General features: G+C 46.4%; 2 protein-coding genes across 7 annotated transcripts; both read right to left on the bottom strand.

Moving 5' to 3' along the window:
• Positions 1-105,847: 105,847 nt before the first annotated feature.
• Positions 105,848-128,331, bottom strand: DIRAS3 (DIRAS family GTPase 3). Of its 5 annotated transcripts, none has more exons than XR_005661071.1 (5): positions 128,239-128,261; positions 125,711-125,766; positions 108,381-108,450; positions 107,792-107,816; positions 107,294-107,347 (listed from the first exon to the last, which is right to left on the bottom strand). XR_005661071.1 is itself a non-coding variant. In XM_016228618.3 (4 exons), exons 2-4 carry the CDS (start codon positions 125,750-125,752, stop codon positions 106,655-106,657), a joined length of 804 nt encoding a protein of 267 aa, XP_016084104.1. In that variant the 5' UTR covers positions 125,753-125,766; positions 128,239-128,331; the 3' UTR covers positions 105,848-106,654. The 5 variants fall into 5 exon arrangements, 2 of the variants coding, with proteins under 2 accessions (XP_016084104.1, XP_007671408.1); XR_005661069.1 differs by lacking the exon at positions 128,239-128,261 and adding an exon at positions 127,934-128,016; XM_016228618.3 differs by lacking the exon at positions 107,792-107,816 and having other exon boundaries at positions 105,848-107,347; positions 108,381-108,452; positions 125,714-125,766; positions 128,239-128,331.
• Positions 128,332-133,505: 5,174 nt separating this feature from the next.
• WLS (Wnt ligand secretion mediator) lies at positions 133,506-225,383 on the bottom strand. Of its 2 annotated transcripts, none has more exons than XM_001513659.3 (12): positions 224,966-225,383; positions 183,891-184,163; positions 158,674-158,798; positions 154,321-154,482; positions 151,119-151,255; positions 149,639-149,807; positions 148,083-148,180; positions 147,363-147,426; positions 143,870-144,013; positions 142,620-142,703; positions 138,775-138,928; positions 133,506-134,426 (listed from the first exon to the last, which is right to left on the bottom strand). In XM_001513659.3, the coding sequence occupies exons 1-12, from the start codon at positions 225,069-225,071 to the stop codon at positions 134,317-134,319; spliced, it is 1,626 nt and encodes a 541-aa protein (XP_001513709.1). In that variant the 5' UTR covers positions 225,072-225,383; the 3' UTR covers positions 133,506-134,316. The 2 variants fall into 2 exon arrangements, with proteins under 2 accessions (XP_001513709.1, XP_028902562.1); XM_029046729.1 differs by lacking the exon at positions 224,966-225,383 and adding an exon at positions 199,460-199,577.
• Positions 225,384-282,303: the final 56,920 nt, after the last annotated feature.

Raw genomic sequence — 282,303 nt, 5'->3', positions numbered from 1 at the left:
AAGCGCTGGGGTAGACACAGGGGAATCAGGTTGTCCCACGTGGGGCTCACAGTCTTAATCCCCATTTTACAGATGAGGGAACTGAGGCCCAGAGAAGTTAAGTGACTTGCCCACAGTCACACAGCCGACAAGTGGCAGAGCTGGGATTCGAACTCAGGAGCCCTGACTCCAAAGCCCATGCTCTTTCCACTGAGCCACGCTGCTTCTCTAATTGCATTCAGTAAATGCAATTGAATGAATGAATTCCTTTACTCATATGCCTAGCACATTTGAAGTCTTGTGCCTGCTTGCCTTTCCCATTGCACTCGAAGCTCCTTGAGGGCAGGAGCACATTTGACATCTTCTGTATATTCTCAAACACCTACTACAGTGTCCTATGGGCAATTGCTCAATGAACACATTCAATTATGATGATTTATACAGGATGGAAGTCTGAGGCAGGTACTCTGATCTGTACAAAGATGACCATGTGTCATTTTCCCCTCTAGACTGTTAAGGTCGTTGTGGGCAGGAAATGTGTCTGTTACACTGTTATATCGTAGTCTCCCAAGCTTAGTACAGTGCTCTGCACATAGTAAGCGCTCAATAAGACGACTGACAGACTGATATTTTCGGCAGAGAAACTGTCTACCCATTCTGTTGTCATGTATTCTGTCAAGCACTTACTAAGTGCTCTGCACACCGTAATTGCTCAAATACCACTGATGATTGATTAATGAGCAGGAGCAGCGTGAGAAGTAATATGACCTAGTGGAAAGAGCACAGGCTGGGAGTCAGAGGACTTGGGTTCTAATCCCATTTCGGCCATTTGCCTGTTGTGTGGCCTTGGGCAAATCACTACTCTTCTCTGTGACTCAGTTACCTCCTCTGTAAAATGGGGATTAGGACTGTGAGTCCCATGTGGGACAGGAACTGTGTCCAACTCAATTTGCTTGTATCCACCCCAGAGCTTAGTACAACGCAGGCACACAGCGAGCGCTTAACGAATACCAGAATTATTATTATCGTTATTATTAGGCCACACGGCTTCCCTTCTCAGGGTGTCGGAACTGGAGGGGATGCCATGACACTCTGGGTCGTCGGTGTCTCCGGCTGCCTTTGAGAACGCTAAGGACGACAGGGAAGGCGGGTCCGGGAAAGGTTGGGGCTGCAGGACAGGGTCTCTCTTCATCGCTCCTTTCATTCCCGTCAGGGAGAAGCACAGGAAGCTCCTCTGAGGAGGCCGGACAGAGCTTCTCGCCTGGAGCTCGCCCAACAAAGGCAGCTTGTTCATCATCTGCCCCCGTCTCTATGGCCACTCTGTACCGCGGGACAGAGAGATCTCACAGAGCTCGCCTGTCCCGCGGCCGAATCCAACGGTTCGGTCAAGCTCGATTTGAATCCGCGCTCGGCTCTGGGCGATAATATGCTTATTGTGCCCCGCTGAGCGGTCCCGACGAGCCGATTTCGACGATGCCACAGAAAGGACCGCCGGTGGGTCTCAAAAGTAAATGAGTAAGCGTGAAGGAGAAAATAAACACCACCCTGTTTCTCGTGCTCCTTCTCCTCGTCTCACCAAGCACAAGTGACTCTCTGGGGACCAACTACCTTCAGCGCTTCTATTTTCCTCCTCCAGTCTGCAACTCCCTGCTCCTTTCATTCCTTCTGGTGCCACGTAACCTCTCCTAAGTGCTTAATACAGTGCTCTGCACACAGTAAGTGCTCAATAAATACAACTGACTGAGGCAGCTCACCTCACCTGGCACCGTGCTCCAAATGACATCAAGAGAGATGTCAACGCCTGTATTTAGGGCTTGATTGGGGGGCGGGGGGCTTCTCGAGGGAAAACGACAGGGAAATGTCCACGAGGGGATGCCACAGGCTGGACAGGAGAGCCCATCAAGGCCCAACCACCCCCCAATGCTCTTCCAGCACACACAGCGTGCAAAAACAAACTGTCCTCATCAGAGGTCTAAAATGAGGCTGGAACCAGCTTCCTAATGCCCAACTGCATTATGTACTCGGGGCGTTGGATCCGCTTGCGTCTCCCTCTTCTGGGGACTGGGTAAGGCCTGAAATTAGCTGGCGGGAGGGAGACCGGAGAGAAGGCTTACAAGGCAGGAGATGAGCCAATTTTCCTCCCGCTCTCTCCAAGCTCACAGAGGTTGGCTCCTATTTTTATTCACAAGATCTCTCTCTCTCTGTCTCTCGCTTTCTCTCTCTCTCTCTCAAGGTCTCTCCCGGCTGTCTGGGCGCTCTGATTGGCTCCGGGGCGAGTCTGAGCCAGCCTGCCGGAACCTCATTCCCCAGGAGAGAGGGGTGAAATGGTCATCGTTCAAGGGTGGGGGTACAGTTCCCCTCCCCCAGATGACAACTCCCCTGATTTCCCTGCCTCAGATAATCGTATTCATAGAGCACTTACTGTGTGCAGAGCACTGTACTAAGGGAGAGTACAATAGAACAGACACATTCCCTCCCGGCAACGTGCTTATAACAACAGTTAATAACTGGTATTTGTTAGGCTTTTACTATGTGCCAGTAACTGTACAAAGTGCTGGAGCAGATACAAGCAAATCGGGTTGGGCACAGTGTCTGTCCTGTGTGGGGCTCACAGTCTTAATCCCCTTTTTACAGATGAGGTAACTGAGGCACAATCAGTCAGTCAGTCATATTTAGAGCGCGCTTAGTGTGTGCAGAGCTCTGTACTCGGCGCTTTGGAGAGTACAATATAATTCGGCACATTCCCTGCCCACAACGAGCTTACAGTCTAGAGTGGAGAAGAGGCAGAGCCGGCATTAGACCCAGGTCCTTCTGACTTCCAGGCCTGGGATCTATCCACTAGGCCATGCTGCTTCTCACTTCCGTTCATTTATTAGGCTCTTCATCTGAGCTAAATCGGGGACAAAGTTGTCGGGGGTAGATAAAGGGTAATCAGATCAGACAGTACCTGTCCCACACTCTAAGAGGTACGAAGAGCGGATGTCCTCACCCATTTTACAGATGAGGAAACCAAAGCACAGACAGGTTAAGTGCCTTGCCTGAGGTCACACAGCAGGCCAGGGGCAGAGCTGGGATTAGCATCCAGGATTTATGTTTCCCGCTCCCCACGCTTCTTTGTAGAGAAAAGCTGCCCCCAGTCTGGCTGCCTCTGACAATTAACAAGTCTCAGGGCGGACGCTTGCCGCGTTCAAAATATAAACGAATCGGTATGGTTTATTTTCTTTACTCAATGGACTTATATATCTCTATCATTTTAGCACACAAGTGCATAAAATATTCTGTTACCCCGACAGAATCCTCTTTCCCCATGAGAGGCAAACTATGTAATTAGTGAAGGGGGGAAAGAAATAATCGCTAAATATGAATTCTTCCGTCTCAAAAGCTCGAGACTGCCTGGAATCTTTGCAGCCATGAGGGAACACATTGTTTCTTAAAAAAAATGCTTATCTCTTCAGGTAACCAATCATGCTATTTTCTCGGATGAAAGCACAGACCAGAGGGACATTCCCCGTTTCAAAGATCTCTCTACGGGTCTGGTCTTTAGCATATCAGCCAGCTATCGAGGACGAGAAGAACCTCATGGAAACAGGACGCCGTGTATGTTCTCACTGAACCACATCGATTCTGTTTCACGTAATGGTCTGTTTCGTTTCTGCATTCATTCAGGCAGTTAGTCTCTTTCTACAGGAAAGTCTTGCCGTTGCGCCCGCGGAACGAGCCTGACTCCGGGAAAGAGCACGGGCCTAGGAGTCAGAGGACCTGGGTTCTAATCCCGGCTCTGCCACGCTCCTGTTGTGTGACCTTGGGCAAGTAATAATAATAATAATAATTATGGTACTTGTTAAGTGCTTACTATGCGACAAGCTCTGTTCTAAGCGTTGGGATAGATACAAGTTAATCAGGTTGGTCACAGTCCCTGCCCCACATGGGGCTCAGTCTCAATCCCTATTTTAGAGGTGAGGTAACTAAGGCCCAGAGAAGTGAAGTGACTTGTCTAAGGTCGCACAGCAGAGACGCATGGTGGAGGGGGGATTAGAACCCAAGTTCTTCTGACTCCCAGGCCCATGCTCGACCCATTAAGCCACACTGCTTCTCTTTGGCTTCACTTCTCTGTGCCTCAGTTCCCGCAACCATAAAATTGGAGATGCAATACTGGTTCTCCCTCCTACTTAAGACCTTTGAGCCCCATGTGGGACAAGGAGTTTGTTTGAGCTGATTAACTGGTATCTACCCCAGGGCTTAGAAGTGCTTGACACATAGTGAGTGCTTAACAAGTACCACAGCATTACTACTACTACTCAATTACTGTTGTTGCCTGGGCTAAATCCTTTCAAAGAACTGCCTCTACCCTACCCCCTCATCCCCACTTCCACATACATCAGCACACAGACACACCCGAACAAGTCCTGTATAACTCTTCGATTACAAAATAAAAGTGAGGAACATCTTTTTTTCATTATTATTATGGTATTTGTTAAGTGCTTACTATGTGCCAAGCCCTGTTGTAAGCACTGGGGTAGGTACAGGATAATCAGGTTGACCCATGCGGTGTTCACATTTTCAATCCCCATTTTACAGAAGAGGTAACTGAGGCACAGAGAAGTGAAGTGACTTGCCCAGGGTCACACAGCAGACAAGTGGCGGAGCGGTAGCAGAACCCACGTCCTCTGGTTCCTAACATCATGCAAAGTCACAGGAAGCCATTAAATATAACTTGTAAAGAGAAGGAACGATGGAGACAAAGTTATGAAAATGGAATCTCCCCAGTCCAAGAGGCTCAGAAAAGACAACACCGCTGAACTGGACAGCTTCCAAAACTTGATAAAAATCCGCCATATTGGAGATTAAGCCCATTCCAGGAATACCGGGACAAAATGATCTAATCGTCTGCTCTCACCCCCCAGCTAATCCCGTCAACTCCTCCCAGTCCCCACGGATCTGTTCTTTGAAAACGTTCTGACGGAGTCTACATGATGCATGCTTCTCTGAGCTCCGCTCCTGGCTTTTGTAAGAAACTCTCTCCCAGACCCGGAGCTCTGAGGAGTGACTCTGAAAACCCCGAGGTGTGTCTGTGAAGAATCACGACTCATGATTAAGGGAAGAGGACAGGAAGCAACAGAGCCCGGTCATGTGCACAGGCCAGGAACCAAGAACTTAAAAAAGGATTTTACTGCTGCCTCTGCCGGATCTCTGGTGTGGGAGTTTGGGTGGACACATTTTTGGGGGGCAAACAAAACAAAACCAAAATACAGAAACTCTTCCCCTCACAGCCCAAGAATCTTCAATACTACGCGGCATTTGCGGGGCTCAGTGAATCGAGAGAGATAGAGACAGAGATCAAGAAGAAACCAAGGTTGAAAATCTGGATGGGGAGGAGGAGAGTGGACACCAAATGGAAACGAACACACAAACAGATAGGGTAGAGAGTGGGACACCAAACTAGAACAAATAAAGAGATAAGGTAGAGAGTGGAGAACAAACTAGACCAAACAAAGAAATAAGGTAGAGAGTGGACACCAAACCAGAGAACGAACAAACAAACAAACAAACAGATAAGGCAGAGAGTGGAAGCCAACTACAGCAAAGATATACGGTAGAGCTTGGGGCCACTCATCTGAGACAAGCAAGCCAACAGATAAGTTTGAGAGTGGCCACCCAAATAGAACAATCAGACAGATAATGTAGAGAGTGGCCACCCAACTAGAACCAACAAACAGATGAGGTAGAGAGTGGACACCAAACTAGAATAAACAAGTAGCAGAGAGCCCTTGATCAGGAGCAACTGTGCTTGGTGAACTAAACGCACACCTTTGGAAAGGAAGATCTGCTGAGCAAGTGGCGATTCCAAGATTGAAGGGGATCTCCATTCTAGGAGGGAGATGACGCTCCCACATTTCCTACACACAAAATAAGGAGAATACGCTGCCTCTTACTCTGATCTCTTGGCAATTCTCCGGACACCGGGCTGAATAAGTTCATCCTCCCACCAGCCCCCTCGGCACACTGACAGAACAGGCACAATGCAACAATAGGAATAAGGCAGACAGCCTAGAAAACCGGCTTGTCAAGCACATCCTCTCTGTTCCCTTCTGCCTTCCACTCCCCTCCCAAGAAAAGCCTCCTCCCTCCATTATTACTAGGATTAAGTTTTGCAGGTCCACGGCTTCTTTCCATTTTTCATCGTCACAGAGCTTAAGAAGATCTGACACCCCTGAGAAGGGGCAAAATATTCACCACAGAAATAGGGTGTGGAGGGGCTAAAGCCAGAGGAACCAATCTTCTGAGTGTCCTACTACGCACACTGTGCAGAGTATATTAAGATACACTCTCATCGGCACTCTGACACTACGCACGCGCTTGCATACACTTTACTGACTCAGGCACACGCAATCTCCCTCTGGATATTTTCTAGCCTGCCTGCCCTACATCACCTCGAAAAATATGTTTTTTAACAATAAAATGATGGTAAGTCTGCTAAGAGAGTGATTGGACTTTTCATTCTCCCCGCAGAGAGATGCGAGGGCCCGAGAGAGACAGTGTGGCCTGGTGGAAAGAGCACAGGTCTGACTGGGAGTCGGGAGACCCGGGTTCTTGTCCCAGCTGGGGCATCGGCCTGCTGTATGACCTTGGACAAGTCACATGACCTCTCTCTCTCTGCCTCAGTTTCCTCCTCTATAAAAACAATCGCTCAGTGGAATGAATTGAGTGTTTACTGTGTGCAGAGCACCGAACTGATTCCTCGGGAGAGTACGATACAACAGAATTAAGCGGACACGTTCCCTCTCCATAATGAGTTGAAAATGGGTCTCAATCTCGGGACCCCTCTTGAGTAGGACTTTTGGTCCCCATGATTTGTGATCCCAGTAAAGGCCGAGACAAGCAAGGAAGCTAGTGAGGGTAGGGGTGGCCGAAGCTGTCCAGGCAGATGCTGAAGCCCCGGGGGCCGTGGCTCAGGGTCAACATCGGCTCGCTGTCTTTGCTGTAGTGTGGGTCAGGGGTCACCGATGACGCTCCCCAAGGCTGCGCTGTCCGGCGGTCCGTCCGGAGCCCCCAGGCTGCAGCCGTGGGGGAGGTGGCTAGGGTGGGTAGGGTGGAGGGGCTCAGAGGAGTCAGGGCCGCCCCTCATCGCTTGTCCTTTGCCCTGCGGGCTGTCCCGGGGCCGTCTCTCTCCTCACTTGCTGTTGGCCTCTGCCTGCTTCTTGCTGGGTTCTGCAGGGGGTGTGTGTCCCTGTACAGACTGATCTGAGTGAGAGAGAGAGTGTGTGTGTGTGTGTATTGATGGTATTGATGCCTGTCTATTTGTTTTGCTGTCTGCCTTCTCCTTTTAGACTGTGAGTCCATTGTTGGGCAGGGATTGTCTCTATCTTTTGCCGAACTGTACATTCCAAGCACTTAGTACAGTGCTCTGCGCATAGTAAGCAATCAATAAATACAACAACGAATGAATGAAGTGTGTGCGCAGGCATGCGCAGAGTGCCTGACCCGCTCAGGGTTGTGCATGCGTGTGTGTGTGTGTGCTGACTGCCCTGCTCTGGAGTGTGTGTGTGTCTCTGTGTGTGTACGCGCTAGCTGACTGACCTGCTGAGGAGGGTGTGTCTGCTGGGCGTGCATAATAATTATATTTAAGCTGTTCTAAGCAGTAGGGAAGATACAGGAAAAACAGATTGAGACACTGTCTCCATCCCACACGAGACACCCAGACTAAGAAGTAGGGAGAGCAGGTATCTTATCCCCATTTTACAGACAGGAAAACTAAGGTCCACAGAGGTTAACCGACATGCCCAGGTTTACACAGCAGGCTAGTGGCAGAGCCGGGATTAGAATCTGGGTCTGACTCCCACAGTGTCAATCCCCACTGTACAGATGAGGTGATTGAGGCCCAGAGGAGTGAAGTGACTTGCTCAAGGACATAGCAGACAAGAGGCAGAGCTGGGATAAAACCCAGGTTGTTACAACTTCCAGGCCTGTGCTTTATCTGCTAGGCCGTGTTGCTTCACTGTGGACCGAAGAGGGGCAACAGAACTCCCGGTTGGGGACCGATCTTGGCCGGGAGCCACTGACTTCAGTTTCGGGACCCCTCCCATACTGAGGGGTAGCAGAAAGAGTGAAACCCAGAACCCGCATCCCTCTCCACTCCCTCACCGATAGCACTGCGATAAACAGGCCCCATTCATGAGGAAAGACACTGGCCTCTTGTGCAATCCTCCGACTGGTGCAGCACGATGGAAAAGCAAATCCCACAGAAGTGCCCAGAATGAGCATCAGCCCGCTTTCGCCTCCCCGCCCGCGGCAAATTCCCAGCACTTTTCCGCACTTCCTATGGCAACTCGGTTCCGGCTGACTGGGAACTCCGTGAGAAAGATCAGGAGCGGCCTTGCTCGGTGCTGGAGAAAGAGATAGCCATACACAGGGCAGGTTTAAATGGATACCACCGCCATGAAAATGATCTCCAACTATCTCTAAAATTAGGGGCTGAGGGAAAAGAAACAGAGAGAATGTTTGAAAAGTTGGAACTGTTAGCTATTTTCTTACACAAAGATGAAGGTGACTATTGACCTCCAACTCTTTTCTATTCCAAATCGTCATCATCACATTACCTAAATTATGGATAGGGTCAGAGCCAAAGAGAACACGTCATTTTTCAAGGTTGCTTGGAAACAGAGGACTAAATCCCTACCTCAGAGACAGTAAACTATTCCTGTCTTTTCCCAATATGTTGCTTGTTCAGATCATCTCGGCAATAGCAAAAGTCTTTCCCAGGGGTTTAAATTTGGACAGGTGAAGAAGACTGTCCACTTTAGAAAAACAAAGATCTAAACCTACAGAAATCAAGTTTAAAAGTTCAGGGAAATCTAAATATGTTCTAAATTAAAAATGAAATAGATTGTGGTTTTTGTTAAGTGCTGGCTCTGTATCAGGCACTGTACTAAGCGCTGGGGTGGAATCGAGCAAATTGGGATGGACAAGATCCCTCTCCCACAAATGGGGCTCACTTCTTAATCCACTAGGGATAGTCTGTTGAGAGGGAGTGCCTCTGGAAGTTTTAATGAAAACCAACATGCATGCTGTGTAAAATGATTGCATTTTTAACCAACTGTCTCTGACGAGAGCGAGGACCACATCCGATGGGTTTTGAGCAACTTGTAGCTCGATTCGGCCTCTCAAATCCGTGGATGTCAGAATGCAGGAGAAGGCTGGCATGGAGAGTCACGCATCCATCCGCCCCGGTGACCCCATGCCCCCAAATCGCGGCCCACCGGCCGCTCCCTCTAGCCCCCTTTAAACTTTCCCACACTTCTCCCCTTGAGGTTTTAAAAATCATTCCCTGTTCCATACACCCGCGCCTGTCCCCACCACACAGCCGGCGCCCCGAAGCTAGCGCCATAAAGAGACTAAGAGGGGTAAGGTCCAAACCCGGGTGTTGTAAAGCTCAGATAGGTGTGAATTTAGAAACGCTGTGCCAGTCGCTCACCGCGACTCAAAATGCTGTAAGCCGAGGACTTCCTGTGCCAGTGAGTCACCTTTCCCAATGGGGCAGGAAGGGGGAAGGGGAGTGAGAGTGGAAACTGCAAAAGGAAGAGAGAGAAAAGGAGCTGGACAGGAAGAGAGGAGACAGGGTGGGGAGGAGGACGGGCAGAGCCGGAGTCCTGACAGTGGGGGGAGAGGTTGGAGTCCACTGAGAGAAACTCAGAAAGGAGAGCAAAGGATCACGGGGCCAGAGGGCAATAGAGAGAGGAGGACATGGACTAGGAAACTAGGAAAGGGATAGTAAAATGAAATGGAGATAGAAGGCCCAGATTAGAGAGGGTGATAAATTCATTGTTTCCATTTACCACATCCTTACGAAAGGCAGAGACACACACGTCGACAGACGTGTTCATGGGAGAGAAGAAGAGGGGCAGAGAAGAGGAAAGGGAAATGGAGGAGAGAATTAAATGAAGATGAAGTGATCTGGGTGGGGGAGGGAGAAAGAGAGAGAGCAGGGAACAGTACTGTTTCTCTCCTCAGAAGAAGGTTTACTGCTTGTGTTCATTAAAGTGAAAAAATAATCACCAGCCTGAGCCTTTGTGGAAACACTCTCCTTGACTCGCAAGAGTGACCTAGAGAATAGAACACAGTCCTGGGAGGCAGACGGACCTGGGTTCTAATTCAGCCACCTGTCTGCCATATCACCTTAGGCAAGTCACTTCTCTGTGCCTCAGTTACCTCATCTGTAAAATGGAGATTGATTGTAAACCCCACGTGGGACATGGATCAGGCTCAGCTGGTTAATCTGTATCTATTCCATAGCTTAGTTCAGTGCCTGACACATAGTAAGCACTTAACAAATACCATAAAAAAAGAGGCAACCCCTCGGGATTTAAAATAAATATCTCTTCATAGCAGGGAAGCTGGGCAGACAGGTGGCTGACTGAGAAACACTTAATCAGTATTTATCGATTTACTGGGGCCTTTTCTGAATCAGGCAGTCTTAAGAAGCAACGTGGTTCAGTGGAAAGAGCACGGGCTCGGGAGTCAGAGGTCATGGGTTTTAATCTCGGCTCCGCCACTTGTCAGCTGGGTGACTTTGGGCAAGTCACTTAACTTCTCTGGGCCTCAGTTATCTCATCTGTAACAACTGGGATGAAGACTGTGAGCCCCTTGAGGGAAAACCTGATCACCTTGTATCCCCCCAGCACTTAGAACAGTGCTTTGCATATAGTAAGTGCTTAACAAATACCACCACCACCACCACCAACAAAAATCAAAAATAGTACTGAGTGAACCTCTACTGTGCACCAAGTTCTGTGCTTAGTCCTTGAATGGAGCTGGGAAACACAATCCCTGCCCTTAAGGAGCTCAAAATCTGGGGCAGGGAGGGGAAGACAGACACAGACCATTTGCAGGTAGAAGAGAAAGGACAAATAGATGTGTAGTTGAGTAAAGACACGCAGTCAATACCTACAGAAGAGATACGGGTGAGAAGGATTTCATTCATTCATTCAGTGTATTTATTAAGTTCTTACTGTGTGCAGAGCACTGTACTCAGCGCTTGGGAAAGAACACTACAACAATAAACAGTGACACTCTCTGTCCACAACAAGCTCACAGTCTCGCGGCCTAGTGGATAGAGCCTGGACCTGGGAGTCAGAAGGACCTGGGTTCTAATTCCACCTCTGCCACTTGTCTGTTGGGTGATCTTGGGCAAGTCACTTCACTTCTCTGGGTCTCATTTACCTCATCTGTAAAATGGGGATTAAGAATGTGATTCCCCAAGCAGTACAGGGACCGTGTCCAACCTGATTTGCTTGCATTCATTCCTGCGCTAAGTACAGCGCCTTAACTTAGGAAGCGCTTAACAAATATCATAATAATTATTATTATAAATACCACTGATTGACTTAGCTGCTGAGACAAAGAAACCTGAAGAGTTAAAAGGAAAGGCACACCACATGAGCATCCAACTCAGGGTATTTAAAACTAAACCTTCATAGGTTAGCAGGAACAAAAAGTTATTTATAGCGAGAGATGAATTTGGGGCCCCTCTGTCCCCTTAGGGACAATCTAAGCTTTCTGAGGAGTTGGTAGAGGTCACTGGAGGTAAAACACCACCGTCAGCATCCCAGAGTCACATCGGGGTCATCCTTTATCAGCCACAGAAATATGATCTACCCACAGGATGAAAACTTGTAAGTTGCATTTAATTACGTTCTACCCTACAAAGAGATCAGGCTCCAGGAAGCAGTGAATCTTAATAGAACCTCTTCCTCAAACAGAAGAATTCCATAACCCATCAATGTTATAACATTATTGTTCTATTGTACTCTCCCAAGCGCTTAGTACAGTGCTTCGTACACAGTAAGTGCTCAAGAAACATGATTAAATGAATGAATCGATCAACGGGGCAAATCTTTCAAGCTTAAAGTCCTAGAATCAAGCGAGAGTGTTATTCATTGCCTGCCCTGCATAGAGCACTGTACTGAACACTTGGGAAAGTCTGAGAGAGGGAAAAATGACCCCGTCCTCAAGGAGCTTACACCCTATCAGGATAAACAACAGTCAGGAGTTTATAGATAGGAGGAAGAACGGTTCAAACAACAGAGCATGGAAATCGATACACCACAGTGTTGTGTGATGAGAGGTTGTGCGTGGAAAAATGCCACAAAAGTATGGCGATCATAAAAGGGAGGATTGACGGAGAGAAGAAAAGTTACTCGAGAAATTGTTTCCTGGAAAAGGTGGGCTTTCAGAAGGGGTTTGAAGATGGGGAGAGATGAAGTCTGCTGTATTTGGAGGGGGAAGAAAAATATGAAATCTTAATTCAAAAATGAAAAAATGAATGATGGTACTGATGAAACTCTCACCATGTATGAAGCACTTGGTTAAGCACCAGAGTTGATACAAGATCAGTCAGTTAGTCAATCTTATGTATTGAGTGCTTACTGTGTGCAGAGACTGTACTTTGCACCTGGGAGAGTACAATATAACGAGATAAAATCAGAACATCAGATCACGCACCATGTAGGGCTCAGAGTCAAAGAGGAAGGGAAAGCAGGTATTTTACTCCCATTTTACATATAAGGAAACCGAGTCCCGGAGACACTGAGTGGCTTGTCCATGGACATGAAGCAGCATGACCTAGTGGATAGAGCAGGGGTCTGGCAGTGAGAAGGACCTGGGTTCTAATCCCAGCTCCGCCGCTTGTCTGCCCTGTGACCTTGGGCAAGTCACTTCACTGCTCCGGGACTCAGTTACCTCACCTAACAACTGGAATTAAAACTGTGAGCCCCATGTGGGACAGGGACTGTGTCCAACCTGATTAGCATGTATCCACCCCAGAGCTTAGTACAGTGCCTGGCAAGTAGTAAGCGCTTAACAAACACCACGTAGCACGCCAGTGGCAGAGCTGGGATGAGAACCCAGGTCTCCTGACATCCAGCCACAGGCTCTTCCCCCTCAGCCTCACCCGCTTTCCTAATTTACCAAGAATTGCCCACGGGGCCAAGAATCCGTGATCACGACTGACTCTCCGCTGACGGCTCAAGATGGCAGAGCCGAGCGGCCCTTACGTGTCGCAATCCCACGCTGAAGGAGGACGAACTTCCAATCATAAAAACCAAGTCAGCGGGGAATTGATCATTTCAGTCCCTGCAGCTGAATGTGTCAAAGTTGAAAAACCTCCCTGTCTCTAAGGAGTGACTGGCTTGCATAAGCCCCTCAGTGATCTCTGCCTTTCAGACTGCTGACAGTGCCTGCTGGAGCAACCATAGGGGTACACAGAGAAACGGTCCAGAGCCGAGCGAGAGAGGAAAAAAAATGAACCCCCTTGGTCCTTAACAAATATTTAAGCAGTGGAAAGATTGTATTTTTTGCGTAAAATATACCAGCAGCACAACGTATTTTGTCTCTGTGGGAGGAGGCTTGGATTAAGCCGTCACATCTCACCCACAACCAATCCATCAATCGCATTTATTGAGTGTGAACTGTGTGCACAGCACTGTTCTGAACGCTTGGGAGACTGCAGTACAAAAGAGATGGTAAACACGTCCCCTGCCCACAAGGAGCTTACAGTCTAGAGGAAGACAGACATTAATAGCAATAGATGTTATGGATATGTACATAAGTGCCATGGGGCTGAAGAGGAGGGTGACTGAAGATTGCAAGTCCACCAACAAGGCGTCTTTTCCCCATAATCCTCCTGGGGAGTCACCAATCTGCCCCAGCCCCCGAGAAGCAGCATGGCCCAGTGGATAGAGCACCGGCCCGGGATTCTAATCCCGATCTGCCACTTGTCTGCCGTGTGATCTTGGGCCTTGTGCCTCAGTTTCCTCATCTGCCAAATGGGGATTAAGACTATGAGCCATGTGGGACAGGGACTGTGTCGCACCCTATTTGTTTGTATCCAACCCAGTGCTTAGTACAATTATGATAGAAGGACTCTGCCTTACTGGCCTAAAATATGCCGCTCCAAGTTGAACCGATGAAGCTTGGATATTTAAGACCCATCAAGCCTGACTGGAACCTTTCAAAGACAAGAGACTCCGGGCTCCGGTGTATCTACCTGTCGCCCTCTCTCCCCAGGCCACTCGACACTTGCTCACGTGCCCCCGTACAGCGTGACCCCAAACGCTACCGAAGTTCTTTAGTCACAGATCATTTTCCCACAGTCGGATTTTCTGGAAGTTGCAGGATCACGTGATATTGCGATAAGGCGGGAGCCACCTGGTCAGGTGTTCATGAGTCCAGTAAACTTTGCTGCTGCCAGGCAGATGTCTGACAAACAGGGTTCTCACAGTCTCTATAACTCAAAAGGAAAGAGAAAGATCTGGAGCTCAGAGTAGGATATACTATAACGATAATAATAATAATAATATTTGCTAAGCGCTTACTATGTACATGTCAGGACAGTAACGAGCGCTGGGGTAAATACAAGTTGATCAGGTCCCACATGCGGCTCACAGTCTAAGTAGGAGAAAACACAGGTATTGAATCTCCATTTTTCAGATGAGGAAATTGAGGCATTGGGAAGTGATTTTCCCAAGGCCACAGGTATGTGGAGAAGCCAGGATTAGAACCAAAATCCTCTGACTTCCAGGTCCATGCTCTTTCCACTAGGCCATGCTGTTTCTCTAATCATAATCATAATCATAATAGTCATAACATTTATAATAGCACAATCATAATAATTACATAACCCTGAATTTCTATAGCACGTTAATTTTTCCGAAGCATATTTTACTAACATCCCATTTTGTCCTTGCAATGTCGCTGTGAAGTAGAGGAAGGCAGGTCAATTTTATGTACGGCTACTCTTCGTGGGCAGGAAATGTAGGCCCTCTTGGCATCGTACTTTCCAAGGGTTTGGTTCAATGCATTATATTCATTCATTCATTCATTCAATAGTATTTATTGAGCGCTTACTATGTGCAGAGCACTGTACTAAGCGCTTGGGATGAACAAGTCGGCAACAGATAGAGACAGTCCCTGCCGTTTGACGGGCTTACAGTCTAATCGGGGGAGGGCACTTAATCCAATGGGCACTATATCCAATGGGCACTTAATAATAACAACAATAATAATAATAATTGTGTTATTTGTTAAGCGCTACGTGCCAGGCACTGTTCTAAGCACTGGGGTAGATAGAAGATAATCAGGTTGGACATACTCCCTGTCCCACATGAGGCTCACAGTCTCAATCCTCATTATACAGATGAGGTGACTGAGGCACGGAGAAGCTAAGCGACTTGCCCAAGGTTACACAGCAGACAAGTGGCGGAGCCAGGATCAGAACCTTGGTCCTTCTGACTCCCAGGCTCAGGCTCTAGCCATTTAGCACACTGCTTCTCAATGGTACTATTATTGTTTAAAGGTTGCTGACCCACCATAAATTCATGGATAGTCTGTGCAAACGAGATCAGATCAGTTATGCCCCAAAAGCCCGGAAGAGTATTTCAATACCTGGGCTTCAGCGTGGCCCCATTCCAGCCCTTTGGGCAGCATCTTCAGCGGGCAGTGGGTCATGAAAGTGTGGACGCTTGCTCGGTCATTTAATCCCGTTCCACAGATAGAATATGTGCCTTGCCCAAGTGACTTGCCTTAGGTCAACCAGAGGGCTTAGTGCCAGAGTCAAAATTAGAAGCCAGGTTTCCCGAATCCCAGGCCCATGCTCTCTCCATTTGGCCACACTGCCTCTGGGTAGAATAATGATGACATTTATTAAGCACTTACTTGGTGCCAAACACTGCTCTGAAAGTCTGGGTAGCTACAGAAGCAGTGTGGCTTAGTGGAAAGGGCACGGGCTTGGGAGTCAGAGGCCGTGGGTTCTAATCCCTGCTCCGCCACTTGTCAGCTCTGTGACTCTGGGCAAGTCACTTAGGGTCTCTTTGTCTCAGTTACCTCATCTGTAAAAGGGGGATGAAGACTGTGAGCCCCTCGTGGGACAACCTGATTACCTTGTATCTACCCCAGCGCTTAGAACAGTGCTTGGCATATAGTAAGCGCTTAACAAATACCATTATTATCATTATTATTATTATTACCAATTAACCAGGTTGGACACAGTCCCTGTCTGACATGGAACTCACACTCTAAACGGGAAGAAGGACAAATATTTAATCCCCATTTTACAGATGAGGGAGCTGAGGCACGGAGAAGTTAAGTGACTTGTCCAAGGTCACACAGTCAACGAGTGTGAGAAGCAGTGTGAGCTACTGGACCGAGGGCGGGACTGGTTCTAATGCCGGCTCTGACAGTTGCTTGCTGTGTGACCTTGGGCAAGTCAATTTCTTTGACCCTCATTTTCCTCAACTGTAAAATGTGAATTTTATGGGGACCGTGTCCAACCTGATAAATTTGAATCTACTCTGGCACTTAGAACAGTGCATGACACAGAGTAAGTGTTGAACAAATACTATTAAGAAAAAAGGGGTGAAGCCAGAATTCGAGCCCAAGTCCTCCAACTTCCAGGCCCTTGTTCTTTCACCTAGGCCATGCTGCTTCTGTAAGCACTGGCCAAGCAACTTGGGGGTAGCGAGTCCTACTAGACTTCCTGGGGGCACCTAGGGGTATCTTCTAGACTGTGAGCCCATTGTTGGGTAGGGATTGTCTCTGTCTGTTGCCGAATTGTACTATCTGAGCGCTTAGTACAGTGCTCTGCACACAGCAAGTGCTCAATAAATACGATTGAATGAATGAATGAATACTAGACCCTTCAGAATTTATTATCCCAGTGGTGACAAATAACTGATTGTTCATGGGTTGCTGAAGAACACAATCTCCTTGAGGAGAGGACTGACTTTCACACATTCTGGGCCAATTTCCATCACCCCCATGGAGTTGGCCCCCAAGCCTTCCCCCGTCCACCTAGAAATAGAACTTGTACATTCCAAACTCTTAGTACAGGGCTCTGCACATAGTAAGCGCTCAATAAATACTATTGAATGAATGAAATAGAAGCTTCCATTTTCTTTTTCACCAAACAAGTAACAGGGGCCTGGTTAGGGGTTTTTTATGGTATTTGTTAAGTGCTTATTATTCACTCATTCAGTCGTACATATTGAGCTCTTACTGTGTGTAGAGCACTGTAAATAAGAAATAATAATAATTATGGTATTTGTTAGGCACTTACTATGTGCCAAGCGCTGTTAGAAGCACCGGGCAGATACAAGGCTATTAGGTTGTCCCATGTGGGGCTCACAGTCTTAATCCCCATTTTACAGATGAGGTAACTGAGGCCCAGAGAAGTTAAGTGGCTTGCCCAAAGTCACACAGCTGATAAGTGGCAGAGATGGGATTAGAACCCAAGACCTCTGACTGCCAAACCCGTGTTCTTTCCACTAAGCCATGCTGCTTCTCTATAAACTGTACTAAGCACTTGGGAGAGTACAATATCACAATAAACAGGCGCATTCCCTGCTCACAACGAGCTTGCAGTCTAGGGGTTGGGAGACAGACATTATTAAAAAATAAATACATGACAGATATGTTCATAATTTCTGTGGGCTGGGAGAGGGGAAGAACAGAGGGAGCAAGTCAGAGTCAGGCACTGTACTAAGCGCTGAGATACAAGCTAATCAGGTTGGACATGGGAAGCAGCGTGGCTCAGTGGAAAGAGCCTGGGCGTCGGAATCAGAGGTCATGGGTTCGACTCCCGGCTCTGCCGCTTGCCAGCTGTGTGACTGTGGGCGAGTCACCTCACTTCTCTGTGCCTCAGTTCCCTCATCTGAAAAATGGGGATTAACTGTGAGCCTCACGTGGGACAACCTGATGACCCTGTATCTCCCCCAGAGCTTAGAACAGTGCTCTGCACATAGTAAGCGCTTAACAAACACCAACATTATTATATGGAGCTCACAGCATTAATCCCCATTTTACAGATGAGCTAACTGAGGCACAGAGAAGTGAAGTGATTTGCCCAAGGTCACACAACAGACATTTGACAGAGCTGGGATTAGAACCCAGGTCCTTCTGACTCTCAGGCCTGGTTCTATCCACTAGACTATCCTGCTTCTCAACTGTTCAGTCCCCAGTCATCTGGGGCCTTTTTAGTCCCTCATTTTAAAAGTCCTGCCAAGTCAAGTCAAATCATAGGCAAATGTTGGAACCACCCAGGAGAGCGGTTAGCCAAATCACATTTTTCTGTGTGGGTGTTTTCTTTTTTTCATTCCTCTGCAGAGGGCTCCTAATGGAGCTGGGTGTGGGTGACAGGAATGGTGTATAAGAATCACCTGAGCCGACGAGACTCTCTCCGATGCCAAGCAGGAGACTGCAGGATGTGGACAGACATTACATATGAAGCAGCGTGGCTCAGTGGAAAGAGCCTGGGCTTCGGAGTCAGAGGTCGTGGGTTCGACTCCCGGCTCTGCCACTTGTCAGCTGGGTGACTGTGGGCGAGTCACTTCACTTCTCTGTGCCTCAGTTACCTCATCTGTAAAATGGGGATTAACCGTGAGCCTCACGTGGGACGACCTGATGACCCTGTATCTACCCCAGAGCTTAGAACAGTGCTCTGCACATAGTAAGCGCTTAACAAATACCAACATTATTATTAACCTGACTGTCCTTTCATTCAATCGTATTTATTGAGCACTTACAGTGTGCAGAGCACTGTACTAAGCATTTGGTAGAGTACAATATAACAATAACCAGGCACATTCCCCACCCATAACACTCAACAACGATGCTATACACGATGTTTCTATGGGTACGCTACTTTAGCTTTTACAACATGTCCACTTCAGGTTTAAGACATGGCTTCCTTTGAGGCACTTGTTCCAATGACAGCAGAACGCTCAGCCGGGGGTTAGAGTGTGTCCCTTCTCCCTCTTGAAATTGCCCTCCACTCTTCCCGCAAAATTCTTTCCTCAGCTTCCCACCGATCCCCGGCATCTCTTCTCCAAGAATGCACTTGGATCTGTGACCTTTGGACATTTGATATTTACCCCACCCTAATCCCACAGTGCTTAAGTACATATCTTTAAGTTATGTATTATAAATTACTTATTCATTCATATTAATGCCCGTCTCCCCCTCTAGACCGTAAGCTCGTTTTGGGCGGGGAACGTGTCTGCTAATTCTGGGGTCCTGTGCTCTCCCGAGTGTTTAGGACAGTACTCTGCACATAGTAAGTGCTCAATAAATAATAATGATCGAATGACTGGCTCTCACTTGCCCAAATCCATGCCTCTCCCACTCCCACCCAGACCGAGGTGACCCTCTCTTCTCCCACCTGACAAAGGTGGTCCTAGGGAGACAGGAGAGGGAAGAGAGGTCGGAAATAGGGAGGCGGGGGGTATGTGCGACTGATCACTAAGGGGTCATCGATACCTGGTCCCCCTCCTACAAAGACCGTGAACCCCAAGTGGGTCAGGGACTGTGCCCGTCCTGATTATCCTGTATCTACTGAGCCCTTAGTGCTGAAAACATAGTAAATGCTTAAAAAATACCACAAATACAGTAATTGCGGTATCCATTAAGTGCTTACTACGTACCAAGCACTGTTCTAAATGCTGGGGTAGATACGATGTAATCAGGTTGGACATAGTCTCTGTCCCACATGAGGCTCACAGTCTTGATCCCCATTTTGCAGAAGGGGAGAGAAATTAAGTGACTTGCCCAAGGTCACACAGCAGATAAGTGGAGGAGGTGGCACTCTTCTAGTTCCCCTCCCTCACTCAGAAAAATGAATATCAGTCCCATTGCAGATTCCAGTGTCTGACCAGAAAAAAGCAGGACCTAGGCTTCTGAAATAGGAGAGATTTTACATTGGGCTAAGCCTACTGTGTTGGAAAAAAAACAGGCTTTTCTTTGCCTCAGTTACCTCATCTGTAAAATGGAGATTAATACTGTGAGTTCCAGGAGAGACAGTGTCCAACTTGATTAACTTGTATCTACTTCAACGCTTAGAAAAGTGCTTGTCACATGGCAAGCACTTGACAAGTACCATAATAATAATATCAGTAAAATACTCTTCCTTTGCTATATTATAGATCTATAGTTGATTGAGTACACAATTTGGGGTAATTTGAGTCAAAAAATGAGGTGTGGTTAGTTCTGGAAACAATCTGCCAATTATAACACCGCTCCGATGAGAAAAGTGGTCTGATTGATAATGTTTCAACTTTGGACGCAGTTCTCAGGAACCTATTTTGCCTACACACCTAGCACTCCTCTAGACTGTAAGCTCCTTGTGGGCAGGGAATGTGTCTAGCTACTCTGTTATAGCGTGCTCTCCCAAATGCTTAGAATAGTGATTTCCACACAGTAAGCAGACTGTGAGCTCTTTGTGGGCAGAGAATGTGTTTGTTTGTTGTCGTATTGTACTCTCCCAAGTGTTTAGTAAAGTGCTTTGCACACAGTAAAAGTTCATTCATTCATTCATTCAATAGTTTTTATTGAGCGCTTACAATGTGCAGAGCACTGTACTAAGCGCTTGGAATGGACAAATCGGCAACAGATAGAGACAGTCCCTGCCCTGTGATGGGCTTACAGTCTAATCGGGGGAGACGGGCAGACAAGAACGATGGCAATAAATAGAGTCAAGGGGAAATACGACTTAATGAATGAATGAAGTAAGCGTTCAGTACATCCAACTGATTGATTCCAGAAGCTGGATCTCACACCCTAAATAACCCAATGAAAAGTTGAGTCTTAAAACTCTTCCAGGGAGAATACTCACAGCCTCCTTTTTACTGCATTTTGCTGCAAGATTCAAAGAACGACATAAAATTCAGACTTGTTTAATTAAAACAAGCCCTTTCAAAGAAAATATGAGAAAGGAATGAAAGGCAGCCCTAAGCAGGATTGTTCTGCAATATTCTTATGTCCAGAAGGGGTGACTTTTACGGTCTATTAACATTAGTAAAGAACTAAGAACCAAAGAACTAAAAATGTTAGTAAAGAACTAAGAACCAAAGTGTATATGTTACACAACACAAATTCTGTACAGATTGTCCCTGCCACGTGTAATCACGTAAGTGAACAAGCCAACAGTGTATCTATTTCCCTTCCACTCCAAAATGCTCAAACTACACTCTAGATTGTGAGCTTCTTGTGGGCAGGGAACTTGTCTACCAACTCTGTTATACTGTACTCTCTCAAGCATTCGGTACGGTGCTCTGCACCCAGAATGCGTTCAATAAATATCATTGATTGATTAATGCTCTTTACAGACATAGCTGAGTTTCTCCCAAGTCCCTAAAGAGGCAAAAAAAATTTTCACTGTTTTTCCACCTATCAACTCCTCTTGTTTGGCCCATTTCATTAGGGAAGCAGCATGGTGTAGTGGCTAGAGTATGGGCCTGGGAGTCAGAAAGTTGTGGGTTCTCATCCCAGCTCTGCCACTTGTCTGCCGGGTGACCTGTGCCTCAGTTACCTCATCTGTAAAATGGAGATTGAGACTGGGAACCCCACGTGGGACAGGGACTGTGTCCAACCCAATTTACTTTTATCCACTCCAGTGCTTAGTACAGTGCCCGGCACAAAATAAGCACTTAACAAATACCATAATTATTATTATCATCAACATTATTATTATTACACTAGCTGTCTGGGTCAGGAAAGATGTTACCTGTTCCTTCCAGAGCTCTGCTCCATATAGGAATGTCTCTACAAAAAAAGTCAGCTTCTAGGAAACCAGGAATCCAGTGCCAACTACTCCATTGACAGCCGCCTCTATTTTAGTACGTCACAAAAATTTCAGAGCAAACATCGATGAAAAAAAAAGAATGCCCGAAAAGTTCCAGGACATTTCTACGATAACACGAGGCGAGTTGAAATTCTGAACACCCCAAAATAGTCTGGCATCCCACGAATTAAAAAGGAGATGGAATTATTTGCACATATATCACTCATGTCAGAGAAGCCCTGCTCCTAGGCCTCACTTATTGTCCATACAAGTAGGGTAATTCCTTGGTATTTGGGGGGGATTGGTAGAGAAACGCCGTGACTAAGGCAAAAATCAAGAATGCCTCAAGGGAGACCACTGTCCCAGCACCCGATGGCAGTCAGATGCACTTAAGCCACCAGAAAGCTTATCCACAAACTCATGAGAAGCACCGCAGCCTAGTGGATAGAGCATGGGCCTGGGAGTCAGAGAAACTGGGTTCTAATCCCGGCTCCATCCCTTGTCTGCTCTATAACCTTGGGCAAGTCGCTTCACTTCTCTGGGCTTCAGTTACCTCATCTGTAAAATTGGGATTGTGGCTGGGAGCCCCATGTGGGACAGGGACTGTGTCGAACTCGATTCGCTGGCATCCACCCCAGCGCTTAATATACAGTGCCTGGTACACAGTAAGCGCTTAGTAAGATACCACAGCTATTATTCATTCATTCAATCATATTTATTGAGCACTTACTGTGTGCAGAGCACTGTACTAAGCACTTGGAAACTGGGCAATAAATAGAGACAATCCCTACCCAACAACGGGCTCACAGTCTGGGAGCCGGTCCAGAGCTCAGGGCTGGAGGGTCAGCGAAGAAGTGTCGAAGGAAGCCCACTTTGGCAGGCCTCTCCTTAGACCACCTCCCCCAGGCTGGGTCTCTGTTCAGCCCCTCCTCTGAGTGTCACGGGAGCCCTTCCTGACCCTGGGGGTGGACAGATGCTGACTGGTCAGGAACCTCTACTCATCAACTAAACAGACACTCCCGTTGCAATGAGTGTCTGTATAATGAGAGCGAGGCAAAGATCTGATTCAAACAACATTCTCTTCTGGGCAACCACAACCGAAAAATCTCTAAAATCAGAACTTCCTGAACTCTCAATTTTGCTTTCGTTTTCTCCATCATTAGCCCCCGGGGAAAGAAACTGGGGCTTTGACTTTGGACCCCCTCACTCATTCTTCTAGACTGTCAGCTCGCTGTGGGCAGGGAACGTGTCTACCAACTCAGTTGTACTGTACTCACCCAAGCGCTTTTAGTATAGTACTCTGTACGTAGTAAGTGCTCAATATATACAAGTGATTGATACCTCGGACTGGGAGGGGGACGGCTTGGAATATGGAAATCTGAGGAGGTGTTTCCTACCTCCTCCCCTGCGCCCACCCAAGAATACCAGACGGTGTGAGAGAGTACGGTCGGCTCGGAAGCGATCCCTTTAGGAATTTCCCCAAAAATACCCTTGGAGTTGATTCACAAGCTTGTCTGGCCTTCTGGAAGAAAAATTCCAGACTAGAAACGATCCCTCTCGTGGCTTATAGAGTTACTCGGTTTAAGTAAGTGCACTATAAAAGGCCCTACTCTTTTATGAACCGACTCCCCGGGTGTTTAACGCTGTTTGGCCTTTTCTCCGAGTTTTTTTTTTTTAATCAATGTTTATCAAAGTTTCTATTCGGCAGATTCCTGTGAAGTCACACAGATAGGCCGAAAAGGACTTGGTCAAGAAGGCAAGCCTGATATTTCAACCCAGCAACTTGGATTTCGGCCACATGCCGTGAACGTTTATTTATTTTCTGGGTTTGGATTGTTCCTTTCCTCCAAGGAGGAAGAGTCTGACCGGGCTAAGCCAGGCTGGAGGTGGTTTATGTGCTCTGTGATCCTGGGATTTCTGCAGGCTGCAATAACCCAGGAGCACTGAAGGCACTGAGCCCAAGAATGCCTCCGGTCAAATATTTGCTCGCCCAGCAAGACAAAGCACACCCCACACATCGCTTCCTCTCCCCTCTGTCACTTTTCCATCCGGAAGACTGGACTTTGGAAGGTGTGGCTGGGTTCATCCTGCAGGGAAGCAGTTCAGAGTCCTTTTTATGGTATTTGTTTAGCACTTACTATATGTCTGGCGCTATACTAAGCACTGGGGGGTAGATAGATATAAACGGATCAGGTTGGACGGGGTCCCTGTTCCACATGGGGATCATAGTCTTAATCCCCAATTTACAGGGGAGGGAACCGAGACGTGGAGAAGCGAAGTGACTTGCCCAAGGACACACAGGAGACAAGCCCGGGATTAGAACCCAGGTCCTTTTTGTTTTATTTTTATGGTATTTGTTAAGCGCTGTGTGTCCAACACCGTTCTAAGCACTGGGAGTAGATCCAAGTCAATCAGGTTGGACACAGTACCTGTCCCGCATGGGGCTCACAGTCTAAGTAGGAGGGAGAACAGGAGAACCGAGGCACAGAGAAGTGAAGTGACTTGCCCAAGGTCACACAGCAAGCCATTGGCGGAGCTGAGATTAGACTCTAGGCTGTAAACTTGCCTCTAGACTGTAAGCTCCTTGCGGGCAGGGGAATGTGTCTATTTATTGTTCTACTGTCCTCTCCCAAGCTCTTAGTTCAGTGTTCCACACACAGTAAGCGCTCAATAAATATGATTGAATGAATGAACCCCGGCCCTCTGACTCCCAGGCCCACGCTCTTTCCACTGGGCCCCGTCCTGTGCCATTTTCACCTTTCCACCCTCCCTGGAGATCTGGGCTGAATTCCCAGAGCCCTCTGGGCCTCCCACTGAAATGCGCTGGCGGCTTTCTCTCTGCCGCTTCCTTCCCCTGGGGCCTGGCTGGGAGCCGAGGCTCGAGGGGGCTGGGGGAGGAGAGAAGCGGGGCCTGTGGAGGTTCTAAAAGAAGGAAAGCACGAGGTGGGGGCCGGTGGGGGTCTCGGGGTCGGTTTGTCGCATCGCACGTTTCGCCACCCCTGCCGCCTCAGCTTCCGGCCCCCCACCTCTCTACCCCTGAGGATCTGGTCCTGGTCCAGGGAAAGAGTGATTGTTTGGCCCACAGTGAAAGCCTCTCCCGAATTCAGGGCACTTCCCGGGGCCACTTTCTGCCTTGCCAGGATCATATCCCTGAATGAAATGCACTTTGCAAATCAATAAATGATAATGGCTTTTGCCCACCACCTCCTCCTGGAGCCAGAAGCACTTTATCTGTTTGCCCTGACTGTGAACCCTGGGAGATGAGGGGGGGCTGTTGGGAGAAGAAACAGCCCCTCCCCTTGCACTGCACGATGCCAAGCACAATATCAATGCTCCACAAATAACAAACAAGGGACACAAAAAACCAAGAAAGGCTTTTTCCTCAGCGCCGCTTCTGACTTGAGTCTGAGAAAGCCATCGGGGAGAATAAGACCCCGCTCAACCACCCGTCCCTGGAGGATTTATTTCTACTCATGTCTGTCTCGCCCTCTAGATCGTAAGCTCACTGTGGGCAGGGAATGTGTCTACTTATTGTTCTACTGTACTCTCCCGAGCGCTTAGTACACCGCTTTGCACACAGTAAGCACTCGATAAGGACGAATGAATGAACGGATGAAGGTGATTTTCAGCATTTTTCTCCAGCATTCCCCAGAGCAGCCCAACCACCCATGACAGGCAGCGACACCCAGACCGCGCTCTTCCCACAGTCCTCTGGGGAGCACCGGCAGTATCCCCCTTCCATCAATCGACGGGGAAGCGGCGTGGCCTTGTGAAAAGAGCACATGGGCCTAGAAGCCAGAACACCTGGGTTCTAATCTTGCTCGCTGTGTGGCCTTGGCTGAGTCATTTCACTTCTCTTGGCCTCATTTCCCTCAACTGTAAAATGGGATTAAGTACCTGTTCTCCCTCCTACTTAAACTGTGAGCCCCATGTGGGACAGCGACTGTGTCCGACCTAATTGACTTGCACCTACCCCGGCATGTACAACAGTGCTTGACACACAGTAAGCGCTTAACAATTGCCAGAAAAAACAAGTCATTCAGTGATATTTAATTATTCCCTGAGCACTGTACTACGCTCTTGGAAGAGCACGCTACGACAGAATTAGCCGACACGTTCCCTGCTTGTAACCTACTAATAGTAATAAAATTGTAGTATTTGTTACGTGCTTACTGTGTGTCAGGCACCGTACTAAACACTGGGGTGGATAAACGCCAATCAGGTTGGACACATCCCTGTCCCCCGTGGAGCTCACGGTCTCAATGCCCACTTTACAGATGAAGTAACTGAGGCCCAGAGAAGTGAAGTGACTTGCCCAAGGTTACACAGCAGACAAGTGGCAGAGCCAGAATTAGATTGCATGATCTTCTGACTACCAGGCCCATGCCCCCTCCACAAGTCCCAGTAGCACGCACTGCAAGACAACTGGTATCAATCAATCCTCTTGACTGAGCGCTTACTGTGTGCAGAGTACTGTACTAAGCACTTGGAAGAGTACACTAGAGCAGAGCTGGTAAATGTGTTCCTTGACCGCAGTGAGGTGGGGAGGGAAGGTGTAGCTGTTGGTCCGAGAACGGACCATCTCTGAGATATGGGCCACAGCGGAGATGACTCTGTTCTCTCCCGGCTCGTAAGCCATCTTTGAGTTTGGTTGGCAGAGGTCTATTAAAGGTTTGGGGACTCTTTTCCCCTTTCTAGCAAAAACAAGACATGGAAAACCAAACAAAGTGCAGCAACAGAGAAGCATCGTGGCCTAGTGGAAAGATCACAAGCCTGGAAATCAGAAAGACCAGGGTTCTAAACTCGGCTCTGCCCCTTGTCTGCTACGTGACCTTGGGCAAATCATTTCATTTTGGGGGGACTCGGTTTCCTCATCTGAAAAATGGGGAGTAAGACTGTGAGCCCCATGGCTCACTTGGCTGTGTCCAACCTGATTACCGTGCATCTTCCCCAGTGCTTATTACAGTGTCTGGCACAATCAAATACCATTAAAGCAACTAACTCCCCAAAAAACAGCAGCAAAAGAGTATACATACACACCTCATCGTGCGGTCTACTCCCAGACACGTAAATATGTGTCTACCCTTCTCAAGGACCCCAGGAAAGAGCTACACTACTTTTTTCAGCCTCCTTCAGAATTCAGTCAATCATATTTATTGAGCGCTTACTGTGTGCAGAGCACTGTACTATGTACTTGAAAGAGTATAATACAATAATAGACACATTCCCTGCCGATAAATCAGGCTTCAGGTCAATTCTTTTGATCTCTCTACCTGGCCATTACCTCTTGTTCTGTAGGAAGTAATATGGAGATGACTTGTAATCAGGCAGCAGCGTGAGAAGCAGCGTGAGAAGCAGCGTGAGCAGCGTGAGAAGCAGCGTGGCTCAGCGGAAAGAGCACGGGCTTTGGAGTCAGGGCTCATGAGTTCGAATCCCAGCTCTGCCACTTGTCGGCTGTGTGACTGTGGGCAAGTCACTTAACTTCTCTGTGCCTCAGTTCCCTCATCTGTAAAATGGGGATTAAAACTGTGAGCCCCACGAGGGACAACCTGATTCCCCTATGTCTACCCCGGCGCTTAGAACAGTGCTCGGCACATAGTAAGCGCTTAACAAATACCAACATTATTATTATTATTATTCAGGCCCGGATAGGCAGCTGGTGGCGGTAATGATATTTATGCATTTTACTAAGCATCTTGGAAAGTATCCCGGAAGCACAAGAAGTATCCCGTTCCCTGCCCATAAGGAGCTTATCCTCATAGAGAATCCAACAGACAAACCGCAGGGAAGGCAGAGCTTGGCTGGTATTGACCTTAAGGATCCTGGTTTTAATTTGCTCCCTGATTTCCTTCTGCATCTTCACCTCAAAACATACTGAGCACTTACTACAAACACTAAATAATGGTATTAAAGCTGTGTTTTTTTTTGAACATCCATGTGCCGTACTAAACTCTTGGGGAAGTCCAACCGTCTGACGGATTTCCTGCTCTCAAGAGCTTATGCAGGCCCTGGGGGAGATATGGGTGATGGATCGGAGATGGTCCCTACCCTCGGAAGTGCTTACGATCTAATGACCCAAGTGGGTTTCGACACATTATAAATCATAAAGGAGTGAAGAACTTTATGAGTCACGTCCGTGGGGAACAAGGAGATGCAGTAGCAGTGCCCGCTTCACAGGGGTGATAATCCCCCCTCAATAATTGCTTGGACCCAGGCTCCCAGACTTGTTCAATCCCATGGTTCTGACAAGACTGGAGAATTTCCCCAAAGACCCAAGGCTCTCTGGCCTCTGAGCACCTTGAAACCTGTCTCCACCCGCAGTTCATTCCCCACTAAAATCCCACCCTCCTTCTGACTCTGCACTCAAAATGAGAAGTGGACACCTCTTCTCACAATTTGGAAGCTTTTAAAACATCCGAGCCCCTAAAGGAGTCAGAGGCGCAACCCCAGTAAGTAGATCTGCATCATCACGGGACAGGAGTCGGAAGGAACCTCGCTAGGTGACTCGTGGGTGCGACTAACTCCCAACCTCCTCCCAAGGGTCTTTGGTCTTTACCTGATCCCCACACTCACTCTAAGCCCAGGGGGAGGAGTGAGGGGGGTCCGGACCAGACAGGCCCCCAGCTGAGACATCGGGTTCCGTGAGGGCCGGCGATTCCCTGGTCCTGGGCAACCTAAAGCCTTGCTCCTCCCAATGCCTTGCCTAGTGGCTAGAATCCGGGCCTGGGATTCGGAAGGACCTGGGTTCTAAACCCAGCTCTGCCACTTGCCTGCTGTGTGATCTTGGGCAACTCACTTCACTGTGCCTCAGTCCCTCATCTGTAAAATGGGGATTGAGACAGTGGTCCCCATGTGGGAAAGGGACTGCATCCAACCTGATTACCTTGTATCTATCCCAGACCTTACTTAGTATAGTGCCTGGAACATGAGTGCTTAACAAATACTGTAGTTATTATTATTACTTGTCTGCTGGGTGACCTTGGACAAGTGACTTCACTGGGCCTCAGTTCCCTCATCTGTAAAACAGGGATGAAGACTGTGAGCCCCATGTGGAACAGGGAGGGTGGCCAATCTGATTAGCTCGTATCCACCCTAAAGCTTAGAACAGTGCCTGAAACATAGTAAGAGCTTAACAGATGCCACAATTATCATTATCAATGTTTTTATTAACGCCCCGTTCCAGGGAGAAGGAGGCCCAGCACGGCAGCTGGGGATTCTCTTCACAAAAAACAACCCAGCTGGGTCGTCTCAGTGGAACTTTGAGTACCGTTGCGGGGAGAGGCCGGCCAGTCCCCGCGCTCCGGCCTCCCAGGCCTCGGAAGGACCATCCTCGGAAGGAACTCTCGGGGCCTGGAGAGTAGCTCCAGAAACCCAGAAGGAAGGCCGAGACCCTACCTCACCACCGTCATCCCCGCTGGGGATCCAGCTGGGGACAGGTGGGGGGACAACAGGCAGGGCTCTGACGGCTGCAGGAAGGAATCGTTCATCCTTTTGATCTTAGCACAGGGCCCCCAAAGCCACCAGCTTAACGGGAGGTGCCGGGCGGGGGTGGGGCTTACCAGGGGTGACCCAGAGCTGGAAGGAGGACCCCTCACTTCCCGCCCCATCCCCGCGTTCTCACAGGAATCAAATCCTTGGAGAGGGCACTCTTAGAGAAGGAGGGCAGAAGCCCCAAGCTCCCACCCCTCCATTCCCACCTTTTCTTCCTCTATCCCAGATCTCTCCCTTTTTTATGGTATTAGTTAAGTGCTTCCTCTGTGCCAGGCACTGTATTAAGTACTGGGGTAGACTCAAGCTAATCGGGTTGAACACAGTCCCTGTCCACATGGGGCTCACTGTCTTAACCCCCATTTTACAGAAGAGGGAACTGAGGTACAGCACAGAGAACCGATTCGACCTAGGTCGCCCGGGTCCTCCTGATTCCCAGGCCCGGGCTCTATCCACGAGGTTACACTGCATTCCGGTTCTCCAAAAGCAGCGTTTGACAGGAGTAGCCAATAATTCAAGCCAGCTACCCTGACAATTCTACCCCAAGGAGCTGAAGAGAGCGGATGGTTTCCATTCTTTTTAAACATCCCCAGCTCAACTTCTAGGCACCCCAAACAGATCCCTTTGAGGAACTAGAAAAGTTCATAGTCTAGTGGAAAGAGGCCGGGACTGAGAGTCAGGAGACCCGAGTTCTAATCCCACCTCTGCCGCTGGCTTGAGGGTGATTTCAGACAAGTCACTCAACCTTGCTGGGCCTCGGTTTCCTCGACTGCAAAATGGGGCATCACCATCTCTTTCTTAGGTTCATTCATTCATTTTCACTCAGTTGTATTTATTGAGTGCTGAATGTGTGCAGAGCACTGTAGTAAGCGCTTGGGAGAGTACAATAGAACAATAAACAGACACATTCCCCTGATCACAATGAGCTTAGTTTATACCGTGAGCTCCATGCGGGTCAGGGACAGTCAGTGGGTTATAATTGTATCTAGCTTGATTTGTGCAGGGAATGTGCCTACAACTCTGTTGTCTTGTACTGTCCCAAGAGTTTAGTACAGTGTACCGCAACACATAGCCCTGGGGTTTAACCCATAGTAAACCCCTAATAAATGGCACTGTTATCATAATTGTTTTTATTTTAAACCCAGAGAGAGAAGCAGGGGCCAGGCTGGTTCAGAGCAGGAAGCTGTGTTTGAGAACTCAGAGGAAAAAACAACTGTCAATCACCCATCTGGATAAGGAGGTGGAAACTCTCTCTACTATCCACAACTAGCCCCTCTCCGTGCTCTGTCCTGTGACAGCGGGAGAGTAAAAAAAGCAGCTCACTGCCTTCCCCTGCATCAGATCAATTTACAGGAAAACAAAGAACTTTCTCAAAACATTTGCTAGGACTGCTTAAAGGGGAGGTTGTTTCGGGTTTTTTTTTGGCTTCCATGCGACGCGAATGACCTGATGTGATTTTTCTGACCACTCCCCCCACAACTTTCTCCCAACTCTGCCAGACCAGATGGGATTTCTGAATTTATTAATGGGTTCAGGACATTTTCCCCAACCTCTTTCCCTATCACGGTGAACATCAGTAGGCAGAGCTTATAAAAAATACAGTGCAGTACTGGGGCTGTAGCTTTAGACATCTACTTTTTAAGACAGTTCTCTCTCCTCCTCGGTCTGACTTCTTTTGGCCCTACCTCAAAGTCTTCCAGGTTCTGGTCTTGTGCTAACTTGCATGGGTGCTAGAGTTCAATTAAAGGAAAATGTCTCACGAAAGGGGTTGGGGCAGCATGGACGTTAGCAACAGGATCCCAATATTGTTTTGGAAAGAAGATGCCAGAATTTGAAGCATATTAATTGCTAATCCTTTCATTTCATTTATTTGGAATTAAACTGATCTAGATTATTACTATGGTACCCACCACCTGCTCTTGAAATGTGAAGCCACTAAGCAATTCCCATAAATGCAAAAAGTATCTTGTAAATTGCAGTACGAGAGCGTCCAAGGGAACGGGAGGAGGAGCCAAATTTACTCAGAGAACCGTGATTTTCCAAGTTCGGGCCTGGCAGTGGAGTACCATAGAACTCTCACAAGAAAATGAGCATTTCAGCACTTACTGAAATCCCATTATGTGCAGAGAGAGCTTTACTAGTCACTGGGAAGGGTACGACAAAAACCTAGAGACCAGATCTCGGCCTTCAAGGAGCTTACACACTTAAGAGGAGACTACAGCCTCAGTATTTTATCCCTTCTGGCTTAATCGTAACAGATTAAGTTGTGGCGTAAAGCAGAAGACCGACGTGGTTTGTTATTTCGTACACATCTTCGCTTATGTGCCTATCTTTAAATTATCTATTATAAAGTATTTATTTATTCATATTAAAGTCCATCTCCCCCTCCAGACTGAAAGTTTGTTACGGGCAGGGAACAAAGCCTGCTAATCGTGTTGCATCGTACTATCCCAAGACTCAGTACAGTGCTCTGCACATAGTAAGCGCTCATTAAAAACCATTTATTGATGGATTGATTTATAGAGGAGGATGGAATACTGCTAGTAGTTGGCTCTCGAGTCCTATTTCCCTCAATAGCTTGCTGCTTCTCGCCTTCCTGCCTGAAAATCCCTCCCCGTTTATATCTGACACACCACCACTCACCCCATCTTCAAAGCCCTACTAAGATCACATCTCCTCCAGGAAGCCTTCCCTAACTTCCCAACCCTTTTCTCCTTCCTTTCTGGGTCACCTGCGCACTCCAATTCGTAACCCCAATCGCTTTGATATTCACCTCACCCCCACAAGTACGTACGTACGTGTCTTTATGTTCTTGCTTCTCCCAGCTATAATTTATTTTAAGGTCCGCCTCCCCGGCTAGACTGCCATCTCCTTGAGGGCAGGGATCGCGTCTACCAAGACTACTGTACCACCTCAAGCGCTCAGTAGACTGTTCTGCACAAAGTAATCATTCAATAAATACGACTGATGGGTTGATTAAAATTTTTACCTCGGAACAAACACAAACATGAGCTCAGAGCGGTCAATTGGGTGTTTTTCTAGTCCAATAGCCTAGAAGACATTCGAATACTGGATTTGGGGAACTGGAAGCACGCTCGCTGTGGGTAGGGAACATGTCTACCACTACCGTTGCTTTGTACTCTCCCAAAGCATTTATTACAGTGCTCTGCACCCAGTAAGCGCTCAATACATACCACTGACGACGACGGTACAGACAGTAAAAATGCGCTTCTAGAATTGGGGCTAAAATTAAAGGAAAATCAAATGATCTGACTCTCCGCCAATTTTTTTTTGCCTTGAAACACATCCCAGGGGAAGCCAACGACAGAGTGGAAAGCGATGCAGGGTCAGATGTTCTGCTGAAGAATCTATAGAAAAGATTGGGCTGGTTTTATGGCATCTTTTCTGAGATGCAGCTAAATCAAATCCAGCGTAGAACCCGGTCCCCGCTTCGATTGTTCTCACCTAACGGGCTGGGGTTTCTCCTTTCCTTTTCATTTGAGTTTCCAAGTAAAAGTCCAATCCGAGGATCCTTCCGCAAACACAAAGAACCAACTGCTCTGCCCTCTGCCAAGACCCTTCCATGGCACCCGAGAACCTTCGCATCCAGTGGGCCCAGAAAGTGCCAGACAAGCAATAGGTGTAATTCTCAAATAATAGACTTGAAGAAAACCTGAGGGCCATACGCTCGCTTATGAAACGGATGAGAAAAGAGAGCCAGAGACCCCTACTGTGATTCAGTCTCCTGACAACACCCAAAAGCTTCATTAGGGATGATATATTCATCCGCTCTGGAGGCTACAGCTGAGCAAGGAAAATGTAAACACTGTGTCCCCAAGAGACGAAACGATGGAAGGGACGCTAATCAAACAGAGCTCAGATTGGACATCACGGGTTCGTCTCCCAACAAATTCCACATTTCTTTCCCAGAGTCAGGGAGGCCAGGAGACAGGACATGGGAAAGAAGTAATGGTGATGCTAGCACTATTATTACGAGAGTGATGATAGAGAAAAATAAATCGAGGTCTTTATTAAGCGTTCACTATATGCCAGGCACTGAGCGCTGGGGAGACACAGGATAATCAGGTCACACATGGATAAGTTGGAGGGAACACAGGTATTGGATCCCCATTTTGCAGATGAGGTATCCGAGGCCCAGAGAATAATAATAATAATAACAATAATCATGAGAAGCAACGTGGCTTAGCGGGAGGAGCCCGGGCTTGGGAGTCAGAGGTCGTGGGTTCTAATCCCGGCCCTGCCACTTGTCAGCTCTGTGACTTTGGGCAAGTCACTTCACTTCTCTGTGCCTCAGTTACCTCATCTGTAAAATGGGGATGAAGACCGTGAGCCCTATGTGGGACAACCTAATTACCTTGACTCTACCTCGGTGCTTAGAACAGCGCTTGGCACACAGTCAGCGCTTAACAAATACGAGCGTTGCTATCATAATAATAATAATTGCGGTATTCGTTAAGCGCTTACCGTGTGCCAAGGCACTGCATGAAGCGCTGGGGTGGATACAAGCAATTCAGGTTGGACACAATCCCCGTCCCACATGGGGTTCCCAGACTCGATCCCCACTTTCCAACCGAGGTCACCGAGGAGAGAAGTGAAGTGACTCGTCCAAGGTCACAGAGCAGACAAATGGCAGAGATGGAATCAGAACCCAGGTCCTCGGATTCCTTTCCACCGGGCCTCCCTGCTTCCCAATAACAAAGTGAAGGAAGAAAAGTAAGAATAATCCGACAATTATGGATAACTCCTCGTAAAGTGGGACAGAAACTGGTCTCTCCGGGGTGGACGGCATCAATTGGGAGGGGTCCCTGGAGTGAGCAGGGGGTGCCAGGCCTAAATCTTGTCTTGGTCTGATCCAGCCGGGTCCGATCTGCTTGGGTCAGACACTCCCTGGTGGCTTCACCCCTGTCGACCGGGAGACCGGACCCAAGTTGATGGGGCAGAAGAGGCTGCGGGACCGGACCGGGCCGGGCCGGGCCGGGCCAGGGAGAGGAGGAGGAGGAGAAGCAGCGTGGCTCAGTGGAAATGATGTTGGTATTTATTAAGCGCTTACTACGTGCAGAGCACCGTTCTAAACGCTGGAAGAGCCCGGGCTTGGGAGTCAGAGGTCATGGGTTCTAAACCCGCCTCCTCCACTCGTCAGCTGTGCGACTTCGGGCAAGTCGCTTCACTTCTCTGTGCCTCTGTTCCCTCATCTGTCAAATGGGAATTAAGACCGGGAGCCCCATGGGGGACGACCTCATTACCTTGTACTCCCCCCCGCAGTGCTTGGCTCGGAGTAAGCGCTTAACAAATGCCGTTATAATTAATATTATTATCCAGGAGGGAGGAAGGAGCCGCGAGAGGGGGGATCGAGAGAAGGAGGAGGAGAGAAAGGAGGAGGAAGTGGGGGCCAAGGAGGGAGGAAGGGAAGAAGGAGAAACGTGGGGAGCGAGCGGGGGCCGCCTCCCGGGAAGAGGGAGAGATCGGAAAAGTGGCTAGTCCCGGTTTGGGGACCCCCCGGCCCCCCAGTTCCCCCAGTCCTGGGCACCGGGCGTGTTTCTTGGTGGTGTCCCCGCCGGGCCCTGGGCAGTGGGATGGGGGGAGGGGGGGAGAGGAAGGGGTGGGGGAGGTGACCGCCCTGGGGGTCCGGCCTCCCCCGGGCCCCGACCCCCGCTCCCTCCCTTCCGAACTGGGGGGGGTCCCCGGCCCCCCGCCCCCTCCGGCCCCTCCGGCCCGTCCACTCGCCTGTGTGTCCCTCCGGGGCTCGCCTGTGTGTCCGCCGCCCGGCCCCCGCTCCGGCCCCCCTCCCTGGCCCTGGCTCTCTGGCTCTCTGGCTCTGTCCCCCCGTCTCTGGGTCTCTTCCTCCTCCCCCTCCTCGTCGTCGTCGTCGTCGTCGTCCTCCTCCCTCCCCCGGGGAGGCGGGCCGGGCGGACGGGCCGGGGGCGGGGCCCGGCCCCACGGACCCACCGATGGACGGGACGGGACCGGACGGACGGACGGACGGGGGGTGGGCTCCGGGCGGATGGACAGGATAGGACAGACGGGGGTGGGGCCCGGACGGACAGACGGATGGACAGGACAAGGCAGGACAAGGCAGATGGCGGTGGGGCCTGGCCGGACAGACGGATGGGCAGGACAGGACAGACCGGAGGTGGGGCCCGGAAGGACAGACGGATGGACAGGGCAGGGCAGGACAGGCGGGGGTGGGGCCCGGACGGACAGACGGTTGGACGGGACGAGGCAGAACAAGACAGATAGGTGGTGGGAGCCCGGACGGACAGACGGATGGACGGGACAAGGCAGGACGAGGCAGATGGGGGTGGGGCCCGGACGGACAGACGGATGGACAGGGCAAGACAAGGCAGACGGGGGTGGGGCCCGGACGGACAGACGGATGGACAGGGCAGGACAGGACAAGAGAGACAGGTGGTGGGGCCCGGACAGGCAGGCAGGGGGGTGGGACCCGAACGGACAGACGGATGGACGGGGCAGGACAAGACAGACAGGTGGCGGGGGCCCGAACGGAGAGACGGATGGACGGGACAGGGCAGGACAAGGCAGACGGGGGTGGGACCCGGCCGGAGAGACAGGGTGGTGGGGGCCCGGACGGACACATGAGAGGTGGAGCCCGGACAGACGGGACAAGACAGGACGGGAGGCGAGGGCCCGGATGGATGGATGGATGGATGGATGGATGGATGGACGGACAGGCGGTGGGGTCCAGTCCAGCCAATCTAAGCCCCGCCTGCGGACCCTGAGGTCACACTGACCACCCCCGGGGTCACTCGGCCGGAGGGGGTTCAGAGGGCACGGGGAGCCAGCCGCCGCCATGGGCAAACCAGGCCCAGGACACAGACAGACGGACGGACAGAGACTGACCTGGGGGAACAGGCCAGGGGAGCTGATTTGCTCAGAAAGAGAGAGGGGCAGGTCAGCGGCGGTGAGGGGGTGGGCTTCCAGGGTGCAGGGCCAGCTGGGCCGGCCGAGATCAGGGCTTCAGGGACGCGTGGGGGGTGACGGACGGACAGGCGGTATTAATAATAAACTAATAGATTGTGGTGTTCGGTAAGCACTTACCACGTGCCAGGCACTGTATGAAGCGCTGGGGTGGATACGAGCAAACCGGGATAGACACAGTCCCCTGTCCCACGTGGGGCTCACGGTCTCGTTCCCCATTCTGCAGATGAGGGAAATGAGGCCCAGAGCAGTGAAGTGACTCGCCCAAGGTCATACAGCAGACAAGTGGCAGTGTGGAAATAAGAACCCACGACCTTCTGACTCCCAGGCCTGTTCTCTATCCACTAGGCCATGCTGCTTCTCTACCACATACTAATACTACGTGGTCCCTTGGACTTTCTCTGGGTGCCCTCTCTCTTGGCATTTCTTCCCCTCGTGTCTACTCCCCTCCTCCAGATGGCCCTCCCATAACGGCAATAATAATAGCGCTTACTATGTGCCAAGGACTGTTCTAAGCACTGGAGTGGATACAAGGTAATCCGGTTGCCCCACGTGGGGCTCGCAGACTTAATCCCCATTTGACAAGTGAGGTAACTGAGACACAGAGAAGTAGAGTGACTTGCCCGAGGTCACACAGCAGACAAGTGGTGGGGCCGGGATTAGATCCCACGTCCTCTGGCTCCCAAGCCTGTGCTCTATCCACTAGGACACACTGCTCCCATCTGCTGCTCCTCCTGACCCGGGGCTGTGGCCTATGACAGACGAGAATAAAAGGTGGGAGGGGAACTCTGAGCTCATTGTGGGCAGGAAATATATCTGTTTATTGTTGTATTATTCTCTCCCGAGGGCTTAGTCCAGTGCTCTGCACGCAGTTAAGTGCTCAATAAATATGATCGAATGAATGAAGAAGACATCCATAATGGCCACCATTTTGAGTTCACTGAAAGCAAAAGAGCTGCAGTGGGTGAGGGAGTGTGCCCTTTCACCCCCAGCTCCTCATCGGAGTCTGACACAGCTTCTGAGTTTTCTCTTTGCCCCATCCCAGATTCATTATAGCCCTCTTCTAACTTGGGAGCCCCAGTTTAAAACACAGTAAGGGGAAGTTTGGGTCCCATTTAAACCCTGGAAGGTGTCCCCAGATCGTCCTACGTAAAATCAGATTTCAAGAAATCCCCATGGAACTCTGGGGCCCCAATCTTGGAAAAAAGCATGTTTTAAGAAATAATTTTTTTTTTCTGAATTATTCCACCAATGGGAAATGGTGGGGTTAAACCCCAGAGGTCTCAGATTTTTCATAAGTTTAAAATAGAATTTTGACAAGTATTTCAATACCGTGCTTAAAATATCTCTCTCGGTCTCTGCCTTCCACTCCTGTTTCCCTTACCCCCCCACCCCCCTTCAGTCTTCTGAGACAGGTCCCAGATGGCTCTGCACATTTCCTTTGTTTACCTCCCTTGGCTCCATTCCTGCCCCCTGATTGAATCCCCGGGGGATTCAGGGATAGTCTACCCTCTGAGTTTATTGGGAAACATCCAAGCCCCATCTCCCATGGGACTCCCAACCTTCACCCCCCAGCTTCCTAGAGCTCCAAGAATTGACTGGAAGACAGAGGCCCATGGATCCAGCCCAGTTCCCGTGGTCAAGGCCAATAACTGGGCAACTAACTTTCAGAGGTTCCCAAGATTTACCCTTTCCTCTTAAATGTGGATGATTTTCCTCCCCGTCTTCCAGAATTTTTTTTGTTCTCATCCCTGAAATCAGAGCCCATTTAGCCATTGCAGGAGCCCTAATAATAACTGTGGAATTTGTTAAGTGTTTAGTTATAATAATGATGGTATTTATTAAGCGCTTACTATGTACCAAGCACAGTTCTAAGCACTGGGGTAGATACAAGGTAATCAGGTTGTCCCATGGGAGCCTCATTTTACAGATGAGGTAACTGAGGCACAGAGAAGTGAAGTGACTTGCCCAAAGTCACACAGCTGACAAGGGGCTGAGATGGGATTAGAACCCACGACTTCTGAGTCCCAAGCCAGTGCTCTTTCCACTGAGCCACTCTGCTGCTCATGTGCTATGAGCTATTTACTATGTGTCGAACACCGTATTAAGTGCTGGGGGTAGATACAATCACATCAGATCAACCACGGCCCCCGACTCACATGTGGTTTTTGGTCTAAGGGAGAGGGCGAAGAGGTATCTTATCCCCATTTTACCGATGAGGAAACTTAGGCCCAGAGAAGTTAAGTGACTTGCCCAAAGTCACACTGCAGGCAAGTGGCAAAGCTGGGGTTGGAACCCAGGTCTTCTGATTCCTGGTTTTGAGCTCTTTCTAGTTCTAATAGAGGGTCAAAGAACGATATCCCTGTCCAGGAGAAGCTTACAGTCTAAATGGTTGAAATCCAATAAATGCAGACACAAGAAAAGACATCTCCCATGCCAGGTCATAGAGATGCGCAGGTACAGTTGTTCGGGAACATGATTATGGAATTTATTAAGGATTTATTCTGGCCAACCACTAGAAAAAATACAGGTCAATCACAATGGACATAGTCCCTGACCCAAGCACGACTCACAGTCAAAGAGACAGAGAGGGCAGGTGTCTTCTTCCTAAATTAAAGAAGCCTAAACAAAAGTCAAACCGCAGGCCGATGGTAGAGTTGGGGTTAGAACTCAGGTCTCCTGGCTCCCAGCCCCATGGCCTAGTCCGCTAGACCTTCTTTCCATAAACTATCCATAAGATTCCCAGCCCAAACTGTAGAAGCTCAACCACACCTATGAATTTTAAGTATGTAGAAATGTCAAGGGTTGCTCATCCAGTTAGATCAGGTGAGAACACCCAGTAAGCAGGATGATCTAGTGGAAAGAGCAACAGGCCTGAGAGTCGGAAGACAAGGGTTCTAATCCCAGCTCTTCGGGTGAATCGCTTAACTTCTCCGGGCCTCGGTCGCCTCCTCTGTAAAAATAGGCCTTAAATACTCATTCTCCCTCCATCTTCAACTGTGAGCTCCTTGCAGAACAGGGACTGTGTCCGATCTGCTTATATTTGATTAACCCCAGCACTCAGTACAGTGTTTGGCCCATAAGAAGCGCTCGGCGAATGCCACTTGAGCTGAGGAGGCAATCGAGTTGTTCCTGGGGACAAGTGCCTGTGTCATCTCATCCCTGGAATCTCCAGCATCGGAACTCAGTGGCAGATGGGATAGAGATAAGGTCGGACCGTGGAAAGACGAAGGAAAGACCTGTTTAGTGTCAGAGCAGAACACCTTCAATTTCCTCTACTTGTAAACTGCTGGGGAGATCTCTAATTTACATCACTGCTCCTGTCCACTTTGACAAGTGTTTGAGCAAAGCAGGGTGTTTATTCAAGGAGACGCACAGGACAGAAGCCATCTTCCCCTCAAATCATCGGCAATATAGTTTCCTGAACTGAATATTTGTTTGAACATTCAATTTTATCTGGTCTGATTCCACCTGTTCTGAATATTTCTGTGCTGTTTTTTCCCATTAGAGTGCAAGCTCCTTGTGGGCAGGGATCGAATCTCGTGCTTCTTTTGTGCTTAGTACAGAGTAGTGCACTGAGTAGATGATCACTAAATATCACCATTAGCGCAGTCCACCAATATAGAGCACTGTGTTGGCAGAGTATAAAAATAAAGCAAATAGACGCAGTACTTGGCCCCAAAGAGTCCATATAAAAATGTAAAACCAAATGAAATGTCACTATTGGATCAAATCATTGGCCCATCCAACCAGGTATTTACTATTGTTATGATGATGTTTATTATTAATAACAATAGTCATCATCACTGTGGTATTGGTTAAGCATTTTGTGCCAAGCACTGTACTAAGCACTGGAGAAGATACAAAATAATCAGCTCCCATATGGGACACACAGTCTAAACAAGAGGGGGACAGCAAGCGCTCAATAAATACCATCGATCGAATTCCCATTTTATGGAGGAGGGGACCGAGGCACAGAGAAGTTGTGAGTTGCCCAAGTTCACACTGCAGGTAAGGGGCAGAGCTGGGATTAGAACCCAGGTCTTCTGGCTCCCAGGCTCTTGGTCTTTCTATTAGGCCACACTACTGATCTCCACATATGGTCTCTGACGGTGGCAACAGGATGCTTGGAGGACCAGTGTGAGGTGTTTTATGTTTTTGTTGTTTTTAGTGGGATTTTTTAAGCATTTACTATGTGCCAGGCACTGGGCTAAGTGCTGGGGCAGATACAAAGTAATCAGGTTGCATACCGTCCCTGTCCCACATAGGGGTCACAGTCTTAATCTCCATTTTACAGATGAAATAAGGAGGCACAGAGAAATTAAGTGAATTGCCCAAGATCCTACAGCAGACAAGTGGAGGAGCTGGGATTAGAACTCAGGTCCTCTGACCCCCAGGCCCAAGCTCTTTCCTCCAGTCCTTGCTCTTTCTCTGCTTTACGGTTGCCTTCTCTGCCATCTTTCCTACCTTTCCCTCTCTCCACCTTCTAGCCCCCTCCTATGTTGCTGAGGGGTTTGGTATACACCAAGTGGACCTCCCTGCCCCTTCCGTCATTTGGAAAGGGTTTTTTTTCTTTAATGGACTTCGTTAAGTGTTAACTATGCACCACGCACTGTACTAAGGACTGGGCTAGATCCAAGATCTTCAGGTCAGACACAATCCATGTCCCCCGTGGAGCTCACAGTCTTAATCCCCATTTTAGAGATGAGGTAACTGAGGCACAGAGTAGTTAAAAGATTTGCCCAAGGTCCCCTGACTCCAGTCCACACTTCCATCTGCTGCCCAGATCGTTTTTCTATAAAAACGTTCAGGGCACATCACCCCACTCCTCAAAAAACTCTAGTGGTTGCCCATCCACCTCCGCATCAAACAAAAAAGCCCTCACAGTCGGCTTTAAAGGAGTCCATCGCCTTGCCCCCTCCTCCCTCACCCAGCTACTATCCTACTACAACCCAGCCCACACACTTCGCTCCTCTAATGTTAACCTTCTCACTGTGCCTCCATCTCGTTTATCTAGCCCCCGACCCCTCGCCCATGTCCTACCTCTGGCCTGGAACGCCCTCCCTCCTCAAATCCGCCAGACAATCACTGTCCTTCCTTTCAAAGCCTTATTGAAGGCACATCTCCTCCAAGAGGCCTTCCCTGACTAAGCCCCCCCCATTCCTTTTCTCCCACTCCCTCTGCGTTGCCATGACTTGCTCCCTCCGTTCTTTCCCCTTCCCAGCCCCGCAGCACTTATGTATATATCTGTCATTTATTGTTTTATATTAATGCCCGTCTTCCCCACCTCTAGACTGTAAGCTCATTGTGCGTAGGGAATGTGTCTGTTTATTGTTGTATTGTACTCTCCCAAGCTCTTAGTACAGTGCTCTGCACATAATAAGTGCTCAATAAATACGACCGAACGACTGAATGGCAGAGTCGAGATGAGGATTCTGGATTCTCCTGAGCTCCCGTTTCTAGAGGATCGGCCGCCCCATTTAGGATTTGCAGCAGGAACCAAGGACGTGGGCCATCAATCAGCCTGACAGATGTGTTCCTCCCTGCCCCCCTGAGATAACCTAAGTAAGTAGTTTCTGGGCCGAGATGGGAAAAACAGACAGTCAACTAGGCCCAGATGTCAGCAAGTGTCCCCAGACGCCGATTTTCGAGTAAGGATGCCGCACTGGCTGAGTCAGGGTTATTATCTGCCGATTTTGCCCTTTCCAACCGTGGGCTCTGTCTGAACCTGTCCCGGGAAGAGGACGGAGCCCCGTCGGAGGAACTCTGTTGCCCAGACAGGAGGAGAGCGCGTCAGAAACTGGTTTCGCAGCTCCGGAAGATCCAGCCCTGCTCCCGCAGTGAAGAAACCTGTGGCATATTGGAAATCCCCTATTCGCCCACTACAGCCCGGGGCTGGGGGCGGGAGAGGAGGGCAGACACAAGCACCTCAACAATGATAATGTTTTGTCTGATACGGGATTTGTATAAACTGAGGTCTGGGGGAGCATGAGGGGAGGGCCCAAGGATGATTGTAGAAAACATGTCTGCTCTGAGCCTCACTTTATAGGCAGATGGGCCAAACCTTTCTGAAATCACATATCCACACCACCTCCTATCCCCTACTACCTCTCCAGCACTTTCCTGTCACCTACGCCTTTATATACTCACCACTTCCATAGCACTTTTGCACACCCCTCTCTCACCCTTTTACTGAAGCACTAACTCGTTTCTCCCTTTCCTTCTCCCTCAATTTTTTTTACTGTCTTCCTCTCTAGATTATAAACACCTCGAGGACCTGGATCATATTCACTAATTCTGCTGGGTCCTCCCAAGCATTTAGTACAGTATCCCGACCCAGTAGGTGCTCAATAAATACTGTCACATGCTTACTTGATTAAGTTTCAGCTACATTGAGAATCACAGAGCTTGTCTGCCACTAGGAGAGTCTTTCGATCCAGGTGGGTTGGGCTGTGGGGAGAGGACGCTGTCTACACAAGAGGCACTCAGTAAATACTATCGTTCGATTGATTTATAGCCACCCTCCCAAAATGGAACATAGGAAAATCTCCAGAGATCCAGAGTAATCCCATTCTCACCATTTCTTAAATCTCAAGCCACAGGCACTTAGCGGATGCTTAACATACACCGCAAGTAGTAAGTAGGTCTGCAAAAATGACAAAGTCTGAGACAAGTTGTGAGGAGGCAGGTCAGAGGTAGTGACAGAAGATAACCTGGGTTCTAATCCCGGCTCCACCTCTGCTGTGTGACCTTGGGCATGTCACTTCACTTCTTTGGGTCTCAGTTCCCTCATCTGTAAAATGGAGATTGAGACTGTGAGCCCGTGGGATAGGGATTGGGTCCAATCTGATTAGCTTGCATCTACCCCAGCGCTCAGTAGAGGTGCCTGGAACAGAGTAGTCACTTAACAACTAACATAAAAAATACAAAAAAAAATTAGGCGATCTGTCTACCCGTAAGGTCCTTCCAGTCGCTGTGAAAATGAAAGTTTTCTCTAGGGTGGAGCAGTATATGAGCACCCCAGTCATGACTGTCAGCTACATCCTTGCCAACTGTGTGCTCGGCAGGTGTGCAGAGACTTGTCCTCGGTGCAGGCTGGTGAGACTTGTGAACCACTGCTTTGAAGGTGAGAGCCATGAGCAAACCCCAAGACAGCACATTCGTTCTTCGAGGGGAGGATGGGGGTCAGAATCCAAAACCTTCCAAGGAAAATCAGGAGGTTGTTTTTAGCTTTATATATATATATATATATATATATAATTTGTTTAGTGTTTTTTATGTGCTAAGCACCGTATTAAGCACTGGCTTAGATACAAGCTAATCAGGTTGGGCACAGTTCATGTCCCCCTTGGGGCTCCCAGGCTTAATCCCCATTTTACAGATGAGGAAACTGAGGCACAGAGAAGTGAGGTGACTTGATTCTATTTATTGCTATTGTTCTTGTCTGTCTGTCTCCCCCGTTTAGACTGTGAACCCATTGATGGGCAGGGATTGTCTCTATCTGTTACCGATTTGTACATTCCAAGCGCTTAGTACAGCGCTCTGCACATAGTAAGTGCTCACTAAATACTATTGAATGAATGAAGGTCACACAGCAGACAAGTGGTGGAGCCGAAATTAGAACCCAGGCCCTCTGACTCCCATGGGTTTATTACCTGTGTCTATTCACTCACTCTTAGCTACTGAGGATATGTTTGTGCTCGTATCTGTAGTTTATTCATTTATGTTAATGTCTGTCTCCCTGACTAGATTAATCTCATCGTGGGCAGAGATTGAGTCTGTTTACTGTTACATTGCACTCTCCCAAGCACCTAGTACAGTGCTCTGCACACAGTAAGTGCTCAGTAAATACGAATGAATGAATGAATGAATGAATGAATGAATGAATGAATGAATCTGTCAACTCTGCAGGCAGGAGTCACACTCTTTTATTAAACAATACTAATCGTATTATTCGTTAAGCACTTATTATGTGCCAGGCACTGAACTAAGCACTGGGGTGGATACAAGCAAATCTGGTGAGACACAGTCCCCGTCCCAGGTGGGGCTCACACTCTCAGTCCCCATCAGTCTCAATCCCCATTTTACAGATGAGGTAACTGAGGCCCAGAGAAATGAAGTGACTTACCCAAGATCCCACAGCAGACGAGTGGTGGAGCCGGGATTAGAACCCATGACCTTCTGACTCCCAAGCTCATATTCTAGCCACAGCGCTACGCTGCTTCTCTGCATGCCTCTCCAGAGCCAAGGATTGCCTTCTGCAACACAGGAGGCCTAAAGACTGCGACACTCCCTCACACTGTTTCTTCCTGAAGTACGTTGCGCCTTCCCACAGTGAGGAACACCCACTGGACTAGAAGATTTGAAAGGAAGGAGCCATCCTGAAAAAGAAAATATTCCGGAGCGGTTGACGTGATGGATTTTTCTGATGAATGTTATCCTACGAGAATGAAGGAGCACCGATTAATAAGCTCTAATGGACCAGTTCTGATTACTCAGCACCTGCCATTTCAGGGTCACTAGTCATTTTTCAAACCCTCATGGCCAGTTCTTCCTGGGAAGGGCATCTTTGCGAAACATATTTTTTTTTTACTGGAAAGTTTAACTAGTGAGCTGAATCAGCACAGGGTAGATGGAATCCTCAGGGTCGACCCAGCATATTATTCTAAATCTTTTTCTTCCTCTTGTGGAATTTATCAAGTACCTACTAAGGAGAATCAGCATGGCGTGGTGGATAGGGCATGGGCCTGGGAGTCAGAAGGTCGTGAGTTTTAATCCCTGATCTGCCACTTGTCTGCTTCACTTCTCACTGACCTCATCTGTAAAATGGGGATTGAGACTGTAAAACCCACGTGGGACTGGGACTGGGTCCAGCCCGATTTACTTGTATCTGCCCCAGTGCTTAGTAATAGTAATAATAAATAATAGTCATGATGACATTTGTTAAATACTTACTATGTGCCAAGCACTGGTCTAAGTGCTGGGGTAGATACAAGGTAATCAGGTTGTCCCACGTGGGATTCGCAGTCTTAATCCCCATTTTACAGCTGAGGTAACTGAGGCAGAGAGAAGTTAAGTGACTTGCCCAAGGTCACACAGCAGACAAATGGCAGAGCTGGGATTAGAACCCACGACCTCTGACTCCCAAGCCCGTGTTCTTTCCACTAAACCATGTTGCTTCTACAGTACAGTGCGTGGCATATAGTATGTGCTTAACAAATACCGTTATTATTATTATTGTTATTACGTGTCAAGAACTGTAGCACAGTTCTACCACGGTAGACGCGAGAGAATTAGATCTGTCCTACCATCTTTCACAACCAAAGAGGGTGGAAGAGAAGGTACCACCATCATCGTCTTCCTCATTTATCAGATGAGGGAACTGAGGCCCAGAGAGGTAAAGTGACTCGTCCAAGGTCACGGGGCCGGGCGATGACAGAACCTGGGTCTCCCAACTCTCTCCCCAAGGCCACTCTGCCTTCGCATTTGGCCAGTTCTGTCCTGACAACCCTAGACTGGTTCTCCGGTCTTTCCTCTCCTCCGGCTCCTTCCCTTCCAATCCCCCCTCGGATCCAAGACTGCGGGCGGCCTGTGACTAAGCTTCTGCTTGGCATATCCCCCTGGGCCGTGGACGGAGCCAGGCTGCAGTCCTCTGGAGGACGAGCCGGCCAAGGGGGAAGTGATGATCTTATAGAAATGACGAAAATGAAAAATCCCGCAATGGGTTTGCTCCGGTCCAAGATCACAGGAGAGGTTTGAGGGGGGCGCGCGCAGAACCATCCTCGTGAGCCTCACCCAACCAGCGACCAGAACCCCAGCGGGGGGATCGGGATGCCGGAGTCCGCCGTGGAGAGCCACGGGCCCAGCCTCCGTCCGGTCACAAAGGCTTGAGAATCGAGAGCCGGCACAACGGCATGGATTCTAGTGGATTCGAGGGCAGCTTGGCCTAGTGGAAAGACCTGACTTCTAATCCTGGCAATGCCACCTGCCTGTTGTGTGACCTTGGGCAAGTCACTTAACTTCTCAGTGCCTCATTTTCCTCATCTGTAAAATGGAGAGTCAGTAGCCGTTCCCCCTGCTACTACTGTGACTCCTATGTGGGACAGGGACTGTGTCCAAACTTATTAACTCGTATCTACCCCAGGGTTAAAACAATGCCAGACACATTAAAACATACTATCCTAATACTTAATACATACATACTTAATACTTAATACATACTACCATTACTATTATTATTGTGTTATTAGTGGTGGCAATATATGCAGTACCGCTCACACTTTCTCATCCCTGCCAGTTGTGTTCCTGCTGGGACCATGGGCTGGGAGTTTGGAGACTTGAGTTCTAATCCCACATCCTCCCCTTGCCTGCTGTGTGAATCTAGGCAAGTCACTTGATTTTTCTGGGCTTGTTTCCTCATCTGCAAATGGGGATTCGATACCTCTTTTCCCTCCTACTTAGATTGTGAATTCCATTGGGACACTGGACATGCGTCCAACCTAATTATCGTATTTCTATCCTAATGGTTAGCACAGTGCTTGGCACATAGTGAAACTTAACAAATACCACAATTATTATTAATATTATTATTGTTGTTGAGTAATTAGGCAGGCAGGGTCACTGAGAAACATTCACCATGTTCTGACGTGAACAGAACAGCATCGATGCTAGGCCGTAGCGTCTTGATCCTGCAGGCGGGGGCCTCGGAAGCTCCCGGAGTCCTTTTTTGGCCACATCAGCCAGCTACTTACAGGATTCCCGCTGCGCCCAATCAGTGGTACTTACTGAGCGCTTACTGTGTGCGGAGCACAGTACTAAATGCTGGGAGAGGGCAATATTACAGAGTTGGAAGACACATTCCCTGCCGCATGGCTTAGTGGATAGAGCATGGCCTGGAATAATAATAATAGTAATAGTATTTGTTAAGTGCTTACTATGTGCAAAACACTGTTCTAAGCGCTGGGGGGGATACAAAGTGATCAGGTTGTCCCAATGGGGCTCACAGTCTTGGTCCCCATTTTACAGACAAGGTAATTGAGGCACTGAGAATAATAATGATAATAATAATAATGTTGGTATTTGTTAAGCGCTTACTATGTGCAGAGCACTGTTCTAAGCGCTGGGGTAGACACAGGGTAATCAGGTTGTCCCACGTGAGGCTCACAGTCTTAATCCCCATTTTACAGATGAGGTAACTGAGGCACAGAGAAGTAAAGTCCAAAGTCACACAGCTGACAAGTGGCGGAGCCGGGATTAGAACCCGTGACCTCTGACTCCCAAGCCGGGCTCTTTCCACTGAGCCACGCTGAAGTCAGAAGGGCATGGGTTCTAATCCTGACTTGGCCACTTGTGTGCTCTGTGACCTGGGGCAAGTCACTTCACTTCTCTGTGCCACAGTTCCCTCATCTATACATTGAGGATTGAGACTGTGAGCTCCACATGGGACAGGGACTGTGTCTGACCCGATATACTTGTATCCACGGCCACATAGTTAGCGCTTAACGGTACCATTCTATCGTTATTATTATTCAGTCATAAACCCGTTGTGGGCAGGAATGTTTCTGCTGTTATATTGTACTCTCCCAAGCGCTCAGTAATAATAATAATAATGTTGGTATCTGTTAAGCGCTTACTAGGTGCCGAGCACTGTTCTAAGCGCTGGGGGAGATCCAGGGTCATCAGGTTGTCCCACGTGGGGCTCACACACTTTTAATCCCCATTTTACAGATGAGGGAACTGAGGCACAGAGAAGTTAAGTGACTCGCCCACAGTCACACAGTCACACAGCTGACAAGCGGCCAGAGCCGGAAGTCGAACCACCCACCCCGCACGCTCCGCTCCTCCGCCGCCCACCTCCTCACCGTCCCTCGGTCTCGCCCGTCCCGCCGTCGACCCCCGGGCCACGTCCTCCCGCGGTCCCGGAACGCCCTCCCTCCTCGCCTCCGCCAAACTGATTCTCTTCCCCTCTTCAAAACCCTACTTAAAACTCACCTCCTCCGAGAGGCCTTCCCAGACTGAGCTCCTCTTCTCCCTCTACTCCCTCTGCCACCCCCCCTTTACCTCTCCGCAGCTAAACCCCCTTTTTCCCCTTTTCCCTCTGCTCCTCCACCTCTCCCTTCCCATCCCCACAGCGCCGTACTCGCCCGCTCAACTGTACATATTTTCGTCACCCTATTTATTTTGTTAATGAATCGTACATCGCCTCGATTCTATTTAGTTGCCATCGGTTTTTACGAGATGTTCTTCCCCTCGACTCTGTTTATCGCCATCGTTCTCGTCTGTCCGTCTCTCCCGATTAGACCGTGAGCCCGTCAAAGGGCAGGGACTGTCTCTGTTGCCGACTTGTTCATCCCAAGCGCTTAGTACAGTGCTCTGCACATAGTAAGCGCTCAATAAATACTATTGAATGAATGAATGAATGAACTCGTGACCTCTGACTCGGAAGCCCAGGCTCTTTCCACTGAGCCACGCTGCTTCTGTGCTTTGCTCACAGTAAGCGCACAATGAATACAATTGAATGAATACTCGAATGAAAGAATGAAAGAAACCTTCCCTTCCGGCGGGGATTGAAACGTGTGGCCCAGCAGATGGCAATGTTCCTTTATGAAATCCCGGTACGAAATTCCGGCTCTTCCGTAGCTTGGAAACGGGAGAAGTCGGCAGGGCAGGGCCCAGGCCAGGCCTCTGGAGGGAGGGAAATTCCTGGAGCTGGAGGCCTGGTCTGCCCGGCCTTGATCCCACTGAAGGTGGGACCTTCCTCCTGGGCTGCCCTCCACAAAGCCCCCCCGCTTGCAGGCCCCTCCTCGCCCCCGGCTAGCCTTAGGTTCCCTCCGTTTCCCGTCTGCGTGCGCCAAGTGGGCAAGTCAAGCCGGAGACCTGTGAGAGGGCAGGTGGGCTACTAAAGTTGGTCCCTGGGTTCCCAGCGGGCATTTCCCAAACTGGGCGGACCCTCCCTGGATGCACAGCGGATCGAGCTCGGGTCTGGGCGGCAGCAGTCGTGGGTTCTAATCCCAGCTCCGTTACTTGTCTGCTGTGTGGCTTTGGGCAAGTCACTTCACTTCTCTGGGCCTCGCTTCCCTCAAATGTCAAATGGCGATCGAGACCGCGAGCCCCACATGGGACAGGGACTGTGTCCGACCCTATTTGCTTGTATCCGTCCCGGCGCTTATCACAGTGCCTAGCACACAGTAAGTTTTTAACAAATATCACAGTTATTATTATTATCAGAACGGAACCCTCCAGAAGGTGGATAGAGTGTCGGTGGATTGGGGAGCGGGACCCTTACTCGAAATAGGACAGGCACTTGGGTGCTCTCCTTCTGTTTCCGTTCTCTCTGAGGGTTTGGTCAAATCGGTCTCCTTACCCCAGTTTTTCCCCTTTCTCTTCCCGTGTACTGGGCAGCCCCGAAAAAGCTATGATAATGTGAAATTTGGGTGCATTTTTCATTCTTTTTTCCTGCTCCCTTTAAAGTAATGAAAAAGATCAATTGTCTGGCGTACATCTGGACCGAGGAGCCGGTTAATCCCGTTCTTATTTTAGCTTCGCGATACGCCCGATCCGTCCGAGCCTGGGATGGTCAGAAAAGCTGAAGGCCTCACCTTTCTAGAAAATGGAGTGCTCCGCAGACCTTTTCTGATTAAAATTGAGCAACGCAATTGAAATGGTAACAACTGCTTGATTATTCTGAGATCAACACAGCACAGCATCCTCTAGAGCGCGTCAGGGAACAAATCAGCTGGGTTCACGTTTCCACTCGATGATGGCCTTTTTCTTGCTAAATGGATCTAGTTTTGGTAACAGGAATCTCCGGAGAAGATTTCTCCATTCGCTGAGTCACATCTCTTTGCCGAACAGGCGTCATCCCAATCGGTACGGCTCGGTCGGCCGGGCCGTGGGACGGAATTTCATTCGTTCGATCGTATTTATTGAGCGCATACTGTGTGCAGAGCGCTGTACTAAGTGCTTGGGAGAGTCCAATAGAACAACAAACAGCCCAGTATAACAATAAACAACAGACTTCTAAAAGTGAGGCTAGGGATAAACATTAGACCGAGGAGGCCCCAGATAAAGAAATCTACCATGAGCCATCATACGCGGGGAAGAGTCTCTTTATCCCAGCCTATTTCCAGATGATGAAGCCAATTCGTTGAGTGGTCTTTATTGAGCGCTTACTGGGTGTGAAGCACTGTACTAAGCACCTGGGAGAGTGCTATACAACAATAAATAGAGACATTACCTGCCAATCCATAGGACAATCTATTTTTGTCCTATGGATCCCTGATTTCCACTGTTCTGGCCCAACCTGCTCGAACACCCGCGTGCTGTCTTAAAGTCCCGATCCGATCAGACTCTTAACCACGCGAGCCATCTGCCCCTGGCCGGATCAAACCCGACTGAGGAAATGGGGAATTGTTTTTCCTCTCAAGTGGGGCCGTGGGGTTTTCAGTTTTGAAGTTTGTAAAGCTTACAGAATGCAGGAGAAATAATTGCCTCGTTTCCAGCCTCAAAATAGATCGAAAAGCTTTTTGGAACGCAAGCCAGCTATTTTATAATTTCAAGAAACCTTTTTGAAGAAATTTTTGCTTCGTTTTTCTTTCTGTAAAAAGAAAATGCAAACAACTAGCTGAGCAGAAGCAGGGGAGAGCTCGTTATGGGCAGGGGATGTGTCCGTTTGGTGCTCTATTGTACTCTCCCAAGCGCTTAGTTCAGTGCTCTGCCCATAGAAAACGCTCAATAAATATGATTAAATTGAATGAATGACTGAATGAGAGCTGGGTGAGGGCCTCTTCCTGTCACACTATACCCTCTTTGGTTCATTTACATTCATTCAATCTATTTATTGAGCGCTTACTGTGTGCTGAACACCGTACTAAACACTTGGGAAAGTACAGAGTAACAATAAGCAGACACATTCCCTACCCAGAAAGGTCCTCTCCCACATGCTTAGCACAGTGCTTTACACTCTGTAGGCATAGACTGATGGACTAGATCTTCTACCTCTATTGTACACTGTCTCAAGTGCTTAGTACAGGAAGTAAATAATAAATGAGAATAAATAATAAATTAATACCCTTGTTCTTCCTCCTGCTCCCACCATTCGTTTCAGCCTCTCCCATTAGATTGGAAGCTTTTTGAAGACAGGAAATGTGCATTCCTGCTGTTGTCATCTCCCAAGCCTTTAGATCAGGGATTGTTGGTTCTGGGCAGGGAAGGTGTCTGTTTATCGTTCTTTTGTCACTCATTCATGCATTCATTCATTCAACTGTATTTATTGAGCGCTTACTATGTGCAGAGCACTGTCTAAGCTCTTGGAATGTACAATTCGGCAACAGATAGAGACAGTCCCTGTCCATCAGTGGGCTCACGGTCTAAACGGGGGAGACAGACAACAAAACAAGTAGAGAAGCAGCGTGGCTCAGTGGAAAGAGCCTGGGCTTCCGAGTCAGAGGTCATGGGTTCGACTCCCAGCTCTGCCACTTGTCAGCTGTGTGACTGTGGGCGAGTCACTTAACTTCTCTGGGCCTCAGTTACCTCATCTGTAAAATGGGGATTAACCGTGAGCCTCACGTGGGATGACCTAATTACCCTGTATCTCCCCCAGCGTTTAGAACAGTGCTCCGCACATAGTAAGCGCTTAACAAATACCAACATTATTAGTCAGCGTCAATACCATGAAGATAAATAGAATCATAGACATATACACATCATTAATCAAATAGATAGAGTAATAAATAATACCCTCTCCCAATCTCTTAGTGCAGTGCTCTGCACACAATAAGTGCTCAATAAATACTCTTGATTGATTGACGGGTTACAGTATTCAGCACACAGTAAGAGTTTAATAAATACTACTGACTGATTGATTGACTGATCGAGGGATTAGAGATTTGGAATGGAGAAGAACCTACTGCAGCAGCCTCCCCTCATAAAGCAGCAGCCAAGGAGGAGTCTGGGGGAAAGCCTGCTGTCAAGTCTCCAGAGAGGTACCAGACATTAAATTAGAGCCAGACGTCTGACCAAGATAAGCAAAATGGCAACAAGAAGTAACATTAGGATTAGTTAGCCAGGAAGGAAGGGCCCAGTCCCTCCTTACCACCCTCTTCCATCAGGGAGGTGATGGGAAAGTGGGAGTGATATTCTTGGAGATACGCATTATGTCCCCTCTCAGGATCACACCTAGAGAGTTTCCAGTACTCTACCAGTCTCGGTTACAGGAGGGAGAGTCAAGCATGAGAAGCAGCGTGGCTCAGCGGAAAGAGCCCGGGCTTGGGAGTCAGAGTTCATGGGTTTGAATCCCGGCTCTGCCACTTGTCAGCTGCGTGACTGTGGGCGAGTCACTTCACTTCTCTGGGCCTCAGTTCCCTCATCCCTTAAAATGGGGATCAACTGTGAGTCTCACGTGGGACAATCTGATTACCCTGTATCTACCCCAGCGCTTAGAACAGTGCTCTGCTCATAGTAAGCCCTTAACAAATACCAACATTATTATTATTATTATACCCATTCCATTCCTAGCTTGGGCAGTGGCTAGACAATGGAAGGCAATCTGCTACAAGTCAAAACTCACCTGTACTGGGCAGCAGTGGCATGGAGAGAGTCGAGGGCGGAGATTCAGGTTCACTGCATGGAAGAAGGCAATGGTAAACCGCTACTGTATTTTTACCAAGAAAATCTATGGCTACACTACCAGAACGATGGCAGATGGGGAGCTGGGTGTTCTGGGAGAGATGTACATTAGTGCTTTGGGGATGGCGGTGCGGGAGTGGTGAATAAATAGAGCAAATCAGGGTGACGCAGAAAGAATTGGGAAAAGAAGAAATGAGAGCTTAATCAGGAAAGGCCTTTGGAGGAGATATGACTTCAATAAAAGACTTTGAAGGTGGAGGAGCCGGGGCTAGAAACCAGGTCCTTTTGACTCCCAGGCCCGTGCTCGATCCACTAGGCCACAGTGCTCCTCAAAAACCCTCACCTTTTCCACTCATCCCATTCAGTCGTATGCCTGGCGTAGTGGATAGAGCACGGACTGGGAATCAGAAGGTCGTGGGTTCTAATTCCATCTTCACCGCTCGTCTGCTGTGTGACTTTGGACAAGTCTATTCATTTCTCTGTGTTTCAGTTACCTCATCTGTAAAATGGGCATTGAGACTGTGAACCCCATATGGGACAGGGACTGGGCTCAACCCAGTCGGCTTGTTGTGAGCAGGGGATGTTTCTGTTTATTGTTGTACTGTACTCTCCCAAGCACTTAGTACAGTGCTCTGCACACAGTAAGCACTCAATAAATATGATTGAAATACAAAAGACCTCTGGTAGGCAAAGCCCCAGCAGGCAGAGTGGGGGGCAGGGATTGGTCCTACTGATTCTATTGTGCTCTTTGGGGTGCTTAATAGAGCGTCCTGCAGAGCTCAACACTTAGTACAGTGCCTTGCACGGAGTAAGCCATTAACAAATACCATTAGTATTATTATTATTAGCAGGTTCCCAATGAGAAGCAGCATGGTACAGTGGATAGAGCATGGGCCTGGGATTCAGAAGGTCATGGACTTTAATCCCGGCTCTGCCGCTTGTCTGCTGGGTGACCTTGGGCAAGTCATTTCACTTGTTGGGGACTCAGATATCTCAACTGTAAAATGGAGATTGAGACTGTGAGCCCCATGAGGGACAGGAACTGTGTCCAACCCGATTTACTTGTATCCGCCCTGGTGCTTAGTCCAGTGCCTCACACATAATAAGTGCTTAACAAATACCATAATTATTAAATTCATTCATTCATTCATTCAATAGTATTTATTGAGTGCTTACTATGTGCAGAGCACTGTACTAAGCACTTGGAATGTACAAATCGGTAACAGATAGGCAGTCCCTGCCCTTTGACGGGTTTACAGATTAATAGGGGGAGACGGACAGACAAGAACAATAGCAATAAATAGAATCTAGATAGCAATAAATAGAATCTAGATACTCCTGATGGATTTTTTAGAATCGACCCATCCTGGCTTCCAGCTCCAGGTACTTTCCTCTGGACCAAAGCTTCGGCGGAGTGGTTGTCACCAAGTCAAAAAGACAAAACCTGCCGATGGATGCAGATGCATCTCAGCCACGTGGGAATGCGCAACTCCCTCCTTGTGGGGATGTGGGAGATAGAAGGATGGAGGAAGGATTCTCTAGGCACTTGGAGTCTGGACTCTAGCAGGCCCCCTCAAGGGAGACCACTTTCTCAGGATCATACAGGGCAGGTTCGGCTAGCCAGACTGGGACTTTCCTATGCATTCAAAACTGATGAGGTAACTGAAGCTCAGAGGGGTTTAGTGACTCGCCCAGAGTCCCCCAGCAGGCTAGGGGCAGCTTAATCAATCAATCAATCAATCAATCAATCCGTCAGCGGCATAAAGGGAACACATACTGTGTGCAGAGCACTGTACTAAGTGCTTGAGAGCGTAGAATATCGGAAGCCAGGGTCCTCACTCCCAACCCTGGGCTTTTACCATTAGACCACACTGCCGCTCGAGGAGGGGCCTCAGTGGAGGCCGTTCCCTTGAGAAGCAGCGTGGCCTAGCGGATAGAGCATTGGTCTGGGTGGAAGAGGACCTGGGTTCTAATCCTGGCTGTTCTACGTGTCTGCTGTGTGATCTTGGGCAAGTCACTTTATTTCTCTGGGCCTCAGTTCCCACATCTGTAAAACTGGGAATCAAGACTGTGAGCCCCATGTGGGACTGTGTCCAACCCGATCAGCTTGCATCCACCCTAGCGCTTCGGACTGTGCCTGGCATATCGTAAATGCTTAACAAATGCAATAAAAATACAGGGGGGCTGGTGACCCCACGGGGCCGTGGGGAGGCTAGCGCGTGTTCGTTCTGCCCAGGGGAAGCCGGGGTTCCTTGGGGACCTGTGGAGTGGGCCATTTCCTGCAGGAGCTTCTGAAACATTTAACAGTCTGTGTGAGTCACGAAACAGTCGAACCCGATGGAGGGGGAGGATTGGGGGAGGAGGAGGAGGAGAAGGAGATGGAACGTCTGGGGAAATGAACACATTTCTCAGGCACGCAAAGAACTCCGTTGATTCTGAGGGAAGAATGAAGCACTGGGAAGTTTAAAGATTTCTGTGGGAAATCACCAGCAAACCAGAGATGGCTTCCCTTTTTTCCTCTATCCCTCTCTGTTTCCCTTCCTCTTTCCCTCACTCCCTCTCTTCCACTCTCCCTTGTGCTTTTCTTCTTCTCTCCCTCTCCCCTTCTCTCACTCCATCTCTCCTCTCTTCTCCCTCTCTCCCCTCTGCCTCCAGCCTAAATGAAAAGATAAAAACATTTGGTGCTTTATTTATTTAAGGATTTGTTGCTAAGAAATTGAGCATCTGGAGCTGGCCTCTCTGACAATTCAGACCTGCAGCCACCGCTTTGCTGCCTGTGTCTCTAGTTAACAAACATTTACCCTGAACTCTCTCTCGGCTTCTCTTAGCCTTTAAGGAGGGTGAATTGTGAAACAAAGAGCTCAAGGCCCGCTTACACATATTTCCGTCTCCCTTTTGCCCTTGGGCTTGGTCAGGCAGCCCCGTGGGAATGCTGGACAGATACCCGTCCCTCGGGAAAGCTTCAGGCAATCAGTCATCAAATGCTACCCCTCTCTCGCACCCCCCAGCCCTCTGGGCAATGGCCAGTTCTGGGTTAGGAGCCAGGTGGGCAACAAAGACCAAGAACTGGCAACGGAAATTGGATCAATCAACCCATAGGTGCTACTTATCATCTGCAATCTTCAATCATATTTACTGAGCACATACTGAGTGCAGAGCACTGTACTAAGCGATTGAGAGAGGACAAAAGAACAATAAACAGACACATTCGCTGCCCAGAACGATCAAGCTCTGGACTAAAAGCTTGGGAGATGACAACAGCACGAAGACACATTTCCTGTCTTCAGAACGCTTACAATCTAAAGGGAGAGACTGACATGATTAGTGGGAGCAGGAGGAAGAACAAGGGTATTTATTTATTATTTATTTTAGTGTATCTGTTAAAGCATTTACTACAATTCAGGTACTACACTAAGGGTTGGGGTAGATATAAGCTAATCAGGTTGAGCACAATCCCTGTCTCCCATAGGGCTCACAGTCTTGATCCCCATTTTACTAATAAGGGAACTGAGGCCCAGAGAAGTTGAGTGACTTGCTCACGATCACACAGCAGACCAGTCTCAGCAGACCCAGGTCCTTCTGACTCCGCGACCCGTGCTCTATCCACTAGGCCCTGTATTACAGGTAATTGTAGAAAGGCGTCAGGGTGAAATAGCTGATGGTTGAGGAGCCATATAAATGCATAAGGGCTAAGTGGAGCGGTTCCGGTCAATCAATCAATTCATCGTATCTCTTCAACCACTTACTGTGTGCAGAGCACTGTACTAAGCGCTTGGGAGAATACACTATAACAGAGTTGGTAGACACATTCCCTTGCCCATGACGACTTACAGTCCAGAGAGGGAGACAGACATAAATGGGTGTCGGGAATTAATCAGTGAAATCTTCCGGAAGAAAGAGGACTTTGTAAGCTCAGAATCCCGGTGTGGAATGGCCACTGAGTTAAGTAGGGCACGTAAGTCTCCACTTCCCAACCGCTCCAGGAATGCCTTGCTCCACCCACACAAACTCCCAAGGCTGAGCTCAGTGCCCAATACCGAGCTATAGCAGATATCTGCCTTGCTCCAGATTGGATGGAGGGGATGAGTCCTGACAGAATCTCTCTGACTTTAGAAGAACCAAAGCAGTGTCGTTAGTGGGTCAGACCACTGGTTCACCCAACCCAGGATTCCGACTCCAACAGTGGCATTGGAACACTTGCAGGAACCAAGGACATTCATGATTAGGAATGACCCATCTCCTATCCCTATTTTTTTTTCCCATTTCCATCCCTTATTTCTATGAAAATTTGCAAAATAGCTCTTTTACATATTTAAATCCTACTCTGGCACACCAGCAGGTACGCGTAAGGAAAGGCACAGGTGCAGCAGATGGGGAGGAAGCGGGAGATTTGCTCGGGAGATTCGCTCCCTTTATTCATCTCCCCTCCCTCAGCCCCATATCATTTATATCCATATCGGCCATTTATTTATTTCTATTATTGTCCATCTCGCCCTCTAGACTGTAAGCTAGTGTGGGCAGGGAATGTGTCTACCAATTCTGTTATATTGTTATATTGTATTCTGCCAAACACTTAATACAGTGCTCTGCATACAGTAAGTGCTCAACCAGTATGATTGATTGATTGATTGAAGTCAAGGATGGGCCCGGATTAGGGGAGTCGGTGAGTGAGGAAAATCAGTGAGTGAGGAAAATGCCTCAGTGAACATCACAAGGGGTGGTCCAAAATTGAAAACAGCTGCCAGGGTCCTGAGGAAGGAGATGGAAATAGCTCTGGGGCAGGTCAGAGGACATCCCTGAAAACTCACTCTAGGCCCAAGGGTATGAACAGTCTTCCCAGCGATGGCACTCCCTCACGTTACCTACACCCTCATCCTATCGTCCGGTCGTTGTAGAGAATTCTATGTTCACACGTAGGGTGATGTCAAGGTGCCACACAGACACCATCTGCACACACAGCACTCGTAAGAAGGCCAAAGGGAAGATTACTTGCCCACGCAGCTTGTGCCATAAAGGTTGCTATGCGGGCACACAGGATGATGAAGTAACTACATGGCACGGAACCAGAAGTGGCAGCGAATCCTTCCCTGCCAAACAACTGAAGCCAGTCCCGGGCTTGGGGGCAGTCGGTGATGGAGGCAGGACAAGAACTTCTCTTCCCGGATGGCACCGTTTCCCCATTTTGAAGTTGATTTCCAAACTCTCAAGTGGGCAAAAGTGCCCCTAAGTGCTGTCCTCCAGCCTGACCCAAAGCCAAGAGGGCCTCAAACGTTAGGAGTGAGTGCATCCATTGCATGCCCTCTGGGTTCAGTGCCCTCTACTGCACTTGGAAAAGTACAAGAGCAAAGGAGAGACCATTCCCTGACCACAAGGAGTTTACTTTCTAATGGGGACAGCCCACGCATTTAATAATAATAATAATAACAATAATGATGATGATCATATTTGTTAAGCGCTTACTATGTGTCAAGCACTGTTCTAAGCCCTGGAGTCTGGCCAACTCCTGAGACTTTGCCAGAGGCCTTACTGTCCTGGTTTATCAGATGGGGAAACAGGATGGCCGATGACTCGATTCCTCGTTGCCAGCAAAGTGTTGGCAGATCTTGTAGTAGAACCCAGAAGTCCTGATCCCCAGGTCTGAGTGCTAATTACCGGAAGAGAGAGGAGGACAAGTCCAGAAGAGGCCAATGGGAATTTGTAATAACAGACGCCTGTTGGCAAATCCAGGCACGCCTCCATTTTCAACCTCCCACTCGGGCTCCTCTTTTGGCCGTTGACATTTCCCTAATGATCCAACCGGGCCAGGAAGGAGAGGTGAGCTCTGTTTCCTATTCCTCAGCCTTGGCTAGCGCGGACCCACACTCCTCGTGCACTGGGAGACGGCACTGAATGGTCTTCCCTGGGACGCTGAGCAGCTCTGGTCTCCCTGATCCCATATTTTCAATCAATCAATCAATCAATGGTATTTACTGAGCACCGTGTGCAGAGCATGGTACTGAGTATTTGCAAAAGTACAACACAGCAGAGTTGGTGGAATTTATTGTCTGTAGGGGATAGACATGTTAGAATAGGGATGGGAGGTAGTATGGTAGAAGAAGATTTAGATAAGTGTTCTGGGCCTGGGCTGAATATTTTCCCTTCCTCACCCTACTCTCGGGCAGCCCAGATCTCTGAGCGGGGTTTTGGATCTGTTTCGTTTCTACATGGACAACAAATTCTCCAGTGGAAGAGGCGGAGGGGATTGGAGGAGCAGAGTTGCAATGACTCAGATTGGCTCTCAAGATGCTAGACACACCTGATAGTAGGGAACATGTAACCCAAATCGGTTATATTGTACTCTCCCAAGTGCTTAGTACAGTGCTTTGCACACAGTAAGCACTCAATAAATATGATTGTTTGACTGAAGGAGACTCCGCGTCTAAGCCCTCATTTCCTATTCTCCCACTTCCTTCTACATCACCCTGATTTACTCCCTTTTTTCACTACCGTTCCCCTCAGCCCCACAGCACTTATGTATGTATTTGTAATTTATATTGTCTGGCTCTCTCTAGACTGTAAGGTCTCTGTGGGCAGGGATTGTGTCTGTTATATTGTTATATTGTACTCTCCCAAGTGCTCTGTGCACAGTAAACGCTCAATAAACACAATTGATTGATGATTGTTTGGCTTCACTGCCTCAGGGTTAATCTGCACAAGGAAGGCAAACTTTTTTTTTCCTCTCTCTCTCTCTCTCACCCACACACACCCACACAGGGAGATGCACCGCGATTATATGCCTCAGAGAGTCCATTTTGCTCCTCAAATATATTTGAACCAATCTGATGAAAATACAGCAGGTGATACTGTTGAACTATAGCATTGCCCTAGTAATGAGATTTAAAGGAACTCAAAGAAAGGAATGGAAAGTGGAGGCTTCACTTGATTTCTTGGGGCAAATGGCAAGTGAACCCACCTCGTGGACCAGCTTGTTCCCTCAGTGGCCTTGCGTGACCAAGGATTTGTGCTTTTCATGAAAGAGAGGTAGCCGCTGGTGAACTCTGGGAAAAAGCATCTCCAATAGAGAAGCAGCGTGGCCTAATGGACAGAGCATGGGTCTCGGAGTCAGAAGGACCTGGGTTCTAATCCCTGCTCTGCAACTTTTCTGCTATGTGACCTTGGGCAAATCACTTGACTTCTCTGTGTCTCCGTTACCTCATCTGTAAAATGGGGACTTGGCTCCATGTGGGTCACGGCCTGTACTTAACCTGATTAACTTATATCTACCCCAGGACTTAGTACAGTGCCTGGCACGTAGTAAACACTTACAAATACCGTTTTTAAAAAAGGAAGAGTGGAGTCAGGGTGGTTTGTGCCATTATTAGGCATTTTGGAGGCTGTTCTATGAGCAGGATGTTCTCCCATAATTCACTGGATGATCCTCCCCGCCTCACTGGGTAGGTGCCACAGCAAGTGTTAGGAACATTCCCCAGCTTCGTTCTGGGGCGGGGGAGGGGTGTTGTTTTGATTTTTTACACTCCGCCTGCCTCCTGCCCCCAGCCACTGAAAGAAATTGCAATTGCAAATCCAATTAGGAAATCCACCGGCAGGTGCCAGGATGAATTCCCTTCCCAGAAATGCACGCGGAAGAAGAGCGGTGAGAACGATGAGGAAGATGGAACGAAGTTCCAAGGGGAGAAGGTTAAGGGAATTGGAATTGTTTTAGTCGGAGACGAGGCTACAAGGAATTTATCAATCTTCAGGCATACCGGTCAATCAATTAATAGATGAAGAGGATTTACTGTATGCCTACTGTGTGCAGAGCACTCTTAGTGCGCTCTGTACAATAGTGATAGAAAACATTATCCCTGTCTTGAGGGAGTTTGCCGTCTAAAGGCGAGACAATCACAAATAGGAGGAAGAAGAGAATGGAAAGAAGGATATGCGGAAAATCCAGGGCTTAAATGAAGGAATGTGAAAGTTAATATATAGTGTGGCATATAAGAGGTGAGCGTGAGGAGAATAATGACCAGTTCACTGATCTCCATTTCAGGAAGAATTGAGAATAAGTAGGATGAAGTGCTGGGCCCAATTTTTTTTTTAATGGTATTTGCTAGTCACTCTGTGCCAGGCTCTGTACTAAGTGCTGGGGTAGATACAAGACAGGTTGGACACAGTCCATGTCCCTTGTGGGACTCAGAGTCTTAATTCCCATTTTACAGATGAGGTATCTGAGGCACAGAGAAGTGAAATAATTTGCCCGAGGTCACAGAGCAGGGCATGTGGCAGAGCCAGGTTTAGAACTCAAGTCCTCTGACTCCCAGGCACACGTCCTTTCCACTAGGCTATGCTGCTTCTTCCAAGGAAAGTTGGAGAATTTCCATCCTGAACAAATTTAAAATTTGGAGTGTCATCTAGAATGGTTTGGGGGCTAACCTGCCAGGGGGACTGGACTAGACAACCACTGAAGGTCTGTTTCCTCCCATAATTCTCCTGAGAAATGGGACCTACACATAACCAAAAATATTTTACTCTAAGGACAGTATTGAGTTGTGAGGAGCACCTCTTTTCTGGTGGAAACTTCAAAAGGATTGTGCGTTGAGGAGGCCAAAACAAAAGGAGCTTTAGGTGCCTCAAATGACATGCATGACAGCATGAAAAGAGCCAGTCTTTGTACGTGACAGGGCAGTCATGAGTCTGGTTCCACAATGGCCTTTACACACACCTCTACCTATAAATGAATTTCACTATAAGTATCTCGTATTTTTTCCAGTTGACCTCTCCCTCTGGAAGAGTTGTTTAATATTTATTGGGATAAGCAATATGGATATTTGGAGGTAGTGATTCAAGACCAGCCAAAAAATAAAAGACCCATGACCTTGACTGTGAATGACTCTATAATATCTAGCTAGACTTTGTCCAAGTACATGTGTGAACATATATGTGGTTTTAGGCAGCCAACGTCAGAGCATCATTCTAAAAATTCAAATACAATCAGTTTTGTCATAGCACTTGTTTTCGTTACATGACCTGAGATGTAACACAATGAAGAACTACTGTGTTCTCCTACAATAGACTTGTTCTGGCATAGCACATTCCACTTATAGGGCCAAAGAAAGCGGTATGGCCTAATGGATAAAGCATGGGTCTGGGAGCCAGAGGATATGGGTTCTAATCCTGTCTTCACCACTTGCTGACTGTGTGGCCCTGGGCAAGTCACTTAACTTTTCTATGCATCAGTTCCTCAGTTGCAAAATGGGGAATCGACAGTTGTTCTCCCTCCTATTTAGACTGTGAGCTGTACTTGGGACGGGGACTGACTGTATCTGATCTGATTAGCTTGAATCTACTCCAGTGCTTAGAACAGTGCTTGACACACAGGATAAGCATTTAACAAATACGATAAAAAAAATGGTGATTCAGTATAGGAAGGAATGGCCGTTTGCACATAAGGCCAAGTTATGTGACCTTAAGCTATGGCTCATTTGCTTCAACTACAAAATGGGGAATCAATACCTCTTCTCCCTCCTACTTAGTAAATTCTATGTGGAGCAGAAACTGTATCCAGCCTGATTAACTTGTATCTACTCCAGCACATAGAACAGTACTTGTCACGTAATAAGCATTTAACTAATACCGTAAGAAAAAATTGATTCAGTGTATGAAGGAACGGCTGTTTGCATGCTCATAGTGTTGGACAAGGCCATGCTGTGTGATCTTGAGCAAGTCATTTTACTTTTCTATGCCTCAGTTACCTCATCTGTGAAATGAGGATTTGAGAGCTGCTATCCCTCCTTCTTAAACTGTAAGCCCTTGTGGGATAAGGCCTGCGTCCAACCTGATTTGTATTGCATTTACCCCAAGGCTTAGTTCATTGTTTAAGCAATTAATAAACATCATTTTTTTAAAGAAGCACATGCTGCTAGGCTTCTCAGTCTCTGCCTTTGTGCTTTTGCAACTTTATAATATTTAATTCAGTAAAATAGCAATGATGTAAAGTCAAAGGTGTAAAACATTCTGCTGGTGATGGACATGGCAATTACAGGGGAATCTCTATCAAAGCCTGTTAGTCAGGGTGATATATTCCAACCTTTTCCTCCTTGAATCACTAATTCCCCACTGAATGGATCATTACTATAATACTGTTTTCCATAACATGAGGTTCTTTGAGACTGTACCCCCCTGGTTTTAGAAGAACTGAGTGAACACCGCTCTTCTTCGGTGTCTAAAGCAAGAGAGAAATGCCAATATTCAACTGACACAGACCTTAAATTGGAGAAGGAAGGGTGGGAGCTACCCCTGGTTCTCTTATAGTGTAACAGTGGCATTCTTGCAAAATCCCACATTCTTGCAAAATCCACCCTTTCATGCCATGAGGATATGCCCACAAGCCTGTTTTCTGACAACATGATGTCCTGCACCTAAATCTTAGAGAAGCAGTGTGACCTTGAGCAAGTCACTTCATTTTTGGTGGACTCAGTTACCTTGTCTGAAAATGGGGATTTAAGACTGTGAGCCCCATATGGGACAGGGACTGGGCCCAACCTGATTTGCTTATATTCATTATCCACGCGAGTGCTTAGTACAGTATCTGGCATGTAGTAAGACTACTGTGTCAGCCTTCTCTCTGACCTCCCTTCCTCCTCTCTCGCCCCGCTCCAGTCTATTCTTCACTCCGCTGCCCGGCTCATCTTCCCGCAGAAACGATCTGGGCATGTCACTCCCCTTCTTAAACAACTCCAGTGGTTGCCTATCGACCTCCGCTCCAAACAAAAACTCCTCACTCTAGGCTTCGAGGCTCTCCATCACCTTGCCCCTTCCTACCTCTCCTCCCTTCTCTCTTTCTACCGCCCACCCCGCACGCTCCGCTCCTCCGCCGCCCACCTCCTCACCGTCCCTCGGTCTCGCCCATCCCGCCGTCGACCCCCGGGTCACGTCCTCCCGCGGTCCCGGAACGCCCTCCCTCCTCACCTCCGCCAAACAGATTCTCTTTCCCTCTTCAAAACCCTACTTAAAACTCACCTCCTCCAAGAGGCGTTCCCAGACTGAGCTCCTCTTCTCCCTCTACTCCCTCTGCCATCCCCCCTTTACCTCTCCGCAGCTAAACCCTCATTTTCCCCTTTTGCCTCTGCTCCTCCACCTCTCCCTTCCCATCCCCACAGCACCGTACTCGTCCGCTCAACTGTATATATTTTCGTTACCCTATTTATTTTGTTAATGAATTGTACATCGCCTCGATTCTATTTAGTCGCCATCGGTTTTTACGAGATGTTCTTCCCCTCGACTCTGTTTATTGCCATTGTTCTCGTCTGTCCGTCTCCCCCGATTAGACCGTAAGCCCGTCAAACGGCAGGGACTGTCTCTATCTGTTGCCGACTTGTTCATCCCAAGCGCTTAGTACAGTGCTCTGCACATAGTAAGCGCTCAATAAATACTATTGAATGAATAAGCTCTTAACAAATGTCATTATAAGTAATAATAATAATAGTAACAGTTACCAGATACACATTCCCTCATCTTCTAACTGGTATCTAGCTAAAACAAAAAGTGAAACTAAGCCTTCTGGAAGTGCTGGGTGTACTTGGAGTTCTTGCCTTCCTTCTTGTCCATTCTCTTCTCCCACTACACCCAGCTTGAACTCTTATTCCCCTCAGAATCACCTACTCCCAATGCCTCTTCTCATCTCTCCCACCCGCTTTCCTATAACTCCCTCCCCCTTCACATCCAGCAGCCAACTACTGACCCCATCCTTAAAGCCCTCCTGAAATCCCACTCCTTCAGAAGGTCTTCTCCAATTAATCTCTCATCTTGCCACACTGTTTCCCAGTTCCCGCCACCCCAGACCTTCTGTGTCCCCTAAGCTCTTGAGTATTCAACACAGAACCAACCGGGTCATAGCCCTAAAGGTACACAGCTTTAAAACCTGTTGCTTCCCTCCCCATGATTTATTCTGGTGTTGGTCCCCTCCACAGGAAGATAAGTTCCCTGAGGGTAAGGAATGGGTCCAATAATAACAACAACTGGGCTATTTGTTTAGCGCTTACCATGTGCCAGGCACTGAACCAAGTGCTGGGGGGGAATACAAGCAAATCGGATTAGACACAGTCCCTGTGACCACTAATGCTACTGCCCAGCTCTCTTCCAAGTCCTTAGTACAGTGCTCTGCTCACAGTCATCAATGCTCAATAAATGACTAGATTGACTAGCAAAACAGACAGTTATGGAAACGTGGGAGCCACCATCTCTGATTTTGGAGGCTCAAAACGGCAAGGTCAAGAGAATAAATGAATTCACACCATCATCGCCTCCATGGTTCTCTCTGGGAGTCAAAAATGCCCATCCGTGCCATCCACGAGAGGCCCCTGTCCCTTGTTCTCCTTAACATAGCAACGCTCCCTTCATGGCACTCTGCCTCAACATTCAAAGTAGTCCGTTTTCCCCAGGGGCTGAGTACAGGCACTTGGGGGCCTTAGGTAGGCAGCGTGGACTAGTGGAAAGAACGTGGGTCTTGGAGTCAGGAGAGCCGGATACTAATCGCAGCTCTGCCACTGGCCTACTTGGGCAAGTCACTCAATCTCTCTGCACCTCAGTTTCCTCACCTGTAAAAAGAGGATAAGATACCTGCTCTCCATAGGTTGGGAGCCGAACATGGGACGGGGACTATGTCCAATCTGATGGTTTGATACCTACCTCAGTTCTTGGCACTTTGTAAGCACTTCATAAATGTAATTATCATTATTTATAATGGTATTTATTAGGTACTTACTATGTGCCAGGCACTGTACTAAGAGCTGGGGTAGATACAAACTAATCAAGTTGGACACAGACCATGTCCCACAGTCTTAATTCCCATTTTACAGATGAGGGAACTGAGTCCCAGAAAAGGTCACAGAGCAAACAGCAGCAGAGTTAGGATTGATACCCAGGTCCTTCTGACTCCCAGGCCCATGCTCTAGCCACTCGACCATGCAGCTTCTCAAGATTATAAGATCTGGAATATTATTACAACAAGCTCTTCTTCTATTTTTCCCAAAATGGGCAGAAAAAAAAAATCTCTCTTTTGGCCTTGAGTTTCAAAATGTAGCTTCTCAAACAGTCAAAGGGCAGCAATTATGCTGGTACCAAGTTATCTGTTTTCCAACAGTGAGTAACATTGCCGGGAAATCGATGCAAGGAGAGTCGAGAGAATAACAATTCAGCCCCTAAAAACAAGCCCTATAAATAGAGCAGCACGGCTAATTTTATCATGATTACAGCGTGCAGTTCTGAGGGGAAAATTAGACTGAGTACTGGAGTCTAATCTCCCGGAAATACCTTTCCCTGTAAAGTCCGGGGAATTTTCCTGGATCAAAGGAGAGCAGGTGTTAGTCAGGTGTGTGTCTGAGTGTTGGTTTTCCTCTTTCAGAGATGGAACTCTGACCACCTCACCTTTCTCTACAAAGGTAGAATCACAGGTGGGCTTGTGTCAGTCTTCCGTCAGAGAGATTTTGTCAAGGATCCCTAAAACCTTGTCATCGGGATATGGTTCTCGACTAACTGGTTCAGATGTAGCTGACGTGACCATTTATCCAGTTTTATACCAGGCTGTCCAGTTTTCATCTTGAACTCATGCAAAACTTCCCTTAATTTCCCCCCGGCTCCTAACTTGTTATTGGTTTCTCCGTCACAGAGTTTTATTATTTTTTCCAATCCTTGGTTTATTATGATGCTATTCATTATGGCTCCCTCCTCCCCAGGGTAGCTTTTATGGGAAGTTTCAAGCACCATGATAATAAAACCTCACTTAGCCCGACTTCAGAAGATGCAGGTTTGCCAAGCCAGTTTAACTTACTTCAACCAAGCCAAGGAGACATGGGGATTTTTTTTTTCCCTAAAGGGTGTGATTTGAGTTTTAAACTAAATTCAATGGGAGAAAGATTTAGGGGACAGGAGCGAGAGAAGGAAATTAAAAAAAACAAGCACAAAACCTACCTTTTTGGGAAGTGATGTAAAGTGTCGATGAGCGTGTTCTGACAATGGTCAGTGGTCAAGTGGGCTCTGAGAGTAAATGCTTCAGGTGGTAAGAGAACAGTGACCCTGAGGAAAAACCGTGGAGCAAAGTCGGTTAAATTTAGGATTAGAGCTAAAGGGCAGCCTGAATGCTAAGTGGTCTTCTGTGTATCTGATTTGGGCAGCTTGGATCCTCAGAATTGGTTTAAGTTCAGTCAATCACTCAGACAATCCATTGCATTTATTGAACTCTTACCCAGCACTTACTATGTATCAGGCACTAGTCTAAGTGCTGGGATAATCAGGTTGGACACAGTCCCTGTCCCATAATAGGGTTCGCAGTCTTAATCTCATTTTACAGATAAGGGAACTGAGGCACAGAGGATATGAAATGACTTGCCCAAGGTCACACAACAGAAACGGGGCAGAAGCAGGATTAGAACTCAGTTCCTTCTGACTCCCAGGCCCATGCTCTATCCACTAGGCCATGCTGTTCACACTGTACTAAGCACTTGAGAAAGTACAATATAGCAGTGTTGGTAGACTGCCCTGATGACTCTGCCCTTAGCTGATCTCTCAAACTCCAGGTTTTTAAAATAACCCTCACTTTCCCTATAACACAAGGGCTACTCCAGATGAACCAGAGAAGCAGCGTGGTGTGGTGGTTAGAGCGCGGGCCTAGGAGTTCTAATACTGGTTCCACCACTTGTCTGCTCTGTGACCTTGGGAAAGTTACTTCACTTCTCTGTGCCTCAGTTACCTCATCTGTAAAATGGGGATTGAGACTGTGAGCCCCATGTGGGACAGGAACTCTGTTCAACCCGATTTGCTTTGTGTCCTCCCAAGAGCTTAATACAGTTCCTGGCACATAGTAAACATTTAACAAATAGCATAATTATTATTATTATTATTAACCCCACATTAAGGAAAACCCCCGCCACAATTCATGAGTCCTAGCCGATGACAGGCCCAACTGTTTCTTCTGAAGTTGCATGGCACTCTGTTTTGTCTTTGTTTTTTGTTGGGAGGTTACTTTTTAAGTGCTTAGTATGGGCCAGGCACTGTACTAAGCACTGGGGTAGATACAAAAGACTCAGTCCCTGACCCACAAGGTGCTTATAGCCTAAGTAGGAGGGACTACAGGTATTGAATCCCCATTTTGCAGATGAGGGAACTGAGGCACAGAGAAGTTAAGTGACTTAGCCATGTTCCTATGACTGTCGTGTGCCTGCTGTGTGCTTACCTTGAGAAGCAGTGTGGCTTAGGGGAAAGAGAATGGGTTTGGGAGTCAGAGGACATGGGCTCTAATCCTGCCTCCCCCACTTGTCTGCTCTGTGACCTTGGGCAAGTCACTTAACTTCTCTGTGCCTCAGTTACCTCATCTGTAAAATGGAGATCAAGACCGCGAGCCCCATGTGGAACAACCTGATTACCTTGTATCTACCTCAGTGCTTAGAACAGTGCTTGGCACATAGTAAGCCCTTAACAAATACCATAATTATTATCATTATTATTATTGGTGCCTCGGTTCCCTTACCTGCAAAATTCAATACCTGTTCCCCCTCCTACTTAGATGGTGAGCTCAGTTAGGGACAGGGGCCCTGTCTGACCTGATTATCTCGTATCAACCCTGGCGCTTCAAACAGTGTTTGGCACATAATAAGCACTTAATGAATACTGCAATTATTTGGCGGGGCTTTGAAGATGGGGAGACTGGAGGTCTGCCGGATGTAAAAGGGGAGGTATTTCCAGGCAGAGGAAGGGAGAGCAAGAGGCTGATGCTGAGACAGACAGGACAGACTCTACTGAGTGCTTACAAAGGGCTTCCACTCTAAAGGGGGAGGCAGACACCTAAATCTATTCTTTTAATGGAATTTACCAGGCGCTTACTATGCGTTAAGCACTGTTCTAAGCACTGGGGTAAATACAAGTTAATCAGGTTGGACACCGTCCCTGTACCACTCGCTGTGGAAAAGGAATGTGTCTGTTATATTGTTGCACTGGACTCTCCTACGTGCATAGGACAGTGCTCTGCACAAAATAAGCACTCAGTATATTCATTCATTCAATAGTATTTATTGAGCGCTTACTATGTGCAGAGCACTGTACTAAGCGCTTGGAATGGACAAATCGGTAACAGATAGAGACAGTCCCTGCCCTTTGTCGGGCTTACGGTCTAATCGGGGGAGACGGACAGACGAGAACAATGGCAATAAATAGAATTGAGGGGAAGAGCATCTCATTAAAACAATAGCAAATAAATAGAATCAGAATAGAATAGAATAGAATAGAATAGGACTCAGTATATACGACTGACTGAGGGACATGGATCCCACAGTCCAAGTAGGAGAGAGAACAGCTATTTAATTTCCTTCTTTGCAGATGAGGGAACTGAGGGACAGAGAAGATAAATGATTTGCCCGAGGTCATGCAGCAGGCGACTGGGGGAGCCGGGATTAGAACCCAGGTCCTCTGGCTCCCAGGCCCAAGCACCACCCTGTAGGCCCCGCTACTTCTGTCTTGACCAACAGTGGAATAGGAGCAAGTAATTGAATGTACAATTAAATATCCATCTCTACACCCCTGCTGAGAATGGGCACAAATAAATAACATAAGTGGTCTCTTGAGGGAGAAATCATTTCGGCCCCCAGCGATGCCAGATCTATTGTTTTTCCGGCTGTCAAGCGAGGGTGGGAGAGAGCGTCGCCGGGGGCCAATGTCTCAGAGCTTCCACCGAGGACAGACACAGCGGAACACGGAGGAACACGGCGTTCCCCGCTGCGCGATGGACCTGGGACGGTCCGAGGCCGCATCCGTGTTGGAGCGGGAGGGCGGTTTGCAAACGTGAATCACGGGGCTATTGTCTCTCCCTCCCTGCGAATTCCCGTGAAATCAGCCTCGTCTCCTCCAGCGTTTCTCTCTCTCCTCCCCGCCTCTGGCTCTCCGGCATCTCTCCTCTTAATCTCATCCAGCCAATCCGCGGAAAGACGCTCCTGTGAAACGGACGACCCCAGGCTCAGGGAGCCTTCGGCCGCGTGATAAACGAGAGCCAGGTTAGCTTCGCCTTGCGTCAGCGATGGCTCTGTAACTAATTAAGAGGTTACCATGTTTACGGAAAGATGGAGGGAGACGGGGAGCCCGGGCTGGGGCTTTAATGCCACCTTTTCAGACAGTCAGAGATGGCTCCAAACACATTATTCCGGGGAGTGGCCACAACCCCAGCAAAGGAAACCGATTCTATCACCCAGGGTCCCAAGGGTCCTCGGAAATGCTGATTTAAAGAGGTATCGTGAGGCCCACCGGCTTCAGAGCTCTTCCATCCGCTCCGCGTCACAGAGAAGAAGGCCCGATTATATCCAAACAACCGAAACTTGTTTAAGACAAGCGGATGTTTCAAATAGATAATCGTGTCTCCCAGGCCCAGTTCAAGCCGCAGGAATCTTCCTGAATGCCAATATACGTTTAGCAACTGACGGCTCCTGCCTTCCGAATAGGTAATCCACGACTGGAAGGTTTGGGGAGACAGATGAGACTGAGTGGCGCATTTGTGTAATAACCGCAGAGTGCCTGGCAGATAGAGCCCAGCACGAGGCGTGCAGTTACTGTGTTATTTGAAAGCAAATGAAGAGTTAGAGCGGGGAGCTCTGGGAGACGGAAAACGATCCAGGTTATCATCTGGGATAACAGGCAGGTGGAAAACAAGAGCAAAGAGCATGGCACACCTCCAACACCTGCTGCAAATCAAAGCCTGTTCCTGGAAGAGAGGGTACAATTTCAATTAGCCTCAAAGCAGCCACCCACCCACATCCTCCGTTTATAGTTTGGAGAGTCGTTAATCGATCCATCATATTTGTTGAGTGCTTACTGTGTGCAGAGCACTGGACTAAGCGCTTGGGAGAGTATGGTATAACAATAGACACATTCCCTGCCCACAACAAGCTTTCAGTCTAGAGGACTGTACTAAGGTCTTGAGACGGTACAAAAGAGAGTTGGTGGACACGTTCCCTGCCCACAACAAGCTTGCAAACTCAGGAAGATTTGGGCAGTGACCAGGATGGTCACCTTGCTGTGAGCCCCAGAGCAAAGTGACCTGGCTAAAGATGCCTTAGTATTTTTATAGCATTTGTTAAGTGTTTACTATATAGCAAACACTGTCCTAAGTGCTGGGGTAGGCACAAGTTAATCAGGACGGACACAGTCCCTGTCTCACGTGGAGCTCACGGTCTAAATAGGAGGAAGAACAGGCATCGAATCCTCATTTTACCGATGAAGAAACTAAGGCACAGAAAAGTTCAGTGACTTGCCCAAGGTCACACACCGGAGCCAGTTTTAGAACCCAAGTCCTTTGAGTGCCAGACCTGTGTTCTTTCTATTAGGACACGCTGCTACTGAACGGAAAAACGAAAGCAATACTGGGGAGACCTGATGGGAGAGGGAGAAGAATTGCAGTAAAGATGTTTTTTTCCACACCTACTGGCTCTGGCGCACTGTGGTAACCCAGAAAGACTGCAGCAGAAAGATGAGACATGTTTCTTGCCCTCAAGGAGTTTATGCTCTATAGGGGGAAAACATAACTGAAATCTACAAATTGAAAGACAGCTCAATGACCACACTTTCGAGACACTAAATCACCCTCCAAGGATGGCAGTGTAGAAGGACGAATGATCACAGAGCACTTTGGAAAATGGAGTTTTCTACATTCCTCCTGGTATCATCAACCTTCAGAACCCCATCAGAAACTGAATCAATCTCCAGGGGCCTCCATAAACCAGAGATGATAGGCTATGGAAAACAATGAACTCCCTTTTTTCCACGTAGAAAGGCAGAACGGTCCCATTATTTTCAGTCATTTGGGGCAAAAATGATGCATGCTTTGCAGATTGGAAACAAGGAACTTGTTGCTTCCACCTCTTTGGGGGAAAAAATAATATAATCCAAAAAAGGAAATCACTGAAATAAAAATGCTTTTGAAAATACAAGGGCTATATAGAAACTCAGGGCACAGTTTAGATGGCTATTACAATTGTGCAGACAATTTGCAGGAAACTCTTATGTCCATCCACTTTCATGGATGCAATATCCATATTTGTGTGTGTGTGTGTGTGTGTGTGTGTGTGTGTGTAACTCTGTGCCATTGTCATTTTGGAAGAAAGGACAACCACGGAACCTGAGGTATCCTCTCGTGGAGCAGTGGATAGAGCACAGGCCTGGAAGTCAGAAGGTCATGGGTTCTAATCCCTATCTGTCACTTGTCCATTGTGTGACCTTGGGCAAGTCACTTCACTTCTCTATGCCTCAATGACCTCATCTGTAAATTGGGGAGACTATGAGCCCCACGTGGGACAGGAACTGTGTCCAATCTAATTTGCTTTTATCCACCTCAGCACTTAACGCTCACCTCCTCCAAGAGGCCTTCCCAGACTGAGCTCCCCTTTCCCCTCTGCTCCCTCTACCCCCCCTTCACCTCTCCGCAGCTAAACCCTCTTCTCCCCCCTTTCCTTCTGCTTCTCTCCCTCTCCCGTCAGCACTGTACTCGCCCGCTCAACGGTATATATCTACATTACCCTATTTATTTTGTTAATGAGATGTACATCACCCTGATTCTATTTATTTGTTATTGTTTTAATGAGATGTTCTTCCCCTCGATTCTATTTATTGCCATTGTTCTCGTCTGTCCGTCTCCCCCAGGTAGACCGTAAGCCCGTCAAAGGGCAGGGACTGTCTCTATCTGTTACCGATTTGTCCATTCCAAGCGCTTAGTACAGCGCTCTGCACATAGTAAGCGCTCAATAAATACTATTGAATGAATGAATGAACTTAGGACAGTGCCGGGCACATAGTCAGTGCTTAGCAAATACCACAATTATTAATTATTATGGACCTCGCTACTGCCAAAGGGGAGGGGAGGAAATGGCTGTCTTATCTTACTGGTTCCCCACTTCCTTCCCGGCAGCCTCACAGAATACACCCCCTCACCCGTGGTCCCACAGACCCTTGGCAGGGATAGGGTCACACCAAGTCATTTCTCTCTGCTACTTTAACTTACTCCTCCTATCTTACCTCCCTGATTTCCGGCTATAACCCGGCCCCCACACTTGGCTCCTCTGGTGCCGATCTGCTCTCTGTACCTCGATCTCGTCTATCTCACAGCCGACCTCTTGCCCACGTTCTGCCTCTGGCCTGGAAAGCTTTCCCTCTTCATATAATAATAACAATAATAATTGTATTTGTTAAGCACTTACTTTGTGCCAAGCACTGTACTACACACTGGGGTAGATACCAGGTAATTGGGTTGGACACAGTCGTGATTTTTTTCATCCAACAGACGATTAGTCTCCCACTTTTTATTGTTATACTGTACTTTCCCAAGCGCTTAGTACAGGGCTTTGCACACATTAAGCGCTTAATAAATAAGATTGAATGAAGGTACAACTCCTCCAAGAGGTCTTCCCTGACTAAGCCTTCATTTCCTCTTCTCCCACTTCCTCTGGGTCACCCTGACTTGCTCCCTTTAATCATCCCCTGTCCCAGCCCCACAGCACTTATGTCCATAACTGTAATTTCATTGATTCATATTAATGTCTGTCGGCCCCTCTAGGCTGTAAGCTCATTGTAGGCAGGGAATATGTCTTTTATATTATTCTATGTACTCTCCCAAGTGCTTAGTTCAGTGCTCTGCACACAGTTAGCATTCAATAAATACGACCGAGTGATTGCTATGACCCAATCAGCTACGGAATTTCATGGAGCTAGGAGGTGGCAGGGTTGTCGGGGATCTGCAAAATGCCTGGCTCCTCTCCCAACCTCCACTGACAAACCCGCTCTCCCTGGGCCCAAAGACTCAAGTAATGGTACGGGATTGAGTGCAGGCGGTCCAGAGAGAAGCATTCAGTCAATCCGTGACGTGTATCTACTGCAGTCCCTTCAGAGCGATCATCAGTAACAAAAGACATATCTTCTGTCCTCAAGGAGCTTCCTATCTTTTGGGGGAGACGGATGGGCAGAAAGCGCATACAAACAGCAACAGAGCAGGAGGGAGGGTAAGGATAGAGCCAGCCGTTGTGCAAATGTCAGGGTGAAATACCTGAAGGGATGAATAAATGTATGTACAAGTGACTATGGACAGGTGTTCATAAATACGGAGGAGGAGCAGAAAATACATAACGGTGGCTGAATTGGGTGTCCTGTCAGGGAGGGCTTCCTGGAGGAGGTGGGCTTTGAAGATGAGGAGAGCTGTGGTGTGGCAGATTTGGGGGAGAGGGTGGGCAAAGAATGCCAGGCCAGAGGAACAACGTGAGCTAGCGGTTGGAGGCAGGAGGTTTGAAAGTGTGGCACAGGCATAGACGTGCAGGGAAGCAAGAAGCGGAGTTGCCTAGTGGATAGACCACGGGATTGGGAGTCAGAAGGATCTGGGTTCTAATCCCAGATCTGCTACTTGTCAGTTGGGCGATCTTGGGCAAGTCACTTCAATTCTCTGCGCCTCAGTTACCTCATCTGTAAAAGGGGGACACGGACTGCGTCCAACCCGATTGGCTTGTTCATATCCCAGCACTTAGAATAGCGCCTGGCACGTAGTAAGCGCTTAACAAATATCATAAAAAGGAAAGAAGCAGCAAGAGCCAGGCATACGAGAACTGTTTCAAGTGATTTGTCAGCAGGCAGCCTGCAGCCTGTGGACCAGGAAGGCCTAGCTGGAATTGGAAGTCTTGGGCCCGCTCCGCCCCAGACCCGATTCCGTGCCCCAACGATAGCGTCCGAGACCCCAGCGAGGCTCAAGGGATTCGGGGCCCGTAAAGGAAAGGCCTGGAAGGAATTCCAACCAAGGGTGTGGCCCTGGAGGGGGTGGTCGCCCCAGGAATTGCTGGGAGTTGCTACTGTTAAATGAGTGGCAGTGAGCCTCCTCCTCCCCTCTCGATCCACTCAGCCCAAAGTAATAACAATAATTGTTGCTATTTGTTAAGTGTCTACCAGATGCCGAGCACTGTACTAAACGCTGGGTTAGATTCAAGATAATCAGGTCCCACACGGGGCTGTCGGCCTAAGTACGGAAGGAGTATTGAATCCTCATTTTAGTCAATCATATTTATGGAGCGTTTTCTGCGCGCGGAGCACGGTGCTGAGCGAGTGACGTTACATGATTATCTACACGTCCACGTCTCGCCAACCGGAGGGCCGACGGGAGAAGGAACCACAGGCACTCCCAAGGGACTGTGGAGTCGGGAATGGCAGAGATCCGAATAGTTGCTTGGGGTGGTACCGGTCAGCCAGTTAGTCAGCCAACCGTATTGATTGAGCACTTCCAGTTTGCAGAGCGTTTGGGGGAGTAAATGGAGCAGGAAGACCCTATCCCTGCCCACGACTTCCACAACTTCCTTCAGCGTGGCTTAGTGGAAAGAGCACGGGCTCTGGAGTCAGAGGTCATGGGTTCGAATCCCGGCTCGGCCACTTGTCAGCTGTGGGACTGTGGGCGAGTCATTTCACTTCTCTGGGCCTCAGTTCCCTCATCTGGAAAATGGGGATGAAGACCGTGAGCCCCACGTGGGACAACCTGATTCCCCCGTGTCTACCCCAGCGCTTAGAACAGTGCTCGGCACATAGTAAGCGCTTAACAAATACCAACATTATTATTAACTTCCTTCCTTGCCCCCACCCATCCCTGCCTCTCGCCTAACCCCTCCTCCCCTGGCTTTCATCTCGCTCTGCACCCGTCTTTCTCTCTTGCTGCCAGATCAAGCACTTAGTACGGTGCTCTGCACCTAGGAAGCGCTCAAAAAATACCACCGAATGAACCAAGAAATCAATGGAAAGGCTGGCCTTGGATATAGGGGATGACGGGACAAGATTTACCAATGTATGTTATATAATAGGTGGCTTCTGAGGGGTTTTTGCTGCCACCTGCTGGTTGCACTAAGTTTTCATCCAATGGCGTGTTTGCCCAGACTTTTGAACACGCCCCTCATTTGCATACATTTGCGTACCATTTATTCGCATAAATAAATAATAATAATAATAATGTTGGTATTTGTTAAGCGCTTACTATGTGCCGAGCACTGTTCTAAGCGCTGGGGTAGACACAGGGGAATCAGGTTGTCCCACGTGGGGCTCACAGTCTTCATCCCCATTTTACAGATGAGGTAACTGAGGCACCGAGAAGTTAAGTGACCTGCCCAAAGTCACACAGCTGACAAGTGGCCGATCCGGGATTCGAACCCATGACCTCTGACTCCAAAGCCCGGGCTCTTTCCACTGAGCCACACTGCTTCTCTACATAATAAATGTTGGTATTTGTTAAGCGCTTACTATGTGCCCAGCACTGTTCTAAGCGCTGGGGTAGACACAGGGGAATCAGGTTGTCCCACTTGGGGCTCACAATCTTCATCCCCATTTTACAGATGAGGTAACTGAGGCACCGAGAAGTTAAGTGACTTGCCCAAATTCACACAGCTGACAAGTGGCCACGCCGGGATTCGAACCCATGACCTCTGTCTCCCAAGCCCGTGCTCTTTCCACTGAGCCACGCTGCTTCTCATTATCTCCTTCATTCCCTCTCTCATTCATTCGTTCGTTCTCTCTCTTTCTCCACCCAGCCCCCCCACTCTCTGGGGAACATCTAGGCCAACAAGAGCACGGGCTTGGGGGTCAGAGGTCATGGGTTCTAATGCCGGCTCCACCCCTTGTCAGCTGCGTCACTTAACTTCTCTGAGCCTCACTTACCTCGTCTGTAAAATGGGGATCAAGAATGCGAGCCCCACGGGGGGGGGGGGGGGGCAAACCTGACCACCTTGTATCCCCCAGCGCTTAGAACGGTGCTTTGCACATAGTAAGTGCTTAACAGATGCCATCATCGTTATTATCATTATTATTTCATTGGAAGTGCTAAGGTGAAATGAACAATTATCCAGAGCTGAGGGACTAGGAAAAGGGAAGTGAAAAGAACTCTCTAGAAGGAGGAAAAGAGAACTATCGCAAACAAATTTGGGTGGACTAGGCGCCCCTAGTACAGTGTTCTGCACCAAATGGACCTCAGTAAATGATACCGATAATAATGATTATGATGGTGTTCGGTAAGCACTCACCATAGGCCAAATACTGTACTAAGCGCCGGGGTGAATACAAGCAAATCGGGTTGGATACGGTCCCCGTCCCAGGCGGGACTCACTGTCTCAATCCCCATTTTACAGATGAGGTAACTGAGGCATAGTAAGTGACTTGCCCATGGTCATACATCAGACATGTGGCAGTGCTGGGATTAAAGCCCATGACCTTCAGACAGCCAGGCCCACGCTCCATCCACTAGGTCATGCTGCTTCCCGTGGAGAAAGGGAATCTGCCAGTAGAATACATTCGTTCAATCATATGTATTGAGCGCTTACCGTGTGCAAAGTACTAAATACTAAGTACTCTCCCTCTATAGTCCTGAGGAATTAGAAATATCTCAGAAAAATGATTTTTGAAATCAGAAGTATTTATTAAGTGCCCGTGTACCCACGACACTGTATTAAGCACTTGGAAGAGTACAATAAAGGTAGAGGTACTTAATATATACCATCGATACTAGGGAGAAGGCATGATCCCTGCCCTCAAGGAGTTTATAACCCGATGAGGTTTCCCCTAGAAACAATACCCATTTGTCAGCTATTTAAAAAAGTAAAAATTCCAGCAAAGGAACAGATTGATTGACTTGGCTGCTGATTTGTAAGTCAGGTCTTCGGTTGAGTCCAAGCCCAGCTCGAGAAAGAACTGAACCGCACCGTTTAGCTCGCTCCCGTCTGCCGGGTGGCAATGTGCCGTAATGAGGTGCCAAGACCGGAAAGCCACAGGATCACGACTCCAAACTTTCTCCTCGCCTACTCCCCACCATTTGACAGGAATACTATTTCAACTCTGTCCTGCTGAAATCCTGAAAATGAAACCCCAACCATTCTGCTTTCGGTCTTCCTTTCCTACCTCCAGGAATGCCACATCTCTGTCACTGGGAAGAAAAATGTCCCATTAGGCCAGAGGAAATTCTCCATCCAGGGACACTGACACTGAATTGGGTAAAATGCTGATGAACAGCCTTTTCCGTCTCAATCAGTCAATCGATCCTTGGCGTTATTGAATACTGCACACATCTCTGTCTTCCTCAAAAACCTTCGAATGTTTACCATTCCTCTCCAATTGATGCTATTTGCTGAGCACCTACAAGCACTGTACTAAGCGCTTGGGGGAGTACAGTAGAGCACGCAGACACAATCTCTGCCCTCAAGGGAAGAGGAGATGGACACAAAAATAAATTAGGGGTAGGGGGAAGTGACAGAGTAAAAAGAAATGCATCTTTCACATCTAGCAGAAACTCCCAGCCACTGGGAGTGGCTCCCAGGCTCCCAGGCAGATCTCTCCTTCCTAACTATTCTATTCTCCCACTACACTCCAGCTCAGGTTCAGTGTGTAGGGATTGGAAGGTGGCCATTGGTAATGGAGAAGAACGGGGTAAGGGAGGAAAGGGTGGCGAGGAAACTGACTTACCTGCTGTGATCGGCTGCCACAGTGGAGTGACATCAAACGGTAAATCAACAAATAAAGCAAGATGAACCCCTAGATTAGTTTGGGGTGTGGATTGTGGGGTACCTCTCATCTAGGCTATACCTATATTCCCCACCCCAGTTACCTGTCCTTCTGTCTCACGTGATCCCCCAAAAAACTCCCCACATTCATCTCTACACATGCAGACATAAATGCCTACTGGAGCTAGACTCATTTTATCCCACCTGGATTACTGCATCAGCCTCCCCGCTGATCTCTTACACTTTGGGGGCCCTCAATTTCCCCATCTGTAAAATGGGGACATGATCTCTGCTCTCCCTACTTCTAGATTGGGAGCCCTGGGTAGGACAGGGACTGTGTTCGATCTCATTGTCTATATTTGCCCAGGCACATAGCACAACACTTTTGGCACATAGAAAGCACTTTTTTTTACAGCATTAGTTAAGTGCTTACTAGGTGCTAGGCACTGTACTAAGTGCTGGGGTAGATACAAGATAATCGGGTGGGACACGGTCCATATCCCACATAATAATAATAATAATGTTGGTATTTGTTAAGCGCTTACTATGTGCAGAGTACTGTTCTAAGCGCTGGGGTAGATATAGAGTCATCAGGTCGTCCCACGTGAGGCTCACAGTTAATGCCCATTTTACAGATGAGGGAACTGAGGCACGGAGAAGTTAAGTGACTTGCCCACAGTCACACAGCTGACAAGTGGCAGAGCCGGGAATCGAACTCATAACCTCTGACTCCGAAGCCCAGGCTCCTTCCACTGAGCCACGCTGCTTACCAAAATAAATGGGGTAATAAATAAGATATAGAAATGAGCACCGAGGGGAGGGGAAGGGGGAAGAGCAGAGGGAAAGGGAGGGCTCAGTCCGGGCAGGCCTCCCGGAGGTGAGCTCTCTTCGTCCGGTCCCGCTTTACTCGTCCATTCTTCATTCATTCGATAGTATTTACTGAGCGCTTACTACGTGCATGGGGATTCACAGTCTTAATCCTTATTTTACAAGTGAGGTAACTGAAGCACAAAGAAGTGAAGTGATTTGCCCAAGGTCACACAGCAGACAAGTGGCAGAGCAGGGATTAGAACCCAGGCTCTTTCCTCTAGACCATGTGTCTACTCCAGAGTTCAGCCCGTAGAAAGTGTTTAGTACAGTGCTTGGCAAATAATAAGCGTTTAACAAATATACCATCATTATTATTAATAATTCTTTCCTTTTAGTATCCTCTTCCCCATAACACAATTGAATTTTAATGCTGGTACTTTTCAAGAAAGCTGTTCCTGACCCCCTAGTCAATCAATCAATCAGTCAAATTTATTGAGTTCTCTCTCTATTCAGAACACTGTACTAAGCGTTTGGGAGAGTACAATATAACAGAGTTGGTAGTCACATTTCCTGCAGCCTGTTTGGACTTATGATTGTTGTTATTACTATTCATATTACTGTATATGAAGCGAGAAGCAGCATGGCCTAGTGGACAGAGCACAGGCCTGGGAGTCGAAAGGATCTGGGTTCTGATCCCCGCTTTGCCACTTGTGTGCTGTGTAACCTTGGGCAAATCACCTCACTTCTTTTTGTTTCAGTTACCTCACCTGTAAAAAAGGGATAAAGGCTGTGAGTTCCCATACGGGACATGGACTGTGTCCCACCCGGTTAGCTTGCATCTACCCAAGCGTTCAATACGGTGTCTAGCACATAGTAAGCGCTTAACAAAATATCATTAAAAAAAGTGCTTCCTATGTGCCTGTGTCGTGCTGTGTGCTGAAGCAGACACAGATAACTAGATTGAATACAGTCCCTGCTCTACACAGGGCTTCGGATCTAGAAGTAGGGACAACAGGGATCTTATCACCATTTTACAGATAAGGAAGTTGAGGACCCCAAAAGGGTAGGAGATTTGCCCAAGGACTCAAGGCAGGTCAATGGTAGAACTGGGTTTAGCACTCTGGTCTCCTGACTCCCAATCCTGTGCTCGGGAACTGTACAGTCTCCTCCCATCATTGCCTCTAGACAAACAGAGATGGAACCACACTCTGCTGCAGACAGCCACAGGAGCGAGAGTAGCCTAATGCAAGGTAATTTCCTTCCGGGTTTGTTTCCAGTTCTCGGCCTCTTTTGCACTTGGGACCTTTGTTGACCAGGGATTGTGTCTGAAACAATACCTTTGTTCCTTTTCTCCACATTTAACACATAGTTTTGTTCAAAGTACTGCCACAATGCAGCCAAAAAAAATCATTAAGAAGTGTTGATTGGCATAGTCAAAATGCCCAGATGAATATTACGAGCAAAATCCAGAACAGAACTGGGGGGAGAGGTGGGGAGTGCCGGGAATTCTCTCCAAAGAGAGGAAATTCTGTGTTACAGTTTAGACTCCCCATTTCCTCTCAGGAAGCCAGATTTCAATGAGAAAAAAGATCTAAAGGGAACTAGAAAAATGCTCCAAATCGAGTGAAATCCCCAATACTTCATCCTAATGGATTTGTTCTACAACCTGCTGTGTCCTTGTTTTTTTCAGCTGCTCCCATTATTTGTAAATAATTTTTGTTTGTCCCCAACCCCCGACTAGATTGCAAGCTCCTTGAGGGAGCAGAACCTGCTTCTTGCATCCTGTTGTTATGTCCCAAACATTCAGATCGGTGCTTTTGCGTTCAGTAAGCATTCAGGAAGTATCTCTAATGAGTTGACTGGGGTGCTTGAGAAGGCATGTCACCTTTTGACCCTATATGATTGACATCTGATTTATGTGCTCACTGGTCAGGAATAGATTTTCTCCAATCCTGTGTGCCCTTACATTATGCCACCTTACCGGTGTCCCAAGCACAGAAAGAATGTTTTTTAGACCAGCTTTGAATCTCTTCTCCCATTTATTTAAATCAACTCTACCATTGGATGAGTGCATCTTTTATTTTCTTTCAGGGACTATCTATAAATCTTGAGAATGAATTTTGCTGCAACAGGTTGAAGTATTTTGGGAGGTCTTATCAAATAGATTGTCTGCAGATTTCGTTATGCTAATGCACACTCAATTCCTAAGTAAAATGTGACTCATCAGGCTTTCAAGTGTTAATTAGTTGGTGCTTAAAAGAACTAGAGAAGCAAAATAAATATATAAACCCAAAGCAGTGGAACCATTAAGTTTTTGGCAATTTGGGACAAACTGAGCACCATGGGAAAAGAGAATCTGCATAAGGAAAGAAAGAAAGCTCTATTCCTACAGGCAGTCATCAATTGGATTTTCTTAGGCTGAAAGTAGGACAAAGGGGGAGGCTTACAGGGGGTGAAGACAAGCATGTGAGGGGGTCGAGCAGAATTAAAAAAGAGAGATAGAAGGGGAGAAAAAAGGAAAGGTAGAGACTGAGAAAGAGAGAGAAAGGAGAGCAGAGAGAGAGAAAAAAGGGAGAGGAGATTAAGGAAGGCAATTTGAATAGGAGGTCAGTGTGTGATTTTTTAAATTTCATAATCTCAGGGCTTCAGAAGGGGTCCTGATGAAACGGATGGGTTTTTCCGACCCATTGTAAACTGGGTGAGGCTGTGAAATATTCCTAAGAACCCCGACATCTTGCTTTCCAAATGATGGTCACACTAGAGTGAAGTTGAGGGGGGGAATAGAGGATCAAAGAAACCCCACAAACCATCAGTACCAGTGAAAAAAAAATAATAAATCTCCAAATCCTCTCAGGAACATCACATCAAAATGCAAACTGCGGGAGAAGAGAAAATGTTTATTTATTCATGATGTGTTTGATCAGTATTAAGGACCGCTAAATGTCAAACCACATTTGTAGCATCCCAGGAGAAAATCCTGAAGGAATGAACAACACTGTAGTTCTACCTGGCCCTCGGATGGTTTAGCTCCCACTGGTTGGGGAAGAGGACTTTACATTTCAAGTGAGCAAGACCCTGAGGAAACAGAGAAAACTGGGCACTTACGTTTGTCTCCCTAAAATGGCCTCTCTGGCCCAGCAATATTTATCAATCAATTGTATTTATTGAGTGCTTACTGTATGTACAGCACCATGATAAGTATTTGGGAGAGTACACTATAACAGAGTTGGTAGACACATTCCCTGCCCACAACGAGCTTACAGTCTGGAGGATTTTTCCAGGAGATTTCCAGAAGCTGCGTGACTCTGAGGATACTGAACATCCTTTTTGGCTTTTCATTCCACCCATCATTCCAGCTCCAGCTCTCTGCTAGAAACTGATAATCTGGGGGCCTCAGAACCCCTCTCTTCACATCCTCTCTTCTTCCCCTGACCACCGCCTCTTGTTCACCAAACACTCTCAGGATCATGGTATCCTAAATGAGGACTCTGGGATTCTTGGTAGCCCACCGCAGGACTCTCAGGACCGTGGTAGGCCACACCGAGACACCCAGGGTCTCGCTTGCCCACATCGGGACTCCGGGTGTCTGGTTAGACCACACTGGCTGCAAATTGCCTTTGCTGGGAGGGTTTCCCCAAGAACTCCCTAACCTGCCCTGGAGGATTTGAAGGAGAGGAACCTAGATTGACAGGGTGTTGAGAAGGGAATCGGTTTGTGAGTGGACAACCAGACTCCCCTAAGCAGTCAGGAGTGTAGGCGCTGGAAGCAGGCTGACGGAGCTGATCAATGTTTGCTTTCCAGCTCCTTCCTTGATGGCCCAGTAACACCTGTTACCAGCAAGACGTAATAATAGCCTCTGGCTTACCTCTATGGTTTTTCCCATTACTATGTTAGTTATTAAGCCTTTACTACATGCTAAGTACCGGAGTAGTCGCCGAAAATCGAAGGGAGCTTCTGCCCCAAGAGCGGCTTGCAATCTAAAATGGAAGGAGAGCCGATGTCTTAGTCCCAATTTAGAGCAGAGCAAATTGGGGCCCCAAGTGGTTAAGTGAGTTCTCCAAGGTTACACAGCAGGATCACCCCATCCTCGAACTGAAAACCAGGATCTGATATGCAGGGGGTAATAGGTGAGGTCTAGTCAGTAGCCCTTTTTATGGTACTTAAGTGCTTACTATGTACCATAAACTGTACTAAGTGCTGAGGGTAGATAAAAGATAATCAGATAGGACACAGTCCCTTTCCCACATGGGGCTCACAGTTTAAGTCAGGGAGAGGAAGATTTAATCCCCATTTTACAGATGAAATGATCGAGGCACAAAGAAGTGAAGTGACTTGCCCCAGGTCACACAGCAGACAAGTGGTGGAGTCAGGATTAGAACCTAGAACCTCTGACTCCCGGGAAGCAGCTTGACCTAGTGGAAAGAGAATGAGCCTGGGAGTCAGACGACTTAGGTTCTAATCCTTGCTCTGCCACCTGTCTGCTGTATGACCTTGGGCAAGTCACTTCATTTCTCTATGCTTCAGTTCCCTCATCTGCAAAATGAGGATTCAATGTCTGTTCTCCCACCCCACTCAGCCCCACGTGGGACCTGAAGATATCGTAACTACCCTAGTCCTTAGTACAGTGTTTGGCCCATATTAAGTGTCTAAATGTCGTAGTTACTTTTAGGCCACTCTGCTTCCCATCTGGAAAAAAGCCTACTATGTAACTTCCAGAAGGATCTAGGACAATTATTAGCTCCAGAAAACATGCTTCCACCAGGAAATGATGGAGGGAGTGGAAAGAAGTGTCAAAGCAAATGAAAATGGCTGGTGAAGGCGATTTAGTTTAGAAGATTGGCATTCATTTACTCATTCATTCAGTGGTATATGAATGATGGCTGCCTACATCTCCCCACTCCTCAATAACCTCCAAGAGCTACCCATTCCTCTCCGCATCGAGCAGAAACTTCTGACAGACATTAATATAAGTAAATTATGGATATGTACATAAATGCTGTGGGGCTGAGGAAGGGGTGAATAAAAGGAGCAGATCCAAGTGCAAGGATGATGCAGAAGGGATAGGGAGAAGAGGAAATGAGGGCTTAGCTGGGGAAGGCCTCTCGGAGAAGATGCGCTTTTGAAGAGTGAAGGTCTCTCAGATAGGAAAAGGGAGGGCATTCCAGGCCAGAGGCAGGATGCGGGTGAAAGGTCAGCAGCGAGATAGAAGTGCTCAATAAATACGATTGAATGAATGAATGAATGAATGAATGAGATGGAGGTACCGTAAGTAAGTTGGCATTAGAGGAGTGAAATATGCAGGATGGATTGTAATAGGAGAGCAGCGAGATGAGGTAGGAGGAGGCAAGGTGATAGAGTGCTTTAAAGCCCATGATAAGCAGTATCTACCTGATGCAGAGATGGATGGGAAACCCCTGGAGGTTCTGGAGGAGTGGGGAAACATAGCCTGAACGTTTCTGTGGAAAAATTATCTGGGCAGCAAACTGGAGTGGGGAGAGACGGGGGCAGGGAGGGCAGCAAGGAGGCTGATACAGTCATCAAAGTGCAATAGGATAAGAGCCTGGATTAACACGGTGACACTTTCAAAGGAGAGGAAAGAGCATATTTTAGCAATGTTGTGATCTTATCAGGGTCCTGAAACAAGATTTCTGGCCTTATAATTAAAGATCACCACTAAAGAATTTGGAGAGAGCACCTTAGTCAACATTCAGAGCCTTAATTGAGGTGAGCAAAGAGAAACACATGAACTCAAAAGTGAGACAGCTAAGGCTTTGGAGCCAATAAAAAAGATTGTTTTGGAAACAATCAAACCCCAGGTTCCAACGGATAGGACTGGTTCCACTGACCTTAAAAAATACACAGAACGATCAGTCATTTAACAAAATTTGAAGCCCTATATGAAGGCCAAGGCAGCTAACAGTAAATAAATGATGGGATTTCAACATGCTGGGTTTCTCCGGGATGAGACCAGGGCGTAAGAAAGCACCTGGTTGTGTACACAGAGTAGAGGAGAGGTGCATGTTGCCTCTGTTTCACAATATAGCCCATGGAAAACAAGCCCTTTCCCATTCCTAGAAAGTCATTTAGTTTTACGCTCAGTTTGCCAGTCCCCTCTCTGCAGTATTAAAGTCAGTAAAGAAAATTGTTTTCATGATCGGATCACTTAGTTGGCTGTTTAGAAAGGCGGTAGGTAGGCGGTCATCGAACTGGAAGCCTCGATAACACAGACTGGACAAAATTCAAGAGGGTAGAGGCAGGAAATGACATCCTTTTATTTCTTCCGTACGTTCCCCATATGCCTGCTACTCTGCTATGCCATGAGAATGCAAACTCTTCTATGTCCCTGACTTCCACTGCACCCAGCCTATTCAATCAACCAACCATCTAATTGCATTTATGCGTGCAGAGCACTGTACTAAGTGCTTGGGAGAGTACATTGTAACAGAGTTGTAGAAATGTTTCCCTCCACACTAAACTTATAGTCTGGAGTGGGAGACAGACATTAATATAAATAAATTATGGCTATGTACAGAAATGCTGTGCGGCTGAAGAAAGGGTGAATAAAGGGAACAAATCCAAATGCAAGGACAACTCAGAAGGGAGTGGGAGAAGAGGAAATGAGGGCTTAGTGCTCCGCACAAAATGGGCCCTGAATTCTGTTATTGCTGTTGATGATGTCAAATAATATTTATTGCTCTATTTCCAAACCTATAATTTATTTATTAAAATGACCGTTTCCCCAGAGACTATAAACTCCTTCAAGGCAGGGATCACATTGACCAACTCTGCTGTACTGTACTCCCCCAAGCACTCAGTACAGTGCTCTGCACATGGTGAGCACTCATTAGATATCACCGATCAATTGATTAAGCTACGCTGGTGCCGTCCTCAAACTGCTTACACTCTAAAAGTCAACACTGTCCCAAAAACTAAGAAAAGCAAGCAGAGCCCAAACCTAGCCTGAGGTAAGGCCTACTTAGACTGAGCTACAACTAGTGTAGAACCCCATAATAATAATTTTAATAGTATTTAAGCACTTACTATGTGCCAGGCACTGTATTAAGCGTTGTGGTGGATACAAGCAAATCAGGTCAGACGCAGTCCTTGTTCCACACAGGGCTCACAGTCTTAATCCCCATTTTGCATGAGGTAACTGAGGCACCGAGAAGTGAAATGACCTGCCCAAGGCCATAGAGCAAAACAATGATGGAACCAGGATTAGAACACCTGACCTTCTGACTCCCAGGCCCATGCGCTATCCACTAGGCCGTGCTGCCGGGCAGGGAGAACCCAGCTATTCTCACAGAGACCGGGGTACGGGGTCGCCATTACCCAGATTGAGAGGCACAAGTCTGGGTTTGTCTCCTCTGAAATGCACCGAGGTCTTAATTTAGCATTATATTTTTGCTTCCAGCCCCAATGGGAGAGAATGTTGGTGATTTAGGTTAATATGGGATCAATCCTTCCACCTCCCTAAGCCGACTGCTGAGATGAAACGGTCCTCTCTGTCAGCCTCGGGAAGGGGAGCCTCACGCTGGTCCTAGAACCAGAAGCCATTTTCAGGGAAGGCGACTGTTAGCCCTGGTTAATTCAGTCGGATTTATACTCTCCCAAGCACTGAGGACAGTGCTCTGCACACAGTAAGCGCTCGATAAATACGATTGACTGACTATAAGCCACACAGCAGATTCAATGATACCACACAAAATGGTCCCACTAGACTATAACCTCCTTCGAAAGTGTAAGCGTCTTCTAGACTTTTAGTTCCTTCTAGCCTGTAAGCTCCCACTAGACTGTAAGCTCGTTATGGTCAGGGAACATGTCCATTAATTCTGTTGTATTATACTCTCCCAAGTGTTTAGCACAGTGCTCTGCCATTAGTAAGCACTCAATACTTACCACTGATTGACTGAAAACACGACAACAGTACTAGTGAAAATAAGAAGGCCGAAAGGTATAGCCACAGGTGTTCGACTTCTCACTTTACGTATGGTCAGGGGGAGGAAAAAAGAAACAAGTGTTTTACCAGGAAAGAAAGAATGTGAAGCAGCATGGCCTAGTAGATAGAGTGCAGGCCTGGGAGTCAGAAGAACCTGAGTTCTAATCCTGACTCTGTTACTTGTCTGCTGTGTGACCTTGGGCAAGTCATTTCACTTCACTGGAGAAGCAGCGTGGCTCAGCGGAAAGGGCCTGGGCTTGAGAGTCAGAGGTCATAGGTTCGAATCCCGGCTCTGCCACTTGTCAGCTGTGTGATTGTGGGCAAGTCATTTCACTTCTCTGTGCCTCAGTTACCTCATCTGTAAAATGGGGATTAACTGTGAACCTCAAGTGGGACAACCTGATTACCCTGTATGTACCCCAGCGCTTAGAACAGTGCTCTGCACATAGTAAGCGCTTAACAAATACCAACATTATTATTCACTGCACCTCAGTTACCTCATCTATAAGATGGGGATTAAGAGTCTGAGCCCTAGGTGGGACATGGACTGTATTCAACCTGATTGGTTTGTATCTACTCCAGTGCTTAGTAGTGTCTGGCTCATAGTATAAGCTTAACAAATACCATTAAAAGAAAATTGGAAAGAGAAGGTTTCAGCAAGTTTACTCTATTTGGGCAGCCCAACCAGAATCTTTTTTGGCTGAATTATCCAGCTGAACTGTCTACACGCTGATTGGATCTTCCACTTGACTTGAGTTACCCAGGCAGAGTCAGCCACCCCAAACTGCCGGAAATTATCAGTTGGGATCAGAAGCCATTAATTGGACCAATGAAGGGCCCGGGAGGTTGAGAAAAGCTGCTTATAATCTTCCCATTTTACAGAAGGGTAGGTTGAGGCACCAAAAAGGTAAAGTGACACACAATTGGCCAAGGGTAGAGGAGGGATTGGAGTCAGGGTCTTTTGGCCCCCCGAACAATCACTAAACTCTAAGCCGCTTAACCACCTTTATTAATGGTATTTATTAAGTACTTACTGTGTGTCAGGCACTATACTAAGCGCTGGGGTGGATACAAGCCAACCAGATTCCTGAAGTTATATTTGGTGATTCTCCTTCAGCGGAACTGCTGCCAGGAAAAGTGAACATGGAGAGAACTCGAGAGGCTAGAAAATCTGAAAGATGAGTCAATCAGCACATTTCTTAATCAAGCTAGTATTACGTAGACAATTGAGGTAGAGTGTCTCCTCTTTTAAGACTGTGGAAGACAGCCGGCTGGAAATAAGATTTATTTTTTTTTTTCACAAGGATTCTTGGCAGCCAATTACCTGATCTTCTCAGCTTAGATGTGGAGAGGAAAATCAGATGTTGAAATTGGGTGGATGAAAAGAAGAGAGGAGAGAAGGTGGGGGGAGCTCGTAGGGTACCATACATAGTGGATCCTGCCAACCTTAATACATGTTTATAGTTAATTCATACTCCCTGCCCAGACGTCTACTAATTAGGAAATTCTATGGACCAAAGGAGTTGTGTTTTCTGTTGACTGAGATCTTTCTCTGAATATTTCTTCCCCAGTGATGCTAATGTTCTTAACCATCCTCCTACAGATGAAGCAGCTGCCTTTGAATCTCTAATGGCTCAGCTTTGTCAAAAAGTTCACTGATTCAAGTTAATATTCTAGCAGGGATCTTTGCCTGAAAATGTACCCACAGAAAGCATTAGTAGGTTCAAGTGGGGGTGGAGCTATTAGTTATATTCCTGGGGCTACCAGAGAGAAATTAGGCTCAGGAAGAGTAGGCACAAAGGGTCTGTCATGGAATATGAAAGGTGAAAATTAGAGATGGCAGGTGGTGATAATGATAGAATTTATTATTCACTTGCTATGTGCCAAGCATTGTTCTAAGCACTGCACTGTACCCAAGATGATAGTATTGGATTTAGTTCCCGGCCTGCCTGGGGTGCTCAGTCTAAAAGGGAGGGACAACAGGTACTTTTCTTTTCACTTCTCAGCTAAAAGGCCGTAGGCCGTTGTAGCTTTATCTGATAAACCCTTCCTTGCGGTTCTGTGAGGAGGCGACCCAGGAAACTCCGTGACATCATTTCCCAACTGCATCCAAAGAAAATTGCTTCCTCTTCTAGGCTGTTAGCTCCTTGTGGGCAGAGATGCCAGTTGTCTGTTGGGTGACCTTGGGCAAATCACTTAACTTGTCTGAGTTTCAGTTCCCTCATCTGTAAAATGGGGATTAAGACTGCAAGCCACATGTAGGACAGGGACTACATCTAACCTTATATCTACCCTAGCGCTTAAAACAGTGCCCGGCATATAGTAAATGCTTAACAAATACCACAGTTATTATTATTACCTACTGTACTGTAGCTAAGAGAAGCAGCATCGAGTAGTGGAGAGAGCCCGGGCCTGGGAGTCAGAAGGTCATGGGTTCTAATCTCAACTCCACTGTTTTCTGTGTGACTTTGGGCAAGTCACCTTCCCTGTGCCTCAGTTACCTCATCTGTAAAATAGGGATTGAGATTGTGTGCCCCACATAGGACAGGGACTGTGTCCAACACGATTTGCTTGTATTCCATTGCTTAATATAGTGCTTGGCATGTAGTAAATGTTTAAATACCACCATTATTATTAGCCCTAGAAACTTAACTAGCTAATTTGGCTACCTCAAAAAGTTACAGGATTTCCACACTCGAGCTCCGCTGATGGCATCAGATTTTTTTTTTTTTTGGTAAGGTCTACAAAAGTGGTTTGGAGGTCTTGATTATGTTCCTTGCACCTTTTCTGGATTTGATATGCTGCTCTGGCCAAGCCTGTGATGCCTTACTGTGATCAAACTACATGGTTGGTTGGGAGAACATAAGTGCGTGGTTAGCATCAAGGGATGGGTGTAGTTGTCGGGGAGGGAGAGGAGGAGGAAAAAACCAAGTAGGAGGATAAATACATTATTGATTTTGTAATGGTATTTAAGCGCTTACTATGTGTCAAGTACTGTTCTAAGCTCTGGAGTAGATGCAAGTCAATCAGACCAGTAACAGTCCCTGTCCCCCTTGGGACTCACAGTCTGACTAGGAGGGACAACAGGCATTGAATTGACAGGAATTGAGGAAACTCAGGCACAGATGAGTAAGTGACCTGCTCAAGGTCACACAGAAGCAGCATGGTGGAGCGGGGATTAGAACCCAGGTCCTCTGGTTCCCAGGTCTGTGATTTATCCACTAGGCCACCCTGCTGATTCAGGAGAGATCTCGTAGAGAATTCAGAAGGGCTTCAAAATTGGTAGACGGGTTGGTCGTTTGCTTTGAGGGGGCTTTTCAAAGAGGTTGATGATTCTAACTCTTGCACTCACCCACGTGCTTAGTATAGTGCACTGCAGTAGGTGCTCAATAAATACTATTTTTAAGGGGGTGAAGAAGACCAAGGCTACCCTCAGGGGGGTAGAGAGAGAAAACTTTGAAAACATTTATTTCAGATGATGGATAGCTATCATATTAGCATTAACTCGGTGCCAAGATATATTTTTCTATGCACTTAGATCTGTATGCCTTTTAATACTTGATATTCACCCCACTCTCATTCTCACAGCACTTATATACATATCTGTATTTATTTATATTAATATCCATCTCCCCCTCTAATGACTACAAGCTTCTGGTGGGCAGGGAACGTGTCTACCAACGCTATTGTGTTGTGCTCTCCCAAGCCCTTATTACAGTGCTCTGCATACAGTGAGCACCCTATCAAGACCTTTGATTGATTTACTCAATCGTCTAATTTTAAGCTTGGGCAATGAGAGGCTGGCGATTTAAAGAGGCTTGAGAAATTCCTCTAACGGTGGAGCTTTGTAAAGAGGTCAAGATGCCTGACGATTCCTTTCCCAGAGAGAGGCAAACTGAATAGAAAAGGAAAGCCACGAAATACGTCATTCTAAGCAATCTACATCCCTGCTTTGGGGGAAGGATAAATCACTTAATTGTAGTGAGGCATATCCTGAACATCTGGAAGCAAGGATATTGGAAACATCAGAGAATTATTATATGCAGGGGAGGGAAGGATGAAAAGCCTCAGAAAAGAAATGAGAAAGATTTTTCATGCCTGCTGTGAAATTGGGCAACACCTTTTTTTTTTAATGGTACTTGTTAAGCACTTAGTTTGTGCCAGGGATTCATTCACTCAGTCGTATTTATTGAGCGCTTACTGTGTGCAGAGCACTGAGATAAGTGCTTGGGAGAGGAAAATATAACAATAGACACATTCTCTGCCCACAACAAGCTTATAGTCTGGAGGGGGAAGTAGACATTAATAGAAATAAATTACAGATATGTCCTTAAGTGCTGTGGGGCTGGGAGGAGGGAGGAATAAAGGGAGCAAGTCAGGGCAATGCAGAAGGGAGTGGGAGAAGAGAAATGGAGGGTTCAGTCAGGGAAGGCCTCTTGGAAGAGATGCACCTTCAAGTCTTTGAAGTGGGGGAGAGTCATTGTCCATCAGATTTGAGGAGGGATGGCGTTTCAGGCCAGAGGGAGGACGTTGACGAGGGATCAGTGGTGAGAGAGATGAGATTGAGGTTCGGGGAGAAGGTCAGCATTAGACGAGCCAAATGTGCGGGCTGGATTGTAGTAGGAGACTAACAAGGTGAGGTAGAAGAGGACACTGTATAAAGTGCTGGGGTAGATACAAGTTAGTCATGTTGGACCCAGTTCTTGTCCCACATGGGGCTTATGGTCAATCCCCATTTTGCAGAGGAGGGAACTGAGGCACAGAGAAGTCTAGTGTCTTGCTCGAAGTCACGCAGCAGACAAGTAGCAAATCCAGAATTAGAACCCAGTAGGTCCTTCTGACTCCCAAGCCAGCAGGGTGTAGTGGATAGAGCACGGGCTTGGGAAGTCAGACAGACTTGGGTTCCAATCCTGACTCCACCACTTGTCTGCTGTTGGACTTGGGGCAACTCACTTCACTTCTCTGCGCCTCAGTTACCTCACCTGTAAAATGGGGATTGAAAGCGTGAGCCCGACATGGGACAGGGACTGTGTCCAACGCGATTTCACCCCAGCACTTAGTACAGTGCCTGGTACGTAGTAAGCACTTAAATACCATCATCATTAGACCACGTTGCTTCCCTAGGCCAAGCTCTGCACACAGTAAGCGCTCAATAAATACCACTGATTGGACACTCAGAAAATACCGCTGGCGATGATGATGATAATCTGCCTCCCGGGAATAATGAGGGAGATAATGAGTCGTCTGCACAAATTCCCCTGCAATCAGCCAACCGATGGAGTTTTATGGAGTTTCTGCTGAGGCCAGGATTCTGTACCATGTGCCTGGGAGAGATCCACCAGAAACAACCCACGCAATCTGGGGGAGAGCCCAGAGACCGACATTCAGAATTACTGACAGGAGGAAGGACAAGGATTACCCAGGGAGGAGAGTAAATAGGCCAGGATGAAATATCAGAATAATCACAATAAATGAATATACCATTGACTATATCTCTTTACCTAGAGGCTGGGGGCAGGATTGCATACAGAAGTGCTAGACTACATCCACAGCTGCAAAAAACGGCAGCCCAAAAAATGACATTTGACATTTGATAAGCACTTACCCCTCACCCACTCTTTCCATCTCTGGGTACCCTGCAACTAGGAGACAGTATACCTGTGCCACTCATAATATCAACTTTAGACGTGATAATTATAATAATTATGGGCGTGCCCTGTTTTGCAAATTGGAAACATGACGACTACCTGTTCTTCAAGCCCAGGGGGCTTGGGAGGCAGGCCACCGCTGGCTTCTCTGCTTACATTTTCTATTATTTTACAGGTTACAGCTTGGCTGCTTTATGATGATTTTCCCCCCCTCTGCCATTCTGCCTGACGAGACACTCGGAGAAAATTGCATTAAGCTAGGATACTTATTGAGCGATAGAGCACAGGCCCGGGAGTCAGAAGGGCCTGGGTTCTAATCCCGACTCTGTCACTTGTCTGCTGGGTGACCTTGGGCAAGTCACTTCACTTTTTTTGTGCCTCAGTTCCCTCATCTGCAAAATGGTGATTAAGACTGTGAGCGCTATGGGGGACAGGGACCGTGTCCAACCCAATTACTTTGTTTCTATTTCAGCACTTAGAACGGTGCCTGGCACATAGTAAGCACTTAAAAACCACCATTATTTTTATTATTGCTGTAGCACATGAAATGAATATTGCTAGCGGGGCAAGGGTGACATGGCTGAATAGGTAGGTGTCTGTCTTAGCTGCGGCCATCCAAACCCAGTTCCTGGAACTAAGGAGTCCCACCTCTGTCTCCATGTCCACACATAGGGCGTAGCCTGTTTCTCCAAAGCTGTGGAGAACAGCCAGCTAGACTGTGAACCCATTGTGGGCAGGGAATGTGTCTGTTATATTGTTATAATATAGCGCTTAGTACAGTGCTCTTCACACAATAAGTACTCAAGAAATACGATTGACTGACATGCGAGGTGAAGGAATGAGAGGGGGATACCCAATAATTACTCTAGGGAGATGTAAAACTGGGAAACTGAAAACAAGGAGGGTGGAGGGAACACTTTAAGGATGGTCAAACGAGGCCTCAGAATGTTGTGTCCCAGCTTTATTATGTTTTTTAAGTTAGCATTTCAGCACTTACTATATGCCAGGCACGGTACTAAGCACTGGGGTAGATATAAGCTAATCAGGTTGGACACAGTTCCTGTCCCACATAGGGCTCACAGTCTTTAATCCCCATTTTACAGATGAGGTAACTGAGGCACAGAGAAGTTAAGTCACTTGCCCAAGGTCACATAGCTGACAAGCGGCAGAGCCGGGATTAGGACCCAGGTCCTCTGACTCCCAGGCCCGAGGGGCTTGCCACTAGGCCATGCTGCTTCTCATCTGAAAACAGAGTCAATTGCCAAGGACAGACCAGCATGGCGTGCTGTTCTGCACATAGTAAGCGCTCAGTAAATACGATTGAATAAATGAAAAGATTGGCTCTTTTGGAGAAAAAGCCTTGTAAGGAATGGGAGACAAACTGGCAAAAGAGAAAAGTGCACCAGGCACTGCTCTTACGAAACATAACACAAGGAAGCAGTGTTCCCTAGTGGGTAGACGGGCTTGGGAGTCAGAAGGACCTAGGTTCTAACCTAAATTCCCTCATCAGTAAAATGGGGATTAAGGCTGTGAACACCATGTGGAATATGGACGGTGTCCAACCCCATTAGTTTGTACTTACCCCAGTGTTCAGTAAAGTGCCCGGAACATAGTACGTGCGTAAATACCATTTTTTTAAAAATGGTGGGTTGGGGGTGTATTTTTGCAGACCATACGGCCCAGACTACAGTTCTCACATTGGCTTTTCTAGTCACAAAGCCTCTCATAGGTTAATTTCACCTTCTGTGATGTCTTCTTCAAGTGTGAAAGACAACGTCGTGTAAGTGCCTAGCTGCTTGTGCCTGCTAACAGCTAGGAGGCAGAACTCTGCCCGCCCCTGCTTGCCTATGGACCGGTTGGTCACAACAGCCAGAGGACCGGTAAATAAATGCCTTCCACGATGGACATCTAAAGCATCCTGTTTTGGTTCCATGTCACTCATGTGGGCTAGCTGCAAGACCTTGGGGTGTGGTTAAATCTGTTCCCATGTGGCAGAGACATTGGAAAGTGTTAACAACAAAAAATTCCTCCAATTAGTATCTTGGGTGTTTAGTGCCTTCAGAGCTAAATGGCACTGCTGTCAGCCTTGCCCCAGATGGCACCACACCTCAAAGCTCCCAGGCCTTTTGTACCACTTGAAAGCCAACTGTTCCGTTGTTACCCCAAGAGAGCGGCAGCAAGCAGGGGACCCAAACGCCTCCACCCCTCATGGAGTCCCAGAATACCTGGAGGCAGAGAGGGTGGGCTGGTGGAAAGAGCAGGGGCCTTGGAGTCAGAAGATCTGGATTGTAATCCTGGCTTTGCCCCTTTGCTGCTGTGTGACCTAGGGCAAGTCATTTAACTTCTCTGTGCCTCCTGTTTCCTCATATGTAAAATGGGGATTCAATATCTGTCCTCTCCATTACTGAGTGTGAGCCCCAGGTGGGGCAGGGATCGGGTCCTCTAGACTGTAGGCTCATTGTGGGCAGGGAATGTGAGTGCTAGTGATGTTATAATGTACCCATTTGTCTGCTGTGTGATCTTGGGCGAGTCATTTTACTTCTCTGTGCCTCAGTTATCTCATCTGTAAAATGGGGATTGAGACTTTGAGCCCCACATGGAACCAACCTGATTTGCTTATATCCACCCAGTGCCTAGTACAGTGCCTGGCACATAGTAAGCACTTAATAAATACCAAAATTACTATTATTACTCTAAGCACTTAGTACATGGTAAGCACTCAATAAATACGATTGACCAACCTGATTATCCTGTTACTATTTCTATGAACTCATATGCCTACCTAGCATCCCTCCTGCTGCACATCAAGCCCATTTCCTCAAAGACTAGCTGGTTGGTACCTCTCGATAAATCTTTTTGGACTGGAAAGCTGTTTAATTACGTCACTTTCTCTATCCCCTTAGAAAAGTCTGGTGAACTCTATTGGAAAGGTTGAAAAAGAATGCATAAATATTCAACTTTCTTCAAAGATGAAATGAAACGTCAAGTAGTGCTTAATTCACACAGAAGCTGAAATACTTTTTTGGCAAGTTCATCCCAGGGTCAGTGGGAAGAGGAAGTTATGAGCGATTGAATGCAGAGTGCCAATATCAGGACCATTTCTAACCAGGTCTCCCGCTTCCTCCTTGACTGAATTAATGAGCCACTTCAGAAGCAGACTGTTTGAGTTTTCAGGCTAACGACGTAAACACATCAATGGGAATGAATATGTGCCTTCGGTTGGGGATATGGGCCAAACCTAGAGAGAAGGGTTTCAGAGCACTTTGGGGGGGGAGGAGAGGAAAGGGAGAAAGGGAAAGAGATGGTGTTTATATGTGTGCACGCGCATAGTGTTGTTTGAACTCAATATATACGCCCAGTTACGTAGGAGGGCATATACATATGTCTCTATCTACAGAGAACATGTCAACAAGTCCATCTGCCGCAGTTGCTAGTGGAACAATATTTGCATAATAAGATACCGAGTGGGTATCTAGGTGCAAACACAAACTTGTGATTCAGGACGTCAGGAAAGGTCACCATGGCCAGGGGTAACAAAATGGCTGGCCGCTACCCTGAACCTGGCAGCTAGCTCTGATGTTTTTGCCTCCGAAACAAATAACAGGAGTGAAACCTGATATTTTCAAAAATCATTCTGAGAGCAAAGGAAATTCTCCATGTTGCCAGGCAGAGAGCCCTCTCCCTCTCCCTCCGTCCTCATGCCAGTGACATCATGGTCCTCCATTACTGGGAAAAGGGGCTATTCCTCCAAGTTCTCCACAGCCCTGCCTCTACTTCCAAAGAGAGAAACGATGGCTTCGAAGAGAGTTTGTGCTGCCCCAAATTGACTAGAATTTCAATCACATTTCCAGCTTTGGTTTAAATCGGTAATTGCCTGCAGCCTGGCTTCTTCTCAGCCGGGGGTTTGAACTAATTTGCCTGACTGGTAATAGAGTACATATTACGCAAATCCTTGGTCTATGCAGGAGCACTCGGTGGAGTTTGAATTCTCATTCTAGGCCTACAAGAAAAACATTGAAATGCATCCTTGTGTTCATTTTGAACTTTATGAAGGTACTTAGTCATCACCACAACAAATGGTGTTATAAGTATAGGCTGTGGCCTTGGAAAACCATTTGACATTTAGTCCTTGGTAATGTGTAATCAAATTCAAATCTGGTCGTTCAAGTCGGCTCTTTATTTAGTAGCTGTAGGTTCCCTCTCCTTATAGCAATATTACTAGCTGCCGCAAAGATTGATTTCCAACTCCTCCATTGCACACGGGCTCGACATACACCCACTCCACCATTAACTAGACTAATACTTCCCCGACTTCAGCTGTGAGACTTTGCAATGGGTCAGAGTTCCTTTTTTCAAATAGGATTTCTATCCAACACCAACTGCCTCGAGGCGACGTGAATCTACGGAGGAAAAACAAATCCGTATTGGGCCCGCTGAGATGCAGCTTGGGTCAAATGTTCAGTTTTGCACATTAACTCTCTGCAACCAAATTTTCATATGAGGCATAAAATTTGGCAGGATAATCAGCTACGGCAGGCCTTCCTCTCTGCTGAAAGTCAGCTTGTAATGGGACCATTAAAATGTAATTGATTTAAGGAGGCAGCGATGGGCTTGAGTGGATCCAGTTCCTTCTCCCCACATGGCAGTTTAGCTGTCCTTTCTTGATCTGAAATTGCCCACTGTTAGCACTTAGGAAAGGATCTGCAACTGCTAATTCTTCACACTTCTCACTCATCTCTGGCCTATATGTCACTTCACACTGCCTAGCTCGGCTGAAGACTGTAAACTCTTGGAGGTCAAGGAATGTCTCCCATGTCCAATTAAGCCCACTTTTCCTCATTTCGCTCTCCCTTCTGCCTCATCTATGCACTTGGGATCTGTGACCTTTGGACATTTGATATTTGCCTCACTCCCAACCTCCACAGTACTTACATACATATAAAGTACTTATTTATTCATATTAACATAGGTCTCCCCCTCTAGACAGTAAGGTGGTTATGAGCAGGGAACGTGTTGGCAAATCTGTTTAGTACAGTGCTCTGCGCATAGTAAGCACTCAATAAATGCCATTGATTGATTCTGCCGTAGTCTCCCAAAAGCTTAGTTCAGTGTATTATACTCGATCGGTGCTCAATACATACCATTAAGAAGAATCAGTTTTGTTTATTGAGTGCTTTCTGTATTCAAGGTACTGTATAGAGTTGGCAGACATGATCCCTGACCTTAAGAAGCTTATGATCTAGTGGAACACCCTGGTTCCTCTCAAGGGCCTCTCCAATCTATCCCAAACACTCAATAGTAATGATTGAGAACCTACTGTGTGCATAACACTGTACTAAGCAGCAGGGATAGTACGTTAGAGTTAGAAGACACAATTTCTGCCCTCATGGTGCTTCCAGAAGATCTCAAGACTCGACTACAGTGCATTGGTATAGAACCCCAAGTCACACACCCAGATTCCACGCTGAGTTAGAAAGTCATTTAGCAGGATTCCACTGCCGGGAAACGAGAACCGGATTGGCACCAGAGCTTAGAACAGTGCTTCAGTGCTTAGAACAGTGCTTGGCACATAGTAAATGCTTAGATATAATTATTATTATTATGTGGGTTGTGTGGCCTAGTGAATAGTCCTGGGAGTCAGAGGACCTAGGGTCTAAGCTCTGACACTTGTCTGCTATGTAACTTTGGGTAAGCCATTTCACTTCCCTGTGCCCCAGTTCCCTCATGTGTAAAATGGGCATTAAGACTGTGAGTCCCTCGTGGGTCAGGAACTGTGTCCAGCTGGACTAGCTTGTATCTACCCTAGCGCTTGGAACAGTGCTTGGCACATAGTAAGTGCTTAACAAATACTATTATCATTATTATTGACTGGAAAAGATGAAAGCTGAGGGACAACGTGATCCAAGTTTATAGAGTCATGAAGAATGTGGGCAGGGAGAATCCTAAACCCCACAATCCTAGGATGAGGGGCAGCCACTGAAACGTGGAAGTCCCACACTTCTTCCCCTAGCAGGTGGTTAGACTCGCATGGGAAATCTGTTCCCATGGGAAGTTGTGCTGGCAGAAAATATCAGTAACTTCAAGAGGGCAAGAGATCCCCAGGGGCTTACTGGAGTGAAAATGATAGGGAAAGTGGGATACGAAGCCCAGTTCCCCCCAGGATCCTGAAACCACTGGCGGAGTCAGAATCCTGGACTATTTTCATTAGTATTGGTTCATATTTATTGAACACTTACTGTGTGCAAAGCACTATACAAAGATCTTGGGAGAATACAATGCAACTATGAATGGACACATTCCCTGCCTACAATTCTCCACTAACCCTGGAAAGCAACCACCCAAGAGATAACACGTTCTAGGTCAAATACCTAAACCGAAAAGTCATAGATCAAGTTCTCTGGGTCACCTCTTTTGAAGGTATGAGAAGGCTATTTTTATTTAAGGAGAATGCAAGAAGCCAGTACCTGTGAAGTGTTTTATCTGCGCTTTCAGAGAACAAGCTGAACTGTAATTGAAATTTAACAGGTTTAGACACCACTGCGCTTGGTACAAAGTTATTATCTAATCCCATCCAAGGAGTTCACAGTTCTGGCCATGTTCCTGCTAAAGTAATTGCATGAATATATTCTGCCTTTGTACTCCGTTACATTGCACTCTCCCAAGTGCTTAGCACAGTGTTCAAGAAATACAGTTGATTGATTACTCTTCCATACCCCAAAGGGGTATCTGGTATCTGTGAGCCCCATCAGGTCCCCCACCCCAATCCCAACTTCCACCACTCACCTTCCTCAACTTCAGTTCTGAGATCTCGCTCGCCCACAGAAACTGATTCTGTGAGATTCAAAACATGAATCGATGCTCCAAGAACAACCATCCTTAAGAGAAAAAATCCCCAGTCAGTCATCATGCCACATTTACCCCCATGTTTGTGAACATCTGGTAGAAATGGGCCAAATGTTTATTTGACAAAAAAAAAAAAATGGAGCCCTCCCACATTCTAAAGCAAGAAGAGTGGCAATATTTTCTTTTGGGAATCAATGGGCAACTTTTGCATTGTTGATTGCTCAATCGTATTTACTGAGCGCTTACTGCACGCAGATCACTGTACTGTGCGCTTGGGAGAGTACAATATGTCAGAGTCGGTAGACATCTTCCCCGTCTATGAGCTTAGAGTCTAAATTGCTGCTCTTTCTTCTTGTACATAAGCTTCTGGAAAACAGGGATTTGGGTTTTTTTGAGCAGCTTTTAGTGCTCACCCATTTTAGGATTAAAAAACTCATTCCCCCTACCCCCTTAGGCTATGAGGATGGGACAGAGACTGCATCTGCACCAATGATCTTCTATCTACCTCAGAGGTTATAGCAAAGTGCTTGACAAAAAAAATTAAATGTCACATTTTTTATTATTATTATGAAAAGGTGCTGGTGGTGATCATAATCGTGATCACTACCAGAAGTTATTGGATAAATATTCTATATTCCTGAGTCTTGTTTCTCCTCCTACTCATAGCCTTCTCCTAATAGTTATAGATTCCAATTTTAAGCATCTAATCGTATATATATATGTATATACACCATTATATCAAATATATATTTGATTCTTCATTCTAATTTTATGTAGCCTAATACATTATTCTGCTTCAATACAGAAAGAGCAATAGGCAGGGCATTTTCTGAATCTAATTCTAACATCACTGCTTCTGGGACAGGAGAGAGAAGCATGCTTGAAAGGTTTTGACCTCTCCCAAGAGGTCAGTGACATTTGGGCCCAAGCTCCCCAAGGAAGACAATCAGCAATCTCCTCCCTCTTTCTGGAGGGCCTAAGCTTCCGTCAAGAGAGCCAGTGCATTACTCGGCTGAGGGAAAGCAAACAGGCAGACGACTCAGTGAGTCCATTACCCGAGTAATGGACACAAACTAATGGAGGGAGGATGGAGATTGAATATTTGGGGGCCGGAGAGGGGGGAGAGACGTAGGCAGGAGAGTTATCAGAAGAATCAGACAACCGCACAGAATCCCAAATTGGAGAGGACAGTCATTAGAGAGGGGGCCGGGCTAGTATCAGGCGAGGAAACCGTAAATGTCACAACCATCTGGATGTGCAGTTGATAAGAAGCAAGGGACAGGGACAGGAGAGTAACTGCAGAATGCTTCAAACAGCAATTCCAGCGTCTCTCAGTCCCAGCCACAGGCACACCTCTACCAGTAACACAACACACATCTGACATTCCCATCTGTGCCAACAGCATGGCTTATTGGAAAAAGCATGGGCCTAGGGGTCAGAAGACATGGGTTCTAACCCTGGCTCTTCCACAGATCTGCTGTGTAACCTTGGACATGTCACTAAACTTCCCTGGGCCTCATTTGCCTAATCTCTAAAATGGGGACAGGAACTGCGTCCAGCCTGATTACCTTCTATCTATCCTAGTGCTTAAAGCAGTGCTTTCGCACATAGAATGTGCTTAAATACCACAATTAATATTATCATTATTAAGTGAATACATACATGATCAGGTGAGCAGATTGGCACATAGTAAATGCTTAACAAATACCACAATCATTATTATTAAGTGAAAAAATATATGATCAGGCAAAGAGATGCTGGGCATTTTCCAATTTGTAGGGTTTTTTCTTTTTTTTAAGGTCAGTTTGCTTTCATCCTCTAATTTATATTCACTTCCAAAACACCCAGCTAAGCAGGGCAGCTTGGATGAGTCTGAACCCACCTCCAAATGGAACGGTTCATATGTGTACCCATTTTGGAACATCTGGTGATGTTTCCCAGGGAATTGAGCACGGTCAATGTGGGAGCCAATGAGGCCTAGTTCAAAGGCACAGAACGGGGAGGCAGGAGATGGATTGATTCGTCGATCCAGATTCCAATCCCAGCTCCACCATTTGCCTGTTATGTCACATTAGGCAAATCACTTCATCTGTCTGTTCCCCATCAGTAAAATGGAGATTTGATTCCTGCTCTCCCTCCATTTTAGACTGTGAGCTCCAGGTATGACAGGGACTGTGCCTGATCTTATTATCTTGCTTCTACCCCAGTTCTTCATACCTACTAGGTGGGCAAAGCAGTACACCTCTAACAGGCTCCTTGGATAGGGTTCATTCATTCATTCGACCGTATTTATTTATGCAACGATGAGGAAGATGTGGAATTGCAGCAAGAAACACCCAGTTCTAGAATGTGGGGATTGGGGTCCTTCAAAACCTCGACCCAGGAAAACTCCCGTCGTAATACTCACCTGTTCTGAAGCCACCCACCCACACGCACATTCCCTCAATCCCCTTCAGCTGGTCCTCTGCTCCTGTGAAGCAGCAGGAGAGGAGCCATCTCCGCTGATAACCAGACTGTGAGCTCCTCAAGGGCAGGAATTGTATCTGCCAAGCAGCAGCAAGGCTTATGGAAAGAGTAGAGGGTTGGGAAGTCAGGCGGACCCGGGTTCCGATCCTGGCTCCGCCACTTGTGTGCTGTGTGACCGGGCAAGCCGCTTAACTTCCCTATACCTCAATTACCTCATCTGTAAAATGGGGATTAACACTGTGAGTCCCTTGTAGAATATGGACTGTGTCCAACCTGTTTATCTCAGATCTATCCCAGCACTTAGTACAATGCCTGGCATATAGTAATTACTTAAACACCATTTAAAAAAAAAAACAGACGAAAACCCAAAACTCTAGTGTACCTTCCCAAGCACTCAGTACCGTGCTCTGCATACAGTTAGTGTTCAGTAAACACCATTGAGTGACTGGTAATCATTGTGGTATTTAAGCGCTTACTATGTGCCAGGCACTGTACTAAGGGGTGGATACAAGCAAATCGAGTTGGACACACTCCCTGTCACAGGCTCAATCCCCATTTTACAGTTAAAGTAGTTGAGGCATAGAGAAGTTAAGTGATTTTCCCAAGGTCACACAGCAGACAAGTGGGGGAACCGGGATCAGAACCCATGACCTTCTGACTCTCAGACCCATGCTCTATCCATTAGGCCATGTTGCTCCTCTAGCACAAGCTATTAGAGAAACAGAATTTCAGCTCGTGACTAGACTGCCACCTCTGTGCTAATAATATATTAATGATACCATTAAAAATAATAATGGTATTAATAATACTAATAGTATTTTACTTCTCCGAGCCAAGCACTGCACTTAGCATTGGAGTAGATAATAATAATGATAATAATGTTGGTATTTGTTAAGTGCTTACTATGTGCCAAGCACTGTTCTAAGCACTGGGGGAGATACAGGGTCATCAGGTTGTCCCACATGGGGCTCACGGTCTCGATCCCCATTTTACAGATGAGGTAACTGAGGCCCAGAGAAGTTAAGTGACTTGCCCACAGTCATATAGCTGACAAGCGGCGGAGCCGGGTTTCGAACCCATGACCGCTGGCTCCCAAGCCCGTGCTCTTTCCACTGAGCCATGCTGCTTCTCATAAAAGATGATGGTCAGATATAGACTGTAAGCTCATTGTGGGCAGCAATCCTATCAACTCTGTTGTACTCTCCCAAGCCACGCAGTAAAGTGCTCAGCACACAGTAAGTGTTCAGTAAATACCACTGAAGATACAGCCCCTGTCCCGCTGGGGTCTTACCGTTTAAGTGGGAGGGAGGGCAGGTATTTAATCCCCATTTTACAGATGAGGAAACTGAGGTACATAGAAGTCACACGGCAGGCCAGTGGCAGAGCCAGAATTAGAATCATGACTCCCAGGCCTACGGTCTTTCCCATAAACCATGAAGCTTCTTTTAAACTCTTAGATTACATTGACTATATTGTTTGTTGCTGAGAACAGCATATAGAGGCACCTTTTTTGGTTTCAAGACTGAGGCGATAAGGTGAGTTGGGGGAGGGGCAGAAGGGTGGGATTAAATTATTCCCTCCCCACACTGGCATGCTGGGACTCCCAAACTACAAATCCCAGCATTCTGTGAGATAATCCTGAGTATGTCCCAGACTAGATGTAGCCAAAGTCCAAGCGTTTAGAATAAACAGGGAGAGCTGGAGATGCACACAAAGTAGACTGGCCAGTTTAGTTGGTTCGTTCCCACCCAAATGTTGGGACTCTCCTGGCTAGACAGGGACATATGGCGAACTTATCTAGGATGGATCGTTAGGCGCCTTTTTGCTAAACTACTTATTTATATTAATGACCGTCTCCCCTTCTAGACCGTGAACTCGCTGTGGGCAGGGAACGTGTCTGCTCTGTCATATTGTATTCTCTCAACTGCTTAGTACAGTGCCCTCCACATGGTGAATGCTCAATAGATACCACTAATGGATTGACCTCAAATCCACACATATGCTTAGGAAGGAAGACCTCTCTCTATTACTCAAGGTACAAACCACCCGTCTGACATTCCAGTTGGGGATGGGGGCGGCATGAACCCGGGCAAGAATCGGACGAACACACACCATGTGGAGTTCTGATGGAATATGTTTCTACCTTGACAACATCTGCAACGATATCATTAATGAGACAGACCTCATCCCAGCTCCGAAACTCGAACTTTAAAAGGTAGTTCTTAGCGGGGAACACTGCAGAATGCAAATCTTGGTATGATTAAGGCTGAAGAGACAGGAGCAAGATGGAGATGAGAGAGATAGTAACTTCCTCTCATTCATTCCTCCCGGAACGGAAAAGAACATGGTGAGAGCCCACAGATTCCGGGACCCAGAAGATCAAGAAGAGTTCCGGTGGTAAGGGCCATTTTTCTCTGGGGTGGAAGACAATCAAGGCTTGACGGAGTAATTCTTTACACAGCCTTTCTTCTGGCATCCCTGGTACTATTTTACAACAGAGATCAGCCTTACCCCTAAGTGGGCCTTGGGAGAAAGATTCCAGAGGAAAAAAATCAGAACTCACTTAGTCCCCTTGGACTGGTCTCTTGCAGATAATTTTTACAATAACCGTGGTAGTCGCTAGGCGATTATGTGCCAAAACATGGTGCTGGGCAATGGGGATAATACAATCAGATGAAATTGGACATAGTCCCTGTCCTACATAGAGTTCACCATCTGTCTCCTGTTTTAAGTTCCTTGAGGTCAGAGAACATTCATCTTGTTACTGTTATACTCTAAATGCTTATCACAGTGTCAAACATACAATAGGCTCTCAAATAACACTGACTGATCATAAAGGTCCAAGAGACACGGGATCTTCACTGTGAAACGTATCCTGCCACTTAAAGTTTCCAGTAGATACTAAGATGTAAGCCTCGAGTGTGGTCTTCACGTTGCCCATCCATTAACCCCAAAGTATCTTGGAATAAATAGACTCTCCCTCAGGAACTGGTGGTCTCTAGGGCTTCACTACCTGCCTATTTTGAAGTTTGGGTACATAAGGCACACATCACACATAAAAGTGACCTTAGGCAAACTCTGCTCCTTTTTTCAGGGAAATAACTGTTGCATTCTGGAGGCCCGCTGATCAGGTTCGATAAAGGATACCAGAAACTCCCTGGAATCTGTCTCTTTCGGTGCTTAGAAGGACCCAACAGACCAAGGTTTATATATCTTCAAAAGGCACCAGCCTGGCCCCGATATGTTCCACTGCCTCACCAAGACTGAATCAGGCCAGAAAAAGCCTCAGTGGCAAGAAGAGCAGGGATGCAGGTGGCTATTTCTTCCTTAAAAAAAAACGGGTTCAAGGAAAGGTTCTGTGCCCAAAGCCAAGTGTCCCTTTCGGGCCTCTAGTTTGGTTCTCCGGCGGAAACACATCGACACAGGAAAGGGCATCGGGGTGGAAGGAACGACATGTGCCCGCAACTCTATCTACTGCACCTACACAAGCCATCCGGACGACGGCCAGCTCTGTGTTAAGGATGCCCACGTGGCCCTCTGCTGAATGCTGGTCCTGCCACATACCTCTCCACAGAACCCTTGCCCATACACACCGTCGATGGAAAAGCCACATTTTTAGAGGTGATATTCGAGCGGTCAACGCACCGTTAACCAGAACCACCCGGAGCGTTAACCACAACTAGGCCTGCTGGTTGTAGGACAAACTCTCCCCTGCTAAACCCTGGTGTCCAAACACTACTCACCCAAATAGTGGTGGGAGGGGGCAAGGGGGAGGGAAAAGAGAGGAAGGGTGTGGTAAAAGTCCATGGCTATTTTCATGGACACAGAGTGCAAGAGATTCTCTCTCAAAACTCCCCCTCATGGATACAGTCTCACCATCGATGGTGGCACGTCTGAGCCGAAGGACAACTCCCGAGTCTATTTCACTGGAAAAGAGCATCTGATTATCAAGAGAAAACAAATATGAACCCATCTCTTACATGCAGGAATAACTTTAATAAGTCACAACTTTAAAATTTCTCAGAAGCTGCGGGATGATACACATGTGAAAAGTTTAAACTTTTATTTCTGAAACGGCTAGCGGGTCTCATCGTCATCCCGGTCCCAGGTCCGCATCGAGTGAAAGGCCGGACTGTTGTCATCCTAACTCACAGGGCCTTTTTCAGAGGTTTGTTCTGAAAACATTTTTCTTAAATAAATATATATATACACACTCTAGGCAAAATATGATTTCTCTAGGCCAACACAAGATGAGAATACTTAAAAACCATATACATTCTTGGGGAGTCCCAGAAACGGCGGTGACATCTTTCGACCAAAACCCCGACGGTTGGATTCTTTTGTAAACGTTTGGTTCAAAAGTTATAATACTTGGACATGGTTAATACTGACCGCTGTGGTTTTTCTAGTGTCCTTTTTTTTTAAACAATAAAAAAAACCCAAAAAAAGAAAAAAAAAAACCCAAAACATGCAACAAACTTTTTTCCTCTTCAAGTAAATATTGAAAGACGTGATCTCATCTTGGTCTCCCTTCCCCCAAAGAGAAGTGATTACCTCGGAGCCTCTGAGGGGCATCTCTCTCCGGTCCGTTTTTCCAGCCAGAGGCCCGAGCCGAGATTTCTCCCCAGGATGAGCCGGGGGAAACTTTCCCACGGGAGAAGTCCAGACTCTCATGTCACCAAGCTGCCGGTCCAGGAGGGGAAAAGTCCCCCACCCCGTCCCCAACCAGCCCCTCTTAGGGTGGATGGGGGGGAGGGGGTGTCGTCGGAGGGCAGGGCACGGATTACATGACCGAGCACTTGCCTTTGAGCTTATCCTTCTTCTTCTGCTGCTTGGCTTTCTTGCCATCGACCTGTAGGCACACGGCCCTCCTCTTCTCCAGGTTCAACAGTTCCTGGAAGAGCTCTTGCACGTTGTAGTTCATCTTGGCCGAGGTCTCCATGAAGGAGCAGTTCCACCGGGCGGCCAAGGCCTCGCCCTCGCCGGCGTCCAGCTCCCTCTGGCTCTCGTCGCTCTTGTTGCCCACCAGCATGATGGGGATCTTGTGCACGTCCCCCTTGATCTGGCAGATCTGCTCGTAGATGGGCTGCAGCTCCTCCAGGGATTGCTTGCTGGTGACCGAGTAGACCAGGATGAAGGCGTGGCCCTTGGAGATGGACAGGCGCTGCATGGCCGGGAACTGGTGGCTGCCGGTGGTGTCGGTGATCTGCAGGGTGCAGATGTTCTTGTCGCAGCTGATGACCTGGCGGTAGGTGTCTTCGATGGTGGGGATGTAGGTCTCCCTGAAAGTGCCCCGCACGAACCGCAGCACCAGCGAGCTCTTGCCCACTCCGGCCGCCCCGAACACCACCACCCGGTAGTCGTTGCTCTGCTCGGGCATCTTGCTGGGATCCGAGTCGGGGGGTGGGTGAGGGGTGGGGGGGGGGTGGGGAGGGAATTCCCAGAAGCCTTCGGACCTCACCTGGCCATGGGGACCCTGGAGAAAGGACCAGACGGGGATGGTCGAGACGGCGACGGGGGCACAGGATTCACGAGCCAACTTGCCAAAGAGGAGGACCGGACCCGGCGGGCCCCCCTCCCCTCATTCATCCATTTATTCGACCGTATTTATGGAACGCTTCCTGCGTGCAGAGCACTGTACTGAGCGCCTGGGTACGTCCCATACGAGAATCATCATCCGCCCACGACCCCAGCTGGGGGATGATGACGGTGATGTGTTCCCCGTCGCCCCCACCCCATCCAGGTCCCCGAGGGGAAAGGGGAAAAGGACAGGGGCTTGGAGGAGGAGAAGAAAGGGCAGGGGTTGCGGGGGAGAGAGAGAGAGAGCCCGGACTGGTACCCAGGCCCGGCCGGCTGCAGCTTCCTAGGGAGGGCCGGGGTCTCCTCCCTCCCTCCCTGGGGTCTCCCCTTTTCCCATCACCTGCTCCGGTCAGCCTCTCCGGCGTCTTCCACCCGCAGCAGCAGCCCGGGAAAAGGGGCGGGGAGAAGGGGAGGATGGAGAGGGGAGGATGGAGGGGGAGGATGGAGAGGGGAGGAAGGAAGAAGGCGGTGGTGAGGGCGGGGGGGGGGGGCGCGGCCACCACGAGCCCCCGACTCTCCTTTTGTTCTAGGCTCCCTCCTCCCCCACTCGAAGCCTTATCTTCCGGCTCTCCTCCCGCAGGGTTTCAGAAGCAACAGGAGGAAAACCCACCCCTCCCCCAGACCAGGCCACATTTCTCCCCCATCCCGATCGCCTGGAAAAGGGATGGGCAGGAGAGGCTGGGAATGCAGGAGGGTCTCCCTGGGCCAGGGGGCCCTTGCCAGGATGTAGGGGGGAAGGGGCTGTGGATTAGGGGGACTCCATCCCTCCCTTCCTCTCCACCCACCCACCCAGGGCGGCTTCCCGGGACCGGCCGCCCCCGGAGCAACGAGCTGCAGAGGCCTCCAGGACCCAGGAGATCCCGTCCCCTCCCTCCATCCCCCAAGCAGGGGAAACCCTGCCACCCACCAAAAAAATAAATGTCGTTTACCCGGTCCGGCCTCCGCAGCCCTCGGGATGCTCTGGGCCCCTGCCCTGCCCGAGGAAAATCCAAATCCCGGCTGGAAGAGAGAGGCTGGGAGTCACCATCCGGCGGGGGGCGGGGGCGGGGGGCGGGCCGGGGGCGGCCACCGGGATGGAGGACCTCCCCTCCCCCCAACCTTCCGCCGACACCCTATTTTTCATTCAAGGTTTTCGCGTAGTGGAGCATCCCATTCATGAGCTAGGACGAGGCAGGGGGGTGAGGGGGAGGAGGGGGAGGAGGAGGGGGATGATGTTAAAGGAGCAGGACTGTGCAGGGGCTGGCTTCTCATTCTCCCCTCCGAGGAAAATTCACACACACAAACACAGGCACAGTGATACCCTCAAATCCACCCTGGGCCTCCACTCCCCCCCCAGGCTCAGTCCAACATGAAATCAGCCCCTCTAAGCACTCGGGAGAGCACAAAACAATCAGGAAAACATCATCCTGCCTTCAGGAGCTTACAGTCCAGCATCAATAAACCACAGAGAGGAGGAAGTAATAAAGCCCATAGGATACTTACATAAGTACTCACAACCCCCTGTAGAGCTTAAGTGCTTAAGTGCTTAGAGAAGCAGCTGAGGGCCTAGGGGGTAGAGCTCAGGTCTGAGAGTCAGAAAGACTTGGGCCCCCCCCCCCCCCCCCCAGCTCCACCACTTATCTGCTGGGTGATCTTGGGTAAGTCACCTAACTTCTCTGTGCCTCAGTTACCACGTATGTAAAATGGGGATTCCAAGACTGCGAACCCTATGTGTACAACCTCACGAAGTTGTATCCACCACAACGCTTAGTACAGTCACTGGTTACATAATGAGCACTTAAATACCATAAAAAGGTGGTACGTAAATGCTGAAGTGGCAGATGGGATAGGAGATGAAAAAAATCAATCGGGGAAGGCCTCTGGGAGGAGGTAGGTGACTTCAAAAAGGCTCTGAAGCTAAGGACTCAAAGTCCTTAGCCGGTAACCTCTAAGGACTTAGATACTTCCCCTAAGCTGGAACACGTGCATAACTATTCATTTACTTTGTTGCTTCCTCTACCAGCACTGCATTTTAAATATCCGTATTCCCCCATTTTGGAAGTGGGGGAAAGCTATTTTAGAAGGCCTAATGACTTACCATGTTTTGAACACATAATCAGGAGGACTAATTCTCTGGAGAAGACACTAATGCTAGGAAAAGTCCAGGGAAAAGGTGGAAGAGGCAGACCAGCAGCTAGATGGATAGAGACCGTAACAACGATAACGGAAGAACCTTTAGAGAGGTGGCGGATTATGGCAGAGGACAGAAGTTTCTGGAGAAAGTATATCCATGGAGTCGCAATGAATCGGAAATGACTCAACTGCTCTTAATAATAATAGTTCCCCCACTAATAATAATAATGGTATTTGTTAAGTGCTATGTTCCAAGCACTGTTCTAAGCACTTGGGTAGATATGAGGTAATCAGGTTGTCCAAGGACTTGCCCAAAGTCACACAGCCGTTAAGTGGCAGAGCAGGGATTAGAATTCATGACCTCTAACTCCCAAGCCCGTGCTCTTTCCACTGAGCTACTCTGCATTGAAAGATCCTTGAGGAGGGATCATGTCTACTTGTACTCTCCCCAGTGCTCACTACAGTGTTCTGCACACAGAAAGGGCTCGATAAATACAATTGATTGAAGGGGAGGGCTTCCATCAGACATGAAGGAACACCATCTTTGCTGCACATCTTTAGAATATGAGCCACATGTGGGACGGGGGCTGTGTCCAACCTGACGAATTTGTATCTACCCCAGTGCTTAGCACAGTACTTGGTACAGTACATTTAACTATCACTGAAATCATCAGATATAGGAAAAATGCAGAGAACCGCACCAAGACGGCCACACAGCTTTCAGCAAGCATTCGATACCATCAGTGGAACCGGCGTCTCTTCATTCAATCATTTATTGAGTGCTTACTGGGTGCAGAGCACTGTACTAAGCACTTGGGAGAGTACACTATAAAAATAAGCAGGACTGAGCAGATTTGGCTGACCTGAAAAAGGCACTAAGGTGCTGAGACTACCTCATGATATCAATGGCTGACTGGATCAGAATGGTGACCTTCCCCACTGCCAGTGAAGTAAAAACGGGGGTATTCTCCGCAACCATGTGACAAGAGACCTGATGAAATTATTCCTGTTTACTTGCTTTGATGTCTGTCTCCCTGCTTCTAGACTGTGATCCCATTGTGGGCAGGGATTGTCTCTCTGTTGCTGAATTGCACTTTCCAAGCACTTAGTACAATGCTCTGCACACAGTAAGTGCTCAATAAATGATTGAATGAATTATATTTCTGCACCTCTGGGAAACTCTTCCAACTCATACCTTAAGCATCGTCATCCAAAGTTCTAGTGGTAGTCACTCATCAACCAGCCTGGCCTAGTGGAAGGAGCAGGGGCCTGAGAGTCAGAGGACCTGGGTTCTAATCCCCCTCTCCAATTGTTTGCTATGTGACCTTGAGCAAGTCAATCTATCCATGGTATTTATGGAGTGCTTACTATGTGCAGAACACTGTATTAAGAGCTTGGGAGAGTATGATGCAACAAAATTAGCAGAAATGTTCCCTGTCCACAATGAGCTTACAGTCTAGAGTCTACAATCACTTAACTTCTCTGTGCCTCAGTTCTCCTGTTCTTCCTCCTATTTAGACTATGAGACTTGTGCAGGACAGGGATTGTGTCCAAACTAATTCACTTGTATCTCCCCTCTCCTTGCCCTCCCCGCCCCCACTCATGCTTAGGACAGGGTTTGACACATAGTAAGTGCTTAAATACCATAGAAAAAAAGAATATTTGTAAAGCAGAGGAATACATACTAGAGGCACCCACATAAGACACGAAAATTATTGTAAATTGATTTCACTAAGCAGCCAGAAGTTACAGGGTGATAGGTCTAAATTAAACTGAGTCATTGTATCAGCTTGCACCAGGGAAACTATACATACAACTATAATTTTATATTGGAAGCCCAGAATTAGGCTATCTAGGCAGCACAATCAATCATATTTATTGAGCACTTACTATGTGTAGAGCACTGTACTAAGCACTTGGGAGAGTACAATATAACAGAGTTGTTAAACACATTTCCTTACAGTCTAGAGAGGGAGACAGACCTTAAAATAAATAACCAATATCTACATAAGTGCTAAGGGTAAGCTAGTAGATAAAGCATGGGCCTGGGAGTCCAAGGACCTGGGTTCTAATCTCAGCCCCACAACTCATCTGCCATGTGACCTTGGGCAAGTCACTTCTCTGTGCCTCAGTTACCTCATCTGCAAAATAGGGATCAAGACTGAGTCCTACACGGGTCGTGGACTGTGTCTAACCTGATTAGCTTCTATCTACCCTAGAGCTTAGCACAGAGCCTAGGGTAAAGTAAGCACTTAAATGCCATAAAAAATAAAAATAAAGGTACGAATCCAGGAGCAAGGGTGTTGCAGAAGGGAGAGGGAGGACAAGTGATGTAGCAATTATTTATCCCTTTTGGCTCGCTGGAGAGACTATTCCAATCCCACAACACTTAAGTACATATCTGTAATTTTATTTACTTGTATTGATGTCTGTCTCCCCCACTCTTGATTGTGAGCTTGTTGTAGGCAGGGAATATCACTGTTTATTGTTTCACTGTACTTTCCCAAGCACTTAGTACAGTTCTTTGCACACAGGAACTGCTCAATAAATTCAAATGAATGAATGACAGATAGTCAAATCAAGATGACAAGCCCATCCCACGGGAGGCTGCCCAACAGAGAATAGCAGCAATGGGGTATCAAGTTCCAGACTGAAGATGTCCAGATTTGTAGCCCTGCCCAACCTACTTATGTCTGGGAGACTTGGATCCCACTTAAGTCCACGTCCAGCTCCTTAAGCAGATCCATCAGAATCATTTAGAGCCTTACTCGATATCCAATAGCCTGATGAGATCACAGTGGAGGATTGGAAAAGCCTCCTTGCATCCAACCCACATCCACCCAGTTTGTCTTCATGGATCACATGAAGAGAATGAATAACAGCATGGCAATATAATACAACAAAAGACAAATTCCTGCCCACACTGATCTTATAGTCTAGAGGGGGAGACGATAATGACAGTATTTATTAAGCACTTACCATGAGCCAAGCACTGTACTATGCGCCGGAGTAGAAAAAAGGTCTTCAGGTCCGACATGGAGCCTACAGTCGAAGTAGCAGGGGGAACAGGTATTGAATCCCCATTTTACAGATGAGGTAACTGAGGCACCGGGAAGTTAAGTGACTTGCCAAAGTTCATGCACCAGGTACGTGGCAGAGCCGGGATTAGGTCCAGGTCTGGGCTCTTTCCACTAGGCCATGCTGCTTCAGTAAGTACTCAATAGAGTTGACTGACAGGATGAAGGAGGTCCCCACAGACTTTGGAACCAAGTGGGTGGTCTAGAGAGCTAAATAAAAGAGGGAAGCGGACTCAGGGCAGAGATGGGGGTCCCAAGAAAAGTCCGTAGAACCAGGACTCTCACAATTTTATCATAACCCTGCCACAGGCATTCACGTAGCTGGCTGACTAATACTATAATTATTATTATTAATTCTCCCTCCCCTCTCTTCCCATCTTGATGGTTTGTTTCTGCCAAAGCGGAGCAACAAGATGCCAATCAATCAATGGTATCTATTGTGCACTTAGGTGCAGAGCACTCTACTAAGTGCTCAGGAGAGTACAATATAGCAGAGAAGGAAGACATGTTCCCTGACCACAAGGAACTTTGTCTCTTCTACAGACAAAACTACTTTTCTCTTAGGCAGCGTAGTTTAGGGGAAAGACTATGGATTTGGGAATCAGGAGACCTGCGATCCAGTTCCTACTCTGCTCCTGTTCTGCTGTTCAGGCAAATCACAGAACTTCTCTGTGCCTCAGCTTCCCCATCTGCAAACTGGAGAAAATTCCTAATCAATCAATTGTACTTTTTTTTTGAGTGCTATATGCAGAGAGCGCTCTATTAAGCACTTGGGAGAGTACAAAAAGAGTTGAAAGGTTCCCTGCCCACACTGAGTTTACAAACTAGAGGGAATTCCTACCTCTCAGGGATATTATGGAGGCAAATAGTTTGGGAAAATAAAGAGCCTATGCCAATTCAAGGTTTGGATGGTAGCAGTGGCGATGGTATTATTTTAAGCATCTTTGTCAAAGCCCCGAATTTAGCTCTGGGGAAAAATATACAAATGACAATTAGAGTATCTGACCACCCCTTCCCCCCCACCGTGGGACCACAAGCTAAAAAACAAAAAAAGCTGAAATAAGAAGTTAAAATCCCTGCATATCATGTACCTACTTGAAGCACACACACACACAAATGTGATGCCAGCTTCCAAGTGTGGGCGACTCTCTATAAAGGAGTAAGAACCTACTGTGCTTCTGGAGGTGTCACGACTAAGTAGCCTGAATTAAAGCTCTACAGCCTTCAATTAATTTGGGAAATCACCTATTGCCTCCTCCTCACAGCTAATAAGAAGAAAATGGTAGTTAAATCTTTTGTAAGGCAGGCTAGCACCCAGGCTGCCTACGGCTCGAGGACAAGATAGTTGGTGTTCACGACTTCAATCCAAACCAGAAAAACGACTGCATCTCCCTGGATCCTGGGTCTCTCCACTCTCGGTGTGTAAAGATAGGTAGGCCACAGAAGAAAAGCCAAAAAATTCCATCTGAGGAAACCTTGGTGAGTGACTCTTTCCTCCCACCGAGAATAGAAGCAACATAGTCTAGTGGAAAAGGAGCAGGCCTGGAAATCAGGGGACCTGCTCTACCATTTGTCTGCTGGGTGACCTTAGACAAGTCACTTCACTGGGCCTCAGTTTCCTCATCTGTAAAATGGGGACAAAATATTCTCTCCCCTCCCCCACAGACTGAGCGCCACATGAGGAACAGGGGCTGTGTTTGGACTGATTATCTTGTACCTGTACTGGGTACATAGTAAGCACTTAAATGTCACAACTACATTTTTATCATTATTACCATTAAGATAGACATTTCTCACCCCTTAAAGTTGAGTCTGCCAACAGGAGAGAAGAGAGAGAGGGAAAGGGAAGGAGAAATAATAATAGAGGGACTTAATTGTATCAATTAAGACTTTTGATAGTACAAAAATAAGTGACCATGTGTATGAAACCTATTAATTGGAAAAAAGACTTTCTAAAATTCCCTGGATGTCTATGTATGGCCAGTTCTCAGTGACCCACACAAGTGGAGGGAGAAGTGGGGTGGATATCCACAACCACAGGTGTGAAGGACCTAAAAGAATCCTCCAGGAGGCCTTTCCAGACTAAGCACTCCCCTTTCCTCAGCTCCCCCTCCCTCATCACCCTGACTCACTCCCTTTGTTCTACCCCCCTCCCCATCCCACAGCATTTGTGTATGTGTACATTTTTATAATCCTATTTATATTAATGCCTGTTTGTTTGTTTGATGTCTGTCTCCCCACTTCTAGACTATGAGCCCTTTGTGGGCAGGGATTGTCTCTCTTTGATGCTGAATGGTACTTTCCAAGTGCTCAGTACACTGCTTTGCACACAGTGAGCACTCAGTAAATACAACTGAATGAATGAAAAGTATGTGAAGTTTGGGCACCTTCACCCAAAGAGGAAGATGGGGGTCTCAGAAGTTGTCCGAGTAAACCACATGCCAGTGTTCTTGGCTGACAGGATGGAAAGAGGCCGGGAATCAGTCTGTTATATGGTGTATTGCACTCTCCCGAGGGCTTAGTACAGTGCTCTGCACACAGTAAGGACTCAAATACAATTAATTGACCCGGAATCAGGAGACCTAAATTCTCATCCCAATTCTGCCACTTGCCCCCTTTGAGACCTTGGGCCGGACACTTAATTTTTCAGTACTCCAGTTTCCTCATCTGCAAAATGGGAATTTGCTAGAACTGTAAGCCCTATGTGGGGCGGGGAGTATGTCCAAACTGATTAGCCTGGATCAATCCCAATACTTAGTACATAGTAAGCCTTTAATGCCACAATTATTATGATTATGAGGTTTGTGGGGAATCACCTGGAAAACCAACAAGAGGAAAAGCCATTTTTAATTCCCACCTGTGTCTTCCCTCCCAAGGCTTTACTACAGGGCTCTGCACATGGTAAACACTCAGTAAATATAATTGAATGAATAAATACTATTATTACTATAAGAAACGTCCCTGGGAGAAGGCCCAGATGGGAAAGCAAATCATCCCTGTTTTCTGTCTCCAACTCACATAACTCAGTGGGAGTTGCTCTGCCTCAGCCTCCCGGCCTCCCTGCCTCTCCATCATCCCATACTCCCATGCTGTTGCACAGATGCCCTTCCTACAGAGGATTTTTTTTTTAATGGTATCTAAGTGCTTACTATTTGCCAACACCCTAAGCACTGGGGTAGATACAAGTGAATTACGTTGGGGACAGTCCCTGTCCCACTTGGTGCTCACAGTCTAAATAGGAGGAAGAACAGAACTGAACCTCAGAGAAGTTTAAGTGACTTGCCCAAGGTCACAGAGAAAATAGGCAACAGAACCGGGATTAGAACCCAGGTCCTTTGACTCCCAGACCTGTGCCCTTTCCACTAGGCTTGGCACCCATCTTTCTGCTCCCCCAAATCTCCAACTGTTAAATGTCTCCTCTCTCAAGCAGCAGCTTCTCACTGTCCCCCCGCCACCCACCCCCTCACCCACCCATACAAGACCCAGGCAAGGGACACTAGACTGAAAACTCATTGTGGGCAGGGTCTGTGTCTGTTGTATTATTATATTGTACTCTCCCAAGTGCTTAGTACGGTGCTCTGCACACAGTAAGCACTCGATAAATACGATTGACTGACAGACCAGCTGGAGCCAGACATCCCTCTGACAGCTGCTCCCCTTTCCCAATTTGGGCCACAGCAAGGGAGCTTTTGGGAATGCGCAGCGGGGCCTATACAAATACAGATTTTAAAAATCAATTTGCATTCTCATAAATCACCCAGGGATGAGATTGTTCAGTGCTGGGCTTCGTGGCCAGATATTGAACCGTTTTCCCCACCCGTCCCTCCCCTCCTATAAGCTATTTATTAGGACTCCAGAAAGACAAATTAACTGCACGTCAGCTTCCCGGCTTCCCGGTATACCGAAAGGGCCTTGAGAATCACAGGTGTGTGGTGGTTTGAGTTCAAAAATAGGATTCTTATTTTAGAGCCTATTATTGAAATTAACACCCTGACTGAGGCAGGATGTTTTCTCTCCAGTGAGCCAACGGGATTTTAATTAGAGAACTCAATTGAGGCCTACATTTTCCTTCGGCTAATTCCCAGTCTCATTCTCGATTAGACTTTCTCTTGGAGTCTTGGAAATGCCAGAAAGACGAAAAAATTCGGAAAGCTGTTCTCCCGATGCCCCGGGGCTGAGGCTGGCTGATGGGTTGGTGTGTCTAATCTCCCGCGCAATCTGCCTGACAGTATGCAGATGGCACATGCCACCTTCATGCTGATTAGATGGGCTAAAGAGTTTCCTAAGAAACATTCTGACTCCTTGAATCAAAAAGATTCTCATTAGAAGAGTATTAAAAACCACCAGGGGTTATTCCAATCTGATCTCTAATGCCCGCTGAGAATTCTCTAGTTCCTTTGATAGCCTTATCAAAGAAAGAGAAGCAATGTCCCTCAGTGGAAAGGGCATGGGCTTGGGAGTCAGAGGTAGTGGGTTCTAATTCCAGCTCTGTCACTTGTTAGCTGTGTGACCTTGGGTAAGACACTTAACTTCTCTGTGCCTCAGTTACCTCAGCTGTAAAATGGGGATTGACAGGCACCCACGCGGGACAACTTGATTACCTTGTATCTCCCCCAGCACTTAGAAGAGTGCTTGGCACCTAGTAAGTGCTTAACAAATACCATCTTAATTATTAGGATTATTATCACAGTGAACAATGTCCGTCTCCTCGCGATCTCTGACTGCCATTAGGGGGCAAGCTGGCATATTCAAAGCAGGGCTCAGTAATAATAGTATTTATTAAGTACTTACTGTGTTCAGAACACTGTAGTAAGTGCTGGAGGTTGGAATGATAGTTTAGGAGTGCTTACTTGTTCTTCCATTGAGGATCTTTACAAAAGTTTTTCTTTGGAAGTGCCATGTTCAGGAGGTGGACTGAAGAGAGGATATAAGGAAGTACTCTAGATCGTAAGAACTGTGGATCAGTAATATATCTACTCACTCTGTTATACTGTATTCTCCCAAATCCTTGGTATAGAGCTCTGCACGCAGTAAGTACTCAATAGAGAAGCAGCATGGCCTAGTGGATAGAGCACAGGCTTGGAGACAGAAAGATGTTATTTATTTATTTATATTAATGTCTGTCTCCCCCTCTAGACTAAGCTCACTGTGGGCAGGAAACGTGTCTGCTATATTGTACTATCCTGAGCGCTTAGTACAGTGCTTTGCACACAGTGAGTGCTCAATAAATTTGATTGAATGAATAATCCTGGCTCTTGTATGCTGTGACACCTTGGGCAAGTCACTTCAATTCTCTATGCCTCAGTTACCTCACCTGTAATTGGGAACTAATACTGAGCCTGGTGTGGGACAGAGACTGTGCCCAACCCAAATTGCTTGTATCCACTGCAGTGCTTAGTACAGTGGCTGGCACATTGTAAGTTTTTAATACCACAATTAATATTATTTTTAATAAATACTATTGACTGATTGATAGTTGATAGATGATTGATAGAGAAGCAGCGTGGCTTAATGGAAAGAGCCCGGGCTTGGGAGTCGGAGGTCATGGGTTCTAATCCCAGCTCTGCCATTTGTCAGCTGTGTGACTGTGGGCAAGTCACTTAACTTCTCTGTGCCTCAGTTACCTCATCTGTAAAATGGGGATGAAGACTGTGAGCCTCACTTGGGACAACCTGATTACCCTTTTATCTACCCCAGCGCTTAGAACAGTGCTCTGCACATTGTAAGCGCTTAACAAATACCAACATTATTATTATTATTATTAGTTCTCCAGAGCAATCTAAAGATCACCGAGGGCTGACCCAGGAGGTCTGTGGGGGAGGCAGTGGCTCTTTCTAATTTTCACTGTACGATTTTGAAGGCTCAATTCGGTGAGCCTCCGGAGCCGGATTTAGCCCAAGTGGACTCAAACCAGACCAACTAGAGATGGAGAGAGCGAGCGAGAGAACACAAGAGAGAAAGAAAACAAGAACAAGAAGTTCCTGGATTATCTCTGAGCAGATTTTACTTCTCCCTGAAGCTGGCACACCGGTGGTCCAGTGACTCAGAGCTGGAACGGGTAACAGGCAGAGGCTCCGCCTTGCATTTTCCGATTTGGAGGAAAAGGTCATCAGCTACAGGCCAGACCTATGAAGGTCAGTGTTCGCAACTGGGATTGTGACGTGTGCCAGTCACAGGGAGACACACCACACCCACACACACGGATCGCAAGATTCGCCGCCAGCATGGACAGATTCGCCGCCAGCATGGACATCGAACAATGAGGACGGCGTCTCGTTTGGCTACATTACGAAAATGCCCTGACAGGTTAATTCGGTGGAGACGGTACAGATGGTGGCACAACAGGAAGTGGGATTTTTTTTTCCCTATTTTTATCACCAAGAGGAGAGGATTATTCTCCAAAACTCACGGATAGTTGGGCTGTTTTTTTCTGGTCAGTTCCTCAAACCCAGGCCAACGGGCCAGAACTCTCCCTCTGGTCTACGAGTCACCTCAGCTGTAAAACGACGGGTCGAAACTGGTAGGCCTCATTCACGTTCAGATCATGGAAAGGGAAGCAGTGTGGCCCAGTGGGGAGACCAAGGGTCTGGACCTCAGTTTCCTCATTATTTCTCCCTTCCACTTAGACTGCGAGCCCCATGAGACGTGACTGTGTTCAACTTGATTATCTTTTATCTATCTTTCAGAAGGCGGCAATGGTAAACCAATTCTATACTTTTACCAAGAAAATTCAGTGGATACACATACGAGAATGAGGCAAAAATAGAATGTTCTGGAGAAAGTGGGTCTAGGGAGTTCCTATGAATCAGAAATTATTCTACAGCAATTGATCCACAGGCCCCAACTCTTAGAGGTGTGTTTATAAAGGTACAGGCCATTTTACAGATGGGGTAATTGAGGTACATAGAAGTGACTTACCCAAGTCACGCAGCAGACTCAGGATGATGATGATGGTATTTGTTAAGCACTTAGTATGTGCCAAGCACTGTTCTGGGCACTGGGATAGATACAAGGTAATAGGTTGTCCCCCATGGGGCTCACAGTCTTAATCCCCATTTTACAGAGGAGGGAACAGGCAAAGAGAAATTAAGTGGCTTGCAGATGAGTGGAGAACCCAGGTCCTTCTGACTTCCAGGCCTGGGCTCTAACCACTAGGCCCTGGTGCTCCCTTGCTCCCCTTCCCCTTAGGCCACCAGCCCGGTGAGGACAGAGACTGTGTCCAATCTCATTACCTTGTACCTAGCCCAGCGCTTAGCACAGAATAAGCACTTGAAAACACCATCCTCATTACTATGTCAGTCAATTGCATTTATTGAGCACTTACAGTAGAACATATAACAGATATTCCTTCCCTACAAAGAGTTTACAATCTAGAGCAGGGAGACAGACATTAATAGAAATAAATGAATTACAGATATGGGCATAAGTGCTGTAGGACTGGGCTGGGGGAGGGGAGGGTTGATGAATAAAGGGAACAAGTCAGGGTGATGCAGAAGGGAGAGGGATACCTCCCTCATCTGTAAAATGGAGATTAAGACTGTGAGCCCATGTGGTATCGTGTCCAATCTGATTAGCTTGCATCTACTCCAGCGCTTCCTCCGGTGCCTGACACATAGTAAGCACTTAACAAGTACCTTCACACACAAACACACACCCAGAAAAAAACACACCAACAAAAACCCTGTCACATCTTCAGCATACAATAGCAGGGGGAGCCTTAGGCCCTGGGTTTAAGAGAAATCAGTGTGAGTCTATAGAAAAAAAAATCAGTTTGCAGTTGCAGTATACTCAGCCTCTCCTTTCTTTTTCTTGAGTTTCACGTAGTTGCCATTAACCAGAAAATTTATAGTCTCAGCTCGGGGACAAGAAGAACAGGAATGGCAATAACAAACACTTATTAAGTGCTTCTTTCAGGGCACTGTACTAAGCACTTGGACTCTAATAGAAAGAGAGCATGGGCCTGGGGGTTAGATGACCTGGATTCTAATCTCAGTTCTGCCACTTTCCTGGTGACCACTTTCAGTTTCCTCCTCTGTAAAATGGAAATTTAATGTCGGTTCTCCCCCTCCGGCTGCTAGCTCCATGCGGGCCAGGGCTTGTGTCTGACCTGGTTATCTTCTTGTTTTATCAGCACATAATACAGCGCTTGGCACATGCTCATTTTCCCCTTTTCCCTCTGCTCCTCCACCTCTCCCTTCCCATCCCCACAGCACTGTACTCGTCCGCTCAACTGTATATATTTTCGTCACCCTATTTATTTGGTTAATGAATTGTACATCGCCTTGATTCTATTTAGTTGCCATTGTTTTTACGAGATGTTCTTCCCCTTGACGCTGTTTAGTGCCATTGTTCTTGTCTGTCCGTCTCCCCCGATTAGACTGTAAGCCCGTCAAACGGCAGGGACTGTCTCTATCTGTTGCCGACCTGTTCATCCCAAGCGCTTAGTACAGTGCTCTGCACATAGTAAGCGCTCAATAAATACTATTGAATGAATGAATGAATAATAAGTGCTTAACAAATATCATCATCAAGGTTGGATGTTGGAAGAAATGGGTACTAGAAAGTGTGGGCAGATATTCCCAGCTAAAAATCATCGGGTTCCCTGATTTGAGCTATTACTTTGCTGACTAGTTCATTGGGTTTTATCCCTATTCTACTGCTTGTGGATATTTTTATGTCTGTCTCCTGTTAGGATGTAAGCTCTTTGTAGGCAGAGTGTGTGTCTTATGCTTCTTTTGTACTTTCCCCAAGCACTCAGTACAGTGCACTGCCTTCAGGAGCTGCTCAATAAATACCATTACTACTGCTATTACCTACACAATGGCTACAGTCGCCTGCTTTCTATCCCAGCTGCATCCCAGCTCTACCATGATTCTGCTGTGGGACCCAGGACGAGCCACTTAACATCTCGGGGCCTCAGTTTCCTCACCCGCCTCCAGCCCCTCGGCCACGTCCTGCCTCTGGCCTGGAACTCCCTCCCATCTCATATTCAACAGATGATTGTCTGTTCAAAGTCTTTAAAGCCTTATCGAAGGCACATTTCCTCCAGGAGGTCTTTCCTGACTCAGTCCTCCTTTCCTCTTCTCCCACTCCTATCTGCGTCGCCCTGACTTGCTTCCTTTATTCATCTCTCCTCCCAGCCCCACCGCCCTTAGGTACAGATCTGTCATTTATTTAAGATTAATATCTGTCTCCCCCTCTGAACTGTAAGCTTGCTGTGGGAAGGGAATGTGTCTTTGTTATATTGCACTCTCCCCTGCATTTGGCACAGTGCTCTGCACAGAGTAAGCACTCAAATATGAAAGACTGACTGAACAGTGTGGCCAAGACTGAGGCACTAAAACTGTGAGAACCTCATGGGACAGGGACTGGATCTGATCCAATCATCTTGGAACCATCCCTGAATATCATAGTGCTTAATACCAAGATAATCATTATTATTAGTGTCATTAAGACAGGATACTGGGATCAATAGTTGTTTGATGATAAAATCATGCTGAAAAAAAGTGCCCATTAAAAACCCTAAAGCTGGAACCGGGGGGCATATTTGTAAAAGCGACAAAGAAAAAACAAATGAGTCATGTCATCATCTTAGAATGCACCGTTTATGAGGAGCCATTAGGCAGAAAAAACCTAGGCCCCGTCATTAAAGGAAATTTCCAGAGCAAATTGCTTGCATAAGGGCTACACCCGGAGGCTGGATATGAGCCCGAGACCCTGTGTCTGACCTGATTATCTTCTATCTACTCCAGCGTTCAGTACAGTGTTTGGCCCATAGTAAGCACTTAACAAATACTACATTTATTATTGTTGATGTCTTCATGGTGCATACCCTCATATTTTGCTGCAGGGCATTAAATGGGCCCACACTGATTTGGAAGAATCAGTACTCCTCACAAAGTTCCTGACTAGCTAGAAGCAAACTGGGGCCTGAAGAGACTGATTCAGGATCTGAGAAGTGATTCAAGATCACTAATTAGACTGGCGCAAGACACATCACATTCATTCAAATCACATCTTGCCCGTGTTCAGAATTTACTGCCTTTAGTAATTACCTAAAAATGTCAACAGATGAAAGCGCCTTAAAATATCCCCTGCACTAAAGCCTAAATTATTATAATTTAAAGAGTAATGACTCCCTCTCTATAACCTCATCATTCTTTTTCTGAGGCCTTTTGGAGGAAGAGTGTTAAGAGCTAATGACTTTCTTATGTAAAGTGAATCATCATATTAGTTATCCTGAAACTGGGAGCTATATATTTTATCAGCCCATAGTTATGGCGATTTCTATAAAAAGGTAAGCTCCTGGTGGCTCCTGTGCTATTGCGACTGTTGGCTTTAGGCCAAGCTTTATGCAAATACTGGTTTTAATGAATCAATCATGTGCCAATCATTGAACCCTAGTTGGAGAAGTTCAGTAGAGTCAGTAGACCCAATCCCTGCCCTCAAGGAGTTTACAATCTGGAGAGGGTAGGGGAGACTACACAAAATAAACAGAAGGAAGATGGAAAATTGGGATGGGGATGAGTGCTTAAGTAATGTGTATATTGATGTGTACAGATGTGCTAAGGGAGCTGATGCTTGCTGAGGTTTCAGGTTGGGTAGAATGGTGGACACAAATTACCAGAAAAGAAATTAAAGGAAGCTCTCCTGCAGGGATATGATTTCAGAAAAGCTGGAGAGAGTGTGTGAGGCCTTGTGGGTGAGAGAGCACAGGCAAGAACCCAGGATCTTGTTTTAGGCAGGGTGCTCCATGAGGGTTCTTTGATGGTAACGATGATGTTAAGCACTCATTATGTGCCAGGCAAGGTACTAAGCACTGCGGTATAGACAAGCAAATCGAGTTAGACAAAGTCCCTGTCCCATGTGTGGTTCACAGTCTCAATCCCCATTTTACAGATGAGGCAACCGAAGCCCAGAGAAATGAATTGACTTCCCCAAGGTCACACAGCAGACAAGTGGCAAAGCTGGGGTTAGAATCCATGACCTTCTGACTCCCAGGCCATGCTCTATCAACTGCACCATGCTGCTTCTTTGGGTCTCTAATTTACCACTGGGAGAAGAAGGGTGAAAGCAGCATATGGGAAGTGTTCTCCTAAGGCTGGTCTCTCTCTGAGATTCTATGTCTCTGTAGAGATAAAGCTTGATTCTAAGATCATTGTGCAAGGAAACGTGACTCCCAACTGCTGCTTTGTATTCTCTCTCGCGCTTAGTACAGTGCCCTACAGTCAGTAAAGACTCAATATCACTGATGATGAAAAGGCTTGAGGAGCCCTTTCACATCCAAAGTCAAATCTCCTAGGGCTCCCTTTGTTTCTACTTCAGACCAGAGATGTGAGCAGGCCTCTCTAGACTGTAAGCTTGTGTGGGCAGGAAATGTGTGTCTATTGTTGTATTGAACTTTCCCAAGCACCTAGTATGGTGTTCTGCACATTATAAGCACTCAAATACGATCGAGTAACAACTCCATTTTGTCACTTTCTGCCATCTGATGAATTAACTCCTCCGTCGGCACTAGTTGATGAAAGAAGACAGCCTGCCTAAGATCCCTTGGTTAACAGTGATGCAGGAGAGTCAGTGGAGTCCAGCATGGATTTTACAATCTCAGGGCCTATTTGCAAAATCCCACTTCCTTGGCAGACAGGTTTTTGCAGCTTCTAATGGAGCAAGCACAGCTTCCAACAGGAATCAAGCACTCAGGCAAACAGGAAGGGGAAATCCAACTGGAGCCAAATGGGTTCAGAGAAAGGTGGGGTGCCTCCATCCTCTCACGAATACTGCATTTAAAACCCACATGGACTTGCTCCCTTTGTGGACAGGGATTGTCTCTCCCTATTGAATAGTGCTTGGCGCGTAGTAAGTGCTTAACAAATACCATCTTATTGCTTAATCGTACTTTCCAAATGCTTAGTACAGTGCTCCGCAAACAGTAAGCCCTCAATAAATACAACTGAATGAACATACATGCTGTGGGGCTGGGAGTGGTGGGGATGGGAGAATGAAAAAGGGAGCAAATCAGGGCAATGCAGTAGGAACGAGGACTTCGTCAGGGAAGGACTGGAAGCATGGGACTGGAAGTGGGAGTCGCAGCCACTAATCCCGGCTCTGCTACTTGTCCACAGTATGCCCTCGGGCAGGTCATTTAACCTCTCTGGGCTCGAGTTTCCTCATCTGTAAAATGGGAATAAGATCCCTACTCTCCCAGCCTCTAGACTGTGTCAGCACACAGCAAGCAGCAAGGCCTAGTAGGTAGAGCATGGGCCCGGATGTCAGAAGGTCTTGTCTTATGCCGTTGAGTCATTTCCATCCCATAGCGATGCCACGGACACATTTCTCCCAGAATGTCCCGCTCTCCATCTGCAATCATTATGGTAGTGGATCCATAGAGTTTTCTTGGTAAAATTACAGAAGCGGTTTATCACTGCCTCCTTCCAGTAGGCAATTATTGAGGGCTTACTGTGTGCGGAGCACTGTATTACTGTACGCAGTAAAGTTGAGTCTCTGCCCTCCAGTTGCAACCCTGAGAGGGGCAAGTCAGAAGGACCTGAGTTCTAATCCCTACTCTGCCATTTGTCTTTCGTGTGACCATGGGCAACTCACTTCTCTATGCCTCAGTTTCCCCCTCTGTAAAATGGGGATTAAGACTGAGTGCCCTACGTGGAACAGGGGCTGTGTCCAATCTGTATTAACTTGTACCTACCCCGGCACTTGGTACAAAGCATGGTACTAAGGGCTTAACAAAAACTATGAAAAAAAAAGCAAGCACTTAAGAAACCCCCCACCCACAGACAGGGTGCCTGCCTTGGAGTCATTTGTGTTTGAATGAGGCAGGAAAGAGTGGGGAAACCAATACTCACAAAATAGATAAATTTAGAAAACAGCAGGATCATCCAACGAACCACCCCCCTCCCCCCGCCCAATCTTGAAATTGGGTCTCTGCCCAAAACACCATACAACATCAGATAAGCAACAGGATGGCACTAAATCACACCACCACTCAGATTTTGGCCGAAACTGCGGCTCTCGAGGGTAGGCCTTGCCTCTCCACCAGGGGAAATCCAATAAATTACCTTTTTAGTCTTCAGTGCGTTCTTGAGGTGGGAAACTGGCATCTAGGTTTCATGTCCTTATATAAAGAAACAGAAGGGGAATCAGATTTGGAAAATTGTATTCTTTTATAGCAGGGACTCTAAAGAGCTATAATCACCCCTAGATGAATCACAACTATCTGCTGATTTCCGTGGTTGGAGACATTTCTCTCCTGCCATTAGTCATCTTTCAAAGGAAATCGTTCCCCCTCTTGCTTGAGTAGTAAAACAATGGTATTGCACACACGCTAGCCTTCAAGTGTGTGGGAGGTTCAGGTGATACAAAAGAGGCTGCTTCTTCAAACCCACCTGGGTGTTGAGGCTTTGCTCTTTCATAATAAGGTTCCGACACATCCGTGTGCACACTCAAAACAGGATGGGTCCAACAGCAACGGGTAAATAATAAATGATTGATCAGAGACCAGTGGGCACTTGGAAAAACCCACCCACCCTGGGGTAGGTCAGAAACCCAGATTTTACGCCGATGATGTCAGGAAGGGTGGGGGAATAGTATTATCATTATTAATAATATTGGTTAAGCACTTGCTGTGTGTTAACCACTGTCCTAAGCACTGGGGTAGGTACATGTTAATCAGATTGGGCACAATCCCCGTCCCATCGAGGACTCGCAACCTAAGTGGAGAGGGAGAACAATAAATCCTCATTTTACAGATGAGGAAACTGAGGCCCAGGGAAGTTACTTGCCCAAGGTCACACAGCAGACAAGTGGCAGAGCTGGTATTAGAACCCAGGTCCTTCTGGCTCCCAGGCTCTATCCATTAGGCCACACTGCTTCTCATGGCTAAAGGAACAATGAATTCAAGCTGGGGGTAGCTCCTCTAATGCCAACCTACTCACTGTACCTCAAACTCATCTATCTCACCTCTTCCCTCTCGCCCAAGTCCTGCCCTCCCTTTTTCTGTCTGACAGACAATGACTCTCCCCACCTTCAAAGCCTTACTGAAGGCACAACTCCTCCAAGAGGCCTTCCCCTACTAAACCCTCAACACCTCTTTTCCCACTTGTTTCTATATTGCCCTGACTTGCTCCCACTCTTCACCCACACCAACCCCACAGCCCTTATGTCCGCATCCGTAATTTATTTATATCAATGTCTGTCTCCCCCTCTAGATTGTAAGCTCATTGTGGGCAGGGAATGTGTCATTTTTGTGTGGTACTTTTCCCAAGCTTAGTACAGTGCTCTGCACAAAGTGCCCAATAGATATGATTGATTCATATGCAGCCTGGAAGCAAACAGAAAGGAGTATTTTTCTGAATGCAGAGGGAAATAGGTTGGCTGAATCTAACTTCCCAAGGTGGTCAAGTATGTTGAAAAGTCCATGCATGTTTACAATCCCTCTCTAGATTGTAAGCTCCTGGCAGGCAATCATATTAATTGAGCACTTTCTGTGTGCAGAACACTGCATGAAGCACTTGGGAGAGTACAATAACAATAAGGAGAAATGTCCTCTTCACAACAAGCTTACGGTTTTGACGGGGAGACAGACATAAATACAAGTTACAGATATGGACATTTGTGCTGTGGGGCAAGATGAATAAAAGGAGCAAGTCAGGGTAATGCAGAAGGGAATGGTAGAAGAGGAATGGAGAGCTGAGGGAAGGCCTCTTGGAGGAGACGTGCCTTCAATAAGGCTTTGAAGTCAGGGAGAGTAATTGTCTGTCAGAGATGAGGAGGAAGGGCATTTCAGAGTAGATGCAGGATATAGTGTGCAGTGAGATGGGGAGACATGGGCAAGAAATTCCCCCAAGTGCTTATTACAGTGTTCTGCACACAGTAGGTACTCAAATGCCACTGTTGCTTGAACAGACTGAGCCCCTGAATGAAGGGGCTCTCTCAGAAGTCTGGTGAGAATACTTGAAGCACCCTGAGTGTTTGAGAGGGTGGGTGTGAGAAAGTTTGATTCTCTAATCCCATAGCCCCAGAGGTGACATAAAACAGACCAGCTCATGACTGATTAGTCACAGAAGGAGTGGGGTGGGTGGGTGGGTGGGAAAAGCAAAGCCTTTTTTTCTAGCTTTCATCTCCACCTCCTGGGGATAACTGCCCTCCCATGATGTCTCCAGCCCAACTCACTGCAGGCCCTAAAACTACAAGAGAAAAACTCAAATAATCTCCTAAGAATACTAAACCGACACCTCTTTCCCACCCTTTCTCCCCTCTCAGAAAAGCAACACCTTCCTTACCTTCTAAGAAAGTCCAATTTCCTCTCTTTACCCCTCAGCCTGAGACCTTAGAGACTGAAGCAAATTCTCTGAAGAAGGGAGCATGCTCAGAGAGGATTTGGGGAGGGGAAAATAAGAGGGTTTCCTCCATCACGCACCTGCTCCTCTTGCTCCTTAATCGGCCACTCTGTACACCCAGTGGGTGCTCAAAATATCCAATTTGTTGCGGGCAGGTAATGTATCTGTTTACTGTTACATTGTACTCTCTTGAACACTTGGTCTAGAGTTCTGCACACACAATCAGTAAGATTGAATGAATCCAGTACCTGTATGTTTAATTGGAGCAGAAATCCCTGAAGGTTCACTCACTGCACTGGAGGTGAGGGCGACTCCCCAGAGGAAGCAGATAGATCCTAGAAGGGATAAAGAAGAAGGTTCAGGCGGTAGGATTTCGGCTTCCTGCTGCTACCTGTTCTGCAGGCCACAGCTGTGCTAGTTTAGCTACATTCTCCTCAGCTGCTACAGACCTGTCTTCCCTACTCCCCCCAGCTGTGGCCCAGGGGCTACTCAGAGCTGCAGGCTTGGCTCAAACTTCCAGGGTAGTGAGCTGAAAACATCAAAGGCAAGAACCTAGTTAGCTCTTGAACTGTCTCCCTTCTCCTCTCCTGCAAGTACCTTGCGGGATGAATCATATCTGAATATCGCACACCCGGATGCCTCAAATCTCTTGTACATTTATCTGTTAGCATTATACATTCATCCGTTAGTAGGCACATTCTTTTTATACATTTGTCTGTATTGCGTATTGATCTTATGCATTCATCTGTTTGCTCGTTCTTGGTTTATTTTATCCACTTGCATGTTTTATTTATGTCTGTTCTCTTGTTCTTTAAAATAAGGTGTTATTTGCCAACTTAAGTTGGCTTTTAGTCCCTATGAGACTGCATGTTCCTCCAGAGCAGTGCTTATGTCTCTGACATCTCTATGACATCTGTGGAGAAGCAGCGTGGCTTAGTGGAAAGAGCACGGGCTTGGGAGTCAGAGATCAGGGGTTCTAATCCCTGCTCTGTCGCTTGTCAGCTGTGTGACCGCTGTGTGACTTTGGGCAAGTCACTTCACTTCTCTGAGCCTCAATCACCTCATCTGGAAATTGGGGATTAAGGCTGTGAGCCCTATGGGGGACAGGGACTTTGTCCAACCTGATTTGCTTGTATCCACCCTGGTGCTTAGAACAGTGCCTCGCACACAGTAAGTGCTTGACAAATACCACAATTATTATTATTATATAAGAGTCTTGTATCTTATCCCTCTGCTAATAAGGAAACTGAGTTTCCTTGCCCTAAGTTTCATAAGAGGTTCTTCATTCAGTCATATTTGACTGCTTACTGTGTGCATTAAGCACTTGGGAGAGCACAGTATAGCAAGAAACAGGCACATTCCTTGCTTACAGTCTTATAGACAAGCTTACAGTCTAGAGCCTCATCAAGTGGGGACTAGAACCTAGATGTCCTGACTCCAAGTTCCTTGGTCTGTTGCTTCAGCTCTGAAGAGCAGGGTGGTCAAAGACCAAGAAATGGACTCCCTAATCCCTGGGCTGTAAGAGAAAGGACAGAAGCAAAATATCTTCAGTGGTTTAGGGGCTTGGGAGCCAGAGAGCTGGCTGTCAGAGAAGCCAGCTGTAATTTATGTACATATTTTATTCATTTATATTACTAGCTGTCTCCCCATCTAGACTGGAAGCTCATGGGCAAGGAATGTGCCTGTTATATTGTACTATCACAAGCACTTAGTACAGTCCTCTACACACAGTAATTGCTCGATAAATACGATTGATTGACTGATTGGAGCGGCATGACCTAGAGGAAATCAGACCCTGGGTTCTACTTCCAGCTTTGCCACTTGACTGCTGTGTGGCCTTGGGAGAGTCACTTCCTTTTTTCTCTGGGCCTCAGTTCCCCCATCTGAAAAATGTGAATTCCATACGTGTCCTCTCTCCCCTTTGGACTATGAGATTCACCTGGAACCTGATCATCTTGTATTATCTTCAGCGCTTAGAACAGTGCTTGGCATAAAGTAAACACCTAACCGATACTACAGTTATTATTAACTCTACCCCGGGACCGCTCCAAGTCCTGGGAAAGGAACTTCCATGCCCAGGGCTTGGATTCCCATGAGGATAACGATCCCGCCACCAGGAGATCCTGTAGAGATGAACAGAGGAATCTCTTCACTTGGGGCCCCTGAGGAGGAAGTCATAGCATAAATACAAGGTATTAGTAATAATTACTTGTTGGAGCCCTATTTACTCTTCTCAAAGTAAACAGAGCCACCCAGGAAGGAGAGGGGAAAATGTTCAAACCAACAATTCCAAGGGAGGTGAAACAAAGGGATGAGTCAGTACCTTAGCCTGGGAGAGATCTGGGCAAGAGGGTGAGGAGCCTGTCAGGAAAGAGGAGGAGGAGAGAGGCTCTCTGAGATGCCCTGGGCCCCGGGGAAGGGAGCCTCACCTACAAGCTGACCGCCACAGAAATCAATCCAAGGGCCAGTGGAAATCAGGCTGCAGACAGAATCTGCCAGTGGGACCAAGAAGGGGTTGATTCCAGTAATAATAGCAATGATGATGATGATGATGACGGTATTTATTTACTAGGTACAGTACGATCATATCAGACAAACTGGGGCTCACAGTCTAAGTAGGAGGGAGGACAGATGTTGAATCTCATAATACAGATGAGGGAACTGAGGCACAGAGTATTTAAATAAGTCACCTAAAGTTACACCTCAGGCTAAGCCGGGATTGGAATCCAGGCCTCCTAACTGCTGTCCTGCCCTGCTCATTAGAGCAGGGTCCTCCGGAAGAGTAGACAGGGAATGTGTCTGTTTATTGTTGTATTGTACTCTCCCAAGTGTTTAATACAGTGCTCTGCACACAGTAAGCACTCAATAAATGTGATTGAATGAATAAATGAATGAACTCTGGGCACAGCCAATCCATAGATTGTGAGGCACAAGGTCCGTGGCCTTTTTCTACTTGTATACTCCTTTTTAGCAAGTAGTCCAGTGCTCTGCACACCAAAGCCCTTAACAAATACCATTACTAATAGTGCCTCGGTTTCTGCTCGCCTTTGTTCTGCCAAGCCCGTTGTTGGGTAGGGGGTCGTCTCTATCTGTTGCCGAATTGTACTTTCCAAGCGCTTAGTAGAGTGCTTTGCACACAGTAAGCGCTCTATAAATACGATTTAATGAACGAACGAATGAATGAAGGTCAATGTTCAGGAAGCGATCGTTTCCTGCTCCGTCCAGCAGAGGGCAGCAAATAATCTCGCCAGGAGGATGCAGGTTTCGATCTGCCCAAGGGGGGAAAAAGACTGCTTTAAAATAACAAAATATCTTGCTTTATCTGAACGCATACTGATCTGGTGTCTCCCCTACGTCTGTTCAGACTGTGATCCTGCTCCCAAGTCTAAAAATCTGTTGGAGAAAGAAGGAATGCTAAACCCAGCCAGGCTTTAGGCCCCAATCCCCTCCCCTCATTTTCAATTTAATTATAATAATAATGGCATTTATTAAGCACTTATTTTTAATGGTATTTGTTAAATGCTCACTGTGTGCCAGAGACAAGCTAATCAGGTTGGACACAGTCCATGTCCCACACGGGGATCGGGGTCTTAATCCCCATTTTTTTCAGTTGAGGTAACTGCGGCGCAGAAGTGGCGACTTTCCCAAAGTCGCAAGGCAAGCCGTTGGCAGAGCTGGTATTAGAACCCAGGACCTGTGATTCTCAGACCTGTGCTCTTTCCGATAGCCATGATGCTTCTCATAAATCATAGCATTTATTAAGCTCTCATTAAAGAAACGGGGTAGGTATCGGGCTATCGGATCACATAGTCCCTGCGCCCCTGGAGCTCGCAATCTTTCTTTGATGTTGAGGTGGATGGGCAACCACCAGTGGACTGAACATTTCTGTAGAAAAATGAACCGGGTAGCAGAGTGAAGAATGGATCGGAGTGGGGAGAGACAGGAGGATGGAAGGTCAGCAGGAGGCTGATATGGTAGTCGAGGTGGGATAGGGTAAATGCTTGAATTAATATGGTAGCAGTTGATGGAGAGGAGAGGGTGAATTTTAGTGCTGTTGTGAAGGTTGAACCATCAGGACTCAGTGATAGTGGTATCTAGTGGTAAAACTCCGGACAGGGCAAGTCATGAGCTGGATTAATAGTGTGTTTCACTGTGGTACATGGACTGTGGACTGTGTCCAATCTGATTATGCATCTTCGCTAGTGGAACGTAGTGTTTAATAAATACCATAACCCACCCAAAATGGATAAAGGTAGTGAGATGATGTGTCTGATCGTAAATTATAGAAATGCTGGCGGAGGGGACTATCCAAACCCCCACCCCCCTCTCCAAACTCAAAGCCTCTGTCACCCCTGCCCTGCTCACTCCCCTCGGAAATCAGGCCCAGCCAGGAAAGCAGGCCGCCTCGCTCCATCGCCAGCCCGTTGGAGGTAATTTCAGATTTTCTCTTTGAGAAAATCAGCCTGGGCTTCCAGGAGGGATGGTGGTGGCCAAGGGGTGGCTTAAGTGGTGCCCCTGGTGCTCCCTCATCACTGCCGGGCAGGTTCCCGCCAGGGTCTGGGGCACAACGAGGCAGTAGGCGGGCAGGGGGGCAGCAACACTGTGGAAAAGCTTGGGATGGTTCCTCCTACTTCCTCCAGCACCAGAAGAGGGCAGCAAGTCTCCGAGGGAAGTTTTGGGAAGGCTCCTTTTAAATGCAACGACGGGGCAGGCATCTGGAATCCTTTGGACCGGCCCCTCCGGAATCCCGCGGCCCTTCCTGGGAACATCTGGAAGAGATCTGCGGCCGCGCCGTCTAGGTCGGTGTAACCCCCCGGTCTGCCAGCCCGGGTTGCGTCCCGTGACCGGTCGTCGCAGTGAGAAGCAGAAGGGCAGGACGCGCCTCGCAGGGGTGAGGCGGGGTTTGTCCGGGCATCGGGGAGGCCGGGACAGTGACCTCTGTTAACCTGAGTGGAAAAACCCAAGTGACTACACACTGTGGTTTTTGTTGAGCGCTTGCTCTGTGCCAGGCAGTGGACGAAGCACTGGACTAGATACAAGGTAAGCAGGTTGGACGCTATCCGTGTCCCACATGGGGTTCAAGGTCTTAATCCCCATTTTCCAGATGAGGTACCTGAGGCCCAGAGAAGTGAAGTGACTCGCCCGAGGTCATACGGCAGATAAACGACAGAGCTGGGATTACACTAAAGGGTGAACGGAAGATCCGAGGCCGCTCCACAGCAAGAAGGTCCTCGGCACACCCTTGGAGAAGCCCCATCCCTTAAAAGTTCCATTCCTAACTTTCGGGAAACGTAAAGTCGCTCTAGAACAAGGAGGTGGCTCATATCCCAATTCTTCTCCCCATTCCGTTCTGGAGAGCAGAACTATGTGGGTTCATTGGTGGAGCTAATCCACCTTCGGGGGGACGATTTGCATTTTCCAAGCTACCGGAAAAAAGTTTGGGAAATAAATTCCTCCCCCTCCCAGAGTGAGAAGCATAAGGGGCCTGAGGGTGTGGGTTGGGGGTGGAAAAATACACATTTAGAGTCGTTTTATTTACATGAGCAAACAAGACAGTGTCCCGGTGCCTGGAAGCACTTTGTAGAAAGAAAACACATTCTAAGCAAGTGATTTAAAAAAAAAAAACTTTTCAGACCCAAAGGTCATTTAATACAGTAAATCCTACTTGAATAGTTTTAGCAAATATAAAAAATATCTACATCGTACAGACTTGTTAGTATTGGATACACAAGATTCGTTTTTTTAAAAAAACTGCAATACCCCTCCTGATGAACCCTTTGCAAAATGCAGTTACGTTGCATGAGGCTATAAAAAGTAGGGGTGCATTTATTTATTAACGACATAAATATGAACTCAACAGGCTACCGGTGATATAAATAGAACACAGAAGTGGTCTCGGACTAGCAGTTAGAGGACTATGAGAGAGGTTTAACTTAAGAGTGCAAAGGGTATTTAATTGTATTCTATTATCTAAAACAGAAACGAGATTGAAATCGTCCCCACCGAGCCCAGACGACCGGGAACCACCCCCGCCCCCAAAGAAACACAGGAGGGTCTCTGTCCCAGCGGCGGGGCTTCTCGTTGGACGATGTAAACGTGGTGAAACGGAGGTTTGGCTATCATACACGACGGCGGGGAGTCCAGCACCTTTCCTTCCCAAAGCCGCGGCGGTCCGAAGGAAAGGTGGCGGATGTCCACGCTGTTGTTTTGTCTCCAGAAATCCCGGGGAGCCCAGCCCGTTCCCCTTCCCCGTCCGCCCTCCGCGGTGGATCCGGTCTGGTCACGCTTCCACGGCACAGGTGGCCTCAGCCCGGTCTTGTCCCCGTCTACTCCTGGGCCTCCTTGCGGCTCAGCTTGTAGATCTTGGTGGGTCCGTCCACGTGAGTGATGGTGGTGGTGAGCTGGAGCTCCTCCCCGCTGTGAACGCCGAGGTCACCTGCAACGAGGAGGGACGACGGGGCGAAAGGCATTATAGCCCCCTATCTGTAAATCCATTCATTCGATCGTATGTGAGCGCTTACTGTGTGCAGAGCACTGTACTAAGCGCTTGGGAAAGTACAATACAACAATAAACGGTCAATGTATTTCTGCGTCTGTCTCTCCTGCTAGACTGTAGGGTCCTCCACTGTGCTCCCTCCAGTGCTTGATAATAATAATCGCGGTATTTGTTAAGACTTACTATCTGCCAGGCACTGTACTAAGCACTGGGGTAGATGCAAGATAATTGGGTTGAACACAGTCCCTGTCCTACACTGGGCTCGTAGTCTTCATCCCCATTTTACAGATGAGGTAACTGAGGCCCAGAGTACTTAAGTGACTCGCCTAAGGATGCACAGCAGACAAGTGGCGGAGCCGGGATAAGAAGCCAGGTCCTTCAGACTCCCAGGCCTGTGCTCTATCCACTAGGGCACGCGGCTTCCCTTCGGTACCGAGCGAGCGCTCAGTAAAGACTATCGCTTATTGATTGGGAGGTCGCCGACCGGTGGGGGCATGCGGTCCTGGAGGGTCAGCCCTGGGCCGAAGCCGATATGCTTTACGGACTAGGCATCCTGTCCATCGCCCACGGCCATTTCTCCCCAGGCTGCTCTTGAGGCCGTGGGGAGCAGGAGAACAGCCGCTCTTGCCCCTCGGGCAGTTGGTGGCCTGGATTTAGGTCCCGGGTTACCAGGATCCAAGTCACAGCTGTACTTTGACGGGCCACTGAGGAGCAACGTGGCCTAGCGGGTAGAGCGGGGGCCTGGGAGTCAGAAGGACCTGGGTTCCAGTCCTGGCTCCGCCACTCATCTGCTGTGTGACCTGGGTTGGGCAAGTCACTTAACTTCTCCGCGCCTTAGTTCCTTCATCTGTAAAATCGGGGTGACGACTGTGAGCCCCCTGTGGGACAGGGACTGTGTCCAACCTGATTATCTTGTATCTACCCCAGCGCTTAGAACAGTGGATGGCACATAGTAAAAGCTTAAAGACAACTCAGTACAGTGCTCTGCACATAGTAAGCGCTCAATAAATACTATTGAATGAAATACCATTAAAAAAAAAAACTAGAGGGGGTGCTAGCGCCACCTTGTGGCTGGATGGCCACTCCTGCAATCACATCCTAATAATAATAATAACGATGGCATTTATTAAGCGCTTACTATGTGCAAAGCACTGTTCTCCATCCGCTCCCCCAACTGCACCGTCCAATCAGGCCCCCTCTACCTGTCACGCAGCCGAAACCCGCTGCCATTCCCCCCTGGAGGGGCCACGTGGACAGACTGTGATTTCTTTTGGAAACTGTCAACTCATTTTTGGCAGGGAACGTGTCTAGGATCCTGCCGTACTGTACTCTCCCACTGTATGAGGTGAGCGCTCAATACCATTGATTAAGTACTAATAATGATAATATTGGCCAGGCATTTTACTAAGTGCTGGGATAGAGTCAAGGTAATTGTGTTGGACACAGTCCCAGTCCCATATGTGGCTCACGGACTTTATCCCCATTTTACAGATGAGGTAACTGAAGCAGAGTGAAGTGACTTTCCCACGGTCACACAGCAAGCAATCGGCAGAGCCGGCATTAGAACCCAGACCCTCTGATTCCCAGGCCGTGATCTTTCCACTAGGCCAGGTGGTTTCTCCCAAGCACTTAGTACAATACTCTATTCACAATAAGCATTCGATAGATACTATCTATTGACTGCCTGGTCCAGGATGCAGAGAGTTAACAGGTCAGAAAGCAGAGGCTGCGGGCTCGGGGGAGAACTGTCCCTCGGTGGCCTACGGGAGGTGGGGACAGCGGGGCAGAGAGAGTGTTACGGAACAGTAAATCCCGTCGGGGGAGCGAGCCAGAGGGACCAGATATGTCTGCATCATCCTCTTCGGGCTGACAGGCTCTCCCTCTGGCCGGCCTCCAGATCAACTGAATTCAAGAGCACTGGGGGCCTCTGCGGCTCCGGAGCTGAGCAGAGCTGAGCGTCTCCAAGCAGGCAGGTTGAGGGGGAGGGAGAGTAAAAAGGGCCACGGAGAGGGGAGAACGGTGGCAGGCTGGACGTAGGTCCCTTGGGCAAGTTTTCTCTACTGGCTCCGGGGGAAACGGGAATAAGCAAGGCAGGAAAATGGTGGGCACAAATACATTCAAGATGTGGCCAGAGGGCAAGGGCCTTCTAGAAAGGCAGCTCTCAGAACAGAGGTGGGTGAGGACGGTATGACACTCGTGGTCTATCCCACTTCATCGCCCATCCCTGAAGCACACACCCGTTTCTCCCTGACAGATTTCCTCCCCGGCAGTGTCACCTCCCACTTCCTACTCCGACGACCACTTGGTATCTCCCAAAGCTCCCACCGAGCAGGTGGAATGCCCGTTAAACAGGAGCCAGAGAAGAGGTGCCAACTTAAGCTCCAGACAAACTTAGCAGCACCCCTAGATAACCTGAGAGAGATGGAGACCAGCATGGAAGCCCCTCTGTCTCCACAGCGGCCCCGACCTCCCCTCTTTCATATATAGGGGGTTGGGGGATTCAAGGAGATGCATCCTGATACATTCTTGATGTTCCTGGAGGGCAGGGTGTCCATCAATAGCATTTGAGTATTGCAGAGCACTGTACTACATCCTCAAGGAGTTTATGATCTGGTGAGCATTTTGCAGTCCTGCTCCCTCTCCCTTCTAAATTGCCTATACACTTGAATCTGTGACCTTTGGACAGTTATTTGCCCCACCCTCAGCCTTTTATGTATGTATCTGTAATTTATATATTATAAATGTATTAATGCCTGTCTCCATCTAGACCGTAAACTCATTTTGCGCAGGGAATGTATCTACCAAGCAGTGTGGCCTAGTGACAAGAGCATGGCCTTGGGAGTCAGAGGACGTGAGTTCTAATCCCTGCTCTGCCACTTGTCTGCTGTGTGACCTTGAGCAAGTCACTTAACTTCTCGGGCCCTCAGTTACCTCAGCTGTAAAATGGGGATCAAGAACTGTGAGCCCCTTGTGGGACAACCTGATTATTTTATATCTACCAACAACAGTGTTTGGCACATAGTAAGCGCTTAACAAATACCATCATCATCATTATTACTATCACCAAATCTTTTGTACTGTGTGTAGTGCATAATAACCATTAATTATCACTGATAGTGGATTAAACAGTAGAACCAGTCCAGTCAATCTCCCAAGGTGCATATCTTCACTACGTTTGCCTAGGACACTTTCAGGGAATAAAGGCAAATTCTCCCAGCCGTCTAGATGGGATACCCGTTCAAGTTGGAAAACTCAGTACCGGTTTTGAATGCACTGTGGGTGTGGAGTGCTGTACTAAGTGCTTGCGAGAGTACGATACCCTGGAGTTGGTAGACACAATCTCTGCCCACAAGAGCCGGCAGATATTAAAATTAATTACAGATAGGAGAAACAGTATATAAGCATTTGTGCATAAGTTCTGTGTGCACCCGGGAAAGGTATAGACCAAGAAGTATAAACTATAGTATGGGATTTATTCTGAACGAAATGGCCAGAGGGCACATAACACTCAAGTTCAGGGGCGACTGTGTATTCACGAGGACTTCCTGGGAGAATCCCCGTTAAAGGATCAGCGTGACCCAGTGGATAGAACCCGGGCCTGGGAGTCAGAAGGACCAAGATTCTAATTTGCCTCAGCCACTTGTCTGCTGTGTGACCTTGGGCAAGTCACTTCAATTCTCTGTGCCTCCGTTACCTCATCTGTAAAAGGGAGATTCAGACTTTGAGTCCTATCTGGAACAGGGAACTGTATCTAACTTGATTAACTTGTATTTACCCCAGCAGCTTAGTACAGTGCTTGGTACATAGTGAGCACTTAACAAATACCATAATTATTATTACAGTGCCTGGCACATAGTAAGCACTTAACAAATAAAATTTTTTTTTAAAAAAGGCATGGGGCCATCTTTCCCATTCCAGACATATGTTGCTGACTGAATACCGTTCTAAGTAGCGGCATGGTATAGGGGATAGAGCACAGGCCTGAGAGTCAGAAGGTCATGGGTTCTAATCCCAGCTCTGCCACTTGTCTGCTGTGTGGCCTTGGGCACGTCACTTCACTTCTCTGTGCCTCAGTTCCCTCATCTGTAAAATGGGGATCAAGAATTCTGAGCCCCATGTGGGACAACCTGATTACCTTATATCTACCCCAGCTCTTAGTACAATGCCTGGCACATAGAAAGCAATTAACAAATGCCACAATCATTACTATTATTATCAGTGTGTAATCCCGGGAACGGCAGGATTTGGCCGGTGTCGAGTTGTGTAACACAGCGCAGGTGCAACTCACCATTTGACTGATCGTCGCCATAGTTTTTGTGGGATGGCGCGTACAGGAACATAAGGGCGAAGACGTAAAGGTTCCACATCCCATAGATGCCGGTGAAGAAGGCACTGTTCACTTGAACTGTGAACTCTCCCCATTTCCAGTGACCTTCTGTCACCTGTTCAGAGGTGAAGAGAATAGCAAGTTTACCCTCAGTAAGCCAAAGACCCCGCCATATCCTGACCCCTCCGCTTCTGAGGAAACAGGCAAACCGCTCACACAGTGATAGTTATTGAGCATCTGCTCTCTGTGGACATTATAAGTGCTTGGGACAGCACACTGTAGTTCTGGTCCTCGAGGAGTTTACAATCTACTTGGAGACACAAACCTAAATTAAAGATCAAGGGAGTAAGTGTATAAAGTATACACTTTAAGGATTGCTATAAGGATTGTGAGAATTCAAATAGGTGGCACAAAAGGGTTTCAGCAGATAAAGCACGGGCCTGGGAGTCAGAAGGTCATGGGTTCGAATCCCGGCCCCACTACACGTCTGCTGGGTGACCTGGGACAAGTCACTTCACTTCTCTGGGCCTCAGTTCCTTCATCTATAAAATGGAGCTTTGGAGTGTGAGCCCCATGTGGGACAGGGTCTATGTCCAACCTGATCTAAGCCCCCGGCGTTTGGAACTGTGCGTGGCACATAGTAAGCACTTAAGTACCATTATTACTATTATTATTACAGGCTAAATAATTATAATAGTGATATTCATTAGGCATTTACTATGCGCCTAGCACTGTACTCAGCACTGGAGTAGATACAAGATAATCAGGACAGCCATAGTCCTGTCCCCCACGGGGCTCACAGTCTTCACCCCCATTTACAGATGAGGGAACGGAGGCATAGAGAAGTGAAGTGACTCTTCCGAAGTCACACAACAGACAAGTGGTGGTTGTCTCATCTGGTGAGGAAGGAGAACAAATGGCCTGCCCATTCTACACCAGCTAACCAATTGGGACATTTACCGCTTTTCTAAATTCTATTCAGTGCTGGCAGTTGCCAACAGCCAAATGGTGGGGGGAAGGAGGGGACTACTGAGCAAGTGCCCCAAAGTCACCTCATGGCAAGACCAAGTACCTGGGGAATCAGTGCCTGGGCAGAGGCCAGACCCTTCGGAAGTAAGAGTGGGAGATGCTTGAGTCCAGAGGCCACAACTTCCTAAAGTTCCCTTCGGCACGCAGAATGGGGGAAGCCCTGTCGGTTCTCAGTTAATGAGACAGTGATGTTGATCTAATCGGGAGTATCTGGACACTTCCTCTAGACTGTAAGCTCGTGGCGGGCAGGGAACCTACCAACTTTGTCCTATTGAACTCTCCTTAAGTGCTTAGTACAGTGCTCTGCAAACAGTAAGTGCTCCACAAATACAACTGGGTGCACAGAGCACTATATAAAACGCTCGGGAGGGTGAAATAGAATTAGGATCCCTGCACTCAAGGAATTTATAATCTAGCAGATTCGCAATCCCTCCTTTAGCCTATTTGGGGCTTTCCTGGGGTGTTCCCTGATTTACCTCATTTTTTCTTCTTTCGTCCTTGCCTACTTTTCACCCCTTGACCCTTCCAACACAGGATGTCCTACCTTTAGCCTCATTACCCAGCATACTTCCCGTGCTGTCTCCATTGAACTATCAGAGCAACGGAGTCTATGTGGCCCAGCATGGCCCACTTGTCTGCTTTGTGACCTTAGGCAAATCACTTCAGTTCTCTGTGCCTCAGTCACCTCATCTGTAAGATGGGGATTTTGACTGTGAGCCCTCTGTGGGACAGGGACTCTATCCAACCTGATTAGCTTGTAGCTACCCCAGCCCTCGGTACAAATACTATATAAAATACAAGACAGGGAGAAGTGAACTTGGGGAAAAGGGTAGCCTACACCTACCTGTATTGCGTTCTCTCAAGCGCTTAGTACAGTGCTCTGCACATAGTAAGTGCTCAGTAATGAGCACTGATTGAACTATCCCTTATAAGGTAAGGTGACGGGCAGCTTTTTCTCCTGAAGGGAGGAATTTCTGTAGTTTAGCCCTGGCCGGGAAAGAGGTCCTGGGAAGTCACTAATATCCGAACAGAGACTCTGGAGGTTCGATCTCAAAACTATGGACTGTGGGACTGGTGCTGGACCCAGACCGGCTAGCCACCATGGCCAGGCCCAGAATGTGTCTGCTATATTGTTACACTGTACCCTCCCAAGTGCTCAGACAGTTCTCTGCACACAGTAAGTGCTCAAAAAATGCGATTGAATGGATTAGTAGATGTGATTCCTGTCCTCAAGAAGCTCATAATCTAGCAGGCGATCCATACCCGCTAAATTACACTGAGAAAAAGGTAATCGAGTATAAAGACACGTACAGCTACTCAGAGGTTTATGAGTACTTAAGTGGCATAGATGGACTGAAGTGGGGGATTGGCTGTGGTGGGGAGGGTGTTGTAAGGCTGTGAGATTAGACGCAGATCCCTTCTCTCTAGCAAGGTGCCTGAATTTGGAAAATCTACCTCCCTGCCCCCCTCATACCCTCCCATGGGCCTCCTCTGGGAAAAGGCCATCGCCAGGAACTGCAAAAACTGGGTTTGAAAAAAAAAAAAAACCCTCCAAAGACGCCAGTACCTGGGGGGCGTCTCATTAGCTGTGAGAATGCCTTAGATGTCTATAAATAACCCTTGAAAAGCCCTTAGCAGGAATGTCAGGAGCTAATGGAATCCAAAATGGCCCCCCGCTCTCCGCTTACAGAGGAGAGCTACCCTGGGTGCCGTCAGCCCAGATATAAAAAGCCAGACAAGAGGCCGGAGAGTTTGAAAACATTGTGGTCTGGGAGTATCAACCTTTTCATTTTCCCCTGGAAGAGGCAGACCCAAAAGCTGGGATCCCTGGAAGGCTGCCCTCCTTTGCCTCTAAAAAAAAAAAATCGAAACTTACTAAACGTGGAAATGCTGCCATTCTGGCCCCAAGTCGATTTTTCTTGGAGAGAGGCAGAAGGTTTGACCTTGCTGGCTGGGACTCTTTCCCCTTGACAGGATCGTGAAGTGAAAGACATGGAGGAAAACCGACTTTGCCTCTAGGGTGTCCAGAGGCGGGACACCTGACCGCCCCGGGGCGTGCCCGCCCTCCTGTCCGCCCGCCCACCGGGACCTGCCAGCAGCGCTGGTCAGGGCAGCTGCTTTGACCTTTTGAAGCGATGTGACATTTTCTCCTCGACTAAAACAGCGCCCCATCGCCACTTCCAAGCCCCTCCCTGCCTTGGGCCAAGCCTAGGCCCCCCAGGAGAGGTGACAATCCACGGGACATGGTGTAGGAGACCCCTCCCCTCCCACCTCAGGGGACCCTGCCACCATCTCCCATGGTGCCCACTGACCACTGTGCTCATTTCCCTCGGCTCATGTCACCAGTCAGTGAGCTGGATGTTCCCTCTGGGACTTTCAGTGGTCCCATGCATCTTCAAAATGGCAACAGCACGTACCCCAAACACTGTGGGCCTCTTACAGGGAACGGTGTAAGGCTCCCCTTATCCCCTCACCAGATTTGGCTGGGAAATTCTCTTCGGGGATCTTTTTAATCCCACTCTCAAACTGGAGGACTTTGAACATGAAAATGAATACACTTCTCACTGTGGGCAGGGATTGTCTCTCTTTATTGCCGTACTGTGCTTAGTACGTTGCTCTTCGCACAGCAAGCACTCGATATATACGATTTAATGAATGAATGGAGTTCCCAAGGTGCTCAAAGATCTTGAATATACGTATCGGGGGGCTCTCCTCATAACTTGGCGGGATCTCCCAGGGCTTCAGATTACAGGAGAGGGGTGAGGGGGAGGCCTTACCTGGCTGACAATGAAGAAGATGACAGTCATGGCTGCACAAGCCAGGGTGATCAGCATGAGGAATTTAAACCTGAAGATCAGCCCCTGGGTGGGAGACAGAGGGGTGCAGGTTAGACGCTCCCTATTCTTCATGCTTCCTGAGCTCATCTAATAACCGCTCCCCCCACATAACCTCCTGCCTCTGACCCCCACCCTTCTGAGACTTTTTCTCCTGGGAATCAGCTAGGCGAGGGTGGGAAACATGGCGTAGCGGACAGAGCACCGGCCTGGGAGTTAGAACGTCATGGGTTCTAATCCCCGCTCTACCACTTGTGTGTTGTGTGATCTTGGGCAAGTCACTTCACTTCTCTGTGCCTCAGTACCTCACCTGCAAAATGGGGATTGAGACTATGAGCCCCACGTGGGACAGGGACTGTGTCCAACCCTATTTGCTTGTATTCACCCCAGTGCTTAGTACAATGCCTGTATTATTATTATTATGATTATTATCAGATACTATAAAAAACAGACGAACATTTTCTCCCACTTCAAAGCATTATTAAAATCACATTTGAGTTGTACTTACTGATTGCTTACTGCACTGAGCGCTGACTACAATATAATAGACATCTCCTCCAAGAAGCCTTCCCAGACTAAGCCAACACTTTCCCTCCTCCCTCTCCTTTCTGTGTCATCCTCACCCTTGGGTTTGTATGCTTTATTCACCCCACCCTTGGTCCAACAACACTTAAGTACACAGCCATAATTTATTTTAATGTCTGTCTTCCCCCTCTAGACCGTAAGCTTATTATGGGCAGGGAATGTGTCTACCAACTCTGCCATATTGTACTCACGTGAGTGCTTACTTAGTACAGTGCTCTGCACACATTAAGCACTCAATAAAGCAGTGGTAACGTTAACAGGAAGTAGTGTCGCCATTAGGATAGAGCACAGGCCTGGGAGTCAGAAAGACCTGGATTCTAATCCTGCCTCTGCCACTGGTCTGCTGTGTGACCTTGGGCAAATCACTTACCTTCTCTGTGCCTCAGTTCCCTCATCTGCAACCCCCCTGCTGGGCAGGGATTATCTTTGATGCTTAATCGTGCTTTCCAAGTGCTCAGTACAGTGCTCTGCACACAGTAAGCGCTCAATAAACACAACTGAATGAATAAATGAATGTGAGAGAGGGACTGTGTCCAAACTGATGCTTTTATATCTACCCCAGCATTTAGTACAGTGCCTGGCACGTAGTAAGCACTTGAAATTCTCACCTCATAGTGAAGACGTCGTACTTTACTCATTGCCGGCAGGCTGGACTGCTTCCCGCTGATGTTCCTAAACACCTGGAACACCATAAAGCAGAGAAACAGAAAGTAGAGGCAGAGGCAGATCCCTGCTACGATAATGAAAGCCATCTGAGGAGCTCAGGTAAGGAAAACTGCAAACTTGTCCCGATCTAAAACTGCAAGGCTGCCTGGTCTAAGAAGCAGTGTGGCGTAGTGGAAAGAGCAACGGCTTGGGAGTCAGAGGTCATGGGTTCTAATCCTGGCTCCGCCACTTGTCAGCTGTGTGACTTTGAGCAGGTCACTTCTCTTCTCTGTGCCTGAGTTACCTCATCTGAAAAATGGGGATTAAGATTGTGAGCCCCACCTGGGACAACCTGATAACCTTGTATCTCCCTGAATGCTTAGAACAGTGCTTGGCACATAGTAAGCGCTTAACAAATACCATTATCAGCGCTTAGAACAGTACTTGGCACATAGTAAATGCTTAACAAATACCATCAGTATTATCAAGTTCAAGGACGTGAATCCTGATCATACTCTGGTCCTACTGGATGACCTTCAGCAAGTGACTTAACCTCTCTTTCCCTCTTTTTTAAAAAAATGGTATTTGTTAAGTGCTTCCCATGTGTCAAACACTGTTCTAAGCACTGGGGTAGATACAAATTAATTAGGTTGGACAAAGTCACTGTCTCGCATGGAGCTTACCGTCTAAGTAGGAGGGAGAACTGGTATTTAATCCCCATTTTACAGATGAGGTAGCTGAGAACAGAAGTTAGGTGACTTACCCAAGGTCAGTGAGCAAACAATTGGCAGAGCAGGAATCAGAAGCCAGGTCCTTCTGACTTTCAGGTCCAGGCTTAATCACTCAATGGTATTTTTTGAGCACTTACTATGTGGAGGGCACTGAACTTAACGCTTGGGAGAATACAAAAATAAAAAAGAATTGGTAGGCACTTTCACTACCCGCAATGAGCTTATGGTCTAGAGGATGATCTTATAGTCTAGAGGGTCTAAAATCATGATGGTACGGACAGGTCAAACCTGGAATTATTGTTCACTACATCTCATGGTGGCAGGACATGGGGATACTGAAGCTAGAGGGCAGAAGCTTTAATGTTTACAACTGAGCTCTTTATCTTCCCTGCCAAACCCTGTCCTCTCCCTGACTTCCCTGTCATTGTGGATGGCACGACCATCCTTCCAGTCTCACAGGCCCACAACCTCGGTGTCGTCCTTGACTCAGCTCTCTCATTCACCCCACACATCCAATCCGTCACCAACGCCTGCTGGTCTCACCTTCACAATATCGCCAAGATGCGCCCTTTCCTCTCCATCCAAACTGCTATCGTGCTGGTACAGGCTCTCATAATATCCTGACTGGATTATTGTGTCAGCCTCCTCTCTGATCTCTCTTCCTCCTGGCTCTACCCACTCCAGTCCATTCTTCATTCTGCTGCCCGGATCATCTTCCTACAGAAACGCTCTGGGCATGTCACTCCCCTCCTCAAAAACCTCCAGTGGTTGCCTATCAACCTTCGCATGAAACAAAAACTCCTTACTCTTGGCTTCAAAGGTCTCCATCACCTTGCCCCCTCCTACCTCACCTCCCTTCTCTCTTTCTACTGCCCACCCCGTACACTCCGCTCCTCTGCCGCTCACCTCCTCACCGTCCCCCATTCACACCTATCCCGCCGTCGACCCCAGGCCCACGTCCTCCCGCTGTCCTGGAATGCCCTTCCTCCGCCAAACTAACTCTCTTCCCCTCTTCAAAGCCCTACTGAGAGCTCACCTCCTCCAGGAGGCCTTCCCAGACTGAGCCCCCCTTCCCTCTGCTCCTCCTTCCCTCCCCGCCCACCCTCTGCTCTAACCCCTTCCCCTCCCCTCAGCACTGTGCTCATTTGTATATATTTATTACTCTATTTATTTTGCTAATGAGGTATATATCTCCTTGATTCTATTTATCCTGATGATGTTGTCTTGTTTTGTTTTGTTCTGTTTTGCTTCGCTGTCTGTCTCCCCCATTTTGACTGTGAGCCCGTCGTTGGGCAGGCATTGTCTCTATCTGTTGCTGAATTGTACATTAAAAGTGCTTAGTACAGTGCCCTGCACATAGTAAGTGCTCAATAAATACTATTGAATGACTGAATAAAACAAAAGTTAACACTTCTAATGCCAGCTCTGCCACTTGTCTGCTGTGTGACCTTGGGCAAGTCACTTAACTTCTCTGTACCTCAATTATCTCATCTTTAAAATGATGATTAAGACTTTGAGCACCATGTGGGACAGGGACTGTGTCCAACCCAATTTGCCTTCTACCCCATCACTTAGTCCAGTGCCTGGCATGTAGTATGCACTTAAAAAAAAAAGCATAATTATTATTATTATTATTACTATAATACCTGTCCTTCCTCCTTCTTAGGCTGTGAGCCGAATGCAGGACAGGGACCGTTTCCGCCCTATTTAACTTGGACCTACCCCTGCACTTAGAACCGTGTTTGACACATAGTTAGTGCTTAACAAATACCATTTTTTTTTTTAAATAAAAAGGCAAGTAGAGAAAAACCAGGACTGGTCACTTCATATACTATTCTCTACCATTTTCCCTTTTGCTCCAAGCGCTCACCACACTGCTGAATCACGGAAAAACTATTCCAACCCAGAAGCATCAAGAGGCTGGTCGATTCTGCTCCATGGACTGTGATAAAGCTGTGTCTCAGCTGGGTAGTAAGGGCCAAGAGCAGCAGTTTTTACACTGGTCCTTAGGGGAGGTCAACAGGGAACGGAGCCACCTGGGAGAAAACTCCAATATGGGTGGGCCCTGGGGGAGCTGAACGCGAAGCTTAGCGGGGCTGCAGGGGATGAGCGCTATTTCCGGAATCTTCCGGATCTTGGGGGAATGAGATGCTAATTGCCTTCGCACCATTTTCCAACTCTGCCTGGCTTGGAGGCAAGTGTTAATTCTTCTAATTACTTGCCTCTCCTTAATCCTGCTGTGGAAATTGGGTCTCTGCAGCAAAGCTCAGACACTGACTATGCCTCGGCTAAGGTCATGGGTTCCAATTCCGGCTCTGCCACTTGTCTGCTATGTGATCTTGGGCAAGGCACTTCACTTCTCTGGGCCTCAGTTACCTCATCTGTAAAATGGGGATTGAGCCCGTGAGCCCCTCGTGGGGCAGGGACTGTGTCCGACCCGATTTGCTCGTATCTACCCCAGCACTTAGTAAAGTGCCTGGCACATAATAAGCGCTTAACAAATACCAATATTATTATTATTATTATTACCATCATCAAAGACCCTGTCCCGGGCTGATGTCTTTGAAATCACCTTTTTCCGTCAGATCTAGCCTTGCACTGGAGCTCGGTAATTCGAGTATGACCGCTAACTTGGGAAAGCCAAATGGAACTCTCCCACTCCTTCCCCTTCCCTTTTGTTAATGTGCTTAAAAAACAAACTTTTTCCTGTGATGAGGAAGGATACAGCCAGCTCGGTGCCAACCTCCGTGGTCCAGATACTGTAGAAGGGATTTGTCAGTTGCACTCCTCTGAAAGATGAACAGATGGAAAACACTACTGAGTCAACAGATGAAGTGTTAAAGGTTCCCAGTGCAGCTCCTCTGACTGGTGACTAGAAAAGAAAATCTTGGTGGTGTCGCTATGAAATTAAGGAAGGTGTATTTACTGGTATAATTGCTATTTTTTTGCGAGCCAAAAATAGGAGAGGGGCTCGTACCTGGGAAATAAAGTCTAATGAAAAAGAGAGGGGGAGGAAAAAATGGGGGAGAAGGGAGAGAAATACCTTCTACCGTATTCTCCCAAATGCCACCTACATAGGCCCTCACTGAATTAACTCTCCTTCCCTTCTCCTCTTGCCACCCAGGGGTTCATATATCTCAATGGTTAAGCATTCTGACCCTTCTCTTTCTACCCCAGTGGGTGCCGCTATCCCTGCTTACAAAAATAATCTTTTAATTCCTTTTCAAATGTTGAGGAGGGGGGAGGCAGTTACATGAGTAAACGAGGTACACTGGTGATGAGAACATGTTCTGCAGAAATAAACGGCTTCATCCAATGCCAGGCATCAAATTGGGCATTCCTGTTCTATAGAAAAGATCGTGCTGATCAAAGTGGGCTCTGACCGATGTGTTCCCCTCCTGCTCATGTTTCTCACGCACAAGGAGGCTGGTTGAAATCCACTCACCTCTCACACATGTCAAAGATGAAGAGGCAGAAGGAGCCGACAGCAATCGGTCCCACCTGTTTCCAGTACCCAGAAATGTGGTTCCGTTCGTTCTGATCCTAGAGAGACCAAGAAATGGGAAACTGAGTGACGGGCTTGGAGGAGGGGGGAGCAGTAATAGGTTTATAGACCAAGTCCCCAAAATTCCCTCCCGAAAGCCATCAGTCCAATGCTCTCTAAACAGTGGCACATTCCTAGCAGTTACATCTGCTGCTGTATAATGACAGTCCTTATTACTGATAATAAGAATGGTATTTATTAAGCACACACTGGGAAGGCACCTGGTTACCGGATCGGACACAATCTACATCCCAAATATGGCTCACGTATATCTTCTCCCCATTTTACAGATGAGAAAATAGAGGCCCAGAGAGGCTAAGTGGCTCGCTCAAGGTCACAGGCAAGAATATTAGCAGAGGTAGGCCACTTTGTCTTTTCTAGGATTACCTCTAGATGGTAAAGCTCCTCTAAACTGTAAGCTCACTGTGGGCACAGAATGTGCCTATCACCTGCATTATATTGTACTGTCTCAAGCGCTTATTTCAGTGTCCTGCACATAGTAAGCTCACAATAAATACCATTTACTGATTGATTATCCTACCTGCTGGGGTCTAAAATGGAATTAGAAGATATTTTCTTGCTATTTGAAGTCCTGGGTCACAAAAGACTTTAAAATCAAAGGCCATACTGAACAGACCTTCAAGTGACCAATTATAATGGGGGCTGGGCAGGTTTGACTTTAACTGGAAAGGCAAGTAAAGTTGCCACCCCAAAGGACTACCGCTGACAATTTTTAAAGTGCTAGGTTTCCCTCTCCTGTGTTGGAAGCAGTGCCTGTGTTCAGACGCAAGGGAGGAAGGGAAGAAGCCAAGGATTGCCATGGAGAAATGTGCTAGGTTTCGGGGTTTGGGCACTTCCGTGTAATGGTAATAGAGCATGTTGCGTAGCAGCGGAAACACATGCGGCATCACGTGTCCCTGGGGTGGCCACCGATGGAAGGGGAAGCAATTATTTTCCCGCCTGATGGAGGGCAGATGATTGTCTGTCTCCCCCCGTTTAGACTGGGAGCCCATTGTTGGGCAGGGATTGTCTCTATCTGTTGCTGAATTGTACATTCCAAGCGCTTAGTACAGTGCTCTGCACATAGTGAACGCTCAATAAATTCGAATGAATAAATGAATGGTGAGTCCTAGGCCTGGGTTAGAGACAGCTCCTTAATCCTGGGGAGCTTGGCGTTGTTCTGAACCAATCAGCCCATCCGAGCTGTTGACCGAGTACCTCCAATACAAAGCTGGGCCCTCGGTACAGTACAGCAGCAGTAGGACACCTGGGCCTTGTCCTCGAGGACCTTACAACCTCATGGCCGCAAAAACGACTAGGGGGACTAGGCCTGTTGGCTGGGAAGCTGAACTGAAATTGTCTGGCTTTTCCGCAGGGACTGGGCTTCCCTTCCCCTCAGAGACAGTGAGCTTCCCCCATAACAGGACCTTGCTTCCCCACAGAGGGAATGGCCTTACCATCATGTGTTCGCCGCAAAAGATGATCCAGAAGGACAGCAGCATTGCGTAAAAGATCCCTTGTCGGATATCTCCGAACAGTAACATCCACGTCCAGTCAAATCCGATGGAAAACCACTCCACCGGTATGTTGATGAACGTCATCGAGATGCCCAGGGCAAAGATGACCCTGCAGACAGAGAGACCTTTCAGACCTCCCCTAGCCAGACCACGAGCAAACAGAATGAAGAATGGTTGGTCTAGAACCATGTGGCGCTTTTGATATTAGCTATGATCACATCCTCCTGGTAGAAGTTGCTAGTCCACCGAGTTTTCACATTCAGAAAAACACACATAAACACATGCATAAACACAAAAACATAAACACACAGGGAGAAATGCAATCAACTACACTTGTTTATATGTGAGGCTGGTACAAATGTCCTCTTCTGTTTAGATAATCTCCATCCATACGGGTTTAGGCCTGGCTTTCTTAATTTCCATCTCAACAGGGCACATTCCTCATTGGTTCAGATACCTAGCTCTTCTCTGGGCTAATAATAATAACAATGGCATTTGTTAAGCACTTACTATGTGCCAAGCACTGTTCTAAGTACTGGGGTAGATACAGGTTTATCAGACTGGACATAGTCCCTGTCCTACATGGACACTCTTAATCCCCATTTTCCTGATGAGGGAACTGAGGCCCAGAGAAGTGAAATGACTTGCAAGGTCATGCAGCAGACAAGTGGCAGAGCCGGAATTAGAACCCAGGTCCTTCTGACTGCCAGGCCTGTGCTCTATCCATTAAGGCACTACTGCTTCTCAGCTGCTAGTGCTGTAAGGAGTTATAGCCAGCCATCAGCAAAGGATGAAGTTGTCGTATGCAGTTATACTGTGGGTTTTTGATCTAAGATCCCAGCCCGTGCCTTTCTGGGTCAGCCTCCCTGCTCTGAGGCTCTTCAGGAAACAATTTCCAGAGAGCCTAGTCAGGAATGAACCATTTCTGTAAACCTTTGAAATTCCCGGGATCTCCCTCTAGCACCTCGGGATAACAAGTCATCTATGTTCTATGGATTGCAGGAACGTATTCGGTTGTTAAATTCCTCTGAAGGGGGGAAGAGTGGAATGTAACTGGTGGGGGTCTCCACAGTGACTTCAGTAATAATAATTATTATGGGATTTGTTATACACTTATAATGGGCCAAGAACTGTACCTAGCGCTGGAGTAGACAGAAGATAATCAGTTCAGAAACGGTCCTTGTGTCATCCAGAACTCACATTCTAAGATGGAGGGACAAAAGGTACCGAATCCTCATTTGATTCATAAGGAAACTGAGGCCCAGTGAAGCAAAGTGACTTGACCAAGGCTACAGAACGGGGAAGGGGCGCGGCCTGGATTAGAACCTAGGTCCCCTGAATCCCAGGCCTGTGCTCTTTCCACTAGGCCACACTGGCATTAGGTGCGTTCAGAGACGACGGACCTTGGGTCCCAACTCACTTTTCCAGCAAGACAGGTGGTCGTGTCATCATCGTGATCCTTCTCCAGTACCAGACCATGATGATGAAGATGCTGGGCGTGAGGAAGGTTTTCATGGCAAACCACACCTTGGTGAAGCCTCCATTTTGGTGGATTCCCTGAGGAAGAGAGAGCTTGTTGAAGCAAAAGAGATTAACTGGCACCAGTGTTTTTGGAGTTTTCTCAATCCCAGCAGCTGTGTGCAGACCCCTGAAATAGGCACTTAAGAGCATACAGTAGAACCAAAAGATACAGTGCCTTCCCAGGAAGAGCCTGAAATCAATTTCATTGCCTCACTTATGATATTAATTTCTCCATTAATTATGGCACTTTTTAAGCGCTTACTATGTGTCAAACAGTTTTAAGCATGGGGATAGACACAAGTTAATCAGGTCAGACACAGTCTCTGTCCCAGCTGGGGCTCACAGTCTAAGCAGGAGGATGAACAAGTATTTAATCCCCATTTTACAGCTGAGGAAACTGAGGCAGAGAGAAGTTAAGTGACTTGCCCAAGGTCACAGAGCAGGCACTTGGCAGGGCTGGGATTAGAACCCACATCCAGTGACTCCCAAGCCCATGCAGCTTTCCATCACTCAGTACTATTATTATGGTTATTGATGGGGCCCTGAATTTTATGGTGCTTTATTATTAATAATAACTTAATAGCACTTGTAGCTTTGTTTTCCAGAGCACCTCCATATCAATTTATTTTGTTCAGTTCTCCCAACATCCCTGAGAGTGAGGGAGTGAGGAAGGGCTCCCGTTGCACAGATGAAGAAAGTCAAGCCCAGAGAGCTTTAGGGACTTGCTAAAGGGAGAGAGTTGGCACTGGATTCCAGATCTAACTCCCAGCACTGGGTTCTTTCCACCAGTCCATACTGCCCCACCAGGCTTTTGTGAGTCTTCGCTATAGAGTTTTAATTAATTCTGAAAATTTCCTGGTAGGGCCCCTCTTCCTACTCACAGGACAAGATAAAACAATCCTTCTACACTTTTTTGAGCCCTAAAGTTTGGAAACTAGCAATCTTTCAAGCATTTAAGAAAATGTCAAATCACAACCAGTCAGCCTTGAGAATCATGGACTCATGATTGATGAGAATGATAATACCTTGAGGGTACACAGCACAGTTTTTATTCTACCTAACACAGTTTGACATTACTCACCCTCACAACAGCCCTGTAAAGCGGGGATACTGTGGTATGTTCATCCCCATTTTACAAGAGGAAATTGAGCCGCAGAAAGGTTAAGTGACTTGCCCAAAATCACACAGCAGCCAGGTGTGGAGCTGGGACTAGAATTCAGATTTCCTGACTCCTTTGCCCATGTTCCTTCCAGTAGACCCCATCACCTCTAACATCCGAAAAGACTCTTTAATGGAAGCACCCTCTAGAATGTGGACTTTTCCCCTACAAAACGTACAGCAGCTTGAAAGTAGAACTTCATTAATACAAACCTGGGTCATAATTCCATGAATCATGAACTCTTAGAAAGGCTTACCAAGCCATTTGAATGAAGAAATGAGAAATTTAATCCGACACTGCATAGAGCAGCTTGCTCATACTGATAAAACAGCTGTAAAATTGAGACCACTGAGATCCTGCCGTATTATCCCCCCAGAGCCTTTAAATCTATCTTCCAGCTCCGATGCTCATTTCTCCAACCCCTGCTCAATTCCCGTGTGAAAGCTGATGAAAACTGAAATGGGAGGTTGGGGCGGGGGGGACCTGACGCCATTTTCTTTGAGAAACACAGACCCACTATTTTACTTCACCTATCGCTGTTCCGCTAAACCACCCACATCTGTCTGCTCACCTTCCCCCATCACCACTCTCTCCAGCTCCTTCTCCTGCATGAGACCCTCCCCACTTCAAATAATAATAACAATAATATTATTTATTAAGCTCTTATTATGTGCCAGGCACTGTTCTAAGCGCTGAGGTGGATACAAGTGAATCGGGTTGGATACAGTCCCTGTCCCACATAGGACTCACAGTCTTAATCCCCATTTTACAGATGAGGTAACTGAGGCACAGAGACGTGAAGTGACACAGCAGACAGGTGGCAGAGCCAGGATTAGACTCCATCACCTTGTAATTCCTTGGCCCGTGCTCTATCCACCATGCCATGCTACTTCCAAATCCACCAGACCACAGTTCTCCCCATCTTCAAAACTTCATTTGTTAAGTGCTTACTTACTATGTGCCAAGTACTGCTCTAACCGCTGGGGTAGATACAAGTTAATCAGGTTGGACACAATCCCTGTTCCATAAGGGGTTGAGGGTATTAATCATTTTACAGATGAGGTAACTGAAATACAGAGAAGTTAAGCGACTTGCCCAAGGTTACACAGCAGACAAGTATCCAAATCCCCCAAATCCACCAGACCATAGTTCTCCCCATCTTCAAAACCCTTCCGAAATCCTACGTCCTCCACTAATCCTCCCCTACCAATAATTTATCACCTTTTCAGGTTTCACCTCTCCTATCACCATCTTTACCTCAGCATATCTACACCTACCACTTCCTCTACACTGTACATCCCCTTGATTCTATTTATCACGATAATGTTGTCTTGTTTTTGTTTTGTTCTGTTTTGCTCTGCCGTCTGTCTCCCCCGATTAGACTGTGAGCCCGTCACTCGGTAGGGATTGTCTCTATCTGTTGCCGAATTGTCCATTCCAAGTGCTTGGCACAGTGCTCTGCACATAGTAAGCGCTCTATAAATACTAATGAATGAATGAACCTCTCTAATCCTTGTATTGGACTCTCCCAAGTGCTTAGTACTGTGCTCTGCAGACAGTGAGCGCTCAATGAATACCACTGATTGATTCCTGGTACGCTTTGTACTCTACTATTTAAATAATAATAATAATGTTGGTATTTGTTAAGCGCTTACTATGTGCAGAGCACTGTTCTAAGGGCTGGGGTAGACACAGGGGAATCAGGTTGTCCCACGTGGGGCTCACAGTCTTAATCCCCATTTTACAGATGAGGGAACTGAGGCACAGAGAAGTTAAGTGACTTGCCCTCAGTCACACAGCTGTTTAAACGTCTCTCTGCTGTTTGTAAACCATCTCTGTCTCATCTGCTTGGCTCTGAGTGCCTTGAAGCATTTAATACAGAGCACTGCACCCAGTGGACCGTCAGTAAATATCAGTGCTGGTGAGAGATGCACCCACTCACCACCAGGCGGATATCCTTTATCTCCCCAATCCCGACGTTGATTTTCTTCTTCTCGTTCACTGGCAGCCGGATGTTGAAGAGGTAATATTTGTGAGCCACGGTCCCAATCTCCATGAAAGGAAGGACGTCGCATTCGTAGTGACGACCCTCGTTCTCTGCGATCTAGAGCGGGGTGGAGGGGAGAGGAAGCCAGGGTTAGCAAGGCCAAACGTTCTGCCGAATGAAGCCAGTGATAATGGGATTGAATGCGGCCATCAAACCCACTCGACATAGCCAATTGGGTGGGTCAGGATTGATGGATGCAACCCGTCTGGTCAAAGAGTCACATTCCCAGGCCACGAGGCGCCCAAATTATAGCCCGCCCGGCAACTGGGTGGATGGATGGAGGAAAATGACCACAATTTCCAATTCAACACGAGCCCAGCTCAGCCCCCACAGAGGTTCTAGGGCTTCTAAGCTACATTAATTTAAAATGTGCTGCCCTAGGAGCAAAAGGGGGTGGCTTCATTTCAGAAAATAAGCTGGGCTGTGCTTGAGGAAAGGGCTGCTGGTGTGTGTGTATGTGTGTTTGCTGGGGAGAGGGGTGAGAACACGTATGTGCAATAGGCTTGATTCCATTCCAGATTCCTTATCTTCTAACCAAAGGGAGAGAAAAGCTCCCGTTCTCCCTGGAGTCAGGCAGGGTGGACTCTGGGAATCTATTTATTTATATTAATGTTTATTTCTCCTCTAGACCGTGAGCTCACTGTGGGCAGGAATGTTTCTGTGCTATACTGTACTCTCCCAAGTGCTTAGTACAGTGCTTTGCACACAGTATGTGCTCAATAAATACAAATAAATGAATGAATGAGGAAAAGCTAGATACTGGCTTCTGGGCTCTCAAGCTCTGGCTGTCAATTCCATCCTCCGACCCGCTCCTCCATCTCCCCCCACCCCCCTCCTCCCCCTATTCACAGTGTCCCAGTGCTCCTCTCTGTGCAGGTTCTGAAAGTTCAATTCCTTCCCCTGGAAAATGGATAATTAGGACAAGCTTCAGCAGGTGGTAACTTTGCTTTGCTTTTTTAACTTCACTATCCACCAGGGGCTGAGCTGTTTGGCTTTGAAGCCCAAGACTAAATTTAAACAGCAATCAAAAAGCCCAGATTTGATGATTCCTTTCGCACCCTTCACAAACAGATTAACATATCCCAGAGATAATTAAGCAGCTGTCATTAGGAAGCGGATGTGAAAAACATCCCTGGCACATCTCCTTCTTGTTTGAGGTAAGAAAAGCTGCAAGAGCTCTAAATTACATCATCAAGAAAAGAGGCTTCAGCTAAACATAAAAAAAAAAATATCGCATGGACATGGGAAGGCGGGCTCTGGCATAAACATCTGGAGACAATTGTAAAACAGCTTCTAGCCTGATTAGTTATTTTCTTCCTCTTTCAGAACAGATGAGTTCTCTCAAAAGGAGTTGAATATGTAGCAAAATGTGTTTTCAGGAAGGACAGGCAGTCTGGGAGATCCAGCATCCAATCCTAGCTCTGCCACTGACTTACTGTGTGCCCTTAGGCAAGTCATTTAACCTCTGTGAACCTCAGTTTCCTCTCTGCCTCCTTCTTAGAGTGGGAACCTCTTGTGGGACAGGGATTGTTTTTTAATGGTATTTAAGTGCTTACTATGCTCAAGGCAGTGTACTAAGCACTGAGCAGATACAAACTAATCAGGTTGGATGCAGTTCCTGTCCCTCAGGGGGTTCACAGTCTTAATCCCCACTTTCCAGATGAGGTGAGAAGTTAAATTATTTGCCCCAAGGTAATAGAGCAGAGAAGTAGTTGAGCTGGAATTAGAATTTAGGTCCTTCTGACTCCCAGGCCCGGGCTCTCCGCCTGATCGTGTCCCTCTAGCCTGTAAGCTCCTTAATGGCAGGGAACATGTATGTTAATTCTGCTGTATTGTACTCTCCCAAGCATTTAGTACAGTGCTCTGCACATAGCAAGCACGCAAAAAATACCACTGATTGGTTGATTGTCTCTAGCCCAGGCTTGGTGACATAAATGTCTTTTCCCTGAAACCAAGGGGGCTATTCCTCTCATTGGATTTTGAGCTGGCCTCCCAGATTTGTTCATTCCAAGCCACTGACAACATCTGTGAATTTCCAGTCAGGGCTGAAAAGACCAGCCCCCACACCAAATGCTGGCTTTCTGGCCTACTAGCTAGCTCAAGGACATCCTTCTGAGTCCTCATCCCCCTCACCCCAAAAATCCCTGCCCCCCTTTCCACCCCCGTAGTCAAAATGAAAAGTTAGCACAAATGCTTGGCACAAAGTCTTTTATTATTATTACTACTGAAAATAATAATAATGATAATAAAGGGAATTATGATGTCAGCCCCACTGCCCTCTGGCTCCACTGCCTTCTCCAACACTTACAAGAAAGGTGGAGGATCCAGGGCAAAGAAGCAACTCCTGGGAACTCTCTTTTAGTTCTCATCCCCCTCACCCCTAAAATTCCTGCCCCCTTTCCATCCCAACACTCAAAATGAAAAGTTGGCACTAATACTTGGCACAGAGTAAGCATTATTATTATTATCATTATTAGTATTATTAAAGGGAGTCATGACTTTGGCCCCACTGATCTTTCCAACCTTACAAGAAACGGTGGCAGGGCCAGGGTGAAGGAAAGGAGAGGAGGGAGAGAGAAAGCAGTGGCACTGGGCCATTTTTCTCTACCACTTGTTGGCTGACTGACAGGCAGAGACCCATACAACCCACTCAAACAGGTCCTCCCACTCTGCCACAGCCAAATCCCAGAGGGGAAAACTCCAGGGGCAAATGGGGGAGGGGGAGAAAGGGAGGAAGAGGTGGGTTAGATGTTCTAGTCAGCTTGATACAGACAATCCCCGACAAAACCCCTCCTGTTGCTGGTGGGGGTGGGACAGGATTCCTTTACCATGAACCTTTTTAATGTCCCCTTAACTGGACATAATACTAAAAATTGTGGTATTTGTTAAGCGCTTACTATGTGCCAGGCACTGTACGAAGCACTGGGGTGGATACAAGCAAATCGGGTTGGACACAGTCCCTGTCCCATATGGGGCTCTTAGTCTCAATCCTCATTTTACAGATGAGGGAAGTGAGGCACAGAGAAGTGAAGTGACTTGCTTAGGGTCACAGAGCAGACATGTAGCAGTGCTGGGATTAGAACCCATGACTCCCAGCTCTGTGCTCTATCCACTACTCCATGCTGCTTCTCTCTGGACCTAAAAGGGAGTTTAGCATTCTGTCCAGTACTTTCCATTTCCTACTGAAACGCCTTGCCCTTAACCCACTGTGAGGGAGAAGCCCAGCTGCTTCTCGCCGTTCTTCAGGTTCCGGAAAGCCCTTCCCTACTCCTGCCCAGGAAAAATCACCTTTCCTGGAAAAATGATCCAATAGTCTCTCGGGATCCACTGGGAAGGGTTGGGTGAAAGAATCCTCAGTGAATGAGGTGAAGGGGCTAAGTCCTTTATTTCCCCTAAATGCCCTTCCCTCTGTGTCGATCATGAACCTGGATGGGTACTACTTAAGAACTTTGATACTCTCCCCAGCCCCACAGTACTTACGCATACATCTTTATACTCTTTTTCCCCTATCGCTAATCCACTTTAATATATGTCTCCCCCTGCTCCTTGTGGTCAGGGGTCACATGTACCAACTCTGCTGTATTGTATTTTCCCAGGTGCTTAGTATAGTGTTCTGCACACAGTGTTCAATAAATACCATTGATTGAATGACTGACTGAAGCACCCAGAGAGGCGGTGGAGAGACCTCGTGTCTGGGTCCCGCCAACCACGGGCCAGTGAAACAGTGAACACAAAAATCAGTGGTGCCAAGCAATGCCTAGATTCTCCCCTTCACTCTCGGGTTTCAGCAAAGCCTTTACAGAGGCGCCTTTCTTTGGCAGTGCGGGGAAACTGAGTTGTGTGGATCCTGACCTCACAAAATGGCTGAGGGGAGGAAATCGAATGCGGGACAAGGGGTCACTTTTCCAAACGCCCAAGGCAGGCGTCTGAAAGCCCTTCCGTAACATATCGGCGAGTTGCTTAACCACAATTATGAGAGGCTCCTGCCAGGTAACTAGCACTTGTTAAATAATTCAAAGCAGAGGTTCCTGTGGGCGAGAGCCGCTTCTTTTATCCTTTTTGGTTAAGTGAGCTTCCCTCTCCTGCCCCTCAACCTTTGTTGCTTCTCAGACGTAGAGTCGAGGCCAGAATTGAGGCTACCAGGGGCCTCAGGGGGAGTGGGGCGGTCTTCAAAGCGGACCCTCATCAAGTCTGAGGAGGAGGGTAAGAGAGTCTCCCGAGAGCAAGTCTCAAGCGGTAAGAACCTACCTTTGGAGAGGCAAAGGTGCATTTTAATTTCCGGGGGACCCTCTCATGTGTCATTTCTGTCCATTCGGCAAACATATCATCGCGATATGCCAACGATACATCCAGTGACACTTCCGCGTTTTCTCCTGTAGGAAAGATTGTTGAACACTTAGTTGTGGTTGTAGGGGATAATTGAATGAAAATACAAATGAAACGAACAAATGAACAGGTTACAAACTTCACAGGGGCCCAATAGGTGAGGAGTGAAAAAGACCACAGAGAAAGGTAGTGTGGTCCAGTAGAAAGAGCCCAGAGGTGGATTAATCAATCAATCAATTGTATTTATTCAGTGCTGTGCGCAGATCCCTGTACTAAGTGCTTGGGAGAGTACAATATAAGAGAGGTAGTAGACACATTCCCTGCCCACAGAGAGTCTGCAATCTAGTTTACAAGGGGTTCAATCCCACCTGCTATGTGACCTTAGGCAAGTTACTTAAGTTCTCTATGCCTCCATTTCCTCACCTGTAAAATGGGGATTAAATATCCATTCCCCCTCCCTGGGAGCCCCATACAGGAGAGGGACTTTGTTCAACCCGAAAACCTTGCATCTACCCCAGCACCTTGTACCATGCTTGGCACATAATAAGGGCTTAACAAATATCGCAGTAGTAATAATAATAACTATTATTATTATTATTATCAGGGCTAAGTAAACTCGGCCTACCGGCTCTGAAAAAGAAACTGCTTTCTTGTCAGATACCCTTAATTCCACGTTCCTCCAACACTTACATCATTAACCTGAGGTCGTGCCCCTCCTTCACTCAGCCTGACAAAAGGGGGAGAAATACCTAGATCTGTCCTCAGAGAAACTCTGGGTTGTCTTTTTTTGCTCTCCTCTTTGAATAGCCATAGTAGGTCAAAGGCCACCAATTTCATTTTATTCTCTTCTGAAGACGGTGTCTGTCGAGTACACCATTCATCAGAAACCTCCAACCTTGAAGCCTTCTCAGTACTCCTGAAGCACCTCAAAGGAACTCAAGGAGCACTTTGATATGGGATAGATTCCCCCCCTGACTCTCAGGACTTCTAAGAGCCTTTGCTCACTTATTTAATCAGTGTCTTTCCCGAGTAAACCCCATGTGGGGTGGGGGCTGTATCCAGCCTGATTATCTATAGATCAATGGTATTTGCTGAGGGCTTACTGTGGGCACAGCACTGTACTAATGATAAGAATGGTACTTGTTAAGTGCTTTACTATATGCCGTGTATCCTTCTAAGCACTGGGGTAGATGCAAATTAAGCAGGTTGGACCCAGTCCCTGTCCCACATGAGGATCATATTCTTAATCCCCATTTTACAGATGAGGTAACTGAGGCCCAGAAAAGTGAAATGACTTGCCCAAGGTCACAAAACAGACATGTGGCAGAGGCTGGACTAGAACTTAATCCTTTTTACTCCCTTCTGAGTGCTAGGTGAGAGTAAAATACAAAAGAGAAGGTATAGACGATCCCTGTCCCACAAGGGGATCTAAAGTCGACAGGGGGAGACACCCATTAAAATAAACTGCAGATGGATATATAAATAATAATTGTGGTATTTGTTAAGTACTTACAATGTGCTAGGTACTGTACTAAGTGCTGGGGTGGATACAAGCAAATTGGGTTGGACACAATCCCTGTCCCATGTGGCTCACAGACTCAATCCCCATTTTTCAGATGAGGTAACTGAGGCCCCGAGAAGTGAAGTGCTACGGGGCTGCAGGAGGGGTACTTTCCTTAGTACTATGCTTGTTAGAGTCAGTGGCTTAACACGAAACAATTATTAATGAATCCCCCCATAATTTTGGTTTTGTTAATCCCTAAACATTCAATAAACTTTTTAGCCCCACATTCAATAAACCTTTCTGCCCCACATTCCCCACCCCCAATCCTGGTGAGGTCTGTTATACACTATTACAGACCAACTTGAAGACAGAGACTTCAAATCAGGGAATATTTTTTTAAAAGGATTCATTTAAGGTGGCCGTTTTATACCACACAGACAGGCTTCCAGCTAGTCTGAGGCCCATCCGGTTTGGATTCAGCCCCGGGGCGCCTTTATGTCTGGTATTTTTATTTTAAGCACCTAGCCTCCCTCCGCATTGACTACCGCCTATGAGTTTCGCGACTCGGGAGCAAAGGAGCGAAGGGGTCAGGAATCCACCCAGCAACATGTTCAGGGATGATAAGGGCCCCGCCAACTTCCACCAAGAATCTCTTACCTCAGGAAGTAGAAGAAAGCTTAAATATCAGTAGGTTCAGTGGGGGCTTGGATGCACTCATGGATACACAGTCCCTAGGGAATTACTAGAGGGCAAGTCAGGGATTTGATGGTAAGATCCTTGAGGGTGTTGGCTTCTGTAGTACTTTCCTGGCCCTTTCAGTGTCCCCCCAACAGTTTTCCTCCCCTTCAGCCCCTAACCCCTGGGCTCCCTCACCCCAAACCAATGGGCCCTTGCACCTCTTCCAACCTAGTCCATCCAAGTGGTTGCTGGACCAGCCACCCTGAGTAAATTTGGGGAATCAAGGCCAGAAGTGAGAACAGATGGCCACCCTGGCTCTGCTATAGTTCATGTAATTCGTGCAACCGCGGAGGGGAAGTGGGTTAAATCAAATCAGTTCCCTCAGTGAACTTCATTGCCCTCAGCATTCAGTGGCTCTACCCTGGTCTTGCAGGAAAAATATCCTAGAGGAGGCTGTGCCTCTATAATCAGGAAGCAGTACTGGGGAGGAGGCCATCTTCAATGTCCCTTTAGACTCCAGCTTTGATGAAAGGAGGATGGGGTAATAGGAATGTCTCTTGGGTTGTGATGATTGGCCCGCATGGAAGTAGTATTAACACCAGGACGGTCACTTCTCTAGTTTTCATCTTCAGCCGACTTATCCTTTGTCTGGTACTATGTCCATAGCCTGGCCTCCCAACTTGTTGTGGGCAGGGAATATGTCTGTTTATTGTTATATTGTACTCTCCCAAGTGCTAGTACAATGCTCTGCACACAGTAAGTGCTCAATAAATATGACTTATTGACTGACTTGGGTTCGGCTCCTGCCACAGAACTTCCGGCTTGTAAGTGGTGCTTGTGTACAATCTGAGAGGGGAATGCAAAGCCCTTGAAACAAGGGGAGAGAAATTGGGGGCATCGGGAGTGTGTCATCCCCCGCACCTTTTTCCTGAGAAAGGCTCTAGGGTAAGGTGGCCTTGGGCGGATTTCTGCAAAATGGCACGTATGACAACCAAGCACTTATATGTGTCACGTACACAGCTTATCCCATGTGATGTCATGTGTATGTGAGTCTGGCACCCACGAGAGCCTGGAGTGGCCAGCCCAGGTAGAATGTGGAGCAGCAAACTTTGGACACCCTCAGCTAGTGTTTGGCATCTAGTTAGCACTTAAATACCAAAATCCTAATGCCTTATTTCTGCTCTTATGGTCTAACGAGTGAGGGATGGGGACATTCTTATAGCTTTTTTGAGTACCTTTTTTGATAGCCAAAAAAAAGATGCCCCTTCCCCCTCACACACACAACATATACGCACACACACACACACAAAAACGAACAAAAAAGAGATAACGCTCTAAAGCAGTGACTTCTCCCTTGCTATCCTAACAATCCCTGTTAGCTGCTTCTTTCCAAGAGGCCAGAATGTGTGCTACCTAAAACAGAATAATCCTAATCCAAGAAGTTGAGCCAATCCTTGTCTTTTCAACACCTGTGGCCATCCAGGTGTCTTTGTTTTGTTTGGTTATGCGGGAGCATTACGTCCCAGAATCATAAATCTTGTGTTCTTATCCCTTCTCGGATGACCTCATTAACCAATATCGGATTTCTGCTTAGTACAGTGCTCTGTCCTTAATCTAAACTCTAAGTGCAGAGCTCTGGACCGAGCACTTACATGAGACCCCGCCCACAAGAAGCTCAGAATCTAAAGGGGGAGACACAGTAAAATAGATTTTGGATAGGGGGGAATACAGATAAGGATATTTACAAGGGGACTGTGGGGCTGCATTCCTGTTTTGTTGTCTTTATTATGGAGGGCACTGTTCAGAATTGTTCAGTCTTCTAGACTGTGAGCCCGTTGTTGGGTAGGGATTGTCTCTGTTGCCGAATTGTACTTTCCAAGTGCTTAGTTCAGTGTTCTGCACACAGTAAGCATTCAATAAATACAACTGAATGAACAAATTGAAGATCAAGGCCCAAATGAATGAATGCCCAAGTCGCTCCTGGGTTGTCTACCAGGCTCTCCAGTCCTCAGGTTTGGGTATTTCAACACCCAAACATGTATAACTCAGTGACTGACAGAGTAGGACCTAGTGAAGATGGCTCTCTCTCCCCCTCCCTCTGAAGCCATGTGGCCTCAGCAATAAATTTCAGTTTTAATTACTACATCTCATAAAATAATCGCCAGTTACTGAGCTCCTGGTCCTTCCAACCAGGAGATAATGAAGGGGCACAGTCAAATTTGGAAATCCTGTGAGGAGGCAAATAAATCCGGTGCACTCTCCCTCTCTCGGGGCTCCATTGGAAAGCTGAAACCTCCCTATAAAACCAAAGACACTGGTCCTACCTGTTTCCTGTACCACCACAATTTGAACTTCCCTGATCTGCTACTTTTAAAGATTCCCAAATCGAAGGTTTCACATCTCCACCCTCCAGATTAAGACTGTAGATTTCCTCTTTCCCTTGCCCAGGCTAGCTGGCCTTCACGTTTAATGAGCAGCTTCATGGCAATAACTCGGTTGAGGTTGCAAGGTGGCAAGCAGAATGATGGGAAGAGAAGGCTCTGCGTTCTGGCCTGCCTATGTCTGTTCCCCGAGCAAACCTCCATAGGTTTCAGCCTTCAACTGGGCCCGTTTGGCAGAACTAGTCCCGTGTTTCTGAGCAGGAAGTTTGGAGTGCAAAGACTTGGGCCTGGGACATGGGTTCTAATCCGGGCTCTGCCCCATGTCTGCTGGGTGACCTTGGGCAAGTCACTTAATTTTCTGGGCCTCAGTTTCCTCATCTGTAAAACGGGGATGAATCCTACTCCCTCCTACTTAAACTGTGAGCCCTGCATGAGACAGGGACTCTGTCCAACCTGATTAACTTGTATCAGGGATGTAGTAAGCACTTAACAAGGACAAAAATTATTATTATTATTATTATTACTGCTATCATCCGTAATAAGTATAAACTTCTCATCTCTGAGAAGCAGCATGGCACAGTGGGTAGAGCATGGGCCTGGGAGTCAGAAGGTCATGGGTTCTAATTCTGGCTCTGCCACTTGTCTGCTGTGTGTAGATACACGGAAATCAGGTTGGACCCAATCCCTGTCCCACATGGAGCTCACAGTCTTAATCCCCATTTTACAGATGAGGTAACTGAGGCATAGAGAAGTTAAGTGACTTGCCCAAGGTCCCACAGCAGACATGTGGCAGAGCCGAGATTAGAACCCATGTCCTCTGACTTCCAGGTCTGTGCTCTTTCCACCAGGCCATGCTGCTTCTCACAGTAAGCACTCAAAATATACGACTAACTGACTGACTTGCTCTGCTGTGGGTCCAGAAGGGCATCTGTGGGTACTCCTGGGCAGGGGGTGATAAAGGGTGAGCAGCAGAGTACATGACTCTAGCGCAAGTGGCAGTCCAGGGTAGGCATAGAGGACAGCCAGATTTAGAAAATTCCATGGAGCTGACCAAAGACAAACTGAAAGGGACGGAGAGCAGAGAAAAGGTTCGAGAGAGCAAAGAGAGAGAAAGAGAAAGATAGAACCGGAGAGAAAAATACCAATTTTTTTGTAGACTATCAGCTCTTTTTGGGCAAGGACTGTGTCTACCAATCCTAGTTTACTGTAATTACTCTAATTACTGTTATTACTGTTATTAGAAGCAGCGTGGCTCAGTGGAAAGAGCACGGGCTTTGGAGTCAGAGGTCATGGGTTCGAACCCCGGCTCGGCCACTTGTTAGCTGTGTGACTTTGGGCAAGTCACCCAACTTCTCGGTGCCTCAGTTACCTCATCTGTAAAATGAGGATTAAGACTGTGTGCCCCACGTGGGACAACCTGATTCCCCTGTGTCTACCCCAGCGCTTACAACAGTGCTCGGCACATAGTAAGCGCTTAACAAATACCAACATTATTATTATTATTAATTTCCCAAATGCCTAGTACAGTGCTTTGCACCCAGTAGGTACTCAATAAATACCACTGACTGCCTGATTTTATGGTCTCCCTACTCTTGGGTTTTTTCTTAGCCCTTCCCTCAGCGTGAATTGGGAAACCTGATCATCGCACAGTATAGCATTTGACAAAATCTGCCATTCTCCCCAAGAATCAGGAGGGACAAGATCTTTCTGTCTCCACATCTCAGTCTCAAGTAGGACCTTGGGGATTCCCTGCAGGACTGAAGACACTGAAACCTCCATTGGATTCTCACGAATGTTTCTAATGAATCAAGCCCCACCTTATAAACAGCAGCTAATCTCGCTGAGATGAGCATATTGCCTCTGCTAAGCATAATTTCATCCTATCTGCTTTCTTAAGATGCCTAGAGGGCTTGGGCACAAGCACTGACAAACTTAAAGTAGCATCATTATTTCTGAAACCAGTCTAACAATCCTACCAATTGGCCCTTTCACCATATCTTGGTGTGTGGACTATGCTAATGGATGTATCTTTCCATCTTTTATCTGGAAAAATTCCCAATTTTTAATCACAGCCCAACATACAGATTCTGCACCTGTAAAGGAAGCGATTTATCCCCTAACTTGGTAATGAAAATACCACTAAAGGCAACCTCTGTTTGAGAGTGTGCTATCAATGAATTTGAAAATGGAATTGGTGTAACGATCTCATCGATCACTCAACTGTTCAGATAATTCTTCTCTAACAAGAAATTTCATGACATTTTGGAAAGAACACAATGGCAGAATTAGGAAGCATTTGTCCAGTGGTGTATATTTGTCTGGAGAGAACAGCAATGCTATGTTGTACAAAATAGTTGTGCACATCCTCTAGAATATAAACTCCCTGTGGGCCCGGAATGTGTCTACCAACTCGGTTGTATTGTTATATTCTACTCTTTCAAGCACTTAGTAAAGTGTTTCTCCATTCTGTAAGTGCTCAATAAATACAACTGACTGATCAATGTGTCTAGGTTGGGTAAAGCAGCATGTACTCTAAAGCAGGTTTTCCATAATTGCACAAATCTTACATGTCATACTACCTAGGCATTAATTTGTATTCATCAACTCCTTTTCCTTCTTTTCCTGATTTTGGAATTTATTTCATTTAGGGTCTGTCTCCCCCACTAGACTGAAAGTTCCCTGAGGGCAAGAATCATGTCTAATAATTCTATTGCACTCTTCCAAACTCCCAATAAATCCAATGAATCGATTGATGCAGTGTTCGTCAAGAACATAACCCCTGTATTTTAGGAGAACTGAGCACCCTGGAGAGCGAAACAGAGGAGAGTGAAACAGAGAAATACATGATCCCTGTCCTCCTGGAGCTTATGATCTAAGGGGGTTCTCATTCAAAGCTAAAGGAAACACTCCAGGGCTTAGTATGGTGTCTGGCACATAGTATGTTCTTAATAACCCGCTGCCACCCCTCAAAAAACAAAATCTCTTTTATTTGGAGGGGGTAAGCATATAAAATTACCAGAGGAAGTTGCACAGGTATAAAATATCCAAAGATTCTAGAAGGATCTAGAATGCTAGATGTAAATTCATGGGGAAAAAAATCTTCAAGGAGTTAGGGATACTGGATATTGGTATATTCTTCCCTAACTTGGATGAATATCAAGAAGGGCAACCATCGCACTGTTGCTGTTGGTGACAGCAAGCTGGGCTAGATGGTCTAACTGATCAATCCCATAACGATGCTGTTTCTGTTCTTCTAATCTCCTCAGGGCCTTGGGCTTCGTCGTCTTCTTTTTTGTGGGCTGAAATTTTGGGGCCCGATCAGGTCTGGACCAAGTCTAAAAGTCATGAGCCAGTCCCCAACCCAGCCCTGATGGTTCTGACAAAACCCAACTGGTAAAAGCCAAGTCCGCTAGGAAGGGGCTATTTTGATCCAGTTGCTGGGGAACGAGAAAGGGCTGGTAGGACAAGAGGGAATTACCCTGCCTTAGCCCATGCCTGACTTAGGCACCCTGAAGGACAGCCCAAGTGACTCAAACCTCCCTTTATCCTCTAGCCCAACTCCCAGCCCCTACCCACCACATTAGGCTGATCGTCATCATCACTAATGTTATTTATTGAGCACTTAACATGTGCAGAGTACCGTACTAAGCACTTGGGAGAGTACAATGCAACAGAGTTCGTTGACATATTCCCTATCCACAATGAGCTTACAGGCTAGAGGGACAGGCATTAATATAAATGAATCATTTATAATACATAATTTATCGATATGTACACAATATCTGTAGTGGGTGATGCACAAACTGCTGCCTCAGTTCTTTTGTCTAAGCCTAACTTGGCTTCACTATCCTATCTCCGATATTTCAATGAGAGAAGCTCAATGTATGGATTTAGCACCCCTTATCAGGCTGAACTGCAGGAACTGTGTCTCTCTGTGTCCCTAAAATACATCATCAACATACTCTTGTTTCAGCATGAAAAGAAAATGTCCCAAAAAAGGAAAATGAGGGAAACCTACTAAACCAAGTTGACCTTTGGGAGCCTTGACTGGTGAATAATATTACTCATTAAATAATAACACCAATTCTGCCAGAACACCATAGTTACTTTCCCAAAGAACCTCACGGTACAGTAACCATCGTGTCTATGGGAATTAATGACTTCAGTGTTAGATGGTTCAAAGATATCATGACTCAAATTTTGATAGAAATTCCTATATTGTTGTTCCATAAGAGGCATTCTTTAAAATGGCATTTGGTAAGTCTATTTATACACTGTAAAGGTATGAAAACACGAAGCACCATAAAGACTTGTGCAGTTCCTTAAGGCTCAGGCAGAGGCTGGGAAGCAGAGTGGTAGCAAATGATAACCATGGCCATTTACGAAATTGTTTCTTCCAACACTGGAACTCAGTTTACACCAGTAGAATTTATGCTCCATCGAATCTGACTTGTGTTGTAGGAAGAAATCTTCCTAATAGTGTCCTATCCACATCCTGCCTTGAAACCTGTGTTTAGAAGAACTGAATGTACTGGTATATCCTGAGTACCCACAGTGCACAGTATGGGAGATCATGCCCAAGGGGATCTCGGGTTCTTCACACGCTGTGAAACCTGCTCAACTCAGAACAGTTTAAGCCCAAAACTCAATGTCTCTAGAGAAGCAGCGTGGGCTAATAAGAAAGAGCATGGGCTGGGAGTCAGGTCCCCGACCTGTCTGCTGTGTGACCTTGGGCCAGTCACTTAACTTGTCTATGTGTGTCAATTACCTCATCTTTAAAATGAGGATTAAGACAGTAAGCCCCATGTGGGACATGGCCTGTGTCCAACCTGATTAGCTTCTATTAGCTACAGTGTCTGGAACATAGTAAGTGCTTAAATGTCATTTTAAAAAAAAGATGTTCCCTTCACAATGTCTCAACTAACCTCTAGTTCTCAAAATGCAACCAGAAAAGGGAACTAGTTCCAGAAGCTATACACCTGCAACGCAGCACATTTTAAAATATTGAAAAGCCAACGAAATTTCCTTCAGCACCCCTAACCCCCTCCATGAAATTCTAAGCCCCAAGAGTTTCGAAGCTTTGCAAAAAGTACAGAATAGCTATTGTCCCTTTCTGCGATGAGTGGAGAATTTCAAAACGTAGCAAATTCAGCCACCAACCAGAAATTCTACCTAGTTCCCGTGGTGAATACAACTATGGAAGAGGCCTCCATTCACGCTACAGCCACGGTAACTAAAAACAGATGAGCTGGGAGTTCCATACAGCCCCATTCGCTGAGAAACAAAAGTGATAGAAGAATAGGACCGGCGGAGTAAAAGATGGAAGAATTAGGAGGGAACAAAAGGAGACTTCCTTTTAAGAGCCGATTGCCTAAATTCAAAGCATCGGCCAGATATGGTTCCAAAATCACGAGGAAAATGATGAAAGCTTTTTCCAGGATGTTGCCGCTACAAGTTTAGACACCACCTATGATAAGAGGAGCAGTCTTTTCCTTTCGGGAAACTTGCTTCTCATTTAGTCCGTGCAATACATCTGACCGACACAGAATCGCTTCATTTCCTAGAGAATAAAATTGCCTGCCCTGCATTTCTCTTTGCTCAACTGAATAAAGAGCCAATCACATTTTATCCAGGAGAGAAGCAGGGTTCGGGAAAGGAATGAGCTTGGTTGAACTTTCCCCATGCCCCCACCGACTCTCCCTTCCTAAACCATTTCAGTTTTCCTTTAACTCCAGTGATGGGAACCCCATCAGCTTGCCCAGGGAGGGAGGAACGTCTGGTTTTAAAAAGAAACAAGAGACTGTTATGGCCGGGAACCAGATTATCTCTACGGCCCCCCACTAATTCTCCTTCACTTTCAGGGTTGCTGCCAACCAGCTAAATGTCAGATTACTGCACACAAACATTCCCTCACAGAGCTTCAGCTATTGCCCTGGTGACTAAGCTGTTTCAACAGCTGTGTTATTGCTGGAGCCTGGCCAATGTTATTCACACAGACTATTTGTTTCATACAGCTTATGTGAAGACTTACTGCATTGAGTTAGGATTCCCAGTTTTATTTGCAGATAAGTTACCCGCCATTATCAATTACCCAAAGTATTCACTGCAGGTGTGTTTCACTGCTTCAATGGGGACCAGATTTCACCCACTCCTCCCCTCTTCCCAGTCCTCCAGGAAACAGAAACGTTAATAAGGCCACAAAGATCGTGCGGGATTACTTCAACAGGGTGGGGGCCGGATCGAAATCCGGACCCTCTGTTGGGCCCTGAAAAATAGGCTGTCCCTCCACCCCCTGCCCCTCTCTAAAGAGCCACCCACATGTTGAGAACAAATACTGTGTGTTTTGCCTTTGAAGAGATTCCAAAATATGGCTATTGAATATGAAATTGGCACAGAGAGGCATGACCCTGAAGAAAAAGATTGACAAAGTGGGAAGAGGGAGGTTTTGGGGTGAAGGGGGAAAGGCCAAGGAGGGTACTGAGTGGGAAGGCCTCTATAAGCTTGCTGTGGGCCGAAAACATGTCTAACTCTGCTGTACTGTGTTCTTTGAAGTGCTTAGTACAGTGCTCTGCGCACGGTAAGAGCTCAATAAATACTACTGACTGACTGGAGGTGGTGAGAGCCCCCAGGAGGATCCAATGGGAGGAATTCTGCTCAAGAGATACAGATAATTTCAATGCTCCAGGTAGGAATTGTGTCTATTTACTCCACTGTACTCTCCCAAGAGCTTAGTAGAGTGTTCTGCACCCAGTAAATGCCTTAAAAATAGCACTGATTGGATCCGATGCTGGAAGGCTTTTCTGCCCTCCCAAATCCAAGCTTTCCTGTTTAAATTCAAACCGGGATCTAAGCTGTCTTCCATTTCCACAAAAACAAGGGGGTGTGGTGAGGAGAGGGTAGGATGACACCCACATACACAGTAGAGCACACAAACCAAGAGCCAAGAGGGAGAATAGCGATCAGAAGATCTGATCCCTGAGGTCCTAGTTTTTTGCAGGTAGAGAAGCCTGCCCGATTTCAAAGAGATCACCTCTCTTCCCAGTCTCCGCTCTGCGGCTTAAAACAACAATTGCCGGCCGCTTCTAGGATCCGAGCTTCCCGCGGAGCTCAGAAGCCCCGTTTCAAATGCGACGGTAAGCCGGTCTTAAAAGATGACCTATTAAAGTCTTTTGAAGGAACCACGCTGGCCACTGCCCCCTTACCGCTGTACCGTGAAAAATCCAGAAGATTGAAAAAAAAAAAAAGTGGGGTTATATTTCTAGTTGCTTGGAGATGGACAGAGGCTCAGAGAAGGGCCCTGAGGACAGTCTACAATTGCATCATTTTCTTGCTATGTGACCTTGAGGAATTCCCAGCTAAGGTTTCCCCCATCCGGGTCTCTCCCGGGCAGCGAGGAATCGAGGGGCTCTGTCCAGGGACCGGATCACCCTCCTCCTTAGACCGTGAGCCCCGTGTGGGACAGGGATTGTGCCCAATTTGATTATCTTATATCTAACTCAGCGCTTAGAATAGTGTTTGACATACAGTAAGCACTGAACAAACAGTGTGGCCCAGAGGATAAGGCAAGGGATTTGGAATCAAAAGCACCTGGGTTCTAATGGCGGCTCGGCCACTTGTCTGCCCTGTGACCTTGGGCAAGTCACTTTGCTTCTCTGTGCCTCAGTTCCCTCATCTGTAAAAAGGAGATTAAAATTGTGAGCCCGGTATGGAACAAGGACTCTATCCAACCCAATTATCCTGTATCTACCACAGGGCTTAGAACACTGCTTGGCACATAGTAAGTACTTAACAAATACCACACATAAATACACACACAAAAAAACCTGAAGCACCATAATCGTTATCATCAACGTTTGATTCAAACACATGACATAGCCCTGCCATCATGGGAATCTTCCCTCTCTGTGCTTTGTGGCTCCCATCTTTTCAGGCTTGCAACCCACCCTGTCCCCTACTAATGTCTGTGAAATCCTGAATTGAGAAGAGGCTCCCCTAAGCTCTCATTTCCTCTGGCCGCCCACCCCACCCCAGATGCAAGTCAGTGAGCTGGACAAGGTTGTCAAGGGTAGGCTGCCCACCACAGCACGAAAACTTTGCCTTGCTATTTATACCCTGACTCACCTAAGACCTGCTTCCTGTGTTGGTGTCTGTGATACATTTTTTAATGTCAGGACTAAATATACTCTTCCAGCACACCCCCATCCTCTCCCCACCCAGTGACTCGAAACAAATAGCCAACATAATTTTATTTTTATAGAATGTGCTTCCAAACTGTATTCGTCTGCTCACTAGCCAACGTGTATTTTTAAGGGACTCTGGTAGGTGAGTCAGGCATTCAGTTTTGGAAGGCTCCAGTTTGGAGTTTGGTTCTGCTGTCTCTAGGGCCAGAAGGGAATATTCATTAGGTGTAGTTGTAATATTATTTATTAAGCACTTACTATGTGCAGAGCACTGTACTAAGCACTGGGAAAGGGGCTACAGGAAGGAATTAAACCTGTACCCTGCCCCGTGAGGTGCTCACACTCGAAGAAACCAGTAGCAATTCCATAGAAAGGTGTGCAGTACCACATTCTATCAGGCTTAGCGGTGATATTTCGGGTCTGCTTCTCACCAAATTTTGATCTTCCCTCTTCACAAGTAAATCTCCTGACTACCCCAATCTCTCAAGCCTTCTGCCTTTGAACATATCTTTCCCACGGTCTAGAAGGCCACCCAGGTTCCACAAACCACATCCTTTTCTGACCCCTCCTCACCACCACCTCTTCTTCCCTACTTCAAGGGTCTTTTCTTAAAAGGTTCCTTCTCCTACTCTAGAATTCCCTCAGACATCTCCATCTTCTTGATCGTGGACCTCCTCAGCCTCTATGTAGAGTTGATTTATTCACCTCTTCATGTCTCTTCTTCAAATCCGTCACGTCCAATTCACTCACGTTTGCCTGGGTACTCATCTTTTCTATCAGACTGTAAGCTTCTCATAGGCAGGGCAGGGGCTGTATCCCTGTTCTCTAAAGGGAAGTACTGTGTTCTGCACGGAGTAGGTACTTAATCCATACCCCTGCTGCTGATTCCTAGAAGTTCACCCACACAAACCCTACTTAAATTGAAGCTCTTTCCTGGAAATTTTAGCTGCAGAGTTGAGAAGTTGGGAGGGAAGCCTCGTGGTGGAATGACCACAGGATTTAACAGTCAGGATTCCTGGATTCTAAGCCCAGCTTTGTCATTGATCCATTCTTTAACTTTGAGGAAATGATTTAGCCTCCATTTTCTCATCTGTACAATGGGGATGAAACACCTGTTCTCCCTCCCTCTTAGGCTCCGAGTCCCAGGCAGACCAGGCACTGTGTCTGATCTAAATATTTTGTATCTACCCCGATGCCTAGCACAGCTCTCAGCACAACAGGAAAGGTTCAGTGAACATGACCACTGAATATTTCTGGAGATTTGTGTAGAATAGCTTCTCAGGATCAGAAGAGCTGGGATGGGATCTCAGGAGTATGAAGATATTTCTAAGGTACACCGCTATGGGAAAGAGGAAGTATTCTGAAAGGATGCAAAGGCCTTGAGGACCATCATCTGAGTGACTGTTGCATTCAAATGCTACCCACACTGCATTCACAAAGAACTCCTGGGAGGCAAGGGGATCACTCTCCCCAGCCAGAATGGTCACAGCAACCAATGGCCCCGTTGGAAGTGGCGGCCCTGTTCGGAGGGACCTGGGAATGCCTCTGGAGCAAGAGGGGTCAGAGAGTCCCAGAGCAACTTGCTCTAGATCCCGTATGACATCTCTATGACGCTGCATAACCCGGGTTCCACCCACAAAGTAATGTACTGTGATTACTTCTGTGTCCGGTTCAGCAAATACCAGAAGCCCCTCCTGCTGAGAAGAAGCACAATGACCAAATGCATTACTTCCACTTTTATGTGGCGAGATGGAGGTGCCGCATAGACACGGTCGGACTTCCCTACTGAGGTCACGACTCAATCTTACGGTTTCATCCGGTACATCCAGACTGAGGTTCTCATTTCACAGACCCCGCCACGGCTGAGTAATATCTGGGGTCACCCTACACCAGCAAATTCTCCTCTTAAATCATGTCAAGAATGGTCTCCATCACTTAGACTGAAATATTTTCCAGTATGGTTTGTTTACCTACTGGCACAGAAAAGACATGAACTCCTTGCTTCACGGGATCTTAAGATGGATCCAAGATTGCAAATATTAAAGAGCCAAATAATAAGACATAGGATGTCTGAAGAGTTTCAATAGATTGGTAGTATTTACTGAGGGTCTAAAGTGGACAGACCACTGTACTGAACACTGGGACTGTTAAAAGACACAATCAATTCCAAGGTGTTCTCCAGATAATATAGGATCCACAAATGAGAAGCAGCATGGTAGAGTGGGTAGAGCACAGGCGTGGGAGTCAGAAGGACCTGGATTCTAATACTGGCTCTACCACATGTCTTCTGTGTGACCTTGGGCAAGTAACTTCATTTCTCTGGGCCTCAGCTCTCTCATCTGTAAAATGGGGATTAAGAGTGTGAGCATATGTGTGACTGTGTCCGATACGATTAGCTTGTACATGGTAAGCATTTAAACAAGTACCATAATTATTATCATCATCATCGCAACAACTTGTATTCATGCCTGCTCTACTTCCCTACCCTCCCCAACCCCCAAATTCCATTTTGAGTAGGACCAGATTCCCCCCCATTACACTCTTTGGAAAGTTGACAAGCATCTTCAAAATGAAAATTGCCACTTCATTTACCGTGGGGTTACTCAGAATTAAACCAAAAGCCAAGTAACTACATGGAAGCCCTCAATATCTCAACTTTCGAGACCAACCGCACTCGGAATGGTTCTCTCCACCTAGTAGGTTGTGATAGTGTAAATGAACGCTCCCCGCACAACGCTCTGCACTAAGCACTTGTGAAGTTACTGCACAGAAGAGTGGCACCATCCTTGCCCTCGGGGAGCTTACACTCTTAGTGTTAGACGAGTGCTCGGAAACGTTGATTTACAGCCAGGGGAGCCGATGATACTCGGAAAAAGGTTAAATTGGGAGTGTCTTCCCGCATCCAAAATAGGCCCTAAGTCAAAACATGTCAATGGAAAAAACTGTCTATTCAGTATGCAGTCAGGTCAGGGCTCTTTGAATTTCCCAACTATTGCAAGTTAGCATTATGCAGTGATGTCGGATTACTCACCCTCCACAAGAATGGAACAATGGTAGGCTGGTTTCTCAGGGCATTCATTTTCCCCAGCAGTGGGGTGGGGGTCGAGGATGGACAGCTGAAGGGGTATTTAGTGCCTAACCTCAGATGAGGAAGTGAGTCTTCAGCATGACCTATACCTACCTACCTACTCCCCAGACTGCTTTCCACATTTGGCCATTCAAGACCCTCTTCACCAAAACCCGACCCAGAGCTTCTGAGGCACCGTTCTGACCGAGGGCGTATTTGAAATCTTTAGGCTAGATCCTGGCGAGTGGGACTGGGGTTGGCCAGCCGCCAGACCACATCCTCATTTCAGAAACTTCAAAGGACTGAAAGAGCCTTCAGTTTCAGAAAGGCTGGAAAGGAGAAGAGGGAAAAGAAGAGATGTCTAATTCCCACATGTGAATTCTCTCCCAGTGCTTAGTACTGTGCTCTGCACACAGCAACCCTAGCAGTCACCGATCTTTCAGCTGGAATTCCCGCCCCTCTCCAAAATCACAGTTGTTTATGGACATCTTCTAAATCCCACCTCGTTCGGGAAGCCTTCCCTGATTCGTTCACAACACTCCAGCAGCATGAGACCAATCCCTGCCTTAGGCACTCTATGTATTTTAATCATATCCTCACCACTCCTGTTCATGTCTTTTTATATATGTATTTGCACAATCAATTTTTCAACCATTTATTCCTGCTTTCACTGCACTGCTTTTGTTTTATTTTATTTTACGGATTTGTTAAGCAGCGTGGCTCATTGGAAAGAGCTGGGCTTGGGGTTCGAAACCCAGCTCTGCCACTCATCAGCTGTGTGACCATGGGCAAGTCACTTGACTTCTCTGTGCCCCAGTTACCTCATCTGTAAAATGGGGATTAACTGTGAGCCTCACGTGGGACAACCTGCTTACCCTGTATCTACCCCAGTGCTTAGAACAGTGCTCTGCACATAGTAAGCGCTTAACAAATACCAACATTATTATTATTATTATTATTATTATTATTAATAAGCACTTACTACGTGCCAGGCACTGTAATAAGAAATGGAGTACATAAAAGCTAATTAGAATGGACACCATCCATGTCCCACATAAGGCTCACAGTCTTAATCCCCACTTTACAGATGAGGTCACTGAGGCCCAGAAAAGTGAAGTGACTTGCCTAAAGTCACACACAGCATACGACTGGCAGATCTGGGTTAGAACCCAGGACCTTCTGACTCCCTGGCCCATGCTCTGTCTACTAGGCCACTCTGCAAACAATTGTACTTTTGTCTCACATTGTATTATGACCTTCAGGGCAGGGGTCTCTTTCTTGCTATTGTTGCTCTCTCCTAAGTGCTTAGTACAGTGTTTAGCACTCAGTAGGTGCTCAATAAATGCCAATGATTGATAGAAGACAAAGCTTCATGGACTGGCATATAATAATAATATTGCTGGTATTGGTTAAGGGCTTTACTATGTGCAGAGCACTGTTCTAAGCGCTGGGGTAGATACAGGGTAATCAGGTTGTCCCACATGAGGTTCACAGTCTTCATCCCCATTTTACAGATGAGGGAACTGAGGCGCAGAGAAGTTAAGTGACTTGCCCACGGTCACATAGCTGACGAGTGGCGGAGCCGGGATTCGAACCCATGACCTCTGACGCCCAAGCCCGTGCTCTTTCCACTGAGCCACGCTGCTTCTCTATGGAAGACACTACTAAGAACTGATGCTTAAGTCAAGTTTTGGTATGTTTTAGCTGTCTATTAATCTGAGAAAGGCACGAATTAAAATGGTACAATCTGAAGGACCTAGTTACAGTTTTTCCTCACAACAACAATAACTCAAGTTGAACTGAGATGAAGATTCTCTTTCAGACCTGTGTAGCCTAATAGAAAGAACATGGGTCTGGGAATTAGAGGACCTGAATTCTAATCCCATCTCCACCACTTGCCTGCTATGTGACTCTGGGCAAATCACTTCACTTCTCTATGCCTCAGTTTCCTCATCTGTAAAATGTGCCCACTGTCTCACAGAGAGCTCACAGTCAAAGAGGGAGGAAAGGACAATTTACAGATGAGAAAACAGAGGCGCGGAGAAATTGAATGAAGTTAACGTTACTTGCCCAAGGTCACCCAGCAGGCCAGTGGAAGAATTGGGAATAGAACCTGAGCTTCCTAATTCCTAGTCCTGTGTTTTTTCCAGCCGCCTGTGCTCCCTTTCCCCAGGGGACCGGCCGTGGGATGAAGGGCTAGGGCAGTGGGAAACTACAAAATAAGTTGGTAAGACTGGGAGGGGGGTAAGCACGCTACAAATACGATTGACTGATTGAGGTAGAATCCAAGATGGGGACAAGACCTTGGTGAGGCTCAGTCATTGGTACCTACTGATCGCCTCTTTACTGAGCACTGTACTAGGTACCCAGGTGTCTTTCATAAAAATAGAATGCACAGTTCTAGGCCTTTATGAGCTCAAAATTTTGTGAGGGAGACAGGCCTACTGGTTGCATACATTGCATGGGAACAAGCGAGAAAAAGATAGAACTGGTAACAAAAGCAAGCGTACAATGAATACATGAATCCATTGACTATATAAAGCTTTGCACATAGTAAGCGCTTAACAAATACCATTAATATTATTATTATATAAACCAATATGCACGTAAGTTCTAGAGTGGGTGGTGGGTGACCAGGGAGGTGGGAGAAAGTCTCCTGGAGGAGGGGAACAGTAAAGCTAAAATAGCATCAACAGCTAGAACACAGAAAATTAATCAAGACTCTTCATCACCAACTACCACTTTTGGACTGCCACCCACCCGCCACCCACAGCACTTCTATACACAGTGATTTACACCCTTCATTATTTAAGGATACATTTTTTCAGTCAGCCCTGTCGTTTCAATCTCCTCTTCCGCCTTATTACGGTTTTTTGACAGACTTTCCCATTAGACTGTACACTCTTTGGGGCCGGGAGTCACATCCACTAACTCTAATATCCTTGCCCAGATGCTTAGTACAGTGCTCTGCAAAGAGTATAATAAAAATAATAATAATGGTATTAGGTAAGCACTTACTCTGTCCCAGGTACCATACTAAGCACTGAGGTGGATACCAGCAAATCGGTTTGGAGACGGTCGCTGTCGGTTGTGAGGCTCACAGTCTCAATCCCCATTTTACAGATGAGGGAACTGAGGCCTAGAGAAGTGAAGTGACTTGCTCAAAGTCACACAGCAGACAAGTGGTGGTGCTGGGATTAGAACCCATGACCTTCTGATTCCCAGGCCCGTGCTCTATCCACTACGCCATGCTGCTTCTCAGCAATTTTGTATATGCATACAGTTGTCCTTCAGTTTCAAAGGAGGCATCTCTACAGTAATGCTCACCTCCTTTAGATGGTAAACTCCTTGAGAGCAGGGATTGTGCCAGTCAACTCTTTTGCATATTTATTTATATTCATGTCTGCCTCCTGCTCTAGGCTTTAAACTCATTATGGGCAGGGAATGTGTCTGTTTGTTATATTGTAGTCTCCCAAGAGTTTAGCACAGTGCTCTGCACACGGCAAATGCTCAGTAAATACGACTGACTATTGTACTTTCTCAAGGGCTTAGGATAGTGCTCTGCATACAGTAAGTGCTCAATAAGTACCATCGATGATTGGGTGAACATAGTAAACACTTAAATATATTTATCAACGTGAAGTCCATCAGTTCAGTTGATAAATGGTTTCTTTCAATATTCTTGACTGCAAGAATTCAAGACTGCATCTCCAGGAGACAGATTCCAAAACACATCGGAACTGTGGTTTTTTTTAATAAAAAAGCCATGTTTTAATTATTACCGGTGGAGAGAAAGCTTTGGTCTAGATTACCCAAAACCACAGAGGAGCTGCATTCTATGCAAATTTGACCCTAGCATTTGTGAAAATGTTTCCAGGTACCGCTAAACCACTCCTTGAGCTACACGAAATTGTTCATGTTTAAAAAAAGAAGTCAAGTTAATTTCTATCTTATAGAACGTCTGAAACTATGCTAAACCGTGCCATAGGACTCCGTAACTCTCAGAGTCTTCTGGTAGTGGTGTTAAATTTGGGGACCAATCGGTTTGGAATTCCACCTCTTCCAGCTCCCTTGGCCAGCTTCAGATAACAGGGCTAGCTAGCCGGGAAATAACCAGAGGAGCGGGAGTGGGGAAAAGAAAAGAAAAAAAAAAAAGCAAGGAGCCTGGAAAATCCCAACTCACTAATCCAACCTTGAATAATCAGGAGTTGGCTGCATACACAAGTGAGAAAGTAATGACATTCCTTCATAGTTTGGGATTAGACAGGAGCTACTGGGCCTTAAAGCAATCTTGAAGGAGAATCTCAGTTCGCAAGGAGCTTCGGGAAGTCCCAGTCTCCAGCTTGATTACCAAATTGCCAATAAATATCCAGATACCCTCATTTTAGCCAGAAGGCATGTTGTCACTAAGCGTTTTGACTATAGTATTGTTACTGAATTAGAGAATTAGGGAACTTTCCTCCAACAGCACAAGTTTGTCTGCTTTCTCCCATCTGTAAATTATTGTTGTGCGGGGCTCCCTCTGTTAGGCTGTGAGCGCCTTGAGGGCAGGGATTATGTCTAACTCCACTGTACTCTCCTGAGCACTCAGTTCAGGAGACGCTCAGTAAACAGAATAGATTGAGACTTTTTGTGCCAGGATTTGGAGAAAATGCAGAGAAGCAACATGTCCTAGTGGACAGAGCACAGGCTTGGGAGTCAGAAGACCTAGATTCTAAGCCTGGCTCTGCCACTTTTCTGCTGTGTGACTTTGGGCAAGTCACTTCACTTCTCTGTGCCTCAGTCCCCTCATCTGTAAAATGGGGATTAAGACTGTGAGCTTCACGTGGGAAATGGACTGTGTCCAACCTGATCAGCTTGTATCTATCCCAACGTTTAGTACAGTGTCTGGCTCATAGTTACGTTTAACAAATACCATTAAAAAATGGTTTGCACTCAGAGAACTCAGAATAAACTCGGGTACAAATTTTCCTTAACCCTGGGCTTTGCAAGCTTGCAACTCCGGGAGAACTGAGGGCCCTTAAAAATATGTTTCCCACTTTCAGGATACCTGTATTCTGAAGAACTAAAAAAATTTATGGGTATTTTCTTTCTCCTCCCTTGCAGGCATTCTCACCTCTCTCTTCAAATTCAAGAAATTAGGGGACAGCATAATATTATTATTATTAATAATAATGATATTTGTTAAGCATTTACTATGTGCCAGGCACTGTATCAAGCGCTGGGGTGGATACAAACAAATCTGGTTGGATGCAGTCCCTGTCCCACATGGGGTTCACAATCTTAATCCCCATTTTACAGATGAGGGAACTGAGCACAGAAGTGAAGTGACTTGCCCAAGACCACACAGCAGAGAAGTGGTAGCGCAGTTCTCTCCTCTCCTTAAGCTGTAATCCCCAAATGAGACAGGGGCTGTATCCAATCTGTTTACATTGTATCTAACCCAGAGCTTAGTACAGTACCTGGCACATAGTAAGCACTTAATAAGTACCATAATCATGATTATAGAGGAGGTGGGATTTGAGAAGGGCTTTGAACAAATTCTATGATTTACCATTTATTGAGTTCACACAAGAGCTGCACAGGTTCATAATGGCATGTTAGTATGGCACCTTTGGGACACTAAAAAAAGCAGAGGAAATATACTCAACACAAATAAAATCATAACTGCCAAAAAACCAGTGGTTCAAAAAGGTTAAATTACAGGGACTTTCAAACATCTATAGATCTTCTGATCTTACACAGTTAACTCTAAAATAAGAAGAAGAGAAGCCGAAAAGGTCACAAAACTGAGCCACTTACGGCTTATGAAGAATTAAAGATGTTGGCTGTGAATGACAGTGTTATACTTAATATTAAAAGCAAGAGGCAAAGCAGAGGTTCTGGTAGATTTTTAAAATCTGGATTATGCTTCAAGTCTTTCAGTATACACAGAGACAATTTTCTTTCGAAATTCAAAATTATACCTTTCCCCTCTCCCTGGTTATTCCTATAAATTGCTCCATAAAATGCCTTATTCAAAAGCAGCCCAGACCTGAATACGTATAAAACCTATTCATAGTTTCCTCAGCCTTAGGATGAAAGTCAGTACAGTACATGTGTCTGAATTGCCCCGTCCCACCCTCCCCACCCCCCCTCAAGATTCTTTAAGAGCCTAGATAAAACCAGAAGGCTTATTCTTAAAAAGCCTATGTAGCAAGAAAATGCAAAGCTTGTCAATTTAACAATTGAAGTCACTTGATCCAAGAGATACTCTTTCCCTGGCTCTCAGTATTTCAGTTTTCCATTTTAAAAGGGGCACCAAAGTCCAACAGAAATTCTAGAGTCAACTCAGTAATCAACGTTATGGCCTTTATCAGTGCTCAGCACCTGAAATTTCAGAGGCTTGGTGAATAAGCCCATTTTGACTGTCACTGATCACCCAGTCTCATATAATTAATATTCAAATCATTATTGACACTAGAGTACTAGAGTATCTTTATTAAAAGGGGAAGTCAGCCATGTGTAATAGGATTTTTCTTCTTTATTCCCTTCAGTCTCTTTTTTCAATGTCCTGTTTGACTATGTTGGCATGGCTTCTATTGCAACGGGTGAATTATTAAGGATGGCATGGTTACAATACTAATTCGGCACTTATGATTTGCCAAAAACCATGCTAAGTGGTTGGGCAATCAGATCCAACAGCCCCTGTCCTGCACCTTCTAAAAAGTAGGTGGATGTAGGTGGACGAGGTACCTTATCCTCATTTTACAGATGAGGAAGCTGAGCCCCAGCGTGGTTCAGTGATTTGCCCAAAGTTACCCAGCAAGCAAGAGGCAGAGCTGGGATTAGAACCCAAGCCGCCTGTCTCCCAGGTCCATACTCTTCCCACCAGCTCACATGCTCCTTCTTGTTATCGGAGAGCATTGATGAGGGAATGTAACTGAGATGCATTTAAAAGTTACCTTACAGTTTTTTCTAAAAATAGGCTTTGGCCAGAAGCATTATCCCTCATTTTCTAAATCAAAGCCTGGCTGAGAATCCACAAACAAAGCTGCAGCGGGTGGTTTAAAGCAAAGAAACCCACAATCCCAACACACTCCTACCCACATTAAAGTCAGCTACCCACACGTTCCTCCCACCCAGGTCTCCTGTTCAACAGAAATGCTTTTTGATCTGATTTTTAATCTCCCCATATGGTTTAAGTGACTGTTTGGTGGAGCCCTGCTGCTATCCTTTTTTCTTTGATTTAAAAATCTGCTGCCTCTGCTGGTTTGCGCCTATTAAATTTAGGAATACATTGGCTTTACTCATGTGACAGGGAAGGAGGAGCCAACTTTCTCTACCTGATGATAAAACACACAGATCAAGGTCAGAAGTTTCTGCATTTGCTTTCCTGTGGAATATTCCCTCAGCCAAAGGCTTGCTAATACAGGCAGTTGGCTGCTTAAAATAAGTACTTCCTGGGCACTCCCTAGATTCAGGGAAAATAATCTGCATACTTCATCATTTCTTCTTCCATGTGTTTGGTTTGGGGCAGGAAACCCATCTCATTTGTATTACTAAAGTCTTCTACAATATATTCTTCCCATTTCTCATGCCCCCAACCTAATAACTTCCCTAAAATCTTGTTCATACGGAGTCATTGGCTTTATTAAAGATGGTTAGTGACTTTTCATTTTAGCTTGATAAGAAACTGAAGCATATGAATAGGTGTTAAATGAAAAGGTGATTTTCTTCAGTTCTGAACTGCTAGACAGTTTCCTTTTGCACCTAATCAATAGCTACAGGACTCATATTTTCAGGTTTTTCCAGAAAGCAAGACCTTGACTGCCCTAAGAATTTCTAAAATTCTTTAAACCCCCCAACAACCATAAAAAATCCAAACCAACTTCTATACCAACCTGCTTGATTCTAAGTTCTGAAACATATTGTCCAGTGGACACTGGGCAAGAAGAACAGAGCTAGCCACTAGAAAATACCACCATCCCACAAATACTTGCCCGAGGTATTAGATTTCCCTGGTGAATAGCCCGATGCAGCAACTGGGAGCCTGCATTTCAATACGTCGATTCTGAACATCTGAATTGTATTTTAACCTAAGCAGACCAACATCTGGATCAAGTGAACTGTTGGGCCCAAAATTACTCCAAAAATGACTGCTATTTGGAGAATAAAACAATTGCCTTTTGTTTTTTTGAGGAGGTTCCTCAAACTCAAGGTTATGAAACCTGTTTCCTTTGGATTCCTCTTCAAACCTGACTAAATCAATGCCATGATCTCCGTACCCAATGGAGTTCTCAGAGGCTTATGGGAAAGTATCCCACCATACAATATTCTTTACTCTCTTGTGGTATTCTCCTTTCTCTAAACTTGGGTAATGAAGTCAGATGATCAGGAAAACCCTTTTCAGATTTCATCCTTGAACTGAAACCACTGTCGTGTCCCATCCCTGCTGATGAAACCTCCTGGTTAAAGCCACACCCTTAATTAACAGTTCTAGTCCCAGAGCTGAGCCCTCCCAGGAGACACAGCAGGTGTGGTTTTCCCAGGAGGGGGGGAAAAAGGAGGAAAACACCCATTCGGAATGAAGTGGAAGATCATCTCAGGATGCAGCATGACTAACTGAACTGATCTCATTACAGTCTATTCATTTTATCCCCAGGACAAGCAAATAAAGTATAAGAACCTCCAAGGGGAAGAGTCAAACTATCGTCAGTCAGTAATATTGTCAGTCAGTAATATTTACCGAATGCCTTCTTTATGCAAAGCACTGTACTTGGGGGACTACAACAAGATTTAGTAAACCCTTGTCTCAAAAGGGTGGAGCAGGACCATCTACTGTTCAGTTAAAAAGAGGAAGGAGGGAAATCAATTGTATTAATTGAGCGCTGTGTACAGAGCACTGTACAAAGCGCTTGGGAGAGTACAACCTAACGGTGCCCATATGGAGCTCGCAGGCTACAAGGGGAAGAAATATCTACCAGTTCTGTTATATTTATTATAAATATGCTATATGTACATTTTAACTACCTTGTTCTCTCTCAAGTGCTTAATATAGTACTCTACACACAGCAAATGCTCAATAAACATGATTAATTCATCTTAGGGAGCTTTTGCCAGAGGAGTGAGCTCCAGAGTCAGACCAACGGTATTAATTCTGCTTCCCCTGGGTGCAATACACTGAATTGGTTCTGTGCCTACAAGGAACTTACACTCTTAAATTCTGCTTGCCAAGAGGGGTGAGAGAACCAGTCACGAGAGACAGTCCTGGAAACAAAATGAGCTCCCAGGGCCATCCAAGGGGCATTCTGGGAAGGGTTCAGGACGAGATAGGAAAACAGTCTTACTTATTTGGTTGTTGAGTTTGAAGGCAATATCCAGCTGCAGGATGAAAAGCATGAACTGGAACCAGGGACTCATCTCCATGGCAGGATGGGGTACGTGGACAGCAAACACAATGTCGTTGGCTTCTATCTGCCTTCTCATGGCTTCCTCAAAGTCTTGAATCTTCTCGCACTGGTTGGGTCCCCACGGCATTAGCCACTTCGTCTTGTGGTGATTTTTCCGAATATCTATGCATTTCACTGACGTGTAGGATACAGCTGTAGTGGGACCTGGAGCTGAAAGGAAAAGTGAGAGAAAATACATTTTCCTTTCTTAGAAATCAGAGCTATAAAGGAGTCATTTCTTGCAGGATTTTCCTTCACAATCTGCTCCCATCTCCCACCACTTTAAGTCTTACACACCAGGGAGACAGATCCTGAGGGGAGGTGGGGGAGGGGGAGGGATGCACGGACACTGATCAAAGCATCTAGCAATAAGCCATACACCCAGTGGGAATTAAATTCTCTATCAGCAATTCAGTTCAAAATTTTTAGTCTCCACTCTCCCCCACAGAACGAAAACCTTTGTTATTCAGACAACATGCAAATACACATTTCTACACGGTCTTGAACTGAGGCTTCTTTGAAAGGAATCTTTGCGATTCATGTGAGATCAAGTTGGTGCCCAAGATGGCACGCTAGTCTTGATATAATTTAGCAGCAATTATTGCTAGATTCAAGCCAGAAGAAGTGTGAATACCGAAGCAAGGATGCCAAGAGGGGGAAAAGAGGAGGGTTGGTGGTTTGATGAATAACACTTTGCGTCTTTGGATCTCTAGGCACCCTTTCCCATTCAGTCTCTAATATCTTTGTCTATGGGTTAAGGGGAGTCGCCCTGCATGGGCTGAATTCCAGAGTGCAACGGGGATGGCTCGAGTCTACATCTAGCCCGATGCTTGCTTGATGTCTCATGGTTCCATACAATTGTGCCACCCTGACATCCGGGGAAGGGGCGGGGTGGGGGGGGCACACTTTAGAGAGTGAACAGGCCAGGCAGCCCAGATACAGGTCCTTTCAGGCCCACACAACACGGCAGCTTTCAGATCTTGCAGATCAGGGCTGGGAATCCAGCTCCACAGCTGGAGGCCAGGGTTTGGAGACACGATTCTTCTACCGGAAAGGTAACTGGCCCATTGTGCTGCGATCCCAGAGGCCCATTTGGCTCTCTGAGCCCTGCCTATGAATTGGCCAAAAGAGGCATGAGAAGGCAGGGGGAGAGGGGACAGTGGAGAGCGAGGCCTAGGTTGCTCTGCGCCTTGACAAGGCCTCTCCATCCTGCCTCTGGCTGAGCAGAGGAGCTTTGGGAAGCAGCGTGGCTTAGTGGAAAGACCACATGCCTAGTAGCCAGAGGACCTGAGTTCTAATCCTGGTTCCACCACTTGGTTCCTGGTCACTTCACTTCTCTGGGCCTCAAGTTCCTCCTCAGTAAAATGGGGATTAAATCCTCCTCCCTCCTACTTAAGACTAAGCCCCATGTGGAACAGGGACTGTGTCCATTTTGATTATCTTGTATCTAACCCAGTACCTGGCACATAGTAAATGCTTAAATACTATTTCATTTATTTAAAAAAGAAGAAAAAAGGCCCCTGGGCCAGGTTCGAGTCTATGCAAGAAATATTTCAAGTTTTGCCACAGACAGAGAAGTGTAGTGACCTGGTGGAAAGAGCATGGGACTGAGAATGAGGAGATCACGTTCTACCACTTGCTTGCCGTGTGATCTTGGGCAAATCACATAACTTCTCTGTGCTTGTTTCCTTACCTATAAAATGGGAATTAAATACCCGTTCTCCTTCCCTCTTATAGTCCCTGCCCCACATGGAGCTCACAGTCTAATCTGACCCGATTATCTTGTATCTACCCCAGTGCTTAGGACAGTGCTTGGGCACATATTAAATGCTTAACAAAAGCCCCAATTATTATAAAATTTTATTATGTAATTTAACAGGGAGTGAAAGCAGAGGCAGGAGTTGCAGGAGGGCTGTGCAAACAGCTGAATCTTGGATAAAAGTTCTGCACTGCAGCACCCTGTCCAGTGTGACCACCTCTGCTGCCAGCCTCACTTCTGGAAACTTCGCCTAGGAAACCCACAACTTTATCGCCGAGATCTTTTATAGCCAATTCACTTGAGCCAGACATGTGGCTTATTATCGGAAACATAAGCCAAATAAAAACTCTGGTTGTCCTGACTCAGCTAAATAGACCATATGCCGTAGAAAAACCCAATGGTAGTTTGTTTTTTTGTTTTTAAGCAGAACCATTTTAACGTGGCCAGGGAGTCATTTTTTTTATTTTTTTAACCAAACATATTTAAACAGATTCTATTTGGAGCACCTAAAAAGTGGCGACCTTTAAAGAAGTCCCTGCTTTCCTGGTGAGCCTGCCCTTTTAGTATTTATCTTCCCCTCCTTCTATTTAAAAATGAGTCTCCTGCTCCTTGCCGATTTCCACCGTGACACTCCAAAACCACATTCCAAAGTTAATAACAGGGAGCCTGAGCCCTCAGTGGTCACAACAGAGGCATTTTCAATGGACCAACGGAGAGAGCCTGCCTTTTGTTACACACAGCCCGGTTTTAATTCCGGTCTCCTTCTCTGTCCCTATGGGGAACACCAGGACCACCAGTTTCCCAAACACGATGGAAATCTCCAGGAATGAAGCTGGTAGAATTACCATTTTACCCCAAAGAGAGTAGTTATCCAAGTGGAGAAAGACCAATGACTTAGAAAATATAAAGAGATTAGATCATAGTTTTTGGGGAAAAACCCCCCAAGAAACCCTGTATTCATTCAGTGGGATCTGAGGACTCACTGGGAATAGAACTTTATACTGACAACTGGAGGGTGATTTGGGGGGGGGCTGGGGGGCAGATTTGTACAAAGAAGAAAAAACAGAGTCCTTGTCCTTAAATAATAGAATGTCATCAATGTCCCCTGAGTGTGATGCACTTTACTAAGCACTTGGGCAGTACAAACAGAAGTGATTTGATCCTTGCTCTCAAGAAGCTAACACTCCGGGAGCTTAGCATAAAAATCACTGAAAGTCACAACCAGACAAGGCACAGAACAAAAAGACAGATGCAAAGGCAGAATCATATGTGCAATTTTGAAGGAAGGGTTGGGGAAAGCAGGTGATTGGAATGTGAGCTTGCTGTGGGCAGGGAATGTGTCCGTTGTTGAAGCAGGGTGGCTCAGTGGAAAGAGCCCGGGCTTGGGAGTCAGAGGTTGTGGGTTCTAATCCCAGCTCTGCCACTTGTCAGCTGTGCGTCTTTGGGCAAGTCACTTAATTTCTCTGTGACCCATAGAGAAATCTGTAAAATGGGGATGAAGACTGTGAGCCCCACAAGGGACAACCTGATCACCTTGTATCTCTCCTAGTGCTTAGAACAGTTGCTTTGCACATAGTAAGCACTTAACAAATACCATAATTATTATTACTACTCTCCCAAGCGCTTAGTACAATGCTTTGCACACAGTAAATGCTCAGTAAATACAATTGAATAGAACTGAATTGAATGCTCAGTCAGGTGGGGTTGATCTGGAAGACCTCAAGGAGGAGATGTCTTTCTCAGTGTTAGAGGAGTCTTGATCCAGATGTGTCAGCAGTCCAGACAGGGGAAACAGCCTGAACAGTGACTCAGGAGCAGGAGAGCGGGGCGCAGGAGAAGGGAGGTGACTAGCTAGGCTCAAGTACTGAGCAGGAGTGTGGGAAAGTTGACGGCAGATGCGTAAAATGGAGGTTAGATGATGGCAAACTGCTACTCAATCAACGGTATTTATTGAGCGCTTACTGTGGACAGACTACTATACTAAATGCTTGGGAGAGTACAATACAATAGAATGGGTGGTACAGTCCCTGCCCTCCAGGATTTTACAGTCCAGTTGGGGAGTAGGGTGAAAATAAATTGCAGTTAGGGGGAAAGAAAGAACTGTGTATCAGAGCTTAGGGAGTACAGACAGTGCAAAAGGAAGACAAAATGGGATATAAAGACATTCAGTCTGAGAAGACTTCTTGGAGGAGATATGATTTTCAGAGGTCTCTGAAAATGGAAAGAGTGGTGATCTGTCGGATATGGTATGGGAAGGAGGGGATACTGGTGAGAGAAACAAAATGGAGGTTCAGAAATTAAATTGGTGTTAGAGGAGCAAAGTGTGAAGACTGGGGTGTAGTGAGATGGGAGCAAAGTTAGATAGGAGGGGAAAATCTGATTGAGCGCCTTAAAGCTGATGGTAAAGAGTAAGTCTGGTAAACACGTGGTAAGGAATAGGCCCAAGAGAATGTTTGAAGATCCTGAGGAGAATGACGTGATCCTATTGAGGCTTTACAAAGAAGACTCTTAAATTTAAGTTAAACCGAGTTCAAACATCCCAACCTGAAAGAGGGACTATAGCTCCTAGTTACTAAGTATATTAGTCCAAACAAACTTTACCTGCAGAATTCAGTTTCAAGACTTATTATGCAACTCTGCTAGCTGAGTCTCAGTTCTCAAACTGTGTCTGGAGATAACATCCTTGTTAATAGCTCTACATGGACAAGAGAGAGCAACAGACCTGATTACCATCAGCCCTACTGTCTCTCTGCAAGGTACACAGTTAAGCCTTTATTTCACTTTAAAGAGACCAAGTTTCGAGAAATTAAAAAAGGAGTATTTGGAAAGATGGAAGAGGTCTGGGCAAGGAGGAGTCTAGAAATATATATCAAAATGGGGAGCGGGGGAGATTAGGCAGAAAGGGGGAGGTGAAGCTTGAAGATTCTTGTGGTTAAAAAGGAGAGGGAAGAATATTCAAGTCCATAATTAATCAAGTTAATAGCAGATCGCTTGTCTCCTGACCTCTTAAGTATCTGCTTCAATTATCTTTGATAAATAAAATAACCAAATTTTATTTTGACTGATACAGCTGCAAAATTAATCTGGAAAAGAAAAATCAAAATAAATAAAGGCTTGATCTATCTGGGGATGTGGGCAACATGTGTTATATTCATGTCTGTCTCCCCTTCTAGACCTTAAGCTCCTTGAGGGTAGGAAACTACCATCTACCAACTACTATCTACCAACTCTGTTATATTGTATTGTTCCAAGTCCTTACTACAGTGCTCTGCACACACAAGTGCTCGATAATTTCAATTGATTTTGCTTTATGTGAGGTTCTTGAACAGAATAATCCTTTAAATCACAACCATCTTGCTTTGTACATAAAAAAAATCATTACTTCAAAACATTTGAGCCAACCCAAAAATTTTGGGGATAAGTTAAGCTAAATAAAGCACCATGCATTCTGATTTTAGAAAACCAGTTTTTCTGGTATGTGCATGCCCCTCACATGAAGAACTTCCTTCAGGAATGGCTAGAAGCAAAATGGCCACCATTTCTTTACCCAAAGTCAGTTCCAAAGTCAGGCAGGGAGTACTAACTCCATCCACAGCAGTCCTTTGAGGCAAATATTGTGTATCTCCCCTGCCTCTACCCCCCCCCAAAGACCACATCCAAACGTTATTCCCCAAGACAAGTGAACAATAATGTTAATATATCCTCTAAACCAAAAGGCACAGGACATATACTTGACATTTTTTTTTTCCTCCGGAGTGACTGCTTTCAGACAGTTCTGGATTGGCCCATAAATCTGTCTGGTTGCCATTTCAAGTCTTGTCTTGCCTAATCCTTCCTTCCCTCTTTGGAAAAGAATATGTTGTGAAATTTGCAACTTTTTTTTGTTGTTTGGTTTTTACGGTATTTGTTAAGCTCATACTAATGTGCCAGGCACTGTACAGCCTGGGGTAGATACAAGGTTGGACACAGTTCATGTCCCATATGGGGCTCACTGTCGTAATTCCCATTTTAAAGATGAGACAACTGAGGCACAGAGAAGTTAAGTAACTTGCCCAAAAATCACACAGCAGAAAAACGGCAGAGCTGGGATTAGAAGCCAGGTCCTTCTGACTCCCAGGCCCGTGCTCTATCTACTAGGCCATGCTGCCTTTCTATATTCGGAAAGTAATTCATATGGAAGCCAGGGACTTTATCCAAAGATCACCTAGGAAATTAAGAAACAATTTAAGCACTGAGGTAGCAGTAAATTCTCTTTGAATTAGGAAAGTGGGCTGATCTCTTATCATTGTAAAAATTTGCAATGTAGATAACGTCCTTGATCTTTCTGCTGTTTTCCCTTCCTCTAGGGGTAATTGCTCTTTTGTTGGAGACTTCACACTTTCCAGAGAATCTTTTAACTCCTAGAAAGTTTTCTAAATACCCTCCAATTCTAAGGATAACCGCTCTTGGAATTTCACAATTTTCCCCCTCCCTGAAAACTTATGCCATCAATTTGGTCTTTTAATCAAGTAATACGGATTGAGAATTTACTTTGAGTGGAGCCTGTACTAAAATCTTGGGAGAGTACAATAGAGCTAGTAGTTCTGATTCCTGCCCTCAAGGAATTTATAATCTAGTAAAGGAGACAGACACAAATAAACTACAGGTAGGGGGATGGGAGCTAAAAAGAGATAAATGCTGCAGGACAGCGGTGAGAAGCAGTATGGCTTAGAGGAAGGACCCTGGGACTGGAAGCCAGGAAGCCTGGGTTCCAATCCCAGGTACTCCACTTACCTGCTGGGTGACCTTGGATCAGTCACTAAATTTCTCTGTGCCTCGGTTTCCTCATTTGTAAAATGGGGGTTAAATACCTGTTCTCCCCTCCACACTTACACTGTGAGCCCCATGAGGGACACGGGACTGTGTCCAAACAGTTTATTTTGTATCTACCCCAGCTCTCAGTACAGTGCCTGGCACCCTGTAAGTGCTTAACAAATACTTCAGTTGGCATTATTACAAAAAAAAACACCCAAAACCCACAAAAAACCAAACCTGCTTCTTGTGGGATTGGCCACTGAAACATGACCTTCGCATCCCTCCATCCAGACTGTAAACTCTTAGAGGACAGGGATCATGTCTTCTAATTCTATAAGATTTTGTACAGTCTTCAGCATCCAATGTTTCTCATTAAATACTCTGGAATGCTAAATATTCCACAATAGAACCCAGCTATAATGTAATTTTCTAGAAGAACTCCTTTAGCCTTTCCCCTAAGTCTTTACTCAGACAATTCAAGCTTCTCCAAGATTTCCCCCACTCACACAATTATGTGAGTGATTGGGTTCCCTTCTCTAGCACCAGTGACCCAGGATGGGAGAGGGAACACAATCTATGCCACATTTAAACTTTTAATTAGGGAAGGTCACAATTGTTTCTATACAACTTCATCATCATCATCAATGGGTGTAGCAGAAAGTGTATTAGGCTTTTGGGAGCACAAAATAAAAATAAATGAGATGGTTCCTATGCTTAATCAATTATTCAATCCTAGTTATTGAGTGCTTGTAGTGCAGAACACTATACTAAGCACTTGGAACAGTACAATATAACAGAGTTGGTGGACACATTCCCTGCCCACAGTGAGCTTACAGTCTAGAGGGGCTTAAAGGGTCTGCACTCACCAATAGCTCCCATAGCAAAGTTTTCCTGGGATAGTCATGATAGATTTTTTTTGTGAGGAAATAGGTTCTGTATCTAACACCACTGTTTAATCTAGCTCTGCAGACCTACCAGAAGAAGCATCATGGCCTAGTGGATAGAGCACGGACCTGAGAGTCTGAGAACCTGGGTTCTAATCCTGGCTCCACCACTTGTCTGCCGTGTGATTTTGGGCAAATCACTTCACTTCTCTGTGCCTCAGTTCCCTCATCTGAAAAAAGGGGAATTATGACTGAGAGCCTCCTGTGGGAAAGGGACTGTGTCCAATTTCCTTATATTCATTCATTCAATAGTATTTCTTGAGCGCTTACTATGTGCAGAGCACTGTACTAGACACTTGGAATGTACAAATCTGCAAAATATAGAGACAGTCCCTGCCCAATGACGGGCTTACAGTCTAATCATATCTACCCCAGCACTCAGAAGAGTGGCTGGCACAAAGTAAGCAGTTAACAAATACCACAGTTCAGGAGGGGTCCACATTCCACCTCTTTCCTGGTCACTCTCTGAGCCCCACGTGGGACAGGGACTGTCCAACCTGATTTGCTTCACCCCAGTGCTTAATACAGTGCCTGGCACAGAATAAGTGCTTAAATACCACAATTATCATCCTCCCTACAGCTACTCTTCTTGGGAAGAAAACTGGGGTCCAGGGAGACTATGTGCCTAGGTCTTGGTGCAGTTGGGCTGGCTGTTCCTCAGGTCAGGCCAGTTATTTCCCAATTATTCAAGGACTCTGGGTCATCCCTGCTCCCAGCCCCACAGCACTTATGTCCATATCTGCAATTAATTTATAGTAATGTCTCTCTTCCCTTGTAGACTGTAAGTTTGTTTTGGGAAGGGAATGTGTCTGTTTATTGTTATATTGTACTCTCCCAAGAGCTCAGTACAGTGCTTTGCACATAGTAAGCACTCAGTAAATATGACTGAATGAATGAAAAATTTTCCCTCCTTTCATAGAGAGCCGACATCCACAAAGAACTATGGATATTAGAGCTGGGTTAGCCTAGGCCTTAGGAGCTGGGTTCATGAGCTAATTTCTTTGCAAAGCCTGAGGCCGGGTCACAGAAATATGGCAGGCGGCAGACAGCTGTTCGCTTGTCTCAGCACTAACTTTTACTACCTTCACTCCAAGCAAACTAGGCAGACAGCTTAGGATCCCTGACTGCTCCCCCGTCCTCTGAGCTAATTTTACCTCTGAACCATCAGGCGATAGCTTTTCCTAGATTAGTGGAAGAATATCTGCCTCATGACAAAAATGATATTTAAAAATGGATTTGTTATAGGTGGTGAAAGGTACATGGATGACTGATTAGTTGAAAGGAGTTCTCATTGCTAACTGATGATTCATGCATAAGGGTGTATTTGTGAACATTTTTCTGGGTTTTCCAATGAGTACTTTTTTGACCAAATGCCAATTTAAAAGCAAAATTATTTGGCACCTGGGCCACTTTTCTAGAAAGAATGTTCAGAGAGATAAGTTGCCAAGAGTGGTAGTGAGTTTAGAGATGGTTTAAAGAAAGTCTTCCACACACACCTACCCAGATGAGTACTTTGAATCAGAACCTTCAAAGAAAAACATAAATTTTTAAAAAGTAGCTTGGTTTCCCAACAGATGCCAGAGATTATTTTCTAATGTTGGTTTTGGGTAAAAAGGTGACAGCAGGAAAAAAAAAACAACCCGAAAAACCTTGCCATAGGGATTGAAATACTCCAAACCACATGAACCGTTCATTCCGCGATCACAGCAGATTAAACTCCTGCCATCTCAGCCTTTTCCACATTAAGAATACTAAAAAGTCACTTGGTATCTGAATACCAATTTGCTGGAAGGTTAATATAAAAGTTACAAGCTCAAATAATTTCTCAACTTGGGACTCCATGAATTTCTATTTTCAGGTCATTAACGTGCCTTAAAACCACAATTAGTCTGGCACAGGTGTTGAGGGTTTGATATTATTTGGTTTGCTGGGTTTAGCTTTTTTTTTTGAGGATAAGGGGAGGGGGGAGATTAAGATAGGTTTATATTACAGGATCCAAAGATTTGGGTTGATTACGGATAGTAAGGCAATAGCATTAAATCTTTCCTGGCCTGCCTCAGTTAACAGTACCCAGGGAAAGTTCAAAGACTCCCAAATTTCAGCAAGGTTAAGTGTAGTAACCTAGAGGGTTTTGGGGTGGGCCTCCCTACCGAAATTTTTTCCGACAAGGCTTCGTGTTAGGGTAGGCTAGTCTAGCAAAACTACCTTCAAAACTGTTTGGGGCCCAAATCCCTATGGGCCGAGTGTAATGCTAAGTGCCAAGAATAGGCAGGAATTGCTTGAAATGATATTTTTCACTAGTCCTGTTAGGGCGAAGTGAGGGTAAGGTCATTGTGAGCAGGAAACGAGTCTACCAGATCTGTTATATTGTACACTCCCAAGGGCTTTGTGCAGTGTTCTACATGCGGTAAATGCTCAGTAACTACAGCTGCTTGATTGATTGATCATTGGCTTCATGTGGAGTGACAGCTTCCAACATAACTGCTTTGGACCCGGTACCAAATGTTCCGGGCCTTGGTCTGATGGGGAAGCAAATTTTCAGGATGAAATAACTCAAACTCATGGGGCCAATCAATCACTTGTATTTTATGAGCACTTACTGTGTACAGAGCACTGTATTAAATACTTGGGAGAGTATAATATAACGAAGATGGTAGACATATTCCCTGGCCACAAGAAGCTTACAGACTGAAATAACCTCCCCTTATTGCACTCTCTCTCCACACACATCCAAGGAATCCAGATGGCATCATGTCCACTTGATTGGCAAACGACTACCCTCTCACTCCCCTAGGCCCCCAGTGACTGTGAGCCCGTCATTGGGCAGGGATTGTCTCTATCTGTTGCCGAATTGTATATTCCAAGCGCTTAGTACAGTGCTCTGCACATAGTAAGCGCTCAATAAATACTATTGAATGAATGAATGAAACCTTAGGGGGCCTCAGAGAAGCCCCCAGGCCCAGTTAGGCTAGCAGCAGGGTTATCAATTCAACATGATACCAGTGCCAGCTGCGCCCAAGTACTGTTAGATGGCTAATAATAACTGTGGTACTTGGTACTATGTGCTAAGCACTTTACTGACCGCTGAGGAAGATACAAGGTAATCGGGTTGGATGCGGTCCCTGTCCCACACAGGGCTCACAGTCTTAATCCCCATTTTACAGATGAGGTCACTGAGGCCCAGAGAAGTGAAGTGAGTTGCCCAAGGTCATGCAGCAGACAGGTGGCAGAGTCAGGATTAGAACCCAGATCCTTCTGACTCCCAGGCCCTTGCTCTAACCACTAGGCCATGCTGCTTCTCGGTGAGGCAGCTACAGTGAGGGCAGTTCAGATACTTGGAAAACTCAACTCGTATTCTGGTTTGCCCTCTTGAAGGTTCACGATTAGTGGGCCAAACATATTTTGAGCAAGATTGATTTACAGGAAACTAAGATCAAGACTTGAAAAAAAATAAATTACAAGCCCGGCAGGTGGCTGAAGCAACAGTGAGACGAAGGACCATCTTTTCAGCTCATGGTGTGCGACAGGATTATCCAGCATGTAAAAATCTTTCTACTCACACCCGCACACATGAGACTCTCACTAGTAATAGCAGCACGGAATACAAGAATGGATTTAATACACTCACTTCATAAAGATAGTACTTTTTAACAGAGCTCAGGGCATTTTGATGCAAAGCAAGTATTTCTGAACTCCACCCAAATTTTTACACAAAAAAATTAAAACTGATGCAAAGCACTGGTATAAGTCATTATAGCTCTGAAAATACTGTATGTTTTCATCTCTGGCTGATTAGGATTTTAATGCTTGGCCTGCAACTTCAATTGTTTCAGAGCCAAAGATGTAACAGCTTTGAAGAATAAAAGAATTACTCTATATTTGTCAGAAACTATTCACCAAACAAGCATTGCCACTTGGCTTACATTACTTGTCTGGCTTGAGGCCCATGGAATTGAAGAGTGTTGGAACAAAAAGGGGGGGAAAAATTTAAATGCTTTGGGTAACTGCAGCCAAACTCTTACATAGCACTTTGCAATCCTGTGTTCAGCACGACAGGTTTGTTGGTTCCAGGTTTTCGGGGTTTCTTTGTTTTTTCCTCTTTTTTCGGGGTTTCTTAGTTTTTTCCTCTTATAGTAATCATCATCATGATAATGGTGGTATTCATTCAGTGCTTATTAAGTACTGGGGTAGATACAAGTTAATCAGGTCAGACAGTTCTAGCCCTCAATGGACTCACAGTTTAAGTAGGAGGAAAAAAGTATGTGATCCACATTATATAGATGGGTAAAATGAGGTACGGAGAAGGTGACTTGCCCAACGTCACACAGAAGACAAATGACGGAACTGGGATTAGAACCCAGGGCCTCTAATTCCCAGGTCCATGCTCTTTTCGCTAGGTTAAGCTACTTCCTAAATGCCCACTTAATAATGATAATAATTAGTGATTATGGTATTTGTTAAACACTATGTGCCAAGCATTGTTCTAAGCACTGGGGTAGATGCAAGCTAATCAGGTTGTCCCACATAGGGCTCACAATCTTAGTCCCCATTTTACAGATGAAGTAACTGAGGCACAGAAAAGTTAAGTGGCTTGCCCAAGGTCACACAGCAGGCAAACAGCAGAGCCGGGATTAGAACCCACATCCTGCGACTCCCCAGTCCATGGTCATTCCACTAAGCCACCCCGCTTCTCTCAAATGCTGGCCAAACTACATGCTAGAGGAGAAAATTCATAGGTATGGAGGAAGCAGAGGAAGGCGGCATCTTGGAAGGGCAATCCCTCTAGAGGAAGGGGAACTGCAACGGGATCAAAGTGAATCCAATCAGTCTCTGGGATCTAGTTCTCTTCTCTCCCCATACCCAGTATCCTTCTCACCCCTCCGCTCCCTCAACCCCTCTGGGAGATGGGGACTGACTCTCTCTCTCTCCTCTTCACCACCCCACCACCCCAAATCTGCCCTACTGCTCTGGACCCAGTGAACAGAGTGAGAATGTTGACTTCCTGCCAGTCTTCCAGAACCAGTAACTTTTGGAGCCAAAAGGCCGTGGGATACTGCCAAGACCACCTATGGAAAGTGAATTATAGCATCTTATAATTTACTACCTCGGACTATGAGCTCATAGGCTGAGTAAGGTGGGCTTCACCCACACTTACAGGGGATCCTTTTCAGTGCTTGGTCCCTGACCTGAACATTATTCATTCAACAGTATTTATTCATTCATTCATTCAGTCAATAGTATTTATTGAGTACTTACTAGGTGCAGAGCACTGTACTAAGCGCTTGGAATGTACAAATCGGTAACAGATAGAGACAGCCCCTGCCCTTTGACGGGCTTACAGTCTAATCAGGGGAGAATGCTTATTGAACGCTTATTTATTGAAGGCTATGTGTACAGCACTCTACTAAGCGCTTGGAATGTACAATTTGGCAACAGATAAAGACAATCCCTGCCCAGTGACAGGCCCACAGTCTAAATGGGGGAGATAGCAAAGCAAAACAGAACAAAACAAAACACTGTAAAAGGCTGCAAAACGCTGCTATTGTCTCTGAGGATCTGCAATGTCTTGAAGCACTCTTCGGGGCAATGTGTTACTGGAAATTTTCTAGGGCTCTTAAAGAATCAACTTCACACTGCATTCTTTCTACCATTTAATTACCTCTCTATTTGTCCACGGAAAGTTGTGGGGATAGCATTTATTGAGCATCTATTGCGTTCAGAGCATTGTACTAAGTACCTGGGAGATGCAACAGAGGGTCAAGATACATTGAGAGGTTAGTGGCCTAATGCAAAGAGCCCAGGCCTGGGAGTCAAAGGACCTGGGTTCTAATCCCGGCTCCGCCACTTGTCCAAGGTCACACAGCAGTCAATTCACTTTTCTGTGCCTCAGTTACCTGAGCTACAAAATTGTGTGGGACAGAGACTATGTCTAAACTGATTAGCTTCTGTCTACCCCAGTGCTTAGAACAGTGCATGACTCACAGTAACTGCTTAACACATACCATCATCCTCAACCACCTGTAGTGCTCCTGTATCTATTTTATTAAACATTCACTTATCTAGATATTCAGTTGGCCGTTTTCCTCCGCCTTACTGTCTACCCCAGTGCTTAGAACAGTGCATGACTCACAGTAACTGCTTAACACATACCATCATCCTCAACCACCTGTAGTGCTCCTGTATCTATTTTATTAAACATTCACTTATCTAGATATTCAGTTGGCCGTTTTCCTCCGCATTAAGTGTCTGTCTCCACTACGCTGATGGACTATTGTACTCTCCCAAGCACTTAATACAGTGCCCTTCTGTGGTGCTCAGTAAATACTACTACTATTCGAGAACTCTCCCATTCCACCTTTTCCCACCTCAAAAAAAAAAAAGCTATGCCACAATTTTAGGGTTAACCTGGTGAGGAGAATTAGTGGCATAATGGGAAGCTGTTGAAGGCCTCTCTGCATTTATAGAAGGGTCTCTCCCATCTCCCCTGTAGGCCCTTGCAAATTCCTCTCTCGACCCATCGGCCAATCTGCGTGTGTGGCTCCGGTGACTCAACCCTCCAATGACCGGAGATCACGGAGACATTAAAATAGCAACAACTGTCAGAACACGCTCTCTGGGTTCACGCCTCAGCACACCGGAGGCATGTGGGGCCCCGAGACTGGATGTTCACACATTTGCGATTTCAAAGAGAGAGACCGGCGGAATCGGAGAGGAACTCGACACAACCAGAAGCCTTGATTACATCGTGACGGGGACGCCGTGGCCTTGATCACCTGAAATCACAGCTCGGTGTCCCAGCGAGCGAGTTAGACACTGAGGGTGGCATTTATTAAGAACTGTTGCCATTTAAAACTTCTGGCCATGAGGCCCCCACTTACAGAAGTAAAAATCAACGGTGACCCTTGTTCAATTTAACAGTAGGATTTAGTGAGTATCTACCATGTGCAGAATATAATACTAGGCACTTGGAAGATTACAATAGAATGAGTAAACATGATTCCAGCCCTCACTTGTGTGACTTTGGGCAAGTCACTTAACTTCTCTGTGGCTCAGTTACCTCATCTGGAAAATGGGGATTTAAACTAAGAGCCCCGTGTGGGAGAGGGACCATGTCCAACTTGATTAGCTTGTACCTACCCCAGCGGTTAGTCCAGTGGCTGGTACATAGGAAGGGCTTAACAAATACCATTTTAAAAAATTAGGATTGCTTGTTTCCATGTCCCACAACCCAAAACAGCACCCTATTTACATTCGACTTCCTATGCCTGTTTTGAGCTAGCTTATGCGGCTGGTACATAGTAAGGGCTTAACAAATATCATTTAAAAAAATTAGGATTGCTTGTTTCCATGTCCCACAACCCAAAATAGCACCCTATTTACATTTGACTTCCTATGCCTGTTTTGAGCTAGCTTATGCTAATAAATTACTTCCGATTTAGATTTTAACTACAGCCAACCCGATGATCTCTTTCTAGCACAGTGCTCTGGCAGCATTTCCTACGTGTACACCGTAATAGCCATTACAAGGAAGAGGAAGGAGTGACCAGGTCAACAATCTCTAGACTGTAAACTTGCTGTGGGCAGGGAATGTGTCTGTTTGTTATATCGTACCATCCCAAGTGCTTAATATGGTGCTTTGCACACAGTAAGCACTCAATAAATACAACTGAATCTCTCCCTGCTATTCTACTCCATCAGTTATGGGGCATCAGTTTCCTCCTAGTGCAGTGTACTCCCCCGAGAGGGTGCTCAATAAGTACTACTGCTACTCATCATGGTGCAATGTGTTGCACTCAGGAGAGGGCAACAGATTCATTTAATCATTCAATCGTATTTACTGAGCGCTTATGTGTGCAAAGTGCTGTACTAAGCACTTGGGAGAGTACAATATAACAGATGTGCAAAACACATTCCCTGCCACTTTTCCTTCTCCCCATGCACTGGCTCTAAGGGCCATACAAGCAGCTTACCTACTGTTGGAGGATTATTCCAGGTCAATTTTTGGAGAGATCCCTTAGGAGCAGAGATTTTGAGCTTCCTTTCTGTACCACAAAACATGTGAATACAGTTCATAACCCACCAAATTCCACAAGATGAAGGTCCCCCAATCCTGAATTGGGGTACCCCTAGGTCTCCCCCCATCCCTGGAGGGGCTGTCTTCTAGATGAAGAAGACACTGAACCTTCAGCCCCCAGCTCCGTCCCCTGTATGCTCCTGAGATCACTGTTTGAGCATCTGCTCTCTACGATTCCATGTGGAATGTGAGTTGGCTGATGAGGGTCAGGTGAGGAGAGAGAGAGGAGAATAAATCCAAGTTACTTGGAAAGTCAGCAGGTAATAACACAGGTGCCAGCACCTACAATCATCACAGTCTGGTGGAAGGCACTTGCCTTTTAAAAACAACTGATCATCATACACACTGACTCCTTGTTTGGTTCCAGACCAGATTTTTCTGGGAGAATTCACATCATCTCTGTCTGAGACACACCAACCCTTCTTATCTAAACACCGCTTAAAAAGAAAAAATGGTTAGCTTTGATGACCTATCTTTTCATATTTAATACAAATCATATTGATGATATTTTTCCATCTTGCCAACTCCAAAGCATTTAAGAGTTCTTTACAGTCTCAGATTTCTTACACACACTCCTCTTATGTGGGTAAGAAAGATGATTATCCTTATTTGATTACAGTGGAAGCCACAACACAGAAGGCTAAATAAGTAACCTGTCCAAGGCCAAGGGGATAGTGGGGGTTCAAACTCGCCCCGCTTCCCAGCCATTCTGCCTGGCAGAGGTGTGTAGGAAGTGGCACTGCCATTTGTCTGCTGTGAGTCCTTGGGAAAGTCACTTAACTCCTCTGTGCTTTGGTTACCTCATTTGTAAAATGGGGATTAATACTGTGAGTCCTATGTGGGACATGGATTGTGTCCAACCTGATTAGTTTGTATCTACCCCAGCCTTTAAACAGTGCCTGGCACATAATAAGCTCTTAATAAATATCTCTTAAGAAAAAATCAGCTCCGATTTTAGCAGCTACCCTCCCTTGAGATGCAGTGAGAGTAGAACCAAAAAAAAAAAAGTATTTTTCTTGTCCATTATAAAGTTGTCCTTCTCGCTAAAGGCAAGTTTGCATAGAGCTCTTTTAAAGCACTTACATATTCATTTTTCCAGCTTCCCATTCTTTTTTTCTTCCTTCCCGAAAATAACTTGTCTGTAGCCCACCTGAAATAGCCCACCTGAAACTCTAAGCTTGCAGAAGGCAGGGATGGTGTCTTAGCTTTATCGTGCTTTCTCCATATCGCGGTGGGGATGAAACAGTTAATAAGAAAGGAGCCTCCTGGACTCCATCACCAGTAAAGTTTTCTGACCAAAGAACTACCCGGGGGTCTCGAAGGGGGAATAGGCTCATCCAAAATCCTGAAAATAGCTGGCTCTCATGGTAGCATAAACGGCAGCGGCAACCAAAGTTTCTAGCCTACGACACTATAGCACAGCACCGACGGTCACCTGGGTTCTAATCCCAGCTCCGCGGCTTGTCTGCTGTGTGACCTTCGGCATATCACTCCACTTCTCTGTGCCTCAGTTCCTTCATCTGTCACATGGGGATTAAGATGGGGAACCCCATGTGGAACAGGGGCTTTATCCCACCAGATTTGCTTAGTACAGTGCCTGGCACATAGTAAGCGCTGAACATATACCGCCATTATTATTATGGCCATCAGTGGGTTTGGGATGGGGGTGTGCATGAGTGAGTTTTATGAGTTGTTCCACCTCTGTCCATCTTAGTGCTTCAACCCACTTCTCCAGCGAGAATATAACTGGCTGGGATGAATGAGGGTGTGTGGTCCTGCTCAAGCCAGAATAGCTATAATCAATTCCTTCCCTCGGGTTCTTCTCCTTGAGGTTATAGACAAAAATCTTCCATGACACACTTCTTCAAAGTCGATCGACCCCGCAATCCCCTCTCCCTTTTGTCTGGCCAATCAGAGGTGAGTGGAGCCCAGCACTCAGCAGCTGCAGTGGCTCCAGTGTGCCCTACTTCATAACAATAATTATGGTACTTGTTAAGCGCTTACTATGTGCCAGGCACTGTTCTAAGCGCTGTGGCAGACACAAAATATTGGGATTGGACACAGTCCCTACATAGGGCTCACAGTCTTAATCCCCATTTTACAGATGAGGGAACTGAGGCACAGAGACGCTAAGTGGCTTGCCCAAGGTCCCACAATAGACAAGTGTTGGAGCCGAGAATAGAACCCATGACTTCCCGACTCCCAGGCCCATGCTCTATCCACTGTGCCACACTGCTCCTCTAGGGTAGGTGAGGTTTAGGGGGGCGACCTTGCTTACCCTCTAGACTCACCACAATCAGTGGTATTTATTGAGCGACTACAGCGTTCAGAGCCCTGCATTAAGTGCTTAGCACTTCATCTACAGCCTAATATTTTCTTTAAATTGATCGATAGTCTTTACTGACCAAGTGATTATTGTGTGCAGGTACCTCTACTAAGTAAGCACTTGGCAGAGTCCAGTAGAGGCACAAGACACAATCCCTGCCTTCAGGGAATTTACAGTCTAATGGGGGAGAGACACAGACACTCTCTCTCTCACACACACACACACACAGAATGGAAAAATGCTTAAGTGGAGAGTAACTACATGCAAATTTACTTTTACGCCCCCTGCATTTCCAAAGGATAGGCTGCTAAAGGTTGGAATGGCCCCTTTCTAAATTTTACCTCACCAGTGGCTTTATTTCAGCCCTACAAATGAGTTCGTCCATTCAGGATGCATCTGAGGGAGTCTTCACAACCATCTTCTCACCCTTCCCTTGACTGCCTTCCACTTCCGTAAGAACTCAAATTTTGAAATGAAGGACCTCCCACCGCAAAAACAAAAATAAAACGGAGCCATAATACCCATCACACAAGGCACACTTCACTCCTCAGTTTCGCTCCAAGGAAAAGTAAACAGCCCCTTTCTCCCTCAGCCGGTAGCACCGCTAGCAGGGGTTTATTTATAGACTTGTGCCTACTGTACAAGCCAAGATCTATTTTATAGTATGAACACAGGTCTCACTTCTACTGCACCCGAGGAAATAATCAGCGGGACAAATGCAGTCCGTTTCGTTAAAATGCTGTGAACTGGAGAAAGAAAAAAGAAATCAAAAATTGGAGAGCATCCACAGCTGTGCTATCTCCACCAATCTTTACCAGAAACCGGTCTCCCACTTCCTCCCATCTGCAGCTGTCCAAGGCTCTGAACTCACTCCCTAAGATCAACTGACCTAAATTTACTTTCCCAAAGCACCACATCCCAGCTGGACTAGAGACTCCAGTCTCCTTGCCTTCTATCCTCCAGTTTCTGATGGATCACAGCAGGAAATCTGGGACTCTACACTTCTGGAGAGCGGACGGACCACTGAATCGAATCGAAGGAAGACGCTCCCTGACAAAACATCAATCAATTATTTATTGATCATCAATTTTAAGATATTATTACTGTTATATAATTAGTGTAATACTATATATTATAATGCTTATTTGTCAATTAGCAAGTATTTATTGAGCAGTTACTGTGTGCAGAGCACGATACGAAACGCTTGAGAGAGTAGAGTTGGTAGATAAGCAATGGTTAGAGAAGCAGCGTGGCTCAGTGGAAAGAGCATGGGCTTTGGAGTCAGGGCTCATGAGTTCGAATCCCAGCTCTGCCACTTGTCGGCTGTGTGACTGTGGGCAAGTCACTTCACTTCTCTGTGCCTCAGTTCCCTCATCTGTAAAATGGGGATTAAGACTGTGAGCCCCACGTGGGACAACCTAATTCCCCTATGTCTACCCCAGCGCTTAGAACAGTGCTCGGCACATAGTAAGCGCTTAACAAATACCAACATTATTAGATAAGTCCCCTGCCCTCCACCAATTGCCAGTCAATCAATCAGTGGTATTCACTGAGTGCTTACTGTGTGCAGAGCACCATACAATACAACCGAATTGGTAGACACGTGCAGGGAATGTGCCTGTTTATTGTTATAATGTACTCTCCCAAGTGCTTACTACAGTGCTTTGCACACAGTAAGTGCTCAATTAATACAAATGAATGAATGGACAAGGAGCTTACACTCTTGGGGCTGGAGAGGGACACACCAATTCCGTGCCATCCAGTCCACGCGGAGGGAACTTTCAACTTTTCAAAAATTGACTTGCTTCCAATCCAGCGGGTAAGAAAATCCTGGGCCAGGATGAAACTTCAAGTATTTCATCCTTCCCCACGGATGTCTCTTGAACCACATGTAAAGGCCCTCCAATAAATAGCCCCTAATTCTCTCCTCTGCCCGACCGATGGTCCAGCACGGCTGACCGGCCTCACGGCACCTCCGCTGACCCAGCAGAGCCCACCTAAATCCGATCACTTCCCTCATGGTGTAAAAGCCACAGACGAGCCAGCTCTCGGTCCTGCCTGCCACGTCCCGGCTAGGGCACAGAGTTCCACGGGTGAGGAGGCGGGTGGGATTGCCAAGAACCTTTAAGTGCAGGACCCGTTTTCGGCCAAAGTGACCACAGCCCAGTGCCATAATGCTATAAGCCTGCAGGTGGCAGTCACTACGGTCTTCTATCAATCGTATTTATAATAATAATAATAATAATAATGATGGTATTTGTTAAGCGCTTACTATGTGCCAAGCACTGTTCTAAGTACTGGTAGATACAAGGGTTGTCCCAGGTGGACCTCACAGTCTTAATCCCCATTTTACAGATGAGGTAGCTGAGGCCCCAAGTCACACAGCTGACAAGTGGCGGAGCGGGGATCAGAACCCATGACCTCTGAGTCCCAAGCCCGTGCTATTTCCACTAAGCGCCAGCTGAGCACTTAGTAGGTGCAGAACACTGTACTAAACGCTTGGGAGAGTACAATAGAATAATATAACAGACACATTCCCTGCTCATGGCGGCCAGCTACTTTTCTGGATTTGGGCTCAGCCCTTCCACCTCGCAGAATGCCCTAGATGGTGCTTCAGTCAGGACCACTGATGGTGTGTTAGTATCACATAGAACCTGGACTAGAATCCAGGACTCCTGGTTCCCACAGCTATGCTCCATTCCCTGGAACAATGGCAAGGCAATGACAACTGCCCGATAGATCCCATGAGGCACTCCAGTTGGTCCGACCTCCCTTTCCCAACAGAGGCTGAGTTCCAAGACCCGGGATACCTTGTTCTGCTGCTGGACAATCAAATCATATTTATTGAGCACTTACTCTGTGCAGAGCACTGTACTAACCACTTGGGAGAGTATAACAGATTTGTTAGTCACATTCCCTATCCACATGGAGCTTACAGTCTAGAAGAACCAAGTTGCCATTCACACACTGCCCACGCTTAGAAATAATGTGACCTACTGTTACGAACACAGGCCTGGGAGTCTGAAGAACTGGATTTCAATCCCAGTTCCGCCACTTCTCTGCTGTGTGATCTTGGGCAAGTCCCTTAACTTCTCTGTGCCTCCGTTCCCTCGTCTACCAAATAGGGATTCAAAACCTGTCCTCCCTCTTAATTCTGACTGTGAGCCCCTTATGGGACCTGATTATCTTGTATTTACCTCAGAGCTTAATACAGTGCTTGTCACACCATAAGCACTGGACAAATACGATTACTGTTATTATTATTATTATTATTACCTTCTGGCCCAACCCACTCAGATCCGAGAATGGAGGGCAGGGGCACGGAAATCCTATTGCTCTGCTCTCACCCACCTAGACTGTAAGCTCCTTGTGGGTCTGTTTATTGTTATATTCTCCCAAGCACTTAGTACAGTGCTCTGCACACAATAAGTGCTCAGTAAATAGACTGACTGACTGAACGAGGGGGCAATGCCACTAGCAATCCCAGCTGCACTATGGGGAGAGGGACTTCAGAAACAAGCTTTGCAGAAGGCGTCTGATGTTGGGAGGAAGAGCAGGACTGGGTTACTCATGCTTCAGGGCGGCCCCCTCCCTGGCCTCCCTGCTCCTCGACCTCATCTGAAACATTTTTCACCCCGCAGTTTAACTGTTGCACAACGGTTCTTGTCCCGAGGGGGAATGGAGTACTCTTCCAGACATATGAGACAGACTGACACCGAAAGAACAGCGGCTAGAGGTAGGCAAGGAGAAACCTGGAAATTCTGCACATGCTCCCCTTTAACTGTATGTTCAGTCATTTGTCCCGTCAGAGTTAAAACTCCTCATGGACGTGTGCCTTCTCTACCTTCTTCCTCTGGAACTTCCCCAGGCACTGGGTACAACTAGGGGGTACTCCATAAATACTATTACCACCTCCCCTTTTGGGGAAATTTTGGTGATGTTTCTGTCCCTTCTCCTTCCTCCCTCTTCCCCCAGGGCCAGTCGCATATCTACACAGAAGGTTCTGATTACCAACCAACATCCTTGCTCTGTGGTTTCAGATTTAGCAATTATAGGGTGAATGGCAATGGCATCTGCTTTGGACTTTTGCCGACAAACAGAACCACTGGCTTGGACATACAAACTGGGAGGTAATAATAATGGTGATTATCATCATTATTGTTATGGAACTTGTTAAGCACTTACTATGTGCCAGGCACTGTACTAAGCGCTGGGGGTAGATCCACAAATAATGGCTATTAAAAGTCAATGAGTGGGAGGGATGATGGAGTCGGAGTGAGTCTCCCACCCGCCGAAATCTTAGAGTTAATGGGGAGGAAGAAAGGCAATTGAAACAGTGATCAGGGAGAGATAAAATGCTGGCACTTATTTTCGATGCCCCTTATTTTTAATTTATTTACCTTGTTTACTCTTTTCTGGTATCTGTTCCCCCCAATTTTATCAGTCAGTCAGTGGTCTTTATTGAGTGTTTACTGTGTATGGAACACTGTACTAAGTGTCTGGGAAAATGTTTCTTGTGGGGAGGGGCTACCAATTCTGTTGTAGTGCACTCTCCCAAGTGCACTTTGCACACAGTAAGCACTCAATAAATACCACTGATTGAATATTAAAGTCCCTCGTGGTCAAGGAAAACTGCTCAAGTTTACATCCTTGAGTCTCTCCAGTGATTAGGATAGTCCTTGGCTCATTTTTTTATGGTATTTAGCACTTGATAAGAGGCTGTACTAAGCACTGGGGTAAATACAATCTTATCATGTTGTACACCAGTCCCTATCCTGCGTGGGGAGTAAGACCATGAGACCTATTTGACAGATGAGGTAAATGAGGCCCAGGAGTGAACTGACTTGCCCAAAGTCAAAAAGCAGACAAGTGGAGGAGTCGGGATTAGAACCCAGGTCCTTAGGATTCCCTGATCTGTGCTCCACCCACTAGGCAACACTGCATCATAAGGGCTTAACGCCAATATTCACTGACCTCCAGGAACAGTTCTAACAAATCAGCACAAATCAAACAATGTTTGGAAAAGGAAGGAAGATGGTCAACCACTGAAAGCAACAGATTTGTCTCACAGATAGGTTTCTACCAGTCCATGTTCTATAGTTTTCTTTGGAATCTTTAAACCTCTTCAATCAGTGGCATTTGAGTGCCAACTGAGTGCTAGACATTGTACCAAATGTCTGGGAGAGTACACCAGTAGCATAAACTCCAGGGTGGGGAGACAGAGGAGAAAAATAATCTGCAGATAGTGATAGTCAGAGGTAGAACAAGCAAGGAAGCAATAGGAACATATCAGAACAAAACAGCTGAATAGATAGTTGGACAACAAATAAAAAGAGTTGTATGTAAATGAGTGAGTCTCCTTAGACGGTCCCAAAGGAGCGCAACCTCCTCTCTAGTCAACAAGCACCAGCACGCAAACGTGACCGGTTTCTGAACGTCTCCCGATCCCCAGAGTTGAATGCGCCGTTGTGAACAGGTCATTCTTTCCAGAGGATATGGTACGTTTAAAAGCCAGATGTTTGCCTATAGAGCTTACCTTAGGCAAAAGGGCAGGCCCCGTGTTCGCCTGCCTACATACTGCCTGAATGGCAATTATAAAAACATGGTGCTTCTGGCAGCTAGAAATTAGGTGACTAAGTAATGAAAAACATGCTAAAGATCATCCAAAAAAAAAAAAAAAAAGCGAATAGACATGCCCAAGAAAGGATCGGAGGGCTGGAATGGAAAGAATGTGGCTGCATGGAATATAATGAACTGCTAACAGTCTTCGTATTTTCTTATGCTATAGGCAAAGATACTGGCTGAGATTATAAAGCCAAGAAAATTCAAATGTATATCCTAAAGGAAGAGTACAACCTTTCAAATGTGTGCACTATACTGTATTGTGAGAAAACTTCAAATACAAATGTTTTCCCAAAGAACACTGGTTACATATTTCTATTTCAGTTTCTCGGCTGCTCCAAGACACTTCAGATTCTTAAATTATTCTAACAAGAAAAGATGGAGTGGTTTCTTTAGATTCCCCTTTGTTTTCCACCAGAAGAGCGGCAAACTTTATGCCTCTTTTGTTTAAGTTCTTGAGTGTCTCGCTTTTCTAAGCCCCGCTCTCCTCTTCTAATTCTGACCCCTCCCGGAGGGTATTTGCAAGCATCTATGATATATGCTCCCTACCTTCTCAGCTGAAAAGAAAACACACCTACAGCATTTCAAATTAACCACTGACCCTTGCTCTCCCACGATAAACAAACTCTTTTGAAAAATCTCAATTGCATTGTGTCTACATTGATTAAAGCCCCAGCCTAGTGAACTCATGTGGTGTTTAACTTCTCACATATACCAACAGCATTCTGCCCTTCTCCTCAATTACCCCCTTCCGGGAGAGGCCATCACTGTCCAATGAGCAGGCACAATGGGCTTCTACTTCATTACGCTAACCAACAGCGGGATAGGAATAAGTAGGAGAGGAATAAACAAGCTAATTTATCATCAGGACAGAGCCGGCTTTCAGCTTCTTAAACCTCGGAAAATTCGAGTGGTTCGGCTGGACTTATCAATAGTCACGATTCTGTGAGAGGTCCAGCCGCAACAGGGTCCACTGATCACACATTTTGCCGGTGAATAAGTCTGTCAAAGCACCAACCGCCACGGTATCCTCCCGCCGCACGGCTTGAAGGATTTTGCTCTAAATTAATTGGCTCATTTACGAGGAAAGCAGAGCTTGGCTTTTTGATGGTAAATTTTGGGAAGGAACAAGATCTTACTAGCGCCCGGTGATTTTTTTCATCCTCCGAGAGGTGACCCTGCTTCCTTTGTGAAGACTGGCTACTGCGTTCACCGGCAAAGTCCCACTGCACCTTGTGACCCGCCCCACTCCAGGTTTCAGGAAAGCAAGTATCATGGGGGGGTAGAGGAAATGTGAAAATGTGCAGGAGATAGCTTCAGAAGGAGGAGATGCTGTCCTTTAATCCTCGGGAACTCTTGGGTGAGATAATGCATTCTGTGCTTCTAAGAGAAACAGCATGGTCTAGTGGATAGAGCGTGGGCCTGGGAGTCAGAAGGACCTGGGTTTGAATTCTGGCTCCACCAATTGTCTGCTGTGTGACCTTGGGTAGGTCACTTCACTTCTCTGTGCCTGTTACCTCATCTGTAAAATGGGGATTAGGACTGTGAGCCCCATGTGGGACAGGGACTGTGTCCAACCTGATTAGCTTGTATCTACCCCAGCACTTCGAACAGGGTTTGACACACAGTAAGCACTTAACAAATGACCTCATTGTTAATGCAGAACAGAAAGTTGTGCCGACTACAATCTCTGCCATTCGCTCCAAACTGGGATGTTGAACTCAGATTGGCATGGAGATGGGGGTCAAAGGTCGGCCTAGAAGGGGAGTCTATATTGAAACTCAAGATCATCAACACGTGGGAATAAGGGCAGAGTGAGGGGAGGAGGAAAGAAAGAACCATTAAAGAGTCACGGTGTGGTTTTCAAAGATTTGAGCTTCTCAAGGGACAGGGTCCATATCTAATTCCCACCTTTATAATCATTCATTCAACCAATCATATTTATTAAGCATTTACTGTGTGCAGAGCACTGAGCTGAGCACTTGCGAAAGTACAACACAATAAAGAGTGACAATCCCTGCCCACAGTGAGCTCTCTACAGGCAGGGGGACACACATCAAAACAAATAAATAAAATTACAGATATTCATTCATTCATTCACTCAATAATATTTATTGAGCGCTTACTATGTGCAGAGCACTGTACTAAGCGCTTGGAATGAACAAGTCGGCAACAGATAGAGACAGTCCCTGCCATTTGACGGGCTTACGGTCTAATCGGGGGAGACGGACAGACGAGAACAATGGCAATAAATAGAGTCAAGGGGAAGAACATCTCGTAAAAACAATGGCAACTAAATAGAATCAAGGCGATGTACATTTCATTAACAAAATAAGTGCTGTGTGGCTGTGAGGAGGGGGAAAAGCAATGGGAGAAAGTCATGGCAATGCAGAATATACTCTTTACCAGTGCTTAGTACAGTGCTCTGCACACACAAACTCTTAATAAACACTATTACTACTATGGAAGTTCACTTGGGTGCAAGCTATTATCTTTTAATATTATTATTAACAAAAATAATAATAATAATTGTGGTATTTGTTATGTGCTTACTGTGTGTCAGGCTCTTTACTAAGCACTGGGGTGGGTACAAGCAAATAGGGTTGTACACAGTCCCTGTCCCACATCAGGCTCACAGTCGCAATCTCCATTTTACAGTTGAGGTAACTGAGGCACAGGGAAGTGAAGTGACTTGCCCAAGGTCACGCAGCAGACAAGTAGCAGAGCCAGGAATTAGAGAATTAGAGGCCCGTCACAGCCATTTAAATTTTTCCCCCACTCACAAGCAAGGTCCTGGAGATCAGAAGAATCCCTGCAGTAACTGGGCTAAGACAAACACCTAACTTATAAATCACCCTCACTGTAGAATGATACCGGGGAGCAGCACTGCAAAACCATTTACAGTGGGTAAGCCTGCCTCCCTCTTCTCCCCACCTCCACAGGTGGATTTCACAAGCTATAGGCTATAATGCCTCTGAACATCTATCTTGACTCCCAGGCAGGCAGACCCTCGTTCTCCAACATTCTTTGCCCTCAATCAGCGTTATTTACTGAGAGCTTACTGTGTGCAGAGCACTGAACTAAGCGCTTGAGGGAGTCCAATATAACAGAGTTGGTAGACACGTTCCCTGCCCACAACAGGCTTACAGTCTAGAGCTATCAGGGTTTGGGTTTGGCAGGCCTGAATACCCTCAGAAGGACGGCAGAAACCAGTGCATGCTAAGTCGTCCACAACTTGCCCTTGGTGAGGAGTTGGGGGTGGGGAGGGAAGGAGGGAACGGGCGAGGAGGAGTAGACTGCAAACTCGCTGTGGCCAGGGAATGTTTCTGTTATATTGTGTTATATTGTTTTTGCTCTCCCAAACACTTAGGACAATGCTCTGCACACAGTAAGAGCTCAATAAATATGGTTGATTGATTGACTGGGTACGGCACTGTGGCCCATTCAAAAAGTGTTCCCATGCCAGCTTCGGGACCTGCCCCAAAGTGGGTGAAAACCTCCCAGGAAGAGGCTCCGGAGAAGGGTCTGGAGGCCGCTCCCTTTCCTAGCCCCCGGTTGGGAGGTCTGGCTGGCCAGCCCCTTCCCAAACAATTCCCAATTCCTCACTGGAAACACTCTTGACACTTCCTTCCTGATTCTCATACTTCCTTCTCGTGCCCGTGTTCCTCAATGCCGCCTGGTTCCACAGCCAAGAGTCAATCTAGGTAGGCCGGGGAGGTTTCTGCCTGCCCCTGAGGCACATATTTCACCCACATGTTTTAATAGATCTTAGAAACTTGGATGAATGGGTGGATACACTCCCACCCACTAGACATATATGCCGCACACCCATAGAAGGCACAGATCATCTGCCTCCTCCTCGGTCACGCTTTGCTGGTTGGCTGGAAGGCAGCAGAGATGTCCAGACTTCCCTGGGAATCCAGGAGAGCGGGTTCCCTTTTCCTCGATGGAACCATTACTACCCTCAGCTGGTTTTTTTTTTAAAAATGGTATTTGTTAAATACATAGTATGTGCTGGGCATTGTACTAAACGCTGGAGTAGAGACAAGAGAATCAGGTTGGACACCCATGTCCCGCATCGAGCTCAGTCTTAATCCCCATTTTACAGATGAAAGAAGTGACTTGACTAAGGTCACCGCGGCAGAGCTGGGATTAGAAGCCAGGTGATTCTGACTCTCAGGCCCGTTGGCTATCCGGTAGGCCACGCTGCTTCTTCTTTTCCTTCTCAGTTACAAATGTACCAGAGAGATGGCTTAGTTCAAAAGATTTCGCCCTGAACCAGACACAGGAACAGTCAAATCCAGTAGCAGCATTTCCTCCCCACACCCCCAGACCACACGCTAGGCTACAAAACTGCTTGGAGGGCCATGACGTTATTACTGGAACAACGGGGCATGCCTACACAGAATGGGCCACTTCCAATTTGTTTCATCATCTCTTGACTTTGCTTCTTCTCAGTTTTCTTACTCTAGACCACCAAAAGGTGTTAGGCAGGGGGTGGGGTGGAGACATTCAGGCACTGAGAATGATAAAGAAAAGTGATAATCTACAAACGGACCCAAGGTTACCCTGGGACCCAAATTTATGTTCTCTGGCTTGGTCTTCAGTCTCGGGGACCAGGTATAAGTAATTCATATCCTGCCCTCTTAATCCATTCATTCATTTGTATTTATTGAGCGCTTTCTGTGTGCAGAGTACTGTATTAAGTGCTTGGAAAGTACAATTCGGCAACAAATAGAGACAATCCCTACCCATTCTCTTGCTCCACGTTCTGCTTTTTTTTTTTAATGGTATCTGTTAAAAGTTATGTCCCGAGCACTGTACTAAGCACCAGAATAGGTACAAGCTAATGAGGTTGGACCCACTCCCCACGTCCCACAGTCTTAATCCTTATTTTACAGATGAGGTAACTGAGGCACACAAGTTAGGTGACTGCCCAAGGTCACATGCCAGACATGTGGCAAAGTCAGCATTAGAACCCACATCCTCTGCCTCCAAGTCCCACCGGGCCATACTGCTTCTGCTCTCCCAACCTTTCCCTGCCTTTATTCTCTTTTAACTGTCCTGTGAGCCAAGGACAGTTCTTAGGTTTTCCCCATTGGCCCAGTGAATAGCGTCTCGCTTTCCACACGATGTCTTTGCACTAGTCACACTCGTGCTTTGTAGGGTGGGGGGGGCTCGGAACCTAATCTCTTTTTACCATGTTAAAACCGGATTCAAATTACACTCTTTCAACATCTGCTAATTTAGGGACACCTGCTTTGGCCCTGGCCAGGCCAGGGCAAGGTGAGCCAAGGTTGGGCGGTACACTCCCCTCCCGGCTTTGTGCTGCCTCAGGTTGGGGTGGGGGATCATGACTCCAGCAAGCACAGTGGCTGTGGTATTTGCAGAGAGCCCAGCACATTTAGCAGGACTACAAGCCCCGACAGCCCAGGGATTTTAGTCTCTGTCTCCACTGAAGAATTGTAAACTTTTTAAGGACAGTTAATTGTATTTATTGAGCGTTTACTATGTGCAGAGCACTGTAGTAAGTGCTTGTGAGAGTACAATAAAACAGTAGACACATTCGCTGCCAACAGTGAGCTTCATGACTATTGTACTCTCCTAGGTGCTTAGTACAGTACACTGCACCCGGTGGGTGCTCAATAAATACTACTGATTGAGAAGAAGTCACTGGTCTAACTCCAAACTACACAGACATGGGTCCCTTCCCCAGTGTGACGCTCAGGCAGGACCTTAACCGTCAGATCTTGACTCTCAAAAGGGTCCTCAATGGGCAAAGCAGGGAAAGACCTAAGAAATGCTTTTTTTTCTTTAAAGAAACTGATATGTATTAAGTGCTTACTAGGTGCTGGATACTGTACTAAGTGCTGGGGTAGATGCAAGGTAATCAGGTTGGACACAGTCCAAGGCCCACACAGGACTCACGGTCTTAATTCCCATTTTACAGATGAGGTAACTGGTGCAAAGAGACAGTAAGTGACTCACCCACGGTCACACAACAGAAAAATGGCAGATCCAAGATTAGAACTCTTGACCTTTTATCTTGATGATTGCGTGGCACACACTCACAGGATCTTGCTTGTCATTTGTATATGATCCCGGTCGGGGGCAACATAAAACTGGGTCCACTCCCATTTCTCTATAAAGACATCCCCCACACACAAGCAGTGACATCCATACCCGGGTTCATTCATCCCTTCCAGGTATCCATTTTTGCTACCTGGTGTAATGTTGAATATTGAACAGCTGTCGAAGGTGGGTGTCAACTTCTTTCAGCTGCCAATTGCCAAGCAACCACATCTTTGAAAATGGAGGATTTCAAAACCAGCAGCGACCCAACATTAATCATGGCGACACAGAAGCTCTAAGCTTCTCTCCCGGCCCCCACCGCCTCACTCCTCTCCGGGATAGAACTTCGGGGGAGCCGCTCTTTTGAAGTGGTGGCTTCTCTTTTTACAAGTCACTCCCTGATTCATAACGAGGTAATTTTCAAAGCTTCCACACATGGAATCTATCAATAAAAATCCCGTCTTCCATTTGAGAGCGACGATTTCACTTCGCCCAGACACGTATGTGTTAAAACTGAGAGCCTGCTTCACACAAGCCAGAACTAGCAACCAGAACAAGGAAACACTGGAATGTGTGTACGTGTCTTTTCCTCTCTGAGAGGCATTCCTGATCTCAGACAGGAGTTATCATTTAAATGAGCGCCGTTAAGTGTTCAAAGAATCGGAACGTAAAAGGAGCTCGTTCTCCAACAGGACGATCTTTCAGTCAGAGTGAAGCGTAGAACAAGGCATCACCTAAACTCCCCCTACAGACACCTTATAGGGACTTGGCAATCAAGGTTCATGACTCGTAAGCATTCTGACAGCATCCATTATTGTTAATTCTCTGAAGAAATACCTTACAGCTCTTTGGGAGCAGTTTCAGCCTAGAAGGCTAAGCACTCACTTGCTTTGATCCACTCTCCTTCCTCCTCTGGGTAATTATTTAAGTGTCTGCCTCCCTCACTTGACTGTAAGCTTCTTAGGGGCTCAAGATTGTGTGTACTAACTTTGTTGTACTTTCATTCATTCATTCAATCGTATTTATTGAGCGTTTACTATGTGCAGAGCACTGTACTACGTGCTTGGAACGTACAATTCAGCAACGAGTGCTTAGTACAATGCCCTGTACCACTGAGCGATTAGAAGTTTTGTCTCAGGTAGCAAGGACAAAGCAGAGAACTCAGCGGATGTGTGTCCACCCAGAGAAACCTGATAGCAGACCGAAAAACTTTTTTAAAAGTCCCTCCTGCTTCTTAAAATTGTGATCTGAATCATTTTCCAGTCAACAACATAGGCAGTTTTTAGTAAAACTTTGCACTACACAAGTAGCTAGTAGATGTCACAGTTTGGCAAGACCAGAACCCACATGGAGGCAGACAGCTCTACCTGTTAGGGCTGGAAGTCCACATGACTGAAAAATGCGACCTTGGGGTGTTAGGAGCCCCCCAAATGGGATCCCTTTGGGCCCCTTATCTGATCTCCCTCTATTATTCCATTATTCAGGCATCTGAGTGGCTTTCACACCCACCCAGCAGGGTCCTCCTCCCAACCTGAGAAACTCAACCTGAGGGTAGGTCCAAATCCATCTGTTCAGACCCTGAATGGCAGAAAAGTAGACCCAAATCAACGCACGCAGCTCTCTACTCTGGCATTCCTGCCTGAAGAGCCTTGTTCAACTGTTAAGTGCCATCATTCAGGCACTCAATCATATTTATTGAATGCTTACTGTGTGCAGAGCACTATACTAACTGCTTGGAAAGTACAATTCACAATAAAGAGAGATGATGGGCAGGGATCGCATCTGCTAACACCATCATATTGTACTTTCCCAAGCTCTTAGTACAGCGCTATTCACACAATAAGCGCTCAATGAATTCCACTGATTGAGGGTAGGGACCATGTCTACTAGTAACTAGAGCGCGGGCCTGGGAGTCAGAAGGTCATGGGCTCTATTCTCAGCTCTGCCATTTGTCTGCTTGATTCTATTTATTGCCATTGTTCTTGTCTGTCTCCCCCGATTAGACTGTAAGCCCGTCAAAGGGCAGGGACTGTCTCTATCTGTTACCGATTTGTCCATTCCAAGCGCTTAGTACAGTGCTCTGCACACAGTAAGCGCTCAATAAATACTATTGAATGAATGAATGTTGTGTGAACTCGGGCAAGTCACTTTACTTCTTTTTCATCGGTAAAATGGGGATTGAGACTGTGAGCCCCACATGGGACAGGGACTGGGTCCAACCCGATTTGCTTGTTTCCACTCCAGCGCTTAGTATAGTGCCTAGCACATAGTAAGCACTTATATACCATAATTATTATTATTACTATATCTATTGTACCCTCCCACAGGTCTAGTATAGTCTTGTGCACATAGTAAAGTGCTCAATAAGTACTATTAACAAATAAAGTAGAAAATTCCAGTACATTCTCCACCAGTCTGGGGTTCCCGTAGTGGACTAGTGGTTTATTCTTCCCTAACAACCATCTTGCCAGTCTGGCTTTATCAACGCTAAACGGAATTAGGCAGTTTGACTTTCACACACAGATTGTGTCAGAACAGTTTTCTTACGGAAAAGTTCTCCAAAATAGTCACCCTGAGCTGATAGATCGAATAAGTTCTTTCATTTATTGGAATTACAAAATAAAATTTTCATTGTAATCAGTTGTTCTTTCTGAATCGCTTAGTATAGTGCCCTGCATACAGTATGTGCTCAATAAATATGATTAATTGATAGAGGAGTGTTTCCGCTTGCTGGTGCTCACAATTAAAAGCAATAGTAGTAATAGCGTTGAGTGTCCACTTTTTTAAGGTTATGCGTAGAGCGCTTGCTATGCATCGAGCATTATTTTAAGCTTTGGGGTGGGTGCAAGTTAATCAATTGGACACAGTCCCTCTACCATATGGGGCTCGCAGGTGCTTGGAAAGTACAGAACAACAAAGTGACAGTTTCTCAGGTCACAAAGAGCTTATACTCTAATAGGTGAGACAGACATAAAAATGTTTACAACTGAAATATTGAGGTCCTAGTGTGCAGAGTGCTATAGTAAGTGCTTGGGAGAGTATAATAGTATTATGTAGACATGATCCCTGCCCTCAAGGAGTTTACAGTCTCACTGAAATTTGGATTTTGCGGGTGCCACAGATGGCACAGGGAGAACGGAAGTGAGGTGTGGAAAACTCGACTGGTTGGAGGCTCAGAGCAGCTCCCAAAACACTGAAATGGGTTAGGCAAATGAGGACTGGATTGAGCAATTTAAAAACAGAGCAAGCAAAAAAAGTTGTAATTTTTTAAGTTGCAAAACGTCCTGAAGCATGAGGAAGGGAATGTACCACACCCTCTTCAGAGTGATGAAGCTAGGAATTTGTTTTTTACTCACGGCATACTTAAAAAAACCACACCGAACAGCACAAATATGCTCCAATTATGTCACTCCGTCAAGAGATTAGCTAGGTGTTTCCTTTCTCGAATTAAAAGAGGAATTAAGTACACAAAGGGAAAGACATTAAGGTTATTATTTAAGGATTCTTTTTTTAAAAAAAAATTAAATCAAGGAATACAAAAAGGTAATCGTCCTGTGAGAACCTCAAAGTAGAGATGGGAAGGGGAGTTTAAAACCTCTTTCCTCACCACATTCTACAGTTCCACAGTAACTGGGTGGTGTCTGCCTGGGAGTGAAATCAGGAAATCTGAATGTGCAACTCTAGTCTAGAGGTCCAAATCCTTGGCAGTCAATATTTATTAAGGAGCTATAGGTTTTGGCTTTAAGTTTTGGAAGGATGCTAATGGAGCTCAGAGTATCTACAGAAAAAGAAGCATCGTGGCTCAGTGGAAAGAGCACGGGCTTTGGAGTCATAGATCATGGGTTTGAATCCAGGCTCTGCCACTTGTCAGCTGTGTGACTGTGGGCAAGTCACTTAACTTCTCTGTGCCTCAGTTACCTCATCTGTAAAATGGGGATTAAGACTGTGAGCCCCACGTGGGACAACCTGATCCCCTTGTGTCTACCCCAGCGCTTAGAACAGTGCTCTGCACAGAGTAAGCGCTTAACAAATACCAACATTATTATCATTATTATTACAGTCTGCTAGATTGTAAACTACTCGTGGGCAAGGTTTGTGTCTTCTACTGAACTCTCTCACAAGCTTAGTATGGTACGGGCTTAATACATAATTTTGGATGATCAAGGAGGTGGAGTAAGATAGCCACTGAAGCACTCAGTACTGGACACCCCTCTGCTCACAGCCCCCTGCCAAATGCCCACAAAGTACCGGGCTGGGGACAAATCACAGCCTCCAAAATGAAACTGGAACCATTTCCACCCTTGGGTTCCAGGAACCTAATGGGCAGGGGAAAGGTCTTTTGCTTCTTTTTGTACTCTCCCAAGCGCTTAGCATAGTGCATCCAATTTAGGAGACACTTGACAATGTCATTACCTCTGAAAAGGCTAAACATTAAGGGGGAGCTATAGCCAAATGCCACACCCCCAAGAAAGAAGGAGGCCTCTGATTTCTCATCCCTTCTGCCACATCTGCCAATCCCTGACATCGATATCCATCAATGGTGTTTATTGAGCACTTACTGGGTGTGGAGCACTCTACCAAGTGGTTGGTCAACCAGATGCCTTTAAAGCACCCAATCTCCCTCCACCTCTGCTCCTGCCACCAAGGTGAGCGGGCTTGGAAGCGACATCCAGGTTTGGAGGGAGCTGAACGAGCTGTCCTGGTGATTCTAGACCGTAAGGGAACGTTATCTACCAACTCTGGATTATTGTACTCTTCCAAACGCCTGATACAGTGTTCTGCACGCAGTAAGTGCTCAATAAATACCATCGATTGATTCACCGATGGCTCTGCAAATTGCCTTAAAAGATCGTGAATGACATCAGTACGTAACGCTAAGCGTCCCAATGTGCATCTGCTACTTCTGGGTCAAAGCAGAACGGTCAGTAGTGGCCACCCTGTGTCGGGGCAGGGGCGTGGTTCCAGACAGGCGGCAGACGGATGCCTCGAATTCCGGCCTGTCCCAGGCCAAATTGGCCCCTTCCTGTTTGCAAGACAGTTTTATTTGCCTTGCAAGATTTACTTAGATAAGTTAGATAAAATACTTGACGAATGGTCCACTGGTCCACGTTATTCTCAAACGAAAGAGCACACTTTCCATAGCCCACTTTCCATAGCCCGGCCAGGTGTCCTTTTAGGTGGAAACTGCTCTGAAAATGAATGTGGGGGGGGCGGGGGGGAACCCTAAAGCGCTAGTTCACTGGGGCTGCGTCTCCTCTCCCCCAACCCATCCCCTTTTCCCTTTCCCCCCAGCAGGGTCGTTTGTCTGGGAACAGTCAATTTCTGGCACATTTTGCCATTAAACCCCAGTTGCAGCTCTTTAAGAAGAATGGAGAAGACCTAAACTAAATAGACACGACCTTTTCCTGCCTTGGTTTTGCATCAGCTCCCAGAGTCTTTGCCAAGATTGCGGGCTGAAGGAAATCTTTCAATGAAGCAAAAAAGGTCCATCAGCATTCATGTCTAAAGTGCAAAACGCACCTATTCACTCTAACAGTACGTCTGCCAGAGCCTCTAGTAATTAAATACATACACACACACACATACACACATTCTGTTATGAACAGAGTTTTAATCTTTCATTTTCGGTCTCTTCCCCTATTCTACAGGGCTTCCCAATTCCTTTCCAGCTGGATCCTTCTCCTTTTTAGGAATTATTTAGGCCTCCAAAACAAAACCCAAATTACTGCCTAAAGAACAGGGAGCCATATAATAATCCTTCAAGTAGCAGCATCCAAACACCATAAATAATGAACTGCATTGTTGATAACTGTTCAGTCACTTAACAAATGATTCACACAATTATCCAGGCTGGTTGAGACTTGGGAGAAGTTGCCGCGCCTGGCGTGTGCAGACTTTTCAGAAGACAGACTCCCTGGTCCAGGCTGCACAAGGCAAGCTGCTGCAATTTTTCTCTCGCAACTGGACAAACTCCCTTATCTTAATCTAGCAAGCAGAATCTCTCCCATCAGACAGCTAACACTACAGTGTGTTAGAAATCCTACAAAAAGGGATTTTTAATGTTTCGTTTTGGCCCACGACTGAACAGTCATTCATTCCATCGTATTTATTGAGCGTTACTCTGTGTGGAGCACTGTACTAAGCGCCTGGGAGAATACGATACACCAATAAGCAGACACATTCCCTTCCAATAACGAGCTCGCAGTCTAGAGGGGGAGGCAGACATCAATATAAATAAATAACGCATATGTACATAAATATCTGTTACTGACCCCCATTACTGATCCCACCCCAAGATGGGAGAGTTTCCCCATTTGGGGCTGAGACGATTCTCACCCTCACTGGAGCTTGCTCCCATCCCCCCACCACTCTCGAACATCCCTGGCCTCCTTTTCACCCCAGCTCTCACAATGAGAAGTTGGCATCTACGCGAACAGCCCAGTTGGGGGAAGGGAGTGAGTGGGAGCAGAGGCCTAAGGGAGGCCCAAACTTCTCTGCCAATCGGGTGGATTTCCTGCAATCAGGGCAGACTCAGCGGCAGACGAGAGCGAGGTACACGGTTCCAGAAACATTAGCTTTGCCTCCCCGAGGCCATCCCTACTAGCATTAGCTTGGTGGTTTGCCCACGCTTATTTGCATCAAAAGGGGAATTTTCCACTAGAAAATGTCTTTCCAAAAAGATATGCCTGGCCCTCTTCAGACACAGCCTCTCGTTCCTGAGGAATGCCAATAAGGCAGTGGAATTAATCCGTCACAAAGTCCTGACTTTTCCTTTTGAGATGATGATACCTGAAGGAACAAAATGAGAATGTGAACTGTGTTTTCAGTCTCTTCAACCCCCCACCGACTGCTGTTAGGGGTACTGTCAACATGGTCACCAATACCACCTGTTGTCATGCATTCCCAATAATTCAGTGTCACTTATCTTTAGGGTCGGTCTCCACTCTCCCACGATGCCTGCGTTTTCCCCTCTAGCATAAACAAGCAGGGCTAGAAACTTTAAACTCCATGCCTCTTCAAAACAAGAATAAATTGCACATGCATGGCAGAAAACTACCGTAGTTTAGTTACCACCTTCATTTCAGTAATATAAGCTCAGCTTTACATGGGATGCAAATTGGTGCTGGCAAGCAAACTTCCTATTCTCTCCCTCATGCCCTAGGTTAACTGTGACATATCTTCCCTTTCAACTTTTACACTGGAAATTCCCCACTTAGGTCATAAAGCATTGGGAAACAATAGGTAACATCTTCAAGGTGCTTCATAAATCTTAATTAATCCTTAAAACACCCCTGTGAGCAAGATAGAGAACTGGTGTTTTTGCCTGGGAGGATATGGATAAATAGCTTATTGTAAAACCCATACTAATGCTACCCAGATTAGCCAGTCAAAGGAAGGCTTGAAACCCAAAGTTTACCCAAGGGGTTCCAATCCAGCCTGGAGACTTCCCCCTGAAAACCCCACAAAGCCTAAAACTTAACCCCTTGATCTCAAGGGAAATGGTTCATTGAAAAACCAATGGGGCAACCAAACAGATACCAACAAAAATGCTTCATACTGTAAGCCCGTCAAACGGCAGGGACTGTCTCTATCTGTTGCCGACTTGTTCATCCCAAGCGCTTAGTACAGTGCTCTGCACATAGTAAGCGCTCAATAAATACTATTGAATGAATGAATGCTTCATCTTTAATCGGAAAAGGCATGTACTTTCTTCCTCATTGGTGCTCTTCCCTAATTCAGTAAAGCCAGGTAAATCAATATCGCTCACTATTTTGAATGCAGTAATTCTGACCAACTGCTATTCCCAAGCCTACCAGATCACCAACTCCCTGATCTCTTTATTAGAGAACAAACTGAACCTGGTTAATTCCAAGTCTGTTTGGCCCTTGTTCCTCCCATTCAAATAAATATTATTGAAATGAACACCAGATATTCCACATGGCTTTTTAAAACAGCGATCTCTCTGCAAGTATACAGAATACAGGAACACCACAAGAAGAATATCTTTTACTGTCTTCCAGGAGGTAGAATACATGCTGAATGGGGAGCTCTTACAAATTTTAAACATAGAATGCCACTTTATCAGCAAATTGTTCTGAGTGCAAGGAGGGAAATTTTGCACTGCTGTGGTGGAGTAATACCAAACACTATGGCATATTTAAGTTCTAATGATCTTAAAAGGGATTCTTTTGTTATCGATAGGGCAAAGAAGAAAATGCCAACAAGTCTGTTAAGTAAATTGACTGTGTTCGCTTTCTCCAAAAATCTAAATTTCAAACATGCGCACGTCGAAGGGTAATATTCCTCCTGCTCAGCTTTCTGTACCACATTCAAACCTGAGTACTGCATCATCAAATTTTAGTGTTTATCACTAAATTTCCAACAGGTATCAAATGAACTTTCAAATATGTATCCCCCACAAATTCATTCATTTAATCATATTTATTGAGCACTTTCTATATGCAGAGTTGATAATAAGTGCTTGGGAGAGTCGATATAACAAGAAACAGACACTGTATTAACGGTTCTCCCTGCCAAAATGGCAAAGTCACAGACGCAATATTCTCAGCATTGCCCCAAGGATCAAAATATAATGATCAAATTCTACTGCAAAAGTTTCAGCTTGGTTTATTACAAGTGCACTAGAAAGTTATGAATGAATCTTCGATGCCTACAGACTGAAGCTGTATGCACCACATGACAGAAAAAAAACAACCAAACACCATTTTGGGGATTTCCAAATTGGGGATAAATGGATTGTTGAGTTTGAAGCCTAGCGGATTTAAAAAAAATAAATCCCCTCTCTTGGTTAAAAACCTCCTTTGGATGAAATATTCCTTGGGGTGAAACTTTAGGTCATCTTGGAAAGTGAGTGTGATTTTGCTTCTAGAATATGGAAAGAAAAAAGCCCAGGGGCGTTCAAGCAATCTTCCCATGAGTGTTCTGCTCCAATCTTTGGTCACATCTGGATTGATCAGTCTTCAGGGAAGAGGGGGAAAAAAAGAGGACGAAACTATACAGTGCCTCATCCCCTTCTACTGTCCGATGGATTTTCTAGAGAATAATCTTAGAAAAATCTGCCCCAGTTTATAATGGGTTCCTCCTCCCATCAGCTTTCAAACACACACACAGACACACACACAAACCGAACCACCATAGGTATAATCCGTTCACCGCTTGTGCAAAAACCTCAAAGAGCGATGAAGGTCAGACAGGGATAATAGACCAATTTCATTCTGAAAGCACAAGGTGTAAGAAATTTTAATTACGGTCTGCCACTGAAATCATACGAGATCGGATGGCATCTAACTGCAACTGCTCATCAAGGGAGACAAGAGGTGTAATTGTAACCGCTGCACAATCATTGTCAGGAGCATCAGCGAGGCTGCTGCCAGTTCGCAGGGAGAGTATTAAGAGCCTTGAATAACCCAATACAGGAGAAAACATGGAGAATCCATGCCACCAAAAAGCGTCTGCAACACACAACTTGCACCTTGGTGGAGGGGGTAGAGAAGCCAGGGAAAAGGGAGGTGGGGAAAGAGAATGAAGGGGTGTGGAGGGGACAGGCATCAAGAAATCTGCCCCAAATTAAGGGCTAAAATGTAGTTCAGCTTTTCTACAATTAAAGGAAAAACACTCCTTTGAAATACACCTCTCCACCCTTGCTTTGCCAGTCAAGTTTTTATTCCCCCCTCCTCCTTTTTAAAAAACAATTTGCTTGGATGTTGCGGCGGTTACAGGACGAGACAGACTCCTTTAATTTGCCTGCACCAAACCTACCTCCAGACAAAAAACACGCACGCAAACCTATTTCCCACGCACGAGACTGGCTTCCCCGCCGACTTTTCCAAACTCCTGAGTCGCCCCCCTCATCCTCACCCCATTCCTCCAACCGGACCCCAAATGTGCTTTTTTTTCCTCCCCTCTTCCCTGAAGACTGATCAATCCAGATGTGACCAAAGATTGGAGCGGGACACTCAAGGGAACATTGCTTGAACGCCCCTGGGTTTTTTTCTTCCCATATTCTTGAAACAAAATCACCCTCACTTTCCAAGATGACCTAAAGTTTCATCCCAAGGACTGTTTCATCCAAAGGAGGTTTTTAAACCAAGAGATGGGATCGTGGTCCCCCAGCAAACTTCGTTAAAAACTTCATTAGACACACACACACCCCCCACAAAAAACTTGGTGCACCGAAGTCTCCCCAAGCAGGGTGGAAATAAATCCCGGCCCCGCCTGCTGGAAAGTTTGGGGTGGAGTTTCTCACTCCCTCCTCCACTCCCCACGCCCCCCAAGACTCGGGGAAACGCAGGGTCAAGGTTGGGGGGAGGGTGAAGAGGGGAAGGGGAGGAAGAGAGAGAGAGAGGCGTGCTTCCCCCTCCCCCTGGGCAGGTCCACCCCTCACCCGGAAGCCTGCAGAAAAATTCTGGTTTCGCTTAAGGAAAGGGGGCCTTGCCTTGCTGACCGGGCGAGAGGCCTGGGGGGCGATCCGGGGGTCCGGAAGCACCGCCCCCCTCCCCAGGAGATGGGCTTCAGCAGGAGGAGATATGCTAAGGCCCCATTCCCTCCCCCCCATTCATTCCTCCATTCCCACCCCCCAATTAATTCCTCCCCCGACCCCTCTCAGACCTCCTGAACCGCAACCCATAGGGGCTGGAGAAAAGAGGGAGTCGAAAGTCGGAAAAGTGAAAGGGGTCAGCGCCGAAAATGCAAAACAAGTCCCCTTCCCCCCCCCCCCCCCCCCCGACCCAAATCCACATTTCCCTCCTAGAATCCACAAATCTGTGGCCACACAATGGGGAGGGGGTCGGCCGGGGCTTGTGCTGTGGCCACTTGGGTCTGCAGGGGAGAGGGAGGCAAGACGGAGAGAGAAAGAGGGGAAAGAAAAAAGAAAGAAAGAAAGAAATCAAGTTTGTAACCAAACCCTTCCTCGCACGATCAGTCGCCATGCTTAAGATTTTTTTCCCCCCCTTCTCCTCTTTCTCTCTTTTTAAGTAGACACTGAAACTAGGCCAAAACTTTTTCCCCTTCCTTTCTCTCTGCCTCCAGACTGCAATCTGCCCCTCGGAGTCCCACGGAGCTCGGCTTCCTTAACGACAATAGGCGGACTAATTAGATCATAGAAGCGAGGCAGTGATACTGTAACAAGTAGCCAAACAACAGGAAAGGAGGGAGAAAGGGCCAGAGAGGAGAAGGGGAGAGAAATAGAGAGACACAGAGAGCGAGAGACAGACAGACAGACAGAGAGACAGAGAGAGTGTGGGGAAGTGGGGGGAGAGAGGGAACACACATAAATATATAATATATACATATATACATGCACGCATGCATACACACATACACACGTAGAGACACACAGAGCTCGCAGCTTTAACGACTTACCAATCAAGCCTCCCACGAGGAAAGCGATGACTTGGAAAACGAGCAAAATTCCACCAACAACGCACAGCTTCTTGGTGCTCATGTTTTCTATAATTGCCCCAGCCATTTTTTTCGGGCCAAATAGTTTCCTGCCCCTTCCCCTTTTATTATTTCTTCCTGTGTTTTAATTTCTCCCTTTCTTTTTTTTTTCCCTCCCCCCTTTTTTTTCCTCCAGCGGGTACCCCGGGATCCGAGCTGGTCCTCTCCCTCTCTTCCCCTCCTCCGGCTCCGCGAAACTTCGGAGGTGGGAAAAAGTGCAGCGGGGATGGGATGGGATGGGCTGAGATGGGATGAGATGGGATGGGATGGGATGGGATGGGATGGACGGCCCCGGGTCGGGCTCCCGCTGGACTGAGCGCCGTGATTGTGGCCGGCGCTCGCCTGCCAGTGGCCGCTTTAAAGGAGAAAAGGAGCAGGGAAGTGGGTCACATGACACCGCCTCTCCCTCTTCCCTCTCCCTCTCTCTTCCTCTCTCTCTCCCTCTCCCTCTCCCCTTCTCCCCCCTCGGCTCATTCAGCGGCGGCTCACACACTCTGGTGTCACTCTAGGGTTCCCAGAGATTGCTGCCCATTTTCAAGACAATTTGCTTTTCTCTCCCGTTCTTTCTCTCCTTCTCTCTCTTTCTCTCCCTCTCTCTTTCTCTCTTTTTCTTCTTTTTCTCTCCCTCTTTCTTTCTCTCCCTCTCCTTCTTTCTCTCTCCCTCTCCCTCTCTTTCTCTCCCTCTCTCTTTCTCTCTCTATTTCTTTATTTCTTTCCCTTTTTCTCTCCCTCTCTTTATCTCCCTTTCTCTCTTTCTCCCTCTTTCTCTCCCTTTCTCTCTCTCTTTCTCTCCCTCCCTCTCCCTCCCTCTTTTTCTTTCTCTCCCTCTCTCTCCTCTCCCTCTCTTTCTCTTTTTCTCCCTCTCTTTCTCTCTTTCTTTCTCTCCCTCTCCTTCTCCTTCCTTTATGTTCTTTCCCAGGGTCCTTCATCCTCGGTCCAGCCTTTCCTTTGATCGTGGCAGGATGTGCCTTCCACCTTCACCTTTAGAGCTGGACCAAATTCTCCCCTTTCGAGGCCTTCGTCATCCTCTCTCTCTCTCTCTCTCTCTCTCTCTCTCTCTCTCTCGGGAAGGGAGGGGGAGTTTTGAAAAGTGCCACCCCAGGGAATTAGCCTGCAGGCTGACAACCCCTATTTAGGGGAGACGAGCCAATTACACGTGCAATATTTAAGTGCTATTTTTCTAACACGACCGTTCCAAACCGTCTTTTGTTCGGAATGTTTCGGTGTCCCTGCCCTTTTCCCAAAGGGACACTCCCTTCCCCCCCCCCCCCCTCCCCGGCACTAATTAATAGCTCTTAAATGCTGATGGATAAGAGCATATGTCTCTCTGGGGTCAAGATCTCGGGAGCTTTCCTCTGGGAAAAATGCCATGCCAAACGCACCAATGTGATTTTGTTTCCCTGCCCGTATTAGTATGTGGGATTCCCCATTTTAGAGCTTTGGGCATTTACTCAAGTTATACCTCTTTCTGTCCTCCAGCTCTTTTGTTCTTCTCCTTGGAATAAACTGTTTCATTCAATCAATCGTATTTACTGAACAATTACTGTGTGCAGAACACTACTAAGTGCTTGGAAGAGTACGGTATGACAAGAGTTGGTAGACACGTTCCCTCCCCACAATGAGTTTACACTTATCTATCGATTAATCAGTGGCATTTGTTCTGCACTTTGTGCATAGGATTTACTGTTTATTGAGGGTAAGATACAATGGAGATAGTAAGCATGATCCTTGCACACAAAGATCTTACAGTCTAGTGGAGCTTGCCATCTGCCATCGCTTACCTGTAATCCATCAGTCAAACTATGGTATGGTCTCAGCATCTACACTTTGTGGAAGAGTGGGAGAACAGTCTGGGTAGAGTACAAAGAAGATAAGAATGAAGCCACACTCTTTTTCTAGCATGGTGGTCTCTGCAAGTGGAACTATGAAATGGAAAGGACATCCCTCAATCTGAATTCCAAAGAGTTCCAGCAAGTGGTCAACACTCCATGTATTTTAAATTATGATACCTTAGAGTTAGAGTTTTGTGAATTAGAGAGGGAGAGAGGGGAAAGGGTGGGGGGAGAGAGAGGTGATTTTGTAGTCAAGGGCTGATTGGCTTGAATCAAAACTTTTTGTCATCCTCCTCCCCATGAGCTTCATGGAATGTGGTGGTTACTCAGTAGTTAAAATCTTTGCTACCCTGTAAACTCTTTGAGGGCAGGACTGGGTCTTCTAGCTCTATTAATAGTCTCCCAAGAGCCTAGTGCAGTGCTCTCCCACAGTAGGCATTCAATAAATACTATTGTCCGATTGATTAATTGAAAGTTGAGAGAAATGACAGCCTCCCTCCTAAAGATAGTTCTGATTTTATCGCCCACCAACTCGGACATGCCATCCTATCAGCCACTTTAGCACTTTAGTGAGTTTCTGTTTATTTCCTATTTATTGATAACTTTTTTTGTCATTTGTATATTTTCTCTTACTCTCCTAGCCATTGTGTATTTAACAATTTGTGTCTACTTGTCTCTCACTCCCCACTAGATGATTAACTCCTCAAGGGCAGGAATCAAATCTTTTACCCCTGTGGTATGTTTCCCAGGCAACTTGCACAATAGACACTCAATGAATGCTGTCAATGATGGTGAAGAAAAAAATGACAGTTATGTATTTTGCTTTCCCCTCAGTCCACCTTTCTACCTATTTCTTCCTCTTCCAGCTACACTCACCCACTAAATTCCTCCTCTCACCTTGCTGCCAGGAGAAATAGCCTGATTGTCTGGGGCCCTGGAGAGATGGAAGGAATCAGGCCCCACATCCAACTTCATTTTATCTAACAACATCATTAATTGTTTGGCTCCTCCAAATCAGTGCTTGGACCTCTGGAGCTTCCTGTTCTCCCCCTGCCAAATTTTCCCCGGTACATTTGCAGCTTGGTAGGGATGGCCCAATTCTTGCTGCTGGGCACAGTGTGGCAGATAACTTTTCTGAGCGGAGCAAACCATTATTTTTTTATGGCATTTGTTAAGTGCTTATTATGAGTCAAGCGTTGTTCTAAGCCCTGGAGTTGATACAATTAATCGGGTTGGACACAGTCCCTGTCCCACATGGGGCTCATAATCTAATTAATAGGGAGAATAGGTTTGAATCCCATTTTACAGATGAGGAAACTGAGGCACAGAGAAGTTAAATGACTTGTCCAAGGTCAAACAGCAAGCAATAGGCGGGGCAGGATTAGAACCCAGGTCCTCTGACTTCCAAGCCCGTGCTCTTCCCACTAGACCATGCGGCTGCTGGAGGTATTTGAAAGTGGGAAGCATTAGGAGGGAGAAAAGAAGGGTCCATATGTACATTAAATGAATGATATGACATAACTTCAATTGTTTCCTTTTAAATATCTTTGGCATGGTTTCCAACTTCAGGCTTTCATCTGGGGTGTGAAGAAGGATGTAGAGGAAGAGAAACAGGAGGGAGATGCTACAAAAGAGGGAAGCAGGGAAACTAGCATCAATACTACCATCAATAGTGACAATTGAGCACCTTCCAAAAGCAAAGCATTATATTAAGTGCTTGAGAAAGTACAATAAGTTCAAGGCAGCACTCTCTGCCCAAGACATTTACACTCTAACTAAGGGGGGTGGGAGGGTAGGGGAGGCCCCGAGGCCCATATAGAAATCTTCCCCAGCAGTGGAATTAGAACAAATAAAATTGAACATTAAGGGAAGAGAAATAAGTAGCAAGAGTAAATGAACATAATTTTAAGCCTGACCTAATTTCCTATGGCTCTGAGCTTGGTGGGTGTGGACAGCTTCGTATGGAAGGATTAGGTGAGTTCATTTACCTTCCTCTGACTGGCCCAGCGTTGTGATGGGACAGTTTGATAGCAGTCACAGTGATGTAAGATGATAATAATAATTGTAAGGGAAGGCTCCAAGCAAAGTGGAGGATTCTGAGGAAAGCTCTTTACTGCTCGGGGAACCGATGCAAAGCAGCACTAACACGCAGTACAGAATAGACAATCACCAGGTCAAGGGGGATGCATTGCCAAGTAAGATCCCTCCCCATGGGTCATGGGAACAGAGCGTGGACCTCCCTCCCAAAAGGACCGGAAAGACAGAGAGGAACAGAACCAGGCACTGAGACCCCAAGGTCGGGAGGGATGAGCAGTAGAAACAGGGGGTCCATTTTGGCTCCCTTCCAAAGAGGGAGGAAAGACAGAGGAGAGTAAGAGGCCGCAAAGCTAAGCAGAACCTCTCCCCATGAGCAGTAGGAACAAAGACTCCAGCTCCATCTCCTCACTAACAATAAGAAGAAGAAGAATTGTGATATTTCTTAAGCACTTACTATGTGCCAGGCACTGTTCTAAGTGCTGGGATAGATACAAGGTAATTGGGTTGGACACAGCCCCGTCCCACACGGGGCTCACACTCTTAATCCCCATTTTACAGATGCAGTCACTAAGGCACAGAGAAGTGAAGTGACTTGCCCAAGGTCTTACAGCAGACAAGTGATGGAGCCGGTATTAGAACCCAGGTTCTTCTGACTCCCACGTCCGTGTTTTATCCACTAGGATGAAGGGTCCTCTTTCCACGGAGGAAGGGTAGAGAGGAAACAGATGGGAATTGGCCAGTGGGCAGGGATGGGGTAAGAAGCGATAAGGTTGAAATACTGAATAAAAATTACCCTTGATGGGGACTCTGTGAGTGACTTTGCCCAGGTGCAACTCTGGGACTCTGCTCCCCGCTGGGAAGACTAACCCTGGTCACCAGTGGCTGGTCCCCTGTCAGGGGGGATCTCTGAAGATCCCGGATGCCAGGCCGTCTCCCACAGTCGTTCATTCAGTAGAATTTAGAATAATCGACAGAGTGGGCCAGGAGGGGGCATACGGTGATTTCTGATGTTCCCCGAGGTCAACCCTGCTGGTGGACTTGGAGCTTCTGAGAGCGGAGGGGAGACGGACTCATGAACCGGTCCCCTTCCAGGGGCCGGATGCCAGGTGTAGGGAGTGGGGGACAACTGGCTATCCCTGGGGCTGGTCACTGAAAATGGGAGTTTGGGTTTGACCATAGACCAGCTTGTATTAAAGGGGGTTAGGTAATTGGGCTGAACCTAATGGCCAGACTCAAGAGCAAAACTTCTTTCCTTAGCTCCGATGATAATAATATTTACTAAGCATTTATTCTATTCCCAAGCATTAGGGTAGATACATTTAAAAAAAATTAACAATGGTCTCTCTTTGCCATTCTATGATCTTTTTGACCCTACAACCTATAAATGTTAGCATTTTGATTTAGGCTATGGTCAATTTAATGACACTTCTTGCTTATCTTGTTTCTGTCACATCCTGGCCATGCTAATTGTTATTATTATTATTATTATATGATGATGATGTTGGTATTTGTTAAGCTCTTACTATGTGCTGAGCACCGTTCTAAACGCTGGGGTAGATACAGGATAATCAGGTTGTCCCACATGAGGCTAACAGTCTTAATCCCCATTTTACAGATGAGGTGACTGAGGCACTGAGAAGTTAGTGACTTGCCCAAAGTCACACAGCTAACAGGTGGCAAAGCAGAGATTAGAACCCATGACCTCTTACTCCTAAACCCGTGCTCTTTCCACTGAGCCATGTTGCTTCTCTATCTGTTAAGTGCTTACTATGTGCCAAGCACTGTTCTAAGTATTGGGTGATAAAAGATCATCAGATTATAGACACTCCCTATCCCACATGGGGCTCAAGATCTAAGTAGGAGGGAGGACAGGTATTGAATACCCATTTTACAGATGAGGAAACTGAGTTGTGACTTGCCCATGATCACAATAATGATAGCATTTGTTAAGCGCTTACTGTGTGCCAAGCACTGTTCTAAGCGCTGGGGGGGGAATAAAAGGTAATCAGGTTGTCCCATGCAGGGCTCACAGTCTTAATCCCCTTTTTAAAGATGAGGTAACTGAGGCCCAGAGAAGTGAAGTGACTTGCCCAAAGTCACACAGGTGACAAGTGGTGGAGCCGACCTCTGACTCCCAAGCCCAGGTTTTTTCCAGTGAGCCATGCTGCTTCACAAGGCAGGTAGCTGATGGTGCTTATACCACCCTTTTCATGATTCCTACTTTACCATTTCAGGTAGAACATCCCCTCACTTCTTTCCCAAGGTTTTACACCCTTTATTCACCCCTCCCTCAGCCCCACAGCACTTATGTACATATCTCTACTTTATTTATATTAATGTCTTTCTCCCCTTCTAGACTGTAAACTTTTTGTGGGCAGGGAATACATCTACCAACTCTGCTAAATTCTACTCTTCCAAGCACTTGGTACAGTGATCTGCACATGGTAAACATTCAATAAATATGATTGATTCTTGTAACTCAAAAACTATCATTTTTTGAGCTTGAGTCTATAGCTGGAAATCACCACCTTGAGAATGCTGGCTAATTCTTTTCTTCTGTTTCCCTTTGGGGATGTGTGCCTTCTTAGGCTGGTGAACTCCGGGAGACTAACCATCTCTGATTTTGGAGTCCGTCTGTCTTCTGTCTTCATTTCCTTCCTACTTCCAGGCTGGGTCCAGATACCTCATTGATGGCAGTGTGGCCTTGGGGACAGAATATGAGAGTGGGACTCAAGCGAAATGGGTGCTAGTCTATGCCTTTCTAAACTGTAAACTCTTCTCTAGACTGTAAACTCTTTGCGGGCAGGGAATGTGTCCGATTATTTTTATACTGTACTCTGCCAGGCACTTAGTACAGTGCTCTGCACACAGCAAGCACTCAATAAATACAATTGGATCAATAAATGAATGAGTTTCCTCATTTGTAAAATGAGGATAAGAAATCTGCTCAACCTCCCTCCCTCCCTCTCCGTGTCTCCTCTGATTATCTTGTAGCAGCCCCAGCACTTAGTACAGTGAATGATGCCTAGAACACCCTTAATAAATACCATTTTTATTATTAGCAGTAACATTATTGCAGTCTGGAAACTGTCCAATTTCTATGCTGGTCTTTTATTGTTTGTTTTTTCAGTATCTCTATCTCTGCCATGCTGAAGGCACAGCTCCTGAATGGGGAGTGCAAGGAGGGAGGGAAAAGGAGTAATTCACGGAAGGGAAGAGAGCAAAATGCTGACATCAAAAGGCACTCCTTAAGCCCTTCCCAATCTCTCATGCATCCTGGCCAGCAGGAAGGGTGGGGGCATTGTGACGACAAACTCAGGAGCATGGCAAAGATGGCCTTTGCCTCACTTCCCACATTCCTTTGGTGTGATTCTCACCGCTCCCACCTTTTCTTGTTTAGAATGAGAGCCCCCTGAGGGCCAGTGTTTACTATATACCAAGCACTGTAAAAATATTAAGAATAATAGTTGTTTCTGTCAAGCACTTACTATGTGCCAAGCACTGTACTAAGCGCTGGGGTGGATACAAGCAAATCGGGTTGGTCACACACAGTCCCTGTTCCTCTGGGGGATCATAGTCTTAATCCCCATTTTACAGATGAGGTAATTGAGGTGCAGAGAAATTAAGTGACTTGCCCAAGGTCACACAGCAGACAAGTGGTGGAACGGGGTTTAGAATTCATGACCTTCTGACTTCCAGGCCCGTGTTCCATCCGCTATATGTTCCATCCACTATACCTGTACTAAGTGTTTGGGCTAGGGTCTTGACTTGTCTTATGTTGTCGAGTTGCCTTCAACCCATAGCGTCTCCATGGACCCATCTCTCCCAGAATGACCCACTCTCCATCTGCAATCGTTCTGGTAGTGGATCCACGGAGTTTTCTGGGTAAAAATAAGCAGTTTACCATGGCCTTCCACGCAGTAAACTTGAGTCTCTGCCCTCGAATCTCTCCCTTATGGCTGCTGCCCAGCCCAGGTGAGTTTTGACTTGTAGCAGATTGCCTTAAACTCACTAGCCACTGCCCAAGCTAGGAATGGAATGGGTAGGCCTCTCCTCGACTCTCCCTCCCATAACTGAGACTGGTGGAGTACTGGAAACTCTCCAGGTGCCATCCTGAAAGAGGAGGGCTAGGGTAAATACAAGATAATCAGGTCAGACACAGTCGTAAATACAAGATAATCAGGTCAGACACAGTCTCTGCCCCTTGTAGGGCACATATTCTAAAGAGTAGGGTGAACAGGTATTTAAATCATGTTTTACAGACGAGGAAACTAAGGCCCAGAGAACTTAAGTATCTTGCAGGGAAGCGGTCGATGCACTTTCCACAATTAGAACCCAGGTGCACTTTCTACAAAGTTGCTTTCCCTTGACTCATTTAGCCTTTGCCGTATTCTTCTCCTCACAGTAATGCTCAATAAATACGATTGATCTACTGATTGATTGATTCTCCAACACTTAAACAGTGTTTTGCACATGGTAGGCATTCAATAAATACCAGTCAATCAGTAATATCTATTGCATGCCCAACATGTGCAGAACACTATGTTATGTGCTGGGGGAGAGTATAATAAAATTAATAGAAAGAAATCTCTGCTCTCAAAGAATTTACTCTCTAATGGAGGGACACTAAAATATAATACGGATAGGAGGACAAAAGTGTTAAAGAGGGCTGAGTTCTTACCTGGCAAGAAGGCTCTGACTGTCTTAGGAAGTGGGAATATAAAGTGGAGAGTTTAGAAATTATTCAGGGAAGGTTTTCTAGAAGAGATGTGATTTCAGAAGAGCTTTGAAGATGAAGTTCCAGGCAGAGGTAACGGCCTGAGCAATAGGCTGGGGTAAGGAGGAGTAAGAATGTGTCTCAGGGAATAGTTGGATTAAGGGCAATGAAGACAGTAAGATGGGATGTAGTGGGAGAAGAGCGTGAAAACAAGCAGGAACCAAATCAGTTAACCAATCAATCATATTTACTGGATACTTACTGTGTGGAGAGTACAATAAAGGCTAAATGAGAGCCCCCTAAGGGGGCTTAGAAATAGTAACTATGGTATTTGTTAACTGTTTACTATGTGCCAAGCACTGTACTAAGCACCAGGTTAGATACAAGATAGGTCAGACACTGTCTCTGTCCCACGTGGAGCTTCCAGTGGGGCTCACAGTTAAAGTTAATGTTGGTATTTGTTAAGCACTTACTATGTGCCAAGCACTGTTCTAAGCGCTGGGGTAGACACAGGGGAATCAGGTTGTCCCACGTGGGGCTCACAGTCTCAATCCCCATTTTACAGATGAGGTAACTGAGGCACAGTGAAGTGACTTGCCCAAAGTCACACAACTGACAAGTGGCCGAGCCGGGATTCGAACCCATGTCCTCTGACTCCAAAGCCCGTGCTCTTTTCACTGAGCCACGCTGCTTCTCTAAGTGTAAATGAATATACAGAGCACTGTACTAAGTGCTTAGGAGAGTACACTGTAAGAGAATTGGAAGACAAGTTCCTTGTCCAGAATGAACTTACAGTCTGGAGGAGAACTGAATGCCCCTTTTTTTTATGGTATTTGTTAAGCACTTACTATGCACCAGGCACTGTACCAAGCACTAAGCACTGGGATACATACGAGCTAATCGGGTTGGACACAGCCCATGTCCCGGGTGGGGTTCACAGTCTTAATCCCCGTTTTACAGATGAGGTAACTGAGGCACAGAGAAGTGAAGTGACTTGCCCACAGTCACACAGCTGACAAGTGGCAGAGCCGGGATTCAAACCCCTGACCTCTGACTCCAAAGCCCGGGCTCTTTTCCACTGAGCCACGCTGCTTCTCAAACATGGACACTCTCCATGTAGAGTGTAGAGTCCACGTAGAAACATGGATACTCTCCTCCTAGACTAGTGACTAGGCCTCACCTATTACCTTCTGCTCATGAGGCCCTGGTTGGCAGTTTCTAGCAAACACCTTGATAAAACATTGAGATAAAACTCCTCAGCTCAGGAAGCTGGCCAGCTGTAAGAGAAATTCGCCCATTTAGATTCCCTTAGAGTCCTTCCCAGCCCTGCAGGTCTTTCATGTACATATGCTAGTTCCCTTTGAAGCCCTGGAGACTGAGACCCAGGTTGAAGGTGAATGAGAATAGGGTCTTTTGTTTACGACCACTCCCTGACTCCAAAGGACAGGATCTCTGCTTCCTCCTCTGACCCTCTGGAAACATTAATTCAGGAACTTGGGCACTGCCAATTCAGCTACTAAATTCATTGTTTTGGTGTTTTTTCAGCGATCTGCCTCTGTTAGTCATTCAGTTCTGTTCCCCCACTCAACACCTCTCTCCCACTCAAGTGGAAACTCCACTCTGCTAAGCCCTCAATCCTTGCTGTTCCTACATAGAACTGCCTTCCTCCATGTCAGAACAGGGGCCTCTCAGAGCTGAAGATCAATTTTAAAGTCAAATGACTCAAGAAAGCAATTGTTCAACACAATTCCGGAATGTTTTAAGAACATTCTTGAAGCAGGTACTTATTAAAAGGCATTTGGTGTGCGAAATGGGTTTGGACTCCTTTGATCTGCAAATAATTTGGCTGACAAAGGTTGTTAAGATTCTGATATTCTAAGGTTTTAAGTACCTCTCCCTTTGTGTATGTTATTAATCCTCCTACGACTGGTTAGAGCAAGTACCACATGTATTTTCAAATGTTGGCCCCAGTCTTCTGTGGCTTGTAGAGGAGGCCGAGGGGTTAGCGATAGGTTTTTATAAAATCCAGGGGAACAGAGGGTGTCAGCAGGACAACTGGAGAAGGCCTTGTGGAAAGTTCCTGGACCTGACAGCCAGCGGACAAGTGTTCTAATCCTGGCTCTGCCACTTATCTGCTGTGTGACCTTGGATAAGTCACTTTGCTTTTCTGGGTCTCAGTTACCTCATCTGTAAAATGGGGATTAAGACCGTGAGCCCCACGTGGGAGCGGGACAGGGACTGTGTCCAACCCTATTTGCTTGTTTCCACTTCGGTGTTTAGTACAGTGCCTCGCACATAGTAAGCGCTTAACAAATACGATAATAATGTTTAATAATTAAGGTGCTCCCTGGACCCCACCATTCTCCAGAGCTGTGTGGCATTCCCCTCCCAGGGCCCTTCAACTCATACGTAGCTTGCAAGCCATGAGACTTAGCGGCAGAAGCTGCCAGGGGGCTGGATGTTCAATATTCATTCAAAAATAATAACGTTGGTATTTGTTAAGCGCTGTTCTAAGCTCTGGGGTAGATACAGGGTAATCAGGTTGTCCCACGTGAGGCTCACAGTCTTAATCCCCATTTTACAGATGAGGTAACTGAGGCACAGAGAAGTTAAGTGACTTGCCCACAGACACACAGCTGACAAATAGCAGAGCCGCGATTCGAACCCATGAACTCTGACTCCCAAGACTATGCTCTTTCCACTGAGCCACCACGCTGCTTCTCAATCACATTTATTGAGCACTTACCGTGTGCAGATCACTGTACTAAGCACTTGGGAGAGTACAATACAACAATAAATGGACACATTCCCTGTCCACAATGGGCTTACCATCTAGAGGGATAAAAATAGCTGACGTAAAGGTATCCAGTGCCATATCCGCACCAGGCAGGGATCCAACAAGCTGAAAATTGGAGAGTTTGATGTAAAATCAGACAAATATCCACCTGAATTATGAAAGAGGAGGGTTCTGGAAGTTAAATCCCTTCAGCCCCCACAACTACACTCTCATCTCTCCAATTTGCCTTTCCTCAATGCCCTTAGAGCTGTGCCTTTTAAGCACTTGCTATTCATACCACCTTCAGCCCCACGGCACCTATTTCCAAATCCCTGCACTCTGCCATTCCCCTTATTTGCAACTTATTTTAATGTCCTCCTCCCTCTCTAGACTGTAAGATCCTTCATTCAATCGCATTTATTGAGCACTTACTGCATGCACAGCACTGTACTAAGCACTTGGAATGTAAAATTTGGCAACAGAATGGTAGGCAGATCCCTGCAGGCAGGGATCAGGTCTACCAACTCTCTTGTAGTGTACTCTCCCAAGCATTTAGTACAGTGCTCTGCCCACAGTAAGCACTCAATAAATATCATTGATTGATTGATTGACTGGCTGAGGTATCTGAATACAAGTCCCAGAATGGTACTGGGACCCAAACGTACAGGTTCTCAGCAAGCTCCCACCAGAGCTCTAGACCGTAAGCTCATGGTGGACAGAGATTGTGTCTACCAACTCTCATGTAGTGTATTCTCCCAAGTGCTCAGTACAGTGCTCTGCACAGAGTAAGTACTAATAAATGTCGTTGATTCATTGACTGAACATAGGAATCCAAGCATTCAAAGTGAGCACAAAGAGCTGCTCACAACAGCCTGCTAGTTGACTAGTTTCTCCAGGGCAAACTCAAATAATGAGACATTTATTCATTCAGTCAGTCATTTATTGAGCACTTACTGGGTGCCGAGCACTGTACTAAGCTCTTGGAAGAGTACAATATAAGAATAAACTGCCCACAACTATTTATATATTCTTCTACAGTTCTAGGTAGGGAAACCATCAAAAATTACAGATCATAGCAGTTAAATTGGCATGTACAATCGGTATAACATATCAATCAGTCAACGCTATTCACTGAGCGCCAACTGTACTAAGCATTTAGGAGATTGCAACTGAGCTAATGGCCACAGTCCCTGCCTTCAAAGAGCTTGTAATCTGGAGGGGAAGAACAATAATTTACAGAGAGGAGAGGGAAGGAGAAGTGAACAATACCTGCTCTGGTGTTGGTGAGCCGGAAAGAACAGAGCAAGCAGGCATTTAGACATCTTATCTGCTGGTTGCAAAGCTAAGAAGGAAAATAAATGCTAAGAGAGTTGGAGGATATGAACAACTACATATCATCTCCTCCTGAAAGTCAGGGGCAGCAGTGATACCAACCCACTCTCTTGGCCTCCTCTGCAGGGTTTTGTAATTTCCGAACTCTTTTCCCACCTCACAATGGACTATGCCAACAGACACGGGATGAAGCATTCATTACATCTACCCGATCCCTTGGAAACTATCATTTGAAACCATGGCTATTATTGGGGGGGAGGGGTTAATAATACCTTCTATTTACATAGCACCTCTTTCCATGCGCTTTTCAGATCATTATCTCCATAATCCTTATAACATCCTTGGGAGGCAGGGGACAGTTATAATTATCCCCATTTTACATAGGAGGAAACTGAGGTACAAAGACAAAATGGCAACGAGCCAGGGTTACCCAACCAGCAAATCACCTGTACATCTAGGAAATAGAATCTGGGGGTTTGGAACCTCAGTTCAGCATCCTCACCCCCTTATCCAACTCTGTTGTGTTGTACTCTCCCAAGTGCTTAGTAGAGTGTTCTGCTCACAGAAAGTGCACAATAAATACGATTTACTGACTATGGCCACTCTGCCACTCCTCCATTTCTTCCTCTATTCCTCCCCTCCTTCCTTCCTCCAATCCTCTCTCCTTCCTTCCTTCCCCATTTCTCCCTCCCTCTCTTCATACCAGCATTAAGCCAACAGACAGCAAGTAGGAACATTTTCTGAAAAAGGAGATTGTTTTAGAACAGGCAATTAAATTCAATTTCAAATAACTTCCCCATCTGATTTTTTTCTGCCCGTCTTCCTGGTCTTCAGAACCAAGGGTGAATTGAACATTCTTTTTTATTCATCTTGAATGGAATGTTACCTGGGTGTGTTGGCAAGCGGGCCTTTTGAAAGACTTTTAAAACACGACTTAAACAGGCCCTCAAATACAAATATTGCAGCAATTTTAGAACTATATTTGAAACCTCATCTCGGTGATGTCCTCTCTTCTCAAATTAGCTTCTTGTGGTCCAGGACTGTGTCTTACCAACTCTTTTGCACTCTATTCTCCCAAAGCACTTTTTAGAGTGCCGTACATACAGTAAAGAGTTTCCAGTACTCTACCAGTCTCGACTTTGGGAGGGAGAGTCAAACAGAGGCTACCCATTCCATCCCTAGCTTGGGCAGTGGCTAGCAAGTGGAAGGCGATCTGCTACAAGTCAAAACCCACTTGTGCTGGGCAGCAGCGTCATGGGAGAGAGTCAAGGGTGTATACTCAAGTTTACTGCACGAAACAAGGGAATGGTAAACCACTTCTGCATTTTTACCAAGAAACTCTCTCGATCCACTACCAGAACGACTGCAGATGGAGCTGGAAGGGAAGGGATGTGTCCATGTCACCTCTCTGGGTCGGAGACGACTCGACAGCAAAAGACAAGACACACAGTAAGCCCTCCTGAGAAGCTACACTGTCTAGTGGAAAGAGCATGGGCCTGGGAGTCAGATTATCTGTGTCCTAATTCCGCTCCTGCCACTTGCTATCTGTGTCACCTTGGGCAAGTCGCTTAACTTCTCTGTGCCTCAGTTTTCTCCTGTTCTCCCTCCTGCTTAGACTGTGAATACCATGCAGGACAGGGACTGTGTCTAACCTAATTAACTTGTATCTACCCCAGAACTTGGGACAGTGTTTGACATACAGAAAGTGCGGAACCATAAAAAAGAGTAAATACAATTGATTGATTAATTGCATTCAGTAGGCAGTCAGTAAATACTATCACTACCCTGCTACTCTATCTTCTCGGAGCTTTTCTTAGCAATGACCATGGGCCAATGGCCCTGTTGACTCTCCCTAGCCCTCCCTCCACCCCAGGCAGTTTGCATTTTGGGACAGGTAAAGGGTTAAAAAAAATTGGAACATTTTAAGGGGTCAGCAGCCAATAAGTACTTATTTTATGCCAAGAACTGTTCTAAGCACTGGGGTAGATACAAGTTAAGCAGATTGAACGTAGTACCTGTCCTACATGGGGCTCACACTCTTAATCCCCATTTTACAAATGAAGTAACTGAGGCCCAGAGAAGTGAAGTGACTTGCCCAAGATCACACAGAAGGCAGGTGGCAGAGCTGGCTTTAGAACCCAAGTCTTTCTGACTCCTAGGCCCATGCTCTATCCACTAAGCTACGTTGCGTCTCAAAAAGATAGCGATGAGGCAAAATAGGTGCAGGGGAAAATCAAAACCAAAGGGCTGGACTTCATCTAAGATTAGACCTACAGGATCAACATGTGCGTATTTGCTGATCAGCCAATTTGGCCGCTGGAAACTTTTCTCCGACTTTCTATGTTCACTAAACTGCAATGCTTTAAGATCCATTAGCGTCTCCGGTTTTACCTGTGGTGAGCTCGTAAATAGCCGTCTGTCAGAAAGGTTTATTTTTGCAAGGAGGAGAGCAGGGTCCTGATGAAAATGGAGTTCTGATGCTACAGTGGACCGTTGTGTGGCTTCAGTTAAGTCACTGTGCTCCCATTTCGCTGGATCTGTCAGTCTATAGCACGGATGTAATACCTAGCTGTCAGGAACCAGGTTCTTGGAGAGCAAGCCCATGGAGGATAATAATAATAATAATTGTGGTATTTGTTAAGCGCTTACTATGTGTCAGGCACTGTTCTAAGCGCTGGGGTCTATACCAGCAAATCGGGTCGGACATAGTCCCTGTCCCACGTAGGGCTCACAGTCTCAATCCCCATTTTACAGATGAGGCAACTGAAGCTCGGAGAAGTGAAGTGACTTGCCCAAGATCACACAGCAGACAAGTGGCGGAGCCAGGATTAGAACCCACAACCTTCTGACTCCCGGGCTCGGACTCTATCCACTAGGCCATGCCGCTGCTGCCGAGTCCGTAGAGGATGAGCCCACCGGGAAAGACCCCATGGAAAGCTGCGATGATTCAAGAGAAAACTACAGTGTGCCCTTCTGGTCTTCATTTACACAGAGGAAAGAGTAAGCAAATGAAAATAAAGGGGATCACCTTATTCTGGAACCTGAAACTGATGGATTCTTCACTGGGAGGGAAGCTCCTGAGAACTTCGATTGGCTTCTGGACCCACTTCTTGCTCGGAGTCATTCATTCAATTCATTCAATCGTATTTATTGAGCGTTTATCGTGTGCGAAGCACTGTACTAAGCACTTGGAAGGGTACGATATAACAATAAACAGATACGTTACCTGCACACAACGAGCTTCTCACTGGGGACCTGAAAATGATTTCCCGGGACAGGAAATGGGGTGGGCCTTGATATTTCTGGTTCAAAGGAGTTGAGAAATCTTAGGGGTTTTTTAGTTCAAACCTCTTGTGGCTTTCAGAAAAATCTCTTCGGGTGTCAGGCTTTCCTCCTGAATCTTTCACCCACCCATAAGACTTGAACCTTCCAACTGTAATGTGAAGCAAGGCATAACCATAGGTTGGTAATCAGCCCTCTGTTTTAATTACAATCCCGGCTAACAGGGTTAGGGATAAATACACAGTAGTCGGCATTGCTCTTTGGGCATCGTTCCACTCTAAACACAATCTCCAAGTCTCACGTTGAAACACCTTGGAAATATGATTCATAGATAAGTGATGGAAAAGAAAATTTGGGAATACCCTCAGAAGCAGTTTATGAGAAACGGCGTGGCCTGGTGAAAAGAGAATGGGCCTCGGAGTCAGAAGGGCCCTGGTTCTAATAGCAGCTCTGCCACTTGTCTGCTGGGTGACCTTGGCCATGTCACTTAACTTCTCTGTGCCTCAGTTACCTTACCTGTAAAATGGGGATTATGACTGTGAGCACCACATGGGAGAGGGACTGTATCCAATCTGATGATCTTGTATCGATCCCAGTGTTCAGTACAGTGCCTGGTACATAATGAGCACTTAATAAATGCTATAAAAAAAGCAGTCTGCTGTTGATACTAGATTAACCATGGGCGGACTTTTTTTCCCTTTTCAAGAAATCAATGCCAGCGTCTCTGGCTTAAGACCTACATAGAATCCCAGCATGGGAGATTTTTGCTTGTAAAGTGAAATGCAATAACTGATGGTGTTTATTAAATCCTTGCTATGTGCTAAACACTATACAAAAAAACTACATCAGAAGATAATCAGATCATACCCAGTCCTGGTCCCACACGGGGCTCACAGTCTAAGAAAGAGGGAGATGATGAGGAATTTTTTTTTAATTATTTTTTAGATGAGGACAAAGGCCTAGAGAGGGTAAGTGACTTGACTAAGGTCAATCAGCAGGCTAGTGGCAGAGATGAGGTTAGAATTCCTTTCTCCCGCCTCACGGTCCACATTCTTTCCACTGGGCCACGTTGGAATTCACCATATGTAGAGTTCAGAGCTGGAACAGTATCCATTTTGCACACATGGTGAGCTCCTGTGTTTTTTTGTGATATTTGTTAAGTGCTCACTATATGCCGGTCAGTGTTCTAAGCCCTGGGGTAGATACAAAGTAATCGGGTTGGACACAGTCCACATCCCACGTGGGGCTCACACTTTTAATCCCCATTTTTTACAGATGAGGTAACTGAGACACAGAGAAGAAAAGTGACTTGCCCAAGGTCACACAGCAGACAAGTGGCCCAATCAGAATTAGAACACAGGTCTTTCCAACTCCCAGGCCAGTGCCCAGTTCACTAGGCCACGCTGCTTCTCACGCTGTCGTTGAATTTTCAAAAGTGAGTGAGTAAGAGGAGAGGAAGAAAAGAACTTCCAGGGCAGTCCCACACAGAGGTAATTCTTTTCCAAGCACTTAGCACAGTCCTCTGCACACAGTAAGCACTCAAAAAACACGATCCAATGAATGAATTTTCTAACTGTTACAGCTAGGGACAGATTGGAATCAGTCAACCAAACAGTGGTAATTACTGAGTGCCTACTGAGGGCAGAGTGCTGGATTAAGCGCGAGGGAGACTACAGAAGAGTCAAGTAGGCATGATCCTCGCCCTCCAGGATTTTACAATCTAGGGGACTTTCATGCACACAAAGCTCCAAGACCCCGGCCTCCCTGCTGCCCTTTGAAGACAGAGATGAGAAGGGAAGGAGGCAGCTTAAAAGGGGGAAATGAGGGTTGTGTCCTAGGTCTTATGTATATATCTTCAAATGATATATTCTAAATTATGTTTATTAATACCTGTCTCCCCCTCTAGACTGTAAGCTCATCATAGGCAGGGAACATGCCCACTAATTCTGCTGTACTGTACTGTCCCAAGCCCTTAATACAATGCTCTGTACAGAGTCACTTTGCTCCTCTGGGCCTCAGTTACCTCAGCTGTAAAATGGGGATTAAGACCATGAGCCCATGTGGGACGGGGACTTTGTCCAACTCGATTTGCTTGTATCCACCCCAGAGCTTAGTACAGTGCCCAGCAAATGGTTAAGCCAAATACCAGAATCATTATTATCATCGTTAGTAAGTGCTCAATAAATGTCACGAATTGATTGCCAAAACCTGCCCTCAATAAACCCTCCGTAACCCAAACCTCCTTCGTACCTACCGAAGCTGAGCTTAACGCAGTTCAAACTCTGCTCTTTAGGCCCGGACCTTTAAAAGAAACATCCTGCGAATTTGTCTTGATTTGGTTCCTGGCAGAGGCTGATTTAATGTTAGACTGAAATAGCAGAAAGTCGTTTCTATTCTCTGGAAAGAGTAATGTTGACAGGAGATGGAAATAGCTGACCCAAATATATAATTATATTAACAGGGTTATTAGTATTAGGAATTTGAAGAATCTACCTTGGTTTTGTGCAAACCTGCCTGGAGCTTTTGTTGCAGCTGGAGCTTTGAATTTGATATCCCTACCCTCTGCAGTCTGGATCGTGGACGGAGCTAAAAATGAACGCAAATGAAATTTTTCAGCTCTCAGCAGAGGTGATCAAGACAGCTCTTAAGCTGAGCACTTGAGGCACCCCTACCTCCCCGGGAGTTATTACATCAAAGAAGCAGCTTTAATCCAATTTCAGAAAAGTACCATGACGTTAGGAGAGAGGCATTTTGCCAACAAAGATAGATTTCATCCAGGAGCTGTACGATTAATAGTATTGTAACATTAGATGACAAAAACAAGGTCAACGAATACTAGCTGGTGCTTCGTAGTCTTTGGGCACTATAGAAAGGAGGGCTGGAGTGAGCAGTGTGGCCTAGTGGATAGAGCATGGGTCAGGGAGTCAGAGGGTCATGGGTTCTAATTTTATCTCCGCCACTTTGTCTGCTGTGTGACCTTGGGCAAGACACTTCACTTCTCTGGGCCTCAGTTCCCTCATCTGTCAAATGGGAAATGAGACTGTGGAGCCCCACGTGGGACAAGGCATTGTGACCACCCAATTTGCTTGCATCCACTCCAGCGCTTAGTACACTGCCTGGCACAAAGTAAGTGCTTAACAAATACCATCATCATTATTGTTATTCATCAGTGCTGATCTGATCTAGACTGGAAACTCCTTGAGGGCAGGGAATGTGTCCACCAACTCCATCCCAAGCTGCGCACGTAGTAAGCACTCAATTAATACCACTGATGGATTGTATCTACTCCAGTGCCTAGCACAGTGCTTGGCACATAGTAAGCGCTCAATGTATATTACTATTAATATTATTATTAATAACAATAACGATAATAATTGCTTTAGTTAGACTGAAAGTTCTGTGAAGACAGGGAGCTTGTCTTTTACCTCTGTTGTTCACTCCCAAATTATTTAATTTTGAGGAGCAACATGGACTAATGAAAAGAGCATAGGCTGGGTAGTCAGAGGATATGGGTTCCAATCCCATCTCTGTTACCTGCCTGCTATGTCATCTTAGGCAAGTCACAACTTCTCTGTGCCTCAGTTTCCTCCTTTTCAAAATGAGAATTCAGTACCTGTTCACCTTTCTTCTAAGAGTGGGAGCCCCACGTGGGACAGGGACGATGTCTGACCTGATTATTTTCTCTCTATCCGAGGGCTCAGTATAGCGCTTGGCAGATAGTCATTCCATCGTATTTATTGAGCGCTTACTAAGTGCAGAGCACTGTACTGAGTGCTTGGGAGGGCACACTATAATAATAATAATGTTGGTATTTGTTAAGCGCTTACTATGTGCCGAGCACTGTTCTAAGCGCTGGGGTAGACATAGGGGAATCAGGTTGTCCCACGTGGGGCTCACAGTCTTCATCCCCATTTTACAGATGAGGGAACTGAGGCCCAGAGAAGTTAAGTGACTTGCCCACAGTCACACAGCCGACAAGTGGCAGAGCTGGGATTCGAACTCATGAGCCCTGACTCCAAAGCCCGTGCTCTTTCCACTGAGCCACGCTGCTTCTATAACAATATAACAGGCACATTTCCTGCTCACTATGAGCTTATAGTCTAGTGGGGGAGACAGACATTCATATAAATAAATAAAATGACAGATACGGACATAAGTGCTGTGAGGCTGGAAAGGGGGGATGAATAAAGGGAGGGAGTCAGGGCGAAGCAGGAAATACACAACAAATGCCACAATTACTATTATTATTTTCCATGCCCTGCCCTCATATAGCCATTCAGCGATTGATTTGGGACCATTCTTCGAGCCAATGAGAAAAAACTTTGAAGATAAACTCCTGGAGGGCTAAGATCATTTGTCTTGCTATACTTGTATTTGTTTGAGTGCTTTGTCCTGTACTTTCCACTCCATCCCTGTCACCCGCCCCAAAACTCCCACCCCGAACCAAGTCCCAAGATGGTCTTTAAACCACTTTCTTCTCCTTGGAGTCCTGCAATGAATAAATACATTGATAATGATGATGATGATGGTGACGACGACGATGATGAATTATGCAGTTTTGCAGGGGACAAAAACTTTATTTTTCAGCCAACCTCAATTTAGAGTTTGGAAGGTGGCTAAGATAGTCATTTACTGGGACATCGTGCATAGCTGCAAACTGAAAGCAGCATGGCATACTGGATAGAACACAGGCCTGGGAGTCAGAAGGTTGTGGGTGCTAATCTCGGTTCTGCTACTTGTCTACTGCATGATCTTGAGCAAGTCACTTTACTTCTCTGTGCTTCGGTTACCTCATCCGTAAAATGGGGATTGAAACTGTGCTCACCATGTGGAACAGGGACTGCATCCAACCCGATTTGCTTGTATCTGCCCCAGCGCTTAGTACAGTGCCTGGCACATGGTAAGCACTTAAGAAATACCACGCATTTATTATTATTAAATGACTTAGTCCTGACAAATTTTTGTCTGGGGAATCCTTAGTCCCCTCGCTTGGCTGCACTCAGCGACAGGGAAGTTACCTCAAGAAATGTGTGGCTCCTCTACTTTCTGCTTGCCAGTTACCGAATCTTCATTTCGTTAACTCATCCTTTCTCTGAAGTGTGTTAGGAAAACAAGAAACATCCCAAACCAGGCTCCATCACCAAACTTAACCCCTGAGCCCATCTTCGGCTGAGATTTTTAACTCTCCAAACTGTTGTGTGACTCCGAGGCAGGTCCCAACCAGACACTTGTAATGAGCCCTCTGTTTTAATTACCATCTCGGCTAACGAGATTAGGGATAAATATACAGAGTTCCCGCTAAGGGGCCTTAAAATCTAAATAAAGAGACGGGACACAAACAGAGGCAGGGATGGGAATGGAAGTGTTTAAGGCATTGTTATTTTTCTGTCTGGCTACTTCCAGATAGGTCTTTCCCATTAGAGTGAAAGCTCCTTGTGGGTAGGTCCCAAGTCTTATGCTTCTATTGTATTTCCCAGGTGCTTATTACTAAGCGCCGTTGAGTCATTTCCGATTCATAGCGACTCCGTGGATATACTTTCTCCAGATCGTCCTGTCCTCTGCCATAATCCGCAACCTTTCTAACGTTTCTTCCGCTACCGTTGTTATGGTCCCTATCCATCTAGCTGCCGGTCTGCCTCTTCCACGTTTTCGCTGGACTTTTCCTAGCATTAGTGTCTTCTCCGGAGAATTAGTCCTCCTGATTATGTTTCCAAAATATGCTAATCTAAGTTATTTGGTCTTCCAAGGACCACTTGGGATTAATTGGCTCTAAAAAATCCATTTGTCTTTCAGGCAGGCCATGGTATTTGCAAAAGCCTTCTCCAACGCCACATTTCAAAACAATCGATGTTCTTTCTATTCTGTTTTTTCACTATCCAGCTTTCGGATCCGTACGCTGTCACTGGGAACACCATAGAGATGACAATTTGTATTTTTGTGGCAATTTTCACATCAGCCCATTTCATGACTTTTTCCAGGTTCTTCATAGCAATTCTTCCTAACATTAATCTTCGGCATATTTCTTGGCTACTGTTTCCTTTATTATTGATTATCGATCCTAGGAGAGAAAAACTGTTAACTCTTTCAATCTTCTCTCCATCTACTACAAATGTGTTAAAGCTTCCAGTTGTCATGATCTTTGTCTTCTTGACATGAGATGTAGGCCCAGCTTTTTGCTCTGCTCAGTATGCGCTCAATAAATGCCATTACTCCTGCTGCTGCTACTATTATTCATTGAGTATTTACTGTATGCGAAGCACTGTACTAAACGCTAGGGAGAGTACATTATAACAATAAATAGACACAAGGGTTTACAAACTAGCATTACCAATATTACTGCCACTGTGCGTTGAAATCATAGTGGATAGAGCACGGAGTCAGAAGGTCATAGTTTCTTACCCCGGCTCTGCCACTTGCTGCTGTGTGACCTTGGGCAAGTCATTTCACTTCCTCTGTGCCTCAGTTACCCCATCTGTAAAATGAGGATCGAGACTGTGAGCCCCACTTGGGACAGGCAAAGCGTCCAACCCCATTTGCTTGTATTCTCTCCAGCGGTTAGTACAGTGCCTGACACATAGTAAGTGCTTAACGAAGATCATAATTATGGCTATTATTATCAAGATTTGTACCCAAATCTGCTTCCGGGATTGAGGAGGGGGCTAGCCCTGAATGGTCATTTTCTTTCTGACCGTAGACCTCTGACATTCGACTCCTGGGTGGCATCAGTCGAATCTAAAGGGAGTTTGACCCAGAGCTGTGCTCCTCTAGAGCTCTTACCTCCATTCTGGTCCTCCCCCGCCCTCAAGAGAAATCCCGAATCAGAATCCTGAGAAATCCTGTTTGATTGAAGCCTTGGGCCCTCTCGTACACTCTGGAGTAAAGTATTCATTAAGGAGAAACTTCGGGGAGAACCTGTTATTATGGCTAAGTATTTTATAGCTCTTTATTCTATTTGCAAACTACCTCCCAGTCAGTTTGATTCATCCCGGAGTTGACATGTCCTGTGCCTTTGAGGCGGGCTGGTTTTCTAATACTTTCCATTACTTAGATCTGATTGTGTCACTGCTTTGTAAATCAGGGGTGGGGTCTGAAATGGAGCAGCTTCTGCCTGAGGAGAGACTCGGAAGATTAAAACTCTTCAGCCTGGAAAGAGGCAGGCTAAGGGAGGACATGGCTGAGGTTTACAGAATCATCAAGGTGAGGATGGGATGAACACAGAATTCTCGCTCGCCAAATCCCTCCAGTCCTGAGCTAAGGGACATCCAACGGGTCCAACCAAACAGAAAGAAACATTTCTTCACCTGGTGAGAAGTGTGAGTGTTTGCAATCTGTTAGCACAGGATGTTGGGTAGACAAGAAATAGGAGTACTGTCCAGAGGGGAATGGCTATATTAGTGAATGAGGCCAAATATGATCTTTCATTACCGATCCCTGGAAGCACCCCTTCCAGTGGGGGGAAGAAGAGGATTGGGGGAGGAAGAGAAGGGAGAGGAAGAGAAAACAGAGGCTTAGGTAGACTGTCCTGATTGCCCAAAGGTCCTCCAAGATGGCCTCAGAAAGCCAGTTTTCCCAGTTTTTAGTACAGTGGTCTTCCCTGACTTAGCCCTCATTTCCTCTTTTCCCATCCCCTTCTGCATCACCCTGATTTACTCCCTTTTTTCACCACTCACCCTCAGCCCCACAGAACTTAGGTACCTATCCGCAATTTATTTATATTAATGACTCTCTCCCCTTCTGGTCTGTAAGCTCTCTGTGGTCAGGGAATGTGTCTACCAACTCTGTTATATTGTATTCTCCCAAGTGTACATCGCCTCGATTCTATTTATTTGCTACTGTTTTAATGAGATGTTCATCTCCTTGATTCTATTTATTGCTATTGTTCTTGTCTGTCCGTCTCCCCCGATTAGACCGTAAGCCCGTCAGAGGGCAGGAACTGTCTCTATCTGTTACCGATTTGTACATTCCAAGCGCTTAGTACAGTGTTCTGCACATAGTAAGTGCTCAGTAAATACAATTGATCGATTGAATGATTGGTTTTCAGCCGGTACGTACTCAATACATTCTATTACTTATACTACACAACCATAGAACAGCAGGATATTTGGACTAGACTGGAGTCAAAAACTCATCCCCTTCAGATCAGATCAATTTTTTTTCTTTTTGGTATCTGTTAAATGCTTACTATATGCCAGGCACTGTACTAAGCTAATCAGGTTGGACACAGTCCATGTCCCACATGAGGTGCACAGTCTTCACCCCCATTTTAGAGATGAGGTAACTGAGGCCCAGGGAAGTGAAGTGACTTGCCCAAGGTCACACAGCAGACAAGTGGCCGAGCCGAGAATTAGAACCCAGTTCCTTCTTACTCTCCGGCTCGTGTTCTATCCACTAGGCCACGCTGCTTTTCTCATCTTGATGATATTTATTGATGATATTTATTGAGCACTTACTGTGCGCAGAACACCATACTAAGTGCTTGGAAAAGCACAATACAATCGAGTTCATAAACACAAACCTTTACCACAAGGAGCTTATAATTTAAATGAGGAGCTTACAATCTACAAGGATGACCTCTTAGAAAACCCAATGTCCAGCTACAGTAAAACTTCGTTCCTGATTTCCCTTTCCATGTGTCGGTGCCCCATGAATCTGCAGTGACGTTTGTTATTATGTAGTCTAGGACACTGTGTTAAGAGGCCCGGTATAAATATTGTATGAATTGAACACGTTATGTCACCGGAGATGGTTTCAGCACTTTGTCAGAAAACCCAAGTTCTAACCGGCAACATCAATCTAAATCGAACGTGTTTATTTTAAGATCCAAGGGAACCGACGTGTGGAAAATTTCAGCTGAACAGCGGCCACGTTATTTACAGCTTGGACTGAGTTGGGGATGTTCTTTTTGTAAGGATGTCTGAAAGTCTGTGTTATCTCTAATTTAACTGTCTCCCGCTGATCCCACGGGCCTCTGAATGGCTCCCAGGAGATTCTCGATTCATTTCAAGGGGGTGGAAAAAGAAATCTTTCCTTTCTTTGACCGTTATACAGAAAGGTCACCGTCAGCGCAGACCTGTGACTCACGCAATGGGGAGTCCGGTTCAGAGATTCATTGTTTGGGGAGAGAGCTGAGGTGCAGGGAATTCACAGGGCTCATGGATTAATTGGGATCCTAAAGCTGACCAACTTACTATCTATCCTCCCCACCATCCCCATCCCCAGGACACTTACGAGAGTATCCATCACCTTAGAGAAGCTGTGTGCCCAAGTGGAAAATGCCCAGGGTGGGAGAGCCAAGAGACCTGGGTCCCAGTTTCTGTCTCCACCACTTAATAATAATAATTGTGGTACTTGTTAAGCATTTACTATGTGCCAAGCCCTGTTCTAAGCACTAGGATAGCTACGAATTAAGCAGGTTGGACATAGTCCTTGTCCCACATAATAATAATAATTATGGTACTTATTAAATGCTATGTGCCAAGCACTGTTCTAAGCACTGGGGTTGATACAAGGTGATCAGGTTGTCTCACGTGGGGCTCACAAACTTAATCTCCATTTTACAGATGAGGTAACTGAGGTTCAGAGAAGTTAAGTGACTTGCCCCAGGTCACACAGCTGACAAGTGAAGCCGGGATTAGAACCCATGACTTCTGACTACCAAGCCCAGGCTCTTTCCACTAAGCTCACACTCTTATCCCCATTTTACTAGGGGAGTATCTGAGGCACAGAGAAGTTAAATGACTTGTCCAAGGTCACACTGCAGACAAGTGGTGGAACCAGGATTAGAACCCAGGTTCTTCTGGCTCCCAGGCCTGTGCTCTTTCGACTAGGTCACGTTGCTTGTCTAAAACTATTGAAATTTAAAACTACTGTACCTTTGATAGTCTCCAAATTCTCTCGGCTCCATAGGGACGAGGGACCAGAAGACAGGTCCTTGTTGTTAGGCAGACAATTCTTTTTTCCTCAAGGTGGTCTAGACAAAAAACAGAGTGAAAGCACATGCTGTGGCAGGTCGTGTGTACAGTTCTGGATGCACAGGGGGCAAAATAGATGAAACCATACAGGACACTTCCCTACCTAGAATGGTTACTGGGATAATGAATTTGGAAAGTATAATTTCTATAACACACTTTGGGTTAACACACTTCCTGCTTTGGAGAGTGCAAAATGTTTTATTATTACTTTAAGCCAGCAAAGCTAGTCTCCATTGTAATGGAATCAATGGTATTGATTGATTGCCTACCTGAGGAGAGGCAGCATGGCCTAGTGGAAAGATCAGGGGGACGGAAGTCAGGAAACTCAGGTTTTAGTCCTTGCTCTGCCCCTGGCCTGCTCCATGACCATGGGTAAGTCACTTACTCTCTCTCTCTGGGCCTCTGTTTCCTCATCTGTAAAATGGGGATTAGTAAGGCCTGCTTCTGCTTACCTCGCAGGGGCGTTGTGAGGATAAAATCAGAAAATCCCTGTAGAATGGAAGTTCCTTGTGGACAGAGATAGTGCCTACCGATTCTATTATATTGATTTTCCCAAGCGCTTAGTACAGAACTCTGCACACAGTAAGCACTTAATAAACACAATTGATGGATTGTTAGATTGATACATCATAGATACGAAAGCACTTTGGAAAAATAAAAACTCTCTGCAAAAAACATGGTATTATTGTGATTATTAAAACTAGGTGTTATGCAAGGTACTAAGCATTTGGGGTAGTAAAATTTCCTATCTCAAACCCCTTCTTCTCCCCTAACATTTTTTTGCTGGGATTTGACTGTGGACGCAGCAAAGGAGGACCCTATACAGCCCTCGGACGGTGGCTATTTTTAGGAATCCTGTCATGGAACAGCTCTTTTATCTTAAATGTTTAAACATGTTATTAATTTTGAATTTAGAGCATATGAATACTTTAATTCTCATTCTTTCTAAGCCATCTCGGTATAATAGATTGCAAATATCAGGGACTGATTCTGGAAGGGGAAAAAGCAATTTCAATCAAAACGGGGATCTGGTCTAAAATTGGATAGATGTGAATGAAATACTTCAATGAATGTATCCATAGAAACCTCCTTAAAAGAAAGATGTGGGAATGCTTGCTGGGAAAGGCATGCCGTTCCCAGAATCAGACCTTGGGAGGGTCGTGGGTTCACATATACATGGGACAAGAACTGTGTCTGATCTTCTTACAAGTATCTATCCCCGTGCTGAGTACAGTGCTTGGCACAGAGTTGAGCATTTAACAAGTACCATATTTATTATCATTAGTATTCATTATTTTCTCTCATACTTTTAAAAGCTAGATTTTAAGTTCCTTGAGACCAAAGGTTAGCTCAACCCCTACAGGGTACACAGTAATGATAATAAAAATAACTCTGGTGTCTGTGAAGTGCTATGTGCCAAGCACTGTATTAAGCACTGGGATAGATGCAAGATATTCAGGTCAGATACAGTTTCTGTCTCCTGTAGGGCTCATTCATTCATTCATTCAATAGCATTTATTGAGCGCTTACTATGTGCAGAGCACTGTACTAAGCGCTTGGAATGGACAAATCGGCAACAGAGACAGTCCCTGCCCTTTGACGGGCCAAAAGTCTAATCGGGGGAGAAGTCTGAGCCCTTCATGAATCCTGTGCGGGTCAGTGGAAAGAGCATGGGCTTGGGAGTCAGGGGTCATGGGTTCGAATCCCGGTTCTGCCACTTGTCAGCAGTGTGACTGTGGGCAAGTCACTTCACTTCTCTGTGCCTCAGTTCCCTCATCTGTATAATGGGGATTAAGATTGTGAGCATCATGTAGGACAACCCGATTACCCTGTATCTACCCCAGCGCTTAGAACAGTGCTCTGCATATAGTAAGTGCTTAACAAATACCAACGATTATTATTATTATCCTGCAAGATACCCAGAAAGGAGCCAGCCAGTGAAGGCAACAGTCTTCTGAGAGGGGTGAGGGGTGCTCTTCAGGGTATACTCACAGAGATCACAGCAGTAATAATAGTCAAAATAGTGATAATATTAGTCACAGGAGAAACAGTCACAGCAGTGGTAGTTACAGAAGTAATAGACACACATGACTTAATGGAAAGAGCCCGGGCCTGGGAGTCAGAGGTCATGGGTTCTAATCCCGGCTCCGCCACTCGCCTGCTGAGTGACCTTGGGCCAGCCATTTAACTTCTCTGTGCCTCCGGCACCTCCTCTGTAAAATGGGGATTAAGGCTGTGAGCCCCACGTGGGACAACCCGATTACCTTGTAATAATAATAATAATGCCGGTATTTGTTAAGCGCTTACTATGTGCAGAGCCCTGTTCTAAGCACTGGGGTAGACACAAGGGAATCAGGTTGTCCCACGTGGGGCTCACAGTCTTAATCCCCATTTTACAGATGAGGGAACTGAGGCACAGAGAAGTTGTATGTACCCCAGCGCTTAGGACAGTGCTCAGCATATAGCAAGCGCTTAACAGATACCATCATTTTTAGTAGTAGCCACGGATGGAGTAGGCACAGAATTAGTAATTATGGTAGAAGTGTTGGGATTAATATCAAATATGTATCTGCTAGGGTCAGTGTCCTCTACTAGATGCGTGGTAAGTGAAAAACCAAGAAGTCATACATATTCCCTGTCCACAAGGAGCTTACATTCTAAAGGGGCAGGCAAACCTAAAACTGTTTACAAATGTAGAAATTAAAATACTACTATTGAGGCATCCAACTTCAAATATGGTCATTACTGCTTTTCTTTAATCGCCAACATTAGCAGAACACTGGTGTCAAGGAGAATATAAGAAGGTTGCGGGCAGGGATTGTCTCTCTTTATTTCTGAATTGTACTTTCGAAGCACTCGGTACAGTGCTCTGCACACAGTAAGCACTCAATAAATACGACTGAATGAATATTTGTGTGGTGAATTGTCCCTCCCTGTTTATAAAGGCTAGGAGAATTATTCAACCTTGGCCCCTGTCTACTTCTATCTACTAAATACTCCATCACACAGGCACGAATTGAAACTTTTCAGGGTCTCCTTTAGGGCAGAAGTCAAAACCAATCTCAGCTATTTCCCCACTTTCCCTGGTCTTTACGAAAACCACAGTCTTCAAAAGCTACAAGGTATTTGACCGCTCTTCCATCAGAGCTGTGCAACGAATAGTTCAATGAAAAATTTTGAGGAGGAAACTGCATTTTATGCCACAGGTGAAAGTTAATGCAAAAATTATAAAACGAGGAACAAGTTTTAGGGACCTGTGAGTAGCCTCTTTGAGCAGGGCCTGGGGCCACATGAATAATTTATTAACTAAAGTAAAGTCCGGATAAGAAAACCTCAAATGTACAAAACTCTTTTCTCCTGAGGCCCTTAATGATTTCATTAATCCTCCCACCAGTCCTGGGAGGAAGTTGGGAAAGTTTGTAAGTAGGAAACCTAGATCCAGAACAGTTAAATAGCCTGCCTTTTTGAAAGTCAATGGCAGCGGTGGGGCGGGAATAAAACCCAGCTATCTTTCTTCTAAGCCTCTGGCATCTGTCTCTGATGAAAGCCAAGTGTTTTTGCCTAAGTGGAAGCCAGAATGTTTCTCCCTGCTTGTTTGTTGTGGAAACTGGCTTGATCAAAGTAAAGGGAATTAAAACAATCCCTGTGGAATGATATTCGTTGCTCCATCTAAACATTAGCAGACCAAGCCTTGGCTGATCCTTGAACTTGACGGCTACGGAGGGGCCAAAAAGATTGAGTGAAAGGGACTGTTGAGTAAACAGGAGAGGTGTGAGAAGGAGTCACAGAAACGGAGGGAGAGGAGGACTCAGCCTGAAGATCAGTTTTGATCTGAAATTAGGTTCAAAGTTGAGGTGAGGAGAGTGGATGAAAAAGTGATTTTTTTTTTTCCGGGGAGTGGGGTTCCTGCAACGCAAAGATCCCTCGGCATGGAATTAGGCAGTGTGGTCAGGTGGAAAGAACACGAGACTGACAGTCAGGAGACCAGGATTCAAGCCTCAGCTCTGCCACTGGCCCACTGTGTGATCTTGGGGCATTTAACATTTCTAGGCCTCAGCTTCCTCATCTGTAAAATGGAGATAAGATAGATTGTGAGCCCGCTGTGTGCCTTTTATCTATCCCAGCACAAGGCAGGCGCTTAATCAATTCCATAATTATTATCACTACACTGGCCCTCGGGGTCCTGCGTTTAAAATGGAATTGAACTAAGAAAACAATTTTGTTTGAACCTCACAGGGCAGACTGCCAAGCAGGCATTAGTGTACTTGAATGGTGAACCCTTCCCAACTTTACCAAGTGTCTCCGTGGCCTGTGGGCAGCAACACTGAAGTTCCCCTCAAGGGTCCGGATCTCTTCCAGTGTCCCTTGGATCAGTTCTCCTGCCGAACACGATGGCTGGGCCTCCTTCCTGAGACTTCCAGAAGGAGAATCTGGGTGAAGGAATCATTTGAGCGGATCATTCATTCATTTAATCGTATTTATTGAGCGTTTACAGCGTACGGAGCACTGTGCTAAGCGCTTGGGAGAGGACAATGTAAAAATAAACAGACACATTCCCTGCCCACAAGGAGCTTGCAGTCCAGAAGGACATCAGTCTAGACAGACATCAATACAGATAAATAAATTACAGATATGGACGTAAGTGCTGTGGGACTGGGAGGGGCGGTGTAGACAACTCGCTCAAGGGTTCACTGTAGTCTCTCATCAGTCAGCCAGTCAGTCAGTGGTATTTACTGAGTGTTTATGGTGTACAGAGCACTGTACTAAGCACTTGGGAGAGTATAATAGAAAAATATAACAATGATGCTTTTACCAGGTGTGCTCTCATTAGGGGTTGGAGGACAATGGGCAAGAAGGCATGGCATAGTGGATAGAGCCCGGGCTTGGGAGTCAGAAGGTCATGGGCTCTAATCCCGGCTCTGCCCCTTGTCTGCTGTGTGACCTTGGGCAAGTCACTTCACTTCTCTGGGCCTCAGTTACCTCATCTGTAAAAGGAGATTGAAACTGTGAGCCTCATGTGGGACAAGGACTGTGTCCAAACCGACTCGCTCATACCCACCCCAGCGCTTAGTACAGTGCCGGGCACACGATAAGCGCTTAACAAATACTACAGTTATTATTATTAGGCAGGAAGAAGGGATGCAAGTTCATGATGAAGTGCCCACAAAGAGGTTTTATGTCCAGTTCCCATTTATTCCCTTCTGCATCACCCTTGTATTTGGATTTGAAACCTTTATTCACCCATTCCTTCAGCCCCACAGCACCTGTGTGCATATACATAATTTATTTATTTATATTCCTGCCTGGCTCCACCTCTAGACTGTAAAGCTCCTTGTGGGCAGGGAACATGTCTAATTAACCAATCAAACAATGAAATTTATTGAGCATTTGCTCCGTGCAGAACACCATAATAAACACTTGGGAAAGTACAATACAACAGAATCAGTGGAACCGTTCCCTATCCATAACAAGCTTACAGTCTAGAAGGGAAGACAGATACTAATACCAAAAAACAATGTATATTATTTACTTGTATCCAACCCAGTGATTAGCACAGTGCCTAGTTCATAGTAAGCACTTAACAAATACCAACATTATTAATAACCCATTTCTCTTCTATCGCATTCTCCCAGGTGCTTAGTACAATGCTCTGCACAGAATAAGCACTCAATAAATACCATTGACTGATTGATTGATTGATTTACAGCCAAAATGACCACAACCTTATTTCCAGGATTAGGTAGTTAGTTGCCTTGGTAGCCTCTGCAGTCTTCACTGGCCACTTTAACAAACTATTTGTCAGGATTGTTGCTGAGCTTGTCCACTTTGCAGAACTCCCCAGGGGGGATTTTTCCTCAGAAAACTTCACCACTGATGCGAGGAGGGCAGCTCCCTGATTGCAGGGCCAGGACAAGAATCCAGGTCTTGTAATTCCCAGAGGCTTGACTCTCACCGACACTACTATATTACTGCCTAAATTCCTATTTTAAAAGGTTTGTATATTCAGCCCAAAGTAAAAACCTGTCAACCACCTGGTAGTTTGAATCGATTATCAATCAACGTATTTATTGAGCACTTACCATGTGCAGTACTGAACTAAGCTCTTGGGAGAGTAAAATTCGCTTGTGTCCACCCCAGTGCTTAGCACAGTGCCTGGCACATAGTAAGCACTTAACAAACACTAGAATTATTCATTCATTCAGTTGCATTTATTGAGTACTTACTGTGTGCAGAGCACTGTACTGAGCACTTGGGAGAGTACAACTATTACTACCAATATTATTACTATAACAGACACATTTCCTGCCCACAAAGAACTCACAGAGGGGGAGACAGACATTACTATAAACAAATAAATTAAGGATATGTACATAAGTGTTGTGGGGTTGGAAGGGTGGAAGAAGAAAGGAACCAAGTCAGGGCGATGCAGAAAGGCAGAAGGGAATGGAAGAAAAGGAAGAGAGGACTTATTCAGGGAAGGCCTCTTGGAGGAGATGTGCTTTCAATAAGGCTTTGAATCGGTTTTTAATCTATCAATGGTAATAATAATAATAATGGTATTTGTTAAGTGCTTACTATGTGCCAAGCACTCTTCTGTGTGCAGAGCACTGTACTAAGCACTGTACAGAGCGGACTAGTGGATAGAGCACGGAGCTGGGACTCAGAAGTTCATGGGTTCTAATTTCGGCTTTGCCACTTGTCTGCTGTGTGACCTTGGGCAAGTCGTTTAACTTCTCTGTGCCTCAGTTACCTCATCTGTAAAATGGAGATTAAGACTGTGAGCCCCGTGTGGGACAGGGACTGTGACCAACCGGATTATTCTGTATCTACCCCAGCTCTCAGAACAGTGGCTGGCACATAGTAAGCGCTTCACAAATACCGTTATTATTATTATTATTGTTATTTACGACACAATAGACTTGGTAGATAGGATCCCTGCCCACTAGGAGCTTACAATCTAATGCGGGAAACTTTGAAGACTAAAATTAAAAAAAACTAAATGCCTGAATATATGTGTTTATTTTTGTTTATGCAACACCTAGTCCCGACAGTAGCTTGAAAGAGAAAATCTCTCCTTCCTGTTTTTGCAACAATCTGAATTGCTTTAACACTCTTTGGAGGTGGTGTTTCTCACAATTGCTAATGAAGGAGGCTCTCTGGCACCACAAACAAACTATCCCACTACTCTTCAGACTTGCAAAAGGAAAAACTCCCTCAGGCCAGTAGGGTCAAATAATTCAGGAATCGGAAAGAGATCCCTGTTGCTGTTGTATTTTGTCTTTATGGTATTTACTAAGCACACATTATTAGTTGAAACAAAGGGTAAGTACAAGATATTCTGATTGAACACAACAATAACAATAATAATAACTGCGGTATTTGTGGAGCATTTTTGCTGGGGTAGAGTGAAAGCCACCAACCAACTCTGGTATATTGTGTTCTCCCAAGCGCTTAGTAATAATAATAATGTTGGTATTCGTTAAGCGCTTACTATGCGCAGAGCACCGTCCTAAGCGCTGGGGGAGATACGGGGTAATCAGGTTGTCCCACGTGAGGCTCACAGTTAATCCCCATTTTACAGATGAGGCAACTGAGGCCCAGAGAAGTGAAGCGACTTGCCCACAGTCACACAGCCGACGAGTGACAGAGCCGGGAGTCGAACTCCTGACCTCTGACTCCGAAGCCCAGGCTCTTTCCACTGAGCCACGCCGCTTCCCCCAGTGCTCTGCTCACAGTAAACATTCCATAAATGCGACTGATTGATAATCAGGTCCTGCTTCTGTTCCACTTGGGGCTTACGGTCTAATTGGAGGGAGAAGAAGTAATGAATTCCCATTTTATAGATGAGGAGGCTGAGACACAGAGAAATGAAATGACTTACCCGCAAGTCACACACCGGACATGTGGCGGAGGCAGAATTAGAACCCAGGACCTTAGACTCGTGTAACAGGCCCATGCTCTTTCCACTAGATCACGCTGAGGTAGATAAAAGATAATCAATCCCTCAGTGGTATTTTGGGCGGGGGGCGCTTACTGTGTGCAGAGCGCTTAGGAAAGTACCAACACGATAGTTATCGGGCATGATGTCTACCCACAAGGAGCTGACAGATCAGACACAGCTCCTGGCCCACTCAAGCTCCACAGTCTAAAAGGCAGGAAGTTCAGGGATCTCACCTCTATTTTAGACATGCGGATGCAGAGACCCAGAGAGGCCAAGTCACTTGCTCATGGTCACACAGCAGACCAGTGGCAGAGCTAGGACTAGAACCCAGGTCTTCTTGCGCCCAATTCTGTGTTCTTCCCCGCACACCAGTCTACCGCCCATGTAGACTTGACGGAAGGCAGCCTGGCCTCCGGCGGAACGTGGATTTTAATGAGACGGTACAGACGTGGCCACCTGGTAAAATATTTTTGAGCCCATAAAAACGGTAACGGACCCTTTGCCCGTCTCTCGCCTTTGAGGGTTGTTTAGTTTATTTCTCCATCTGTTTTCTATCTCCAATTCGGGGCTGCTACCTTTTGTCAGTGGGGGGGAGCAGTATATCGTGAAGGCAGAGGTTCTGAAGCCCGAAGGAGTCCTGCCATTGATTATCCCCACCTCCGATTGGATTTCAAGGATTTATTGAAATCCACGAGAAGCAGCGTGGCTCAGTGGAAAAGAGCCTGGGCTTCGGAGTCAGAGGTCATGAGTTCGACTCCAGGCTCGGCCACTTGTCAGCCGTGTGACTTTGGGCAAGTCATTTAACTTCTCGGTGCCTCAGTTACCTCATCTGTAAAATGAGGATTAAGACTGTGAGCCCCCCGTGGGACAACCCGATTCCCCTGTGTCTACCCCAGCGCTTAGAACGGTGCTCGGCACATAGTAAGCGCTTAACAAATACCAACGTTATTATTATTGGAGGGAGGGAAGGGAGAGGGGCTGGGGAGCGTGGAGAGGGGGGTTGTTTCGGGAGGGAGGGGCCTGCAGCATGCGGAATGGATAGAGCACAGGCTCCACCACTTGTCTGTTATGTGACCTTGGGCAAGTCACTGGACTTCTCTGGACCTCAGTTACCTCATCTGTAAAATGGGGATGAGTGCGAGTCCCACGTGGGGCGGGGACTGTGTCCGACCCTATTTGCTTATAATAATAATAATTATGGTATTGATTAAGTGCTTACTATGCGACAGGCACTGTACTAAGCGCTGGGGTGGAGTCAAGCAAATCGGGTTGGACACAGTCCCTGTCCCAGTTGGGGCTCGCAGTCTTGATCTGCAGTCTTGATCTGCAGAGAAGCAGCGTGGCTCAGTGGAAAGAGCACTGGCTTGGGAGTCAGAGATCGTGGGTTCTATCCTGGCTCCACTACTTGTCAGCTGTGTGACCTTGGGCAAGTCACTTCATTTCTCTGTGCCTCAGTTACCTCATCTGTAAAATGGGGATTAACTGTGAGCCTCACGTGGGACAACCTGATTACCCTGTATCTACCCCAGCGTTTAGAACGGTGCTCGGCACATAGTAAGCGCTTAACAAACACCAACTTTTTTTTTTTGATCCCCATTTTACAGATGAGGTAACTGAGGTACAGAGAAGTGAAGTGACTTGCCCCAGGTCACTCAGAAGACAAGCGTCAGAGCTGGGATTAGAACCCATGACCTTCTGACTCCCAGGCCCACGCTCTATCCACTTGGCCATCCACCCCAGTGCTCAGTACAGTGCCTGGCAATAATAATTGGCAACAATTATAATTAGTAGTAGTAATAATAATAAGAACGCAGAGGAGAGCACTGAGAAGATCTCCACAAGAAAGGGCGGAATGATGGTTCAGGCTTAACAGTGTTTAAACATTAGGACCCGCCATCTTCTACCTCCCCTTCTAGAGGAACTGGAAACACTTCTCAGCTTTCTCTACATCTCCGAGTGTCCTGTTGACTGATAAAGTGACTAGTAAATCCCAGATTATCTCCTGGACTCCTCCCCTGGGAACACTGCAAAACAGAGCCTGGACTTGCAGGTGGGAAGGAGATGATCAGATAAGCCAATCAGTAAAGGAGATGATCAGGTAATCCAATCAATCACTCATTTATTGAACACATATTTTGTGCAGAGCACTATACTAAGCGCCTGGGAGAGTACAACAGAACAGAGTTGGTAGACATGTCCACTTTAGACTTTTCAGTCTATAGGGGGAGAAAGGCATTAATATAAATAAATTACAGGTACGGACATAAGTAATAAGAATGTCGGCATTTGTTAAGCGCCTACTATGTGCTGAGCACTGTTCTAAATGCTGGGGTAGATACAGGGGAATCAGGTTGTCGCACGTGGGGCTCACAGACTTAATCCCCATTTTACCGATGAGGTAACTGAGGCACCGAGAAGTTAAGTGACTTGCCCGAAGTCACACAGCTGACAAGTGGCCGAGCCGGAATTCGAACCCATGACCTCTGACTCCAAAGCCCGTGCTCTTTCCACTGAGCCACGCTGCTTCTTAGCCACGGCTCAGGGTGGGGAGAATGAAAAGTGCAAACCCTAATTCAAGGGTGACGCAGAAGGGAGTACGGGAGGGGATTGTCTCTCTTTATTGCTGAATTGTACTTTCCAAGCACTTAGTGCAGTGTTCTGCACACAGTAAGTGCTCAATAGATACGATCGAATGAATGAGTAGGAGAAATGAAGGCTTAGTCAGGGAAGGCTTCCCGGAGGAGCTGTGTTTTTAACATAGTTTTGAAGGTGCGGAGAGTGATCATCTATCGGATGAGATATGAGAGGGAATTCCAGGCCAAAGGCAGGATGTGGGCCAGGGGCTGGAAGCGAGATAAACAAGTGAGATAAATAAGATGGCAGTGAGTAGGTCGGTGTTAGAGGAGTGAAGTGTGTGGGCTAGACTGGAGTAGAAATCAGAACGGTACGGTAGGAGGGGACAGGGTGACTGAGTGCTTTAAGGTCAATGGTAAAAAGTGGGTGGGCAACCACTGGGGGTTCTTGAGCAGTGGGGATGTAGGGACTGAATGGTTTCGTAGAAAAATCAATCATCCAGGCAGCCGAGTGAAGTGTGGACTGAAGTGGGGCGTTAAGCCAAGTCCGGATGGAAGGGCCAGTGACGCCTTGTGAAGGCCTCACGGGCCTGGGTGTCACGACATCCAGGTTCTCAACATAGCTCTGACACTTAATAATAATAACGGTATTTGTTAAGCGCTTACTATCTGCAAAGCACTGTTCTAAGTGCTGGTTATCAGGTTGCCCCACGTGGGGTTCACAGCCTTAATCCCCATTTTACAGATGAGGTAACTGAGGCACAGAGAAATGAAGTGACTTGCCCGAGGTCACACAGCTGACAAGTAGTGGAGCCAGGATAGAACCCACGATCTCTGACTCCCAAGCCCATGGTCTTTCCACTAAGCCATGCTACACTTGCCTGCTGCGTGACCGAGGGAAAATCATTTTACGCCCCTGTGCCTCTGTTTCCTCATCTGTAAAATGAGGATAAGATCCCTGTTCTCTGTCCCTCTGTGAGACCCACGTAGGAGAAGGTATGTGTTCACTCTCTCTCTCTCCTTCCCTGCAGTCTCGCGTTTCCTCCTGATTTCAGGGCCTCTCTTCTTGGATGGCCTACCGACACCTCAAACTCAACATGTCCGACACAGAACTCCTCATCTTCCTACCCAGAACCTACCTTCCCTGGACTTTTTCCTAACCGTAGACACCACCATCACCACCACCATACCCTTGGCATTATCCCCGATTTATCCCTATCATTCAACCCTTATATTCAATCTCTCGCCAAATCCAGTGGGTTCTACCTTACGTCTCTAGAATCACCCCTTACTCTCCACCCGAACTGTTCCCAGGCTGTTCCAAGCTCTTATAGCCTGCTTTAATTACTGCCTCAGCCCTGCTTCCTCCAGTCCATATGTCATTCTGCTGTCCTCATCATTTCTCTAAAAAACCGACTAAATCCACGTCTCCCCACTCCTCAAAACCTTCCAATGACTGCCCATCTATTTAGAAACTCCTTACCATGACTTTAAGGCATTTAATCAGCTCTCCCCCTCCTACCTTACCTCACTGATCTCCTGCTTCAATGCAGCCGACACTTTGGGCTCCTTTAAACACTATCTGTTCACCGAGGCTCGTTCTCACCTTTCTCACTGCTGACCCCCTGCCTGAATCTTCCTTCTGGCCTGGAACTCCTTCCCCATTCCAAGTGCTTAGTACAGTGCTCTGTACACAGTAAGCGCTCAGTAAATACGATTGAGTGAATGAATCTGACAGACCACCACTCTTTTCATCTTCATGGACCTACTAAAATAACAGAGAAGTAGCGTAGCCTAGTGGAAAGAGCTCAGGCCTGGGAGTTAGAGGACCTTGGTTCTAATCCTGGCTCTGCCACTCACCTGCTGCGTGACCTTAAGCAAGTCACTTCTCTGGATCTCAGTTTCCTCATCTGTAAAAATGAGGGATTAAATCCTACTCCCTTCTTCTTAGATTGTCCCATGTGGGACAGACTCTGACCAAACTGATAACCTTGTATTTATCCCAGTACTTAGAACAGTGCTCGGCACGTAGTCAGCACTTAACAAATACCATTACTGTTATTATTATCATTATTCATTCAATCGTATTTATTGAGTGCTTACTGTGTGCAGAGCACAGTTCGGCAGCGGATAGAGACAATCCCTACCCAACCGTGGGCTCGCAGTCTAGATCATTATAGTTATATCTCTTCCAAGATGTCGCATTTTCCCCGTTTGCCCTCCGTTCTGCATCACCTCTACCAACTACCATCTGCCTCTATCGTCACCTTTACCAACTCTGTTCTACTGTACTTTCCCAAGCACTCAGTACAGTGCCCAGTAACTACCACTGATTGATTTTTTATTGATCACCTTTGCACTTCTGTCTGTACCCTCCCCATTTACCTATATATCCAACTGGAATTCATTTAAATGTCTGTCTCCCCTCTAGTCTGTAAGCTCCTTGTGGACCGGGATCCTCCCTATCAATTCTGTTCCATTTTACTCTCCCATTCACTCAGTACAACGCCCGGCACACGGTGAGCATTCAGTAAATGCCAGTGACTGATTCAATCTGATCATCTTCTATCTAGCGCAACACTTAATGAACACCCTAATCACTATTATAGATGGGAAGTCAACTGGGTTCCCACCAAGGACCCGGAGTAAAGGAAGAACTGGAAGCGCCCAATAATTAACACTGATTGATTGATTGTTAGGATACGCAAAATGGGAAGGGATCGAATTGATCCCTTTTGTCTCCTCTAAATAAAACCGTCTCCCCCCACTTCCCTTTGATTCCGGCAGGGGCACGCACTAATTGGAAGATGGGTAAGAAGAGAGAAACGCAACCATTTTGTTTCCCTTTCCACCCTAGAGGTGTTTCTTGTCTTTATAAAATCTCCAATTCTGATTAATCTGCCCGAAGAACGGGGGTTCAGTTTGGCTTGTCTGTGATAATCACCTAGCAGTAGAGTTACCAATGAGGCCAATTCATTCTCTGGAATGTAGCAGCACAAGTAATGATGATTGATACTGACAGGGCGGCTTTCATGTAGCAATATCCCTTGCCACCAGCTGTGAGGCAGAAAGAAAGAACTCTCTGGAATTCACAACATTCCCCCCTCCAATTAATCCCCAGATTTCCCGCTGTGTGTGAATGAGTTGTGCTAGGTATTCGTGGCTCTGATGTGGGAGATTTGCTGATTTCTTTGAAACCCCTGAGGGGAAATGATATAGAGAGCAAATAACCAGCATGCAGTGCTGAAGTGATGTAATGGAACAGGACTCCTTAGCTCTGCTATACCAACATTTATTGTTCATTTACCTACCTTTGTGTCCCATTGTGGCCCGGTTTGCCGACACAGAGCCACTTGCTTTCCTGTTTTGGTACAGTGGCTTTCTTCCTCCCCGCTGAAACCCAGTGTGGTTTGTGGGAGTCCTGCTCTTAATGGCAAAGCGTGGGGGCAGAGAACAGAGAAGAAAATGGTCGCTGGGAAATCAGAACTGACCGGAATCCTCATTCAGACTCTGAACACAGACCAAACTCTGTTGGTTTTTTTTGTTGGTTCAAAGGAGGACATTATGGATTATTGTTCTTTTTCCCGTGTTGGTGTGCACAGGTATCTGTGTTCGCCAGTGCACTTTTAGACTAGTTAAGCCTCACATAGGTAACACTATAGTTAAGGTCCAATCTCTTGCAACTTCAAAAAGTATATTCCCATTTGGGAAGGTTCTACCACCATTGGGAGAATCTTCCAGACCAATGAAGAACTGGAATTGAAAAGCTCTTCCTTCTCCTCCTTTCCTCCCCTCCACTCCTAAGAGGCTCTATTGGAAATGAGAAATGGTGGAAGGAGGGTCCTAGGTAGTTCATGAGTTTTTCTATGCCTGAGTGATTTCCAGATCCCATTTAAAATCCGGGGTTAATGCTTCTATCCTCATCTTCATCCACCAGTAATTACTGGGCATCCACAGGGAGCAGGGCTCTCTCTGCTTTTTTAGGGGTCTGGTCGAACGGGCCTGGCCCCTGTCCTGAAGGAGCTTCCCTTCAGCTGGGAGTAGATGGTCCCTTTTTCTTCATATACAAATCCCCTGACTGCATCCCCTAAATCCTTGGACACTTAACTCAGATTTCTTGCCCAACACCTATGTACATATCTATTATTATCATTAGTAGTAGTAATAACAATAATAATAATACTGGGATTTGTTAAGCATTTGCTAGGTGCCAAGCCCTATAGCAAACACTGGGGTGGAGACACAATCATCGGGTCAGACACAGTCGCTGTCCTACATGAGGTTCACAGTCTAAGGGGAAGAGAGGACAGGAACTTTATCCCCATTTTAAAGATGAGGAAACTGAAGCACAGAGAAGTCAAGTGACTTGTTCCCACTCACCAAACAGGCAAGTGGCAGATCCTGGATTAGACCCCAGGTCCCCTGACTCCCAGGCCCATGTTCTTTCAAGGCCACACATCTTTATACTCTTGTATTTCCATTTAGCCGTAATTTATTTTTGTGTCTTTCTCCCCTACATGGTAAGCTCCTTGATTCGAGGATAGGGCCTACCAATTCTCTTGTACCCTCCCAAAGTGCCTAGTTCAATGCTCTTAATCAATCAATCAATCAGTTAATGGTATTTACTGAGCACTTACTATGTGCAGAGTGCTCTTCTAAGCACTTGGGAAACTACAACAGAATTAGCAAGGCACATTTCCTGCCCATAATGTGTAAGCCCGTCAAACGGCAGGGACCGTCTCTATCTGTTGCCGACTTGTTCATTCCAAGCGCTTAGTACAGTGCTCTGCACATAGTAAGCGCTCAATAAATACTATTGAATGAATGAATAATGAGCTTACAGTCTAGAGGCGGAGAAGGACATTAATATAAATAAATAACACAGTAGATGCTCAGTAAATACTATTGGTTGATGGACTGAGAGGGTCCAGTTGCTTTTGCAGTAGTGGTTAGTCAGTCATTTGTATTTACTGAGTGCTTACTGTGTGCAGAGCACTGCACTAAGCACTTGGAAGAGTACAACACAACAAAATAACAGACACATTTTCCACCCGCAATGAGCTTTCAGTCTAGAGGTGATGCTAAGGATGAGCCATCCACACTCTCTCCCCTGGTACCCTCGAGTCCAGCAGCCTGAGCAGTGCGACTGTTACTACCGATTGATCAGTGGTATTTATTGAGCGCTTAATCTGGGCAGAGCACTCTATTAAACATTTGGAAGAGTACAGTATAATAGAGTTGGTAGACATGATCCCTGCCCTCAGGGCGGCTCGCAATCTAGTTGGGGAGACAGATAGGAAGTTAACTAAATGATACAGGGTGAGGTGGGCCTAACCCAATCAGATACGTCTTCTCCTTCAACCACTTGCTTTTTTGGGGTTAACAGTCGAAGTACCAACAATCCCATTTCCTTTTGGAACTCTAATAATGATCGTTATTATTACTGTGTTATTTGTTAAGCACTTATTATGTGCCAAGCAGTGGACTAAGCGTTGGGGCAGATAGAAGATAATCAGGTCCCACATGGAGCTCACAGTCTAAGTAGGAGGGAGAAGAGGTACTGAATCCTCAATTGGCAGATGAGGGAACCGAGGCACAGAGAAGCAAAGTGTCTTGCCCAAGGACACGCATCGGGCATGTGGTGGAGCCGGAATTAGAACCCAGGTCCTCTGACTCCCAGGCCTGTGCGCTTTCCACTAGGCCACACTCTTTCCTTAAGCAGCATGGCCTAGGGACTCAGAAGAAACCTTCAACGAGCAGTCCTGAACTAAGATGATAGAAACGGCTACCAATGGGTCTAGATAGAATCAGATTTGTAATTAGACTTTAAGAGGGAACAGCCCCACAGGCAAGCTGTCATAAGTACACTGGGGGAGAATTAATTGGTATCCCTTATGGAGCAATGGAGTATCACTCTTTAGTCAAAGGTAGAAGGGGGCCTTCACATCGAGGATTGAATTACCATAAAACAGTAGTAGGGGATCCCGGAAAATGGCGCCCACTTGATGGGGACGCCCCCAGTAGCTGGGAGACACTCTGAAATGAGGTTCTGCCGGACGGGGGGAAACAACTATTTGACGTTGCACAGGGGCAAGCAGAAAAACCATTAGCGTTTTCACACGTGAGGCGGAAACGACGGGATATGGCAAATAGCCGTCCCCATATTCAAAGCTGTCCTCCAGGAGGCCTTCCTTGATGAATAGGAATAATTAATACAAATATTATATAAACACAGTATGAGATGATTAATATAATAGTGACATGTCAGTATGATCAATAATTACTATGAATATTTATTTATATTAAATGCCTGTCTCCCCCTCTAGGCTGTGAGCTTGTTGTGGGCAGGAATGTGTCTGTTTGTTGTTATACTATACTCTCCCATGTGCTTAGTACAGTGCTTTGCACACAGTTAGTGCTCAATAAATATGAATGAACAATGAATGAATGAACGTCTCTTCTCCCCAGCTGATAATCTCCTTACTACCGTCTCAGCACTGATGAGGTGTCACAGCAGCCGTCTCTAACGTTTTTGTACACATTAATGTCCACACTCTACTATTAAAATTTATTGCTTATAGCTATCTTTCCATTCTTTTCCTCCCCCTACCAGTAAATACTTCTGACTCCCCTTTTTGAGTATAAGCACCTTGGGAACATTCATTCATTCAGTCGTATTTATTGAGTGCTTACAGTGTGCAAAGCACCATACTAAGCACTTGGGAGAACACAATATAACAACACACATATTCCCTACCTATTACAAGCTCACCTTCTAGAGGAGGGAGAGTGACTTTGATCTCTATTGTACTCTCCCCAGAGTAGCAGCTCAATCAATATTATTGACTGATTTATTGTCCCTGAGCTTTGTGGCCCTGGTGAGGTCAAAGATTGAGCTCTTTACTCCAAATAGATAATAATTATAATTTCATTTATTAAATGCTTACTATGTGCCGAAGTACTTTGAGAAAACAATCAGATTGTCCCCCATGGGGCTCCCAGTCTAAGAGAGAAAGAGAGACCAGATATATTGAATCTCCATTTTGCAGAGGAGGAAACTGAGGCACAGAAAGGTAAAGAGGTTCGCTCAAGGTGATAAAACGGTTCAGTGGCAGAGCTGGTATAAGAACCCACGTCCTCTGACTCCCAAGCCCGTACCCTTTCCACTGAGACATGCTGCTTAGTTACCTCATCTGTAAAATGGGGACAAGATACCTGTTACACGTCCTTCTTACACTGTGAACCTCATGTGGGACAGGGACTGTGCCCAACCTAATTATCTTGTATCCTCTACAGCATTTTGTAAAGTGCTTGGCACATGGTAAGTGCTGAATACCTCAATTGCTATTTCTATTTCCTTGGGTTGGGCCAATCCACTCACTGACACTGGGATGGTTAAGCAGAGAATGTTCGAAGCGCAGAGCACATAATACCTGGTAGCCTTTCAAAGCACCATCGTAGTAACAGTAATAATAATAATAATAGTAATGGTATTTGTCAACTGCTTATTCTGTGCCAGGCACTGTGCTAAGGGCTGGGGTGGATACAAGCAGGTCGGGTGGGACACAGTCCCTCTACAGCCTAAGGTTCACAGTCTTAATCTCCATTTTACAGATGAGGTAACCAAGGCCCAGAGAAGTGAAGTGACCGGCCAAAGGTCACACAGCAGACAAGTGGCGGAGCCGGGGTTGAAACCCATGACGTTCTGCCTCCCAGGCCCGTGTTCTATCCACCGCGCCATGCTGCTTCACCCAACAAAATGACCAACAAAATAGAAGAGCCTCCTGAATTCATTACGGTGGAGGAGTGCGGTGAGAGGTAGGGTGGAAGAAGCAGGGGTGTGTGAGAGAAGAGGAAGAGATAGAGCATAGTGTCAATCCACTGGGACCATTCCAAAATGGAAAACTTCCGTGTCACTAATAAATTGTTAATAGATTTCCCATTACGTTCGTTGTTTCAGCCGAAGGGCTTTTGCTATAATGAAATTCCACCGGGCAGGGAGTAATATTTGAAGGATATAAGAAGGTTACAAAGGATAGTTTATTTCTAGCTATCCTACTTGCGATGTCAGGGTCCTCATCACTGGCTTCAAAGCAGTCCATCACCTTGCCCCCTCCTACCTCACCCCACTACTCTCCTACTACAACCCAGACCACACACTTTCCTCCTCTAATGCTAACCTTCTCACTGTGCCTCCATCTCATCTATCTCATCGCCGACCCCTCGCCCACATCCTACCACCGGCCTGGAAGGCCCTGCCTCCTCAAATCTGACAGACAATGACTCTCCCCCCATTCGAAGCCTTATTGAAGGCCCATCTCCTCCAAGAGGCCTTCCCTGACTAAGCCCTCCTTTCTTCTTCTCCCACTCCCTTCTGTATCACCCTGACCTGCTTCCTTTATTTATTCCCCCTCCCAATCCCAAGACACTTATGTCCATATCTGTAATTTATCTATATTAATGTCTGTTGCCCCCTCTATACTGTAAGCTCACTGTGGGCGGAGGAATGGGTCTTCTTATTGTTGCATTGTACTCTCCCAAACACTTAGCACAGTGCTCTGCACACAGAAAGCTTCAATAGGGTTACATATGGGCTAGACTCAGCATCAAATGGCCACCCAGGTTCATGTGTCTACCAACTCTGCTATACTGTACTCTCCTAAGCACTTATTTCCATGCTCCGCTCACGATAAATACTCAATAAATATGATTCATTGCTCGCTGCGATTCCGATGCCTTGGGTGGGACACATGAAGAGGGCAGACATCAGCAGGATACTCGAACAACAAATGTGTGGCAGGTTGAGACTGACAAACCAAAACCAAGGTGGGTGGAGGAGAGATTTAAACGACACCGAAAAGCAAAAGTCTCAGGGCATGCTGCAACCCAGTCAGCCAGTCAGTTGTGTTTACTGAGCGCCTATTGGGTGCAGAACACTGTACTAAAAGCTTGGGAGAGTACAACACAGCAACAACTGAGTCACTTGCTGTGGGTGGAGCAGTAGGACAATCAAGAAAGGAGGGACTCTCCTCAAGCAGAAGCTCTGTAAGAATTGTGAGACATAGAAATAACACCCCCATCCAAAAAAACCCCCTCCCAAACCAAACACAAATAATCCAGCATCAGGCACTCTGAACAACAAGCTTAAAAGCACAACAGTGAGATCTAGTAGAAACCCCATGAATCTAAGAATTGAGACCGGGTTTGAGTTGCAGCTCTGCCACAGGTCTCCTGTGTGACCTTGGTTTGTGCGTGAGCACACACACACACACACACACACACACACACACACACAACCCTTTGTTTTAATTATTATATTAAGAACCGTGAGGAACAAAAGAAAAAAGAAAAAAAAGGGGAAGAGGAGGGGAAGATGATACCCTAGAAGCTAATAAGTGTGTTCTGGGGTGTCTTCAGGGGTAATTGAATTCCTGTCAACAGGAAATAGGTTAGTTGGTGAAAACAAGTTAGTTTAGCTCCTGAAATGGACAGTTAAGACCAAAATAAACAGCTTTTGTGATCTCTGGCCACTCTTTGGATGATTTCTTGGAAACTTATTCTGTAATTTCCACCAGGAACTGAGACTACTAGAAACTTCTGGCGGCTGGCCCTCGGGTCTCCATCTTTTCGGCCAAGGCTCCGTAGCTGCTTCTTCCTTCTTTGAGAGCGGTTGAGTCGGGTCACACCGACCCCTCGTTTGCCTTCGTTGCCTGTTGCTTCTCTTCTGAAGGTTCGCAGGGTCCCTAGTTAATCCATCTGTTAGTCTATTTAATTTAACTGAATTGAGAAGCAGCGTGGTTTAGTGGATAGAGCACAGGTTTGGGAATCAGAAAGATCTGGGTTCTAATCCCAATTTTGCCATTTACCTGCTGTGTGAGCTAGGGCAACTCACTTTCTCACTTTACTTCTTTGGCCTCAGTTACCTCATTTGTAAAATGGGGATTAAGAGTGTGAAAGGGACTGGGTCCAACCTAATTAACTGGTACCTGCTCCAGTGCTTAGGAGAGTGCTTGGCACATATTGTTATTATTGTTATCGTGTGCTCACAGAGTGCTAAGCACTTTACCAAGCAGTTGCAGATTTCAGCAGGAGAAAGGGTAGTGGTTAGAGCATGGGCCTAGGAGTCAGTAGGTCATGGGTTCTAATTCTGGCTCTGCCACTTGCCTGCTGTGTGACCTTGGGCAAGCCACTTCACTTCCCTGGGCCTCAGTTACCTCATCTGCAAAATGGGGAGTGAGACTGTGAGCCCCATGTGGGACAGGGACCGTGAACTACCGGATTTGCTTGTATCCACCCCAGCGCTTAGTACAGTGCCTGGCACATAGTAAGTGCTTAACAGATACCATAATTATTATTATCATCATTATTATTCCCTACCCTCAAGGAGTGTATATATATATATGTTGGTATTTGTTAAGCGTTTACTATGTGCAGAGCACTGTTCTAAGCACTGGGGTAGACACAGGGGAATCACGTTGTCCCACGTGGGGCTCACAGTCTTAATCCCCATTTTACAGATGAGGTAACTGAGGCACAGAGAAGTTAAGTGACTTGCCCATAGTCACACAGCTGACAAGTGGCGGAGTCGGCATTCGAACCCATGACCTCTGACTCCAAAGTCCAGGCTCTTTCCACTGAGCCACGCTGCTTCTCCACAAGGCCATTCCGCTTCTCTACATATACCTGGCAAACCTCTACGTGCTGACCCAGTATTCTATTCTCTGTGGTTCTAAGATGCACAATGATTATGCTATCAGATTAATTCATTCATTCAAACTTATTTATTGAGTGCTTACTTTGTGCAGAGCACTGTACTATGCACCTGGGAGAGTACAATAAACAGTCCCGTTCTCTGCCCACAACGAGCTTCCAGTCTAGAGTGGGGGAGATGCTTGCCCTGCAGCAAAGCATTGTGCTAAATGCTGGGATTGATACCCAGCTCATCAGTTCAGGCAGTCTCAGCCCCAGAGGGAGCTCACAGTCTAAGAGGGAAGGAGAGCAGGCGTCTTATACTCATTTGGCAGATGAGGAAACTGAGGCACAAAAAAGATTTAAGTGACTTGTCCAAGGTCACACAGTAGGGGGGTGCAGAGCAGGGATTAAAATAATAATGATATGGCATTTAGTACGTACTTACTAAGTGTCAAGTGCAGGGTTAATTCAAAGTTATCAGCTCTTTCACAATCCCTGCCCCACATGAGGTTTTGTCTTGTCTTATATCGTCGAGTTGTCTCCGACCCAAAGCGACTCCATGGACACCTCTCTCCCATAACGCCCCACCTACATCTGCAGTCGTTCTGGTAGTGGATCCATAGAATTTTCTTGGTAAAAATATGGAAGCGGTTTACCACTGCCTCCTTCCGTGCAGTAAACTTGAATCTCCGCCCTCGACTCTCTCCCATACCACTGCTGCCCAGCCAGGTGAATTTACTGTCTATTTTACCCCCAATTTACAGCCGAGAAAACAGGTCTAGAGAGGCAAAGTGTCTCGTCTGCGGTCACACAGCAGGTCGGAAGCTGAACTAGAAATAGAACCCAGGCCTTCTGACCCCTCCGTTCCAAGCTCCGTCCACTAGGCCACCAAACACTACCGTTATTCTGTTTCAGTTTCCGACAGCGTTGCTTGAGGACCTACTGCGAGTAGAGCGCTGTTCTAGATGGAGAACGTGAACAAGAAGGAGGAGTTGTAATCCCTGCCTGGAGGAGTTTGCGGTCTACAGGAGAGGGTGGTGGACGTCAATGGACACACGTATTAGAGTTGAGAATAGATGTAAAATAGATACAGATGAATTAATACTAATTATGTGAGGGCTGAAGTGGCACCACGAAAGAGGGGGTGAGGAAATTCACTGGGCAATGAATTTTACAGATGAGGTAACTGAGGCACAGAGAAGTTAAGTGACTTGCCCACAGTCACACTGCTGACAAGTGGCAGAGTCGGGATTCGAACCCATGACCGCTGACTCCAAAGTCCGGGCTCTTTCCACTGAGCCACGCTGCTTCTCCACGAGGCCATGCCGCTTCTCTACATATACCTGGCAAACTTCTACATGCTGACCCAGTATTCTATTCTCTGTGGTTCATCTGCTGGAGGATGTGCCTCCTCCTCTAAACTCATTATGGACAGGGAACGTATCTGCAAATTCTGTTGCATTGCCCTCTTCCAAGTGCTTAGTACAGTGCTCCGCACATTGTACCCGCTCAATAAATTTCCCCGAATGAATGATTGATTGAAGACAGCTTTGAAATAATAATCATTCATTCATTCATTCATTCAATCGTATTTATTGGCCGCTAATAATGATGGGATTTGTTAATCGCTTACTACGTGCCCCAGCATTGGTCTAAGGGCTGGGGTAGATGCAAGGTAATCAGGTTGTCCCATGTGGGACTCAGTCTTAATCCCCATTTTAAAGATGAGGTCACTGAGGCACAGAGAAGTTAAGTAACTCGCCCAAAGTCACTGCTAAGTGACGGAGCCGGGATGAGAACCCATGACCTCTGATTCCCAAACCCAGGCTCTTTTGGGGAAGGGGGAAGAGGATAAGGAAGGACATTCCAGAGTGCTCGATAAATATGATCGATTGATCAAACATCAATCAATTGTATTTATTGAGCACTTACTGGGTGCAGAGCACTGTACTAAGCACTTGGGAGAGTACAACATCACAGATTTGGTAGACATGTTCCCTGCCCACAGTGGGCTTACAGTCTATCACATCTAACATATCGTAGGGAACTAAAAACTCTGTATTCAGACTCAAGTGGAATTACAGAAGTGGAATTAGTGGATAGAGCATGGGCCTGGGAGTCAGAATGACCTAGGTTCTAATCCCAGCTCTGCTGCAAGTCTGCTGGGTGACCTTGGGTAAGTCACTTCACTTCTCTGGGCTTCAGTTACCTCAACTATAAAAAGGGGATTAAACCATGTGGGAGAATGTGTATGACCTGATTAACTTGTATCTCCCCCACTGCTTAGAACAGTGCTTGGCACATAGTATAAGCGCTTGGCAAGTACCATAATTATTACTATTAATTATTGATCTCACGGGCAGTTTCTGCAGTCTTCCTCTTGCATTCCCAGGCTCAAAAAAAGAAATAGAAAAAATCACTCATCCTAATCTCTGCGGGCCAGGGCAAACAAGCTACATACAGACACCCAGCACTTCCCTGTTGTTCATTGCTCTGGGTCACTGCTTGGGAGGTAGTTGATTCAGCACAAAAGCACTTCCTTCACCGAAATTTTAAAACCACTGGAAGAATGAGTCAGGTAAGACAGCTAACTTGGACTGTGTGGCCACAGCTCATCTCTCTGAATGCTTTATTCTGCCCTCCCATCTCCTCCTCTGAAAGGAGGGGGACCACTGACCCTTCGGGGAGTCCCTCAGTGACCGATAGAGCATGAACGCACATGAAAAAATGTCTTCCTTGCCCTCTAATAAGCCCACTTCTGGAAGATAGATGATGCTGAATGGGGTAAAGAGACGCTGTTATGATTAAGAGCAATTATTCTACTTTAGTTAAATCCCACGTAGGGATCAAAATCACTCCGTTTTAAAGGGTTTTCTAGGCCCTTTTGGGGGTCAAGTTGTATCGCTGGAGGAGTCTCCAAGAGAAGGACACAAAAACAAGCAAAACCTTTTTCAAAGTCAATTTTAACCTTTTTTTTCTTTTATTGGGTGTCTGAAAAGCTGTGACTGTGGGTAGGGGGACGGCCCATCCATGCTGCAATAGATCCTTCCAACAAGGAGAACCCCAAACAGTAGGAGAACAGCATTCATGATGGGTCCCCCCGATTCCACTCCTCCCCCTCTGGTCAAAGTACCCCCAAATTGTCCAGAGTGCCGCTCGCTGGACCACCGTCCCTCAGTCCCCTGCTTTGGACCTTTTTACTTTATTTTGTGGTATTCATTAAGGCTTACTCTGTGTCAAGCACATTTCTAAACCTTGGGAGAGATATAGGTTTATCAGGTTGGACACAGACACTGTCTCGCATGGGGCTCGCAGTCTAAATTGGAGAGAGGAGGATTTAATGCCCAATTACAGATGAGGCAATTGAGGCACAGAGAAGTGATGCGGCGTTCTCCTCCCACGTCTCCCAAACCAGATGGCCTCCAAGGTCTGAGACCGGCCGAATCTAACTCTCTGACCTCTCAGACCTTCCATACTTTGCTCTGCCGCCCAGATTACTTTTCTACAGAAACGTTTAGGGCATATTTCCACATTCTTCAAGCACCTCCAGTGGTTGCCCAACCACTTCGGCAACAAACAAAAACTTCTCACCATTGGTTTCAAAGCCCTCCATCCCCTTGCCCCCTCCTACCTCACCCTGCTACTCCAACCCAGCCCGCACACTTAGCTCCTTTAATGCTAACCTTCTCACTGTACTTTGATCTCATCTATCTCACTGGTGACCCCTCACCCACGTTCTGTCTCTGGAAGGCCTAGAAGGCCCTCCCTCAAATCCGCAAATATTACTCTCTCCCACCTTCAAAGGCTTATTGAAGGCACATCATCTCCAAGAGGCCTTCCCTGAGTGATCCTTCTTTCCTCTTCTCCCACTCGCTTCTGCATCTCCCTGACTTGCTCCCTTTATGCCTCCCCCGTCCCAGCCCCACTTCTGCACATATCTGTAATTTGTTTATTTATATAAACGCCTGTCTCCCCCCTCTAGACTGTAAGTTCATTGTGGGCAGGTAATGCATCTATTTATTGTCGTATTGTGCTCTCCCAAGTACTTAGTACAGCGCTCTGCACCCCATAAGTGCCCAATAAATATGATCGAATGAATGAACGAACTCATGAAACTTCACCTCCAACAGCCGCTCCTTTCTCGAGGACATCCTGCCACGTACGGCTCAATGTTCAATACCTTTTCTAGCTCCAAACCCAGTCAGGGGAAGTAACGCGTTTCTCTGCCGGGCTGCTGAGATGCCCAGAGCCCGGGAGGTAGCCCGTGAAGCACCGGCCATCAAAGGGCAGGCAGGATCGCCGACCACAGGTCTTGGAACGCAGCCCAGTCTCCCGGCACTGAAGCGATGCTTGTTACAACGCAACTCCACTGGGCGTGACATGCGAGGAGACTGCAGGCCGGCAGGATGGCCGAGCAGCTGCCGTTTGGCGTGCGGAAGCGGGGAGACTGCCAGCAAGGCAGACAGATGAAACAACATAAGATGCAGTGAGGCCTCTTGGACAGAGCGGTGGCCCCGCGTACTGACTCACCTGGACGGTTGTCGGGAACAGATGGACTCTTAGAGTAGAGACATCAGCGGGGACCGTGAGGCTAAGCAATAATAAAAATATTAATGATGATGATGATGGTACTTGTTAACCCCTCCTATGTGTCAAGCATTGTTCTAAGCAGCTGGGGTAGATAGAAGTTAATCAGGTTGGACCCAATCCCGGCCCCATGTAAGACTCATATCAATCTCCATTTTACAGGTGAAGTCACCGAGGCACAGAGAAGCCAAATGGCTTGTCCAAAATTGCACAGCAGACAAGTGGAGGAGCCGGGATTAGAACACAGGTCCTCCTGACTGCCAGGCCCGAACTCTATCTGCTAGGCCATACTGCTTCAAGACACCACATGTCTCCCCATCGGGGAATCGAACCTTGGTCTCCCACGTGACAGGCGGGGATACTAACCGCTACAGTAACAAGGAAGTGGAATCAACCAATCAATCAGTGGTATTTATTCATTCAATAGTATTTATTGAGTGCTTACTATGTGCAGAGCACTGTACTAAGCGCTTGGGATGAACAAGTCGGCACTTTCTTTGTGCACAGCACTGTACTAAGTGCTAGGGAGAGTACTATACAGCTAGTTGGCATAATCCCTGCCTACAAGAAGCTTACAGGAAATCAATCGATCAATCATATTTATCTAGCACCTAGTGTGTGCAGAGCACTCTGCTAAGAGCTTGGGAGAGTACAATACAGCCATGGAACAGAGTCGGTAGACGCATTCCCTGCCCACTCCGAACTTACAGACTGCAACAACGGGGAAAAGGACCCTATTTTCATAAGCCTGTCAGTTTCCAGTCCTCTACCAGTCTCAGCTACAGGAGGGAGAGTCAAGCAGAGTCCTATCCATTCCATATCTAGCTTGGTCAGTGGCTAGCGAGTGGAAGGCAATCTGCTAAAAGTCAAAATTTACCTGTGCTGGACAGCAGTAGCATGGGAGAGAGTCGAGGGTGGAGAGTAAAGTTAACTGCGCAGAAGGAGGCAATGGTAAACCACTTCCATATTTTTACCAAGAAAACTAAGGTTATACCACCAGAACGATGGGGCGTCATGGGAGAGATCTGTCCACGGCTGCGATATGGGTCGGAGTCGACTCGATGGCATAAGACAAGTTAGTAAAGAGGCTGTCTGTATTTTTTGCTGTCGGGAGAGGACTATTTCCGTGGAGCTGGACTAAGCAGACTCAGGTGCTACGGCTTCCAACAGTCCACCTCACGTGGACTAATAGAAAGAGCAGGAAAGTAGGAGCCTGGAGACTGGGGCTCTAATCCTAACTTGGTCACTGGCCTGCAGCGTGAACTTGGGTGTGCCCCTTAATCTCTCTCGGCTTCAGTATCCTCTTCTTTAAAATGGGTCTAAGATTACCCGCTTCTTCCTATCTCACAGGGCTGATGGGGGCTAAAATTAGGGAATCGACGCTAAAAGTGCTCTGGAAAAATAAAAGTCCTCTTCAAACACCAGATAATACACCAGACATTAAACACCAGCTAAACCCTCTTTTCCCCCCTTTCCCTCCCCCTGCACTGTACTCGTCCGCTCAACTGTATATATTTTTTCATTACCCTATTTATTTTGTTAATGAGATGTACATCACCTTGATTCTATTTATTTGCTATTGTTTTAATGAGATGTTCTTCCCCTCGATTCTATTTATTGCCATTGTTCTCGTCTGTCCGTCTCCCCCGATTAGACCGTAAGCCCATCAAAGGGCAGGGACTCTCTCCATCTGTCACCGATTTGTCCATTCCAAGCGCTTAGTACAGTGCTCTGCACATAGTAAGTGCTCAATTAATACTATTGAATCAATGAATTATCCCACCCCTCACCAAAGTGTTCATGGTTCCTCTCCATGGGGGACAATAATGACCTCTTTTAAACAATGGCGGCCACCAGCTCTGACCACCACCTTCTGGATGTGGATATCTATAAATCGTTTATTTATAGTAATGTCTGTCTCCCCCATTAGACTGTAAGCTCATTGTGGGCAAGGAATGTGTCTGCTAATACTCTGTATCGTGCTCTTCCGAGCACTTACTAAGGTGCTCTGCATATAGTAAATGCTCAGTGAATGTCGATTGATTGCAGCCCAGGGCAGTGGCCAGAAAGCCCTTGGGAGAGCGGTCGATGATCTGAGGGGGAAGCAGCATGGCCTAGTGGATAGAGCACGGCCTTGGGAGTCAGAGGACCCAGGTTCTAATTCAGGCTCCGCCGCAAGTCTGCTGTGGCACCTTGGGAGAGTCACTTAACTTCTCTGTGCCTCAGCTACCTCACCTGTAAAATGGGGATTAAGTGTGTGAGCCCCACGTGGGACACGGACTGTGTCTAACTTGATTCGCTTGTATCTACCCCAGCACTCAGTACAGTTCCTGGCACATAGCAAGCGCTTAAATACCCTAAATAACAATAATAATAAACTGCCTTACCCCCCCTCCATTCTTCTTCTTCCTTCTCCCCCGACGAAGCCCTTCCTTCTACCTCTCTTGTAGGCCTGGGTTCTAATCCTGGCGCCTCCACTTGTCTGCTGTGTGAACTTGGGCAAGTCACTTCACTTCTCTGGGCCTTAGGAACCTCATCTGGATAATGGGGATTGAGACTTTGAGCCCCACATGAGACAGGGACTGTGTCCAACCAGATTTGCTTGTATCCACCCCAGCATTTAGTACAGTGCCTGGCACATAGAAAGCACTTAACAAATGCCACTATTATTATTACACTAGTTTAACATATTAGCTTTGGGAATCATCCCATTTAATCAGTGTGGGTTTTTTTCCCCGCACAGGAGATTGTTCAGTTAAGAGAAGCTGTGCTGGGAACTGTAGAGCAAGAGCTTTCTGTCATAGAAAGAGACCTGCTAACAGGCAGCGGGAGGCAGGCAGTGGGAGAGAAGGGCTAGGGAAAAGGGTGAAAAAAAATGATTCATACCTTTCTGTGAAAAGCCCTTTTTTTCTCCCAAGCACTTTCACATCAACGATCAACTGATCAATCAATTAATGGAATTTACTGAACACTTAGCGCGCAGAGCAGTGTACTAAGTGGTTGGAAGATACAAGAGTTAACAGAAACATTCTCTGCCCCAAGAATTGACCACCTAGTGGAGCTAGATCTCTAATCTACAATACAATACAATGTGGTACTACTAGGGGAAGCAGAGCGCAGTAGTGGCTAGAGCACGGACCTGGTAGTCAAAAGGTCATGGGTTCTAATCCCACCTATGCCACTTGTCTGCTGTGGGGCCTTGAGCAAGTCACTTCACTTCTCTGTGCCTCAGTTCCCTCATCTGTAAAATGGAGATTGAAACTCTAAGCCCCACGTGGGACAACCTGATCACCTTGTATGTACCTCAGTGCTTAGAACAGTGCTTGGCATATAGTAAGCGCTTCACAAATACCATCATTATTTTGTATGATTTTACAGTGCCTGGTACAAAGTAAGCGCTTAACAAATACCCTAATTATTATTATTATTACAATCAATCCATCTACACTCTATAGTCGATCTAGTGGAGCTTACAATGCTAAAATGATCTCATTTTATCCTCATGACATTCCTTGAGGATCGGGAGAGGCAGGTGGCATGATTTTCCTGGTTTTTCAGAGAGGAAACTGAGGTCTGGAGAGATTAAGTGAATTGCCAGAAGTCACACAGCAGGCCAGTGTTAGAACTGGGACTAGAGCCCAGGTTTTCTGCTCTTAGTCCACTAGACCATGCTGCCTTCAGTGGCTCCGTTGTGTTCAATCAATCAATCAATTAATCAATCAGATTTATTGAGCACTTACTGTGCACTTGGAAGAGTACAGTACAACAGAATTGATAGACACATTCTCAGCCACAACAAACTCACAGTCCAGAGGGGGAGGCAGATATTAATATAAATAAATAAATAAATGACAGATATGGACCTAAGTTCTGTGGGGATGAGGGAGGAGTAAATAAAGGGAACATATCAGAACAGAATGGCATAGAATGGAATGGGAAAGGAGGAAATGAGGGCTTAGTCAGGGAAGGCCTTTTGGAGGAGATATGCCTCCCAGAAAGCTTTGAAGGCGGGAAAAGTCATTGTCTGACGGATTTGAAGAGGGAGGGTGTTCCAGGTCAGAGGCAGGATGGGAGCAGAGGTCAGCGGCGAGACAGATAGAGGTGCAGGGAGTAGGTTGGCAGTATAGATGCGAAGTGTTTGGGCTGAAAATCTCCATGCTCATGTGTGTGTGTGTGTGTGTGTGTGTGTGTACGTGATTTGTGGCTGCTGACACCTCAACCTGTCGGACTTTGGCTCCGAGCAGTGATCCTGGCCAGAGGGAAGAAGGGGCATCAGCAGACTCAGAATTAGCACCCTTCTGAGTCTCCCATGGGGAAAATCGGGCTCATTAATTGGCACTCATTTCCACAGAACCTCAGAGCTGTTGGATGGGGAAAGTTTTCTAAACCGAGAACCAGAGTCGATGACACTAGCCTAGACACTAGACTTCTAGACTGTGAGCTCATTATGGGCCGGGACTGTGTCTGTGTGTTGTTGTATTGCACTCTCCCAATGCTTAGTACAGTGCTTCGCACACAGTGAGCGTGCAATAAATATGACTGAATGAAAGAATGAATGAAACGGCAGAGAGAATTAAGCGGACCCCTCCAAGGACAGCGAAGGATAGCGGCTAGCCTCCCCCTCACCGGGGCCGCTGGGACCCCCGCCCCCCTTTCGTCCATTCAGCTGCCCGGGTGGTGAGTAGCCAGAAATAGACATCTCAAAAAAAGTCCTCGCCCTTTGCCTCGGAGATGCCACGCTGGCAGCCAGCTCAGGAAACGTTAACACGTTTGACTCCTCGAGGAATAAAAGAACCAGCACGCCTTACTTGGGTCCGTTTGAAAAATGCCAGCTGGGGGTGGAAGTATCATGGTTTAATGGAGGAGAGGAGGAGACGAGAGCGAGACGTCGCTAATGGATCCGCAGTCAGATGGTTGGAGATGCACGGGATGCTGCCGTTCCCCTGAAATGAGAACAGGAGAAGTCCATTAGTGTCATGTTTTTATTTTTCCTCCTCCAGAGCTGGAGCTGAGCCCCGAGAGAGGGAGAGAGGGAGGGAGAATATGGGACGGAGAGAGGAGGGCGAGGGAAAGAGAAGGCGAGAGAGAGAGACAAGCCAATAATTTTCAGGCCTCAGAGCTCAGGTGCATTAGTGTCAAATTTTGCTTGGTTCAAGGAGGGAGATGGGGGGAAAAGTAATTTGGCCAAAGATGTTCAAGATTCTCAAGGAAAAGCTCTCCCTACTTGGAAGACTGGAGGTGTCAGATAGATAGAGGCCTGATATAGAATGTACTTACTATGCGGATGAGATATCTGGCTTAAGGCAAAGGGCTAGTGGGGGGGGGCTCCAAGTGAGGTTATCCTTTTCCTCCCCAACCCAGAGGATGTTTCAGAACTAGAGTTTTGTCTGCAGTGGAGATGTATGTGCATCCTCGCTTTCCCCCCCCCCCCCCCCTTCTGGTATTTGTGAATCATTTGTCTGTATCCAACTCCCACAATGGACTGACATCTCCTTCAAGGCAGGAAATGTACGTTTTGT

Source organism: Ornithorhynchus anatinus, chromosome 18, assembly GCF_004115215.2.
Source record: "Ornithorhynchus anatinus isolate Pmale09 chromosome 18, mOrnAna1.pri.v4, whole genome shotgun sequence".
In the NCBI taxonomy this organism is placed as follows: Eukaryota; Metazoa; Chordata; class Mammalia; order Monotremata; family Ornithorhynchidae; genus Ornithorhynchus; species Ornithorhynchus anatinus.
This window is presented reverse-complemented; position numbering and strand designations above follow the sequence as displayed.

Bases quoted from the DNA above. Each gene is read 5' to 3' on its own strand.
- DIRAS3 (XM_016228618.3), bottom strand. From the start codon at position 125,752: ATGCCAGTTTCCCACCTCAAGAACGCACTGAAGACTAAA. The intron at 108,453-125,713 runs AAGGTAATTTAT...CCTCTCTCTTCC, and splicing joins AGAACGCACTGAAGACTAAA to AGCCGGGATTTGGATTTTCC. The intron at 107,348-108,380 runs GTAAACGACATT...TCCTTTCTCCAG, and splicing joins GGCTGCGGAGGCCGGACCGG to GGTCCCCATGGCCAGGTGAG.
- WLS (XM_001513659.3), bottom strand. From the start codon at position 225,071: ATGGCTGGGGCAATTATAGAAAACATGAGCACCAAGAAGCTGTGCGTT. The intron at 149,808-151,118 runs GTGAGTTGGGAC...CTCTGTCTGCAG, and splicing joins CCACCTGTCTTGCTGGAAAA to GGTCATCTTTGCCCTGGGCA. The intron at 134,427-138,774 runs GTGAGTTGCACC...TCCTCGTTGCAG, and splicing joins TGGCGACGATCAGTCAAATG to GTGACCTCGGCGTTCACAGC.